The 288,358-nt window shown below is 40.7% G+C and overlaps 1 protein-coding gene, 1 non-coding gene and 2 pseudogenes across 10 annotated transcripts; 2 read left to right on the plus strand and 2 right to left on the minus strand.

Moving 5' to 3' along the window:
- Positions 1 to 7,823: 7,823 nt before the first annotated feature.
- On the minus strand, positions 7,824 to 8,239 carry LOC102922172 (cytochrome c oxidase subunit 6B1 pseudogene; annotated as a pseudogene).
- A 22,472-nt stretch (positions 8,240 to 30,711) lies between these two features.
- On the plus strand, positions 30,712 to 31,442 carry LOC102922479 (RNA transcription, translation and transport factor protein pseudogene; annotated as a pseudogene).
- Positions 31,443 to 40,031: 8,589 nt separating this feature from the next.
- Tp63 (tumor protein p63) lies at positions 40,032 to 239,620 on the plus strand. 9 transcript variants are annotated; one of them, XM_042259117.2, is made up of 14 exons: positions 40,033 to 40,273; positions 112,020 to 112,148; positions 112,895 to 113,027; positions 165,370 to 165,624; positions 209,038 to 209,224; positions 211,032 to 211,147; positions 212,448 to 212,557; positions 213,271 to 213,395; positions 215,209 to 215,291; positions 217,870 to 218,006; positions 230,121 to 230,278; positions 232,308 to 232,452; positions 233,678 to 233,771; positions 236,537 to 239,620. In XM_042259117.2, the coding sequence occupies exons 1-14, from the start codon at positions 40,212 to 40,214 to the stop codon at positions 236,831 to 236,833; spliced, it is 2,031 nt and encodes a 676-aa protein (XP_042115051.1). In that variant the 5' UTR covers positions 40,033 to 40,211; the 3' UTR covers positions 236,834 to 239,620. The 9 variants fall into 9 exon arrangements, with proteins under 9 accessions (XP_006985146.1, XP_006985147.1, XP_042115051.1 ...); XM_006985082.4 differs by having other exon boundaries at positions 40,034 to 40,273; positions 213,271 to 213,407; XM_076548653.1 differs by lacking the exon at positions 233,678 to 233,771 and having other exon boundaries at positions 40,034 to 40,273; positions 213,271 to 213,407; positions 236,537 to 236,696.
- A 40,703-nt stretch (positions 239,621 to 280,323) lies between these two features.
- Positions 280,324 to 280,430, minus strand: LOC121821851 (U6 spliceosomal RNA). The gene has a single exon (XR_006062728.1). It is a non-coding gene; the product is annotated as a U6 spliceosomal RNA (small nuclear RNA).
- Between the last annotated feature and the right edge of the window lie 7,928 nt (positions 280,431 to 288,358).

Genomic DNA, 288,358 nt, shown 5'->3' on the forward strand with positions numbered 1-288,358 from the left:
GTCAGTATGGCTATACTTCTATCAAACATCATTGAGATCAAGCTAAAACTGTCATAAAGAATAAAGGAAGTAATTTATATATAGGCAGCAATTAATCAAATATCTCTTTTTTTCCATCACAGGCAATTTATTTTGTTCTATTCATTCACAGTTAATACAGAAAATACTTGGAAACATTTCCATATAATGTTTGACACAGAAATCATCAAATAGAAGTATACAATGTTGACAGGAGGCAGTACATTTATAATTTATAACCCCAAATGTATTTATAAATTAGAAACGGAAAGATCTACAAATGAAATTATGAAGGTTCACCAAAGTCATTTAATCTGTCAGTTTCTCATTCATTTTTATGTCTTAATAATATTCTATTGTATGAATAAGCCACATTTTATTTCTCTCCAGTATTTGATAGCTATTTGAGTTAACTTTTTTACTATTAGCAACACACTGCTGTAAACCTTCATGTACATGTTTCATGGGTGCACATTTTCAGTAGTTTGAGGATATATTCCTAAGGGTAGAATTGTTGAGTAACAGAGTAACAATGTTTTGCATTTTGACCAACCACCAAACTGTTTTGCCAAAGTGGCACACCATTTTACAATCTCACCAAACTCTTGTTTTTAAGGCTCTGATTTTTGTACAAAAGCATTCAATCATTCTGTCAGACCAAACCAGGAAAAGTAAGCTATAGTTCAGAACTGTTCTATTCCATTTACTATGCAAAGCCATTCTTGGCTTTTGCAACTCTCAGCCCTTTTGAGTATTCTTGCAGTGTTCACCTTTTCCTCCACCACTTTTTTTTCTGGTTTATTTCTATCTATTACAAATGTATAAAGAATCCTCCATCAACGCTGCTGATAGCAGCAGAACCTTGAGAAATATACCTTTGGTTTGCCTCAGAAAAGGAACACATATTGCACTGTAAAGTTTATAAAATTGGTGCAAAACATTGTGATAATGTTACAATACCAGTTTTAAGAGTTCAGTGACTAATGGGGAGCCGATGGGATACATGCAGAACTGTGAAAGCGATCTCACTTAGCCAGCTGTACACGTAGACTGTAAATCTACATTCAGATCATTTCTGAACTAAGACTATCATCTCAGTTTATCTGTTGAGGTCAACCAGGAAACCCTAGAATATACCTTGATTTTTGCAAAAAACAAAATAGGGGAAGGGGTTTCTTCAGCATTTCAGTCCACGAGTAACAGTATCCTAACAGGCAAAGTGTTCTCTCACTGTCAACATAGAATGAACTGCTGCTAGAGGTCAACTTGGGCTTTAATTTGCATTAGCACTTACATGCATAGTAGTCCAAGTTGTTGACCTCATGACTTTAAAAAGTAACTCTAAAAAAGTAAAATGGCCCTTCTTAGAAGACTAAAGAAAGACATCCAGCCACAGTTGTAAAAAGTCTCATCAAAACAATATACCCTTTTATGAATTATGCCTCAATTAATAAAAAAAAAAAGTAGCCCCAAATAAGAAGCAGCTCTGAAAAAGAAAATATAACTTAAGATATTTGAAAAAAACAAGGTGAATACAGGTTCAAAAATAATTAAGATACATTTTCTTAAGACTACCTAGAATTAAGCTTTAAAGAATTCTACTGTTTCAAGTTTACCACTAGTTACTAGATACCTGTTTACAAACAAGATGTTCACCTTTTTTGTTCCTTTATCAAGAGAAAAATCTACCTTCAGACTATGAGGGTGGTGATGGGGAGGGACTAGAAAACAAGATTCAAACAATCCCATGCAAATATCACATTTTTCAAATGGAAGAACTCCAAACTGCACTAGAAGTTCCAATCACTAAGACACTTTCCATTGAAATGATTTAAGTACAACTACATGGCACCAAGGTTTAGGCCTAATATAGGCCTGACAACCAAGTCCTTGTTTTCTGGAAGAAAGGCCTCAAAAGTCCCACTCAATTCCACATAACAATACTTCAAAGATCAATTAGGTTTTCCTTTCCTTAATATTTTTGTTTTTGACTTCTAATCTTAAAGACTAGATTAAAATTTAGCTCATTTCCCAGAAGGCATTGCTTCCCTTTGCTCTATGAAAGAGTCCACCAAGAGCTCTTCCTCAAAACCATCTAGCCCCCAGCCTCCAGCCTGTGCTTGTGATGCATCTTTCTCAACATCCTGAAAAGGTAATGTAGGTAAAATATGCTCATAAACATTAAAACTAGTTGTTAGAAAGACGTAACTAGCTTTATAATTTAAGTTTTAAGACATAAATACTTGAAGCTTAATCTGCACTGACAATGATTGTTGAAGCCTAGAATTCAACATTTACAAATTCTCATTCACACACACAAAACACACTATTATCACACAACTTGTGTCTTGAGAGAATCCTCTGCTTTTTAAATCTTTGGCCTCCCAGTCAATCCCAAGTTCAACCAACTTTTCCGAGTTCTGGTAGTTACCTGGACCACTGAGGCATTGCCACAAGACTTCTCTTTTGAAACATCCTTTTTCTCTATATATTAGGATAGCTACACCAGCTTGTTTCTTCTGTGGTGTATGTTGGTGTGGGATTATCTATTGCTTGATTTTTCATGGATGTGTTTAGCTTCTTTGGGTTGAATTTTCCCTTCTAGTGCTTTCTGTAGGGCTGGGTTTGTAGACAGGTATTGACTAAATCTGGTTTTATCCTGGAATATTTTGTTTACTCCGCCTATGGTGATTAAGAGTTTTGCTGGGTATAATAGTCTGGGTTGGCATCCGTGGTCTCTTAGTGTCTGCACGAGATTTGTCCATGATCTTCTAGCTTTCATAGTCTCTATTGAGTAGTCTGGTGTTATTCTGATGGGTTTACCTTTATATGTTACTTGGTCTTTTTCCTTTGCGGCTCTTAATATTTTTTCTTTGTTCTGTGTGTTTAGTGTTTTGATTATTATGTGGCGAGGGGACTTTTTTTTGGATCCAGCCTATTCGGTGTTCTGTAAGCTTCTTGTATCTTCATAGGTATTTCTTTCTTTAGGTTAGGAAAGTTTTCTTCTATGATTTTGTTGAATATATTTTCTGTGCCTTTGAGTTGGTATTCTTCTCCTTCTATCCCTATTATTCTTAGGTTTGGTCTTTTCATGGTGTCCCAAATTTCCTGGATGTTTTGTGTTACGACTTTTTTGTCTTTAGTGTTTTCTTTGACTGACGAATCTATTTTCTCTATCGTGTCTTCAGTGTCAGAGATTCTCTGTTCCATCTCTTGCAATCGGTTGGTTATGCTTGTTTCTGTAGTTCCTGTTCGTTTTGTCAGGATTTCTATTTCCAGCATTCCCTCAGCATGTGTTTTCTTTATTGTCTCAAATTCATTTTTCAGATCTTGGAATGTTTCTTTCATCTGTTTAATTGCTTTTTCTTGGCTTGATTTGATTTCTTCCCATTTTTTGTTCGTTTTTCTTCCATTTCTTTAAGGAAGTTTTTTTATTTCCTCTTTAATGGAGTTTTTCCATTTCCTCTTTAAGGGAAGTTTTATTTCCTCTTTAAGAGAGTTTTTCATTTCCTCTTTAAGGAAAGTTTTTATTTCCTCTTTAAGGTAGTTTTTCATTTCCTCTTTAAGGAAAGTTTTTATTTCCTCATTGAGGGAATGTTTTATTTCTTCTTTAAGGGCCTCTATCATCTTCTTAAAGTCATTTTTAGGGTTGATTTCTTCTGTTTCTTCTGTCATGGTATGTTTAGGTCTTGCAGGTGTAGAATCACTAGGTTCTGATGTTGCCATATAGGTCTTTATGTTGTTGCCTGTATTTTTGCACTGGCGTCTACTCATCTTTTCCTCTGTGCGGTGCAGGTGGTGTCTGTGTCTGAGAGTGCCTCTCTTGTTCTAATTTTTAGTCTTGGTTTAGTAGGGGTTCTTGGTTAAATTGGTGCTATTGGGCTGTTTCTTCAGGAACAGCTGATTTCAGTCGGTGAATTATATACTTACGATTCTAGTGATCTGGTTTAGTGGCTGGGTAGCGCCTTCTTCTGTGTTCCCAGGTCACATTTTGTCAACTCCTCAGCTGATCTTGTTTCTTCAGACTTCAAACTGTAGGCATCTGAATCCTCTCCCAGATGGGTTTCAGCTGAGCAGGGTAGTCTCACCAACACCTCCAAGTTGTTGGGTTTCACAGGATCAGCAGTTGGGCCCTGGGCTGTCCCCAGACGGAGTGCCCAGACTCGCCCTGGTTCCGACCCACGGAGATAGCCTCTTCCCCAGGTGTTGGGGCTAGGGGCGTCCCGTTCCAAGCTGCATCCGCCCCTCTCCGTCCCCGGGCCTGTCCACCCCTGTGGCCCGCCGCCACAGGCGCACCTGCGTTCACTTGTCTCCGCTGCTGGGCCTGTATGTCCCTGTCAGCTGCCGCTGGGTCTGTCTGCCTCTGCGGGCAGCCAACGGGCCTATATGTCTCTGCCAGTTGCCGCTGGGCCTGTATGTGCCTGTCAGCTGCTGCCACCGGGCCCTTCCCCCTCCGCGAGTCGCTGACCTGCTTCCGCCTGTCGTCGCCACGTGGCCTGTCTACTTCTGTGGACCGCCGCTGGGCCTGAATGTCTCTGTCGGCCACCGCCGCCGGGCCCCTCTACCTCTGTGGACCGCCGCTGGGCCTGAACGTCTCTGCCAGCTGCCGCCGCCGGGTCTAAATGTCCCTGTCGGCCGCTGCCGCCGGACCCATCTACCTCCGCGGGCCGCTGCCACAGGCCTACCTGTGTCTGCTTGTCTCCGCCATCTTGAATGGAATCTCAAATATCTTTTAAAATTAAAAATATGTATGTAACTGACATTATGAAGCCTAAATATATAAAGGAATGTTAATATAAATGCAGATAAGTAAAAATAACAAAAATATAGTCAGTAACAGTAAAGAAATCCAATACCTTTCCTTTTTTGAATTTTTTTTTTTTTAATTTTATATATGTAAGGATTTTGCCTGCACATATGTGGACCATGTGCATGTCTGGTAGTGTGGAGGCCAGAAGAGAGTGTTAGCTCTTCTGTAAGTGGAGTTACTAGAGCTACAGATGATTGTGAGCTACCATGTTAGAGCTGGGAATTGAAACCAGGTCCTCTTCAAAGCAGCAAGTTCTTTTAACCATTGACCCATCTCTACAGGCCTCTATAGCTTACTTTCAGAAATTAATAAGATATTCAGAGGGGAAAATCAATGACAAGAGATTGGAACACTATATACTATATACACATATATATTCATATATGTATGAATTCATACAATACTATGTACGGTATAACAGATATATATATATGTATATGTATATGTATATATATATATATATCTGTATTTTTATCTACACACACACACACACACACACACACACACACACACACACCACATAGTGATAAAAGTAAATGGATGCCCCATTTCATTCTGCTGTGGGATGGTCTGTATGTCAAATTGCTCTGATTGGTCAATAAATAAACACTGATTAGCCAGTGGCCAGGCAGGAAGTAGGTGAGACAAGGAGAGGGGAGAATTCTGGGAAGCGGAAGGCTGAGGCGGAGAGACACTGCCAGCTGCCGCCATGACAAGCAGCATGTGAAGAGTGGTAAGCCACCAGCCACGTGGCAAGGTATAGATGTATGGAAATGGATTAATTTAAGCTATAAGAACAGTTAGCAAGAAGCCTGCCACGGCCATACAGTTTGTAAGCAATATAAGTCTCTGTGTTTACTTGGTTGGGTCTGAGCGGCTGTGGGACTGGCGGGTGACAGAGATTTGTCCTGACTGTGGGCAAGGCAGGAAAACTCTAGCTATATCATTCCTTCTGAACACTAGAGCTACCTACTCTGTCCTGAGAGAGTTTTGGGGGCCTACCTCTCCTCGTCTCCCTATTGTTGGGATTGGGGGACAGTCTTATCTACCTCATCAGATATCATTTTTAGAGACATCTCTCTCACACACACATTCTTAGTGGTGCCAACCTGCCCTGTACCTCTAATCAGAAGGAACCTTCCAAGTCATGGCACCAGATGTTGGTTAAGCAGTGGTGCTCATGACTGGCCACTGCCCAAGGCGGCCATGCTGATGGAAGAGAGCACCGGATGTTGTGGTGGCTGAAGAATCACGAGCCATGGTTGCTTTTTAGAGCTTTATTAGGAGAGAGAGAGAGAGAGAGAGAGAGAGAGAGAGAGAGAGAGAGAGAGAGAACAGAGGACAGAGGGAATATGGGGCGAGAGAGAGTATGGAAAGAGGGGGCAGAGAGAGAGAACTCCCGCTTTTTAGGCTGGGACGCCATTGCAGGCTGGTGACATAATTAAGGACATAATCCTTACATCCATATGTGTGTGTGTGTGTGTGTGTAGCTGGGCATTCCAGCAATACTCTTTTCTACTACATGGTATCTCCTAGAAATGCCATATGTACTCTAGAAAATGAGTTAAGATTGAAATAACATCACTAACTTTTCTACAACACCATTTTGAAACAACAAATAATAATAAGAAAAAAAAGGATATTATAGAGTTCACAAACCAAACAACTTGTTCTTGAACTTTCAGTTGATAAAAGGAGAAGAATAATAAGAAATTAAAATGTCAAAATGAAAAGAAGATACAAACGAAAGATAAAACAAAATATGGGAACGTCTGAGCTCCAACGAAATCTTGTCTAAATAGTGAAAATATCTCCTTGGAGGAAAAATGTTGAAGAATGAACCCAATGTTAAAATCCAAGGAACAAGAAAAGGATAGGCAGGCTAATTCCCCAACTAGCACAAGTTAATCGTTTACCGATTTCAAGTAGACGTTCAAGTCAGCACATCTAATTCATGTGAATACAAAAACATGTGCAGAACCTACTAGTAGATGCGACAACTAACAGCCCATTAAAAGGTTCGTGCAGCACAGAAAAGTAGGATTTATCATGGAGAGGCAAGGATTGTTCAGCACATGAAATTAGTAAGTGTAGCACAGTATTAACATCATAGTGAGTAAGATAATATGTCAAGTTTGGGCTCTGTCTTCTCCATTATCTGGCGATTTAGATTGCCGTTCGATTGCCTTCAGACTTGCATTTATTTTAGGATTAGGTATTATTAGGTTTCCATATGACCCCTTGAATGGCCCTTAGTTTTATCTGCCCCTCCCTGTATTTCCTTCTGTGTCCTCCTCTTCCCTCCCTGTGATCCTCACATTCTAGTTCTCATCCTGTTCATCCATAACTATCTATTTCCCTTTCATAGGGAGCTCTACCTCTCCCCTCTAGTCTCTTACTTTATACCTAACTTCTGTGCTTATACAGATTGTAGCTTGCTTATCAAAGACTTAACAGATACTATCCACATATGAGCAAATACACACTGCAGTTTTCTTTCTGAGTCTGAGTTATATCACTAAGGAAAACTCTTTTCTTTCTAGCTCCATAAATGTACCCCCAACTTTCATGACTTTGCTTTTTATTAATGACTGAGTAATATTCCATTGTATAAAGTGCCACACTTTCATTATCCACCTAGGTTTTTGACGGACATCTAGGTTGCTTCCAATTTCTGGCTATTTTAAATAAAGCAGTGATGAACATGGTTGAGCAAGTCACTCTGTAGTAAAATGAAGCATTCTTTGGGTATATGCCCAGGAGTGGTATAGCTGTATCTTGAGGTACATCTATTATCAACTTCTGAGAAACTGCAACACTGATTTCCATAGTGGCTGTACAAGTTTGCACTCCCACCAGCAATGGAGGAATGTTCTTGCTCCACGTCACCAGCATGAGTTGTCATTTGTGTTATTGATCTTAGCCATTCTGACTGTATAAGGTGAAATATTTTCTTTTTAACTTTTCCAGTCATTTTTTATTAGTAGTTGCATGATTCAGGGTCCCTGGGAAGGGACCATCATATACCCAGGTCCCCTTTACCATCTGGGGAAAGGGACAGAGAACAGAGGTGAGGTGGGCAGAGCCAGGTCAGATCTTCCCAGGAAACGTGCCTTCTGCTCTGTGGTCTTCCCAGGCTGAGACCCACGATTCGGGACAGAGGGACTTGTACACACGCCGGTACCACTCACGCACGGAGACCCCCTTTGCGTTCCTTGCCTTCTCACAGTGGTGGAAGTCCAAGTAGTTCTGCCAGCAGTTCCTGGTCTAGTTCTGGTTTGGGAAGCAGCTGTCAGAGGGGGCAGTTTTGTAGTTCTTGATTTTAGTTTTGATGTCTTCAGCCATGGTGATGATTCCTATAGACTGCCCTGGAGCAGCGGTAGTTCAATGTGACCCTTAGCAAAGACGCCAATGCCAAACTGGAAGAATTCTTAAAATAGCATGCCTTTAATCCCAGAACTCAGGAGGCAGAGCCAGGCGGATCTCTGTGAGTTCGAGGCCAGCCTGGGCTACCAAGTGAGCTCCAGGAAAGGCACAATGCTACACAAAGAAACCCTGTCTCGAAAAACCAAAAAAAAAAAAAAAAAAAAAAAAAAAAAAAAAAAGGTTCTGATTTTCATTTTCCTGATGGCTAAGTAGGTAGAATATTTCTTTAAGTGTTTCTCAGTTTCTCAGCCGTTTGAGTTTCCTCTTTTGACAGTATTCTATTTGGATTTGTACCACATTTTTAATCACATTGTTTCCTTGAAGTCAAATTTTTTGAGTTATTCATATATTTTAGATATTAGCCCTCTTTCCTATGTGTAGTTGATAAAAGTTTTTTTCCCATTTTGTAGGCTGTCACTTTGTCCAATTGATGGTGTCCTTTGCCATACAGAAGATTTTCAGTTTTGTGAGGTCCCATTTATTAATTGTTGTTCTTAGTGAGGTGGATTCTGTTCTACCTGAGTTCTGTTCAGAATGTCTTTTCCTGTGCCAAGGAGTTCAAGACTATTCCCAACTTTCTCCTCTATCAGATTCATTGTTTCTAGCCTTATGTTGGAGTTGATTTGTGTGCAGGGTGATAAGTATGGATCTACTTGTGTTCTTCTACATGCAGCCATCCATTTTGACTAGCACCATTTGTTGAAGATGGTGTCCTTTTTTTCCAGTGCGTAGTTCTGGATTCTTTATTAAATACTAGGTGCCCATACATGTATGGATTTGTGTCTGGGTCTTCAATTTTCTTCCATTGACAGATGTGTCTATTTTGCACCAATACCATTCTGTTTTTATTCCTATAGGTCTGGGGGTAGCGATACCTGCTTCAGTTATTTTATTGTTCAGTACTGGTTTTGCTATTTTGGGTTTGCTGTTTGTTTGTTTCAATATGAATCTGAAAACTGCTCTTTTAAGATCTGTGAAGAACTGCTTGGAATTTTGATGAGGACTGCATTTTGGTAGGATGGCGAATCTTATTATATTATACTGACCCAAGAGCATGAAAGAGCTTTACATTTTCTAATATTTCCTTTGATTTTTTTCTTCAATGACTTTAAATTTTATCATATAAATCTTACACTTGTTTTGTTAGAGTAACTCCCTTGATTTTTTGAAGCTACTGTGAAAGGTATTGCTTCCCTGATTTCTTTCTCAGTTCATTTGTCATTTGTCTATAAAAAAAACTACTAATTTGTGTGTATTAATTTTGTATCCTGCTACTTTGCTTAAAGTGTTTATCAGATGTAGAAGTTTCCTGGTGGAATTTTAAGGGTCACTTAAGTATCTAATAACACCATCTGCAAATAACAATACTTTGACTTCTTCTGTTCCAGTTTTATGGCATTCTTATTGCTCTAGCTAAGACTTCAAATATATAGTGAAGAGGTATGGAGAGAGAGTGGATGGATTTGTCTTGTTTCTGACTTTAGTTAAAAAAAAAAAAGCTTTGAGTTTCTCTCCATTTAGGCTGATGTTGGCTGTCAGTTTGTGTAAATCATCTCTATTATTTTGAGCTATATCCTTTACACCCTTAGTCTTTTAATACTTTAATTATGAAGGAGTGTTAGATTTTGTCAAAGGCCTCTTTTGCATCCAATGAAATGATCATGTGGTTATTTTTTCAGTGTGTTTATATGGTGGATTACATTTATTGATTTTGTATGTTGAACCATCCCTGTATTTCTAGGAGGAAGTTTATCTGATCATGGTGGATGATCTTTTTGATGTGTTTTTTACTTTGGTTTGCAAGTATTACGTTGAATGTTTTTGCATCTATGTTCATAAGGGGAATTGTTCTGTCATTCTCTTTCTTTATTGGGTCTTTATGTGGTTTAGGTATCAGAGTAACTATGGTGTTGTTAAAAATAATTATGCAATGTTCCTTCTATACCGTGGAGTAATTTAAGGGTAATTGGCATTAATTTTTCTTTGAAATTCTGGTAGAATTCTGTATTAAAACCATCTGACCCTACGCTCTTTTTGGTCCTCAACCTTTTAATTACTGCTTCTATTGGGGTTTCAAGTCTTTTTTAAATTGCCTATCTGATTTTGATTTAACTTTGGTAGGTGGTATATATCAGAAAATTACCATTTCTTTTAGATTTTTTTCCAATTTGCTAGAATGCAGGTTTTAGCTACACATACCTTGCCATAGTGCCACTGCCTGGGGACAAAGAAAAAGGGCTGTTTTCTTTGAAAATGCTTGGACCTTTAAGTGATAGTCTAAATCCAAACTATGGCAGAAAGTTAGACTTAAGACCTAAAACTGTAAAACTAAGAGAAGAAAACTTACTAGGTTTTCTTTATGGCTTATGTAATAAGTTTATAGATATGACTTCAAAAACCCATCCAACAAAAGTATAAATAAACATATGGGATAGAAGCTTCTGCACAGTAAAGGAAGCAAAAGAGAGATGATAATTTACATGGCATGAAATTTCAACACATTTCCAAGCCACATATTTACCCACAATGCATAAAGAATACAAACAACTTTATAGCAGGCCAACAAATACCCTGAATACAGTAGAGGCAAAGGCTCTGAACAGGTATTTTTAAGCAGAAGACATACAATCGATTAAATAGTGTAACTACATCTCCAGTCACAAGGGAAATGTAATGTAAAATTGTATTAAGATAGTGCACCATGGCTGGTAGGTAGAATCGTTACCAGCAAAATGCAAATGATAATAAGTGTCAGCTCTACTGTGGAGAAGATGGCAACTTTGCGTACCACAAAGGGAAGTGTAATTGCTACAGTAATTATGGGGTGTCCTAAAAAATTAAAAGCAAAGCTACTATGTGATCCAGAGATTCAACCCAGTAGGGTACACAGCAATAGAAAATAAAATTGGTGATTTGAGGCAATATCTTCACACTCATATTCACTGTGGTATTCACAATAGATACAATATGGACTCAACCTGTGTATTTTGTTGGATAAATATATACAGAAAAGTTGGTATATATAGATAGAATGATATGTTATCCATGCTTAAGGAATATGGAAATCTTGGCATTTGTGATAATGGAGATGAACTTAGAGGAAATTGTGCCAACTGAGATAAGCCAGGCACAGAAAGACAAATAGTGCACAATCTCATGCATATAAGTAGTCTAAATTTTCAGAGATGAATTCTTAGAGGCAGAGAGGATGATGGTTTCCAGGACCTGGGGGTGATGGAAATTGGGAAGCACTGGAGGAAGTATGCAATAGTTTAGTCATGCAAAATGAAGATGCTCTGGAGATCTAGTACACAGCATATGGTGACTGCAGTTCCTAACAACATGTCCTATGCTTAGAGCTTGCTGAATGAGTAGATCTTATGTGTTCTCAACACATAGACTCAGGATAAAAAGGTATTGAGGTAAGTTGATAAACATAATCAATAAGTTGACTATGCTGATCATTTTCATCATATGTGTATACCAAAACATCATGTTATACACTTCAAATGTGTCTACAACTTGTGTTTGCTAGTTATGCCATAAGGAATTGGGTTGGAAGGAAAAGGCAGACACTTAAACTATCCTTAAGCAAATATTTGATCATTGTAATAAGTACCAGTAAAAATAATATATACATATTCTATTGTTCTATAATGATAGCAACTTAGTTTTCAAGGTACAGGAAATTGCTCTAGAAATGTATTTTTAATACTCCACCAAAAGTACCATACACGTGCCTGGTATGATGTACCTCTTTAGAAGTTGTTGGGCAGGAAAACATCTTGAAAACAGTATAGAGTTTTCCCGGTGAGATGAATGGTTGCTTCTAGGAGCTAGAGGATAAGATGCCATTGCTATAGCCTCTACACAATGTGATTGCAAGATATAGAGAAAGCAATCTGAGAATAACTGAAAAAGTCTTCCCTGATGACTGATTTTCAAAGTGCTAGAAGCTGCTATGAAAGCTCCTGGGTGGAGGGGGAGAGAACTGTGAACCTTATGAATCATAACACTAACTTGCCAAGCAAGATATGCCCACTTATGCAATAATGGAAGTGACTATTAGAGGAATAACCAACCACTCTATGATTGGATTTGTGCTCTTATCCACAGGTGGGAGTTTATGCTTAATACTATAAATATGATCAATAACTGACGGTGGCGGCAGGGGACATAGAAGAAAGTTGAGAACTTTATACTGTCAGTTAACTAATTTGACATAATATAAAACTGCCCTCCAAGTACGTATGTTTATACTAATTAACAAATCTATTCTTAGCCTCAATCTTAGGAGCCTCTCCATGCAGTTAAAGGTGGTAAATATGGAGACTCAAATGGTGCTGGTCCTCAGCATGTAGAAGAATACAAACTGATCCATATTTATCACCCTGCACAAAACTCAAGCCCAAGTGGATCAAAGACCTCAACATAAATCTAGATACACTGAACCTGATAGAAGACAATGTGGGAGATAATATTGAACACATTGACACAAGATACAACTTTCTGAACAGAACACCAATAGCACAGGCACTAAGATCAACAATTAATAAATGGGAATTCATGAAATTGAAAAGTTTCTATAAGACAAAGAACACCATTAATAGGACTCCACATCCAACAAAGGGCTGATTTCCAAAACATATAAAGAGCTCAAGACACTAGACATCAACAAACAAAATAATCCAAATAAAAATGGGTTACAGATCTAAACAGAATTCTCAACAGAAGAATCTCAAATGGCCAAGAGACACTTAATGAGATGTTCAATATTCTTAGCCATCAGAGGAATGCATAAAAATGATTATGAGATTCCTTCTTACACCTTGTCAGAATGACTAAGATCAAAAACACAAGTGACAGCTCATGCTGGAGAGGATGTGGAGCAAGTGGAACACTCCTCCGTTAATGCAAACTTGAATAGCCTCTTTGGAAGTCAGTGTGGTGGTTTCTCAGAAAACTGGGAATCAACCTACCAAAAGACCCACCTATGCTACTCTGGGGCTTACACCTGAAGGATGCTCAATCATGCCACAAGGGTACTTCATAACACATATATCAACTATCTTCATGTCAACTTTATTTGTAATAGCCAGAACCTGGAAACAACCTAGATGTCCCTCAACTGAGAAATGGATAAAGAAAATGTGGTACATTTACACAATGAAATATTACTCAGCTGTTAAAAACAAAGACACCAGGAAATTTGAAGGCAAATGAATGGAACTAGAAAAACGTGATCCTGAGTGAGGTAACCCAGACCAAGAAAGACAAACATGGTATGTACTCACTCACAAGTGGTTATTAGCTGTAAAATAAAGGATAACTATGCTATAATCCACAGACCCTGAGAGACTAGGTAACAAGGAGGGTTCATGAGGAGACACCAGATCTTCCTGGGAAGGGGAAATAGAAGAGATTTTGTGAGTAGACTGAAGGTAGGTGGGGATGGGACCATGAGCAATCAATCAGGTTGGGGAGGATACAGAGGGGGAGAGTGCTGAGGGGGACTGCTGGGGGAGCATTTTAGGTCAGGAGGAAGCCTAGTGCAAGGGAATCTCTGAGAAGTCTATGGGGAGGACCCCAGCTTAGACTCCGAGCAATAGCAGATAAGTACTGTGAACTGGTCGCCTCCTGTGACCAGATTGGTGCCTGGATCAGTTGTCATCAGAGAGGCATCATCCAGCAACTGATGGGAGAAGATGCAGAAACCCACAGCCAAATATTAGACAGAGTTTTGCAATCCTTTGGAAGAGGAAGAGGAAGGAGTATAGGAGCCAGAAGGATCAAGGACACCATGGTAAGGTTCACACAATCAACTAACCTGGGCTCATAGGAGCTCACAGAGACTGAATCAACAACCAGGGAGCCTGCATGGGACTGACCTAGGCACTTAGCATATATATTACAGTTGTGTAGCTTGGCCTTCTTGTAGAACTCCTAACAGCAGGAATAGGGGCTAACTCCAACTCTTTTACTGGCTTTTGGGACCCTACTCCTCATACTGAGTCACCTTGCCCAGCATTAATACATGGAGAGGTACTCAGTCTTACTGCAGCTTATATGCCATGTTTTATTGATACTCATGGGAGACAGAAGAGGAGGGGGTTGGGGAGTGTGTGGGGGAGGGAATGGGGGACTGGGACTGGGAAAGGAGGATGGGGTGGAGGCTGCAGCCAGGATGTAAAATAAATAGATGAATAAAAAAATAAAACTATGATGAATAAATAAAAATAAAATCAAAAATATTAACACTGAAGGCAAATGAAATTTTATACAGATTATTACTAAGTCAAATTCCGCAGCAACTGTTGGCTCACATCTGGTTAAATATTTAACCTTGTTTAATTAACTTCAGTTTTCCATGTTAGCCTAATTTGTTTCATGTTCACCTTCTTGCTGAGGACAGTTTTACTATTAAAATTATGTGTTCAAGGCTTAGGTTTGAAGATAGGAAATTGAGGCCAGCCTTGGCTGAATATCAACACTGGGTTTCAGAAATAGAGCAAATATTTGAAGGCATTTAAAATAAAATGATGCAAGCCTGCCAGGAGAGTGCTAAATCTGAAAATAATAAAAGCACAACTATTGAGCTCCAAATTCACTCTGGCATCCCGCCCCCCCACCTCCCGTGGGAGAAAGGTCCAGTTTGCATACTGGAGCCACCAAAGGTCACCAAGCAGGAAGCAGCATTTCACCAAGAGGAGAAGTGAGCAGTGGACTGTTTAACTGCTAAGGACTAAAGGTAGCAGGGAAATGGAGGCCCTACAAACAACTCCAACATCAGTACGAATATTTTATTGGAATTAGAGCAGAAAACCCGGGAGACCCACAGCCAAGCACTTGGCCGAGCTCCGGGAGTTCGGTTGAAAAGCGACAGGAGGGACTAGAGGAGCAAAGGGGGTCAAGGTCATGATGTGGAAAACCACCGAGACAGCTGACCCTGGCTAGCCAGAACTCACAGACTGGGGACTGACAGCTGGGGAACCTGCATGGGACCGAACTAGGTCCTCTGAATGTGGGTGACAGTTGTGTGGCTTTATCCGTTTGTGGGGCCCCTGGCAATGGGAACAGGACTTATCCTGGGTACATGAACTGGCTCTTCAGAGCCCATTCTCTATGGGTGGGATGCCTTACTCAGTCTTGATGCAGGGGGGAGGGGCTTAGTTCTGCCCCAACTTAGTATGACAGTCTGTGTTGGCTGCCCAAGGGCGGACTTACCCCCTGTGAGGAGTGAATGAGGGTGAAATGGGAGGAGGTGGGGGAGAGGGAACAGTGGTTGATATGTAAAATGGAAAAATAAATAAATAAAAGAACATTTAAAAAACCCAAACACTAGGAATGAGTGAGCCACAGTCACAATGATGCTCCAGGAAGGCAGACAGGCAGTTTCTCCCTTAGAAGCTATATTTTTGGGAAAACAGATTAGGAATTTACCAAGAAACAAACCACTACCAGATCCTACAATGCTAACCCAAATTTTAGAGTTACTAGTTTTTTTTTTTTTCAGGAAAGTTTTATAGTCTAGGGACAACGTATTAAATCCAATATCAATGTCTTTGGCAGCTTCCTCTGTCTATGGTTTGAAAGTCTTCTATTTCCCTAACAACTGTTCAGTAACTCTCTCTCTCTCTCTCTCTCTCTCTCTCTCTCTCTCTCTCTCTCTCTCTCTCTCTCTCTCTCTCTCTCTCTCTCTCGTGTGTGTGTGTGTGTGTGTGTGTGTGTGTGTGTGTGTGTGTCTTTATACCTGAGTGCACGTGAAAGAGGACATCTGATATTTTACTCTATCACTCTGCCTTATTCCCTTGAGAAAGTTAGAAAAGTTCTTCTCACTGCACCCAGAACTTGACATTTTCTCAGTCAGGCCAATTGGTCACCCAGTGCCCACTGGCTTCTCACAGATTAGACACACATTGCTTAAGGCTGGGTTTATAAGAGCGCTGCCTGTTCTTTCCTGGCCTTTCGAAAGGGTACTACACGCCCAAACTCAGTTCCTTATGAGTGTATAGCAAGTGCCCTTAGCGACGAAACCGCCTTCACAGCTCCAGTTCAAGGACATTTATACTATGCCCGGGTCTTTTCTGTTGTCATTACACCTTTTTTTTTCCTACTCAAAAATGAATACTCGGCTCTTCAAAAAACCTTACTGAGCAGGTTGGAGAGAGAACTGCAATCTGTTTATGCTGAGTTGGAAGAGCCTATTTGAAAATCAAACCTATCACTTTATGGGGGGGGGGAATTAAAAAGGTCTCCTGGGGTCTGACAGCAAGCACACAGCATGGAGTCATGCAGGCAGTTCACTGTCAAATCCATGTCATTACGGCAATGCATGCCTCTCTATATTGTTTTAGGTGATCTGGCCAATGTTAGATCTAGGACTGTTAAAGCTCCCAAACACATGTTAATGAACTAATGAATAAATTAGGTTTTAGGGTATTTCTAAAGGCAGACTCAATAAGAGGCAACAAGATATCTGTAGAATCTGGTAATTTCATGTTACCACTTATCCACTTTGATACTTCTGAGACCACCACAAATAAAACTTTGAGATCAGCACACATACACACTTGAATGTACGTTAGGAATCAAACATACCATCTGAAGCAGCTGTCTTTGCTGTACAGGGAGTCTAACTGAATCTCCAATCAGTCTAACATGTGGTGGAATTTAGGGGGTCTTGTTCCTCTCACCTTGTGAACTGATACTTTCATTGGATATTTTTAATGACAAGCTTGTCCTTCATTTTCTGCCTAGAAAGTCACTGTTTACTTTTGTTATTACGGTTGATGCCCTATGACTTCCTGTGGTCCAAATTGAGTATCTTATTTTAAAGACTTGGTTGTTGTTCTTGAACAGTAATCTTATGAATAGCTAGATTTTGTATTTAATAGAAAGTTCAAGAATTTGGAGGAAATGAAACTTCAAAGTATATAGTCTTACCCTTTTTAGCCCTATGGGAAAGTCCCCATGTATTTACCTAGTCTTCAGAATGTCCAGATGTATCTTCCAAAAAGGCATTCAATTCACATGCTAGAATTATATGTCCCAAACTGCTTGTCCTCCTCCAGTGTCCTGCTTTGGGACTACAGTAAATGACCCTCAGCTTCCCTAAACACACCTCTGAAATTTAGAGTCCGAATTAGAAACCATGGAAAAATATCCAAGCTAGACGACTCATCAGAAGATGCTGAATTTACCAGTTGGAGAAGGTTAAGGTTTAGGGTTAACACCTGATCTTCAGAATGTTGCTAGAACAACCTATTTTAGTTGACTAATTCTGTTTTTCCTTCTGTGAATTGTATTCATTTTTTTTTTTTTCTGAGACAGGGTTTCTCTTGTGTAGCTTTATGCCTTTCCAGGAACTCACTTGGTAGTCCAGTCTGGCCTCAAACTCACAGAGATCCGCCTGCCTCTGCCTCCCGAGTGCTGGGATTAAAGGTGTGCGCCACCACCGCCCGGCTGTATTCAAAATTCTTGTTGTGCAAGGTCAGAAGTGAAGGATCATCCTGCCCCAAATATTTATTTGATCCCTGCTTCAGTGGCATTGTGTACATGATGAGCAGGTTCACTGCAGGGAAAGAAGGAGAACTTGCAATTGTTCTGTATCTCTCTTTCATAGTCCCATCATGGTCTAATTCCCTCTAACACACATGTCACAGGGCGTGGAGTAGTAGAGAGCTATTCATGCGAAAAGGTGTGAACTGCCCCAGTTATAGCTCTGGCGCCCAAGAGGGGATTTCTGATGAGGGGTGGAAACAGGAACTATGGGGAAGTGAGACTCAGTGCCTGCAGATGTAGCTTTCTGTCCATGCACTCAAGCTGAAGTCCTGAGAGAGGCACATTTGTGCCCCATCTCAGTCATGATTTCACTCATAAAACTAACGTATTTAATGAGCATGTTAGGCATCTGAACTAAAGCTGATTTCCAAAGAAAACTACAATGGGCTTTCCACTCTACACCTGTTAGAGGAATGGCTTTAGAGACAGAGAACTCTGCCAGACCAGGAATAGGTGGGAATCTTACATTTCACAATTTCTTTTCTCTTTCAACAGTGGTGGGGGGTGGTCTTTAACAACTCCATTTTCCTAGTGTGGGACTTGAACAAAAAAACAAATGTCTCTATCAAAAGAGTAGGCCCAGATCCCCTTTGTCCCAGGAAAGGACTGGTCCTATAGCCAAATATTCATGTGCTCCAGCCGTTGTCTCCTTGCTTTCTATAAATTATAAGACAGCCATAAGCAAAGCATGGAAATTAGGCTGTTCCCCTAGTTCGGCCTAACCACAAATAAACACATTTTCCTTTGCCAATTTTTGTTAACCTAATTTCTATTTAGGTGCAGGGCAACTAAGGTGGTGGGATTATGGACCTAAGCCTACAGTGACACCTTCAAGTCTACCAACTGTTTCACCTCAAAGTAAACTAGGAAACTCTCAGACTCTCTTCTCACCACTGACAACACAGGAAACAAAACTCTCGGGAGCTGGAGAGATGCTTAAAGTGATGGTACAGTAAATAGAAGAACTAGCTTTAAAATGGTGGGAACAACGCACGCAGAAAGGTAACTGTGAACAGGATGTTGCCTTTGACCGCTGCACAGGAAAGGCTGTCTGACATGTACACAGTAAAGGAAGAAGAAAATGTCCAATGGATGAAAATAGTTCCGACACCTCAGGTCTTAGGCTGGGATCACTAGATGTACCGTTGAAGGGAATATCCACAGGCCAAAAGAGGCGGGAGGTGCTCAGAGCAAGCCTGCCATGAAATCCCTCAGATCTTTTTTATAGGTGGGAGTTGTGAAATGCTTTTTGCATCTATAATTAGGGAATGGAGTAGAGCAGATGGCTATGGCGCAGTTATAATTAAAGTATAATGCACAGTAAAATCACCTTGTGCAGCCAGTGATGCATACAAGCCAGAAATATTAACTCTCTTTGAAAGTGCTTTTAAGCTGTTTCTTTGGGCTGCAGGAAGAGCTATTGCATCATGACACCGATTTCACACACTCTTTTTTGGTACCAAAAAGTTCGCTCTGCAACATCAGGAATGTCCTCTACTAAATTGCTCACTGAGTCTCCTTAATAAGATACACTGTTGTTAAAATAGAGGCGCATACGTTATTTTAACAGCACAGAGCTGGTGTGCTGCGATAGATACCCACCAGGGCCACCAGTTCATTTACAACTTGTCGGCTGTACTAGCAAACAAACTCAAAGGATAAATGTCACATGCAAAGACTCTAGGGCTTGCTTGTTAGGCTGCAAACCAGTTGTGTCGTTCCATACACGCACATGCTGGCTTCTAAAGTGGCAACAGTCCATTTTTAATTCTTGCTAATTGAGAAATAATAAAGCAATGGGACCAGCATCATGGTCTGAGAGGATGACTGTCTTATGCCAGGCACTGAATGGCCTGTCTTTCTCAATGTTTAAAGGGAGAAAGTGAGACTACATGATAAATCTGGGCCTTTCTATGTCCTGGTCATTCTTGTTCTTGGCCTCTTCCCCTCTTCCTCCTTCTTCTCCTCCTTAATTTCTGCCTCTCCTCTCCCTTCTCCTTTGAGGCTTGTATTCAACTGGTTTCTGTAATTGTGATTATTAAGATGCACACAGGGAGCACAGGGTTTCTTCCTTTGATTATCCAGTCTACTTTGCTTGTCAAGAAGCAGTGAGAACTGAGTGGCTCACATGAGCTTTGACTTCTGCTTTCCTTCTGAAGCAGCCATGGGACTCCACACACATGCAAATTTCTTGGAATTTCATTGTTGCTGATGCTGTCAGGGATACAAAGAATCACAATTCTCCAGTCACAGATCTTATTTTTCTAATTTATCACATTACACATTACCCCCATCTCCACCCCCAACCCATCAGACTCACTTTGTTCCTAAAAGAAAATCATCCACACCAGCATACAAAGTCCCAGTATCCTTCTGGAAAAGAAGTGATTTATTTCACATTGTCTGTCAGGAAAAAAAAAAACCATAACACAAATAGAAGTTCTTCTTGCAAAGATCAGGCCACAACGTTAGCACTTCAGCCTAGCATCCAATGACAACTCATCTTAAGAGGCTGACGGTGGGATAAATAGGATTAATGGAACTCTGGAAAGAAGCCCCTTTTCTTCCGAGGAAGAATTATGAGTGAAGTAAGACAGCTCTACTCTAGTACAGAAGTGTTGGGTCGGATCAGACAGTTCAGGGGCTGAAATGCCTCCCTGGGCTGTCCTTGGATGAGCCAGCTTCCCTCTGCGTTTCTACTTCTTAATCTGTGAAATGATTGAGCCTAGAAGTCAAGGTGGGCAGAATTAGAACTAGTAGGCACAACGTTTAGAATAGAGGCCTTTACTAAGTTCAACCCCCTCTTGAGTGCTAGTGCTCTGACTGTTGTCACTCATTCTAAGATTCCTTCACGTGTCTCCTCTACCATCTCCACATAGATCCCTACGTGTCCAGTACATCTGGAGAGGTGGGTGGTGGGATTAAGTTTGGGAAATAAACCATTAAGCTCAACTTTATGTAATTATGCTACCTAATTAGTGGGAAAAAACATTTACAATGTTTAAAACTGCAAAGTGAGCCGGGCGTGGTGGCGCACGCCTTTAATCCCAGCACTCGGGAGGCAGAGGCAGGCGGATCTTTGTGAGTTCGAGGCCAGCCTGGGCTACCAAGTGAGCTCCAGGAAAGGCGCAAAGCTACACAGAGAAACCCTGTCTCGAAAAAAAAAAAAAAAAAAAAAACTGCAAAGTGTCCAGGTCAAGCTTCTCATGGGATTCTCAACAAATCCTTGGAAATAAGTAAGTCCTACACAGCACAGCTACCTTGGACCCAAAGAGAAGTACACCATGAGCCACTCAAGAAGGAACTGCAAAGTCCATTCTCCACCACACATCTATCTCCTGGATATCTCGGTTCCCTTCTACTCCTTCATGAGATGACCAGACCCTGAGGGGAAGTTCTTTTCCCACACACTCTCCCTAGTGATCTTAAGCTCTCCATTCCCTGTATACTTTGAACTGTGAGCCTAAATCCTGTCTGTTGCTGTTGTCAAGGTAATGCAGAAACAAGAAAAGTAACTCATATCCAATTTAAAAAAAAAATACCATGTTAACATCACTGGTCACGGTGTTCTCATGCACCTTCGATATGTTACAAACAGGTTCCATCAATTTTGGATATTCTTCCTGAATATCTAAATATTTGAGATCTTGAAGTATAATAGAGACACTGATTCAGGTCACAACCAATGAAAGGACTGGGAACTGATATGCAACATCCTGCCTTACCTGAAGCAGGAAGAAATACATTACTGTAAGGTCTGGTGATGTCTGTATAAAGTCTACAACACAGTTCATGTTCACTTAAAAATTTGTGTTAAGCATGCAAGTCTTGTGGTGCAGACTGGTGTTCTCTGCTCTCAGAAGACTGAGGCAGGAGGATTATAAGCTCATGTCCAGTGAGACCCTGGATCACAAATCTGACAGTAAAAGCAAATAAGTCACTGACTAACAAAAATCTAAAACAAATGACAAAAGTCACACAAACATGAAGAAAACAGTTCTTCAAACTTGTTATGTAGGGAGATAGAGTTTCGAGGAATGGTCAGTCTACCTTGGAAACATTTTTGTAAGTCAAAAGGTTTTTGAAAGCTTGTTTTTGAGAGGTTAACTGAATAATATATATATATATATATATATATATATATATATATTTATGAAACAGTATCTATTGTGATCTTATCTGTTACTACAAATAAGAAGTCTTCCAATTTTGAAAATTAAAAGTCTATTTTACTACTGTGAAATGGCTAAGAAGGCCTTTCAAGAAATAGGCATTAAAGTAAATCTGTTGCTAGGATATAGATATTTTCTAACATAAAGTTCAAAAGTAGAGTGACATATTTATGAATATAACACATGCACATATATTCACTTACAATAGTTTATATGCCTTTAGACAAAATTCAGAAGGAAATGCCATTGAATAGCCAACAGCTACTTCAGGAGCTCAATACTTTCCACCTTGCATCATATGGTTCCTAGGATGAGCTTAGAGTATTTTTGATATCACAGATAGTCTCATAAAACTCATGAAATATTTGGTGGTACAAATATTTACCTTAATAGGAGGCTAGCAAATATAACTCAGGACTTCATGTGACTTCAAAGAAAAGGGACAGTTGGTGCTTAGATAAAACAGGATCTCAAGTGGTTCAACAGGTAAAATTCTTCATTTCCATCATATTGACTGCAATCAATCACCTGACTTGTTCACTGAAACCACTCATGGGGGCCATCAAATCTTAGCTACTGATTACAACAGTCTCAAATGTTCTGGTTATGGTGGGGATCCTGTAAGCAAGTGCTTTAGATCTGTGGATCATGTGGGCTCTCTTGAGAGCCCCAAGGAGATCTAGAGGCCCTGGAGCAGTGAACAGAGTTTTCAGCTCACTGCCTTCATCCTCCAAGGCTACCTGCCACTGGAGTTAGGGAAAGAAGTTTTCTATGTGGGGTCCTGGGCACATGACAAACTGGGGTTTCTGAGCCCAGACTATGTTTCAGTCAGAAACAGAGCAGAGCCAGGCCACGGCCAGGTTACAGTATGATAAATCCAAAGTTGACGAAGCAGGCTGACATAAAATTTATATAAACTGATGGCTTGGGCTGTTTGATAAATTTGATTTAGTTTATTTTGTTCCTCATTTCCAAACAAATGTAACACAGCAGTAGCTTAAATACTTTATCAGTTATTGGCATAAATTATTGCCCCTGAAGTTGTTCTGTCCTATTTTTTCAGACTTGAAGTTATGATTACCCAAAATTGTTCTAACTTGTTAACCAAACCCCAAGCCCTCATTAACATTTCTGAATTGTCCCTTAGCATATTAGAATACCTTTACATAGAAACCCAGTTGCAGCAACTCCATAATAAAATCAACAAGGGCAGTTCCCACTGGAGGAGCCCTTATCTCTGACTTTCTTCTGAGCACCTCTTTTCTCCTAACCCTTATGCTTAAGCCTACATTAACATATCTTTTATAAAAACCTCCAACTTGAATCAAAATGTGCACTGTAAAGACATCACAAATTTTCTGCCCCTTTGTCTGTTGACTAGTTTCCCTTCTGAGTCTTGACACATCAGAATAAACCTATTCATGCATTTCTTCTTATTTGCTGGTAGGCAAGCACTCTGTGGCTGAAGTACATACACCCTTAGCCCAGGAAGTGTATATTTGATGCGTATGTATAAGAAACTATAGTTCAGGGAATAAGCAGAGTTGTTTCATATACCTATATCTCTTTCTTTTGCTCTTTTTTATTATCTAGTGGAGACACTACTGGTCAGTTTATATCACTGAGTTATTATATTTTTCTGATTTCATAATTACTGAGAGAAAATCTCTGACAAAAAACTACTGTCTATAATGAGAAATCACATTGTTCTACATTTTCATTATTGCTTTAAAACTCCTTTTAGATGTCTTTCTATATCTAAATGGCAAATAACTTCCATGTAGAGCGTGGAGAAAATTGTGACTCAAGTATACATGATTAAATGGCTTTGCTTTTCTCTTTTGTGAAATAGTAATATTTAATATTCTTGGCAGCTTAATAAAACACAAGAAAAAAATCAAGCTTTTAAGTCACCAATAGGATGAGCGTGCTTTGTGTAGCTATTTCTTCTGAACTGAAAAATCTCTTTCTCCCCACTGCAAGGAGAAAAGAGGGGTTCCAGAAAGTGAGTGAAACTTAGAAGAGTTATAAAGCTCCTGAAACTTAGAAGACTCGGAGGGCCTCATATAAATAGTAACAATTGTTGATGAGAAGAGACTCTGATTGTCCAAGCTGCCTACACACTGTGTAGGGAGCCACCCCCACCCCCCCACCCCCCCACCCCCGCTGCCTCATGCAGCCTCTACAATCTGTCACTCAAGCAGAGTGACTTTTTCTATATCTCAATAGCCATTGAAATGCTCAGACTCCTTGAAGTGACCCTAATAAACTCACTGGTTCATTAAACCAGACTTGGGTGCCATCATTTCTTCGGTCTATCATAGGTGCCCTATCTGGGATGAATAGGTTTGTTCATGTCTTCCCAAGAAAAGTCACTAAATCATGTGTCATTGCTACCCATTGATGGCTTTTAAGGTAGCAATGTGATAGACTGTGGTGGTCATGAGTGTTCTTGAGGACTCTGTGTTCCTTTGTCATATTTTGCCCCGTGCTAATAACACACGGGCAATTCTATCGGTCAAGGTTGAGAACTTACTCCTCCTTTTTCCTTGCTTTCATCCACTGTGAGAAACCCCATGCATAGGTTGCATGCAACTGTACAGATTGAATCTCCATTAGTTGCTTTGCTCTCTCGATTTGCTTCACTGTCATATTAGCAACAAAAGCCAGTAAATAAAACTTGGCATTCCAAAGATGTGATATGGGGGCAGATATTTGAAGAGCCGAGAGATGCATAGTCTAGTAATGTTACCCCAGTACTCCTCTTGCTGAACTGGAAGCATTCTAGGCCACATCTGTTTTGGAGAATGAGAAGGTCACAGAGTGTCAGCCACTGGAATGTCAGCTGTGAGAAAAAGGATGTGTCATCCACCCCCTCAACTACTACCTACACAGGGACAGACAATGTAACCCATTCACAAGGCAGGTGAGGTCCTGTATGATTTGGATTGTTATCTAAATGCTATCAGGGGAGCTTCCTAACTGATCCTCCTACCCCGTTCCTGACTTACAGGTAAGCCAGAATCTTTATTTAAAAAATGCATTAATTGGATCATGTCACATATCTGGTGAGAGCATTTCAAAAATTTTCCATTAATCTTTGATTAAGATCCTGGCGTATCTCATCCCTGAAGAAATATCTCCTCTGACACCATCTCCTTTCAGTCACCTTGGCCCACGTGAACTCTGCTTTCAACCCCCTGACCCAGTCCTGCCCTGCCTGACTCTCTTCTCCGGTCATGCTCTTTCTCCTACTCTCCAGATGAGCTCTTTTTTCTCAGTCTTAAGAGCACCTCTCCAGAAAGGCTCTCCCCCAGGGCCGGAGAAATAGTTTAGTGGTTAAGAGCACTGACTGCTCAACCAGAGGACCTAGGTTCAGTTCCCAGCACCTACATGGCAGCTCCAAATCATCTGTAACTATGGTTCTAGGGAAGCTGATACCCTTTTCTGGGTGCCTCTCTGGGTATCAGGCATGCACAAGGTATGCAGACAAAACACTAATATACATAAAATAAAAGTGAAAAAAATCAAGTTATAAAAAGGCTATTTAATCCTAGCTATTTAATCTGAATTTCTCACACCATTTCCTCCCCTACCTTTAATTTCACATGATTTCTGTTTTTTCCAGGTGCTGAGATGTTATGCTGACATAATTGTGTATATGTACTTTGTCAGTGTTTCTTCCTGGGTTCTGACAAGAATGAGCACATGACACTAGAATCTTCACCTTGGATTTCTGTGTTCGCATATCTAGTTTCTTGACGGCACCGTCTCCAATCCTTCCCTCCCTTTCTGTCTTGGCCACTGACAACGTATCCAGGCCATAGGTCAGTGTCCATACTCTGTTTATTTTGTTACTTCAGGGAACTTTTCTTTCTCACAAAGTGGGTGACTAGGTTCACTGCTTGTAGATTATTTTCTGGCTGTTGTATCTTCCAAATCCATCCAGAAATGTTCTGAAAAGCTGCTGCCATTTACCTGCATGCACATACGAAGGTAGCCCATGCATAGCCAAGGCTGAGCTTCAAAGAGACAATGAACACCTCATGAAAGCCGCAACGTTCTGTGCCTATAGCTGACCCTGGTGTCGTAGAACTGTCCTGGGACTCAGACACAGGCCTTCCTGTCATCCTAGGAAACTTAAACACAATGTGACAATCATCATCAGCCAAGATGCCTGCAGTCCTAAGATGGCACAAGGTGAAATAAGGTCAGTTTATAGCTACTTAGAATAGTCAAGACGCATGCTACTTCAATCCCCCATCTCAGTTAAGGTAATTTCTGATGCTTTTATCCCAGAATAATATAATTTATTTTTGCTTGTTTGCTTTTTGGATCAGAGCCTTGTGTATTGCAGTCTAGTCTCAAATTCACTGTGTAGCTGAGGAGGACTTTGAGCTTCTGGTTCTCCAGCCTTTACCTCCCAGGTCCTGAGATGGTAGACCTGCACCTGCACACCTTGTTTATGGGGTATAGGAGATCAAACCCAGGACTTCATATATGCTAAGTAAGCCCGTTCCAAACTGAGCTTCATCCTCAGCCCATAGTTTGAGTCTTGCATCCTATCCTGTCTTATAGTTTAGATTACAATACCCAGTCACAGAGCAGTCTCGCCTTGTACAGGAAAAAAAGTGCAAAAAACACACAATCCTTTGAACGCTTTCCAAAGCAAGTCAATGCAAACTTAAATATCCAGATAACTTCCTTCTAACAGATTCCTACTAAGCTACTCCATGGATCCCCAAGGTTACATACTTATTCAGTATAATAGATAATCAATCCAAACTCTTAAAGGTTATCAGCCAGTGCTAGTGCACTTGCCTAGCATACATGAGGTCATGAGTTCAATCCCCAGTCTGGATAAATAGATAAATATTCAAAGAGAAAATAAAATCCATGAAGGACCAAACTCTGCTGCATATGTGGTTGGTCATCTTAGGTGGAAGGGTGTAGACAAGTTTCCTCCATCTCTTTTATTTGAACTCAAGTGAATATTAGGAGAGGATCCCTGGTAAACTTGAATGGATAATGGATATGTGGGTGACCACTCATGTAGTTGACCAAGCTCTTGTCCCTCTAGGATCCATCTGGGTGTAATATTTTTGCCTTTTGGTGACTGGCTGCGAGGCATCATATTCCTTGGAAAAATGGAAATAACTGCAGTTCCACACATGACTGCTTCATGTTCCCCTTCCCAATGTTGCCACAGTTTAACCAGTGGACTATTTTTCCCGGTAAATATGGCTTGAGCTTACCCTTGCAAGTCAAAGTTCACATCATGATTATTCCAATGTGTTTTCCTTTAGCTCCAAGCTGCGTCTTTTGCCACAGTGCACTCGAATTCTATTGTCACTCAGCATGTGATCCAGAACTCTATAAATAGCCATGGGAAGTGTTGCCCCCAGAGCTCAGAACTGATACAAAGCTGTTTCCTGAATGGTGATAAGTAATTCAGGATACAATAGTCTTTCTTTTCCTTCTCCTTCAGAAGGCATAATCTGCAAAGTCCTAACTCATGTATTCCTAAAGGTTTCATTCAAGTTCCAGGTTCTAGAATCTTCCTGGAGCTTATCCTCTGTTCCAGTGGTTCTCAACCTGTGGGTTGCAACCCCTTTGAGGATTGAATGACCTTTTTATAGGAATTGCCTATGACCCTGTAAAAACAAAGATATTTACACTACAATTCATAACAAAATTACAGTTATGAAGTAGAAATAAAAACAATTTTATGGTTGGGGGTCACCACACCATGAGGAACTAACTATATTACAGGGTCACAGAACACAGAAGATTGAGAACCACTGATCCATCCTTTGACAAATGTGGACTCATAGCTGTCTTATCAAGAATTCCTGCATAAAAGCCATATATTGTTTGTTCTGCCTGATCAGCATGCTATTGGTGTAAGGGAACATCAGTACATGCAGTGTGATGTGCTATGGGTTGAATGACCAACCCAGATATTTTCAGTGTGCAATATAACAAAGAAGAGTTCATATAACCCTGAGGTAAAACTATAAATACATTTTGTTACACATTCCACACAAATGTGAATTATTTCTGATGCTCCTCTACCATCAGATTAAACAAGAATGTATTCCTCAAGTCAATGGCTGCATGAACCTGAAACCTTGTCTATTTTCTTGGAGAAGGTAAAGCAGACAAACAAACAAAATAAACAAGCAAAGACCTCATAGAAGTTGTACATAGGTTATTATTGAACTATTGAATTGAAATTATAAAATATTTGGTCTCTGAGATCCATCTGAACACTTTGGGGACCACATTGAGACATTAACAGAGACACAGTAAGCATGCTCTCTGTGTACCTAAGCTTTCAGCCATCATATGATGAAACTAATATCTACCATCTTCAGAATATGGTATTTCTTCTCAATTTCAACTCTGGATGAATGAGAATAGAGCAATAAAGAGTTTTTTTGTACTTTTTTTTCTAGTCTGAAAGCTCTTAGTTCACAAGCTAAGATCCTAGCGTAGGTATCACACTGCTGATTTTACTATTCCAATAGAATACTTGGAAACTGGAAAGATGACCACAGGATGGGTCTCCAGATACAGTGAACAAGTTAGACTTTAATCAACATTGTTTGATGTGTATCCACGTGATCTTGAACTCCAACAAAAGTCCATTCTCACCTCAGACCCTCCGTGTTCAATGTCGTCACTCAAGTAATACTATACATCCGTTTAACTACACAGTTGGCATGGCCAGTACAAATGAAAATGTAAAGTGCTTTCTGTAGGAACTCTGTTTTAAATATTTCAAGCCATTGCCTATGGAGCCATACATGTATAAAAAGCCCTGCTAACAGTAGGGCCTAGTGCACTTCTCTGAGCATCCTTGCCCATAGATTTATTTAGAGAAGCCTAGACCAGTCATCATGACATACATTTGCAGAGCATAAAGGCATGCTTAACCAGAGGCCTGCAGTCTTCGAGCTATAAGCTTACTTAAAGCATTGTGAGAGGGTTATGGGCAAATATTTTTGTAACTTAAGTTTACAACTGTTCTCAGGTGTGAACTTTGTGGATGAGAACATTGTATTGCAATGTCAGATTAAATTTCTTTATTTTTTTCTAAAGACTAAGATATCACTTAAACTAATGAATTATGAGTCTAAAAATGGGCTCAGGTCAAGGATTGAATCAATGAAATGCATGTTGATATTTCTACAGCATCTCTCAGCCTCACACAGTCCACTCTCTTTTGTCTGGTTTTACATGTTAAGATGTACTCTTCATTGTTGGCCACTTGTCATATCCTTAAGAATGTAACTTCTTGGCTAGACATTTCTATAGCTCCTTGCAGGCCAAGCCCATTGGCAGCATCTCTAAGCTTTTTTGCTTTTCACTATTACAATTACAGCTTTCTGCTATCTGGCAGGTAATGAGCACCGTTTGATTCTTACTGGTGAGAGTAGAAGGATGCCCTCTCCATGAATAGACAGGAAGAAGCCCAGCTCCGATCTGTCTCCTATCATCAGGCCTGAGCTACAGAGGAGAGGTAACATTGAGAGTCTCACTGATGTTGCAACCCTATCTTCCACATTCCTGATAGCTTTGCTGGCCCACCCATCTGCATCTCCCCTCATTAGATCTCTTGCCCTCATTGATCCAATTTAGTGTGTTCAGTTTCTTTATTCTGTTTTTTCTTTCTTCTAGGAAAATTCACGCAACAATCTTTGTTCAGCATTGGTTATCATCTCCATTAGACTTTCTAGAGCAAGCTACCCTAATAGTGGTAGGCTTACCCTGTCCATGGCAGTCCTTAGCAGGGTGTTGAAGCCCATGAGAAAATGTGTGCAAGTCACCAAACTCTTGTATGCCTTATTTTTCAGCCCCTTCAGTGAAGTACCCTCAATATGCAACCTTGAGGATTCTTTATCCTCAGCTGGTATATGCTACTAAATTCTGGCCACTTCTCTGATTGCTGTGCTTCCTTTTATTATGACTAGAATGTCTCCTTGTCTCCTTCCTTGTTCTGTTGGAATTTTAACCTTAGGTAGGAGGCTGCGGCCCTCACGAGAAAGTCAAGGCACTCATGCTGTGGGTGACTGCTGCAGGGATACTTTCCCAGCATTTCAGCAAGATGAAGTCTTAGCTCGAATGAGGGAAGGGTGGTCCACCCCAAGCAGTCTCTGAGAGCTTAGGAGATTCTGAACGATTGAGTATTGGAGGTTATTCAAGGTCCCGTCCTTTAGTTCAGGGTAACAGGTGTTTGCAGCCATCTACATTGAGCCTGGTGTTTCTTAAGCTCTGTGACTTCAACCACTGGGTTCTCAGGCTGCAGCTTTGCATTGTTTGTTTTTGTGAAGAGGCTCTTGACTCTTCGTAAGTGATGAAGAGACCATTTGTTTCCTATACTCACCCTTTAATTGCGTGTTAGGAATCCTCCTTTCCCAATCTCTTCCTGGGGTGTCACTATAGCTTAGTAACAACCCCACAGCCCTACTGTTTTATCTGCATATAGCAAAAACATGAATTTAGCACTTATGGGAGTCTCTCCAAAGGAGGTCTTCCCAGGTCAATGTCAGTGAAATATACAGCAATTAAGCTCCCCCTCTTCAACTAGAACTGTAAATATTCTACATGCCTCAAGAAATATCCTCTTTTTTTTTTTCTTTTTTGAGACAGGGTCATACTGTGTAACCCGGGGTAGCCTGGAGTTCACTATGTAGAGCCTCAAACAGCTAGAGCAGGGCCATGTTTGGACACAAACTCATGGCCTTCTACAATCCCAGGGGCTTCAACTACAAAGATGAAACAGGATTTAGAAACTTTATTGTTTGGCTTGAAGACCAGAAAATCAGACGCTAGAGGATCGAAGACAGAGGTAACATCCAGAGCAGTGACTGACCCAAGTTCTTCTAAAGGTAACTCAGAGATGTTAATTGTCCTTTCAAGATTCAAGGTCAGCAAGAAGCAACTGACTATCTCCTTGTTTTATCCGTTAGAGTTGAATATGGAGATAGTGCTAAAAAATAAAATAAAAGGAATTAGTACCTGATAACAGGAAAAATACTGAAAATGCAGATAAAAGTGGAGAGCCATTGGTCAACCTGGATGTCAATAATCCAGATTTTAAGGCTCGTGTAATGGCTCTGGCTAACTTCCTTCAGATTCGGTGTCTTGATGATTACTTGGTAATGCTTAAAGAAATTCACATTTTGGTTCTGGAGAGTCTAACACAGGATACGGTTACTAAAGCAAATGGAACAGAAGAGGGCTTGCCTGTTGCTCTTTTAGACAAACATTCTTGCTTTTGACACAGGGAATGTGGTTCTTCATGAAGCTGCTCAGATTCTGCAGTTCCTGCATATAGACGTGCTCAGAGAGCTACCGACAAAAATTAATGACATCGTCGTAGTAGCAGGAGTTGTCGGGCAATTGTTGATCCAAAGACAGACCACAGACTGGGACAAGTTGGAAGATGAGCATCCCAGGATTTCAGCTACTCATCTGTTTAGCATGACGGGAAGAGTGCACCGCATGTGTTTAGGAGTCAATTGTCACATTTGAAAGGGAGAAATCCCAAGAGATTTACCATGTTTTATTTTTTCCTTTAATAAAGTTTCAGAAAGCAGAAAGAAAGAAACTTGGCAGGAAAGCGTTGCTGTAAACAATACTCAATCGGGGTCATTGCATGGGATATCCCTGTAAGGATGCCCTGAGAATTATTTCCAGCCCACAGAAGCAGTTTATCAGTCCGTCCACCTCCACATATTTAAACAGTGCACACAACCCGATTTCAAAACAAGCAGAGCTAACATTCTTGACTCTCAGCCCAAATGTGGGTGCTCACTATGAGCTCATCCCTGCATTTGGAGGATGGTATTTGTGGGGCTTAGGGTATTGTAGACTCCCTGGATCAGAAAAAGAACCCAAGGGACATGTGCTAGCACCATTTTTTAGGCCTCCAAGATGGAAGATGCATGTGGAAGCATTCTGGATCTTGCCAGGATTGTCAAAGTGTGATGCTGATGTTAGGGAAACAGCTGGACCTGAGTTCAGATTCTGGCTCCATTGCTCTCTGGACTGCACACTCCCCAGATTTTGTTCCCCACTTCAAGGGGAGAAAACATGACCGGGGTGTTTGGCATTTACATAAATGGGCAATGAACATAAACTATTTAGTCAAAAGCACTTGTTTTATTGACATTTATTTTGCCAAAGGCCTGTATACTACTGAGAATACTATGGGCATTTAATTAATGTTGTTTTCCTGAGTAGATGGAAGTCTCAAGTCTGGGTCTATTATAGGCCAGGATTACTGCTGATTATTAAAGGATATCATTTTGATATTGATTAATACACCAATTCTTGGTTTTCTCGTGTAAAAGGGAGTTGATGACCCTACTTGTCTCAGCCTCAACTTCACTGAAAAGTTAGAAACTTGAGATGAGGTAATAATTCAAGGATATCCTGTAAAATATAAACTATCATAGAAAGTTTTGTTATTTTTAAATTATCTTGCTTGCTGGAATTATTTTTTTTTATCTTTCACTTAATGAACTCTAAATTCTCTTAAACTTTAAATATAGTTGATTTTCAAAACTGGGAATTCATAAGTGTTTCTTGTTCTTTTCATAGTTGTGATCTATAGGTATTGTTTTTCAGGACCCTACATACCAAAGAGACAAACTGTTGCCACAGGCTTTGGAATATGCAGATCTTGGGTCATACCTACCTTTATTCTGGGCCAAAATAATGGCCTTTGGGGTTTCCCCAGGAACAATACTGAAGCAACAAGGTAGAAGTGGATGTCTATTTAGAGAGAGAAACTGCCACAAGTGGTCTCTTGGTCTCAGAAAGACAATTAAGAATGCTGCATTCTCTTCCTGTTAACACCCGAGCTACATGGACGCTAGCTATAGCAAACATCTTCTTGGCTCATCAGTACCAATCAGGTACCATTTACCCCAGACCAAAATCCAGGCAAGCAAATTGGCCATCAGTAACTCAGGTGTGTGTGTGTGTCTGTGTGTGTGTGTGTGTGTGTGTGTGTGTGTGTGTGTGTGTGTTACCTATTTTTTTATTCACTTATTTTTTAATGATTTATTAATTTTTATTTGATGTCCATTGGTGTTTTGCCTGCATGTATGCCTGTAAGAGGGTGTTGGATCCCCTAGAGGTGGAGTTACAGACAGTTGTGAGCTGCCATATTGGTACTTGGAGCTGAACCCATGTCCTTCGGAAGTGCAGGCAAATGCTCTTAATCGCTGAGCCATTTCCCAGCCATTTTCACTTCATTGTTTTTTTAACTTTCACCAACATTAAATAAGATGAAATTTTGTGAGGAAGATGTAACACAAACACAGCAGCAAGAAAGAGGAACAATACAAAACTTGGATAGTTTACCTGCATTTAAAGGGATCGTGGTGGACACTGAGTTACTATGGTAACACATTGTGTTCTTTGTGTAGAAAACTTAAGATATAAAAAGGGAAAGAAAGTCCTTCTCAAGAGCTCTGGGAGCCACTTAGACCCAGGGATTGGTTCTTATTGATCTGGCTGCTACCAGAAGCTTCCAGCACACTGATACCTACATAAAGGAGAACTTCAGGAAATATTTGTGCTGACCGTATGAATCAGTGGTTACATAAATGAATGCTCTGAGGGAATCACATGAGAACCCTGCTAAAATTCAGATCATATCATGACATCAACCACGGTCACTGACGTACCGTGAGCAAGTGAACAAACAGGCATGTTAGACTCGGGAACTTTAAGCTCCTTACACAGCAGGAATTGTCACTTTACACGTCATCTCAACAGTGTGTGTGTGTGTGTGTGTGTGTGTGTGTGTGTGTGTGTGTGTGTACTTGAGAGTGTGTAAATTTATGTGTGTGCACACATGGGTAGAGACCAGAAGACAGTCTTGGTGTCACTCCTCAGAACCTGTCCACTCCCCTCTTTTTTTAAAAAAAAAAAAATTGGAACTCTGGCCTAAAGCTCACCAAGTAGAGTAGGCTGGCTGAACCTCACAGAGCATCTTGTTGTCTCCTGCTTCCTAGGGTTGGGGTTACAAATGTCCACCTCCATGTTCATCTCTACCTGGCTTCTGAGGGTCAAATTCAGGTCTGCATCATTGTACAGCAAATACTGTACTACCTGACTGAGACACACCCCTAGCTCTCATTCATATTTTATATGCCTAGAATATATGATGCATAACAAAAATCTAATGTATTGCTTCGATAGAAAATTTTGTAAAATCCTCCTTAGAAGATCACAAATTCAAGACCCTTATAGACATTTATGTATATTTCTGAAGAAATGCTCTCTGATTTTCTTTTCTTTGATGTTTATGCTGACTATTGATTTCATCATTTATCTACACATATTTTTAATTTTTAAAATACAGTATGCAAAATTATACATACTATTCACTGCCTTCATCATTTTTACATGTACAGTTGAGTAGAGCTAAATATAGCCACACTGTCATGTAACTGATCTCTAGAAGTTTTTCATCTTGCAAAACTGAAATCCAATGCCTGTTAAACAACTGCCCAACTTACCCCTCCCCCCAAACCCTAATAAAACCACACATGTATTTTCTAATCTATAAGCATTTTATAAGCATGACTTTTAGAAGAAAATGACTTTATATAGTTATATACATAGGTGGATCAAACATTTAAATAGCTTTTAAGAAGTTAATAGCCATAGAGTCTTAGATTCCTGGAGCTGGAAAGAATCTTCCCTAGGCTTTTCTTCTATGGTGCCAACTTGAAACTTGACAGCTAATCCTTACTCTTTGTGGCTTTTCACAGATTTGTGTGTTTATGTTCACCAAAATTAATATAATTTCTATTTCATATATTCTTCTCAACACAACCATATCATGTACAGTATATGTATAATAGTATATCATATAATACATACAAACATATATAATATGTATACTGAAAGTATTCATATATTGGATAGTAGAAAGCAATTTGAGTTTTAAGTAAATACTGAAGTCACTGATTTTCCTGTACCATTTTACATTCCTGATAAAGGAGCCTTACAGACATTTTCCTACCGGTTCCCAAAGTGATCCTGTGGTAACCTCCAGCCTGAGCCTCTAATGACTCCACACACCAGAAACCAACCTATGAGCAGGAGGAACATGCTCAGTGACCATTCACACACCAGGGTGAAAAGCAGCAATTTCTTCACAAGCAAAACTGAAAACGATTTGACTGGGTCTTTTCAAGCCCAGCTGAAAGTTTACCCTCTTCAAACAGCCTTTGGGCGACTCTTAAAAATCCCACCCCTCCTCCTTCCCAAGACCATGTGGGCAGAAGGTGATAACACAGAAATAAAGTAGAGAGAGGCAATGGTGTAAAAAGACCAGGATTCCAATATTTCACAAGTATATGTCTCCTAGTGATATATAATATTGTAAACAAACTATAGAGGAATTTCCGGAGGTCTTGAAGTTACTGTATAAGTTTCAAAATGATCTGCTTCTCAGAGTTTTAAATTGGGGAAAATCCACTGGTGGTGTTTTCAAAGCCACACAATCCCTGAGTCGGTGCATGGAGTGTTGATTTCAAGCCGTTTCGGCCAAAAAGTGAAAAAGTGAGTAACTGAATCTACCCAGGAGAAACTGTCCCCCCAAAACTAAACTAGGCAGCTGGCCTGTCAGCTTTCCAAATAGCCGTGTCGTGAGGCAGCTGAAGGGACTGTTCGCAGTGAGAGAAGACTAAACAGGCCAAGGCGTGAACCAGGGCTTTTCTGTCACTTTTCAGGCATGATTGGCACAACAGGCAACTTTAAATGGATGCAGAGAGTAGAAACGTCCAGGATGTGCATTTCGTGGTGTCTGGGGTTGAACCGTGATTATGTAAAGGATTTCTTCCTTTAGGAAACACACACTGAAACATGTAGCGGAAAGGCACATCTTGTCTTGCATCTAACAGATGCTTCCGGAAAAACAAATCTGGGCAGTACCAAATAAGGACTTCTTCCTGTGTTTCCTTATTTATCTCCCACTCACGTGGACTTTGAGTGAAGGAGGGGTGGGAGTGAGGAGCATCCCCCACACAGCTGTTCGGGTATGTCTGGAGGAGAAGCCCACCCACATTGCTTTTGGACACTGGGTGTGACTTAGAGGGTATCAGGTTTATCTGTTAGGGAACCTGCCAACCTCCTCCCAGCTTAATTGGCGTCTGTGTTTCCTTGGATGCCTTCTGAATCAAAACTTCCCTTTCACTGGGACAACCCCCTGAAGCCTTTTCTTTTTTCTGAATAGACTCTAGTCATGGGTTCAAGTAGAAATATTTCCATTTGGTGGATTGCAGGACCTGCAAGATGTTCAAGGTCAAATCCAAGGACCAGAGCTAGGTCTGCAATGTTGTTTTTTTTCCACTAAATTAATACTTGCCATTATCAGTACACAGTGATTCTGGTTCTAGCTTTACTCTACCTAGACATCAGATTGTAACGATTGTAAGAAATATGGAGCGCAAGGGGGGAGGGTTTGTAAGACCCTCTTCCCAACGCAAGCCTTGCTTTCTCCATCAATAAATATAATCTGTGGTTGAACTGAGGTGACATGCTGAAAAATGTTGAACTCAACTGTCCCTTCATGTAGTGATAGTTGGTAAATTTTCCACCTTGTATTCTAGAAGGTTCCTTCTTGGTTCCCATAGTCTGAAGTGGTATAGGCCATAACGAGCTTGACAGGATGGCTCCTAAGGTCAAGTTGTTCTGAATTCAGCTTTTCTGATTACAGTGGCCACAGTCACAAACTGCCATGACTGGAGGAACACAGAAGGTCATCCGCGCTAAGCTATTCATGGCACCATCTGTTTTCCAGCACCCTGCACTTACTGTTCTCTCCTTGCATGGCAGAACCCTTTCTTTCCCCTGTCTTGATGAGACTCATAATCAAGATGCAAAGGCACAGTAGCAAGAAGAGCGTGAGCTGTGGCGACAGGAGCATGAGGCTGCTTGTTCACATCTAGGTGAATCGAGAGCCAGAGGTGTAACAGGCAATGGAACTAGATTATAAATCCTTAAGCCAATGGCCCAAAGAATCATTTCCTTCTACTAGGCTCCACCTCTCAAAGGTCAAAAAACCTCTCAAAATGAGATTAGATTACATGAGCCTGTAATGGACATTTTATACTCTAACCAGAGCAGTTGAATGTAATAATTTAGGCCATGAGAGATTAAAGTCAGTTCCTCCCATCTGATGAGACAAAGGAGTCATTTGGTTTTTGAAGATTATACAGAGGAGGTTTGAGAACATCTCTGGTGGAAAACAAAAAAATGATCCAAAGCAGGATAATGATAAAAGTTTGCAGCCCAGGCCAGAAAGGCAAGGCACTTGTAAGATAAATGTCACAGACTTAGGAGAGAGATTGTGTGTTGAATATCTGAATCAGGCCAGATACAATCTCGGCTGCTAGAAGCTGAGAAGGAAGGCATTTCTTCCTGTCACGTTACATCCAGAGTGCCACATCCTGAACATTGCTGTTTCCCTGTGTTCTTTATCCCCTCTTCATACAAATCAAGGATGTTCACAAGCATCTCTGAAGCATGTAGGTTGGAAAGGCCATTCATTACCTTCTCCTAGGTGTCCATGTAGGTTAGTCTGTTACACTTTCTGAATAAAAGACTTCAAACTCTCATAAAATTTTCTAACTTGTATCTCAAAGAAATAATTTACACATCTGGGGGAGTAACTTAATCTGGGGGAGTGAGGCAATACAGATGGGAAGCAGGTATATTAATTACTCAATAACTGTCACAGATTTTCTCAGGTCCTCGGTGCTCATATGCTTTAGATGTGTTGCTGAATCCTGCCTGGGGAGTTTGCTTTTCTCTAAATCAGGTCAACTCTGTTTATTTCCATTAATCAGTAGGAGCCAATATCCTTCATAATTATTTCTATAGAATTTGTTGTCCTCTAATAATGTCGTATTTACCCAAACAAATTTAGCAATTTTTTTTGTAACAACTGTTGATGGAATGGCATGTACTTTAAATTATTTTAAACATAAACCTTTCAAATTAAGCCATAAACCTTGTAAACAAAAAATACTCATAAAAGATGTTTGAAAATTGATTATGTGGAAGTCTATGACTTTGGAAGTCATTGTAAAATACTTCAATAAGTTCCTTCTTCTTTTCAGCAAGCATTTAATTATAAATACCTGACCAGCAGTGAGTACAGATCTTACCACTTGAGAATTTAGCCCTCAGGTCAGACAGCCTGGCATAATAACCCCAGGGTTAGAAGTGTAATCTCAAACCCCGCCCTGGAATTAAAGATCCAGATTCTTCATGGACAAGAATTCCAAGTCACTCATAGGCCTATTAACATTTAGGAAATTCTACACTTGAAACTGCAGTCTTACTCTTCCTTACTTTCAAAGTTTGAGGACTGAATCTGAGCCTTTTCACACTAGACACGTGCTTTGCTACTAAACTATATTCCCCCATTCATGTATTTTAAGGACAGTTCAGGCTGTCTTTGAATAGGAGGTCATCCCACCTCTGCCTCCAAAGACTCATCTTACAACTAGGAACAGACAGGCGCTGTGTGATGGAACCTCCCCATGGCCATGGCCACAGGACATTGCTTATTCTCAATTTAAAAACTTTGTGAATTCGGTCATTTGTCTTTGCTGAGAGGAAGAAAGCCAAACACTTCAATTCCAATGAGCAAATCTATAATTAATTAGTGAAATGATCTTTGCTTCAAGTTTCACATTTTGTAGAGCAAGCTGTCTGATTTGGCTGGGGCTCAGGCCAGCATGTGTGCGAGTTTCACAATTCACAGATGTTAGACACTCTCAGTCTGAGTAAAGGAAGAGAATGTCAAGTTTTAAATAGCTTCTCCCTGGCTGGAGCAACAAATAAAACATCTTTATGAACACATTTTAAACCAGAATTTCTTACAGGAAAATGTCAGCTTTCACTTTGGATTGTCTCACAACTTTGACATTTTCTGACGTCACTGGTTTGCAGGTGTCTATGATTGCCACATGAATGGAGGTGTCTTCTTGCCTTGTCAGTGACACTCGGGCACACAGCTTTTATTTCCCTGTTGGACTCTATTCCTATTTAGCTTCTGAATCATATTTCATTCAATTTCTAAATCCACAGGACCAGGATCGGTTTACAGCCTACATTCAGAAAGGAAACAAATTAATCTTCATGGTAACTTTGTCTGATAATATATTAATTCTTGAATGTATGAACAACGCTAGATTTCATAGCAAAGTAGGTCAAAGGAGATTAAAGGCAGCAAATATGAGACACAAGAGACGATAGAGTTTGAAATAAACTTCATTATTTTCCATTGACAGGCAATTTGAAATAATTCTAAATAAATACCTAAATAATAAAATAATTCAAAACCATTGTAAAATAAAGTATCAGTTCCTATTTTAATAGCACATTTAAAATACTATTACTCATGGATGGGTGGATAAAATAAATCTGTACAGATTATTTTATTTGGGGCAGAAAAAAATTCTAGGGACATAGGCATGATAACTCTCTCTCTAGTTGAAATGAAGAGTGAGTTCTAGGTTAAATATAATCAAGGAATTTCCCTGTCTTTGCTATTTGAGATTGTGACCACAACAGGCGGTTGGCTGAAAGGGAGGCTGAAGGGGGGAGGGGAGGGAGAAGACGGAAAAAAAAAAAAGCTCTCTTAAGCGTCTCTGCAAAACATTCTAGCCCCAGTAGCAGTGACAGAAGCTCTCGAATCAAGTCAGGATCCAGATACAAGGTGGTGTTACTCAGCTGGAGCGAGGGGGACATTTATTAGCTCAGTAACACAAGTCCTGGCTCCTGAGATTAACCTCTGATGCCATTCATGCCAACACCCAATCACGAGCAAGATCAAAAGTTCGGAGATGCCTACAAATTGGCAACAAGTGTGGACACTCTACGTCAGGGGCTCTCAGACTGTGGCAGAGAGGAAGAACAGCTTTAGAGAGGATGCCCAGCTGGTAAGAATCGACTGTTTATGATGCTCTAGTCACTTGAGGGCTCTCATTGGCTGAAAGGAAGAAACGCCCCGCCTCTTTGCAAATCTGAGTGAAAGGGGGAAGTGTCTAAACTTCTATGTCTGATGGCATTTGACCCGATTGCTTTCAGCCTCCTGGCTCCATACCTAGATATCCTCAGGTGTATGTGTGTATTTTATAGAATTGCTCCCCATCTGTTGGTACCAAAGAGAGTTGAAGGAAATGAATTTTGAAACTCCACGGTGTGCCACCCTACAGTACTGCCCCGACCCTTACATCCAGCGGTGAGTTTAAATATGACGTGACTTCTGTCAGAACTGAACTGGTGTGAAAACTGAACTGGTGTGCCTGTGTAGTTCGAGTGTTTCAGCTGTGTACAAAAGAACCATTCCTTGTTTAGTGAGCACAATGATACTACTTGGGACTTCGTGTGGACTTAAAGTGGTCTGTAGGCATCTTTTCTAGAAGTTATGTTTTACTTTATTTCTTGAGTTACTAAGTGGCAAAGTTTGAAGACATCCATTTTTTTTAAAAAAAAATTGTCACATCACTGGATTCAATAAGGAGAGAGAGAGAAAGAGAGAGAGAGAGAGAGAGAGAGAGAGAGAGAGAGAGAGAGGGAATGAACGGTGGGTAAAGGATGAGTGAGGAACTGTGAGATACAGGAGGTTGGAGAAGGGGGATGAGTATGATCATTCTCAAATTGATCAAAACATTTAAAATTGCCACATCATTTTAAGATGTTAAATTGTGTTAGTTGGGCATGCTTAGTTCCCACCCACCCAAGAAAAAGAAATTTCATTGGGCAGGGATGTAATAATCTATTGGGCAATCTTCAAGTCAAAACAAACACTGGAAAATTTGATTTCTATCTTAAAAATAGATGGCCATTGTTATACGGAACAGATTGTGGCTTGTCACTTTAGCTCTAAGGAATATTTTCTGTTTGATTTGTTTCAAAACAAACATCATCTTTTGACAAATGTGACTTCTAAAACCTGTGATTAAACTGAATTTTATTTGTGTTTGTAGAAAAATATTTACCTAGCACTGAGCAGGGATATTAGTGAGAGTTCACAATAGTATGCCGGTGTCGGGGGGAAGAGACTGTTTCCAATTAGAGTCTGCTATTTTTAAACGGGTCAATGAAACCTGAAGAGTGTTTCCCGTGTAAAGTTATGGGAGACATTCACACCATACACAGCAGTGTGATGTTGTTAATTTAACGGCATGAGATTTGAGGTTGGAATTTGGTACTTTGTACGGCTAATGAGAGGTCCGGCGTGTTGAAAACGGCGGGGTTAGAAAGGGGTTAAACTGACACTCGCCACCTGTGCTTGCTGGAGGCTTGCACTTGAATCTTAGTCGGGAGCGCTGGGCAGGGCTCGGTTACCATAGCATTGCCTCGGATTGTGAAAGGCTGCTCTGTTTTCATGGATGTGATCCACTCTCATGTAGGGCTGACTCTTTCTCTTCCTGTGAGGTTTCTGGTGGGAAAAGCAGAAGAGGAAAGATAAAGGGAATGGGGAAATCCAGCAAGAAAAGAGACTACAGATTCAGTGGAGGGGGGGAGAAGACAGGCAGAGGCAGAGAGGGATTGTTACTGACCTCTCAAGCTGAAATGGGAAATATGAATGGTCCTTGCTGTCGGTACAAAACAGTATAAGCAAAAAACAAAGGGACCCAGAATCTATCTTCTTGGTTGACCCAAATGTTAAATTTAGCTGGACCTGGGCATAGGAATGATGACAGAGCAGTATATCCATGATTATTGAGTTTTCCAAGACCTTTCTCCAATCTCCAAAACCACATCCTTTCACCAGCTTTAGCCCCACGTTTCTAAGAATGCAGCTGTGACTCAGCAGCAACTTTTATAATGTTCCCTCCTGGGCCTTTCCTGAAGACTACTGGGTTAGATTCTGAGCAGCTTCACAAATCCCCAGCTTGTGGATTAGCTAGCCCTTTCCATCCCATGCACGTTCTTCTGCAGGCATTTCTAGTGGTGGATCAGAGAAATCAAATATATACAAGCAAAGAAGTTGCTTTTCATGTAGCCCTGATGACCTATTAGCTAGCTCATGGAGAGATGGAATCTAAGTTCTCAACATACTGAAAACTCCCAGGCAGTAAATGTCTTCTTAAAGAGTTTCCAGTTTTAAAGCGCCCTGGTTTTCAGTTGCCTTCCCAAACTGGGAGAAGGCATAAGACTCTGTGCAGAGCTGTGAGACTGTGGTTCAATATGGCCTGGGAAGAGTTAGAAAAAAATTGTTTGGGGCTAAAATGTCTATTCATTTATAATGAAACATAACCATTCAAATAACACAGAAAGAAGGAAATGTGGCCACTCAGCCTCCTTTAGTAAGTACATTACTAGGAATGTTCATGAGAATGTGAGTGCGGTGTGCTCATGCTTGTGATCCCAGCACGCAAGAGGCTGAGGCAGGAGGACTGCAAATTCTAAACCAACTAGAGAGAGACTGTATGAAAATAAAAAAAAAAATATGATGTTCATTATTGACATTTGATTAACTCTATAATACTTACCTATTTGATATTCGATGTCTTTTTAAATATTTTAACCTTTTTATATAGATTACTATTATCCCTCCTTAGTGATTAAATGAACAAGTGAAATATTACTGGGGAGAGAAGAATTATGGTAGAGGAAAACATAATTAAAATATATTGTGTGACTTTTTTCAATAAAATAAAGAAAAAATATGGCAGCACAACAATCCAGCACCGTTCTCTTTGCTGTCCAATGGGAGAATAGCATGAGCTGATTTTTCTAAGCAGCAACCCTGAGAGTTCTCAGTTTTCAAAATCTATTTTAAGAAAGACCAAATTTAATCATTCCATAATCATAGTCATCTACATACTTAAACTTGTCTTTCACGACCTTGTCTTTGAGAGAAGCATACAGAAGCATTTCATGATTGTTATTGTATTAAGGGAGGGCAGGACAAGTCAGTATTTTTAACTCCAAGCTACTGTCATTCATGAATTTCTTCTTTTATATAGAATAGAATGAATAACATGCTATTATCACTAGTTGATGAATACTAGTGCCAGTCCAAAGAGGACAGTAGAAGTACACATTTCAAAGTGCTATGATCTATTCGAGATTTCACTCTCTATTTTTTCTTTTTTCTTTCTCCTTTTTACCTGAATGTATTGACATACCATGGATTTGGTTGTGTTCCAAATCAATACTAATTTATTTCAGTCTTTGCAAAAACTTTTCTGAAAACAAGAAAGATGTTTTCATCTATGGAGCTTAGTATATTTGTATTTGGTGATATTGGCAATCACACAGAATCATAAGAAAAGATGGATAAAAATTATAAAGTCTGTCATTTGATATCTGATCCATTTTAACAAAGATATTAAAGTATGAATAAATCGTGCAAAATCAGCAACTAAATCAGCGGGTTAATTTCCTAATAAGCAAAACACATGTACAGTAAGTCAGTTTGTTGTTTTAGCCAGATGAATACTAGAAATGAACGTAAAAGCCAGTATCTTAGAATCAAAGCCGTTTACTGTTTGTGGTATAAATTGTGTCCTTTCAATGACTTTCTTTTTAAAACTACCATCTAGTTTGTTAAATATATTTTGAATATGTTCCGTGAGGCATTCAGTTCTTTCAAATATATCTTTTCAAAATATAAGTCTGTGAAAAAATAAAAATAAATCAAGATTACATTTTGAAAATGATGTGATATTGCAGTTCAAAATAAAATAAAATAAAAGTAAACATCATTATACTATGATCCACTTACAAAATATTTTGTATTCTTTCACAGTGAACTTCTATCAAAGGCAGTTCATGCTGCTAAAATATTGTAGGAGTGTTCCTCATATGAATTAGTACTTTGTGTATGTGTTGTGAATTTCGTTTCATTTGCTTAAAGGTCAACTTTATTAGCTGTGCTTTCTAAATATATCTTAAGTGGAAGGGTGGTGATAGTCACTTACAATGGAAGACCACTTCCTTTGTGTTTGATGGAACTCACATTAAGGCAAAAGCATGTCAAGTGTGGGCGTAGTCATTTGCCCTCTGCCCCCACTGTGACCTTACTCTGTGACCAGGCAAGCTGGCTTCCAAGGATGGCACTGACAGTTCCTCTGCCCTCTCCTCTCTTACTGACATCTAACAGTGGAGACAGCAGGAAGAGAGTCAGCATGGGCAGTGTGACCTGAGGATATACTTTCTCTGGCTGACTTCTTGTTGAGCATCCTACTAAAGCATATAGACCCTGTGAGAATTCTCCCAGGCTCACATTTTGGGACGATTGCTGTCTTCTATTTCTTTAATGTTTAATGTAATAAACACTTCTAGCCACTGCTAATTCCAGGGAGTCTCAATGTAGTCATTACTTCTAATTACAGTTAGAATTTAAAAAACAAAGATTAAAAACTCTTTATGTGTTTTTAGGAGGGCTGCCTAAATAAATAATACATACTTAATGTAATTTCTAGTGTTGGATGAAGAATAGATCTGCATCTTTCAATGAGGAAATGAGAGTGGGTTTCTCTAAAGATTAGGTTTGTCTAGCTGATAGATTGTCAGGAGGACAGCACATTGCATCTTGCTTATGTTGTCTAAATCCAGTTCTTAAGTGACAAGGCTAGGATCAGAACAAATAGATACACTCCACTTAAAGGAATATTGGCTTGTAATTTATGTACAGGGTCTAATATATACTTCAGGTGTAATTGTGAAGAACCACTTCAGGTTCCTATCACGATGCTATTATAATGGTCTATGTTGCTTCTGAGATTCTAGCCCATTTGAATGTTCCAGGGACAGGGACATCTGTCATCAGAGTGTGTATACCATGTGTCAAAGGTCTGGACTGTAGTACCACCTTCAAAATTGTCTGTAGATGTAATGGTCTTATTAAATAAGAAACACAGAGCCAAATGCAGAGTTAAAAACCCAAGAGGTCAGAGCAGTAGCTAAGAGCTGAGACTAAAACCGCCTTCTTATCACCCGTTGCCACTGCCATCCTTCCCTGAGAAAGAGACCTACTTCCTGTGTGTCTGTCTTTTTATTGACTTTCTGTTCTGCCTTCTCATTGGTTGGAAACCCAAACACATAACCTCCTCATCACTGCCTATCTATATAGACCTCCAGGTCTCTATGGTTGGTATTGAGATTAAAGGCGTGTGTATCCAGGCTGGCTCTGTCCTTGAACACACAGACTGCCTGCCATGTGATCAGATTAAAGGTGTGTGCCACCACTGCCTGGCTTCTGCTATGGCTTGCTATTAGCTCTGACCCCCAGACAACTTTATTTATTAACATACAAATAAAATTACATTTCAGCACAAATAAAATATCACCATAATTGTCTCATTATGATTGTCATGAATGCCTTAAATTGTCAGAACTTGGGCTCCTGGGAGTTGAGATTGAGACCGTCGAGATGCAGTTCACAAGGACTTGGAGAAGCAAACACCTGCCAGTTCAACTCTAAAATGTGCCTCCTCCCTGAAGTGCTCACTTCTAGTCTGTGTGTAGTGAGCTGGTACACTAGTGCTTCCTTTCCTTACACACCTATGTCCTCACCAAGGACACAATCAATGTATAATAACAGTCAAGGTCATTATACTTTGAATTTCATTTTCCAGGTTAGCAAGTATAAATTAAGAACAAGAATCATTACAGTTCTTTATTTATTTATTTATTTATTTATTTATTTTTATTTTTATTTTTTTTTTTTTGGTTTTTCGAGACAGGGTTTCTCTGTGTAGCTTTGCGCCTTTCCTGGAACTCACTTGGTAGCCCAGGCTGGCCTCGAACTCACAGAGATCCTCCTGGCTCTGCCTCCCGAGTGCTGGGATTAAAGGCGTGTGCCACCACCGCCCGGCTCATTACAGTTCTTAACATCATCCTGTCTCTGAATTTTTACACTTTAGAATTAAGTAATATGGACCCTAGAGGGGCTGAGTTGCTGGTACACATCAAAATACTAGCAAAAACCGGATGAAAATGTAACTCTTTTGTTCAAATTCCAAACTCTGGTTCAACATCATACATACTAATGACAAGATCATTTTATTATATTCACATATAGAAATTTAGTTTAAGGATCTCTCAATGTATAATGATCCACTTGGAAGGTGGCAGATGAGGTTTGGGCAGAATGATGGCGCCCAGAGGAAACCACATCTTTATCTCTAGAACATATGAGTAGACTACATTATATGGCCAAAGGGAATAAGGTGGCTACTAATTAAGGATTCCAATTAGTCAACTTTGAAACAGATTAATCTGGATTGCCTATGTGCAAAAGACTTTAAAGACAGAAGAATCAAAAATAATATAATATGAAAAAGACAACATAACATAGCTGATTGGTGACTTTGAAGATGGAAGAGAGTCCTGAGGCAAGATAGATGGTCAGCTTCTAAAGGCTGGGAAAACAAGGCAACAAATTCTTCCCCACAGGAAAGAGCCCTGACAACCTCTTGCTTGACTTCAGCCTTTGTGTAAGCCTTCTGACCTGCCAAACTGTAACATAATGAGTTTGTGTTGACTTCCATCACTAAGTGTGTAGTAATAAAAAAATGACTCTACCAACTACAGGATTTTTATCTTCAAACTGTAGAGAAAGAAACTATGATTTGCTGTAGTTTATTTGACTAAAGTAGTTCTCTTTATAAGCAGTGTTTATGGTGCAGAGTCAGGAGGGGAGAAGATGAATGAGATCTGTTCCTAGATTTCAGGGTACCTCAAGTAGAATGACCTGTGTGGAAACAATGTAAGAATAACGTCTGAATCACATGCATTTAAAGGTTCTGGAAAGGCTGTCAAAAGATGGAATTGGAAGCAGCCATTTGAGAGAGGGAGCAAACTGGAGTAGTGATTTTTGTTAACAGTGTTTAGTAAGGTGTTAAATTGTTTTATGTGAAGCTGAACTTGACTTCTTGACAGTATCCCTAATACTCTGAAGCCCAACTGTGGGTTTGGTAAACCCAGGATGTACATGTTTACTTCTGATTTTTCCAGGGTTGGAGAGAAATGTCCCATCCGTGCTTGGAGGCTGTGATCGGCAGGTTTGGCTTGAGTCTTAAAATTGTGAAATTACAAAAAAAATGATTTGATTTGCATGGTTACCAGGTCACACTTGAAGAAGCAGTTCCCTGTGCTCTGAGGTTCCTCAGTCCTTTGAGATTTGAGATAGAGAAATGGATCGTAAATAAAAGGAATGCAAAAATCAGCATTTTTATCAAGTACTTCTGATGCGTCACTTGTTTGTATACCACGACCTAAGTACAAGAAACTTATACCCAATTCCCCCCAAAAGAAGCCAAAAACTAGGTAGCCCGGGATGCGTCTTCCTAGAGAAAGACTTCATGGTATCACTTTACTTAAAAGGCAAATGGATTGTAAGATTAAAGTGACAATTTCAATCTGTGTTTCAGGACAAGAAAGCTAAGTTTCTGATGAGGTGTTTTGAAGCTCAAATTTGTCTTGACGGGGTTCTCCGCTCCTTTAAAGGGCTCACAAGGACTAGTCCTCCAGCAACAAGTGATGGACGGATAAAGCACTGTAATTATGATCAAAGGCCACCAACTTCTGCCTATGTAATTACGCATTTCCCGGCTCCTGAAAGTCACTTTGTTCCATTAAAAAGAAGATGAGAAAGGGACACGAGTGATGTGTACTTATTGGTTAGTCAAGGTTTTGGAGATGACACTTATTAATTTTTTTTGCCTTAAGCCATAAGAATTGGGAGAATAATTTAGATGGCGAAAATTAATTATGACTCCATTCTAATGTTTATTATTGGTGTTATTTACCTTCTCCATTCTCACTCATCTTTCTCTCTAATTATAAATCAGACTTTCTGAAAATTAGATTGAAACCACTAAGGCCGAGAAAAGAATCTGAGCACTCACATTCTCCTGACACTTTCAAATTTCCATTACGTTTTGTCTTTTTTATTTCAAATGAGCAAACTTAATTTTCCAGGTTCAGCAGCAAACGGCCAGTCTCCAATTCCATTAACTGACGCCTTCTCTCATAATTGAAGGCAAAATTAGTGGCATAAAAATAGTAAGTCTGAGAAAGTCTTTTGAGCCAAGAAACACAAAATGGAAACAAGTGTGATAATCAGCCACATACTTACCCAGAGGTTTGTGTGTGTGTTTTTTTTTTTAACGTAAGCTTTTTATTAGATATTTAATAGAATCAGGTGAAATAAAGAAGAGAACACTACAAACGTGTCATGGAAGAAGAGTGTGATAGAGACATTAGCTTTTAATACTGCATAGTATACTACACCTTCAGTTTGTCAATTGCCTTTAATTTGACTATATGTCGTTATCTGGAGCTTCACCAGTGTGGTCATGGTCAAGCTTTAGACTGTGTTTTTGTTGTTGTTCACTTGTTTTTGATTATTTTGTTTATTTTTTTTAGGTGTGGTTTTTGTTTGGTCAGTTGGTTGATTGGTTATTTGAGACAGATTTTCTCTGTGTAACAGCTCTGGCTGTCCTGGAATTCACTTTGTAGAACAGACTAGCCTTGAACTCACAGAGATCTTCCTGCCTCTGCCTCCTGCATGCTTTCTTAAAAATAGTAAATGTAAATATTTCATTTTAAAGTGACTAGAAAATTGGCTTTTCTTTCTTCCCATCTTATCCAAGTTCACAGATACCTCTATTTTCATGACCAAATTTAATTTAATAGTGTCATTTATTTCTTAATTACAAATGAGAGTACAGAAATATGTTTTCAGCGAGAGGCCCTGCTTCCTTTCACTTTGTCTATGACATTGGACCCATCTCTCGATATAAAAAAAAAAGAGGCATGTTTCTCTTTGCTGCTTGTTTTTCTTCAGACAATGAAAGATAGGTTTGTTTGTTTGTTTGTTTGTTTGTTTGTTTGTTTCAAATTAAATGTGTAGCAATCACAAGACTGCTAGTAAAAACAAAGAATTTTCATTCAAGGTCTTGAGTACTGAACCTAATTGGATGAATCTTTGAGACTGAGGCTGCTTTCCTCCAGTGTCCCGCAGAGGCTGTTGGGAGTTCTGTCGTGACTTTTCCAGTACACGGGGTTATGAATAAATGACTTACCTCCAGCTAGTGCTGACATGCTCACAGAGGCACTGTCCCTAGTCTCACAGAGTCAGTGAAAACTTCCCATGCTTCTCTGTCTGTGAGGACACTGCTGGTCCTTCTGTGTGGGTGATGAGGTCTCACTCAGGTCTTAACATGCATTCATATACATTTTACCTTCAATTCCTTAATGGGGTGGAATAAAACCTCTTCTATTAACTTTTCTCATTGCCCTAATTTTCCTTTATGTCTTTCACTAAAGCTAATAATATTTTTTTCAGCATAGTGATATAAAAAATACTTTAAATAGCTTAAAATATCAGAATAATTTTTAATTAGTTCAAGTTCTACTTTACAAAAATAAAACTGTACTCATTTCTTAAAGAGATTTTTAATAACATGCCAAAACTAGAAACATAAGTGAAACTAAGAAAATTATATCCCCTTTGGATTTTATAAAGGTTTTGTTTGTAGTATCTAGGTTGTTGATTGCATTTTAAAGGAGATTTGTAAATGAATTAAATGAAGATTTAAATAAACTGATAAACATTGTGTGATTGGAGGAAAAGGGACAAAATTTAAAGGAAACAAAGATGCCCCAAAACCTCAATTCCATTGCCAAGTACAAAAACAATAATATTTTGTAAGTATTTATTGAGTGCTAGATTCGTGAAATACAATGAAGGCTCTTAGGAGTTCTGAATTTCATTATGTATTGATTAGAAATATTGTGAGTGCTTTCCACTTGTCAGGTAACTCTACATCTCTAATGGAAGCCCCTGCATTGGATCCTTTTAGTCATAACACTATAACTTGTTAAAATCTTATTATGTGTCTAGAGTTTACACAACTATTTCGTCTGTGCAGGGTAGACCAGTTGGACTTTTATATGTAGTCTACTGAATTCTACCACCTTATGTTTTATATGGTCAACACCCCTGGTCACAGTTCTCGGTAGGAATGACTTGTATACATAAATTTGAAATAGATACCTTAAAATATAATATCTGTTGTAACTCTTGAGAGGACATGAACTTTTAAAATTGCTTTGCATGGTGTTAGGAATTGAACCCAGGGCCTTGTGCATGCTAGGTAAGCATTCCAGCACTAAACTGTATCTCCAGCCCTAGAGGATATGAATTTTAAGGGATTGTTTTCACTATTAATATAGCACCACAGAGCCAAAATTGAGGGAAGTCATTTCTGCCTAGAGAATAAAAGTTTTCATCTGAATAACAGAGACCTCCCACACAGGGCTTCAACGTGGAAAGCCAGGAATTACTCAGTTTGGAAACTTGGGGCTGATTATCCCAGAGGACTCCCCTTTTAATAGATTTTTAATGCAATAATTTGGTTCCCTGTCAATTCACAAATCCCATTTGCTAACTTCAGCTTTTGAAATTTGCTGAGTTCTACACCCTGTAAACCCTATCAGATTAATTGCACTTTCCCCTTTTCTCATCATCAACAGGCTGTTTTCTCCCGTGTGATAATTTAACTGCACCTAACCATCTGAACAGAGGAGTCATGTTGGCTTACTGAAGCTCAGGACAAAACAAAGGCCTTTATCAAGCATTGTTCTGTCACAGGGCCCCTTTCCCTTCTCACAGGGACTTCTTCCAACTCATTAGAACTACGTTTTATTGTTGTTGTTTGGTGACCTTCCTGCAATAATTTAAACAGTTCCTACTGCTTCAGCTCCAAGAGATCTCATTCCTATTGCCAACAGGTCCAGCTGTTACCACCAAAATGGAAAAACACCTCCATCTTGAAGTAAACAGACAAGGCTGGGACTCCTCCCAGGGCAATGGATGAGTAGAGTCTAGAGGAAAAGTTTGGCAAGTTTTTAAACAAGCAAAATAATAAGGGAAGTGTGCCTTGCAGGAAAAGAATCCATTGCCCTGATACTTGAGATCCTTATAGCTTTGACTGAAGATTAGCTAGAGCCAGGCTGACATGAGCCCCCAGAGACAAAACTGGATTCCTTTCTAACACTTTTGCACACATCCTACACATGGGTCTTATTACGGAGGGGGAAGTCACACAGCTGAACTGTGTGGCTTGTGAAGATGAAGCCGTATGAGAAGACCGTTTCACCCATATAGGTCTAGCACTACTTGTTGGAGATCATATAATTGTCACTAGACTGATTTTCTGGGTGGTTAGACCAGCTTAAATTCCCAGCAGCAGTGTGGAAGGGTCCCTTTTTGACAGCATCCAAGCTAGCATTTGCTGGTTTCTTGATGATCACTAGTCTAACTGAGGTCACACCGAATCTTGATTTCCTTTTCATTTGCACTTCTTTCATGAATAGTGCGGTTGACCCTTTTGTCATGGAGTTCTCGGCCACTTGTGTTTCATCTTTCACAATGTGTCTATTTTGTCTGTCTGCTTTTGTGTGGGTTGCTTGATTTCTTGTTTTTAGTTATTTCAGTCCTTTGTATATGCTAGAGATTAATCTTCTGGTAGATACATAGAGACTGAAGATTTCCTCATATTATTACAGACTGTTTTCACTAGATTAACTGTTTGCTGTGAAGAAACTTCTCAGTTTCATGAGTTCCACTTGTCAATTCCTGCCATTATTTTCTAGGCAGCTAGAGCTCTATTCAGAAAGTGCTGCTGATGCTTATATAACAAAGCATTTCCCCTTCTTCTTCTTCTTATAACAGTTTTTGAGTTTTAGATTCCATATTGAGGTTTTTGATCCATTTGAGGTTGAGTCTTATACAGGGTGGAAGATGGGAATCTAGTTTTACTCTTATACTTATAGATATCTACTTTTTACATACATGTATTAAAGAGCCTAATTTCTCTCCAACATGTATTTTCAGTAGATTGTCAGCTTGGCAGAATCTAGAGCCACTTAGGAGACAAACTTCCGGGAATGTCTATGAGGGATTTTTCAGAGGGTTCAATGAGGGAGGAAACCCCACTCTAAATGGGGGTGACACAATTCCATGGGTTGGTTTCCTGGACTGGAGAAAAAGGAAAAAGAGAATTGAATATCGGCATTCCTCTCTCCTTTTTCTTTCCTCTCTTCACTTGGACACAGTGTGATGAGCCATGTCACACTTACGTTACTATTCCTTCCTACCACCCTGAACTGTACCTTTGAACTTTGAGTCACTCTAGACCTTTCTTGGTTTCATTTGCTTTGATTGGATATTTTGTCAGAGCCACAAGAAAGGTTATAGTGTTTCTGTCACAATACAGCTGCTGCAGTTGGATGGATCCTTACCTGGATTCTTTGTTCCTTCCCATGACTCCAGTGTCTGTTTTGTGCTGTTTTCCTTATATGGCTTGGTAGTAAGATTTGTTTTTGCTCTGTTTTGCTTTGGGTATTTGGGATCTTCCATGGGAGCTTCCACATGAATTAAGGTGTTTTTTTTTTTTCCATTTAGGTAAAAAATAAAAATTTCCTGGGGAATTTTACAGATTATAAATTTTGCAACATTGCCATTTATACAATATTAATTATTCCAACCAATGAGCTTGAGATATCCTTCTGTCTTCTACAGTTTCATTCAACAGCGTCAGTGTTTTAAAGCGTTCTCATTTTTTTTCCTGAGATTATGGAAACTTTATTTTATTTTTATTTATTTTACATCCTGATCACAGTTTCCCCTCCCTCCTCATCTCCCAGTCCCTCTGCCTGCCTCCTCCCCCAACTCCTCCTCCATTTTGGTTCAGAAAAGGGCAGGCCTTCCACAGACATCAAGAAAATGTGACATATCAATTTGCAGTAAGACTAATCACCTTGCCTTGTATTGAGACTGGGCGAGGTGGTCCAGTATGAGGAGTAGGGTCCCAGAAGCCAGAAAGAGTCAAAGACAGCCTCTGCTCCCACTGTTAGGAGTCCCATAGAATACCAAGCTACACAACTGTCCCATATTATGCAGAAGGCCCCGGTCAGCCCCATGCAGGCTCCCTGGTTGCTGATTCAGTTTCTGTGAGCCCCTGTGAGTCCAGGTTACTTGGTTCTGTGGCTTTTCTTGTGATGTCCTTGGCCCCTCTGGTTCCTACAATTATTCCTCCCCATCTTCAGCAGGATTCCCCAAACCCAGCTTAATGTCTGTCTCAGTTGTTGAATTAAGCCTCCTTGATGACAATTGGGCTAGGTACCAATATATTAATATAGCAAAATATCATTAGGCATCACTACATTGACATTTTTTTTTCTCCAGGCATACTCTCCTAGGTCCCTAGGTCATCCTATCTGTGGGTCCTGGTGCTCCAGGCAACTTCAAGGGTGGGCTCACGCTCATGGCATGGGTCTTAGGCTACACTAGTCATTTGTTGGCTACTCCTTCAATCTCTAAGCCATCCTTACCCCAGCACATCCCTTAGGCAGAACAGACTGTAGGTCAAAGGTTATGTGGCTGGATTGGTGTCCCTATCCCTCCACTGGAAGTCTTGTCTGGTCACAGGAAATGGTCAGTTCAGGCTACATATCCACATATGCTAGGAGTCTTTACTGGGGTCATCCTTGTAGATTCCTGGGAGATTCCATTGTGCCAGGTTTCTACCCGACCCCAAAATGCTTACTATCTTTCCAGTCCTCTCTTTCAGTACCCCCCCAAACCTGATTGATCATATTCCCTACCCGCAGTCCACTCACAAAAATGGATGGGACTAGAAAAAAATCATCCTGAATGAGGTGCCCCAGACCCAGGAAGATAGACATGATATGTACTAATTCATAAGTGGGTCTTAGCTGTAAAACATAGGATAACTATGCTACAATCTACAGACCCAGAGAAACTAGGCAACAAGGAGAGCTCAAGAGGGGGGCACTAGATCTGGGAAGGAGAAATAAGGTGTATATATTAGTTTTGTCAAAAGCCTTCCCTACACCTATTGGGGTGTTACACGATTACTGTCTTTTAGTCCACTTATGTGACAGATTACATTTATTGGTTTGCATGAGTTTACTATTTCACTGGGTGAAACATTTTGATGTGTTCTTGAGTTCAGTTTAAAAGTATTTTATTAAAAATTTTGCATCTATATTCATAAAAGAAATCAATCTATAATTTTCATCTTTTGTGTGACTTTATCTGCCTTTGGCACCAAAGCTTCATAAAAGGGCTCAGTAGAGTTCTGTGGTTTTTTATTTTATGGAACTGTCTGAGAAGAATTGTGTGGGTTCATCTTTACATGTTTGGGAGAATTCAGCAGTAATTGCATCTGGGCCTGGGCATTTTTAGTTGGCAGATTATTTTTATCACTGCTTCAATCATGTTGCTTGTTTTAGATCTGTTTAAGTCGTTTACCTCATATTGGTTTAATTTTAATATGCATTTAGAAACTCGACCATTTCTTTTAGACTTTTCCAGTTTAGTGGAATCAAAGATTTTAAGGTATGTCCTAAAATTTTTCTGAAGCCCACTGGCATGTTTTATAACTCTTCCCTTCCTACCACTAATTTGGTTGAGATGTCTCTTTCTCTTAGTTTGGCTGAGGGTTTGTCAGTCTTATCAAAACCAAATCAAAACAAAACCAGTTCTCTGTTTTGTTGCTTTGTGGGCTTGCTTTTGGTATTTGTTGTTGTTGTTTTCCATTTCGTCCATTTTTGCCCTGGTTTAAATTATTTCTTTCTGTCTATTGATTTGAGATTTGGGTTGTTCTTATTTTCCCAAGACCCTAGGGTATATAGTTATTATTTAAGAACTCTCAGACTTTTTTTTTTAATAAAGGCACTTAAAGCTATAATCACCCCTCTCAGATCTATTGTCATTGTATTGTATACATGCCTTTTCATTTTCATTGAATTCTGGGGATCTGTTTTTCTTTACTTCTTGAATTCTTTGACCTTTCATCATCTAGTAGTGTGCCATTTGGTTCCCATGATGACCTATAGGTTTTATACTTCCTCTTACTGTTGAATTCTACTTTTAGTCCACTGTGATCAGATAGAACACAAGGAAATTATTTCAGTTTTCCTGTATTTGTTAAGATTTATTCTGTGCATGGTTATAGGATTTATTTTACAAAAACTTGCATGAGTTGCAGAGAAGAATGTGTTTCAATGAAATGTCATATAGATGTCTGTTTGTCAAATAGACATATAGATGTCTATTTGATCTACGATATAATTTAGCTCAAATGTGTCCCTATTTTTCTTCTGTGTTTTTAATGTAACTTAATAGTAATGTTATAGTGGATTAATCTGTGCCTTTATATTGAGTAGAGCTTATTTTCCGAAGCTGGTACACCCATGATCAATGGTTATATGTTTAAAATTATAATATCTTCTTGATGTATTGTTCACTTAATTATCATCTCTACTAATTTGAGCATGAAGTGAAGTTTACCAGATGCTAGAAGACATCTCTTTTGTTTCATAGTTCCATGTACTTGGAACACCTTTTGCATCCTTGGCTTCTAAGCTTGTGTCTGTCTTTGATGATGTGGTATGTTTCTTAGAGACAGTGCATGGATGCATTCTGTGTTTTAATCTGATCTACTAGTCTGTGTCTATTGATTGGTATGTTGAGATCATTAATATTCAGTATTACTAAATATATACATTAGTTTCTATTATTAGAGTGTTTGATATTTTCTTATTCTACTTTGCTTAACTGCTCTTCTAAAATTGCCTTCTTTAATGTGTTCTCCTTGGTGTGGTTATCTCAGACTGAAGAGTTCCTTCTTTAAGGACTGTGTTTTGAGCTGTCAGAGTAATCACAAAATTCTTTAACCTGTTTTTGGCAGAGAAATGTTTATTTCTCCTTCAATTATGATAGACAGTTTTTCTGTATAAAGTGGTGTGGGTTGGTAGTTACTAGCTTTCAAGTATAACATCCCAAGGCCTGATGGCTTGTAAAGTTTCTGTTGTGTTCTCAGCTGGTACTCTGTTGGGCTCACCTTTGTGTGTGACTTGATGTTTCTCTCCTGTGGCTCTCAATATACTTTCTTTGTTCTGTAGATTTCATATTTTTAATTATAATATGATATGAGGAAATTATTTTCTGGTCTTACCTATTTTATAGGCTAAATGCCCCCTTTACTTAGATGGGCAGCTCTTTCCAGATTTTGGAAAGTTTCTGCCCTTAGCTTAAAACACCCCTTTTTCTATTTCCATGAATCACAGATTTGGTCTTTTCATAGTATACTATAGATCATATATGTCTAACTGTCTGAACATCTACCTTGTCTCTTTCTTGTCCTTTCTTTGATCCAGTCTGTGTGGAAGGCTTCCCAGGGGCCCATTGTTTGACCTGTTGATTTTCCTCCCCCAGGATTTTTAATATGTCTTTTTTAGTCATTGTTTCTTTCTCTTTGTTGAATTCCACTTTTACATCCTGAACTGAGCTCACTTTTAAAGCTCTCTTTCTGTAGCCAGAGCTGCTACATTGCCTGTTCCTATTTCCTTCCTATGTACTATTCCACTGTCCACTTTTGCTCTATCAACCCTAGACAGGTCGTTAGTAGCACTCTGACTTTTCCCTTGCCGTTCATATAAACATTAACTTACGGCACAGTGCACACAATGCCCTCATTATTCCTTTACCATGTAAAATAATACAACTTGAAGGGGTGATTCTTAAAAATTATTACTATATTTTCATAGTGGGTAAAGATCCTTTGATAACAATTGTTTTGTAGATTGTTTTCTACTCCCAGGGGATTAATGGGGACCAAACTCGGTAGATCTACCTACTGAGATAGACGCTCAGTCTAATAGAAAAAAAAAAACAAAACACCATCTCAGTCCTGTTTGAGCCTGGCCCATCTTAAGCATTGTAAATACTTTCCTGAAATACTGAAATAAATATGATTTAAAAAACTCAACCAATGATAATGTATAAACAAAGATTCATAAATCTTAGAGCAAAAAGTAAGAGACGTGAAAACGAATGCAGCATGATTTCTTCAAAAATGACTACACCTACAGTAATGGCCTTTGAACTATCCAAAGAAATCATGGATGATACAAACACTTGAAAATGCTAAAATGTCAATCAAGAAAATCCAAACAAATGGCTAAACACTATTGAGTTCTAACCTGTGTCTGTCCCAGTCTAGAGGTCTAGAGGTACCTTTTTTTTTTTTTTAACAGTTTTTCTGCTTTTATTTTTTATATATTTTTATTTTATAATTAACTTGATTTCACATATCAGCCACAGATTCCTCCATCCTCCCTCCTCCCACCCCCCCAGACCCTCCCAATCCACCCCCATTCCCACCTTTCTGACTGGGTTTTAGCATAGCATCCTGCCACATTTGCTCTGTGTTTCCCAAGAGTGTGGTCCACAGAGGCTCTGGGACAATAGACCACTACATACACACTCATCAGGGGTCCTTTAACATGCCACCCCTTCATGCCCCTGCTGCAGTCCTGAGAGTCTTTTCTGGCATTCCCCCTCTCTCCCGCTCTTGTTCCCCCACAATGCACAACTTTTCTCTCCCCTCTGTTCCTTTCTTTCTTTCTTTCTTTCTTTCTTTCTTTCTTTCTTTCTTTCTTTCTTTCTTTCTTTCTTTCTTTCTTTCTCTCTCTCTCTCTCTCTCTCTCTCTCTCTCTCTCTCTCTCTCTCTCTCTTTCTTTCTTTCTGCCTTTAAAATGTCTGTTTCAAGGAGTGCACTTGTGATTTTCTGAGGCTCTTTGCGGTGACTCGCATCATCACAGGGAGGAGAAAGCTCCTCCAATTCTGATCATTTCTATAGCACAGACTCTGGACTTTGCCTTGTAATGCATCTCACTTTACTTTGCTATTGAACGGAAGAGATATTGTGCCTGTCACCCACATTTTTTGATGGTGTTGACTAATTTTCCTTGTTGTTTCCTAAGAATTCTAACAGACCATCATGTGCGTTTCAGGCCATCTTCTGTAATCCCCAAGACTTTGGTTTTTAACAAGCGCTGCATGTGATTTGCAAGCAGCTCAACTTGAGAAGCATTGCTCTAACATCCCAGACACTGGTTTTTAGGACCACAGTACTGAAAATGAAACCTAAGTACAACTAAGTAAAAACTCCAGACACTGTGACCCACTCATCAAGATATTCTGATGCACACTGAAGCTTCAGAACTTTCTATGCACTGGTCCAGGCCAGGAATGTTCTTACTTAGTTCAGCATTCCCTATATGCAAAAGAAGACATTTAATGAATGCATAGGAATGGAATGAGTGAAGAGATGAGTAGATAAGGCTTTTGCTCATCTTCCCAAATATTATATCTGTTTCTTATCTTAATAACAACTTAAATTTTACTTTTATGTCTTTACATACTTTTATATACCACGGCCTGGGTGATTGTGTACATGTAGGTGACAAATCAATGATTTTTAATATATACATCTCACATTGAATCTTACATATTCAATGCTAGTAGGTCATCACTAACTGTTTAGGTGAGTTGGAATAGCTTCTTATTTTTCTTCTGTTATTCCCTCAAGCACATCCACTCTTTCTTCCCATGACAGATTGTTTCATGTCAAGTTAAAACAACAAATGTAAAAAATAAGAAATATGGGCCCCTGAACAATTGGAATTTGTTTCTTCATAACAACAGAAATGCATTTTATGAAATGAAGTATAGCATGGAAGTGAAAAAGATGGATTTTTTTTGGGTTTTTGTTGTTGTTGTTGTTGTTATTTGAGATTAGAGAAGGCTTCCAACTATTCCTGGCATTTATTTATTTATTTATTTATTTATTTATTTATTTATTTATTTATTTATCTTCTGTTTATTTATTTATTTATTTATTTATTTATTTATTTATTTATTTATTTATTTATTTGTAGCATGATTTGGTTGCCGTATCAAATAGGTGATGGGAGTGCAGTACAAAGGTTGGAAACTGGGGGGCAGCTTGAGCTTGAAATGGGCTTCTCCAGTCACAAGGGAGTGTGCCATGGTTGCCATTGGTCAAATGACGCCATTCAGTTTCAACCAATGATAACCTGGAAATGAAACTGCCAGGCAATATAATTAACGTAACATTTGGCAACGTCATCTCATAGATCCCATTGTTCAACAGAGACAGCTTGTAAATAATAGCCTTTGTCTAATGCTTTCTCATCTTCAAGAACTCAACTAGCTCTGACAAATAGATTCCAATTTCTTTGCCAGCCTGTAGGTGGGCAGATTCTCGTACACAATGGGGATGACTGTAACCCAGACACTAACACCAATGTTAGAGTCCTTCAGTTTAAGATTTTAGGCTGACAATGGCCATCCTGTCCTTCCGGTCTTTTCCTTGATTAATTAAGGCTTAAAAATGTAGACTTCACTAGAATATTAGAAATTTCTGAAATTATAAAAATATATGTGAAGGCACTATTTTACTTTTCTGATTTTGATGATGAGCAGTTCACCAAAGCTATTAATAAGAGCCATACATTAGTAACTTTTCCTGGAGGTGGCCCAACTCGACAAGCCTTCCTCTGGCGCACACACTGCACACTATGATCCAGAGGCTGGAGAGAAAAAAAACGTTAATTATGTTTTCTTGAAGAAACTTTGAAAACTCTATATGACTTTTTCTTAAGGACATGGGAGATATCTCTCTGGAACTCTAACCTCTTATTTTTCATTTATTTCATCTCTCACAGTGCCTAGTCAGTGTGTATTATGAAGCCTTTCTAGGAAGGTTTCTTGTTGCTAATAGAAACTTGTGGGGGATGAAATTTGATTCCAAATATTGCTGATTGAACATGGCACAGTGGACAGATGGGTGATAGCTGTTTAATTTGATCTTGTGTATTGGTCTCTCTATAGCTGATACTCTGAAGAAGGGCTTCGCCATACATATCTGATATGCCAGGGCTGCAGCAGAGACCCTATGATCCGAATCCACTCCCTTCTCACTGTTGCTCTGCCTTGACTGATTGTCAACACCACTTCCAATAACCCCACTAGCTCTTTCTTCCTTCTGATGGGTTACAATATTTGACAGACTTGCCTCTAGATGTGGGTGGTAGTCATTCTGTCTCTTTCATCACCGAGTCAGATCCCAAGAGCTCCACTCATAATGGACTCTCAGTCTTATTTCTGGTTCTAAGTTACCATGATTATATATCACCATTATAAACTATCGTCTGAAATCCTCATTAAGTTCTAGTCCACAAAACTGCTAAATTTCAACTGATGGAATCAAAACAACAGTTTTTTCTTGACATTTATGTTGCTTTCCTATCATTCTCAGTTTTTCCACCATAGAATGTTAGCTTTTGGAGTGGCTTTGTTTTGACCCTGCTCGCCATTCTACCTTTTAGGATGTAGAGCATCCAAACTTTTGTGAGCTATCATAATGAAACCAACATTCTTTGCATGTGTGATTCTCTTAAAGTTTTTGTCCAGGCATGTTTAGATTCATGTTTGTTGTTCTAAAACTTTTATATTGTCCAAGGACTAAGTAGCAATAGCTTCTTATTCTTTGTCATTTGGGCACCAAAACGATAATGTTAGGGAGAATCACCTCAAGGTTGTTCCAGTGGTTCTTGCTGCTAGGGAGAGAAACTCCTGAATTTCAATGATTCTCCTAGTAGGGTAGAAGCAATTAAAGGATCAAATGAGTAGGTCCTCTCCTGGATGTTTATGCTATCCATTGTCAATGCTATACAGCCTATCTCCTACAGATCTGTGAGACAATTTAGTTCTTATTAGCTGAAAGTGGGAAATGGTTTGCTACTTGCCAGTCACATATTTGAAGTATAAAACCACTTAGCATTATCTCACAAAATACATGAAATTAATACTTGGCTAAGAAAAAATATTAATAACATACTTCTTTAAAGTCATCATTCCAAAGTCTCAAAATTACAGGTGATGTGGAAAAATGAAAAATACAGGGTATTAAACTGAAATGGATACAAAAGAAAATAGCATATGTTCCTTCCTGGGTTACAGTTCAGTAAAACCACTCTAATTGTAGCTTCAATAAATATTTTTGGTCACTGGCTTTGCTATTAGAGTGCTAACAATTTTATCTTAGTGCATCTCAAATTCAGTAGAAGATAAAAGTTATTTTAAAAAGTCTTTTAGTGTATTTTGAATTTATCTGCATGAATTCATTCTAGGAACTGCTTTTCTGTTGAATATTTGTAGGAGAGACATGTCATTGATGACCTTGAGAGTTTTGGGTACTCCAATGTCACAAACGGTATTTTTCAAAAATCCCCAAATATCAGTAAAACAAACCAAAAATATGATCAGTAGTCAAAACTGAAAGATCTGATGTGCTACAGTCTTTCATATATGTATTACTGACGTAGAAATATAGCTATTTCCTGTAAACCAAGATACCCTTCTCTGGGGTTTCAATGTAACATCTCCAGGCTCAATTCCTCCCAAGCCATACCATCCTATTTTTCAGTCTCACATGCTCTTGGTGAATTCCATGTTCATCTTTGAGAGTTGGAAGGGATTTTAATCTAAGAGTTAGTGAGAAGAAGCTAGATCTTAGCTTTTGCCATTTTTTTTGAATACCTGGATGGGAGGGAGGATCACATGCCCACCCTTGCAGTTCTTATGGCTATAGCACAGCAACTGGTTCTGTAGTGATTTTCATCCTTGCCCAGCAGCAGGAAACAATGCCAGACTTAAGATTTTCATGGACCCACAGAATTTGGGAGAGTGAAAGTAATGTTATTGGTTACCTTTTAACTACTTTTAGACTACTGGAACATAGCATAAATGGACATCAAGAGTAAAGATCTTTGAAAATGATTTAGGGAGACCAGCAACTTATCCCCAGAGTGTCCTCTGTTTTATAAAAAGAAACAAATGAAAAAAATCAGCAGCTTTTCTTACACCCATCAACTACTGACTTCTATATTTGAAGTATTCATTCTTTGGAGACAAAGATAGTTCCCCTGACTAATGTTTACAAATATCAGCATCTCTGAGAGCTTCATTTGAGCTCCATTCCTCAGCAGTCTCAGTTAAAAGTGGAGAATACAGCCTGGAAGCTTTGCACAGATGTGTGAACCACAGGATCTATGTCACCTCTATCACGCAGTGATGAAAGACATCCCAAAGGAATAGATTTAGAGAATCTCACTTCTGAAGCATCTTATAGGATAGAGTCAGAGCTTGTAATGTTGACATTATCCCCTGAAGTCCATGGAGTCTGGGTGCTACAGAACCAGCAAACTGTCTGTGCCAGGCCTGGATGCTTTATTTCATTCTTTCATTCACTCATAACTTATCTCAACAATAAGATTCCTGTTTCTATGGATATAGAAGCAAGCATTAGGTATCATCTCTTGAATGTCTGCTTGCTTTGTTTATAGCTCAATTCATCTTCAGAACATTTTAATGACCCTAAAACATAAAGATTAAACTAAATGAGTTGTTAAATTACAAGTTTAATACTCTGTATTGCTTTGAACTTCAAACTTACTTAGACATAACTGATTTCTAAGACCATATTTTTTTTTACCTTCTCTACTCCACTATAACATCGGCCCTTAAAAGACATAGGGGTTGGTGGGAAATGGGAATATGAACAATAACTGCGGCCTAGCACCCAGAAATATTATTCCGCCTGACATCATTCATTGAAGGACAATATCATTACTAATAGTTCTAAAGTTGGATTTATGAAATGCACAACTATGATTATTCATTTTCCTTCCAATCTTCCTCCTTTCCCCTCTCTCTCCCTATCCCTCTCTCCCTTTCTTTCTCTCTCTTTCCTTCTTCGCTCTTTTCCTTCCCCTCTCTAAAACAAGTTTTGAAGCTAAAAATCATTGACTCATAATACAAACTTCTAGTCCTACATCTCACAGAAAATACCACTTTTCAATATATTTTTTCTTCTCTCATGTTCAAGTTTTAATGAAATATGATATTAAGAACATTTATTCTTATTTTTGTATTTGATAAAATACTGTAGTGATTCTAGGTTATTGTTTAGTTTTTTAATTTAGATATTAAATATAATAATGTTTCCTGTCCTTTTATAGTAAATGTAAATAGTCATATTTATATTGAATACTGTCTATAGACTCTTTAACTCTTTACATAGCTAAGGAAATTAATTTTATAAAGCAGACAGACAATAGCTGGTGGAGACAGAGGTGGGACTGGGATGTACCTGCTCTTGGCAGCTTAGCATTAAGGTTTCAGGAATTTGGCAAATCAGTTAGGAAACGTGGTCATTATTTTAAAAACAGATTGTATTTGGCTTAAAATAATAAAACAAAGACATCTATGAGCAAAAACATACCTCTTCTATACTCTACATTCAATGATAACATTTTCATAGTTTAAAATTGGCCATGGTTGAAATATGTATATGCTAGAAGTTTTCAGGTAATGCACCTCAGATATCCCTCCCTCTAGGGATCCAGCTGTTGGATGTGTGTTAACATACCACCAGAAAGGGGGTCCATAACAAGTGCTGATTGGTAAGAGCTACCCACAAAGCCTGCCTTAGTTGGTGTTATCCTATACTTACACTTGGGAGGCTGCTTTTGTACTAATGAGGTACAAGCTTTGTATACCTTGTGTAAACTCCCAGGCGGGCTGAAGTCTCAGTAACTGAAGGCTGAGTTAAATGCCACATTTGTAGCTATTGCCTTTTTTTTTTTTTTTGCAACTGAAGGGCTTTTCTGAGGACCAAAGTCAATATGCTAAGGATGCTGGAGAAGGAAGCTAAGAAGAAACCAGGCTCCTGGTCATGCTTTTGAATTAATTAATTCTAGAATCACACTTCAGGCATTCTGTCATGTGAAACATATATTTTAAAGCCACATTTAATTGGGGTGTATATTCCTTGTAGCTGAAGGTAACCTGACTAATATACCAATTACTCTTTTTATAGATAAAAGTCAGATAATTTCTACAGCCAGGACAGTTACCAAAGTTCACATAAGGTCTTATTAGCACTTCTATTTTCAAAGCCTGTCTTTTTATTTTTAATCTTAAGTACAACTTTGAATTAATTATAGCTTCCAGTATATGAAAGTGTTATTTGAACCTAGGTCCTTTATGTGAAATGCAACCAGAAAGGAACTGTTAAAAGAGTATGAACATTCTGAATGTATATTCATATAATTATGAGCACTGATGACCATGATGAATTCTTAATATAGAACATAAAGTCAATAGAGTTCTCTTCAGCAGAGGAAGTTACATCACAATCCAGCCTTGCAAATGTGTACAGAGTCCATTAATTTTGGAGGCTGTTAATACCATATTTAACAAATATAGCATCAGTAAGCATGTATCCAATTAAAAACAGATGAGTCACATTTAATTAAACATTATCACTATAATTCCTTGGAAATTCTAGAAGTTATAGAAACAACACAAAATACCTTACACATTATTAAACATGTGATCCTTTAACAGAGAAGCACCATGCTGTTGAATAGGAAAGAAGGAGTCATTGACTGCAACTCCATAACCCTGGAGGTTGTTACAGGAAGCTCAGAGCAACTGCTATGAAAACAGTCACTGCTGGTGCTGTTCTCGGGGAACAGAGAACTGTGGGGAAGATTTTCATAGCAAATATGAGGTTGCATATTGTAGGAAAACCCACATTTGAAGTATTCAAAGTCAACCTCTATCCTCAATATATCATATATATCAAATATATCAATATATCAAAATATCAAGTTTATTCTAATGAAAGGAGAAATAAAAATAGTGTGTGTGTGTGTGTGTGTGTGTGTATATATATATATGCTGTTCTATGATTCAGTGAACCTAATACAATAATATAATGAATAACATAAAATTTGACTGATGTATTGGCTCATTTGCCTCATGAGATGCTAACTCACAGGTGAAAACAGCTAAAGAAACCCTTTGAAGCTTCTTGGGAGGACGGAATGATAACTTTTCCTAAATTAATGATACCTAGAAGGCTATCTCTCCAAGGACATGAGCATAATGTCATCTTTGGTTCATTGTCTATGTAAAGTATTTTCATGTATCTTTACAAAGTTATGTACATTTGAGAAAAGGGGAGTTTAATACTTTTAAAGGACAATAGAGGGGATCTATGTTTGTGGCCATACACAAGTCATCTAATATTGGACAAAATTCTTTTAGAAACTGTTTTTACACCTTCAAGGAGCTTCTTATTCTTAAAAAAAAAATAAGGCCCCCAAGAATCTGCCTAAGTTTCTTAAATTGTGGGGAAGGAAACTGGGGACGAAGCAGAGATCAACAGTCCCACTAACGTTACCTCAGAGATGAGAACTCAGTTTCTAAAGGAGTTGAAATGTAGGGAAAAAATCCCTTGAGCTGAGTAAGGTCCCCAGGTTTGTACTCAGTGCTGAACCAATTCAAGTCAAGTGTCTTTGTTTCGAGTCAAGAGTTGGACTTCCTAAACTCATGAAAAAACTATTGGAGGCAAATAGTAAGCATATATTCTAGACTTGAGAAAACAGAGACAAGATTCCACAGTTCTGCATTGGTGCTCCAATGCAGCCAGAGTGGGAAACATTTAATATAGCCAAGCATTCAGCTGAGACCTTAGAAAGACCTGGACCTCATGTTTGAGCAGAGGTCAGCATTTTTTTTTCTCCAAAGGATCAGAAAGTAAATATTTTAGATTCTTCTTTTCATACATCCCTTTTGCATCTTCTTGCTCTGATTCTGTGGTGCCAAATCTTCTGTAGACAATCCACAAATGAATAGGCATGAGTATGCTCCAATAAAGTGTTAATTACCAAATCACCAGCTGTCTGTCTAGCTTTGACCCACAGGCCATAGTTTGCTGACTCTGGTTCTAGAGTGAGGCCCAATGCTACACCTACTCATTACAGCTTAAAGCTCAACTTTGATAATCTCCACAGGAGAAGTTTATGTTCACCAAGACAGATATTCCTGAGAATATTTTATCCCCTGCACTAATGCTAGTGTCCCAATCAAAGAAAAAAAAACTAATAAAAGGCAATTCAGTGGTTGTCTTTGACAAAAATCTACATTTTTTCAAAAACAATATCAAAATCCTGTATATTTAAATCACATCAATAAATATTTTTAAAAATTACTGAACAAGAGAAAAAAATTAGGTTAAGAAAATCAGAGGTTGACAAAAGCCTAGAGCTGTACTTAGAAAATAAAATGTTGGAGAAATTATTTATTAACAATCTCAATGTATAAAAGAACAATGATATTTTATATGATAGATGAGATGTCTAAGAAGATAAATGAAAAGTGCAAAACTACATATGTAACAAAAATTTAATAGCTGAATATTATATTTCAAAGGTTGTTACCAGATATAAAAACCAAGTCAAACAAGATTTAAAAAGAAAAGATTCATCTTGAATATAGAGAAATCTAGTGAGGGATTATGCTGGTTGAGTAAAATCATGGGATTGTACGTTCTCTTCCAAGATTCATGAATTCCCTCTCCCTGGGTAGATGGCTGGTTACTAGTACCAGACATGATTTCCCTTCTGTTGAGTGGGTCTCAAGTTCAATTAGAGAGCTGTTGGTTACTACCAAAGTACGTGTACCAGTACTGCACCCATATGGGTTATTATGTCATACTGATAATTGATATGGTTCATCGCTAACATTGCTTAGTAGGACTGTTGATTGAGTCCCTCCCATAGGAGTTTGCATGCTGCCTTCTGATGCCGTGAAAGCTAGTCCTCAGGGAGTTGGCATTCTTAGACAAGTTTCTTAGACAACCTTGACCAATAACTCAATAGTCAGCCATGAAATTATATATGCAAGCAACATTATACAGAATAAGTTGTATTTGTGAATATATGCATATACATATATATGCATGTAACAACAATTAATGAAAAAAAGATGCCATGAATTTGAAAGGCAACAAGAAGGGATATATGGGAAGGTTTTGAGGGAGGAAAGGGAAGGGAAAAATGATATAATGATATTATAATCTCAAAAAATAAAAGAAATAGTAAAGAGATTTATCTGTTTCTGTTTCTTTATGTGAATGTTTACCTACACATATCTATATAAATCGCATACAGTTATTGTACCCATGGAGGACAGAAGGGATGACTGAATCCCCTAGAACTGGAGTAACAGATGGTTGTAAATTACCGTGTTGGTGCTGGGAACAGAACCCGTGTCCTCTGCTGGATCAGTAAGAGCTCCTGGCTGCTGAGCCTTCAATCCAACTGCTCAATAGGATCTCTTTGTGTTCACTTCGTTTTCTGCTTAAAAGATGTCATACTTTTGTGTCTCCGTTTCCACTTTTTTAATAAGTCATTCATCCATTGTATTCCCTAGATAAAATTTTCACTGTCTTTTGTGGCTTTCACGGTGTGCCCTTATCTCGGGTATTTAGGAATGCATTTGTTCGTTCGGTTTTATGTGATGGCTGTTTTCTGGAGTTACTAGGGACTTATTGGTAATTGTTTTCCATGCCATTGCAGCCACTACTAATGTACTGATTTCCTCTCCCACCCTCCTTTCTTCTCCCTGACTTTCAGTTGGACAGTCCTAAGATCCCTTGGTATTGTTTTAGATATGCTTGAGGTGCTGTTTCTTAAATATTTTTTATTAATAATAAAAAATGTCTATTTATTTGCTTCTCCATCCAATTTTATTTTATATTCAGTTATCAATGAAGCTTATATTATACATTTTTGTAGGTTATTTTTTATAATTGTGTGTGTGTGTGTGTGTGTGTGTGTGTGTGTGTGTGTGTGTAGCATGCTTGCATGTGCTCCACACATGTTCAGGTGCTCACAAGCCAGAAGAGAGTGTAGGATCCCCTAAAGTCAGAGTTACAGACTGTTGTGAGCCACTGTATATGGGTTCTGGGAACCAAATTCTAGTCTTGGAAAAGCAAGCATCAAGTGCTCTTAACCCCGGAGCCATCTCTCCAGCCTTGAATTTTAAAAGCTAGTATAGGCAAAATACATGTTATTATAAAATATTCTTTGAGTGCTCACCACAATTAATTACATTCTGGGCTGTAAGAGCCTCAATACATTTTAAAATATTGAAATCATGAAAATTATGTTCTTTGACAAAATGATATAGATTGTAAAGCAGTAAATGTGATTTTTTAAAGCTTCCTAAATATCTGGAATTTAACAACAATTTCATAAATAAGTCATGGGTAAGGAAAGTAATCATAAGGGAAAATATATTGAACTAAAGATGATGAAAAGGTTGGAAATTTGTAGGATGTAGTCCATGCAGTATTGAGGAGGATGTCATTTTAAATATCTGTATGAGAAAAAAGAGAAATCTTGAAACAAAATACGTAAGTTCTGATATTAAAATACTAGTGAGAGTGAATTAAGGCTTCAGTAAGCAAAGGGAGTCAAATTAAGTTACAAGGAGAAATCAATATTAGAGAAATTAAACAAAAAACACTGAGCTTTTCAATAGAATTGAGAAAATTGGTTAAACCTCTAGCAAGAGTAATTAATGGAGACAAACTACAAAAGTGAATGTCAGAGTATGAGTGATACTAACATGAACTGTAAGTGATATTGACATGAACTTTAAGGACAAAAGGATAATTTTGTGCTGGAATGAAAACCTTTCTGTCAGGAAAGTCAACAATCTACGTGAAATGGACACACTCCTGAAAAATATACCTTACCAAAAGTAACATAGAGAAATGAAAAAAATTGAAAGATCTAATTTTATTAAATACATTGATTTGTTAAAAGACAGAAAAACATCAGGCCCTGAGAGATTAGTACCTCAGTCAAAATGTTAATCAAGAACTTGAATGTCAAGTTGATATGAATTATTTCAAAATATATAAGAAAGGATTCTCGCCAACTCATTTTAATAAACCAGTCAGGCCCTCATTCCAAAAGTGGTGTGCTAGGTCCTTCTGGCTTTCTGCTGCTGTGATAAACACCATCAACAAAAGCAAACTGGAGAGGAAAGGATTTGTTTTAGCTTGCAAGTTACAGTCTGTCACCTAAGGAAGCCAAACAAGGCAGCAAGCTAGGGGCAGAGACCATACAGGAGTGCTACTTGCTGGCTTACTCTTTGTGGCTTGCCCAGATTGCTTTCTAATACCAACAAGGACTACCTGCCCAGGAGCGGTACTGCCCACAGTAGGCTGGACTCTCCCACATCCATTGTTAATCAAGAAGATGCCACAGACATGGCCACAGGCCAGTCTGATGGATGGCAATTCCCTGAGTAAGGCTTCCTCTTCCCGGGTGACTCTGGGTTATGTCAAGTTGATAAAGAACAAACTAGCCCATGTTGTACAGCCATTACAGAAAAACAGAAGAAAGGGAAAAAGAAGTTCAGTCTCCCCCCACCCCCAGCTCTCATGAAGATAGATGCTAACATTTTAACAAAAATAATATGGCAAATCACTTTAATAGCACTTAAGACACTGATATATAATGAACAGAACTTTTACATTCAAAATATATAACTTTGATCAAAATTTGAAAAACTAGTCATTTAAATTTGTTACATCATCACAACAAAAGAGAAAGCCACATAATTGTTGGAATAAAGGGTAAAAAGGTGTTTCACAGGATTGAACATCCTTTTTACTAGAAGGTTCTAAGAGCCAGGAGGGAAGAAAGACTCCTCCTCACCTGTGAAAACCCTCCACTGTACACATTTTATTCCAAATTTGCAAAGAGGTGATAACTCAAAACAATGTATGAAGAAAAGGAAATCAATCCTTTAAAATGAGATATTATTCTAGGATTTCTGATCAGGACCCTGTATCTGAAAAATCCAAAACCAACAGTTATCATTATTGTCTGGAATGGTAACCTCAAGTGGTGGTTTTCCCCACCCTCCCACCCCGGTTTTCTGAAGCAGAGCTTGAGGCAATAAACTTGTCTGCTCACAGTGTATTTGGGTAATGACCCAAAGAAGGAAGAAGGAAGGTGCAGGGAGAACCAGAGGGGAGCTGGGGTCAGTCAATATAAAGTGATTGATTGGGGTGACTGCTGTGGACCACAAGAGCTTGCCTGAAAAGAGTCTCCTGAGAAACATACAGAATCAGTCCCAGAATTGGCCCAGGAGAAGGCCAGAACACTAGTCTGCAGGCTTGTTTACATGGGCATCCCTCAGGGGTCATTAACTGTAACTGATGTTCTTTGGTATGCAGCCCCACATCAAGAGGCTGAGCAGATTTCTGCAGTGTCTGAGAAGGCCAAGATGCAGGATGCAGGTCTGCACATACAATGCATTGGCGATGGGATCCATCCTCTGAATGGACAGAGACCTGCCCTTGCAGAGGAGGCTGAATCTAGCTGAGTGTGGTGGTTCACATCTACAATCTTAGCACATAGGCAGCCGAGGCTGGAGCATTGCCACAAATTCATGGCCAGCTTGGGCTACAGCGTAAGACATTGTCTCAGAAACCAAAACCAAAACCAAAACCAGAAAACCAAACAACCAAACAACAAGAACAAACAGGTAAATGGGGCTGGAGGGATGGCTCATTGGTTGAGAGCACTTGTTGCTCCTTCAGAGGACCCAGGTTCATATTGTCAAATTCGGTCTCTCCTGTTGGTCATGTGGAATATTCTTTTTAATGTGCTCTTATATTTACTCTCTAGAACTTTATTGAGAATTTTGAATTCTTTTTAGGCAGTATATATTTAGATGCCCCCCTTTTCCTTTCATTTCTCTCTCTCTCTCTCTCTCTCTCTCTCTCTCTCTCTCTCTCTCTCTCTCTCTCCTTCCTTCTTTTCTTGATCAGACACTATTTGTACTATTGCTTATGTGGTATCAAGTTTTGTGATTATGATCGTCAGAATCTTTATCGGTGGCTACACTGTTGAGAAGTAAGACACTCTTCCCCACTGTTTGGAATATTTTTCACAAAGAAATCTCAATACCATTCAGTCCAGCCAGAGAGGGTAAGTAGATGAACACAGATCTGGGTTGGGCTTGTTCCTAGAATCTTCGGTAGATGCTCTTGATGGTTACGTGAGGAAATGGCCAGGTGTGTGATTGAGTACACAGGGATTTTCCTGGTGTCTGACTTTTCAATGGCAAATCTAGAGGCTTAGTCCCCAGGGCTAGGTTTCTAGCTTAGTTCTATAATGCCTGGCCTGGAGTTTTGGTCCAGTGGTGTGGACTGGCGATAATGTCTGTGAAGGTGGACCTGGGGCCTCTGTGCTGGGGCTATGGTGAGGCGCAAATCCAGGACATTCAGCCTGTACTTGGCCCTTGAGCATAACTTGTATAGCAACATGGTGCTGCGTCAGTATGGGATCCTGTCTTTCAGGAGCCTGTGTTCTAGAATCTGGGAACTGAGTACTGGTAGGGTGTACTAGGGCAGGCCTGGTACTTGGGTTCACAACAAAGCTGAAGACTTACCTTACTCCCTTTCCCGTAAATGGATGGTGTAACTTCCCACAGTACCCTGCTCTTGCCTGGGGATGGGTGGCACTGGTATTGTGAAACTGCCCTTCGGAACCTCTCAGATGTATTTTTCTAACCTGTGTGCTACACACAGTTGCTGTACTTTCTCACCTGGACTGTTTTAGCTCCCGAGGAGAGCTTCTCTGTGTGAATAGCTGTTCAGATTGTGAGGGAAATGAAACGTGAACCCTCTTGCCTGGCATTTTGCTGGCATTCCACTCATTAACGTGAATTTTAAAGTTTGTAGTTAGGTAGGTAAAAATGATAACTATTTAGACATTAATAGCATTTCCAGACATTAGCAAAATCACATGAAATAATTCTTGGGAGACATGTTATTTACAACAATGACAAGAATATGAATTTGGAACTATTAAAACCATGAGCTATCTATGGATAACCCCAAAAACTTCACACAGAATGGTGTGGGGACTTTAATAAATTCAGGGGGAAATCATTTTCTGATAGATAAAGTTGTTAGTTCTCGACAAGGGTGTTAGTGGCATGGAAGTCAGCCATAGCTCCAGTGAATTTGATTTTGTTTCTAAACTTTGGGGGTTAAAAGAGATCGAGAGAAATAAATGTCTCAGCAAAAAAATGAAAAGCTAACAGATTTTCATTATCAGATACTAAAACATATCATATTTTTATGGTAATACAATTATATAGTAGTATGAGTGCAAGAATAGCTCCCCCAGCACACCCCCCCCAAAAAAAAAATCAGTGAAATATCATAGGAATCCCAGGAATGGATTCTAATGTTTGGTGCTGTGAATCAGAGTGCTAAGGAAAGAAAATTAGTGCTCAGTGCTGGAGAGAAGACCCAAAGGAAGGAAATGGGGCTAGTAGTTACACATGCACATTTATCAAATTTGAACTCTTCACTAAGTATAAAGACAAAAGGGAAAGCCGTAGACACGAGACCAATTGATTTGGTTTGCAAAATTCCATCTGTCTAGAAATGGAAATAATACCATCATATAGAAATTAAGAAGCATGCTGGGAAAATAGTTTGGTCCATGACAGGGGGGTCAATACATGGTACATATATTTGTCCATAGAATGCAAAGCACAAGATCTCAGGTCCCAAGAAAATTCAGAGAGACCATTGATAAATAATTTCCCAAAGGAAGAATGCAGGTGCTAGAAGCATATTCAAAACACTCAATTTTGCCAGCAACTGAAGAGAGCAAAATCAAAGGCAACCTGTCATTTTCTGATAGATAAATTGGTACTTTTATTTTCTTTTTTTTACTGTTAATACCAACTGCTATAGAGAATTATAGAGTTTTAAACTTTTGCATCATCCTAAAGGAACATAGTGTAATGTTTTGCAAAAGGTTAAAAAAAAAATTTCACCCACCAAGAGAGGTAAGCTTTCTTGGCAATACCGTTCAGGCATTGAGTTGCTCCTCCCTCAATAAATTGATTGTTTAGAAGTTTTATTTCCTGGAATCTGCCTTAAAGATGGAAAAGGATATAGACTGTTTACAGTATAGTTCACGGAAGCATTATTTATAATGCCAAAGACGAACCAAGAAAATCAATGATAAACTATCCTCTGTGGCTGTTAGCAAATCTAGTCTCCTTTCTGCTCTTCAATCTCCTATTTAAAGACATATAGACACATCGCTCCCCTTGTGCCCAAGACTCTGAACCTATGTCGTGCCTACCTCTTACTGAAACTCTTTTTTAAGAAATTTTTTATTCACTTTACATACCAACTACAGATCCCCCTCTCACTCCTCCTCCTGCTCCCCCCCGCAAAAGTTCCCTCATCACCCTTTCCCATCCCCTCCTCCAAGGGGATGGCCTCCCATGGGGAGTAAGCAAAGCCTGGTCCATTCAGTTGAGGCAGGACCAAGCCCCTCCCCCTTCATCAAGGCTGAATAAGGTGTCCCACCATAAGTAATGGGCTCCAAAAAGCCAGCTCATGCACCAGGGACAGATCCTGATCCCACTGCCAGAGGACTCTCAAACAGACCAAGCTACACAACTGTCTCCCTTATGCAGAGGGCCTAGTCCAGTCCCATGCAGGCTCCACAGCTGTCAGTCTAAAGTTCGTGAGTTCCCATGAGCTTGGTTCAGTTGTCTCTGTAGATTTCCCCATCATGATCTTGACCCCCCTCTCCTTGCTCATATAAAGGGAGTGAGTGTGAACCCCTGCAAGCCTGGTGACTGGATGACTCCTGGCGGATTGTATGTAAATGGTACTATGGAGCACTTCAATACATCAGGAACCATGTTAGGCCCTTTTCATGAACTATCTTACATTTGATTGCCTCTGTAGTCTCTATTGTCCAGATGAGAAAACACAATCAGCGTTTAAATCACCTATGTAGCTAGTAAATGATAAATGTGAGGTATAAGCCCAGATTTATGTTAGTCCACGACTCTTAATGATCATAAGGATAGTACCTAAAAGACCAAGAGTTCCTAACTTACATTAAATAACTATGTGCTAGACCCTGCAGTAAGGGCTTTCTGTGCATGTCCTCTTTTAAGCTTAGTAACAGCTCCGTGAGAGAAACACTATTACCATCCCCATGCACAGACAAGGAAACCGGTATAGAGCCCCTACATAAACTACCCAGGGCCTAAGTCCTGAAAGTATTGGAGCCCAAATGAAGCCATAGCCAGTGTGGCGCCCCAACTATAGAAGTCATTGTTTCGTAGCATGTTAGAGCACATGCTTCATCTATTCATTCTCTTTTGGAAACAAATATTCGACAACCCACTTATATAAGACACCAGAGTGGCAGACACACAGTAGGCAGCAGGAACAAATGCCACTTCTAAAAAATGAGAGCTGTATTTCTTCCTTAGCTTCCGGTGAGTCAGTTCCAGCCCCTATCATATTCGGCGTATTGAATGTCCCACGATACAGCTGAACAATTCGAGTTTCCAAACAAAGCCAAGACGATGACTTCATCTTCTGTCCCTTTGTTGGGAACTCAGTCTCCTCTTTACACTTGAACATGAAGTCATCGTGGTAGGCTGCCAGTTGTGAGCCCCCGCTCAGGGCTTCTGAATTTTCAGAATCTCTGTCTTGCATGACCGGGAATAAGAACAACTCCGGCACCTGTTCTCAACGTGTTAAAGGGTGAGGTGTTCTCACCAGAAGGCTATCTGCAGAATGTAGACGTGTCACCTTAGGATGAAAAATGGGCTGCATACAGTTTTATATTCAAAGTTTGAAGATGTGATTACATCCCAGCCATTTGCAGCTTCAGCAACCGCATGGAGACAGTTGGGGGAAATATCACTGGGACGGCAATATGGCTGTAACTAGCAAGCAGCACCCACGGCATAATATAGATTCTGTATAAAGTTCATGACACTAGATTTCCCAGAAGAAATTTTCGTTGCATCCTTTAGTCTTTCCTGCAGTGAGTCAATATCCACTTGAGAATTCTGGTAAGCTAGGCACTGTGCTGTGTACAGAAATAGTGAGCTCAGCCAGATACATTCATTGTGTTAACTGACTTACAATCCTATCAGGAGGAGACACGATCGATTCCAATACAGGTTATAAATGTTGTGGTGCCCAGATGAATAGAGCACGCTGAAGGTGGAGCTCAAGGAGTGTTTAAGTCTACATTGCAAAGGCTAAAGAGCTTGAATGGGGATATTAGAAGTGGGGAAATTCATGCAGACATAGTGATATAAATAAAGCAGAATTTTGAGAACCGTGGGCTCATTAATGTTTCTGAAAGTGAGAGCAATAAGTGAGACTAGATGAGGGTAGAGTGACATTATATGGATGACATGAAGAAGCACAGCTATTTAAGGAATGGAAGTATAGAGGTGTATATAAAGAAAAATGATTAATGATGCTAATTCTAAGAAGGATAGAAGTATAGATAAATGGGTAACTCATGTCTCATTCTGTAACTTGTGCCTTTTACATTTTTATAGTGAGAGAATATACATATATACATATATATAGTGTGTGTGTGATAAAAATGAATAAACAACTACATTGTGATAGACTGATATAGGAGACAGTAAAATGACAACAAAATGTGACAGACCCCAGGGAAACTAGAAACAGGAAGAGTCAAATGGGCTCTGGTGAAGAGTCTGACATTTCCCTCCAAACGTATGACATTATTTTTTAAAATGTGGCCAATAAGGAATGATAGAATCAGCAGGTTGATTATCCCCATCCTTAAGGACTTTCTTAAAGAGGAGTAGATTGAAAGGAAATGGATGGAGAGAAAGGTTGATGAGAGCTGTTCTTGTTTAGAAGAGTTAGCGTTATGAAGTCAATGGGCTGGGGATACTGATTTTAGCCTCCTTGAGGGTTTAGCTTCTCTGTGAGTTTAGACTCACTCTCTTCTAAAAAGTTCCAACTTTGTCCTTCTTGGTCATTGTGCCCCTCTCTTCCTGCCCCAGGTTCTGTTCCCTAAGGCCTGGCTTCATGGTTTCTTAGTTCTTCAGCATTCCCAGAGTGCCTCACTTCCTGTGAACTCCACGGAGGCCTGGGTGTCTTATCTACTTCTACAACCATCTCACAGTCTGTCCTCCATAGACATGTGTTCAATGGAAGAAAGGAAGAAGATTAGGAAGGGGAAAAAGGAAAAGAAATGGTGCTCTCAGCTGGCTTTTTGACAGAATGGGAAGTGTGGTGCAATTGTTGAAAACTCAGTCTTCTTATTCATCTCATCTTTAAAGGGCAGAAGGAAGAATCCAACATCAAATATTTCAGAGGTTCTCCACCTTCCTAATGCTACAGCCCCTTAATCCAGTTCCTCGTGTTGTGGTGACCCCTAACCATACAATCATTTTTTGTTGCTACTCCATAACTGCAATTTTGCTACTGTTAAGAGTCCTAATGTATATTGAAAAAAAAATAGCCAAATGAATGGAAACACATGAACTATGAACCAAAGACTGAGGGGCTCCCAGCTGGATCAGGCCCTCTGAATAGGTGAGACAGTTGATTGGCTTGATCAGTTTGGGAGGCATCTAGGCAGTGGGACCAAGTCCTGTGCTCATTCCATGAGTTGGCTGTTTGAAACCAGGAACTTATGCAGGGACACTTGGCTCAGTCTGGGAGGAAGGGACTGGACCTCCCTGGACTGAGTCTACCAAGTCGATCACAGTCCTCGGGGGAGGACTTGTCCTGGAGGAGGTGGGAATGGAGGGTGGGCTGGGGGTAAGGGGAGGGCGTGGGAGGGGGGAGAATAGGGGAACCCATGGCTGATATGTAGAACTGAATGGTATTGTAAAATAAAAAATATATATCAAAAAAAAAAGAGTCCTAATGTAAATATCTGATATGCAGATGGTCTTAGGTGACCCTTGTGAAATGAAACCCTCAAAGGGGTTATGGCCCATGGTTTGAGAATAGCTGAAATACTTGTTCTTCACAAAACAGCAAGCCTGGCAATACATAAACTATCTGGATGACAAATGACACATGAAGAGGACAGAGCAGCATAATCAGTGCCCCGGCACTGTCCTCAGCAACGCTGGCACCGTGACTGTCCATCCCTGACCCTGGGAGAGACAGTTTCCAGTCCTGCAAAACGAAGAGTTAGAAGTTTTCTAAATTGTTTGATTGTTGTGAGGAAGGGACAAGGAAAAAGGATGCATCGCTATGACTCATGATTGTAGGAAAGGAAAGGAAGGCAGGGAGACTGTGCTCTGAGTTCAAGACCAGACTCTCCATCTCTGTGGTCCTTTTATGTGTTTAAAGTATATATATATATGTCTTAGTTAGGGTTTCTATTGCTGTGGAGAGACACCATGACCACGGCAAATGTTATAAGGAAAACATTTCATTGAGGGGCTTGCTTACAGTTTCAGAGGTTCAGTCCATCATCATCATGACAGGACATGGCAGCATGCAGCCTGATGTGGTGCTGGAGTAGCTGAGAGTCCTACATCTTTCAGGCAACAGGAACAGAACTTTCCCAGGTGGCATGGGACATTGCTCCAAGAATTCAGGTGTGACATGGCAAATAATCCTCATTTTAGGCCCAACACCTTAATAGTCTACCCCTAATAGATGGAAGGACATTTACTGTGGCTTCATTTATTCCTAAACTAAGAAAGCTTGCTAAGACTAAATTTAAAAAAAAAAAACCCACCTGTGGTAAATATAATACCAGAGCTTCCCGACTTTCCAGATAAGAGGACAGAACACATGTTGCTGAGGAGGTTACTGAGTGAGAAGATGAGTCAGGGTTTTAAGTGGTAAAAAGAAGACTTTCACAGTCAATGAGCCAATGAAGAATGGCAATTAGTCTGTGGATATGAACACAGTTGAGCTGTGTCTCTTCTTTTTAGTCAGAAAGGAGTTATGATCAGTAAAGTCTGGAGTGTTAGGATCTTGCAAAGAGAGAATACTGGTCCTTTATCAGTGTCACTCACTTTGACTCAGCCATGATGAAAATGGACATAGATTTCATATTTCTAACGCTAATGTCCACACAAAAGCAAAGCTCTTCTTTGGTCTAATCTAACCTTTTTTCTTCCAGGGATGGGAAGCCAAGCAAGAAAGACATAAGCACTTGCCTGGTCTGAACAATCTAATTCCTGTATCATAAATCAACTACTAGTATATTCCCAGTGCCAGCCTGTTGCATGATTCAATGATCCCTTCCCACTGGTCCTCAGGATGAAGCCTTTTCATCCTTTCTACCTGTACTTGTAGGATTTTAAAGAAATGCATATGTAGAAAGCAAGGTTACAAAGACTGTTTTAAGCAATTCTGCCTCACTCTTGTCTTGTGGTGGTGGCGAACACCTTTAATCCCAGCACTCGGGAGGGAGAGACAGGCAGATCTCTGTGAGTTCGAGGCCAGCCTGGTCTACAGAGTGAGTTCCAGAACAGCTAGGGCTATACAGAGCCTTGCCAAGAAAGAAAGAAAGAGAGAGAAGGAAAGAAAGAAAGAGAGAGAAAGAAAGGAAAAGAAATATTGATTCACAGCTATCTCTGCTATCACAGAGTATCAGAGACAATCACTTGGAATCAATTGGTTGGATCACTATTAGGAAACCCTGAGCATCTGATGGGTGCCTGAATGAGATGTCCTTTCAATGCCATCTAATTCTAAACTTTTACTGGAGAAAAACATTGAGCTTTGTGCTATGGCTGTCCCACTACCTTCTCCTCCACCATAAACATCTTTGAGATCAAAACCAAGGTGTGACCCACAATGCTTGGGAATGTAACAGACATTCAATAAACACAAGTTTAAAAACTGGATGAGAATCTGAAAACCATGGCATACACAATTGGATGCCTGCTCTGAAAGGTCACTATCAACACAAGACTGTGTTGTGGTTCTTTATGTCCTGTTCATTTCAAAGAAATCCTTGATGCCATGTTGTCTAGGGAAGAAAAGCACACTGGCAACTTACATCATATACTATAGTTCTGCAACTCCTAGAAAGTTAAGGAAAGGCAGTGCTTGTATCCAAAGCTGTAGCAAGAAAGCTCAATGTCAGCCTCCTTGAATAGGTCAGGAGAGGCTTTCTGCTCCTCCCCATTCCAGAGCCAGCTGTATCTTCTCATGCAGTGGCAGCCTCATCCCCAAGACACAGCAGTGAAGGTTGCAGTGAATGGATTTGACTGCATTGCTTTCTTCATGTATGGCAAAGTGGATATTATTGACATTGGTGAACCCTCATTGATCTCAACTACATGATCTACACGTTTCAGTATGACTCTACCCAAGGCTAGTTCAACAGGACAGTCAAGACTGAAAACATGGAGCTCATCTTCAATGGGAAGGCCATCACCATCTTCCAGGAAGGAGATCCCACCAACATCAAATGAAGTGATGCTAGTACTGAGTATTTTTTGTGCAGTCTACTGGTGTATTCACCACCATGGAGAAGGCCAGGGCACTTAAAAGGTGGGACCAAACGTGTCATCATCTCTGCCCCTTCTGATGATGCCCCCATGTTTGTGATGGGTGTGAACCATGAGAAGTATGACAACTCCCTCAAGATTGTCAGCCATGCTTCCTGCACTACCGACTGCTTAGGCCCCTGGCCAAGATCATCCATGACAACTTTGGTTTTATGGAAGGACTCATGACCACAGTCCATGCCATCACTGCCACTTGGAAGACTGTGGATGGCCCCTCTAGAATGCTGTGGCATGATAGCCATGAGGCTACCCAGAACACCATCCTCACATCCACTGGTGCTGCCAAGGCTGTGATCAAAGTCACCCCAAAACTGAAAGGGAAGCTCACTGGCATGGCCTTCCATGTTCTTACCCCCAATGTGTCCATCATGGATCTGACATGTCACAATGTGGAGAAATCTGCCAAGTATGATGACATCAAGACGGTGGTGAAACAGGCATCTGAAGACCCATTGAAGGGCATCTTGAGTTACACTGAAGACAAGGTTGTCGCCTGTGACTTTTTTTTTTTTTGGTTTTTCGAGCCAGGGTTTCTCTGTGTAGCTTTGCGTCTTTCCTGGAACTCGCTTTGTAGACCAGGCTGGCCTCGAACTCACAGAGATCCGCTTGCCTGCCTCTGCCTCCCAAGTACTGGGATTAAAGGTGTGTGCCGCCGCCGCCGCCGCCGCCGCCGCCGCCGCCGCCACCGCCACCACCACCACCACCACCACCACCACCACCGCCCGGCTCTCCTGTGACTTTAACAGTGAAGCCTACTCTCCCACCTTTGATGTTGGGCCTGGCATTGCTCTCAGTGACAACTTCATAAAGCTCATTTCCTGGTGTGGCAATGAATATGGTTAGAGCAACAGGATGGTGAACCTCATAGCCTCCATGGCCTCCAGGGAGTAAGAAGCCTTGGGCCGCCTACCCTAGCAACAACATAAAAGCAAAAGAGAGGCCCTCCCAGTTTAGCCTCAGACACTGGGCATCTCCCCTCACAGTTTCCATCCTGGACCCCCAGAGAAAGGGGAGGGGCTTAGGGAGCGCTGCTGTCTTGAATACCACTGAACCCCCTAGAAAAGAAAAGAAAAGAAAAGAAAAGAAAAGAAAAGAAAAGAAAAGAAAAGAAAAGAAAAGAAAAGAAAAGAAAAGAAAAGAAAAGAAAAGGAAAGGAAAGGAAAGAAAAAGAAAAGAAAAAGAAAAGAAAAGAAAGGAAAAGAAAAAGAACAGAATGGAAAGGAAAAGAAAAGGAAAGAAAAGAAAAAAAGAAAAGATCAGAAGAATTGTATTTCAAGAGGTACTTTAAATTTAAGAAAGATTCACTAAAAATAAAGCCTTTAAAGTCTAAAACACCTTCCGGCCGAGCCTGTCCAACTCCCCTCTCATAAACACATGCTGATGATGAGTAACTTGAGACCAAGAAGAGGGTATATAATTCAACCTAACCTTCCACTGTCAGGTCACAAACTTCAGGATTGCTGTGGGTGAATGTGAGGAGGGGGTGTGATCTTCCCTAAGATCTGGCAGATTTATTCCAGGGCTTTTGTGCCTGGGGAAGGCTCCTCGGGCACAAACGGATGCTTCTTGCTTAAGAGGAGGCAGTTCACAGGCACTCCTGACCCTGAAAGTATTGGTGGCACCGCCCCTGTGCCTGGAAACAGCTGTTCTGTATCCTCTGGCTCCGAAACTGCTTCCTGCCTCATTCTCTTTCAAAATTTAAGAGACCTTATCACTGTGCTCTACGGCAAGAAGAGATGTGGCTGCTGATAGGGGTCAAGCCTTCAAAAGTTTATGGCCACCGGCCTTGGGAAGGAAGCTGATGGGAAAACATGATATCCAGAGCACTATATCCATCCTCACCTGTCATGCCCTAGGACTTAGCCAGGAGCACTGTGTTCTTCTTTGTAGGTGTGTTGAGAGAGATCCTAGGAGGCTTCCGTTTCAGAAACGGCGAGTCTAGTTCGGACTTCTTAACAGAGAGGAAGCTATTGCCTTATACATCGTACTCTCCTTTGAATTAAGAATCTCAAAACACCAGAGCTAACGGGTGCTCCTTCACTTTAAACTGCAGAAACTAAAGTGTCAACGAGTGGAAATAGACTCTCTCTCTCACAGCAGCAGGCATCTGATTTGATCAAGGCCATGCTCGGAGGTAATGTCAACCTGTTTGGCAACAAAAATCTCTTTATCTGAAGAATTGGTGGTTCTGGCACTAATTCCTACAGTGTTTGTAAAACATATGTATGTGGCAATATCCCCAAAGTGTACGCCAGTGTGTACATCCTAGGACCTGAGTTAAATTATATCCTCGTTCCAGGTCTCAGATTGCTCATTTCTAACACAGGAGAGGGGGCTGTGCAAGACACTTTCATGGTATTCTATAGTTTGAATTTTCTTAAAACAAAATATTCCCCTAATGGAATTTTCATTAGCTGTGTTAAGCAGAAACGCGGCCACACCCCCAAGTGTGCTTTCCTGATGCACACTCCTTGGTCACCATCCATAACAGGAAAGCATGCCTCCCATTGAAGAGGCAGAACATCCGCTGTGCTCCTGGTGTGTAAGAGTGTCGGCCACTTCTGGCCCTGTATTGCTTGCTGTCCTCTGGAATTTCATTGCCATTTGCTGTATAAACAAGCCAACTTCTCAATTAGGTATCAGAACTATGGACCATTGTACTGTTAACTGAACCGTTTGAATAGATCATCAGATCACCTGGCCAGAGATGCTTGTCTTCCAAACGCCTTGAACAGCTCACACTGGTTAATGGCTGCACTAATGCATAGACTCCCCATCTCTTACGTTTCTGCCACAGCTCCCACGCTTTGTGCTGTTTGGATTGGTTTTGAAAGCTGCTGTGGTCTCACCTGGGAAGCACTAATTCTAATGCTCATCATCTCAGGGGCACACAGCTGCCGTGAGCTCCTGTACCACTGTGTCTCCTTGTGTCTCCTTAACAAGCTCCCCTGGGGTCCTTCCTGCAGGAGCACCACCTTGGGAAAGATTTTCCTTAGGGGACTCAACAAATACAAAGTGCTTTTGAAATATGGATTTTGCTTCTAGATTATGCACTCATGTGTTTTCCTTCACATGTGTGCATCCCCTTCTCCTTCTCCTGTTTTCCCCTTGGTCCTTTCTATTCTCTTCCTTGTCCTTTTATTATTTCATCCTTGTCGTCTTTCCTTTCCTTTTCTTCTTCTCCTTCCTTTCATTTTCAATAAATGTTTTGCTTTGAAAAGGAGTGTGATGTGACCCACCCCTCAATAGGCTCTAACTAGGCAGTAAGAACAGAGTCTGGAGATCCAGGCATGGCAGAGCACACCTGGAATCTGAGCTCAGAGGAGACAATAAGACAGTTTGGAGAGTGTGTAAGGAGAGCCCATCTCAGAGGAGAATGAATTTTTAAGAGGGACTAGGTTATGACTTGACTTTGGAGCAACAGCACTTTCATTTTAGCTGGATTTAAATGGAAATACCTCTTAATCTTCAATAACCCATTCCTTCCTCTGTTCATGCCCCTGTTCCCCACACTGTGTTTCATCTTAATCAGAGGAGTCCCTCCTTCCTTTAAGAGAGAGGTTAGAGGTTAATCCTCCAAAGGGATAGAGTAGCTGCTGATGTCTTTTTATTTACTTGTGTGTATGGTGTGTGTGTGTGTGTGTGTGTGTGGTATGCATATGCTTGTTCATATGTGTGCATGTGAACATAGGAATGCCAGCGTACATGTTGGGATGTCAGAGGACAACCTTCAGGGTCTCCTTGCTGCTCTATAACCCAGGCTAGCTGGTCCATGAGCTTCTAGAGATTCTCCAGTCTCCACATCTCTCTTCTCATAGGGATGCGCAGGGACTGGAGACACTCGTGCCACTGTGCCCAGCTTTCATGGGCGTTCTGGCAACCTAAACTTGGGTCATCCAACTTGCCCAGCAAGCACTTTTATACACTGAGCCATCTCCCCAGCTATAATGTGGTCACATTTTTAAAGCTTGATTTGTCTGACTTTCCAAGCCGGCTGTGCTCATTAATGAGCTATGAGACCATGTGCTGATTACTCTTTCATTTCCTGTATCTATAAAGAGGTTAATAATAGATCGGGTTCTTTGAGGACTAAGTATGCTAATGTATGTGATGTTCTTAGAAGAGTATCAGAAATGTCATAATTATATAAATATTATTATTCATAGCTCTAGATTTCTTTGTAATTATTTTCTTGCAGTATGATAAAGGTGTACTTATTTTATTGAAATTATCACTTGAAGTAGATTTTAGAAATATTCAAATAATGGCTATTCCCTTCTTTACTTAGAGGACCATCATACGATGGAATGTGAAGTAGTATCTATTATTATGCATGTCTCACAAAAATTACGTCAGAATAAAAAGGGATGACTGATACACACTGTGATGGATTAATTTTGATTGCCACATTGACTGGAATGAGAAATACCTAGATTTGGAAAGCTCACCTCTGGGTACATCTGTGAGGGCATTTCTAGCAAGGCCTAACTAAGAGACGTCATGTTTGGTGGGCAGCAGCATAGGTGAGGGACCCAGATACAGTAAAGGAAAAAGCTCACCAGCACAGTCATTCTCACTCACTCTGCTTCCTGGACAAAGTGATGTGAGCTTCCCTGTTTCATGATGCCATGTCCACCATCAGGAGCTGGCACCTCTAAAGCTGTGAGCCAAAACCAGTCTTCCCCGCTTCATGATGCCATGTCCACCATCAGGAGCATGATGCCATGTCCACCATCAGGAGCTGACACCTCTAAAGCTGTGAGCCAAAACCAATCTTCCTTCAGTTGGTTCTCTCAGATATGCTTTGGTCATAGCAATGAAAGTCTGGTGAAGACAAACCCAGAATTCTGTCATACTAAGCTTGCCATGTGCTGCGTGGTTGGCTGTAGGCACACAATGATGCAATGGAAAATACAGCCTCTGCTTACATCAGACACACTCTTTTGTGAATGAAAGGCCAGTTTTCCTGTCAACTCTTCATGCAACATAACAAGGATCTCCCCTGGTCAACTATGCACAGATACTTCCTTGTTTTAAGACTATAGCAACCCTGTGAAACTTCTATTAATTTGGGGATTTGCTTCATAACACAAAATCATCCAGTCACCTTCTCCATGTTAGTATGACATCTGGTAAAATATTTTATTAACTTTCTGTATACAATTTGAATTTAAAATCCAATTTAAATGCTCATACGTGGAGCTGGGTACATAGCTGAACGCTAGAGCATGTCCTTGGTGTGTATAACGCTCGGGGTTTGATGACAAGCAGAAAGAAGGTAGAAATATCGTTACTACTTTGTGTTGGACTTGGGGAGGCACCAAGAGACAGGATTCAAATGGATGTAGAGCATTGGTTTTAATACCAGTGATATCAGTCCATTGCCTGTGGTCAATTGTCTCTTAGCAAATATTAGAAAAGTCAGAATTTTCTGTGCTCTGCCAACCCAAGCTTGGTAATGTTGGAGCAAAGGAAGGATGCAGGTATAGATGTAAAACACAAGACCAGCATTTGTGAAACTATAAACGTGGGTCCTCTGACATCGCTGTCCTCATACCAGCTTGGATTTCCAATGAGTCATTTCTGTTTTAGAGAGAATTTGAGCTCTTCCACTGACTTCCAAAAGTATAAAGCAGGCCTCTTATTTAGATGTTAACACAACAAAGCTAGTTAAACATCAGTTGTAATGATTTACACCGATGTTTACCAACTCAGACTTTAGCTAATGAAGTTGAGCTTCGTCAGCTCAGCTTTGCCTCGGTCTTGTTTGAGAACTAAGGGTTGTGTGTGGTGATGGGGAATTGCTTGTCTGATTGCCGGGCTGGATAGACAAATGGTCTTTTTAAGAGGCCTTCACTGTGTAATCTGTGTTGGACATTTGAAGTGTCTGCAGTGAGCCTGATGATTGGTGGATCAACGAGTTGTATAATAACTGGAGCAAAATGTCTTTCCAGAGGCTCCTAAATAAGACTCTTTTGATTTTCCTAATTGAGGTTGTTAAATCATGCCAGGAGGGGAGCCTATGCAAATCAAGAAGGGAAACAGGATGCCTTCTTGACATGGCCCCATGTGAAGTAACTCAACATTGTGAAAACATGGTGCCATTCTTTGGAGATGCAGTTCACCGGGCCTTCATTCAATAACTCTCTCTGAGGCAGGGCAATACACTGCTTCATTGGGTTTTCACATTGGGTTTGATACTGCCTTCCATGTACTTTCTGTTGTCCTAGAATTGCACTTAAGAAATAGAAATGCACTTGTGATAGCCAACAAATCACAGAGCAGATCTCTAACCAAAATGCAGTAACTCCAACATCAGATAGGTGGGTAGATGGATGCTATACAAGAATATGCCACTGACATTTAGACCATAGATTCCTAGGCCTGGCTACCTGGGTGCTGACATGGAGAACCATAAACTCGTGGCCCTGGGAAGCTATGGTACAACAAGATATCAATGTCTGTCTGTGTGTTCAGGTGAAATCTTCCATTTTTATCTTGGTACTGATGTGCTCTATCAGAAAGAGGTGACACACAGAACTAGAAACAAGTAGCTAGATGTACGGGAACTCACATCTTAAAGTTGAGATTGTGAGCTCCTTTACATCCTCTAGATTTTCCCAGGGTAAACTTAGGGATGATTAAGATGAGGGTAAATCACAGTATCCATTGCTGGAAATATAAGAAGCCTTGGGTCATATTAGTACCCGCCAAATCTTGAAAATGAATATATCACAGAAGTGATGTCAGTAAAGAAGATTAGGCAGATTATCAAGAACTGCCCAGCTGGGTGGCAGTGGTGCTTGCCTTTAATCCCAGCACTCGGGGGAGGCAGAGGCAGGCAGATCTCTGTGAGTTCAAGGCCAGACTGGTCTTACAGAGTGAGTTCCAGGCTAGCCAGGGCTACACAGAGAAACCCTGTCTCAAAAAATTTTAAAAAAAAGAAGAAAAGAAGGAAAGAAGGAAGGGAGGGAGGGAGGGAGGGATGAAGGAAGGGAGAAAGGAATTTGGTTGTTTCAGGCTATGTATGGAGATTTCTCTGTCAGGATTCTGAAGGGTCACAATGAATGGGAGGATATTAGCTAGAAATGTAAGTGAGGCATATGCAACAGGCGTATGAGACCAAAGGAAAGCCTAACTGATATTCTAAACCTTCTTCCAAGAGCCTAGAGGTAAGGATGGATGAGCGCAGTTTCAGGAACACGAGGGTTAGCTGTCCTTTTAAAGTTGAGTAGACAATGGAGACGGAGGTAGAACTAATACACAAGGGCAGTGAAGGAGGTCTGGACCTGCAGTTGCCCATGTGGAGCTCAACCCTTCATTTCCAAGCGGAAGTGGCTTTGGGTGGCTGTCTCTTTGGTTTGTGTTCCACTCTATACAAGCAGAGGTGATAACATATGCCACATCTCAGTTCTAGGATGGCTGGTTGAATGTACTCCTGAATCTGAGGTAGCAGGTTTTTTTTTTTTTTTTTTTTTTTTCATATTATACATCTTTTCCCAGGTAGATGAAGAGTCCTACCCATGGCCAGTTTAACCTTAGCAAGTTGAGTTTGTAGCTTTTCCACAATCTGGAATTTCCAAAGGCAAGTGCATTGTCTCCAATGCCTTAAGGTGTCCTGTAGAGTGCTGGATTAGCTCTGGGGACTGTTTTGACTATTGGACCTGTTGAATGAACCTAAGGGTCCTCTGATCAAGAGTGAGCTGCATCAGTAGGTAAGCCACTAAGCTTCTAGGTGTCTTTTTGTTTTGGAAGTTTTGGGGGGTGCAGGCAGGGGTGGATTACAAGATTTAATGGAGTGTGGCACATCAGACACAAACTGCAGGGGATATTTATTGAATGATTCTCAACTTTCCAAAGGTTAATTTGAAGCCACCTTCTTTCTAAGCCCAAATGATTCAGATTTGAAATCCTCGGGACCTCTCTGGAATATCAGGCTTTAAGGGTCTTTTTTTACTTGCTGTCATAGATTATCTCCCTGTTGTTTCTTGACTTGCTGGGGGATGGGGTTGATTGGTAAGACACCTCTTCCCCAAGGCCTGAAATTCTTCTTGTATTCAGAAACTGAGTTGGGATCTCATCGCATTCCACAAAGTGTCTGCCTGGGTCTCAAGGCTACCAGCCAAGGGTGTGATAAGCAGGGCAGGAAGAAGGGTGTGCCACAGGAAAGAAGGGTGAGCCTTTGGGTGGGGTGAGCCGCCATGCAGCTGGTTGCCATGGCTGCTGTATTGTTTTTAACAAGGTAATCAATCAAGATGGAGAAGAGACTTGGACTTGAATCTTATCTCTGTCATTTGAAAGCTAATCTTGGGAAATAATAATGCTTTCCAGTGTTCTGTTCAACAAAGTGACTGAGATAAATTCTACCTCGGAGCATTTTTAGCAGTATTAGAAATGATGCATATTAAAGAAGAGCAGGAAGTTAAAACATCCATCAACAGTGAGTGTGTGCTGGGCACTGGGCTTCATACACAGCCTCACATCCATTCCTTTCTCTCTATCATCATCCCTTCACTCTGTGGAGGGGAACACTTACATCTGGTGAACTTTACGCCAGGTGACTCTAACATCCATACCCTGCATCCAGAAACACCAAAGTCTGACTATTGAAAAAATAAAAGACAATGCAAGTGCCTGCCAGAGAAACTGAGGCATGAACATGACAGGCATGAAAGAAGCCATGGAGGCAGAGATCTTTAGGATTTTCAACAAAAGTAACTCTCAAACTCCAGGTCCTTGATACTAATTCAGGGAATGGCTGAGCAGTTCACCTACTCTCCATATGTGCGTTCATCATCGCCAGGGCTCCATGGAGGAATTTAGAGCATCACCATCATCCCCTTCCTGTAAAGAGAAGGAACCAAAAGCTCAGAAAGTGACCATTACTGACTTATGCAGAGTCATATGACAAGTTCTTAGAAGAGCTGAAGCCAAAACACAAATCCCTTACACGCTGGCCAACTGCTTATGCAACCTCACTTCGGCTTCTGAAGGGGGCTCACTGCGGTTAATTAGAGATCTTCAGATCCCTAATAATCCCTCACTCACTAGACAGTACCCGACAGCAACTTATATATGAATTAAAGAAATTCCCTGCTGCCTGTCCCAGACAACAGTGCATTCCCATACGGACCACCAACCTACAGGAAGCTCATTCCACTCACTAACCAGATTTTACTCACTACGGTCTAGTGCTCTGGGTAGGATAGTGATAAAAACTAAAATGTCAGCAAGCCAGTGTGTATTAGAAACATCTTACATATATGACAAGTACTTGATGGAAGACATTTATCTGGATAAATACGATCTAAGGTGGAAAAGTTTGTGTGTGTATTCGTGTGTGTGCACGTGCACAAGTGTCTGTGTGTGTACATGTGCTTATGAGAGTCTGCATGTGTGTGTTCTGCTCAGGATTAAATTAAGGGCACATTGATTCATGCTATTTTTCATTCCAGAATGTTCTTTTTTTTCTTGCTCCCCACATAATATTGAATTACCTTTTCAACCTCCAATTTCCACTGCGTCCCTTGTGAAGCCACCCATAGCTTACAAAGTGGTTCCCCCAGCTTTCTAGACAGCCTCACACTCAGATAACATCTACTTATTGTTTGGAACTCGGTTTAAATGTCACCATCGCAGGGAAAACCACTTTGATATGAGGTTTAGGCCCCTAATACATGCTGTCATTGTCCCTTCTAGTCTTTTCTTCATGCACTTGTCACAGTTCCGTGAGGGTAATTGTGGGGCTTGACTGAAGTGAAATCCGTCTCCCTCAAGGGGCGGAAAAGACAAGGCTCTTTGTCCAAGCTTTCCTCACTTAGGGCCTAGTGGCGCACTCCACACAAAGCCGACCTCGGGTAGATTCCTGCACTGAGTGATCAGCGGTTACTGTGTGTGCACAACTCTCACGCTGCTGAAATGTCTGCTGAATTTAGTTCCTTTAGAGTTTCACAAACTGTTGGCAACTTGGAAGTACTAAAAGAAATTTCAGATAAGTAAAAAGTGTAAAATCTCTCACCCGTGGAGTTTCCTAAGTTCTAATAAATCCAGTCAGCCAGCTAGAAAGATTCATATTTCCTTATCACTTCTTCCTCCTTGATAGGCAGAATAAAAATTACCAGAAATGTAGTGCTCCATATTTATAAAAGACTATGACTTTAAAATTAGGTCTACTCGGTTGTATGACTTCCCTCAAGTATTGTCCAGATACACATAATATTTCTCTACACACTACCATCATCCATTCAGTGTCTGGTGGCAGATACTCTACTACCCCAGTGAACTGGGAAGCTGTGAGGTGTAGACACAAGAGGTTGGAATTTCATGAGGATGAGTTTCATACTCAGCACCTTTTTCTAGGGGGGTCCTTTGGGACATTTGAGTGTCTGCTTCCCCACGTATAAAATGGGTATAACAGTAAAACCTGCCTCATAGGATTAGTAGAAATGTTAAGTGAAGTAGCACACACAGTATTTAGTTTATAATATGTGTTGAGTTTCAGCAGAAATCAACAACAAGGAGGGTTTTGTTATCTTAATTTCTCAATAAAATCACAGTGTCTCACAATAGCAGAATTCTTACTAATAAAGGGAATTAGAGATGGGGTATTGTTCAGGGAAAAGACCAAATCCACAGAAAATGTAAAGTTCTAGGTTCAATTTCCAATACTCATAAATAGCCAAATAAACAAATAAGATTAAAAAAAAATCTTAAAAGCAGAAACTATGACATCAAACAGACTTGTTAAGCCTCTCCAGATATTCAGGCATTACTTTTTGTGTGCACTAATTAAAACTGTCTAAATACCACATTTCCCATAAATTAATTGCATAGCATGAAATTCTAACTTTTAGCATAGATATGAAGACTGTCGAATCACTTCCAGTTGGGTTCATATATCTGGAAGCAGCCATCCACGCACAGCTAGAGTTGGAAGGGGGATAAGGTAACCAAGGACTTCCTTTTATCACTGACACTAGATCCTTGGACATGGCCGACATCAGTTTTCTTGTGGAGGAATAGAGCTGGTTATCTAGGCTGTAACATCATTCTTCTTCTGCACTTTGCTTCCAATGCACTTTTACTAGGAAGCAGACAACATAAATGAACGAAGCCCAGCTGCTGTTCATGACGGCGTCAGATAAAGAAACAAAGATGAGTTAGACAAGATGCACTCTGAAGCCCCTTTGACCTCTGGTGACCTGAGAACCCAGAGATTTGACTCCTGGCAAAACATTTGAATTGTGTAGCAAAGACTGTAACAAAGACTGTAACAAATACTGCTTTTCCAACCCAAACCCTGATTCAGTGTACCTGGGGTAGTAGAGCCTTTGTACTGGTCATAGTTTTGGATTTCCAGAAGATTCTAATGGAAGGATTGAATAATTATGCCTAAAAGAGTTAAATAATTCTGTCGTTTCTCAAACACATCCCTTGTTCCAGCTGGGCCAGAGACACTTAAAGATTGACCATTTTAAGTGCATACTATCATTGGGAGAAATGATTAGAAATATTTAAACATACAAGTAGATTTAAAAGAAATTCCTATAACATCAATTATTAGATTTCATAGAAATGACTACCTATGTGTTTCTTCTTAAAAAAAATCAGTGTGGATGGTGATACCTAGCACATGTCATTCTGATACATGCAATTGTACCTTAGCTCATAGCTCTCCCTCTCACCAACCATGGGCATGGCTCTCGTTGCCATGTTAAGTTAGAAACTGAAGTAGGTGAGAAAAGATGAGGCAATTTTATGTTTTGAAATTTAAAAGGAAGTATGCTGATCTCACGATGCTCAGGAGAAACATTCTCATGTGGGTATATGCTAGAGATCCAAGGAGTGTAGCCTTTTTACCAAGCGATAGAAGGGATCACTAGTTCAGACCTGAAAGGGGATGGCCTGTCCTCAGAAACTGGTCATGTGAGGAAGAACATACCAGCCCACTGTGGATTGGTGATGTGGTCCTTTAATAGAAGCTGGTACACCTCAGGGTAGTAGAATAGTCCAAATAAAGGCTAATACTGAGCAACATTTGATCCAGACAGTTTCTGTAAAGACACCATCTTCTCCCATCTTCCCCCACTACATGTCTCCATGCCAAATTGGAAGATGCCACACATGCTCTTTCCTCTCCTACACATAATATGCACACAGCAGGACCATAATAAAAAGCATTAATTTTGCAAAACACAGAAGACTTATGAACATTAGGGGACAAAACTCATCATTGTGACCTTAGTCCTTAATTTCATTTTTCTGTTTTGTTTTGTTGGTGTTGTTCTTTGTTTGTTTTGTTCTGAAGATAATTTCTATATTTTGCCTGTGGATTCTTTGTCTCCCCAATTCAGTACCTATAAATCAGCCCCCATATCAGCTGTTATAGATATGATATGATATGATATGATATGATATGATATGATATGATTAATCCTACACAGATAGCAAATGAAAAGCCAAGCTGTAAAGCCAGAGGCCACATGCCATCAGCAGCTTTGCTAGAGAAGGGCCAGACAGATGACTTGGAATATTCTTTAATTCTGGAGTAGTCCTGACTCCAAAGCCCTAATCCACAAATGGAATCCACAAGTTACCCCACATCTAGAAGGAAAGATCTTCATTGAATATAATGAATACATTTCCTGTCCATGCACAAAGCCCTTCACAATGTATAACTCTTGTTTTCTTGTTTTTGTTTTGTTACAGATCTTTGAAATGGCTCTCTTGCTTGCTCGTATATAGGACTTTCACAGTACATATGCAGATCAAACATTTTAGCTTTGCTGATAATTATTATCAACATTGATTGCATTTTAGAATCACATAATCCTATTTAATAGCTATATCACATTAGCTAAAATGATAGCTTTTAAAAATTATTCATTTTATTATTCAGGCATATTAAATATTGCTGTTTTCTTATTCCCTTCCAAAGTCTAGCTAGATGCTGGCATATTTAGGTATCTGGAATGAGAGCACAGATAAAAATATATTACTTCAATGCATCACATAGACATTTTCTGAATTTATCACTGTGATCATTTTAATTCTACATGTAACATTGTGTTGTATAGAATTATCTGAATATATTCAGCCAGTGTTCTAAAATCAATATTTGAAGTATAATCTATTTTATTGTTGTTAATACATCTATAATCATCTAAGTACATATGTTTACTTTGTAGTTTTAAAGATTTACCTTTGTAAGTAAGATAATCCCAGATAGGTTTATGTCAGAGGATAAGAATAGAATATTTGTAGCTACAAAATAATATCATTTTTGCTCTTTTACATGTTTCATTACATTTCATTAAGCAAAAATTAGATCATTATGCTAGAAAATGATTGCCTTTAAAACATATCATAAATATTAATATTAATACCTTAAGTACTAAGATCACTACCATAATAAATTTAAAATCAGGAAGGAAAATTTAGAACCTGTATTTAAAACTTTTTAAATGGACTCATATAAGCTTACATGCAATTCAAAATGAATCTAAACTCTTCTTTAATTCAGGGTTCTGATATTTTTAGCACTAGCTGAAAATAATGAAGACGTTGTCTATTTAACTTAGCGCACTTTCCAGGCACACAGAAACCAAACCCACAAATGGCTGCCTCTATGAATCAATGCCAGAGTTTCGTCAGGTACTCCATACCTCCACTCCACACAGTGGGCTCAGGTTCGTCATCCTGCTGGGTTGGTTGATCCTATGTCAGAGGCACCCATGGCTGTTTTCATTTTTTTTCCCTCTTTATTTTCTGAGCTGCCAAGTTGCTTTCCTGCTCTGGATCAACAGATTGGAAAATCGACTTCAAGCAGCCGGGACAATATCTAGCGCTTGGGAAGTGTTTACCAACACTGACTTCAAATGACTATGCACTATCTTTTAACGTCACATTTGGAGCAAACATTTTTCCTGCCAGTCGTCGTTGTCATGAGGAATATATCCACTTACGGAAAACAACCTGTTGTTTTGAACAAAAATATACGAGAAAAGCATATTCTATCTTTTTAATTCCTCCCTTTGTCAGCTAAAGCTTGATTTGCTGTTGTTGTTGTTGTTGTTGGCATTCTGTCGTCCATATGCTTTATTCCAAAATGTAAACTCTGATGGCACACAATAGCTTTCAGTTTGGTCAGTGAATTTTAGCTTTGGCCCAAACAACTCTAACTTTGGAGGCGAAACCCAAACAGCACGGCATGCCTGCATTTCTAGTAAAGCTTATAAGAAACCCAGTTGGGTCATCACAGTAAACAAGCCATAGACAGAGGTGTGTGTAAGTGCAGGTTTTATAATATTTGATTAGAGAGATTTATTTTATGTGTGTGGCGAGGATGCACACATCCTGGCATATGTGCGGAGGCAGGAGAAGAGCCTGGGGGAGTTGGTTCTCTTCTTCCACCATGTGGGATCTGGGGGTTGAACTCTGGTCAACAGGCTTAGTACTGAGTGCCTTTACCTGCTACACTGTTCATCAGCTCTGTAATGTATATGAATAGAACAAGCACTGTCTTAACTTCCCTAGGAACCTGGTGCTGAGCAAAGCAGGGTCCACTCACTGAATCTTATTTATGTACTGTTTTATTAGGCTTCATCACAAACACTGAATAAGCTTCTTGGGAATAATAGGCAACAGAAGGATGAGTTTCTAGTTCCATAATTCTTAAATATGATTCTACTTTATAGACTTCTTTGTAGTCACAAACAGCTCATGTTGGAGGTTCTAGTATGTAAGCAATTTTAGAGTATCAATGTGTTATTTTATAGTTCCTACAGAAAGCAATCTGCCCACACCCTCAAATAAGTTACTATAATGTATCCATTTAGTTGTGTAGATTTCATTTTTCTACTTAAAATCTATTAGCTTGCTGCATGATATATTTTTATGTATTGTTATATTAGCATTTATATTTATGTCAGCAGAAAACACATTTCTTATATATTTAAGGCAGTAGTTAGTCTTGTCTTCATCAAAAACAAGGGAAACTTACATTTGTTTTTGAGACAGAGTCTTTCTATATAACTCAAGTTGGTCTATTCTTATCATCTTCTTCCTGATCCTCTTGAGAGCAGAAATTACAAGTGTGCAGAGCCATGCTCTTGTTATGTATTCTAGTTTTTACTATTATATGTAGGTATGTATGCCTGAGGAGGCCACACGTGTCAGAGGCCCTAGAGCTGGACTTACAGACAGTTGTGAGCCGCTGGACATACAGACAGTTGTGAGCCACTGGACAAGGATGTGGAAGCAAACGTGGGTTCTCTGCAAGAGCAGCAAGTGCTCTTAAACAGCTGGGTAGTCCCTCCAGCCCCACTGGTTTGGTATTTCGTCTTAGAAAGGGTTCTGAAGAAAACTTTGGGTGTACTTTCTTGGAGAAATACAGACACTTTAAAATTTGTGCTTTGCCTAATGAATGTCTCCATAGGTCACTGCTCTCTCCCCAGAGCTATAGTTCTCAAGAGGACACACTCTAAAGGGGAGGTACATGTGTGAGCCATTTGCCAGAAGGAGTGACAAAATTCAAGAACTGTAGTTCTCTTAAGATGTGGGCCTTGCTTCCCCACTTCCTTTGTTCATAAGACAGAAAGTGGTTGCCCTTTATACTTCATGAAAATATTATATCAATGAAGATATACTTCTATCTATAAATGTGTTGAATCATTTGAAACAAAGGCATGATAATCAGATCATTACTTAGTAATACCCAAAAAACAAGATGCGGTGTTTAACATCCAGCTATTAAATATTTATTTTATTTTTAAAACCAAGGTTTGCTTTCTGTTCTTTCTTTCTTTCTTTCTTTCTTTCCTTCCTTCCTTCCTTCCTTCTTTCTTTCTTTCTTTCTTTCTTTCTTTCTTTCTTTCTTTCTTTCTTTCTTTCTTTCTTTCTTCCTTCCTTCCTTCCTTCCTTCCTTCCTTCCTTCCTTCCTTCCTTCCTTCCTTCCTTCTTTCTTTCTTTCTTTCTTTCTTTCTTTCTTTCTTTCTTTCTTTCTTTCTTTCTCTTTCTCTTTCTTTCACTACTAGATTTAGAATATATACTTGTGTCATGGAGATCTGTGCACATGTTATGGGAAGGGCTGCTGAGAAGAGAAAATAGACCCTGAGTGCCCTTTGTGAATAGAGTTTGTGAGGTAATTCTCCCTCCTTTGGGGTGAGTATTATCTCCATGTTGTGGAAGGAACGAAGTAACTTGTTTGAATCCTGGGATCAGTACAGGACCAACCTAGGATTTGAACTGAGCTACAAACTTCAGCTGTACAGGACCCCAGACAAGTTTCTCAGCTTTAAACTGCTGCTGTGGAAACTTCTGTTTGCTGCTAAAATGGGAAAGGGTGGAGCTAATTTAATTAAAATAAATGATTTATAACATTAACGAAAGAGCTTTCCTTCTAGCTCCTCTCAGTGTTTCCATTTCACTTTTAGCTGCCGGTTTGTATCATTTCTTATTTTACCTTCCCGGTTCATCCAGCTGTAGTTCCCGGACTTACAAAAATATACTTGCTAAAGACAGGTTCAAGGGCAAGATGAACTTCAAACTCTGCACAGTTATTTACGCTATTGAAATGTTCATCTCGGAGAGTGCCGGCTTCTCCTCAGGGTAGAGGAAGGTGGGACTAGGAAGGAGGGTGGCTTGACAGAGCTAGGGAAATTCCAGGGGATGGGGCTTGCCAGATTGCTGGCTGGCTCTCAGTTGCCAAACTCCACCTCCTGCTCTTTTTGCACAGCTGTGTGCCTCATTAAATAGTGATGTCTACAAATCACATCAGCGTTAAAATGCAGAGCAGGGGGAATTCCTGAACACAGGCTGCGGCCAAGTTCCTAGAGTTTTAACAGCACACTCATCAGACTGCCTCTCTCTCCTCTGAAACTATAAATAAGTTCAATATTTGGAGGTTTTTCATCCATTGCAGTGCCTACCCGTTCACTTGGAGTGTTTGAAATATGTATGAACACCAATGATGGCACCCATGTCTACAGAAACATGGTGTGGGACATGTGTTGTCAGATGTTAGACTTGATAGAGCTAATGATCTTTCAGTTGGGTGAAGAACATCACTTCATCCCAGAAGCACAATTTTTTTTTCCTCACCCAAGTTTGATTTTCAAAAACTGTGTTGTGGAATTTAGAACCAAGAATCCAGTTTCCTCTCTGCTCAGGGGAGAGAGCTCAACGTGCACGTGTATTTTATCCATCATATGGAGGGTTTGTATGTGCAAGGTCTAGTGCTGAGTGAATAAGTCAGACAAGGCTCATACGTGTGAACCAAGGCAGGGAGATGTCAGCTAAGAGAAGGATATACTTGAATTGTTGTAAAGACACAGAGAGACTCTCAAAGTCCATCAGGGGTGAGAGGAGAAAGTTCAAGAAAGAAATAATCTTGGGGATAGACTTTGAAAGATGGGTAGTTGAGAAGAAATAGATGGGGGCACTGCAGGAGAAGGGGAAATGAAACAAAGGTACAAAGAATAAAGACGTTCTACAGATTATCAGAAATGTGTGTTCTTTGGGTCAAAATTGTGCTGTGATGATTGGAAATCCACCCCAAAAGTAAGATGGCTTGTTTACCTCTCCATTGGGTACATGTCTTCAATGACAATGGTTAGGTTCTTACACTGATGTTGTGGGCCTTGTCTGATTTGAGTAAATAGTAGAAGGGAGAGCTGGGTGGATGGGCGGAGCATCCCATAATGGAAAGCTGTCCTAATGGTACTTGTGGGTGGACATGGAAAGTGGAAGTGTTGGAAGAACCAAAGGAAAGAGGATTTATAGGTATCTTAGTTAGGGATTCTATTGCTGTGATGAGACACCATGACCACAGCAACTCTTATGAAGGAAAACATTTAATTTGGGGGCTCACTTACAGTTTCTAAGGTTCAGTCCATTACCATCATGACAGGGATCATGGCAGTGTGCAGGCAGATGTGGTGCTGGAGAAGTAGCTGAGAGTCCCTCATCTTGCAGGCAACAGGAAGTGATCTGTGACACTGGGAGTAGCTTGAGCATAGGAGGGAGACCTCAAAGCCCACCCCCACAGTGACACACTTCCTCCCACAAGGCCACACCTCCTAATAGTGCCACTCCCTTTGGGATGACAGGAAACAACTACGTCCAAACTACCACAGTAAGTATTAGAAAAAAAAAAATCAAAGAAGAGAGACTCTGGAGAGTTTTGGTAACCAATCTAGAAAAGGAAAACAGAGTGGTTCAAACTGGCATGTTTTATCAGCATATACACTACATAATCACCATAATAGGCAGTAGCAGTTACTGGGACACAACATGCTTCCTTGGTTCTATAAGGAAGGCAGACCAGCACATAAATACACAATGCCTACACATGATAAAATCCAGTGAGAGCTGGTAATTCATCATGGTAATGTGGAGAAAAACAGATCTATTTTTGACTGAGGAGGAACAAAAAATTATTTTTGGAATATCCACTCTGAAGTTAGATGAGAAATAACCAGGTTATCAATACTTATCTTCAGCCATTCTGGGCACTGTCACAAAATATAATAAACTTGGTTGGTAAAACAAGAAGGTTTAGTTTCTCACAGTTTCAGACCCTGAAGAGACTGAGATCAAAGCCACAGAGCAGTCCGGTTAGGGCTATTCTTGCTCTAGATGGCAGTTTTTGGCTGTGTCCTCACACAGTGGGGGGACAAGGCAGCTCCCTGCGAACTCTTTTTATAAGGGGACATTCCCCACCCTTACGGCTCTGTCCTCGTGATTTCTGCTCCAAAGCCCATCCTCATTGCACCATCAGCTCTGATGTTAGATTTCAAAACATAAGTTTAGAGGGACATAAACATTCAGGCCACACTAATAATTAAGTGTGGAACATTGTGTTTGATTGAAGGGGGAGTAAGCAAACAAAAATATCCTAACAGTCAACGACTCCTTCAGAAATGGAGATGAGGTGAGCAGTTAGGGTCCCTGATGAGCTGAGGCTGGGATCAGATCTTCTAGTGTCTGCAGAGGTGTGTTGAAGGGTTTGGATGAACAACTTGATAAAGAGCCATATCAAATGCAGCATGACTCTGAATGACCTATTTGTAAATGCTGGGGGTGGGGGGCTCGTCCATTGCAGTATCTTTATGTTACAATAAAGAGATAGCTGTGGCTGGGACTTCCTTCAGGCTTCCATGGAATGAAGGTATGTCAGGATCAGGATTGGACATCCTGATCATTGAACTCAAGCATCAGCCATGAACTGAGATGACCAAAGCTAGCCTTATGGATCTCTCTAGCAACCTTATCTCCACTTTGGCAATTAGACGATTCTATTATTCTCTGTATTTCTGAGACAGCACACTATCTGTCAAATAATAGGTACTGGGTTAGTGTTTGGCTGAATGATCAGACAAAAAACTAAGTTTTTTTTTTTTTTTAAAAAAAAAAAAGTTAAGTTGTTTTCTTCAGTAGAGGGAAGAACTTGGTTTAGTGCTTGAGTAAATAATTCACACACTTCCCTCTGGTTTGGAGGAGGAGAGAAAGCCAACCTTTGATGGCTTCCCTTTGATCAGACAATTTTTGATAAATAATGAGTTTCCTTCAAGATCATCTTATCCAATCTTGGGGATCAGTGTTAAATGTTCTTCACCTGCTTGTTCTGATCTGGGTTGCACTTCAGAAACTCAATCTTCACACCTCCCTGATTTATTTGCTCTTTGAGATGCGAGGGGGAAAAAAAATCAGTGAGTGAAGGTTTTGGGATAATAGTTTTTAAACTCTTTTTCCGAAAGAACCATTATCTTATAAAATACCACAACTGAATAATTAAATCACAAATTTACATTTATAATCAGTAGTCTGAACCAATTATTCCTAACAGTTTACTGAGTATTTATTTCCTGGAACTTTTGATACTTCTTTTTATAGTTATAATTGAGATTATGAAATGTATGCAATTGATGGGTGAAATATTAGCATTTATAACTGCATATATTAACAAGCAATCCAATAACATAATTATGAAACACATTATTTTGTTTGTATGAGTGTGTTCATGTGCGCTTAGGCACATGTGTATTTGGGATGCACACCCATGAGCAGTAGAGGGAGTGACCCACCCGCAGAAACCAGAGTTGGGGCTATTTTGGTGGTAGTAAGTGGACTTGTTCTTCCGGAATCCAGGCTGCTTCTGGCCAGCACAGTTTCTTTTCATCCCTAGATGGATACCATCTGTTTAAAGACTGACCTGAAGCCATCTGAGAGATTGAACTCTGTCCTCAGAGACAGGCTTCCAGGTACTACCCTAAAACCCCATGAGGTCATGGACCTGCCCTTCCTAGCTCTCATGGCTGCTTTTACATCCATTTATCAGAGATCTTTTTATACTACAAAGTCACCTTTATAAGCATTATCACACACCAACCAATGCATGTATACAATCTCTCCTGGATACTTTAAACTACTGATTAGGAAATCCAGTTTTTACTTTATTAATTGGGGTTGATAAATTTCTTAAAAGGTTTGACAACAAATATGTTTAATTTTGTAGGCTGGTCGCTGTCACAGCTTCTAACCTCTGGCCATGTAGAGCAAAAGCCCCAGACAGCATAAGCAGTGAGCAGTCAAGACCCATAAACACAATCCTGCTGAGGAGAGGGAGGAAGGATTGTAGGAGCCAGAGAGGTTAAGGACATCACCAGAAAATACACACAATCAACCAATCTGCACAGGGTCTCACAGAGTCTGAACCAACAACCAGGGAGCCTGCATGGGACTGACCTAGGCCCTCTGCATGTATGGGACAGTTGTGTAGCTTGGTCTTCTTAGGAGACTCCTAACAGTGGGAACAGGGGCTGTCTCTGACTCTTTTGCTGGCTTTTGGGACCCTACTCCTCATACTGGGTCGCCTTGCCCAGCCTTAATACAAGGGGAAGTGCTTAGTCTTACTGCAACTTGATATGCCATGTTTTGTTGATATCCATGGGAGGCCTGTCCTTGGCATAGAAACAAAGGAGGAGGGAATGGGGGAGGGGGAGGAGAGGAGGGAGACTGGGAGGACAGGAGGGAGGAGAAACTGTGGTCCGGATGTAAAATAAAAATGAAGAAAAAGAGGTTCAGAAAGTGGAGAGGGAGTGTGTCTGGGAAAAGTTAGGAGTGAATATATCCAAATATGTTGTATTAAGTTCTCAAAGGATTAATAAAAACATTATTTTTTTTTTAAAGAAAAAAACAGACACTCTTGGTTTCAACTTTTTTTTTTTTTTTTTTTTTTAATTTTTTGAGACAGGGTTTCTCCGTGAAACCGTCCTGGTTGTCCTGGAACTCACTCTGTAAGACCAGGCTGGCCTCGAACTCACAGAGATCCGCCTGGCTCTGCCTCCCCAGTGCTGGGATTAACGGCGTGTGCCACCACCGCCCGTCACCTGACTTTAACTTTTTAGACCGTCAAATATTGTCTTCATTATCACTGTTGGCGTTTATTAATTTATTTGCGTGTAGAAAACCATCCATATGAAGTTTACACAGTGGAGAGGTAGCTCTCTTTCCAGCCCCCGTGGTAATGCCTCTTTATGCCTAGGAGCCCTTCAGGGAGGGGAGTCCAGAGTCTCCGCCTTGTAGACCTCCCCTCTTGCCCTTTAGTGAGGCAAGCAAGCTAACGGAAAGGCTCCCTGCAGCTGAGGTGCATAGTAATTACCTACCCAGTGTGCATCGGGTGGGCGGCTGGAAGGAGAGCAGCGTGCAGTCTACAACCTAGGCTCCTTGAGCTGCACTCATAAAGTCATCCGAGGAGGTGAGAAGCCCCTAGCTGCGGTCAGAAGGACTTGCCATCGCTACACCCTGCGAGGTTTTTGTGGAGACTCGGGTTCTGTTCCCCAAACAGCAGCGATAGATAGCTCTGGGTGTAGCCCTGGAAGTGGGCGGTGTGCAGGCCGCTGCGGGGCTGCCTGCCCGGCCTTCTTCAGCAGCAGGTGATAGGAATTGCTTTCCTGGATGAATTGCCTGAGGTCAGCTGAATCAGAAATAACTGGGGCTGCTTTTGTAATGGTGAGGGACCATGGGCTGGAGGCCTTAAAATATCAGAATAATGCAGTGGGGGGAAATAGCCATTATTTAGTAATCCAGTAACCTTCACAGGAAGAAACGGAGCTTACAGAGGGGCAGGGATTCCCGTGCTAACCTTGTCAGCTGGAGCACACAGCAACAGAAAATGTAGTCTTCACTGCCAAGGGGAATGCACTGCTCTCCAGAGTGAGATCTGAACTTGGGGGCAGGACCCAATAAGCCGCCGGAGGTTGGGGGCGGGGAGCCAGATGACAGGACAGTATAGTGCTGCACCTAACTTTAGATATTCGATTAAGACTTTGTTTCTTAAAGCTGCTTCCGAGAAGCCCCTTCTTGTTGCCTTCACATGCCCAGACTCCCCTCCCTGGAGTAAGGTTGGCCCACCTGCCCGGGTGATTGTTCTCTGATCCCCTGTGTATGGAAATCACAAAAGTTGGGCTATGATGTTTCTCAAGCATCCCACACTTTAGCACGTCTTGAGGAACTCCCAAGCTCTAAATAATACCTTTTCCCAGATTGCACTCTTCCAACTGTTGACTTACTGGGATCAGGGTCAGGCTCAGCCGTTTGCATTTTTAAACATCCGAAGTATTCGAAGGTATTGTCAGGTTTGAGAAATCGGGGCTAAGGGAAGCCTGAGAGATTGAGCCTAGAGTAGACAAGGGCAAAAAGCAGTAGGTAAGAAGGGCCGGCAGGAGAGGGTGCTGAGGGTGAGTTAGTGCTTAGTGCTGGGGTTCACTGGTACCTAAGCATGGAAAGGAGCGGCCAGAGGCTGCTGAGCTCCTGGGTCTTCATGGCGTGCATTCTAATGCTTGCGGCTGAATTTAATCCGGCCCTAGGGAGTGCTTTCACCTGAGTCTGTAGGAGCCGCCACTCTCCGAGAGCGCCATGAAAACAAATCAACCCTCTCGGTAGTTTGCCGGTACACGGGACATTTGTTTCTCTCAGCAAGCAGGGAAGACAAGGTGAAATGACTCAGAAAGAAGTAGTTTGAATTGACAGGTAAAAAATAGCAACAATAATAATAGGGCACTGCTGGAGGGTGTGTGTGTGTGTGTATTAGGAACCATTGGGTCTTAGCGATTCAGATCACACAGTAAGATGAAGGCTAGAGTCTTTGGAACAGGGGATCTTAGAATTCATTTTACGTCACCCACCTCCTTTCACTGAGGATGAACTTGAACCCCAGACAACAGAGACTTGCCCACGATCACAGCCACAGAAAGCCTCCATCAGGGCTGTACAGTAGGCACAGCTGTAAACTGTGTCCGAAGCTCTAAGGGGTCCGTGACTGGAAGAGTCAGCATAGTGTGAGAGCTAGGGACACAGGCGATGCAGCCATCTCACTGGGTTTAAATCTCTTCCAATCACAATCCACGTATCCTTCTTTTGTGGAAGATGATTTGCTGTCCATGCCATCCTGTCTTCCCCTTAAGTGAAGACTAGACTAGTAAAATGTTATCATAGGGTGTTGAAAGGATCAAATGAGTTCATAGCCAGGGGTATGTAGAAAATGCCTAGCATGCTGCTTGTATTATGCAACATTGCAATCATTACACTCTATTTTGTTAATACTGAAATGGTATCTGAGTGCTGGCGTGTGGGGCAGTGGTAGAGCATCTACTTAGCATGCTCAAGGCCCAGGGTTCAATCCCTAATGCTTCCAGAAACATTTGGAAATTGCTGTCTGAATGGACATGTCTATGACACATTGCCTACCTGGGGATGATGGATATTTAGAGAAAATTTAATTTTTATAAAAGCATTCTGAGCTCTATACATGCTGAAATTAACTGAATCCCCAAGCTATGAGTTTTTATATACTCTGTCTTTAAAGTACAGATTTCCAAGTCTTATGCCACATATCTATCTATCTATCTATCTATCTATCTATCTAGGACTTTGCAGCATTGAACCCTATTTCTGCTATAGCCCTAGTCCCTTTTCTACTTTGTGTTTTCAGACAAAGTGTTGTTTAATTGCTCTGGATGCCCTTGAACTTGGGATCCTCCTGCCTTCAACCTGCATGGCAGGCCTGTGCACAGGTCAGGCCCTTACCACATCATTGAAATCAAAACACTATAGGGGTAAGATCAAGGTATTGGCATTTCCCACAAAGTACTCCAAGTGATTCTCCTTACCTTGAGAGTGTGACACTTCCTGCCTTTTACTAGAGGAGTATATCACCTCTTAGCTTAGACTTGAGGCCTTCCTTGCTCCTAGAGACCACACTTTTCCTGGTTGGTACAGCTAAAGAAACTGAGTTTTCAATTAGCCTCCAAAACGGCAGTCTGGGGACTCTGGAGCCATGCCCTTATGAACATCACCACATTCTCCAGATCCACACATGACCTTGAGCACGGTCTTATCTGTAAGATTTGAGAATGTTGGTATCTACTTCAAAGGACATTGTGAAATTAAACAAGGCTTGCTGGGTGCATTGCAGGGCACCTCCCTAATGGGAGCATTGAGATGCTGGCTGCTGGTTTGGCTCTAGCTACTGACACCGCTCCTGTGGTCCACTGCTCAAATCTTTCCTCTGACAAGGATTGGCTTTACCCCTATTCTCTGTCAGCTACCATGCTGAAAAGCACAACCAGGAAGAACAGGGGCTAAAAGGTGTTTCTTGTCTCTAGGAGTCAATCTCTAGATACTATTAAAAACTTCTACCATGTGATGAGATATGATTCTAACCATGAAGGGAACAAAAGCTCCACAATGATTTAGTGACAAAGAGATAGAATAGCCCCCCAATGGAATGAGGGAAGGAGGGGACTAAGTTAATGAGCGCAGGTTCTGAGCTGGGGAAGGCTGAGCATCACAGGCCTATAGCTTCAGAAAGAACAGCAACAAGTGAAAGGAAATCAGAAAGAAGCTATAATGGGACAGGGGTGGGAAGCGAAGGGAGCTATAGGCAGAGAAAGAGTCATTATCTTCAAAGCAGAATTGGCTGTGACAGAAAGTGAAGCCAAGATGTGAAAGTTAGAGGTGTGCTCTCATAATTTGCTCTTTCTGCGTTGACCTCTTGGAAGGAATAGACATGGAGTCGTAAGGAAAATTGTGATAGGAAAAGGAGAATCCTCTGAAAAGAAGTTACTAACTCTGATGAATGCCTGGATAGAGAAGAAATGGGCATATAGGAGATTCGTCCTAATATTAATCACTTCAGTGATATATAGGAGGGACCCCTTTGAGCATGATGCTCCATAAATTAGGATAAATGGAAATCAATTGAGGCATAGGATATGCTCCAGATGCAGTTAATTCTAAATTTTGTTTCCTAAGAGTGAAGCTGATGAGTGTAATTGAATTGGGGTAGAAGATGTGTTAAATACTCATCTTGGTGTTATGAACAACACCTGGCATGGACAAGAGCTGAAAGATTTGACTCTGAGGCTCAGAGTATCCATCATTTGAATCAGAATTCTGTGGGATGGGGACATGGAGTTTCCATTTTCTCAACAGCTACATGGTACACTGGTAACAGGAGCATATGGGACGGGCTGTTCTTTACTTCTTGGCAGGCAGGGAATAGAAATAACAAATAGGACTAGGGAAATGGCTCAGGATGTAATATGCTTGCTTGTACAAATAGCAGGCATGAGAACTAATATATCTCCAGAACCCACATGCCAAGTGAAGGTGGAAGCTTATAAATCCAGTGCTTGGATGGCAGGGATAGGGGGATCTGGCTAGGCTAACTATAGCTATGAACTCCAGATTCATAGAGAGAGCCTGCCTTAAAGCATAATGTGAAGAGCTATTGGGGAAGACTGCCTGCCAGTATCAGCCTTGGGCCTCCATTTATATGTGGACACTTGAATGCATCACTTCACAGATACGTACACATACATCTGAACAGGCATACAACATGTATAGCACATGCACACATACACACAGACGCACGCACACATACATCTGAACAGGCATACAACACATATAGCACATACACACACACACACACACACACACACACACACACACACAAACACACACAGCTATGTCCCACCTCATACTTTTCATTGATTCTCAATAAAGCAATTATATTATGAATACACAAGAGATTAACCCACTGAATTGATCAGAGCCCTTTTGAAAATTGTCTTTGGACATGCTATCCCACCCATACTTGGGGATGTCTTTCAGTAATCCCCTAAGTGTTTACTAAGCCAATCAAATGTCAATCAAAAGCAACCATCACAAATGGAGAGACAGGAAACACACTGATTTTTTTTTTTTTCAACACAATGGTAGGGGGAAAAAACTGCTATCTAAGGAAGCAAATATGCTAATGGGCCAGCCAGACTTAGAGCAAGTGAGTGATGGTAAGGAGGTTGGCTTTACCCAATCTAAGAGCAAATCTTTTCATCCGTGGCCTTTAGAGGCTGGTGGGTATGATAAATGGACAATGCACCAAACAGCTTCAAAATGTTCTTTGGCCTCCTTAAAGCTAGATATTAATAATTAATATCAGCAATTTTAATGATGCTAACCATTATGACCATGGTAGTGTAACTCAAGGATTTTAGGGGTTTCTGAACTAAAAATGGGAAAGGAATTATGTGATCTAAAATGCTTCAGAGACCTAGACAGGTTGTTAAGAAACTATCAACCAATAGATAGATGGATATTGGAAGGAGAAGTAAACCTCAGGGGTTTGGTCTACTTTTACCTGAGAGTCGGAGAGACGCCCTGAGTAGTTTAGTGATCAGGGTCTCTTGAGCACCAGGGAAGTTGGATGTATTTTTACACTGTATCTGTAGACTCCCTTTATCCACCATCCTCCTTGAGCACCAGGAAGTTGGCTGTATTTTCACACTACATCTGTAGACTCCCTTTATCCACCATCCTCCTTGAGCACCAGGGAAGTTGACTGGATTTTCACACTACATCTGTAGACTCCCTTTATCCACCATCCTCCTTGAGCACCAGGAAGTTGGCTGTATTTTCACACTACAGTTGTAGACTCCCTTTATCCACCATCCTCCTTGAGCACCAGGGAAGTTGACTGGATTTTCACACTACATCTGTAGACTCCCTTTATCCACCATCCTCCTTGAGCACCAGGGAAGTTGGCTGGATTTTCACACTACATCTGTAGACTCCCTTTATCCACCATCCTCCTTGAGCACCAGGAAGTTGGCTGTATTTTCACACTACAGTTGTAGACTCCCTTTATCCACCATCCTCCTTGAGCACCAGGGAAGTTGGATGTATTTTCACACTACATCTGTAGACTCCCTTTATCCACCATCCTCCTTGAGCACCAGGGAAGTTGGCTGGATTTTCACACTACATCTGTAGACTCCCTTTATCCACCATCCTCCTTGAGCACCAGGAAGTTGGCTGTATTTTCACACTACATCTGTAGACTCCCTTTATCCACCATCCTCTTTGAGCACCAGGAAGTTGGCTGGATTTTCACACTACATCTGTAGACTCCCTTTATCCACCATCCTCCTTGAGCACCAGGGAAGTTGGCTGGATTTTCACACTACATCTGTAGACTCCCTTTATCCACCATCCTCCTTGAGCACCAGGGAAGTTGGCTGGATTTTCACACTACATTTGGTGCTTCCCTTCCCAACCACCCTTCCTCCCACTGAGCTGATGCTGAGAATTGAATGCAAGGTTTTGCGAATGCTCAAAGGCTGAGCTACATCCAGGGCCCCACTCCAGGCTTTTGAAAGTCACCCCTGCTGGTGCTGTTTAGGGCTCCTAACCTTGGCTTCCCTATATTTCAAAGAACTTAAGAACCAAATTGGTAAAGAAATGTGGGCTTATTTACAATTTAGCCAAACTGGGGGAGAGAAAGGCTACAGATTTCTGTTTCCTGATGTTGTATTTCAGTTTTCTGTGGAAGATGAAACAAGGCCAAAAAATACACACCCAGTGAGTTCTGTCCTGGGAAAAGGGGACCTGAGCTCAAGGTTCTTCCTGTCCTCTGTGACAGAGATGGTTGCCTTTGTTTTGCTTAAGGACAGGCTGAGAGAAATGGAATTAAAACCTTTTCCCCAACTGTTTCAACAGAGAAATGATTCTGATTTGGTTGGTGGTGGAATTTCCACCCACTAGAGGTCTGGCAGAGTTCTTTATCTCTAGGTCCATTTCTCTGAAAGGTTTGGACTGTTCTTATCTTTCCTTTGTAGGTCAGCTTCAGCTCAGACTCCTCTGTGCCTATGAAACACACTTATTTTACAAGTAAAAACTGATAGTGGAGTGATAGGTGGGAAAGGTGTATCTGCTTTACCAGAGCTTCTGCCTACGGTCTTAGATGGCAGTCCCAGTGCCATTGGCAAAAGGGTCCCACAACCTAGGACTATTATTTGCTTATCACCACTAGTTTTTAATGCCATTTCTTGCCCATCTTGTTGGCAAGGGATACTTATTGTGACAAAATAGGTTCAGTAGATTTTTAACCTTAAAAAGAAAATCTCCTAAATGTTAAAATTCCATGGCTCCGAAGTTGTATGGGGATTGAGAACTAGACATTATATATGTAATTTAATAAGGCATGACTTTGAAGCCACACAATCTTGTATTTAAGTCCCAGCTTTATCATTTACTGCCTGAGTGGACTTGACTAACCTGCTTCTCTTCTCTGAGGCTGGAGGGCCTCTGTATAACTGGAAAAGCAGGCCCCATTCAAAGATCGCGCCTTAATCCACAGCAATGCTCTATTGCAGATCAATCCTCAGACACCTCAGACAGGCAGAGCACAAACTGGGAGGACTGACCGGGATTGGCTTGTCTACTCCTAAGAAGGTCACCATGCAGTAGGAAATTAGAAATCAGTGTACAAGTTGTTGCGATAAAGAGTAAAAATTAAGAAAAAGTTACAAGCACTGTATTAATAATATCTATGGGGAAAAGAAAACTTTTTGTTTGTTTGTTTTTTGTTTTTCAAGACAGGGTTTCTCTGAGTAGTTTTGGTGCCTCTCCTGGATCTTACTCTGTAGACGAGGGTGACCTCGAAATCACAGAGATCCTCCTGGCTCTGCCTTCCGAGTACTGAGATTAAAGGCATGTGCCACCACCGCCCGGCTTAAAAAAAAAAACAACAAAAAAACAAAAACCCAACTTTCTAAAAAGCAACATGCCCTATTCATTTGCTAACCCCTCTGAATGGCTTTCTGCATACTAGAATCTCTGTAGATGGTTGAGTCGCTTGCACATGAAACATTTCCAAGTGTATTATGTGCATTTATTTCAGAGGGATGACATGGAATCCACAGATAATTTTATTTTTTAAACTAAGCCATCCTACCATATTTGTTTTTAAAATGGCACTCAGGAGTATTGATGTATGCTAGATAGCAAGACGATTAGGAGGAGATGAGTTTTCAGCATTTATCACCTTTGTATTTTAGTGTAACTGCCATTTAAATTTATTTCATAATAATATGTTAGAATAATAGCTGTGATTAACCATTGCTTGGAAAGTCCCAGGGAGTTTAGTTCCTGTTCTCAACAGCCAACATTGCAGCACAGTAATGGATCTTGAGGAAGTTCATGCTGTAGGGACCTCAGCTACGCTGTGATGTTAATGAGACAGGATGAACTTGATATGCTAACCATCCTTCATAGCTGGGACTCATACATGGCATCATCTCCTGAACCTATGAGAGTTCCAATGTGATCCTAGCTGGACAGGATGCTCCTGGAAGAGCTGCTTTCCTCTCCACGGTCACTGAGACCTGGTCAAGGGCTCTCTGAGTCAGGAAATCTAGCAGCAGCCAGGAGCTTCCAGTTGCCTTGCTAACTGTTATCTTTTCTGTTAGGCAGTTTAGGGCATGCTTGTGTAGAATTGAGTGCATTTCTAAATAGATGTGTGTGAGTGTCTTTGTGTGTGTGTGTGTGTGTGTGTGTGTGTGTTTTCTAAAGGGAAATAGGGAGACTTTGTTCTTAAAGTGAATTTCCCGTATTTATGTTACTGGATAAATGGCAAGCATGGGCACTGCTAAAAAGCCATAGGTTAGTCCAGGTATGGAAAGTATTAGCATCTTATGTCCTAGTTTATTTTTAAAGACTGCAGAAAGAGCCACGTTAGAGCATAACACAGCTGGTCTGATTGTTCTTTAGTTTGGTATTTCAGTCTAGCCTTTCCACGTGGTCAATGAACAGAATCAAGGTGGCAGTGATGCTTTCTGGGACCAGGGGCAAAGCAAAAGAAAACGCCAGCTGTTGACTGATGTGTGTTTTCCAGTAACTTCTATGAAGAAAAGTATTCTTTTCTGAATTAGAATACAGAGTGAAGGATAGTTTGTTTAAAGAAAAAAAAAAAAGGCCATAAAGAACTTAAAAAAAAAACAAAAAAAAACCCTTCAGACTTGCAGTGTTTGGGCGTGACTGGTTTGACAGAGACCTTTGAAGGAAGCCATTGTTGCATGAGTAATTGATACTGAGATTCTCCCATAGGCAAAGACTTAAAAGATGGGCAGTGCTTACTTCATCGTTCATGCCCTATGGCCCTAGGTGACCTCTGCACTCCCTCCCCCATAGTGTTTGCATGCTGAACTACTGAACAAGAAATTAACTCTGTTTGCAAAGGAGATGTGTAAGCATGTCCTAATCGACAGCCTTGAACTCTGTTCCCCTCCTCTCTCTTCCTTTCTCCTCCCCTCACCCCATTCATCTGCCTTCCCCTATCATTTCTTCTTCTCTCTTCGAAGGTCAGTATCTCACTAGGTGTACATTTCTAAATTTTTGTACTCTTAGAGAGGAAAGAAAAAAAGCCCACCCAGTTTAAGAGGAAGTTTATTTAGCAAAGTAAAGTAAATGATAGCATACTCTAGAAACAATGACTGTAGCCACTCACCATAAGGAAGGAATGTGTGTCAGAGGACGCGGGTACCAGCCCATTGGCTTCTGAGTTGTATAATTTAAAGGAGTGTTTATGAATATGCATGAGATAGGTGACATACTACTGATGAAAAGTAATGTTTTTTTCCCCCTCTCAAATTATGGAGGACTAAAGGACTAGATGTTCCTTTGAAATTCCTTGCAGAGTTTGGTTCCCAGTAACCATGCCTGGTAGCTCACAATCACCTGTAACTCCTCCTCCAAGAGATCCAATTCCCTTATCTGGGTTCCACCGATACCAGCACTCATGAACATATATACCCACACAGACACAGATTAAAATTAGAAATAAATCTTCAAAGAATAGCTTACGAAAGGACCTTTCAATGTAAGTCCTAGTGCCCACGCTTGTTTTGACACAGCACTTAAGTTCCATATCCTCCCCAATTGCATATCTCCACATTCTGTGTCCAAAATTTTGCACAGCCTTTATGTTTCATATGCACTAAGTTATTGTCCATGTTAGCCCTTCATATTTGACTGTAGACCAAAGTGGATGAGACAGACAACTGGTTGACCTCCTTGCTAGTCTACCTACAGTGCCCATTAGCTCTTACTGCTCAGGCTGATTCTCCCTCAGCCACTTGTCTCTTTCTTTGGGCCTGCCAAAATTATATATCATGATTTAATAGAGATGTTTACACTCACCATGTTTATTATAGATTTGTTTTCCCCTTGTCTCCATCATGACCTCCCAGAGGAATGAGACAGTCATACTCACTTTTTATTTCCAATACTCAGATGCTTCTTGGTGAAGGATGCATATTTTATTCATTATTTTTATATTATTTAAACTGATCAATGAATGTACTGCTGAGGTAGGGTGGTATGGTATGATTTATTAATAAACCCAGTGTTGTAATCTCCTACTAGGTAAATAGAATATAGAGTAAATATTTGAAAGGGGAGTAAGAAGATTAACTGTCCTCTTACACTATTAATTTCATTCATTTTTACATGAACAGCGATGATTTAAGAGCATAACTAATTTCATTCTGAGGTAAAATTAGCCTACTGATCATTATAGCAAATCACTACCCAGATTATCTAGGCAGATAATATTCAGACTTGGAGAATATATCAACTGAAAAAAAAAAAAAGCTGGAGTTTCATTCTAGATAAACAGGGATCAATGTTGAATTTAAAAAAAAAAAAATCATACTTGAGAACCTAGCCACAAAATGAACAAGTTGAAGTGGCATTAATTAGCACAGAATCCTGGTGTTTGTGTATCCCTTAGTTAACTATGAATTCTAATTCCAATTAAGTAACACCTACACACACACACACACACACACACACACACACACACACACACACACACACAACCTGGTAAGCAACTAGTGATTAAAAAATTAAAGCCTTAGGTCCAAGAAGCTTATATTTATTGTCCTACAGTGTGGTACTAAAATTGTAACTACAAGAGAAGTTATTAATCCTAGGGCAAAATTGAAGTTCTCTGAAATGACTTCTGTTTTCCAATTCTACTCCTTACCTGCTGGAGGCAGAATGGGCAGATAATCATTTGAGGCACTTATAAAATAGGTTTAATGATAGGTCAGCCTTGCCGACAGATTTAATGAAGGGCTGTTTATTTTCTTTTTGAAATCTACACTCTGTTGGGAAGTGTAAGTATAGCATGCAGTAACAATGCTATTAATTAAGAGAGATGCATTTGATAAAAATGACTTGATTGTCTAGCATTGGAAGTTCTGTCTTGATTGCCTGCAGAGTGTAGTCTGGGATGCTTTCTAAAGAAACATCATTTGTGCAACTTAGGAACTGTGTTCCGTATGCCTGTATGACTTTATAGACTCATTGGTGTTTTCGTTTAGATTTGATTTAATTAGCCAGTGTCGTGAATACAGAAACTATAATCTTAGTTTCATTTTTTTTTTGTCCTTTTAAGTTTCGTAGAAACCCCAGCTCATTTCTCTTGGAAAGAAAGTTATTACCGATCCGCCATGTCACAGAGCACCCAGACAAGTGAGTTCCTCAGCCCAGAAGTTTTCCAGCATATCTGGGATTTTCTGGAACAGTAAGTATCGAATAATCAAGAAGTGCACCTGAACTCTTTAAAAATAAGTCAACACAAATGGCTGAAACATCATTTACTACAGATCATTTTGAGAGTCAGTTAACCAAAGTTATCCTTTTGTAAATTTAAGGCCGTCGATTATATAACAGCATTGAAAATAAAGTTTTCTTTCTCCAGTTTTCAATACCAAAAGAACGTCATTACTTTGAAGTAGTAGCACTGTACACATTCTAAATGTTTTTCCCAGAACAATCTGAAACACCTTCCCCAGTATCAATGTCTGGCCTTCAAGCCTTCTTCCTTTTTCTTGAAGACGTATCCCCTGAGAAGGCGAAACACTCTATTTCATTAGTCATTTTACATCTCTGTGAAAAATGTTTATTACTGCTTTTCTCAAAACCAGGTTTTAGTTAAGTTGATAGAAAGATGAAAGGGGACACTAGAGTGCTTACTGCCCACCACTGACCTTCCAGGATCTGCACATGGCACTGTCCCTGGCCTATCCACGTTAGCCTTCGTGTCAGCCAGCAGAGGTCATGTCTCCAACTTGCCAAGTAGGATTTAGTTTGACCTTCCTCGGATGATGCGCATGGGAAAGGGTTGAGTCCAGACTCAAACTTGGGGTTTCTGATTCTAAGCAAGGACTGGCTAGCACTGAAGCAGAAAAATCTTCATCATTATTAATTAGTTAAATGCCTTGCAGTTTCTCCCGATTGGTGATGCATACTGTCCTCCTCTTGTGCTAGGCCTATATGTTCGGTACAGCCCATCGACTTGAACTTTGTGGATGAACCGTCAGAAAATGGTGCAACCAACAAGATTGAGATCAGCATGGATTGTATTCGCATGCAGGACTCAGACCTCAGTGACCCCATGTGGGTGAGTACCCTGAGCTTCCTCTTCAAAGTGTGGGCCAGGCTATCAGCAAATCAAAAGGAGACGGCTCTGAACAGAAAGACCATTGGGAAGAGAGCAGATCTAGCCAACTGGGAAATGATTAGCTGCTGCTTTTTCTTTTCATTTGTCTGTCTGTTTTCTTCATTGTTCTTTATGGTAAGCCCAAATTAGAGAGGATGATGGCACCAGGGTGCTCACAGCCCTAGAGAAGCAGAAGCCGGGTCTGATGCTACCCAGATCCATCCGCTGTGGGAAGCACTTTCCTCATTTAGCTTCACAGTAATGCCGAAGGAAGAAGTAACTTCTGTGCACATACTCAGGAAACAAAGTCAAAAGGAACATAGATGAGAAATAAGTGGTATTTCCTGGGCTTTTCCACTGTGTCACTCATAATGTTAGGATGTTAGGTTTATTACCTATTTATTAAGTGGTGAAACCATACTAGTGACTTCTGTCTCTGGCTAGGTCAGTAGTATTACTGTTAATTTTGATACAAATCCTGTACTAAAAAACAAAAACAAAAACAAAAAAACCCCTCAGATGATTCCAAACAAAGGTGCACCTGCCTTAAAGAAATTGTATGTGCTTATACTGAAAAGATTTTCAATTCTAACTCTTGGCTACATAGGAATAGCTTACATTATGAAATTTAAAATCACAAGCTTTTAAATTCCAGTTCCCAACATTGTAATTCATATACCGACATACTTGGTATCCTAATGTTCCAGACTGTTCTGTTGTTTCATTTTGTTGTTGAAAACATTCTCTTCCAAAATATCATTTCCACGTTTTTCTTCCCCCTATCCAGTTCTTATCTGTCCCTCACTGCCCTCTCTGCCCTGCTCTCTCTTGGAATTCTTTCTATGTCACCATTTCCACCCTCTGGAATTAAATACCATCCCTCTGAAGCAACGGTGATGATAACTTTTGGTATGTTCTGTGTTACGCAATGCTACACTTGTTTATTTCTCCGTCTCTTCAGGAATCAGCGGCCACCACATTTTTGTCATTGGCGTGCTCGAGAGCACATAGTTGGGGTTCAGAAAGAAGGCAGTAGGGTTTTACCAGAGAGGAAGAAATAATAATAAAGCACTCCAGGCAGCTGTTTTGACATGTACATAGAAGGAGAGAAAGACTGAATCTCATTAAATAATCAAGCTTACCTTTCTGTAGATACCCCGTTTTTTAACTCAAAAGAACTTACAATTGTCATAAATTCTAATTGCATATGAATTTTCAACTTCTATATTAGCACTATTCTGATGCTGTTTTCTCTTCATCTTTGCACACACATAGTTCTATATGAATGACAGTTACACAGTCCGGGCCAGATCACCACAGGCCTCAGCAGCAGGCATGGCAAAATAGGGAGTGTGCGCAGGACGCTGTGATAGTGCTCTGCTCTGTAAGTTAAAAAGCAGGGAGACTCTCAGATGCCTGGTCCTTCTCAACTGCTATGAGACTGTGTGGGGCTCGTTTCTTCAGTTCCACTATCGGGTAATTGCTAAATACTTTGTAAAGTCTACACATAAATTACTTCCCCCATCAATATAGTATTTTAATAAGCTGGGAACTCGGCCAATTCTTTTCTCACTGTCTGAGAAATGCAACTCCATGATGGACGTGAGGAGACATGTCAGATTACTAAGGACAGAAATTGAGAAATTCATCCTATTTTTTTCCCCCTGATTTTTCATATGGGCAAGAAATGGAATCATGTTTTGGTCTGATTATTAGCAAAGGAAATTAAAGTGTAGATGTTAAATTAGATTGTAGATACTGTGTATTTTTTTTATTAAAATGTGTTTTATGCTGCTGAAAATTAGTTCTATTGGGTTAGTGAATGAGGCTGAGTGAAATATCTCAAAAGAAATTCATATTTTATATGTTTTATCAAGTGCCATAATGATCCTTGATTCTATTGTTTTATATGTTACTATATTTCTCAGATTTGTATTACTTTGGATCTGTGTAAGCATGCCTCTAATACATTCAAAATGTGGATTAAATATTAACAGTTAAACATTTTCCTCAGTGATGGATGCTGGCCAAATAACTATTTTGCATTTATTTACCCTTTATATTTCACGTTAAATCCGATTTTACTTAAAGGAAACTGAGTGGTAATTACCTAAAGTGCTCTGTATTTATAACCTTACTGACTCATCCCAGATATACGTGAGAAACCTTCAATTTTACATCTCAATAGACTGCAATCTTTGTGTGTGTGTGTGTGTGTGTGTGTGTGTGTGTGTGTGTGTGTGTGTATGTATGTATGTATGTATGTATGTATGTATGTATATGTGTTTGGCCATAGTACCTGTTCCAGCACATATCAGCCTACTTCTATGACCCAGATTTATATAAAATTCCCATCATGTATACAAGTCCAAACACACTTATTATTTAGTAACTACCTATGGCATGTTATGCTGTAGATGAGGAAATCATTGTTTCTTCCCTTGAGAAGACCATGAAATAGCATTAAAGGTTATAAAATAGCAAATGGGTATAAAATTATCCATGAAATCTACTCAGAAGTATGGATATTCTTACAGAAACATGACAGTGTTGTGATGTATTAAGACTGAGAAAGACCAGCAATAGGTTACAGAAAGGGTGATTTGTAATTATGCTTTGGAACATGAGCAAAATTGATTATGACGGGGTGGGGTGAGTCCACATTTGCGAAACTGTTACCATCAAAGCATTGGAGGAACTAAGAAATTTGAAGAAGTCAGGCTGAAAAATTCAACTAAAGAATGTCTATATAAGAAAAATTTGAGCATTAAAAATTACAATATTTAGAGCTGCAGAGGTGACTCAGACATTAAAAGCCTGGGGTGCTCTTCTAGAGGACCGGGATTCTATTCCCAGCACAAACGTTGGTTGAAATTGAAAGGTTCTATAGAATGATAATTCTCTTTTGCATACTTGATAGAATTTACCCAGTGAAACCATCAAGGTCTGGTATGTCTTTTCCAGGAGCTAGGAACCGAATTCCTTTATAGGATTGCTGCTATTCTTTTCTCTTGGGCGAGTCTTGACAAGATGTAGTTTTTGAGAAATGATAAATTGAATTATAGTTACTAAGTCCATGCATATAGAATTGTTTGGAATATTTCCTTTATAGTCTGCTAATACTGGAAAGATAGATAATTATATTTTCATGTACTATGCTGGAAACTTTCAGTACCAGAGACTTACCAATATTGATTACCTTTCAACAAAACACCTCAAATTTTACTTTACCTTTTTTTCTAATAGTTTTCTCTATCCAACCTCATTTTTTTCTGGTTTGCTTTCCTGACTTCTGTGTCTTTTGTTTTATTTTGCACCTCTCCCTTATTTTTTTCCTGAAATTTCTTTTCTCCTCCCTACCATTTCCCTTCTTCCTCTTCCTCTTTTTCCTCTTTCTCATCTTCCTCATTTTTCTCATTTCCTCATCATTTCGTTCTCCTGCTTTTTCTCTTCCTCCTCCTCCCCTGCTTCTCCTTTCTTTTCTTACAGCCATCATTTTATCAATGCTCTAATGTCTAAGCCTCCTCATTTATATTGGTGAGTTGATTATTTTCTTTTTCTCCTGCAGATTCTAGCATTGACTATAATAAATTTCCCACTAGACATTGCCATAGCCTCATCCAATAAATACTGATGTGATTAATGTGTTTTTCAGGTTCTGTTTAGTTTTAAATATATTTACACTTTTCTGGAACTTCAACTTTGACTTATTAGTGTTAGAAAGACTACCACTGAAGTACAAGACCACACACTCTGCTTTTGTTGTGTGGGAAGTTCTATAAATAACAACTGGATCCAGTTGGATTTGGAACTGTATACTTCTACATCTTTTCTGTTTTTCTGTCTCCTGGTATATTGACTACTGAGTGTTGAAGTTTCCAAGGAATAATTATGGATCTGTTTGTCTTTTCAAGTGTTTACATTTTTTTTACATGTGTGTTGGGTACGTGATATCTAAGATTATTAACATTCATGGCGAATTGGTCCTTGTGTTCTCCTTCAATTAACCTCTGCCAGTGTGCTTCCATGTTAGTCTATTTTGTCTCGAGTAATACTTGAGAAATCATTGTTTTGAAATGAATTTTTCTTAATAATATGTAATTGGATTACTTCCATGCATTCTGACAACTTGTGTCCTTTGTGCCGTATACACCATTTAGATATAATGGGATTAGTGTGCTTTAGGACTATGATTGTTTTCTGCTTCTTCATTCCATTGTTCATGTTTCCATTTATTCTGTCATTTTGGTTACTTGTTCTCTTTTTCGACTGCATTATTTTAATTTATCTATTTTGTCTTTAGTTTATTTGCATATTTTAGTGGTGACTCCAAGAATCTCGGTGTTTTTCCTCTGTCATCTACCAAGAAATAGCATAGAAGAGAATATATTGAAGTCTCCCACAATATGTTAGTGTGTGAGGGTCAATGTGTGATTTAAACTGGACTAGTGTTTCTTTTATGAACTTGGGTCCCCTTGTGTTTGGTGCGTAGATGTTAAGAATTGATAATCCTCATGGTAGATTTTCCTTTGATTATTTAGTGTTCTTCCCTATCTCTCTGAATTGTTTTGGTTTGAAGTCTGTTTTGCCAGATATTAAAATGGCTACATCAGCTTGCTTCTTAGGTCCATCCACTGGAAGCATCTCTTTCTATCCTTTTATCTAAGGTGATATCTATCCTTGATGCTAAAGTATGTTTCTTGTATGCAGCAGAAGGATGGGCCCTGTTTTCACATCCATTCTGTTAGCCTGTGTCTTTTTATTGGGTAATTAAGACCATTGATGTTGAGAGTTTTCAATGAGCAGGGTTTGTTGATTACTGTTAATTTGTTGTGTGTGTGTGTGTGTGTGTGTGTGTGTGTGTGTGTGTGTGTGTGTTCTCTCTTTTAATTTGCTGGTCTGAGATTATTTATTCCTTGTGTTTTCTTGGGTGTACTTAATCTCCTAATGTTGAACTTTCCTTCTAGTACCTTCTGGAGGGCTGGATTTGTAGATAGATATTGCTTAATTTTGGCTTTATCATGGAATGTCTTATTTTCTCTATCTATTGTGATTGAAAGTGTTGTTGGGTCTAGTTGTCTGGGATGATATCTGAGAGTCTGTAGAACATCTGTCCAGACCCTTCAGGCTTTTAGCACCTCCACTGAGAATTCAGGGGTTATTGTTCCGCCTTTATATGTTATATGTTACTTGATTTTTTTCCTTTTAGGATCTTAAATTTGTTGATTTTTAAATTCTTTCTTTGTTTTGTATTTTAGTGTTTTGAATATTATATGACAAGGGGAATTTATTTTTCGTCCAGTCTATTTGGTGTTCTGTATGCCTCTCATAACTTGATAGACATCTCCTTCTTCAGGTTAGAGAAATATTCTTCTATGATTTTTTTTCAAAAATATTTTTTGTGCCTTTGACCTTTGTTACTTCTTCTTCTATTCCTATTTTTTTTAGATTTTTTTCATAATATTCCAGATTTCCTGGATGTTTAATGCCAGAATTCAGAATTTTTTTTACACTTAACATTTTCTTTGATCAAAGTATCCATCTATTCTATCATGTTTTCAATGCCTAAGATTCCCTCTTCTATCTCTTATATTCTGTTGGTAAGGCTTGCCTCTGAAGTGCCTGTTCATGTTCCTTGAAGTTCATTTCCAGATTTTCCACAGTTTGAGTTTTCCTTATCGATTCTATTTTTCTCTTTCAGGTCTTGATAAGTTTTCCTCAATTCCTTCTACTGTTTGTGTTTTCATTGATTTCTTTAAGGAGTTTATTTAATCTTTAAGACCTTTATCATATTCATAAAGGCTATTTCAAGGTCTTTCTCTTGTGCTTCAGCTATATTGCAATTCTTAGGGCCTACTTTGTTGGTGTTGACCGGCTCTAGTGGAGATGTATTGTCCTGGCTGTTATTGATTGTACGCTGGCAATTTGGCATCTGGGTTTGGGAAGATTGTAATTCTTGGTGATATCTGGTCTTGTCTTTGTTGGGTGGGTGTTTTCTTCCTTGGCTTCTGTTTACTCTGTGGTTCTTAGAGTGTGGTGGCTATGTATTGCCTGGTTGGAAATTCTTCTGGGATTATGATAGGTGTGGTCACTGGGGGTTCCAGACAAAATGTATTCCTGCTTCCCTGGCTGGAATGTCAATAAATCAGTTTTATAATTTTTTTTAAATATTTTTATTATAGAGCTTATTTGCTAATATTCACAAGAAAAACCACCCTTCATTGTTATAATATAGATTGTTCAGATTCACCATATTTTAACTTTTCTACTGATAATAATTTTTAGAAAAATATTTAGATATGGATGTTCTCTTATAGATACATAAACGCATAATTATGGGATAAAATTGTGTTCACAATGGGCTTGTTTCCATGAATTCTTTCTTTTATTATTATTGCTGTGTGTTTACATATCCATTAGTTGTGACGAGGGGTTACAAACTGGAGGTAACTTTGGTGATCCAGTATCTTCTGTGGAAAAAATGCAAACATCTGTAGGAGGCAGACGTGTCCATTGATTGCACACCATGCTGAAATGCCTCCATAAGTGGCACCTTTCATTTTAGTCAAGTTATCCAAAGGATGCATAAGGCTAGGCATTTGGGGTGAAGAGAAGTAAGTCCTCTTGGAGACTGGAGCAGCTAGTTGATGCATGGGCAGGCTGTGATAGGGATGGTGTGGAAAAGACCTGGTGGAAAAACAGTGTGCATAGTGTCTAGAATTTGTCCTGGGCATGGGAATGGCTACATCATTTTCTCCTTTTCCTCCAGCACTTCTTAACCTTTCCTGTAGAAGCCCTGGCAATCTCCTCAGCTGGTGAGCTATGTGTGTTCATTCTCTGAATACAATTAAAACATGGGAGCAAGGAAACATTCCACTAAACACTAAATGTTCTAGTGAGTCCTGTGGAATCCGCGTGTAATCACCTATTCTGCTCACGGGGAAGCTCACTCTACACTTAGTTTAGACTGAGTTTAGATGTCCCCGACAGCAGACTGTTTTTCTATTTTCTTCTTTGTGTGGCCTGGCCAATAGGAAGACATCACTTTGTTCAAGAGTGCCAACTGGGAGACTTTACCTTAAACACACATATGCATTTCAACCTTGAACAAACAGGCTGCTTAATAAAATAAGGGCAAGGGTTTTCTTTTCTTTCTTTCTTCTCTAGAAATTCACAAATATCACTTGACAGCTGACAGCTCTTCCCTTACAAAAGAGGCTGTTTGCTTTTTGCTTTGGTGTTTGGGTAAACTGCAGCCCACACTGGCAGAGAATGGATTGCCTGGGGGAAGGTGTTTGCAGTCCCGGTGTTTAATCTGAAAAGAAACCCTTTCCCTTCTGCCCCTCCCTCCCCTTCTGCAGAGGGAGAGCTAGAAACGATAGCCCCAGGGGAATAGTTTCCTTAACACCTGTCTCTGGTGTAACCTCAGCAAAGTTACTTAAGACACTGTGCTCTGTGTGTGTGCATCCACAATGGAGCAGTTGAAAAGGACAGATAAACAGACAGGGATTTCAGCAGACGCAGGGGAGCTGGGGGTGACCTTGCTTCGTCTCGGAACCTTAGCACATTGACATCCCAGCAAGCTGACTTGAAAGGAAGGACTCCAGCCTTTCCTTCAGCCGGGAGACAGAGTTTCAACCGGAAAAACTTGGAAAACTTTTAGAGAATTATGGGAACTTTGGAAATGCTCTAGTGACTGTCACACCTTTTCTTAATGATGAGATAGCTAAGATTCAAGTGACCCTTGGGACATTTGTGATAAGCATGAGCTGGGGGTAGCCCCGGCTTTCTGAGCCTCTAGATCTGCTCTGCTGGCTGCTGGGAGAAGAGGTCTAAAGGGTTCAGCCTCTGGAGGCAAAGAGCCAGCTGTCTGAAGTCAATCCGGCTCTGTCATTCACTATTTTGGTCCACTTAGAAAAAGTACAGAATGTATCTGAGCCTCTGTTTCCCAGGCTGCAGGAGGAAGCTGCTGGTACTGACTACTTACAGTAGACAAACAATTTTTGAGATGTCAATTTTGTGCATGAAGGGGTTGGAGCTATACTTTTCACGGGCCTGGTTCTCAATGGTAATTTATGTATGGTTAAAATGTGATCTCTTTCAAAACTATAAATTTTTAATTCCAAGTGTGGCAATTACCAATGAAGAAAGAAAAAAATATGAAATTTCTATATACTCATCCTTTTTAAAATCAAGTGTTATTCCATGACATGTTAGCATGCTGTGAAATGGGACTTGGCCATTCCTACTTAAAAGTAGACAGGGTGAGGTTTTTCTTTTTCTTTCTTTTATTTTTCTTTCTTCCTTTTTTTTTTTAACTATTGCTGAAGTTTGAAGACTTCTTTTGAAAACCAATGTAATATTTCTTATGTTCAGGTCTCACAGAACTCATTAGAAAACATACTTATTAGCCAGGCAGTGGTGGTACACGCCTTTAATCCCAGCCCTCGGGAGGCAGAGGCAGGCGGATCTCTGAGAGTTTAAGGCCAGCCTGGTCTCCAAAGCCAGTTCCAGGAAAGGCGCAAGGCTACACAGAGAAACACAGTCTCTAAAAAAACAAAAAAAAGAAAAATAAAAGAAAAGAAAACATACTTATTTTACTTAATAAGTTATATGTTACTCAGCTGTCAATGAGTGGTTTTGCACTATTCTCTTCCAGTGGAGTGATTGGGAACATGAACTTTGGTGTTCAACACACAGATGCACCTGGGTTTAACCCTTAACATAGCAGTGAAGTCAGATCTATATAGACCCAAGTCATGGTTTAATTCTCAAAACGTGGTCTGAGGACCAACAGCGTTAAGAATACTTAGAAATTTGTTAAGGTCTGGGAACTCTTGGGTTCCACTCCAGATCTAGAGTCAGAACCTGATGGGGAAAAGGACAGTGTCTACCCTTCTATACACCTTTTAGGTGTCTCTGATGGGCAGAACTACTGGAGCAAACATTTCATACATTTTTTAATAGGGATAAAACTAATTCAGGGGAACGGCCGGTGACTGGGTAAGGATATAAAACTCTAAAGACAGAGAAGAAACTTCTAAATCAGTGTTTGCTCTAAAATAGGCATTTCTGACTAGGGTTCATACTAAAATATGTGCAAGGATTTACTACATTACAGCTTTTAGAAAATAAGATAAATCTGGGCATGGTGTTTGGGAAGCACATGTGTGGTACTAGCAAGGTGAGAGAAAAAAACAGGAGAATCACTCATAAATTTGAACTCATGAATTTGAGACTAGCTTGAGCACCATAAGAAGATCCTGTATCAAAACAAATCAAATCAAATCAAGCGCTAAGTATAACACTATAGATAAAATACATTCCCTGAATGTTTGACAATGTATGTTTTGTCAGAAAGAAGTAAATATACCCCATTACCTCCCCTTTCATTTTAATTTTTTATTAAATCTTTGAGGATTTCATAAATGTATTTTGATCATATTCTCTCTTCCTTCCCCCAGCCTGTATTTTCTTAATCATAGAGATGGCTCACTCAAATGTCCTCTCTGGAAAAGACTTCATGTTCTTAATTGAACAAGCATGGAGTGATAGTCTCCAAAGTCAGGGGTATTCAAGGAACAATGTTTGCTGATTGAATATTGAAAGATGAATAGAAAAGATGAAAAATATGCACTTATCCTAGACTACTAGCCCAGAGTTCAGTCATGGCCGCTGACTGCTGTGGCTTCAGGGACAATCTTCACATGGTGTACTACAAGTTAACAGTGCCTCCTGGCAGTGAGCATTTGCGTGGCCCTGTATCCAGTTGGCACCCACAGCTTACTACACATGCTTAGTCTGCAAAATAAGGGAATAAATGAAAAAAAGTCTCTCCCAAGGACCTTCTAGGTCCTGACAGACAGGACCTTGTACAAACCAACCTTCTTGAGGGAAAGGGCTCCACGCAGCGGGGGACTGTACACGTGACAGCAGCAGAAATTCTGATGAGCTCATTGCCATTGGAAAGCTGAGGAAATAATAAGGTTGTTTAAAAGAAAAGAGACAAAGCATGTTCTTGGAGACAGGGAGTGACTGAAAGAAAGGATTTAGCTGAAATACATAAAACACTGAATGTTAGCTAATGAATGGTGCTGCTTACAAAGAACGGAAAGACACATGAATCACCTAGTGACTCAGACGACAGTTTGGAACCTTTCCTGGAAGGGCAGGCATGTAGCTCAGTCGGTAGGACCCTTGCAGAGAATGCCCAGTCCCGGGGTCAAGCCCCAGAACTTCATGAGCAGGTATGGCGATGTATCCCTATAATGTCAGGACTCCGGAGGTGGGATCAGAGGCATTGGAACCACCCGCAGCTGCATAGCCGGTTTGAGGCAAATCTAGAATCCTTGAGACCCTGCCTCAAAAACAAGTTTAAAAAACACAACAACAAAAACAAGGTCAAAACGACACTAAAAGCAGTTTCCTGGAAACACAGAACGTGTCTGAGGACCATCAATTTGGAGCTCATCTTAAGTAAATTTGAGAAATGTGATAAATTTTCCTGAAAATCCACAAGCAAGGAAAGGACTTTGAGGATGGCAAATAGTTGAGATGGAATCAGTATAAGAAAAGAGTTTTCTTTTAGGGGGAATGCTGCAGGGGTGAGGGGTAGATATGGAGAGACTGAGAGGTGAGTGGGATTGGGGTACATGATGTGAAATGCCCAAAGAATTACCACACACACACACATATATATGAAAAAAAAAAAAGATGAGTTCTGGCATACCTTTAATCCCAGCACTTAGGAGGCAGAGGCATGTGGCTCTCTGAGTTGGAGCAGCCTGGTCTATAAAGTGAGTTCCAGGAAAGCCAGGGCTATGTAGAGAGACCCTGTCTTGAGAAACCAAGAAAGGGAAGGTAAGCAGGCAGGCAGACAGGCAAGCAAGAGTTGTACCAGTTAGCCATGTCCTTGCTCAGCTGGGCATCAGTAACTAGAAGACTGGGGAAGACTTAAGGAGTCTGTACATGTCTATGGTCTCACATTCTATCCTCTCTGTGGCTCATTGTGGAAAAAAATCAGGTTTGGGGGCCTCATGATCCAGTCTTCCTTTCAAACAGTCCCTGTTCATCTTGCCCATATTTATTGAGACTTGACTGCTAGTTCACAGGTAGCAACAGAGATGAAAATCAGCATTCTCTTAGTTTCGCTATCACAAGAGGAACAATTAGGTGTCCAACCAACTAGAATACAAGAACCACATTGATGGCATGCTGAGGATGGGGCATAAAACAAAGTTAATCAGCACCACCAGCAGCTGTCTGTATTATTACTGGTTGGAAGGGTCACAGGGACCTCTCCAGGGCAAAAGAACAACAGTAGGTGTGCATGACATTCACACCTTCCGTGTGCAGTGGACCTGCCTCCTTGGGAACTAGTCTAGAGCGCTTCTTTTCCTTGACTCTCCCCCTCATTTGAGGGCTCCTGGGGTCCACCGGAAGTGTCCTACCTGCCACTCCAGGAGTTGAACTGTTGCCTCTCTGTCTATTGAACTTACTGTGTTTAGAAGAGATGTGTGGTTCTCTTCTGTATTTCAAAACAAAACGGCAACAATAACAACAAGGAACAGGTCTGGCTCCTTTGCACTTACTTACCATCTTGCCAAGAAGCTGGGGATTCTTAATGGATAGTACTTAAGTCATTTCTTGCCACACCTTCTTAAAGCAGTGAAAAGTGAGCAGGGATTTTCTTTCTTTTTTTTTTTTCATTAAGAAAATTCTTTCATTCATTTTACACACCCCCTCTTCCCTCCTCCCACTCCCCCCAGCCTCCCCCTCCCAACCCACTCCCCACTCTCCCCCCACAAGAAGGCAAGGCCTCCCATGGGGAGGCACATCCAGTAGAGGCAAGTCCAAGCCCCGCCCCCCTCCAGCAGGGATTTTCATGAGGGACTCTTGTACCTCTGTGGCACAGGATAAGGAAACAGAAACCATATCAGAAATCAAATCATGATTTGTCCTCCTGAACCCTGCCACTCGCTACTCTTCCAATTGGCGCTGGACGGTCTTGTAAAGCGTGGCTGTGTAAAGTGGCCTCTCCTTTAGATGTCTGGGTGGGGTATCTGATTATTTGGGGTTAGATGGAGCTTTATTGGGGTGATGCTGGCTGCTCTAGATGAAAGGAACGAGAGCAAAGCCTCCCAGCCGCTGCATTAAAGACAGCTCCTTATTGGACTGTGCGTTTTATTTGCTTCTTCACAATAAAAATAGCCTCTTTAGGAAAAGAGACTATTGGAGTGTGTGAAATCGACCTAATAGAAAAGGCTAAGGAGGGTTTGGAGGAGGACAGCAATCTGTTTGGCGAAAAATTGAGAAAGGAAGCAAGCATCCCAATATGCCATCTCTGTTTCCTCATAATTAAATAAAGGATGCATCATATGCAGGACTGAGTTCTTCTGTGGTTGCTTATCATGAGAAGGGTTTTCAGTTCGAGGCTGTATAAAATACGAAGCATGTTTAAAGGCACACAAACTTCTGGAGTAGTCAAATTCGGGTAAGAAACTCTGGCCTGGGAGTCGAGAGTCTTGGGTACTGGTCTCCACGCACGGGCACTAATGGTGCTATTGACTGACATCCATCTCATCTCCCCCTTGACTTAGCTTCTTTAGGGGATAAGAAAGAACCCTGAGTCCACCTTGCTGGGGCTCCTCTAGTGAGGTGGTGCAGGGGCCACACGTCCTGGATGAACCTTTGTTAAAGCAAAACCTCTTCTAAATAAAACCCACGTGGTCTAAACATCCAGAGTTTTGGGAATAACGTCTCTCTCCTTACTGTTTTTAGAGGTGTGTGTGTGTGTGTGTGTGTGTGTGTGTGTGTGTGTGTGTGTGTGTGTGTGTGTGTGTGTGTGTGGTCGGGGAGGGGTGATAATATTGCAAAACCCTCATGCAAAAGTCGCCCGGTTCCCAGTCTACGGTGCGGTTGGTGGCAACAGATCGCCCTAATGATGATTAGTCATAAGTGCGAGTCCCGTGTGGAGCGGTGAGAGGAGAAGCAGGCCCCTTCTGTGGCTCTCCACTCCCTCCAGTAAAGCTGCCTCTATCTCCCCGGCAAGCCCCAGGCAGTGTTCCTTCCAAACAGGGACCTGCCGAACCAGTTCATCGGAATGTCTTTCCACAGACTATCTCCTCATTCAGATTTCTTCTGAAATTGAAACACTCGAAAAGCATAAATCATGTTGCTGTTTTAAGTAGTAAATGTTGCACAGAAAAAAAAAAAAAAACAAATCTGTCGCTATTGTTTTCCTTTTGAGTGCACAGACCTATCTACCACTTCGAATGAACAAAAGGAAAAGTGATTGAAGCTCTCTACTGCCTTCTTCCTTTTAGAGACAGCTTTTTCCCCCTAGGTTGCACTCATTCTCTGGGTGACAGGGATTAAGCTCTCTTGATGTAATCTTTCCTTCTATTGCACGCCTCTTTCTGTACTTCTCCCTGCAGCCTACGGGTGCCTTTATGAAGATTGTGTGTGTGTGTGTGTGTGTGTGTGTGTGTGTGTGTTCTTTGCTGGTGCATTTGCATCAGCAAATTATACAACGTGAAGCAAAAATATCTAAATTACAACCATCGAGCACCAAGCCATGGAAAAGTATATGAAAACGTTTTATGCTGTTAAGTTTAGTACCCCTGAGCTCCATACTTCTATACTCACCTTCAGGGAGCAATGACGTCTGAAGCCATAGCTGAAGGAATTGGTGTGTTTTTCTCTCCTAAATATATTCTGATCCAGTTCTTTATTTAGTCCTACAAAAGGAGCTTAAAAATAAAGTAAGAAAAGAAAAGAAAAATCTTGAGTAACGCTGGCTCAGATAATTTTCTTGGTCTGATTATATGTGCTTTCTAACTAGAGACAGTTTGTGTTTTGTATTCAATGTAAGGGGGGAAGGACACTGGAGAGAGAGACCATTGCTATCCCTTAATGCTCTTGCAGGGGACCCAGCTTCAGTTCCTAGTACCTATGTGGTGGTTCATCACTATCTGTGACACTAGTTCCAAGGAATCCAGTGTCCCCTCCTAGCCCCACGAGTCCCAACATGCATGGTACCTACGCATACATCTAAGCAAAACACTTCTTTCTACACATAAGATAAAACGAATCTCGCCTCCCAAAGAGGGGAAGGTATGTCCATGTCTTGGTTGGTGCAGTAGAATTGGTAGTTCAGTCTTATATAAGCTGAATTTATTGATTTCTCTTATTAAAATCTGAACATGAAAGAACAAAAGACATTTTCTTTGCCGAATTTTGCTTTTCCACATACCATCTTCAGAGTTGAATTACTTGAGTTGATCTTTTGAAAAAGTTCGGCTTTGGTTCCAGCATCTCTCTTGGCACAGAATCATGATGCCAGTTGTACCCACCAAGAAGTCAGCTGATGGAGTAGCTCATGGCTGGCAAACCATGTTAGTTATGTCGCATTGAAAGTTGCCCCACGGTCCGAGGGCCCATGGAAACAAACTTCCTTCTCTGGGCTGACCTGCAAAGCATGCTTAGATTTAAGCATTCTTGGAAGCAGATTATTGTGCATGGAGCAAGCTCTACAAGCTGCAGAAACTTCGTTCTGATTATCAAATCTCTTCATTATGATTATAAAATCTCTAGTATTTAACTGTGTGAACTGTGAGCCCCATGAACTAACATGTCCCTAAACCCACTCTGACTTTTATCACTTAAGAATCAATATTCAAATCTAGATGAGAGGTTCTCTAAAGAATTGCATGGCAATGTCAGATTAAATATAGTATGTTGATACATTAGGTGAATTACATGACATTTTAATATTAGATATTTATTTTAAAGATTAAGTAGTTTGGGTTTTGTGTTGAAATTAGTATAATAGTTACTAATTTTGAGCCTCAGGATTTTACTTTTCGTCTTAAGATCTTTATAAGTATTTAGTTTGTGTATGTGTGCATGTGTGGGTGTGCACTTGCCAACAGCACATGTGGAAGTCATGTCATGTGACAAATTGCAGAGGTCCTTCCTTTCCTTCCACCATGTGGGATTATGGAATTGGACTCAGAAGTACAGGTATGTTCACAGAGATAGACAGAGGGATTCCATTGTAAGGTCAAGCACAAAAGCTAGTTAATGTGGCTGCAGGAGAGGTGTCTAGTCCTGGTCTTTTGCTTACTAGTCATATGACATCAGACAAATTACATTATTGACCTGCACACCTTTCTCATGTGTAAAGTAAGGATCATAATAGCACTCCTTCTTGGGCTGATACGTTAAATCAGAACATGTATATAAAGGTCCTAGGAATTGTGACTTGAGTGTCCAACAAATGTTCGCTATTTCCATCCTGTGACTGTTGATGCAAATATGTCCTTGTAGGTGTGTATCATATATGTGTTTATATTGTGTGCATATGAGTTTTGTGTGCCTGAAGGCCTGAATGAAGAGTTCAGGGGAAGACACAGAGTATATTTTATCATTATGCGCTTTATTGCTTAGGCAGGCTTACCACTGAGCTATTAGGATCCACCTGTCCCCACTTCTCAATGTTGGGATGGCAGGCATGTGCATCCGTGGATGCTAGGGATTTGAACTCAGGTCCAAGTGCCCTTTCCCACTGAGCTATCTTCCCAGCTTTACAAATAATGCATTTTTAAAAGTATTTGATGTTCATACTTTAGTAAGTTCTATTATCTTCCAAATCCTTGAATCTATGTAATGGTCAAGTTGAATAGCAGTGTAGAAAGTTATTTTTGGCTAAGAAAAGTAAAATGTTTTTCATTCAGCTTATTACTAATTAGTCTGCTTGAGACTATTGGACAATAAAATGACATTAGAGAAGTTGTTTAAACACATCTGTTGTGATTTATTTGTGATAAGACAGAGCCCTGCCATATGTTTTGATGAGAGATCACGGGGCCCTGTGAATATAAGGGCTTCTCTGTTTTTTTTTTTTTTTTGGTTTTTTTGAGACAGGGTTTCTCTGTGTAGCTTTGTGCCTTTCCTGGATCTCTCTCTGTAGACCAGGCTGGCCTCAAACTCACAGAGATCCACCTGGCTCTGCCTCCTGAGTGCTGGGATTCAAGGCGTGTGTGCCACCACCGCCCGGCTCAGCTTTTCTGTTCTTGTTTTTCTTACTTTTGGTTGAAAGTTACTTCAAAAAATTACTCTTTGTTCATAAATAGTCCAATAGATAATACTAATAATGTCTTTGATTAATAACATAGTTGTAATAAATATGCATGTATAGATAGTTTCTATATATTGAAGAAGAATCATTGAAAGACTACAACTCTTAAATGATTGTACACATTTAGAACTTCAGAGGGGTCTCTGATGAGCTAACTTGGGCAATTACATTGCTTCAAAGTCTCTTTGGAACTTGCATTCAGTACGAACCTATTAGAAACATGAACTGTCCTTATTTTAATGTCACTTTTCTTATGATAATCTTACCTAGTTTGATTACTCAGTTTGGTGGAAAGCATTTGTTTAAAGGATGAAAAATTGTCACCATTGATGGTATTCCAGTGATGAATCACAGATTGACTCATGATTTGCAACAGATTGCTCAAAGCTCCAGGAACACAGAAACATTACAAAGCCTGGCACCTAGCAATGTTCAGCAAACGTCTGGTGGATGGTTAGGGTTAGAGGGCTCATTTTTACCAAAGTTGGTTAGCTCTTTCAGTAAAGTGAAACAACTCAAGTCTTCCTGGTGTCTCCCCTGTTTGGGGATTATTCTACTGTTTTGTTTTCTGCTTTTTACTATTGAGGCCTGAACCCTGGGCTCCACACTTCTGACAGCATGTGTCATTCTACTGAACTGTATTGCGACTACCCCAGGTTCTCCCCATGTGAGTTTGAATGAGCAAATGTGATTCCTCTGATGGTTTTGCCCACCTTGGTGGGTGTTGTGCCATTCACATATGCTAGTTACTGTTTTTCTATGCAGTCAGATGTGTAGATACTTGTTTAAAACGCTTCTTGGATAGCTATTAAGCCCTTTGTAATGTAGCTAAGCAGCAGAAGGCTGGACATTTGGGAGCTTATCAAAATGCATTGTGCCTGGAAGGCTGTTCTTTTTTCTTTTTGGAGAACATTTTTTTTCTCTAATTGATGCAAATTTAAAGAGTCCAGTCCAAGTCATCATTGCCACAGATTGTTAGGCAAGATGAAATGTTTAAGGTTGCAAGTTTTTTTTTCTTGAGATTAGTGAGTCATTTCCACTGTACAAATTATGTAAGATATCAGCAGTTATTATTTGAATGAAGCAAAGTTAATTGCAATATGGATTTTTAAATGATATGTATTCATAAAAAAGCAAATACTTTGTATAACTCTATTTTAAAATCTTATATTTGTTGTCGTTGATATAATGTACAGTTTATGTGCATAGTAACTATTTTCCTCTGTCCCCCCCCAACCCTGAGCATCAAATCTGGGGCCTAAAGCACGCTAGATAATTAGTCTACTCCTGAGTCATAGCCACAGCCATTTTTTTATTTTTTTTTTTACATTTTATTTTGAGGTTGAATCTGGATAAATTGCCCAGGCAGCTCTGATTTGGTTCCTGTCTCATCCATTTCTTCCCTTGTAGGTACTGCACTCATGTGCCACCAAGTCAGGACTATCTTAAGGTTTTTGTTTAATTAAAATGTTGCTAAAAGCTGCTGAACTTCATTAAATGTCTATTTTAATACTTATGACTAAACAAAAAGCATCCATAGTATTTCAGACCTGTGCTATTAGAGTAAATATGAGTGTTTTCCTGGATCCCCCAACTTAAAAGATTAAAATTTCAAAAATTCAATGTTTTTATATTATGCCATACTATAATACATACTGATAACAGTAATATTGAAACAGAGAAAGAAAAAAAAAAGGGCTAGAGACTTTGGATATTGATCAGTGGGTTGGTCGTGAAGCGTTCACCTCTGTAATTACTGATCTGGTTGCTATTTCTTTAATAATATTACATATCTATGTGAGATTCCTTGGTGGAAGAACTGGGTATATTTGGTAGTCCTAGAACAATAAAAATGGCATAAGGCTTTGCTTGGCTGACGGCTCACCTCTCTGGAAGATTCAGGTTTTTCCTTGTCCATTTTGGAAAGTAGGTCAGCTCCCATTGACATTCAGGAAGTTGGTGAATTCATTCATTTCTTCCTACGGATAATTCCCTGCTTAATATTTGCATGTCGGCCTAATAGTTTTAATGGGGCTATCATCCTTGGTAGGATTGAGAGCGTATCAGAAACCCCGTTTGTCTGAGTATGGCAGTGATAGATGGTGCTTTTGTTTACATGTCTAATTGTAAGGGTCTGGAAGCATTCCTTTGATGAAGTAAGAGCAGCTAATGAAGACAGTTAAGTAAACAAACTACGGTAATGAGTCTAGGAGTTCATGGGGACGTTCAGCTAATTTGCTTCTTGTCCCTGGCCTGAACTTTTCTCTTCCCAAGCAGGGCACCTATTTTGAATTTACTGGAAAGCCATGTCACATAAGCTAACACTCTCACTCAGGTCATCAGCGCCAGGATGGATGGTAAGGATCACCTGGAAGCCGAAGCCTTTTTACTAAAGAAACAGACGCATAGCAAAAGTAGGGCCCCGCCCAAAGTCACACAGCCTGTTGATGAAAGAGCCAGCCAGAAGCCCAGGTTCCTGACTGTAGGATGTGTCTATCTTTTAACATTATGTGTCTATGTGTTATTTCTTGATGCTCACTCTATCTCAGCAATGATACCAGTGTCACACTACCTATGTTTTGATGATAATACTAGATAGTTGCTCTCATACTGTCCTTTGTAAGACATTTCCTCCCAAGTATTCAGTGCTTACCCAATGCCAAGGGCCTGGACTGTTGTGTTTCATGGAAAAATAGATTGGATTTCTGTTTCCTTTTCAAGAATTGTGCTGTAATAGACTGTTCCTAGACCCAGCCCCCAGACAACCTCATCCCACAGCCTTGGTGGTAAAACGAATTAGTTTTGCAGGAGTCTGCTTCTTCTAGAAGACTAAGCAAGGCATCAAATCCTCCCTTTGTAGTAAGACAAGCTGCCAGAGAAGTGATTGATACTGCAGACAGAAGTGGACTTCAAGGGGAGAATAAGCAGATAAGTGGGTAATAAGTAGATAATACTTCGGTTTGCACTCAGCGTCTTTTATCTGAGCAGCTGAAGGTTGCTGTACCATCAAATACCAATGCCCCTCCTGTAAGGGGTGGGGGGTTCAGTCTGTGTTTATTCTCTGGGGCTGTTTTCCCTGCTTGATAAATGAGTACAAAATGTTCCAAAAACTACCAGTGGTAACCTTTTTTTTCTTTCTCTGGGAAGCTAAGTCATTAGACTATGAAGCAATACCCCTGAAAGTTATCTCGATCTCGATGCAGTGTTTTCTGTGTGCACTTTTCTCCACAATGTTTGACTCTGGAAACAAACAAGCAACACACAAAAACCCAACTCGAAACCAAAACCTCAAAACCCGAGTGCTACGAAGCATCCTGTGTTGTATCCAATCCCTCCTGGTTATGTCAGAATCATTTTTCACTTCTCAAAATTTTCCCTTGTAAACCTTATTTTCGGTCAGCCCAGACAGTAAATCTGCCAGACAGCTTCAAGCTCCTGTGGCTGGCTGCAGGAAGCCACGCTAAGTGAAGCCGTATTAGCAGGCTCGATGGACCCTGTCAAAGATGCAGAGTCTGCCTTCATTAACTTTGTACACATCTTGGAAATTCAGATAATCTGGGGACATTGCCAAACCAACAATTATTTCCTTACAGTAGACCAGGACTCACAAACCAGAAGTCAGCTCCCGGGAGAATTAGAGAACCATGCCAGGCCTGCATGCTGTTAGGGAATTTGGTAAGTTTCCTCCTTATTTAACAGGGAGAATGATTTCCTGGAGGTTAAGACACTGAACATAAACACTAAGTGGTGCTGGTATTAAAAAAAAAATACTGTTTAGTAATTGTGTCCATTTATGACACTTTTCTGCTTCTTTAACTCTGATAAGTGAGTGCCTGAGTGTGTACGTGCGTGAGTGCATGTGTGTCTGTATAATTATAGAAATCTTTGGGTTAGGGAAGATCACAAAGGTCACCAGATTCAACCTCCCCAGCAGTCTGGCCTTTAACTCCATAATTACAATTTGGAAGCTTCTACCTTCTAATTCTCTTAGCGGGAAGTGGGGGAAAAAATGTCATCTGGTTCATCCTCTGATCATAGAAAATATGATGGGCTGGGGAGATGGTTTAGTCAACAGTGTTGGTCCTGCAAGTGTAAAGACCTGAGTTTGAACCCCAGAACCCACCTGAAACACCTAGGATGGTGGTGTGTGCTTGTAATCAGTGCTGGAAAACCGAAGACAGGAGGACCCCTGCCTCTTATCAGACAGCCAGTGTAACCTAACTGGGGAGCCCCAGGGCGGTGACAGACCCTTTCTAAGCAAAAAAGTGTGTGGTGCCTAAGAATGAATGACTGCACAGGCTGTCCTCTAATGCCCTCATGCATGTGCACACACATGTACATGCATTACATTCACCATACATGAACATGCATACACACACACACACACACACACACACAGAGAAAAGAAAATCTATCACTAGGTATAGAGCAATAAACAAATAAATAACACAATTAAAAAAAACCATCTCGTATGTGGATAGGCACTTGAGTTTTATTTTAAGGCAAACTGTTGACTTTTAATAAGTATTTTTCCAAAAGCGTAAACTTCAGAGGCAAAGCTGTGGTTTGGGTGGAGAGTTTCCTTTGCATATATGAACCACTAAGCCCACTCCTACAATTGAAAATTAAAAAAAAAACAGAGCACATGATTTCATGCTTGCCAGAATATTTAATACTTATAGATATTAGATCATAGGTCATACCTCTGCACATCATCGTTCATTATAGCCATATTCTTTCTGTTTTTCCTTTTGAAACAATGTCCCCAGGTTCATCTCAAACAGAGTAGCTAAGGGTGACCTTGAATTTCTGATCCTCCTGCTTTACCTCCCATCTGCTGGGATTCCAGCATGTCCCACCATATCTGGTTTATGCAGTGCTGGGTACCGAACTCAGGATCTCTTGCATACAAGGCAGGCACTCTGCCATTTGAGCTACATCTTCAGCCCCCAGACTCTTTTATGAGGTGATTGTCCACAAGTGAGATCAAAGAAAATTTGGAAGAAATTGTGGCCGGTTCGTATTGAAGACAAGCATGCAATAAGGATGCCATAAAGTTTTTGCATTGCTGTTTAGGAAACTTCAATATACTATTGCTAATTCTACTCTTCTAGATTTTTCTTTCCACTTCAGAAGTGATAAAATAATCTCCATTGCCAACGCTCACATTTATATTTTAAGTGAGGTGATTTAGCTGGTGGTACCCTCTCAGTAGGTAAGAAAAGAGACTTCCTATCGTCACAGACCTAGTCAATTTCAGAACCCAGATTTCAGTAAAACTCTTTCCCATGAGAGATGTGTTTCAAATAGAGTTGGCTACCTTTAGTCCTAATGCGTCACCCCGTTCCTCTGCTTGTTTTCTGTCGTTGAATTCATAGTGCGCTTTGATTCTAGGTTTGGTTTTCTTTCTCCATTTCAATTTTTTGAAAAGAAGGTTACCCTCTGGCACCTTTACGGCTTAATTCAATGTATTTAGATTAGATCCGGACTCAACGTCACTTCCCAAGTCTTCCCCACATTGCTCCCCTGACTTCATGGCTTTTTCTTCTTTCTCCCTCTTTTTTTTTTAATAAATGACTTTCAAAATGCTTGGACACAATTGCACTTCTTTGACACTTTGAAGACTCTTGTCATCATTTTTTACTGCTATCTAATTCTCCATCTCTTAAATACCATATTTTTTCTTATATCTTTTATAAGCTCCATGCTTAGAACATAAAAATGTTTCACCAAAGCCAAACAAAGGTATCATGTACGTTAGTAAATTTAGTAGAATTCTGTCCTGAGCATTAAATCTTAACTAATTTCACAGCATAATCCAAAGCAGTTGAGTTGGATGTATGAGAAGGAACTGTCATAGATAGCGTTGAAAATATATAGACTACCAGTCATGGAGATGCTTATATTTCTTATAGTTAATGTCATGGGTAATGGGATTCTTTGAATATGGGATATGGCACGCAAATACGCCATGTGACATTAACACAGCAGTTGCAAAGCATCAAGACTGTCCTTTTCCACCTTTGGTTGTGGACTGTTCACTTGCAAATGCAGTGGATTGGCCATGATGGCTACAGTCCTCACTACTGTGACATCTTCCGCTGCCTCACCAAAATGTGGGGTCACTGCAATCATCAAATCAGCCGTTTCTTTTCACCCTTCCCCTCAACTTTTGTCTTTGGAATTTCACATTTCTTTGGAGAAACAATGTCACAGTCATTTGTAGGCTTGCCATGCTTCTTGGAGAAAAAAAAAAGAAGAAGAAGATATCATGGGCACTGAGCCATCATTGTGAGTATATCCCCGTAGAGTCCCAGAGAATATTGAAAGACAGCATTGAGGAGTGGACATTTGAGGGACCACTAACTGCACATTGCTCCTGACTTCAGGTGAGTATCGATGAAGAAATGGATCCTTGTTTAGATTTTAAAACTTACCCTGAAAATAAAGTATCCTCGACTCTCTATGGGATTAGACTCTTCCACGGCCACAGATCTGTCAGGGGCTGGTCTAAGTGTATCTATTAGTCCTAGGGGGATGAAGTTGTACTCTGTAATTGGCCACACAGGTCAGTCTTTACAAGGCATAGCATCCAGCAGTGCAGAAAGGCATCCTGCACACTTGTTTGCTGAGGGTCAGAGGGTAAATGCTGTTGTGACAGTCGGGTGGACTTGGCCCACCTCTTTGTGGAGGGTGAGAAGGAGATGAGTTGCTATTGATCTTGGTGATGCAGGAACAGAAGACGAGCTCTCAGATGATGTGGTCTTTTCAGTAGATCTTCAATTCACATGAAGATTTCTGTGTTAAATGAGGACTTAGGAAAGCAGTCATGGGCAGTAAAAGGGGATCTCTAGCCCATGTTTTCTTGCAGGGATTTTAAACCACAGAGTCTCTGTGAGCATAACGTTACCTTGTAATATGCGAAGCATTCAAGCCCACCACAGTCTGACTCTGGTACTGCCTTCTGGATCACCTCTGTCCATGAGCCTGAACAACTCCACCTTCTTGTTTGGATACATTTTATAGTTTTCTTTGATCTGTGCTGATGCTTTGCTTCACAGATGTCGTCTTCCTCTTCTTCCCAAGCTCTTCTCAGTCTTAACTGTCTACCTCTTTATCTCCCTCTCCAGAGAATCAATCACCCCTCCTCAGAGTTTCCTGGTACTATAGCTTATAACTTAGTGCTAACATTTATGTTAGCTATCATTTGGAATGGTTACCATCCTGACCCTCTCTTTATGTGTTTGTGTAGAGATCTCTACCAAATGGGGAAGTTTTAGGACCAACACTGCATCACATTGTTGCTTTGATCTTTTCATATATCATATGCAATAAAATATGCAGGCATCATCTGAAAGGCAATGTGCTTGTGTACAAATGTATGTTTGAGAAGAAATAACACGATCTCTAATTGATACTCTGTAATACTCCTTCGAGACTTAACATCTTCCATGGATGTATGGTTTGATGTAAAGATCTAATTAAATCAACTAACTTTAAACCTTGACTGTCTTTTTTTTTTGTCCATCTTTCCTATTAACAAGGGAAAAGAAGTAAAAGGTTGCAGTTGGCAGTTTTCCACATTAGAAGAACCCATGCATTTTGACTTGTTCCGTTCTGGAGCAAGAGTGGAGATCAGCAGGGGGCGTGGCTTGTGTGGTGGCTGAGGATCATGCTTCAGTGCCAGTTCGCTTACATGAGTGCTAAGCTATTGGCCCTGACTAACGACATACTGTAGTTGCTAAATAAAAAAGTTATAACTAAGGTAGGAGAGAGGAGGCTGAATGTGTCTTCTAAGAATGCTCAGACTCAAGTGTCAGTGACCCGATTTTGTCATAATGCTCGAAGTCCAGGCTGTAGCACCCACACTGTTAAGTCCACCCTGGGACATGATAGCTTAAGCTCTCTGCTCTATGTAGAATCTTTCTGAACAAAAATCATGAGTAAAATGCAGTGATTAAAAACCATAAGCGGTGGATTAGAATGTGGGTAGTGCTGCCGCTGTATCCACTTAGCAACTAAATTACAAGTCATAGCCAATTACAATCTTTATCTCTCCGTCTCTGTCTCTGTGCCTCCTCTCCCTTCTCATACACACATACACATGCACATACACACACACATGCACACATGCACACATGCACACACATGCATGCACATGCATGCCTGCACACACACACACACACACACACACACACACACACACACACACACACACACACACCTGCCCTTCCCTGTCTTGTCCATCACTCTCTATCTCTTTGTGGTGCTAAGAATAACAGGCAGGGTCTTGCACCTCATGTCACAGACCCTAGTGTTGTTTTATTTTTCATTTTGTTAGATCCACTGTTCCACTGTGTGTGTGCATGTGATGTAATTGTGTGTGCATGTACATGCATATATATGTATGTATCTATGTGGACAAACACACATGCAATACCCATATGGGTTTTTATTACACACGTTGAAGCCTGGCTTGCTGCTTCGACCTTCCTTCTGTGATCTGAACAACTTGGACTAGACTCCATTTAAAGAAATTATTTCATCATTCTTATTATTACTCTCTTATCTTAAGTTCATTTATTTATGTTTCAGCTTAGGTGGATTTCTGTTTGGTTGGTTGGTTTGTTGGTTGGATCTGCCATGCTGGGGATCGAACCCGGGACCTCACAGGTGCTAAGCCTGCACTGTACTATCAAACTGCTTTCCTGTTCCTGCCTCATAAGAATCGGTCTGAAAGAAATTTCAGTCTTTGCTCGAAATTGCGTATGCTTCTCAGATGCATCACTCCTCTGGTGACTTTCAAAATTCTTTCTGACAGAATTTCCCAGCTAATGATGGATACAGATAATGTTTTCTTACAAAATCAAGGCAGCGTCCTCCATAGCCTGGAAGATCTGGCTCAGCAACCCCGACTCAGAGGCACACCTACTTGGTTGCACCACTTTTTAATCGAGTTGTGAATCAGGATGGGGAAGCTGGAAATCAGTCAATGTATTGTGTTTGTAACAGTAGAAAGCCCAGAAGAGCAATGGTTAGCAGGGGGCACATTGGTGAAAGGCACCCGCAGTCTACTGAAGTCCATTGTGTCCATAGGACCTCTTGTTTTCTCTTGCGGACCATGCAAAGGAAAAGTCCCTTTTTTCCGAGGCTGCATTCCTGCACATTGTTGGCACATGTGCAAGACACTAATCTCTTCTGTAATGAGTGCTTGGTGCCACACAGAGCGAGTACATGGGGATGGAGCCAGAAAATCTGAGTTCTGAGCTCAGCTATAAGCGTAATTTATGTGTGAACTTCATTATACATTTAATTCCTCTGTAAGCGTATTTCCTTATTTGAGAACCAAAGCTAAGGAGGGCAAGCTTGCTTCCCAGAGCAGACCTATCCTTAGCGGAACTTTTGCTGACTGCACACTCCTCGGGCTGCAGGAGGCATGCATGGCCACTGCTCTCAAGTGCCTCTGCATTCTCGGGTTCGTAAAGACATGTGTATAAGGCTGCAAGATGGGATATGCAATAACAAGAATCTAGTGAGAAATGAGCAATGGGCTCCTCAGAGGGAATAAAGAAACAGGAGTAAATAAGAAAACACACCAGTATGCAGCAGGGAGGAAGTGTGGAGCGCAGTGGAGGCAACATGCTCTGGGAGTGCTGGCTTATTTGAGTTTTCCTTTTGGAGAAAATTGTGGAACTAGCTGAAAGATGCTGGAACATACTATATGTGTGTTTTATATACAAGGCACAATGTAAAATAAAATCTGAAGACAATCATTACATATCTCTAAGCTCTATGTCCCTCTTTGTCAGCTAAAGCAGCCTTCCCATAGGTGCTCAGTTGAGACTATCCTAGAGTAGAATTATTGCAAGCTTATCATCAAAACCTCTTCAAGTGTGAAAATTTGGTCTTCTTTTGTGAAAATGATGCCAGGAGCTGCTTCCAAATCTGATGTTAGGAACCCTGCTGGTCTTTAGTGAATGTAACAAATGCTCCAATGTGTTCCGTATCTGTGAAAGACAACACTATATTATGAAGACGCAGTATTTATTTAATATTAGACCATAGCTTTTCCTCCCATGCTCTGCCATCATAAATGGGAGATGAGGAAGCCTGGTGCCATTTGTATCTGGAAGGGTATCCACCACATGCTGGTCCTCAGTTCTGAAAAGCACCATGGTCTACCTCAGTGCCCTGTTAGAGATGGGAGAGACAACAGTTATTATACATTCAACTAGGCCTTTGGATGACGTTTCTCTGAGTATTTCAACTCTCTACTCTTTACTATGAAGTTGACCTTGATTTTTGTGTGCATTTTTTAGTGAAAGGCTGATTGGTATCGCAACATCCATGACTATACACTTAAATACTAAGGAAATAGTGGCTGGGCGGTGGTGGCGCACGCCTTTAATCACAGCACTTGGGAGGCAGAGGCAGGCAGATCTCTGTGAGTTCGAGGCCAGCTTGGTCTATAGAGCGAGATCCAGGAAAGGCGCAAAGCAACACAGAGAAGCCTGTGTATACTCCTGACGGAGGATACACAGAATTACTGACTGCACAAATGCCTCAGGACTTAGCCATTCACTGACTTTACTTGGAGAGCTTCAGGGAGCAGACAGGCAATACCAAAGTCAGGTGGAAAATCACCGAGAGAGTAGGTTTATCAAGCACATTTATGTGCACCAGTGTTTAAAGCTTAGCATCTTGAGGGGGTGCAGCCCTGGGCAGCCATAGCAGGGCAGAGGTGGAGGCAAGGGGCAGGGAGCTATGAGTCAAAAATGCCCTGCTATTTGCATGCAAAAATCAGGTAGGATTTTTCAAGTTACCTCAAAGGCATAAAGCTGTCACTTCTTCTTCTACCTGAAGCTAAGGAGAGACAATTTGAGGAGATAAAAGTGGAGTGTGAAGTCACCAGACCTGAAGCTGGATAGAAACCCACTGGCCTAGCAGTCCTTCAGAGAGGAATTCCAGAAGGGGCAAGTGTCTCACAGAGAAGTTGTGTGTTTTCATCAATAATAAAGTTTATATTGTTTTCAAATAGACAGATGTAAGTTCCCAAAACCCTGGGATCATAGTCACATCAAGGGCCAAACCATGACAACAGAGTCTAAAGACCAGATTGGAAGACTGAGGTTTAGAAGGGAAGGCTTGTACTTGGTGTAGCCATAAAAGCCAGAACCCTAGCCTGTATTTATGGTTCTGGGGACAGAGCCCTTTTGTGCATAGTCATTACATGCAAGAGAGGTCACCCTTTCTATGGTTTTAGAAAGAGGAGAGTATTAAGATATGGTCTTGCATTGTGATATAATTCAGTAGAGTATAGAAAGCAATATGGTATGTCAAGTAATTGTTTTGCATGAATATTTGTTCATCACCATCATTAAAAGGGACCAACCTAAAGCCATTGTAGGACCCAGACCCATGTTTCTGATTCTCCTACTCGAGAGAGTAGGTTTATCAAGCACATTTATATGCACCAGTGAAAGTAGAGTACTTTCCCTTCCTGCCTGTTGACAACTTTATTGCCTAGGGCATAGTGTGGTAGCAGTCCTATGCACTGTGGCAGCAAATAGGAAGGGCCAAGGAAAGATATCGTTATTAATCAGACTATTGAAGCTTCAGACATTGTAATCTTTGGGAAATAAGAATTTGTGGATGGCATTTCGTAGCCAAGAATGGAACTGTGCACATGAATAAATAAAAATGTTAGTTATTTTTTTTTGTAGAATCTATCATGTAAACTACTGCTGTGGGCTAGTTAGGAAAGTTAAACATAATATAGAATAAAATGTTGAGTTTTAAGATGAAAGTGTTCAAAAATGTTAAGTAAATATAACCAGCATTCAATGGGAACTGGTTTGATTTGAAGACCTGCTGCTTGTAAATCAAACCAATGGGTGTGGAGATGAGCCTTTCTATTTTGATGAGTAATGCCAGGTACCCAAATGAGGAAGTTACTTACTTATATAATGAAGCTGTATACTAAAATATGAAGAAGTCTTTAAAATAATACTAGATACTAGTGCTAATGGTGTAGCTTTTGTATTGTGAGATTGCATTAGATTTCTGCAAAATTCTCAAGATGAACAACTTAAAAAAAAAAAAGCAAAATGTGTACTTGGGATCACAGCATCAGGGGTTTCAGTACATGGTCAGTCAGCCCTATTTCTTTTTGTCCTGTGTTGAGACAAACCATCATAGCTTGAGCAAGTGTCAGAGGAAATGTCTGAGTCTCACTCCACCGTTCAACACTCATTTCTTCCACCCAGAGCTTGCTGCTAAAACTTCAGGCCCCATGAGCTGGAGAATCAACTTCTCACACATGAGCTGTAGGGAATCACGTGAGATCCAATCCACAGGATGGTCTAAATAGAAGCTACAATGTCTAGGGAACAAGGGAATAATGGGTGGCAGCTATCAGCTTTTGGAAGTGTGTGTGTGTGTGTGTGTGTGTGTGTGTGTGTGTGTGTGTGTGTGTGTGTGCAGGTGTGCATATACCACAACAAGTATAGGGAAGTCAGAAGGATAACCTTGGCTCTCAGTCTTCACTTTCCAACATGTTTGAGAAAGGGCCCTTTGCTCTTCACTGCTGTGTGTATCAGGATAGCTGACTCAGAAGAACTTTCGAGAATGCTGGTCTTTGGGTCCCGTGTCACTGTAAGGAAACTGATTACAGACACGTGCTAGTGCACTTGGCCTTCAGGTTCTTCTCCCACACCAAGCAGTTTACCTGCTGAGCTATGCTTCTGCCTATGCAGTATTATCTGTTCATTGAATTATTGAAATTAAGTTGCTGTATTTTACTTAATAGCATATTACCCTGATCCATGGCCATTGCATTAAAATATATCTTTAATATTTAATATTACATGTATACTTCATGAATCATATATACTTATATAGAATGTGTTCCTTTGGCTGAGTTTGTATCAAAATTTTAACAAGAGGTGCCTCTGGGTTACATGATTACGTTTTATTCTGTGAACTCTATTTCATATATTTTAAAACAATAAAATAGACAAACAACACAAGTGTTAAAGCCCAAGGAAGTAATTTTATTTATAAAGCGATCAAAATTCCTGTGCCTATAGCTTATAAAGAGAACTAGCTTAGAAATATTTGATCAAGTTGTTAGTGTTAATATCATTGCAAATAATGAGGACTTACAAATCCGATAGGACAGAAGGTACTGGCAAGTGTAGGATATTCACAGACCATCTGAAGGAGAAATCTTGCTGGGATTGGTGGCTCAGGCCTCTATAATCCCAGCTATTCAGAAGGCAAGGGAAGAACTGTTACAAGTTCAAGGCCGAGTACGCACATAACCCTGACTGACCTCAATCCTCACTCGAAATAGATAAATAAACAATGAGATGCAAAGGACTAGAGAATGTTGAAACACAGTCTCAGCAGCAAGCAAATGATCCATAGTAAAATTAGAGTTTCCCTTTTCATTGCTCAAGTTAGAAGGGGTGTTTCACAGTGCTGTGATCGTTAGAGTCTGAATATGTTTTGGTGCTATGTTCTTGGAAAATAGGGTGGTACCATACCCATCTAGTGACTTAGGCCCTACATTTGGTCCAGTACTTCTAGCCATGTTACTATTTACCAAGAGAGTGGTCATAATACTATGATGATAATTTACAAAAGTAATATTGAGTATTATGTTAATTTTGTCACTATATATAAACATGGAAGAATGTAACTTTTAACAATGAGTGATGAGTTGGCTTTTAGAATTTGGAGTTTTCAGTTTTTCTTTCTAAGATTTATTTATTTTATGTATATAGTTGTTTTCTCGGCATGTATGTCTGCACAGCAGAAGAGGGCATTGTATCCAATGGGGCTAGTTATAGATGGTTGTGAGCCACCATGTAGGGTGAGCTCAGGTTTGAACTCAAGACCTCTAAAAAAGCAGCCAGTGCTCTTAACCACTGAGCCATCTCTCCAGCCATGGAGTGTTCAGTTTTTGCTTCTACTTAGGAGATTACTCTTTAATCTAATTTTCCATCATGATGAAAAATTATATGAAAAATGATTGTATCTCTACATTTCTACATCTGTTGAGGTGAATCGCTTTGAGACCTTCAGAAGCCAAGCATTATCTAAAAGGGATGTGATGCGGCAAAGCTCCTGCTATTATTATAATCACAGAGTGGGCTGTTGGCTGAATGAGCTGCAGGCTGCTGTGTACATGGCATTGGATGTTGGTTAAACAGAGGATGGGGGGAATTATGAGGCTGCAGCCTAATCATACATCAGAGCTTTGCGTAGAACTGGGGTCAAATGTACAGATTCTCCCTTTTATCTTGTCTTGTGCCTCAAAGTCTTCATTTGTGAAATAGCACTAATGTAATTCTAAGTCATATTATGGGAATTAAATGTTTTATGTATGTAAAATTCTTTGAAGAGTACTTGACCCATGAAAGGTTCAAAGACAGATAGACAGTGAGAGAGAAAGATTCAGAAAGAGAGAGAAAGATTCAGGAAGAGAGAGAAAGACAATGTTGTCTAGTATTTTACCTTTCACAATAACATGTATATATAATCTTCTATCTTGAATACAACTATCAGGTTTGGTCAGAATCCCCTTCACCTTCAGTGTTTAGAAGGCACCCCCATCTGTGAGAGCCTAACCGGTAATCCTAAAACAGACAGGACCTTATATCTTGATTTTGAATGCAGCTTTAGACTAAAGAGAACGTTGGTCTGGTGACTTTGGCAGCTTCTACGAATGTTCATTCTTGTCACCTGTGTGGGATACCGGGGAAGGAAATCACTTAGCTGAGAGAAAACCAGAGTTTGAGAAGTTACTCTGTGTGCTCTGCCGGCTACCCTTTAATTTGGATGGTAGCTGACATTTAAAGATGTACCTGATTTTGTTTGCAGCAGCTTGGAAAGTCCCCACAGCTCATAGCTTCCCCCATGCTCTAAAAACCCCAACCTTTTTTGGACTATTACAGGTTTATCAAGCTGGCAAGTTTCCCTTTCCACAAATGATTATTAAGGATTTGAGATGTTAAGCTTAGATTGGAGTCATTATTTTTCCTCTCTATTTTGATGAAGTACTGTGCTTTGATTCTTATGGGGAAGGTATTCCATGAAATAAATGTTTGTTTCATAATAAGCTTTGGGAAAGACTCGCTGTTCACCTCTCTTGTCCTTTCTTATAGAATGAAATTGTTTGCAACACTATTTTTAGACACTAACTGTAATAGGAGTAAAAAAAAAAAACATTCAAAAATGTATTGTCTAATGGAGGAGTATACACTACTTTTATTGAAAGGTAGAATTTCACCTGCTTTAATTGACATCATATAATGTAAGATTCTACTTTGCCAAAGGGTGGTGGCACACGCCTTTAAACCCAGCACTCAGGAGGCAGAGGCAGGAGGATCTTTGTGAGTTCAAGACTAGCCCCGTCTACAAAGTATGTTCCAGGACATCCAGGATTGTTACACAGAGAAACCCTATCTTGAAAAAAAATAAATAAAAGATTCTACTTCAACTAGGAAATTGGAGAAGTCCCCTGGAGCTAGTGGTAAAAGAATATCAAAACAAACATTTGTCTCACGCGAACACAGAACACAGGTTAACGGGGTAAAGAGATGCGGGGTACCAGATGAAGAAGCACATGGAAGAGAACAGTGGTCGGTGGCCACATACATAAGGCCTCATGCAATGGGCACAGTGGAGTGTGGGCAAGATGAAGCTGGGATCCGATTTTGATGGGTTGGAACCTCTTTCTTAATAGTTGTCATTGGGGCACCCTGTGAGTGCCCCAACATCCCCTCTAGGAAAGGCAAAGGAAAAAAATAGTTAATAACTCCAGGAGCCAGAAGAGATAAGACTGCATTCTTCCTTTTGTTGCCTCACCCAGGTAGCTACCTTTTGGTTAAGACACAGAGAGATTACTAAACGTAGAACTAGATCCACATTCTTTCTTAAGAAGAATTTTTTCATTATTGTCATAAAAACAAGTCACCAAGTTTTTGCTTTCCTTTGGTAAATAAATAATCCCAAGCACTCATAATCTTGGCTTCTAACCTCACTTCTCTTTCAAGTCAAGAAAATGAGTTTCCTGATGGGGACCTGCGGTGTGCGCATGACTAAACTCCACAGAGCCTATGCTTTGCCCTTCTGTTGCGTTAACTCCCACCCAAAGGATGGACTTCCCGTTATACACAAAGGACGCTTCTGTGTCTCATTTGCTAGAGGTCTTTATGTGCCATGCTGTTCCCTACTCAAGCCTATGCGGGCTGGGTGGAAGTCTTCCAGAACCACTGAGGTCCCCGGGAAAGCAGAGTGCAAGGAACTGTTACTTCTCCGTAACCTCCAGCCTGATTAAGTGCACGGTTCTTACATGCAGGATGCTAATTCTGAAACCAAACATTATCAGATATACTTTAATTAGCACCCTTATGAATATGTTTGTGTTAACTTCAAATTGATATGGGCAATTAGCTAATTTTTCTTCATGGGAATGTCCTAAAGCAAAATAAATAAATAAATAAACAACATTCATTTGGGTTCCCAGTACATTGCTTCTTTTTCCCCTGTGCCCTTTAAGCATTTAAGAACCTGTGTGGCTTAACTACACTGAGGGACAGCTAGCTATAGCTGTGAAAATAAAACGGGAGAAATCTCTGTAGCACTTCTCTTAATCCTGGACAATGACACAGACTGCCCTCTTTGTAAAGGCCTTGAGGAATCCTGTGCTCCGTCCGGCACTCTGTCATTTCCCAAACCAGGAATCTGAGTCTAGAAGAGTTGAGTAACTTGCCCCCAGGGCATGGAGGTTGCTAAAGCCAGAACTGGGAACACAACTCTCGTCTCCAAATCCCTTGTCCAGGCTCCTTTCCTCAACTTCCCAACGTTCTCAAACAGCCATGCCACAAGGCTCTTCGATTTCTGTCTACAGTCTTGATTCATGTCTGAGTGAGGCCACAGACTGATCTGGTCATGTGTGATTGACATATAGAAAGAATAAGACATTTCCTCCCCAAATCCTTCTGGGAATCTTTAAACTTGGCGAAAGAAGTTTGTTTACCCTTTGATTATATGTAATTAATAGCTCAGTTATGGGATTCAAATGGCTGCCCTATCAAATTAGTATAAAAATTAATATAGTGACAGATGTACTTTAAAACAGTGATTCTCAAGCAAAATTCATTCAGGATTGAATGAGGTTGAATAAAATCCCTTTGTTGGGCTGGCAGTTCTTGGGGGATCCCATTCCGGCTGGGGCTGGGTCTGACACCTGCTTTGAAAAGCATACCTGGGACCCTCCAGGTTTTACAGTGTCTCTTAACTGTTGGGGGAAGTAAAGTGGAAAGATGCAGAGGAGCACAACGAATCTACCCCATTTCCAAGCCCTCCCACCCGCTTTCTGTGACCACCTCATCCTTTCCCTAAATGAAGCCTGGGAATGCAAACTAGAAATAAACAGAAGGAAAATCTAAATTCCTAAGCACATTATAAACTTTAATTCTGATATTTTCATAATAATCTATTATGATTTCTAGATTTTTTTTTGTTCTGATTTTTTTTAAATCCCCCCAAATTTAGGAAGAAATCTAATATTTGCTCTTAGTACTCTTCCCCAGTTTTACATTCAGTAGAGAGAACTGGTTCTGAATCAGGGGAGGTGAGTATTCTGATATAAGGCTAGCTGGAGTGCAAGCCCTGGGTGATAATGACAGAGCATGTTCGCAATCACCTCAGAACTTGGGGGCATTCCATCTTCACTACGTCTGGTAACCAGAGTCAGAGCCTCTAATATTATTCTTATGCATTTATGCCATTCCATTTAATTATGATCAAAGATACACTCTTTTAGTCATTTACATAGAAATAGCACAGAAAATAGTCAATATGAATTCTATTACACACTTAAGGAAATACTATCTCTGAATAATAATAAGCCTTAATAAAAACTGAATATAATAAAGAAATACATAAATAGAGGCAGGTTTTGAGAGCATGGATATACTTGCCAGGGCTTCTACTTACTGTATCTAACATGGATGTTTGTTTTTACAAGTTTAGCGTGACTGGGGGTTTTAATTGCTTACTGAAATACGTTCTGGAAAATCAAGTGGCGTATGCTGGCATTGTTTGATATGAATTCCCTGGGATATGTATGATGAAAATATACTGAACACTTGGGCTAGAAGACAGTACCTTTGAGTTTTATACTAAGAAAATATACACGCAATTTTCCCTACTTTCTCACTTTGTATAGTCTTGGGCTTCTTAAAAATCCCAAATGCAGTTTAGAAGAAAAAAAAAAAAGAAGAACAAGCCTTCCAAAACGTTCCCAAAACTTCTACTTCTCCACTGCAAAGTGTAGTAGCAACTTCGTGCACCGCCTTGCCTTCTGTGTGTCCTGGTGGGGGTGGTGGGGGTGGTAGGCTTGTTTGAGGGAGGGTTTTGTTTTGTTTTTGGGACAGAGTGCACTTTCTTATGAAAGAGACAGGGGAAAGTTTTTACCTGTCTGTCTCCTGCCTCTTTTTTTTTCCCTCCTCTTTTCTTTTAAAGATTGGTGATAAGGAATTCTAACTACTTAATGAGATGGGAGAGGCTTCACTCCATTGGAGTGGAGGAGCCCAGGTGGAAGTTGATGGATTGGACAGGTAAAGTGAAGAGTCCCGCCCCTCATGCCTATAGTTGGGTATATATTAGGGAACCTTAAAGTATGTACAGAGAGAGAGAGAAAGAGAGAGGCACCTGAGTTCTGTTATCTTCCCAGAAGATTCGTAGTGAAAGGCTCTCAGAGGGGGTTGGGGGGGGGCTGGCCAAACCCTGGAAACAGAAGAAAGAAGAGCAGCCTTGACCAGTCTAACTGCTAACATGTTGTACCTGGAAAACAATGCCCAGACTCAATTTAGTGAGGTAAGGCTTTTAGATTTTAGCACTCTGCAGAGAGATGGCTTTCTTCTCTTCTCATTCTTTAGATAAAAAACTTACATAGTTGTGGTTCTAGTGACCCAATGTTATGTGTCTGCAAGTCGTCTGTAGGAATCTTCTTTTCTTTATGAATGTTTTCTGTAGTGGCTGTAAGGTTGTCTTTTATTTTCTTTGAGTATCAGATGAAACAGTAGGAGCAAAAGGGGAAAACCAAAATTCCTGGGTGACATTATGTATCTGAAGAAACACAATATTCAGGATTATCTAAAATCACCTTTTTTATAAGAGTGGACAGGAGAAGTAGAGCACATTCTGCTAGATATATTGATGGGAGCTAATGTACCAGGAGACAAATTAATTGATTGTATATTAACTGTTTAGCTCAGTTCTCCTGGCTTCATATTCAAAGCAAATGAATGTGTTTAAAGTAATGAAGTAGGTTTGTTTAAAGCTATCACTTTTAATTGTATCAATCCGGAAGCTCATTTAAATTTGAGTATCCTTGAGTACTGTCCGAATTGTGTGGTGACTGACTTAGAAGTTTCCTGTGGACGGACAGATAAGTTACTTCAGAACAGTGCGCTGTTAACCATTTGTGCATGTGTGTGTGTGAAAGAGAGCATCCGAACAGTCCAGATTTTAAGGAGTTGGTGATTCTCTGCTCCCGTCTTAGCAAGTCTGACTTAGAGATTTCAATCACTAGGCGCAGAAACGAAGGGGAAGTAAACCTCCGAGGAGACTGGAAGGCTCTGAGGAAGTTTCCTCGGGTCGAGAGGTCTAACAACAATATTAGTTTACATTCCTAGGAAGAGGCAGCTGTGTTGACACTAATCAGATTGGGGATGGGGGTGATGTCCAGGGGCCGGCTGTTGGGAAAGAGAGTTCAGGATTTCCGATGAGAACGCTTGCAGGTGAACCCGTGGAAAAAGGAGACTGGGGTGTGGATGACAAGCTCCATAAGAGTCAAAACAAAACGCATGGCAGTCGGCGCAGACCGCAAGAGGAAGAGAAGCGAAGGGCAGGAAAGCAGGGCCAGCGCGGCTGTTGACCACGCCGTTGTCTAGACACCTGAACTGTGCAAATATAACAGGGGAAATATCAGGTTATCTCAAGGAGGAAAAGGAAGTGCCCGCTTTCCTTTAAAACAGACACGCAGTCTTGCTTGTCCTCGCTAGAGAAACTTGAGTTTCTCGTTTTGCTCTAACATCGAAAGGTAGCTTACAATGTTAGCAAACAGTTTGAAGAAATGCCTGTAACCTACGGGAGTTTCTTGCTGGCTGCCTCCGCTGGTTCTGAAGTTGCTCAGTTCTAATAATTAAGAAATGATCACTCTGTCAATGTAATTTCGTCTGTATTTGTAAGCTATCTTGCTCAGTATTTCTGAAGTGTCTAAGAATGAGCTATCTGTGAATAAATGTAAAGAAAAGAGCCAAGTTAGTTCTGAGATATGGGGTGAGGAAATTAGAAGCCTGGTGTCGAGTTAAAGGAAATGATTGTATTAAAGAAAATATAGTGTCAGGGAAAAAGACAACTTTGTAAATCCCATGATGTCTCTGTGGGAAGACTGCCTTTTGTAGAAATGGCCATTTGTTTTTTAGTGTGAGAATATGGCAGCCTCATTATGAAGGAAATTCCTCTACACAGGCTTGGGGGGTTTGGGAACGCTAGGCAGAGGAATGGTAAGGGTTCCTGAGGTGGCTGTGCCGGCTGCTGGAATGCCACTGAGCTGCAGAGAAAGCAGCTACCAAAGAACATGGCTGAACTTCTCTTTCCTGTCATTTCTCACGCTTCCTTCAGAGCTTCCATATCCTTCCACCAGTGTGTGTATTTTCTGGTAACTTCATGGCTGGGATCTGTTAAGACTGGCTGCCTTGTTTGTGTGGGCTTCTCTTTAACATCCGGCGCTCTCTCTAAGTGCCCTGTTCCACATAAGTATATGCAATATTTGGATCCACATGCTTCTGCGAATATGGAGATTTAATACCAAAGATATGGCACTTTGGTATTCGTGTTTATCAGTACTCCTCAGTGTAGAAATAGCAAGAATTGTTAAAACTGGACAAATTGGAGAAATAAAAGGAATGGAATATCTAGTGAGAATTATTTAATAACTCTAAAATAATGTTTTAGTTTAACTTACTGACAGTTTGAATTGATAACTCAAAAATTAATAAAAGAGCAGTACGTTCCTTCTCTACACTTTTTTTTTTTTAACTTTCCAGTCATTTCCTTCCAATAAAGCTGGATTAGGGGAAGCAACTAATGAACAGGAAAGGGTCCAGAAAGGAGGAGGATATGGGCAAGATGTGACAGGCAGGGCTTAAAGATCTGCCCGTGTGTGACAATGGAGAAGTAACAAGCAAGCGCTGCGATCCAGTGCCAAGCTTGAGGCCATCCCAGACTCAGATACAGACTGTCACAAGAAAGGAATCTCTTCACAGAGTCAGCTCTGCTTTCTAAAACAACAACACAACAAAAACAACAAACAAAAACACCGGGCTGGTACACCACACTCCACTGCACTGCATTGGTGTGGGTATCTGTGCGTGTGTGGGGGGGGGGGGGCGGGGGGCGGGAGGAGAGTATTTGTGTAATATGGGGGGAAGGGAGAGAGAGAAGAGAGAAGCTCCATTTTAGAAAGAGATCTTTGCTAAAACATTCCTTGTGTAGCTTTTGGTGAGGGAGAGGGACGCTTTGGTAACTTGATACTAAACGGAATCCCAGACTCAAAATTTCCGTTTACTACCCAGAGATGATTGTTTTTCCTTTTTATATTTGAGAGTGCCCCGTGTGTCTGATTGTGTGCCATTTTCTAAAATTTTTATCTGGAACTCCACCGGACAGTTGTATGCGCTCTGAAGAGGACGATTGATTGTAACGATTGTAACTCATGGTAGCTTTCCCAAGAGGTTTCCGTGAAACACTGACTCACAGCTTTGGGGAAAGTGCTGCGGCTGGAGTGAGTGAGGGTCCCGGCAGGCCAGGTCACTGCCCACTCAGCTCACCTCAGGGCCTGCAAGGTCTCTGCAAACATTTCCCATCTCTGTCCTGTTTCTACTGGCTGTGTTTTAGATGGGGGAGAATGTCCTTCCTCATTAATCTAATGGTGGTTCTATGGTTCAGCAGCGGATTGAATTCGGGCGTCAGCCACGCTGAACTCACTCTCCACGCCCTCCCGCTGCGTTACCTCGCACTACCTGTTTCCCAATTGGGTGCCCTCAAGCCCAGAAGGGACTGGCTGGGAGAAAGAGATCTTAGATGGCAGACCATAGATCATACCTTCCTCGCTACTATTGGAAAAGAGATCGGCAGATAATGAAACACTTATCCTTTATCTAGATAAGGGGAAGCATGTTTGGTTTGGTTGTTTTTTAGAAGAGCAGTGATCCTCAACGGGGTGTGTGGTGGGGTAGATGTATGAATGGATGTTATCCATAGCCGCCAAACTGTACTGGCTATTCTTTCAGCAGACTACATTCAACTCTTGAACATAAATTTGCTACAAATGTTTTTAGATTTGAACGGAGAGGAGTTAGAATAAATTCTGCACTCAGCCCTGTTAAGGAAGTATGCATCTGTGGCCATAAGACGTTGTTTACAGGGGATTTAAGGGGAAGGGTTAAGAAATACGTTGCCACAAATACACTCTAGCTTTCTTTGATGTGCGTTTGGTGGTTTAGGAAAGAAGGATATAGGTTAAAAACATCTTCTCTTATGACTATCAAATCAAACTTTCCCCTTTGTTTTTGTGCATTTTTCACTTTTTATTTTATATCAATAAGTAAAGAAGAGATAGCACCAATGTCAAAAGAGAACTCAGGGATTTTTTTTAATATTTTCATAATTGCCACGAGAGCTTTACATTTTTGCAGATGACAAGGTTTCCCAAACCTAGTGGACCACTCTTACTCCTTCGATATCTTATGCGAAGAAGGCTGGGTGATGGGTACACTGTTATCTATCACCCTGTGCCAATTTTAATGGTGCTTGTAGAGAGTATCCATGCAATAGGGCAGAGCATTTAGGTTTAAAACACAATGACTTGAAATGTTAAAGAAAGGCAGTTGATCCAAAGTTCATCTTATTTCTATTCCCTTAAGAATATAATTTCAAAAGCACAGTGATAGTGGTGGTAGAGGTCTTGACTGCAGTATGAAAGTGTGAGCAATAGGAAAAGTGTCAGAGGAGAATAAAAGCCCCTGATAAGAGGATCAGGAAAACCCAGATGTATATGTAGCATGCAGCTGAGCTTGAATAGATGCATAAAACTTTCTGAGTCCTAGATTTACAAGGGGGAATGAAGATTTTAGGGAAAGTGATAAAACAGAGAAAGCGTAGGACTTGGGTGCTGGCTGGCATGCTCAGAAATGTCATGTGTGCAGTTCAGTGGAATAGGAGGTATGGCGTCATTAGGGCATAAAGTTAGAAATATTAGATAGAGTGGGTAAGCAAGGACCATGTTACTGAGAGGGGAGTGTGTTGACACAGTGGCCCCGGCAGATCTGGGATGGGCTCTGAGTAGAGGAGTGTGTAATCGGAGCCCTATGTGAGGGCTCTTGGGGAGGATAAAGGGCTTAGCCATGGACTGCAGGGAAGTAGAAAAAGGCATTTCTTGCACTATACATCGGCTGCCAGTTCTGCAAAAATATCCACCCCTTCACTGCAACACTTGGAATGGTAGAAATGAATTGTTTCTCAGGTCTCATTCAACTAATATACTCTCCACCCATAACTCTCTTCAATAGCTGTGGTTTCTGCCAGAGATAAATTGGGACTATTTAGTCTTGTTTTGCCCTGTTTATATCTGCTATTCCAGCAAAATTATTAATAGTACCCCTTTTCATTTGCAAAAATGTTCTAGTAAGTACACAAATTATTCAGTTACTCTAAAAATGGACCCTATTCTTCTTTTCATTCTTTTTCCTAAATAAACTACCCCCAAATGAGAAGTAATATATATTTGCCTGTAAACTAGACAGCAGCCACGAACTATATAGATTATTTTTCCCATTCAAAGGAACATTTCCATTTGACTCAGTATGTCCTAGAAACTAAGTTTAAACACACTGACTGTCCTCGTAAGGAAGGCAGAAATGGATAAGCAGTAGCCACTGACTGCTGAGACTTCGCCAGTCTAAGAAGGACAGAATATGCTTATAAATGACTCCAACACAAAACAAGCTTGTTAGAGACATGATCTGTTCTCAGACAGGGAGAGATGAGACAGACAGACAGACAGACAGAAAAAGAGACAGAGACACAGAGAGAGAATGTAAATTAATTGTGATGAGGGAAACATTTCACGTGATTATAGCACACGTAACTCAGCAAGGAATGGAGGAAAGAATAATGTGCAGACGATATAGATATAAATTAATAAAATGCAGGAGAGAGCAGAAGCAGATGGAGGCATCCTGATTTGAAAAGAGAATGTGTTCATGTGTATACTGCCATGCATTTGAGATGGGGGGCTTTCCCAGAAACACTAAGAGACAATAAGAAGGACTTACCTGCTCTGGAAACGTGAGCAGTGTTGACACATTTGAGATTCAGAGCTTTGACATGCTCTCAGGTGATAAGTGCCACACTCCACTGAGAGAAAAGAATTAGCCCACAAGGTTGCCTCGGTGGGGAGACATTGAGGGCTACCTAGTCAGTTCCATAGATTTTGTTTGTATGGACATCAGAATTGGGGACAAAATTCAGATGATTCTCCTTGTTAGGAATTAATTATATTTACTAGTCATCATTGGTCCAGGATAAGAAAAACTATACTGGTCACAGCTCTCAATGAAAGTTGCAATTCTGGAGCTAAATGTGGAGGACCAGATCCACCTGTTCAACAGAAGAATTCCAGTTGGAAGGTAATAGAACAGAGAGATGTACAAATGGCACATTTAAGATCAACACTGCCTCCTCCACCAAATTAAGAAAAATAAAAGTAATAGATTTAGGCTTTGGTTTCTCACATAAAGTATCTCACCCATGACGTTTTAAAACGTAGGGTAATAGCATCTGAAGAGATCTGGTGGGAAGAGACACATCCTTTCCTTCCACACGCTCCCTTCTCACCTGTTTCTCCAAGGAAGGGATGCCAAAGAGAACAGAACTGGAGAACACTGAGTGTGGTAGGACAGGCCACGGCTGGGCAGATGATGATGGGGGAGTGGGTGGCTTGATTTAAAAACAAAGAAAAGCCTGGTGTGGTAGGACAAACCTGCAGTCACAATGCTCTGGACGCAGAGGCAGGAGGATTGCTGCAAGTTTGAGGCTACCCTGGTCTACATAGCAAGTTCAAGCTAGAGTCTGTCTCAAAAAAATAATAAATAAAAATGAGATAAAAGAGGAAAATAAAGACAAATGGAGTAGGTGGGCAGGAGAGGAGTGAGCTCTGTGATCAGTGGAGGAGCACCCAAGCCTTTCCATTCCATTTTTCTTCCTCCCCAGTTTAATATTCCAGAAAACCAGGCAGATTTGGGAAGTGTCCAGCCTTGTCATACTGTTGCCTCTGTATGCATCACAGCAAATGCCAGCCAGTCTCTTGAAGAAATAACTGAATGAAACACCTATAAAGTTCTCACAAAAATAACACTTTATACTTTACATTTGATTTTCTTACTCTATCTGGTAGTATTCTATTCAAAATTGTGTTCCTCCCCATTTTCTAGTAAAAAAAAAAAAAGACATGGGACTTGTTTGTTTTTCAAGACAGAATTTGTTGTGTAGCACTGGCTGTCCTGGAACTCACTCTGTAGACCAGGCTCGTTTTGGTTCAGAGAGATGCCTGCCTCTGCCTCCCATGTGCAGGGATCCAAGGTGTGTGCCACCATGCCCATCTGACATGGGACTTTTCATTTCTAAACTTCTTTGATGTTTCACTGTGACTGGCTTACATGCCCTAAGTATTAAATGAAGTAGTTCAAGTTTCTTCTTTGAAGACAAAATGAGGCTGGACAACTGTGGGTTTGAGCTGAGCTGGCTTCCCCAGATAATACCCATTTGTCAATTTAAAATCGAGCAACTGGTGTTAAGGTGAATCACACTTTGATTATAGAAACGGGTATAACGCCGGGCGGTGGTGGCGCACGCCTTTAATCCCAGCACTCGGGAGGCAGAGCCAGGCGGATCTCTGTGAGTTCAAGGCCAGCCTGGTCTACAGAGTGAGTTCCAGGAAAGGCGCAAAGCTACACAGAGAAACCCTGTCTCGAAAAACCAAAAAGAAAGAAAGAAAGAAAGAAAGAAAGAAAGAAAGAAAGAAAGAAAGAAAGAAAGAAAGAAGAAATAACTATGAAATACTTTTGAAAGAATTGATATTTCATTTAAAACTTCATTTTTTTCTGTTTCTTAAGAGACAAAAAAAAAAGATAAAAATATTTCTAAAAGCTGTGGTTGTCAGAGGAAGAAACTCATGAACCACTCTGGTCAGCTATTCTGGAAACCCTACAAAGGAAACGGTTGTTCGTTCTTATTGGTGCAGAGGCCACTAATAGGTGCAGTTAGTATAATACCCCTGTGAGAATCACTCCCGCCTCCCCCCCCCCCACACACATACACATCCTCAAGAGGGCTTGCTTTAGACAGGACTCTGCACAGGCCTTTTCTTTCCCCCTTTCAAGCTTGTGCAAAACCCCCAGAGGGGCCATTTCCAATCCAGGCGGTGATCTTTCTCAAGTTGATTCTTTCTCAGATCACAGAGACAATGGGGAATAAACTCTGTTTACTCAAATCAGTCTGGATTAGTGTCACTCTACTGATGGAATCAGAATTAAAAGGAAAACCATTACCCCTCACAGAGGACAACACCAGATGCATGGGGAACGGCTTGACAACTTTTAAGTTGACCATGGGAGGCTCTTAGCAGACTAAGGTAGGGGACCCATCAGACACCTACACACAGACAGACAGCAGTCCAGGGGAGGTAAAGGGAACTCTTCTGAGCCTAGTGCATGGGAAATTCCTTCAGTGAGCAGTGTCCAAGTGCTTAAAGGGCTCAAAATCTGACTGAGGAGATGGAGGAGGAGACCCCTTTGCCAGCTTTCTTTCTGTACTCCAATACCCTTGTGGCCATCTACTTATCTCCAGATGAAGTCCCTTGCAGTCATTAAGACTCTCTGAGGAAGCTAACAGCCCTCCCCTCTGACGTCCCTTAGAGCTGACTTTCAGAACAAGATCTCTGTCCTCTGGACCTGTGGGCACCAGGTGCCTTTGCTCTCCCTCTAGCCTGATGGATCCCAAAGGATAGACAATGGCATATTTACTCAGGAGCCCTCTCCAGAGCTGCTAAGTAGTGTTCTCTGAATGTTTTGGAATACCATCTTTTGCATTGGCATCAAATGGTATCTTCAGATAGAACTGTGGTTCCAGGTACCTACTTATTTTTTTTTTAAAGGCTATTTTTAAACAATATGCAGAATAAGAAAAGTATGCAAGCCTTGTCCTCAGTATGTTCAGTAGGTAACAGAAACACATGGTTTTCCTTGATGTCTGGCAAGTTATTTGTTTGGTTGGCTTTGGATTTCTTGTAGTAGGATGAGTTGTATTCACTTGTATTAAGTTTCAAGTAACAAGAAAGATTTTTGAAGAAGTAGAGCAGTTTCCTAAGGTAAAACTGGCTTGTACGCCATCTAACAGGTAACTGGGGCAGGGTGAATGCTACTTTCATTTAATTGATTACCCAGGAGAGGGCAGGGAATGTGTGAGATAAAAACAAAACAAAGAGATTAGATCTTTATCTCGTATTGTAGCCGAAGTGTTTGCCTGTTTCCTTGATTCAGTCTGTCCCTTATGTGTCCATGGGTCATCACCAGAGAGGTGGGTCGTTTAATCTGGGTGAATGGACCCGATGAGCAGCAAGCACGCTCCTCTGATTATTTTCCATTCTCTGAGAAATCAGAAGTCGCTTCGCTTAAACACTACATCTAAGTCTCTTCCCTCGAAGACACCGTTGAGCTGGCTGATGGAGGGCCGCTTCCTGACTAAAGTAACTGGAGCGAGATGAGGTAAAACATGCCTGTCAGAGTAAGGTAGACCTTCGCCATAGCTGCTAACCTCAGTTTTGTTTTGCAGTTAGAAGGGCTGGCTTAGAGACTATCCCAGCCGTGGGTACGTCACAACGTCTCATTACCAAGCGTAGTAAAGCGTCGAAAGCTTTACCTCAGATGAAATGGAGGATGTAGCAATCAGCCAGGCAGCTGACAAGCAAAAGTAAATTAGAGGGCTAGGGCAGAGCACAGCAGCAGAACGTTTGCCTAGTGTGTGAGAGACCCCAAATCTCTCCCTGGAACTGCAAAGACAAGGAAACAAAATAAAATGAGGACACTTTTGAAAGTGGTAAGACTCCAGGAGCATGCACATTCCCGTCTTCCTGCTTCAGGGCACACCTTTCAAAGATGGAGGCCTCTGAGTGTAGGTTACAAAGTCTGGAGTAAGGTCGTGAATTTAGACCATTCCCAAGAAACAGTTTATAATTCTGGCTTCCACAAAACGTACATTTGTAAGTCATCAATCCCGTCATTGTTCTAAACAGATTTCTGACTAACCGGGCAGAAAATTGTGGAAGTCAGACAGGGGCAAGGCCAAGTCAGAGGCCTATCTATTAGAAACTCAAGCTTGTTTCGAAGTGATTTCTTTCCAAAGGAACCTATGTTTGCCCATAGTTGTCTGTAATAGGAGTAAATAATAAATGGGACTATCAAGATGGGGACTCCTATTGCTGACCTAAATGCATTGAAAAGGAAGTCTAGATCATCAGGTGAGACATCTCTGCCTTGGCACAAAAGTGAGCGTGTGCTCATTTTAAGGAAGTAGAGGCTCCTTACTAAGCTCCCCAGCTAGGTGTGAGCCACCAGCGATTACTCATTGCATTGTGAGTGACAAATCTGGCTATTCTGCTACAGGTTCCCACCAATGCTGAAGCTCAGAGCACAATTCCCACCTACTAGGAGCATGAAAAACACAAAGCAAAGGTCATAGAGATTAGGGGAGATGGCCTCTGTGGCTCAGCTGACAGATGAGTGCTGAGATGAATGCAGTTTGCATGCAGAGCTAGCTGCTTCAGGATAAAGCCCCTTGGCTTTGTTGTGTTAGAATAAAGGAAAGCCGTTCTCAATGTGATTGCAGTGGAAGGATTTTATGCTTATTTCTGAAAGAACAGATTCCTGACATCTACTGTACCGCAGACCCATCTCCAAGTAGTAGGGATTTGTCACTGACTACAACACATATGATCTCACATAAGTGTGTTGTCTGGCAGAAGAGACTAATGTTTACAATATCTACTGACTACAGTTGCAGTGGTAATTATGCACCACCAAGGGGAAAGGTTATAGAAATGGAAAGCATTGGGAGAATCCTGTGACTGGACAGTGACAGGAGGAGAGAGTAGAGGACATGGAAACTGAAAGTTGAATCAGGAAACAGGAGTTCACTTTTGAAAGGTTGAAGGAAGGGCTATTTGCCAAAGGGAAGTTTCAGTGACATTACCTCCAAGGTCAATTTCAAGGTGAGGCCATTTTGTTTCTAAGACAACATGGGTCTTCTCAAGGGGCTCATCATTTTTTGGAACTCTAGATTAAATAGAGGAATCCTGAGGACAGGTAGTGGTTTATTGGGCAGGGGAAGCCTTTAGTGATAGGAAAAAAGGACTTTTCCTTCAAAGCAACTTTCAGATGAACATTCCAGGCAGACAGTTCGGTCCTCACCACAGGTGCTCAGAATGAAGGGTTGAGATGATTCGCTTCACTCGAATCACTTTATGGCTCATGGTTCTACTTTGGGCAAATTATCTAATGAGCTTAAGTTCCCTCATCTATAAAAAAATAATATATAGAATGTAGTATCTGTGAGGACGTGTGGGGCAAAAAGTACAAAGCAGTTGAATACTGTAAAGGCCAAGCTAAAGACTCAGTGGGAGTATTAACATCAATAATAGCTAACAACTGTCCACAGAGAGCCTTGCATATGAATACTAAACAGATATCACATTTTCAGGGTTTACTTTGGACATTCGTCATTATCATATTGAAATATGTGTCTTCTGCATCATGTTGTCATGGCTGCTGATAAGCAAGTGACCTGAGAATTATTGATGAGCTTCTGTAGACACCAGATCACATTTTCTATGTAGATGGCTTAACTCTCCCCAAAGATCTCCATTAGTGTAGATCGCCTTTCCCATGTAGATGGCCTAACTCTCACCAAAGATCTTCATTAGTGTGTGCTGTCTCTTCCCAATGTTGCCACATGAGTAAATAGAGCTAGCGAAATATTTGATTGCTCTAGGCTGATGATGCCCGTAGAGAGTAAAATAGGAGAGAATGGCCACAAACATACTTTGGCCTTTATTTTAATGAGAAGCTGCCAGGTTGAACAAACTGAAACTCTGAATGTCTTTTTCTAACGTGTCAAGAATTATAACATTAATTAAAAGTATATATTTCTACTTTCCATCACGCCTACATTTTCTTGGTGTATAATGTTTGAATTGAGATTCCTCATGGTTTGTACCTCTCTGTCCCAATTACCAGGGTGGGTGCTTACTAAAGTCCTTGAGTTAAATTTTCACTCTTCCTTAACTGAACTTTATACACTTCTCTTTAGCGATGTTTAGGTCAGGGTTTGTCTTCAATGTGGTCCCCATTTTCTGCCTTTTAAAACTCTGTGTACTGTTTGTTGATGCCTCTGTTTCCTTGATCAACAAACTTTAATCTGTTTGTCTCAACTGTTCATGGAGTTTTTAAAGACATCTCTCATAAGTGATAGACTCCTCCAAGACTCTCAAGACTTTATGATAAAATATTTTCGTTAAGTATTCTGCCTTTACTCTAGATTTGGTTTTGCTTAAACACTTTATTTTGTTTATTATATGAATGAGCACATTTTATTTCCAGGCATTTGCTTTTTTATGATTATGTAGCAAACAAAAGAAGTAAAATACCTTATGTTTAATAAAATACAATTTTCAGAAGAGATGATAGTACCTACACATTTAAGGTAAAAAGATGTTGATCTAATTCAACATTCTTCTATAAATATTTTCCTGACCTCAAACAGAATGCTTTAAGTTAATTATGTTCAATTCTAGCATAAAGCAAACCATCATTTTCTGAACTGGGACAGGTGGTGGAAGACTTAAAAATGGCAAGCATTTCTCCCTTAGGCAGTGTTTGTTGAAAAGCACTGTCCTGCTAATATTACTGGATGAAAATGCTGTGTGCTAACGTGTAAGGGAATGCATGCTTTCTAAAGCCAAGGTCATGAAGAAACTGTTTTCTTTTCCCAGAGGAGCTGCAGAAGGCTAACAAAGACCCCTCCATTAAGCCTGAGGCAGAAGATTATACCCACTGAGGAAACTAGCTATGCCACTGAGACAGTTCATTTTTTTTTAGGTTTGACCAGGCAAATCTCAACAAAAACAAAATGGTGATTTCATTATGAACCTGTTGTGAGAGAAGGATCATGGCATTATTTTAATATGGCTTCCCCGAAGGGTTGATAGAATGTGCGAACTGCTGCCCTTCCGCTGTCTTCCTGGTTTTGTGCAGATTCTTAGCCCATAGGAAGCTGGGGTCAAATTTACTCACCTTCATCACCCTGGGGGGAAGAGCACATTGCTGGTAGTGTCAAGACTTAATCCCATGCCACCAGTCTGAGAGTTCTGTTACACTTCTAAAATCCAAATAGAAATATGAGAAGTGCTAAGGATGTCTAATCCCCTAGCCTTACCTAACAACCACTCGAGAGCCAAAAACATTTTTCCAGATGAAATGTTAGTTATTTTTCCACATGACCTCAACATACCTAGCGTAGACAGCAATATCTTAAGAAGGAGAGATTGGGATCTTTGCCTTATACAGGTGAATTCGTGGGGAGAGATTTTTCTTTTTACACACATGGTTTACTTGGGGCTCATTTGCAAGGCTGTGTTCAAATAACTTGATTTGGTACTTTATTGGTATTAATTTTGTACGGGAGGGTGATAAATTTTGGGCTTCAAATGACTGTAACCTCAAGGGTTTAAGAAGGACTTTATTTACAGCAACATATCAAAATATTATTCAGCTCCTATGAAGAAAATTCAGGTCCATGACGTGTTCACAATCTAAAGTGGTCACAAGACCATAACTGAGGAAAGAAAAAATAAAATGAAGCTCCGAGGGTGGTATTCTTAAGACATTTTGAAAGATCATACAGATCTGATGCTGTCTTAATCCTGAAGTTTAGGAGGCCATGGCTCAGAGTCCGCAGTCAGCTGTAGAAGGCAGGACTTACATGGAAGGAGAAGACAGAGGAAATGCTCGTCCTCTGCTTTGGGAACCGACAGCTGTATGTGTTCTTTGCTCCTGATGAATGCACACAGATTTTTGGCCATGGGGATCCCTATTTTTGTCACAACCATATCTGTGTTCCTAACATTCCGTGATCCAAGAGTGTAGTATATCCTCACGAGCACCATGTGCCTCATCCTTTCAATGTGAAGATGCTCCAGGGATAAGCATGGTTGATACTTCGGGCCCAGTCAGGGAGTCTTATCCAGAAGATTAACTAGCTGGCTCAAGTCAGGGGAAATCCATTGTCTTATTTTATAAGGAGCATCGCAGGTAATAGACAAATTGTACCCATTTTTGTGTTCATATTTTCTGAAAAGTAAGCTGCCTTTTCTCTCTGATATGACAGGACAGGCACATAACATGGGCATCCATTCTTCCTGTGTATGTGTGCACCTGCAGGTCACCTTATTGATATTCTGAGATGAAGACACTTTGTCATTAGAAAGATACACTCCGCTATATTTCATTTCAAATACCCTGACACTCTTTGTTACATAAGAAGCACCAATGGCCATGGAATTCTTCCCAGGGTGGTGTTTGTGTGTGATGCACAGATGTCACATTTTAGTGTCTGACACTCTTCCTTGTTATCATCAATAATCGATCAGCATTCCGGCGTAACTCATTTTCCCTCTGTGTTCACGTGGTATTGCTGAGTGGAAAGAAGGGGAGAGTACTGTTTCCTCCTGCCCACCAGCTTTGCTTCACTGGGAAATGAGTCTTCTCCCACCTGCCCAGCTTCAAAGGATGATGGTTTATATTAGGATTAAACACAGTTACCTTACAACATTCCATTTGAGACCCACAGCGAGCATCTTTAGAATGCCATCGGGCGTTACTTAACTTTCTGATATTGGACTTTTAAAATTCTTAACAATGTAAGAAGAGGCCCTGAGTTCTCATCTTGCATTAAGTACTAGAATTTATTTTCCTGTCCTGTCTGGGGAACTCATAATTCTGAGCAATGTTGGTTTGCCCTTCTTAAGTCAATGTATGCAGTTATTCCTCCAATAAAAGAAGTAAGCAAGTGAGAACTCTTTCAAATGCTGGGTAGTTCCAATGCTCAGTTAGCTTCTACTGATCTAGTTCCTGTGGCTTGTGACTTACTGATTCCCAACAAACTAAGAAATGTGTCCAAGGATGACTTCCACATGTGCGTTTTTTACTATAGTCCTTGTTTACTCATTTCTCTTTACAGACATTAGAAAAAAGTCAAAGACGTGTTGCTTTGTTCTCATCTAAGCCCACAATTAGTAGTGCTGGATTTATAATTTAAAAAAAAATGAGACAATTGAATACACTTGTTGGACTGATTTCTTTTTAAAGCATAATTTGGGAAGAATTTAAATTGAAATGATTTCTGCTTTTTATTGCTGGATAACAAATTGAGTTTGCACAATACTGAGAACTCTAGGGTTAATACACACACACACACACACACACACACACACACACACACACACACACACACACACACACGGATTCATAAGAACAAACCATGCTGTTCCTACTCATTTCTAGTCCTAGTCTAGGATTTTACTCAACTGCATAGAACTTAACATGGCATTAGGGGCAGATCTGTTAGCAGCCACCGGGTTCCGGTGAGTTTGAGAAGACTCTTCTTTGGAAGTTTCTTCTTTGGTGTTCAGCCCTGCAGTCAGGGCGGGGCTTGCTTTGGAGCTGCCTCTGTAAATGGAATTTTACTTTTTCTTAAGTCCTTGGAGAATTGATGTGTTTGCTTACTGGCTTTTAAAACTGGGCCCCCAACTTCTTTCTTTATATGTATTTGGGGGGTAGGGGGTGGGGAATTCAAAGGGCCGGTGTTTCTTTGTTCTCGTCCAAGCCCACAATTAGTTGATGTTACTGCTGTGTAGCCGGAGGGGGAGGGAGGGGTGGGCCGGCAGTCATTTTACTGCCTTCGAGAAAGTGTTCAGCTGGCTGCTTTTTCCTCTTTGTCAGGGACCACTACCTCCCTAATTGTCCTGCTGTAGGGAAGCACGTGCCCCTGCTGGCATTATCTGATTCCTTTCAAGAGTGCTTTGTATACCGACCCTTAACTAAACACAAATATGGTTTCTTCAATCCCCTTCCCGAACTGTGGCCCCGGCTTGGTACCGAAAAGCTTTAGTTCAGCAAGATGTAGCCATATCTGTACCTCCTTGGGTTTTATTATTTTTTTTTCTTCCCTCGGTGTCTACCTGTAGGTTAGCCACACCTGTCTGGAAGGGAGGTCGAGGATCATCGAGGGTAGGAGAGGGGTAGGAGCTGTCAAAGTCAGAAGGGAGAGAAGACGAGACAAACAGCTGCTCTTGTCAGCATGGGGATAAGTGTAAATAGATTAATAGTTATTTACAGAGCAAATGGGAGGTGGCATTCGGCAGTGGAATGTGGATGCATGAATGTAATGGAATGGGTGTGCGGCTGGGGGCATTTCAGCAGATGCTTTCTGGACTGAATGGAATGACCGAGTCCATTTATTTCCTCCTATGACAGATTGAAGTTGGATTAAATCATGTTATTATGTTATGAACATTTGAAACGGAAAGCTAACTTCAAGCCCTCGTTCCTTTTTTTTTCTTCCTTCCTTTTTTTTTTTTTTTATTTTTTTTAAAAAAATCTTTTAAAACATTCTTTTGGTTCTTCCTGATTTTCCACAGCCTGGGTCTCTTGGGGTTATATTTCTATCGAGAAACTAACCTCCTTACTTCCTTTTAAAAATATGTACCAGTGGGGGACTCTCCTCCCCTTCATTAGCTGGAAGAGAAACCAAGACTTGCAGGGGTCAAAAAGTCCCCCCTCCCCAGAAAAACTGTTCTACAAGCCCCACAAGACAGTAGCCCCCCTGGAAACAGGCTCATTGGAATTTTGGTTAAGGGAAGGCTGTCACTGCCAGCTGGCTTAAGGCTCTTTCAGAATTTCTACTCTGGCTGGTGGGCAGTGCTTGGGTAAATCACTTCCCCTCTCTGGTCATGAGAAAGTTGTTTTGCAGGTAAATGGGAAGATCTGGATTCCTTCCATAAACATCTCACTGAAAACTAACTCTGCCCTTGGTCTTTTCATACAGAAGACAACAGCGTCTGTCGGTTAAAGCTGCATGAGCCCAAGTAATTTTGAATTATGTCCACCACAGAATTCTATCCCTAACTAGGTGGTGTCTTTTCACTACATATGCTCTACTGTAGAGAAGACAGAATTGCTACAAAAGGATGAATGTACACATTCTTAAAAATTAGACCAGAATACCACACGCGAGCGGGCTACTTTTCAATTCATGTGGTAAAGCTGATCATGGTGGCTCAGGCCCGGGAGTCCCAGCTACTCAGGAGGATGAGGCAGGAGGGTGGCTTAAGTGGAGAGTTTGAATCTAATCTGAGAAACACAACAAAATTCCATCTCAAACACTAAAATGTGTGGTGGGGTCTCTGTGACCATGCTGCCCAGTCTGCCCCACCAATCATTTCAAACTGCTCACCAGAGTGCTGGACTGTCAAATAATTTAGATTTAATGCTGAAAAGAAATTTTGCCCTATATGTACAACAATTTGATGCTAAACTTCGACAAATCTATCAGTTGGTCTCTTTCCTTGTGAATATTGTGTGAGGCTTATTTTTTTTTTTTTTTAAGAAAGCAATAATACAGACAGCATTTATTTAAAATAATTTCTAAGCAGTACTGTGCTCTGGGCACTCTGTGCCTGTTTTGAGTAAGCATATATTCTATTTTCCAACACTCTCCCAGCTGTACTGGGTGTTTTCTTGTACCACAGATGGCTGGCTTTACTTGTTACATGAAGTGTTTTGGAACCTCATGTCCAGGTTTTCACAAAGCACACCAAATGATGCCTGTGATTGATTGATTTAATTATTTTATTGAGCAATGAGCCGTGACTTCCACGACTAATGTCGAGGTGTGTGGGTATCCTTGCAGCCACAGTACACGAACCTGGGGCTCCTGAACAGCATGGACCAGCAGATTCAGAACGGCTCCTCGTCCACCAGCCCCTACAACACAGACCATGCGCAGAACAGCGTGACGGCGCCCTCGCCCTATGCACAGCCCAGCTCTACCTTTGATGCCCTCTCTCCGTCCCCTGCCATCCCTTCCAACACAGACTACCCAGGCCCACACAGCTTCGATGTGTCCTTCCAGCAATCAAGCACGGCCAAGTCTGCCACCTGGACGGTAAGAGCACCTCACCTCCACAGGATTTTTCCCTCTCCCAAGTTCATGTATTACTTAATCCAATGAAGAAAAAAAAATCATCTTTGAATATTTAACACTTATCCAGAGTGTAGATGATATCCAATGCAAAAGCCTGGCCTAGTCTGGCAACCAAAAAGTGCCTGTTTTGGCCAGTGCCTAGTGGTTTCAGCCTGTGTGTTCTTGACTGCTACCCACTCCCGGGAGGCACTTTGTATGCAGTTTCAGGAAAATAGAAAGGGTTGTGACAACCAGAAATATTACAGTCCTAGAATATGGACAGTTTCCAGGGTGTTCTGTGCTTTCACCAACCTTCTCACTGCAAAAGATGGAAATGTGTTAATAAGTGATTAACAAAAATACAGTGCAACCATTTAAGACAATGAACATCATTTCCTAAGACCAATATGTTTGTTCATGTAGACATGTAGACTCATAGTGAGGGTCATCATTTGTCAGTATGTGTATATTTTCTTAGTTTGCAAAGCTTTTCCCCCCACCCAAAAGCCCCTACAACTACTCAGGGCCCTAAGTTAGTGCAAAAGGATCCTGATTTCAAAAGTTGAAGAAACCAACTCTCCATATGTGCTGGTTACAACTTTTCTAATACTTGTACATCCATCTGTGTCTCCAAATTAAAAAATAAAAAGACCCAGGAATGGTGGGGCAGGCCTGTAATCCCAGCTGCTCATGAAGTTCAGGCAGGAGAGTTACAGATCAACTCTTCTCTTGGGCTACAGAGAGTATACGAGGCCTGTCTGAGCAACCAAATGAGACTCGGTCTCAAAGAAAATGGATAGCAGAAGGTATAGCCCACTGCTAAAAAACTGGTCATGTATGTGAGGCCCTGGGGGGTAAATAGAAGATCGTTTATCTCACTTCTCAGTTTATATTATACTACAGAAAAAAACATGAATAATGGTCATATAAAAGGAAGAATCCTACAGAACTGATTTTAACTGGTTTAACCAAAGGATGACAACCACCAGAGCTGTGTGCATATTTATCAAGCAACTCACTGTCTGTGGAAATCCTTCTAAATGTCATTATTTTACTGAAAAGTAGTTTTAGAGCTTGGTCGGTTCTTGGCCACTTTAGCGAGCCCGATTCTCTAGAAAGTACCTCCACTCTTCTCCAATAGGTGGTACCCAGTGACGTCTGCTTTCACCCAGGCGAATGGAGTATGTAAGGAGACTCTACATTTATCCCACTCACTACAGTCTGGCATCATCTTGCATCTGGTCCTTGTCTTTCTCCCTCTTACACGTACATGGTTTTGTAACCTCTCCTGCTATGAAGAGAGCGGGAGAACATGCAGATTAAGCCAAGCAAAGTTCTTTAAATTCGTGGGGCTTGGGTGGTTTCTAAATTCTGCCTCCCTCCATGGAGTAGGTCTTGGCTTTTTCTGGCTTTCCAAGCAGGAAGTCCCTAAATTGTCAAAAAGATCTATCTTACTTCAGTGTTCCTCTTTCATGGTCTGAGAAGGTACTCTGTGATGGCTCATATTTCACCCAGGAATGCCAGGACCAGCTTAACACTTGATTCCCCCCGCCCCAATATCCTGCTTGTCAATCTTGTCATAATCCTTCATCTCATTTGGACTTAACAATCCTGGAGTGAGGGCTGCCGGTGAGTAAGCTTCCCAGTGCACTGGAGTTTCTCAGTGATGTTCTGCCATCCACCAGGACAGCAACCCTTTTACAAAGACCTGTGGGTCTAGAGTGGGATGAGCATGGTATTCATGAGTCTCAGGACCAACTGTTGCCTGATTGGTTACTAAGTCCTGGGTCCACTTGTCTGAGGGGATAAAGGGCATGCTGAGACCACCAAATGAATATCACTCCCCTTCTAAAGTCATGGAAGTGAAGCTTGGGGCAGGTGCATTAAATCAGCTTGCCCTCCCCCCACCCCTTACCACTCCTTTCCCCCAAAGCTCAAGACCCACTAGTTCATTCAGCACAAACCCAAACCACCCACCTTCAAGGACCTTCTCTCAAAGAAACAAATCGTCTGACAAAAAGCATTGGCAATCAGTGCTTAAAGCAGAGATGAGGGAGGAAGGAGATGATTTGAATATATGCGGATAAAATATCCTTGATATAATAGCAATATCCGAAGCCTGAGGGGGAAAAACAGGCACTTAGGTTTCTGAGATCTGGGTGAGATCCAGAAAGCTTGGATGGCAGTATGATTATCAGTGTGGCCTTAGCCAAGTCACTTCAGCTGTCTGGAGTTTCCTCGGTGCCTTGATGAGGACAAAGATGGTGACAGGTAGTGTTATCAGAGGTGAGGTGACAGTACTAATAACGAGGATGGAGAACTTTAGCACTGACTAGGTTCTCATCATGCACACTGCCTGCCATACAGAAGTAGAGCCTGCCAGACAGTTTGACCTCCCTTGGCTGCCTCTGCAGTTGTCTGCAATCTTATAGAATAAAGGTTCCACTAGCATATTGCACACTAGCTGGAGTTCTATTATATTTATAATTTTTGCTCTCAAGCAGCCTTATGTCAAGGTTACTGACATCTCTTCAATACTCGAGGTCACTGGGGTCCTTATCCAGGTACCTATGGTGACCACCACTGAAGGCCATGTCTCTTAGTTAGGGATACCTATGCTTTATACATAGCAGCATCTAATTATTGGGTCAAGTTGCATAGTCTTGCATCATATACAGGCTTTGCATTTTCCAGAAGAGTCACTTATTTTTATTTTATGTTCATTGTTTGTTCTGCCAGCATGCATGTCCATATGAGGGTGTTGGAATCCCCCAGCACTTAAATTACAGTTGTGAGCTGCCATGTGGGGTGCTGGGAATTGAACCCAGGTCCTCTGGATGAGCAGCCAGTGCTCTTAACTGCTGAGCCATCTCTCCAGCACCCAAGAAGAATTATTTAAGTATTTGTCTTATTTGTGCCTCATGACTAAGTCTTTTACCCCCAGTTTTAAAATAGGAAGCCTCAATAAGCAAGTCACAAGATGAATCATGCCCCAAGGCCCTCACTCCAGATAGTATCCTTCCTATGCTGTCTACATTATCACTCTTTCTAACTGGCAAAAGCTAGAGGAATACAGGAGTAGGCCTGTGTCCTGTAGAGCTGGCCTCTAATACCCTGATGTCCAACTGACAGAGGGTATTTTGGGCTGTATTACACACCACTTACTCCCTAGGAATCTATGCATTTAAAGCAATTTATTCTAAATAAGATGCTGGGATTGCCCACAAACCCGAAGTAGCAGAAGCAGGTGTCATTAGGGGAGGCCACACTTGCAGCCTCGTCCTTCCAGTGACTCTTTAATAAGAAGGTGTTTGAGCCTCTGCATTGTGTCATCTCTTCATGATCTTCCTCCAGAGTCTCCTGGGTTTTCTTTCAGAAATACTCGCAGCCTCTAACTAAGATGCTCGGAGCATGGGGACATGCACCTTCAGCACCTCTGCTTTAAATAGCTGGAGGAACGATGGGTCTAGTTCTGGAAAGGTATAATATATATATATATATATATATATAATACTTATATATATACTTATATATATAAGAATATATATTATACTTATATACATATACTTATATATAAGAATATATATATTATACTTATATATATACTTATATATATAAGAATAATATATATATATATATATATATATATTTCCAACGAAAGAAAGCAGAATGTGATAACAAGTTCCTCTATTCTATTTTACACACACACCTCTCAACTATAAGGTTAAGATTTTGTTTCACACTTTCTTCTTTCTGCAATTAAATTGACACTAGCTAGAGAGAGGTCTGTTATTTTATAATGCATGAATGGTCCAGTGTTTTACCTGAGTCTCATCAGCCACAGGGCATGAGAAACAGCGGTACTTGGAAGACACCAAGAAATGTAAGCGCAGATTTCATCTCGGCACCGCACTGCTATCGTGTGGATTAGCCCACAGACTCACCCTCTCAGAGCCTCACTTTCTTTGCTTACACACATGGATGTTAATACTTTGTTGTAAAGAGTACATGAAGAGTATATGGACCTATTCATGCTCAGCTAGTCATAGACATACATGTGTTCATCAAGTCTAATTTGGCTGAGTTTGAATCTGTAAGTTGAATTTGAGTCTTTTTTGTGTGGCAAGCTTATTGCAGTTTTGCTGAGGATGCAGTTACATAACAGGCAATAATTTTTTAAAAAAGAAGAAGAAGGTCTCCATTAATTTTTTTAATGATTTGTAGATATTCATATGCATAGATCAGATCCCAAGGACAATAGTATTGTCCCCTATCCAAATACACAGGAGTTGACAAAGCATGGAATCGGCCTTTCCTGAAGGCCTGCCCAAGCTGATGCAGGGTCGCCTTGCCAGCATGAGCATGGGCCCTTTCCACTAAGTGATTTAACATACTTACTTATTACCTTTAATTCTGCTTTATATATTATAATGTTTTTCTTCCCTGTATGGTCACAGAAACAATGCAGGTTACTTATTGGAGACTTTGCTATTGACTTGCGGTCAAACATGAGTGGCGATCTCTGAAACACGCCATAGCAGGGCACTAGTTCAGTAGCGAGGCACATGTACAGATAAGAATGCTAGGTGGCTGTTAAACACTGGTGGTACTGAGAAGAAAGCTTCTCATGAGCGCTGACAATAAGGGGAAGGAAGCCTGCATCCGAAGGCAGAGAGTTTTCTTTCCACCCATCTGCAGCAATGAGGTTGCCAACCGCAGACCCAGGCTGGCTCTGAATATTGACCTCTGTCACACACCTTTTAAGCTGTGACATTGTTTATTTATTTAGCAGCCCATGACATAGCAGATCGAGTTCTCTGTGAGTACCCTCAGGTTAGGTTCTCTCGATTTTTTGCTTTTCTTAACTGTGTTCAGACTGAGATGATGATACTGCTCTTGGGATGAAGAATCATTTGCGTTCTTGTGTCTTTCTCTCCTTATAGATTTCCAAGACTTATTAGGTAGAAACCCTAACCCAGATGCAGAACAATGTGGGATGTGTGGTAGGTCCTTCATAAACAAAAGGAAACCTTGTTGGTAGTTAATTTTGAACCATCTCCTCCAGTCTCAAACCTTACCATGGATGTGGACCTTCTGCCTTGGCCTGTGGCTTGTGGACGGCCTTCTTCCTTTGCTTTTCCTAACCATACCAGGTTCCGGTTATGTTCTGAGCTTTGAAGAATCTGCCTGGAGCCAGGGGGGAGATTAGGGGGGTGGAGTTTGAAAAAGGGAACAGCTAGTTCCCGGGAGAGTTCCATTGATCCTAGCAATTGAGTCTCAGTCTCAGAGGGAGCCAGGCAGGCTGTGGTGCATGCCTGTGGCCCACTCCCTGTCATCAGGTTACCTGTAATGTAAGACTTTCAGAAAAAGGCTGCCAGCTCTGTAGAAATCGAATGCAAGCCAGCCTGTTGCATGGCCCTCTGGAATGCAGACTATGGCTAGCTCATCAAAGCAGGTGATAAACTTCTCCATGTTGCCTGTGATTTGCAGATTCTTCTGGGTTGGAGCCTTGGCTCAGGGATGGAATATAAGACTAGCATGCATAAGATTCTGGGTTCAATGCCTAGCATGCTCTTTCCTTGTCTCTGTCTCTGTTTCTGTCTGTCTCTTTAACTCTCTGTGTCTGTCAGTCTCTGTCGTCTCTCTCTCTCTTTTGCCCACCCCCACCACTCCCACCTTCAAAGTTTAAGCCTTAATTTTGCCTTAGCATAGTCTCACAGTTAAGTGACAGTTATATTTTATTGCTGAAGCACAAGAAAGAAATTGGTAGCCCATAACAAGGTTATTTTTATTCTTGGCATAGCCGTTCAATAAATTATCCAAAATACATGTAAGTGCGTCTTTCTGTATATCAAACACACTAACGAGTGACCCAAGCTATTTCTTAGAACACAGAGTACTAAGAATGTCTCAAATAACATGCTCTCAGTGACTCTCAGTGATGGTTAATGTGACTGCCTTTGGGGTTTGGGTTTACACACATCCCTGGTCAAGCATGCTACGGAAGAGATGTTCTTCAGTCCAGGGCATAATTACTTAGCCAGCCAGCCAAGTCCAAGTTCACCTAATCCGATGTTTATCACTCCCCCACTGTCTTCTGAGTGATTTGTGGGCTGAAGCATGGAGTTTCTTTTAAAACAATTAATATTGATTTACTGCATATGAGTATAATAAGGACCGTTGACCCAACAGAAATAATTTTTTAAATTATTGTTTTTACTACTACAAAAAGAATAACCATCATTTCCCTTGTTTTTCTCTTTCCCTCTTATTCATTCTTTTCCTCCTGTTCCTAGATCTTCATCCCTTCTTCCCCACCTTCTCTCTGCCTCCTCTTCCTGTCTCTCTCCTCCTTCCCCAGTTATCACGGGTAGTAGCCAACAGAGTTCTAGAGGGATCCCCAGCCTCTGTGTGTTGTTTCTCTGCTTTCCTGGAATGCTGGGCCAATGTGGAAAAAATCTTGAGGATGCCATCACTAAGGGCGTTTTCATGATCAGGAGTCAGACCCCTGAACGTTGACCTTCAGCCGAGTTCATGACTAACGATGATGGGCTCCTCCAGAGTAGAGAGCTTAGAGACATTGGTACCAGGAAGGCTAGTGCAAAGCCTGCATGGAAATGGCTTGGCACATGATGTCTGCAAGGTCCCCTACCTTACAGTCCCAGCCTCCTGTCTTAGGAGAAGTGAGGCCTGTCATTAAACAATTAAAGAGAAACTAGCGACTCTGATTTGCATGGAACACCTCCAGACCTTTAACTGACAGTAATGTCATCTTATAAAACACTATTAGCCAAACATAACAGTAGACAGGCTACATTTCCATCCTGTGCAATGTGTTCACAGAGACAAGGGAAGGTCATCTGAAGTTTGCATAAAATAACCACAAGCCTCTAAGGTAGGAACCACCAGTTACTATCAGCTGTATTTCATTAAGTAATAATTCACTGTCCCTTTCAAAGGAAATAGAGATTGAAATCTTTTTACATGTAACTAAACAATACATTGGCAGTGTATATTTTATTATTTTTTTCTTATAGAATCTATGCTTCCTACCTTCTCATGTCTATAAAATTATTTCTTATAAAACCCTGGTGGTATGCAGTGCTCTGAACTTACATAAAGTGTTTTATTTGTTTCTGCTCTTATCATTAGAGAATTTATGGAATTCTGTACCTTAATGGTAAAAGTAGCCAAAGCTATAATCAAAAGAGGGCAGTGAGGTTTAACGGGCTTCAAATCAATTTTCTCAGCTTACTAACTGATAGTTTATTTTTAATTGGCACATACAGCATGTTCTGGAATAAAGATCACCTGAAAATTGATGCATAAACAGAGAATAATACCAGAAGAATTTTTTAATGACTCAAGAAAAACATAATATATCATTAAGGTCACTAGAAATCCCTGAAAATGAATGTGTATTCAAAATCAACCCTGAAGGATGTGCCTTCTACTGTGGGATATTTGCTGTTGGTACTTTCCCATATATGAGTGTTGCACACTCCTGTCCCTGTCACCTCTTGGTGAACCATTTCCACTGAATACACAGTCTGTCCCCTCTCCATCTCATGAAGGGCATGCGCACATTTCTCCTGAAAGATATTCATTGACCATCTGTCACTGGGTGAATTAAAGCAACTGTACTTGAATAAAGCCTCATGAATGTATGTCAAGAACAATCAATCACTTTACTTAGATTGCTTCCAAGTTTTTCATCCTTCCTTTGTTCTTTGCCTTTTTCTTTCATTTAATGATGTCATTGGAGGTGGCCAACTGAGTTTTGTAAATGTTACCAGCCCCTGGGTGTCCTGCTTTTCTGCTTTTCTGGAGTGGTAGATACATGGAGACTTGAAATAACATAAGCTTTCTATCCAGCACCTTCCATTCTTTCTACATTACAGGAGAAATTTTTGTAAAAAGGGATGGTAACTCTCAGATTCTTCCAGCCTTGTGATGTGTCCTAGACATGGAGTGGTTTTTATACTATGGGGTCCTAATTAGGCTCACCCAAAGAGAATAATTTTTGTTGATATCCTTCTTATGTTTTTTTGTTTGTTTGTTTGTTTTTGGTTTTTTGAGACAGGGTTTCTCTGTGTAGCTTTGTGCCTTTCCTGAAACTTACTTGGTAGCCCAGGCTGGCCTCAAACTCACAGAGATCTGCCTGGCTCTGCCTCCCGAGTGCTGGGATTAAAGGCGTGCGCCGCCGCCGCCGCCGCCGCCGCCGCCGCCGCCGCCGCCGCCGCCGCCGCCGCCGCCGCCACCACCACCTGGCTTCCTATGGTTTTTAATAATATTCTTAACCCTATCAACAAACTGAAACTCAAAATAAAATCTAAAGTAGTCAGAGAACCTATACTTAATTTTGTTTGAAAGATTAAGCTGCAACATTTATTTATTTTTACATGTTTTGTGTGTGTGCCTGTCAAGGTCAGGAGACAACTTGTGAGTATTGGTTCTCTCCTTTTACCATGAGGCACTTGGGGATTGAACTCAGGTCTTCAGGGTCGGTGGCAAGTACCTTTACCTGCTGGGCCATCTTGCAGGTCTACCTACATTTAGTTCATTGTGTGATAAACTAAGAAGGGATTCTTCCTTTACAAGCAGAGTGAATCGTCTCATTCAGTTTGAGTGTATATTGAAGGTTCATGTGAACAATCCCGTCATTTGCCGTTCCGTTGTGTCGGAAGGAGCTGAGTTTCCCTCTGTTGTCTGTAGACTTAATCCTGAAATTTCAAGACCCCTCGTCAGACAGGATCTTCTTCCTTTGGTACCTTCTAAAGTTTAGGGGTTTTGTTTGTTGTTGTTGTTATTGGGCCTTTTTATGCTCTTAGGAAAAATTTTAATGAATACATTGAGGAGACTATTTGAGAAGACTCTTGGCATTTTTCTTTGAATAGCTTCCAAGTTGTAGCAAATAAGAACAAGGATTACTTGAAAACTCTCATTTGATTGGTGACATCATCTGCTAGGTTCCCAAAGAACATGGCTCATTAAAGAGAGCATGGCACTCAGAAGGCCACTGTGGGGTACTAATAAGCAAGAGGAACTGGGGCAGGTGGTTTTGTCCCTGCCCATCTGTTAAATGGGTATTATAATATTTCCTTGGCAAGGTGGCTTTGAGGTATAATTAAGGTTTATGAAGTGCTTTGGGAGCCTGGGAGATTCTGTTCTCAAAACACAGCATGTTATTACCTCATCCTTGATTTTTGTTGCTCAGATTCCCCTTCTTGGGCTACATCATTCCCATGTTTACGATTCAGGTACTTTTCCAACTTAATTACAAAGACATGACATGACACACTCTATATGTTTAAGTCCTTGGGTATAAATATTAGATGAAAAATATCTACTTTTAAGAGGGGGCGTGTTTTTATGTGTTTTTCCTACATGATGTCTGTGTGTCATACATATGCCTGGTTCCTGTGGAGGTGGGAAGAGAGTACTGGTTCCTCTGGAATGGGAAATATTAAAGGTTGTGAGCTGTCATGAGGGTGCTGGGAACTGAACCTAGATCCTGTGGAAGAGCAGCCAGTGCCCTTAGTCACTGAGCCATCCCTCCAGCCCTGTATATACTAGTTTATGATTTCAAAGAGTTTCTCCTTAGAACATATTTAACTGAATCCAAACCTGAGTAACAGCAGGAGGAATTTATGTTGTAATCAATTTGATAACTTGAGATACAAATTTATCTTGTCCTTTGATTCCCCTTCTAGTACTTTCCTTTATATCTTGTGTATTAATTTGGGACTTTTATATTTGTGAATATAAAGCCCTAAATTATGTAAATTGCCTCTACTCCATTTTCATACTTTGTATTCTTGAGGAAAAAAAATCACATTTTCTCACTTAAACAGTGTCATAATTATGGATTACATCTCTGACCAAGTAATCACCATCAAATAAATCATACATGTGATTAACCATATATCATAAAACCAAAGTAATTACTGCTATAAACATCTATATTTGTACAAAATAGCGAAATGATTCTCACAGTCCTATAGTTTGCTTAACTGTCTTGTATGCTTTGACAGATGTGTTAAATTTACTTGTAAAATATTATGTTATTTTTATGAATTTGACTTCCCTAAAGCTAGTTTTTTTCATAACAAATATTTTAATCAATATCTTGATGTCCTGGAATTTTAATACACTCAATTACAGTCATTTAAAACACTGATTTTCTCAAAGTTGTCTTCAGCAAATTTAGATTTTTGCATCATATATGGAGTGAATTTGTTTCTGATCATATTACTATGGGTTTACATATTAGGAAGCCCTTGTTTCTTATTGAATTTGAAAATATGTTAGTATGCACTGTTACTACCCTGCTTGATGCCCTACACCAAAGTAGAGTGGTCTACGAAGATACCTGCCAACGTTAGTAGATATGAGAAAGGCTTGGAATACCTAACAGGGAGACTTCTAGTCCTTTGCCTTGGTGACAGGGGATGAAGTTACAGACAAGGGGAATGTATTAGATTCAAGACTTAACTTTACACACTGTTTGTAGCCTATATTTACACTTTCTGCCTTCCTGTACAAAACTGAGGGACTAGCAGATGGTGCCTTTGAGAAATGCTGGAACAGTTTACAACTAGATAACACAGATTAACCAACAGAATATAAGGTATTTTCAATAACAGGAACAGTTCTGAACTTTCACAGTTGAAAGGAGTGCTTAGAAAAGTTATTCATGTTGTGCTGATTAATGATCTCTTTCAAGACAGTCCACATCAAAAAGGAGTCTCTTCCTCTATTGCCTAGTCTCATACCTCTACAGGGTAGACGTTATACAAGTATAAATAAATATGGGCTGTTTTGAAGTGCTTTAGTATAACTGTATTCCCTCTGAATGTAGGAAGATACTTGATAAATAACTGTTTTTAATATTGTCCAAGCCAATCTTTTCAAAATAGGATCACCAGCTTCTAACAGTTATCACAAGATAACGTTGGCCGTCCTTAATCTCCTCTTTCATAGTAACAGATTACACCTAACTTTCACCAATCTTCAAAGCCTAAAGTCTACACATCATATGTAGATTCAATAAAAAGATACTTCATAATGTTTATAGTCTGTCTGGGAATCATCACATAACTTTAAAAACATGCACCCATTACTATTTTGTTAAAGCTCTAGAGGCAATGTTATAGATGGGTAGCTCAAGGTATGGATACAGGGAATCAACTCACTCAGCACCACATCCAGAAGGAATTGGAGGTTTCTCATGTAATTTCTACTCAAGAAGCAAATGGGTAGCCATTAGTGTACACATCTAAAATGTACCAATAATCCAGGATGAGTATCTTATCTAACAACCATCGTTTTAAGCTATAATGCTTTTCTTTCTACAAAAGTATGGGAGACATAGATGTTCATCTTTAGCAATTAGAATAGAAGAACCTCTTCTTACTTACTGAGCTCCTTTGACACAACTCATTATAACTATCACTTGACAGTTGGCAGGAAGATGGTACCTGCTGGACACTACAGGCTGTAGTTAATCATAAATAAGTACAAGTAGAACTGGATTTGAGAAGAATGGTGTAGTAGCTAAATCACAGTGTCATTGCTTGTCATGGCAAATATCACACACACACACAACCTGATAATACTCTGAAGGCCCCATGACCTAGAAGAAGCAACTATAGGTGGCAGCATAAAAAAAAATTAAAAAAAAAAAGACTGTCTGAAAAATTGCAGAATTTGCAGTGTTCAACAGTGAGAATGGGAGAGACCAGAAAGCACAAAAATATGGGAAAGGTGGAATAAATTTCTATCATCCACTTTGGACAGAAAAGTAGCTGTGAGAACCAACACACCTAGTTCATTGAACAGATCTTTCTTATGTCTTGATTTCGTTCCTGTGTTCAATGATCTGTGTCAAAAACATTTTACACTCAACTGTGTGAAAGCATTGGTTTAACTGGTATCATCCCTTTGGGTAGTAAATATGTGGCTTTGCTAACACAAACAAGTTTTACTAGCAGCAGTCTTCCAGGTTTTAATATTCCTCTCCTCCCCCAACGCCCACCCAAGAGTAGCTATTATCTCAGGCACCCTGGGATTAGCAGTATGGCTGCCACAGGCGAAGTGGGACGGCTCCCTAGAGACTTCGGAGCAGAGCCACTTACAGAAGTCTGAACACCCCGCATTGTGTTTGTTAGCCGGAGTAGAGCCACTTACAGAAGTCTGAACACCCCGCACTGTGTTTGTTAGCCGATGTTTTCTAAGACCCAGTACTAGCGCTAATGGAGTATGTTTATGACATGCACTTCTAATTTAGGGAAGAGACCCAAACGAATTCAAACGGAATGTGCAAAATCAACCTAATTGCTTTCCATCTTTAATTACTGCATTTGATAGTCTATTATGTGTTTTTGCATTTAGATACGAGGACATGCTTCTTATTTCTTTCACTTTTCTTCCTGGGAGAGTTGATTGAGCTATTTTGGGAAAGAAAAAGACAGGGAATAGAGAAGGATACCTCCTACTCCCCCCCCCCCCCCCGCCCCCAGCAAGTCTGTTTCCTTTTGAGAACTAAATTTCTTTTAAAATATGTTTCAGGTATTAATGAAGAAATACGTAATACTACATACTTTGCTAATTTGCCTTTAAATTTCCAAGAAGGTCTCAGTCAACATCTGCTTGAGTTTAGTGGAAATAGACAAGCAATCCAACTTTTAATACTCTTTGTTCATGAGAAATCTCAGGGTTCAGTTTTGGTCATTAGTTCAATGTTACCATTCATTGGGATGAATTGTGATAGGACAGTGTTTCGATGTGCTATGGCGGCTGGCCACAGGCTCCTCTGCTCAAGTACGCCCCCTGCATCAGCCTCCTGCTTGTGTGAGTTTATAGGTGGTTGGCACCTCACGCAGAAATTCTCTGACTCTGACATCAGGATATTTCCCCACTAATTGTGAACAGAGCCTGATTCGATGGGATTTTGATGTGATGGTGGCATTTCTAGTCCTGGCCTGAGAGAGTCCAGTGACTATAGGTGTCTTTCTTCGAGAGTCAATGAGCATACACCCAAGGAAGAGATGGCCGGGGCTATATTGTTATCTGTTTGTCACTGGTATTGGATGGACTAGGGACACTCTCACACAAAAGAAGCTTGGGAACAAAGTCAACTAGGAAAGGGGGATTAGAATGAGTACATTTTCCCTGGGTGCTACCCACACTGTAATATGAGCAGACAGAGGGTGTATATCCTGCTAAAGCTTGCTTAGAAGCATTCCCAAGCTAACAGATTTTCTTTTAAAAAAATGGCTTAAGAATTTGTTTTGAAGTTGTCAGTTGAGCATATGGCTGGAGGGCATGGACTCAGTCCTAATTTGTTGCTTTCATAATGTGTTTGACATTGGAATTTAGACTTCAGAAACAGAAAACGGAATGCTTTGAGTGAAGTACATTTCATAAACTCTCGATTTAAAATAAAAACGCTCCCTGGTAAATTAAAGTGAGACAACATAAAGCAAACAACACACTGCTTAAAGCTATGAGAGGTTCTTACAGTGTATCTGCGTCTTCCAGACTACAAACTTAGGAAAATGCCAAAGTCCTGGCTTTCAAAAAGAGGAAGAAGTGTACCAGATACAGTATTTAAAATTTGCAGTCTTGCAAAACACAGATAGGCCAAATGGGCAAAGGTGGAATTCGAGCCTGACTTTGCCTAACCAACAAACTGAATTCTGTTCCTAAGAGGACAAAGAAGTCAAGGGGCAGAATTCAGTTTGTTGGTTAGGCAAAGCCAGGGTTGCATTCCACCTTTGTCTACTTGGCCTATGCAGAACCCTGTCTCTCTGCTTGCTGTGTCTTCCCCAGTGTGAAGATGATATTATTAGTAAACTTTAATAGAGTGAATATACAGTGCATGCTGCACCTTCTGGGGAGTGCTTGGTTTTATTGGAAAGGATTACAGGTAAAGGGTTAGAATTTAGGTTAAACTTGCCCACCTGTAGCCATTGTTGGGCTCTGTATTAAGGTGTGAACTCCATGGAATAGTTCTTGCTTCTGTCCTAAAGCCTTCCACTAGGCAGTGGTGGAAGGGCTGAATAAGCAAGCCATTGGTTATTCTATAAACAGAGTGTTGACCTTCCAGTAGCCTAAGTAAAACCACATGTAAGCCTCTGTGCTTCCCCCCAGACATTGCTATTCCGCCCCATGCTCAAGTACAGAAAACTGAAAAAATAAAAATAAGATGCTGCCAACCTATGTAGGTCAAAGCCCCTGAAATACATCTATAGGCAATGTGCTGAATATCACAGGTGGCATATTCCTTTGAAGCACAGGCATAATTATGCTCAGATCATATGTACGGCAGATTAATTCAGTCCTGTGTGGCTGTTGTTGAATGGGACAGATGATGAAGGGTGACAGTTGTGCAAACACATAGTGGTGAGGCAGAAATCTCACTTGTGACATAGCTCACTCTGTAAAGTGGGGAGAGGCGAGAGAAGGCAGGAGCAAGCTGACCAAGTCACTGTTTCTAGGGCTAGGCAGAAAGCGAGGGAAGAACAGTGGAGAAGCAGAGAAGGTACCAGTGTGATCGCTAACCCCCGTGGAATAGCTGTTAGCAATGGTGGGCTGCGCTGCTCCAGCTGGGACCTAGGCAAATTGCTTTGCCCTACTGGTGCCTCGGTTTCCTCATCTTTAAAATGGGGATAATGATAATTACCCCCGGTTTTCACGAGGATCACATGAGATAATGAGGTATAAGTGGTTTCTAAAGCAGGAAGTTGCTGCCCTGTGAACTGTTGCCTCTGCCTTGAGAGAGAGGCTGCCAGTTAACCTTGTCGTTTCCTACCTTGTGAGCTGAACCTCTCATGCTTCCTCCTCGGGCATAGGCTTGAGGCTCTGGTTGAGTGAGGTGATTCTTATCCCGCTTATTTTAAATCCTACTAAAAGAATCCCGTTCGCTCCTGCTTTTAGGAAAAAGAGAATCCATCTGGGTACCCCAAAGTTGACCCCCTCTGCCTTTTCTTTCTTCCTAAGGGAAGACTCAAGTAGTCTAGAGGGTAGAGTTCTTTCTTCTCTCCTGGAATCATTGGAATGGCTGATTGTGGGAGATAAGAGCCTTCCGGTAGGACTCGTCTAGCTGGGATGTCCTGTGGATATCCTCAGTCTGTAGGATTCTCCACGTAGACAGCTTTTCTCCTTGCCAATTTGTTCATAGCATTTGATCACAGACAAATTAACAACCGTTCCTAGGTCACACGCCATATCTGCTAGGGACTAACTCCCCTCTAGAAGAGCAGAGAGAGGAGAGGCTCAGCAGAATTCTCACGACTGATTCATGGCCATGAGCTAATGTCTCTGGTTTTGTGAGTCAGTGCTGGTCCAGGTATTGGTTTTGTAGATTTAAAAAAAAAAAAGAAAAAAGAAAAGAAAAGCACAAAGGACATTGACTAGACTCCTCTATTGCCATTTGCTTGAGAAGGGCTAAAGAAAACCTCCCTGTCACTAGAGAGTGACATTCTAAAGACTGGATGTTCATTTCCTGGTCTCTGTTTACATATATATATATATATATGTGTGTGTGTGTGTGTGTGTGTGTGTGTGTGTGTGTATAAAGTAGAGTTTCTTCAGGAGCTGATAATAATAGTAATAATAAACCCGGCGATTTGGTGTGTGTGTGTGTGTGTGTGTGTGTGTGTGTGTGTGTGTGTCTGTCTGTCTGTCTGTCTGTCTGTCTGTCTGTCTGTCTGTCTGTCTCCAGGCAAAGGAGTTGAAATGATGTGTTTGGGAGATGAATGTTCTTGTACCAGGCAAGACATAGCTTGCAGGAGAACATCTGGAGCCGACCCATTCTGCATGGGATGGGGCCAAGACGTGTTTATGCCTTCGCGCCTGTTGGAACAGGTCTAATCTTAAAATGATTTATAAGGTTTTAGGAGATTCCCCTTCACATACTATTTCCTTATGTAACTGGCATCTGTACTGGAAGCTTCATGTAAAAAATGGCAACAGCGGTTATCCACATGAAATAGAATTAAAGTGTTTAGAACCAGACTGACTATTAAATATTAGGGAGGCATTCCACCGAACTGATAGTATCAATATGAAATTATGAATTATCAATATGAAATGGATGCCTAGTTCATAACTGTATTAGTCACCAGGATACAAAGTTGTGTCACATATATATTTTAAGTCAGCATTTCCTAGTTTTAAAATATTCAGGAGAGAGGTTTTGTAGAAAGAAAAAAAAAATACCTGGACCTTTGCTCTCAAATACACCGAAGTATTGCGAAAAGCTTGATTTAAAAATTATATATCAGGGTGGAAGACAGAAAACACTGAGAGAGAGTATGCTTAAGTCATAGACAAATCAATCAAGCAGAGGGAATTTTAATTGTTTCAACCATCAGTGTCTTTCTTGGTTTCCTCCAGGACAGGAAATATCTTATGGGAATGTCACGGGGAGTCTTCTTAGCTTGTTAAATGGACATGTCATGTATCTTTTTAGGGGTATGAGAATGCTGCATTTCTCAACATACAACCTAGGCGGGAGGTTGTCGGCAGGCCTTAAAGTAGATGCCCGAAGTCCCTGAGAAAGGAAAGCATGCCTTTCTCCATTGCTTCTGCCGCCCCTTTGCTCTGCCCTCCTCCCTCAGCTCTAGACTGCTTCTCACTCCTTCCTGTCAAAATGGAATAAGTTGACAAGAAGAGAGAGGGAAGGAAGAAAGGAAGGAAAAAAAGGAAGTGGGAAAGAAAATACTAAGGAAGCTTAAACTTCAGTAGTCCCGAAACAACTCATTCAAACTTCTTCGTGACAAGTTGGCATATTTAATACTTTCCCAGCTGGTAAACCCCAATCTTTCAGTACTGTCTGAGTCAACTGCAGATGTTAAAAACACCAACGGCCAATTTTGTTCTCTGACTTGGAGACCATTGGAAGTATTGCATCACTTAAATGAATCTAAGCTTATTATATTTGCTTGCACCTTAGCAAAGAGTGTACCCAGAAATTGAATTTATCTTTTTCTCAGATCCACTTTAAAGATGATTCTATGAATACCAAAATGTTAACAAAGGGTCACTCTAGGAAGGAACCCTGTGCATATTTTTCATTTCCTGCTTTTCTTGGCATTACAAAATATATGCAGTTTTTATTGAAGTAAATGAATAAAATGCGGTATGGACAGAACTCTAGTGAAGTCCAGATAAAAGGAAAGTCTCCTAATAGAAAGACAAAAAAAAAAAGCATTATTTTTCAGCAATTTCAAAAAAATAGTATTATATACAAAACGCTATAATGATATGGAAAGACCTTTAAAAGTTTTGGTGTATTTTCTTAGAAACTTCAAAATTGCTAGCCCCCCAGACTGGTATGCCCAAGATGACACCTGAGTGGTCCTCCCAAGATTCATCAAGTTATACTCTGTGACATGAGCATATGAGTGAAGTTGGCTATCCCATATTTCCAGTTCCTAGTTGACATTACTCATGGAATAGCACGCTTAGTTTTCAAGAACATTTCTTAAGAGCCAGAAGGTATACCTGAAAAAGAAAAATCACACAGATAGAATGCCACGTAAGTGACCAGACCATTCTACAATTCAGTTTCCGTTTCTGTCAGGCAGAAGTGATCTCTCATGAAGGCTGTTGGGAGTTCACTGTATGAAGCCCATAATGCAGAGCCTGCCCACTGAGCATGTCCCTGACAAATCAGTTAGTTAATATGAGGGCCAGATGCTGTAGGGTAATCATATTAATAGATGAGTTAGCCCTTCCATCTTCAAAGGGCTCAAAGTCAACCTTTGCAAACTGATAAAGCTGGCTATAATTCAGTGTGACAGGGGCTCTAATCTCTCTGGAATGTCCTTCTCTCTACTACCACCTTTGTCTCCCAGGCAGACTCCTGCTTATCCATTTAAACTCACTAGAAGTATTCACTATAGACGAAGGCTTCCCATTCCATCCCCAACATGCATACTCAGAATGTCTGAAGGAGTAGCTCTGTCTGGTCATCGTATCTTGATGCTGATGCACTCAACAAGTCTCAATATATCTTTGTTTTCTCTTTCTTGTATGAACAAACTACAATGCAGTACAGAAAATACTAATTTATCGAGATTCTCAGAGAATCCGATATTTAGTATTGGATTTCGAAGTGATAAGCAGGACATTATAGTAAGTAAAAAGAGAAAAGGCATTCCATTTAGAGGTGACTAAAGCCATGGAGACATGGATGCATCCTGTATACCCAAGAACAGGGACTCCAAACAAGTTGTTTGGAGAGCAAATGTAAATCTGGAGAGAAATCCTCAGAGCTAGAATGAGAAGGGATTGCAATCTTGAAATACCATCCCAAAGAACTAAGTTCCATCTTAACAAGCCCAGGGAAAACACTAATTGGTGAAGACATCATATCCTGGTGGAAGGAAATGACTAAGGGTAACTGCTGTGAGGTTGGAAGGCTGAGGACAAGGAGACGAACTGGGGAGGTGTTCCAAGAACTCAGACCATGACAAGAGAAAGAAGTGCTGAGTGTAGGTGAGGAGAGAGCTGCAATTTATATTTCAGAGACAGAGACACACTTTCACTATGGTGTTGTTTTGACTTTTTTCAGTGTAGTGTTTCTTTGACATAATTTAGGATTATTTCTTGCCACACTCATATTAGCAAACAAGCAAAAAATGATTCTTCAAATGTTTGATATTTCTTCAGTTAGGATTAGCATGGCTATTTATGCTATTGGTTCGTGTGTAGAGGGCCCGCAAGTCTATGTGGTTGACCGAATAAAGGCACACTGTGTATGTGCGGCCGGACTGCAGCCACTGGAATCGTTTGCCAGGAAGTAGTGTTGAAAGGAGGAAGAAGTTTGTGAAGAGAGCCAGGCCCATTGTGCCGGCCAGATCTTCAGTTTTATGAGCTCTGAAAGGAATCCACTGGATTCCTAAATCTTTCATCATTCTTTCTGGTTTTCACTCTAGTAGGAATGAACACTTTTCATGAAACGATTGTCTTTAACTCCATTTTTAAAAAAGATGGGAGCAACTTTTTCTGAGTTTAAGGCATCATGAAAACAAAGCACATGCTATCACATATCCATGCCATTTTCAAAGTCAGCAACAGGAAATGCATTTCCTCTCTGGTCCACCGTCCTCTATAGCAGTTCAGTTAACTGAATTATAAACGCTCCTTTCCTTTGTGATGGAAAATGGAAACCACGCCTATCTTACAAAGAGCATTTATTACTTTGGTTGTTACTTCTACTCCAAGAAGGATTCAGAATTCTTGTCAGGTACAGTGTTACTGAGCTGTGTTATGGAGCTGGACCCAGAGAGCCTTTGAAGATAGGGAACCAAGAACCAGAAAAGAAGATTTAGGAAATCAAGCAAAGGTTTCATCCTGCTTTAGAGCCCAGAACATGCTGTTTTGGAATGTTTGTGGCAGAGACCACCGCAGGAGACCATTGCAATTAATAGAACTACAATGTCGTCAGAATTGTGAGTGCGCACTCAGTATTCCAGACTATAGAAACAATCTAGACTCTACCTGTCGGTTCCCCTGTTAGGGGTTAGGAGAGACAATATGAGAGATCTAGAAGACACTTTAAAGTTAAACCTAAACAATTTGGGAAAAATTCTTTGAAAATTGCTTCCTTTCACTTCTAACTAAATTCAATGACAAAGACCCTACATTGTTCTTAGTTTTCTTGAAATATTTGCATCTTTATTTCTTAAATTTTCAATTCAAATTATAACCTTAGTTTCTGGCATATTGAAACCTCTAGTTTCTAGGACATATTATTTTCTGGAGTATGAGTGACCTGAACTCACAGAGATCACCCATCTACCACGTGATAACATGTGCTTTGCATTTAAGGAGTTGTGAAAGGTTAGCCCCACTGTCCACTTTGTTTAGGCTCTGGGAGAGGTCAGTGGCCTTTTCCCAGGGTGACAGTTGCAAGTGGGAATGTCATCGCAGAAGAAGAAGGGTTATTAGGCATTTTTACACTACTGTTACAGAAGGACAGTGGAGGCAGAGCTAGAGTTTGGCTTTTAGAGTGACTAGAAGGACCTGGCTTTGAATAATGCTAGGCCTTTCAAAATTGTAGTCAAGAGCTAGCTTTGTGATAGTCTCTTACAGTTTGTGATATACAGCATTGGTAACAAATGGATTTGGAACGCAACACAATTTGATGTATCCTTCAACTTGATTTTTCATGCCAAAGGTTAGGAGCAGGCATTGCTGTGCAAAATTACACATTGGAAGTCGGTTATCAGTATGTGAATTATTAGTGTGAAAAACTTTCAGTTTAGTAAAGTGTGTAAAAGACCCATCCACAGAGAGAGGGAGAGAGAATAACATACATGGGTTTTTGTTGTTTCTGCTTTTGCTTTCTGAGATAAGATCTTAGCATGGAACTGAGTCTTGTCTCGAAGTTAGCTCCTCTTGCCTGGGTCTCCATAGAAGTGGTAAGTGTGTTCCACCATGTGTCCAGGCACATGCGTGGAGTCTGGCTGCTGCTATTGTTTAATTATTCCCATCACATGAGTAAAAGGTGAATGAAGTAAGACATCTATGTAGGAATTCAGTGTTTTGTCACAGAAAACCAATGAAAGCATAGAGGTGTAATAGAAGAAAACAGTAACTTCTTTTAGGGCTTTAAAGGTGAGAGGGGGGATAATAGATGTTCCACAAATAATCTTTGGGAAAAAGAATGGATGGGGAAAAGTGAAAAAGACATAAAGTTGAGAGTAACTAAAATATAAAATAACCATGTAGAATTCTGCAAGGTTTAAAAAAAATGTGTAATATAGCAGAAATAAAAAAACAAAACAAAAAACTACAAGCTCTGTTCCTGGTCTTTTCTTAAGTAATGGACCAGCAGCTCTTAGGTAGCTCATGCTTCTGGTGTTCTGAGGTTCCCAGATGCCAGTTCCCCTGCCATGGAGCACCGCTGGAGCACCACTGGAACATCACTGCAGCAACGCAAACCCTTGTGATGTAGATGTGGAAGACAGTTGTTTAGATCTGCTGCTCAAGACTTCTTCGGTCCTGGGAGCTTTCTGCTTCTCTTAAATATTTCCAATTGAGTTGATCATTTTCGCTGCAACCGATTGGTGCAAATATAGGTACAGATATTAAATAAGCAGAAAGCTCCACAGATTCTCCACAGATCACATTGCTTTTAAGTAATGGTTTTATTTGTATTTTTATAATGGTGTTTTTTGTTAATTATTTGAGAGTTTTGTATAATTATTTCAATCATCTGCAATGCCCCCAACTCCTTGCTGATGCACCCCTACTTCCCTACCCATTCAACTTCTAGTTTAAAATATATGTATACATATATAAATATGTATGTATGTATGTCCTAACTACAGTTGGATGCCAGGCCTGCCCTGGAGAATAGTTAATCTATCAGAAGTCTAACTTGCCTTTTCTAAGCATCTCCCAGAGGCCAATAGTTCCTCAGTTAGTGGTGCAACTTTGGGTCCACTCTTCCCTCCTCCATGCAGGGTTTTGTCTAACTTGAGCTTGCTCAGATCCATGTCATGCAGGCTGTAACTCTCACTGTTAGTTCATTTTCAATTCCACACTATCACCTGAACTTCAAACACTCTGGTGTTGTTATTGTTACTGTCGTGTTGAGAATATGGAGTGTCAACCTCATTCTGTAGGCTACAGGATCATCCTTTGCTTGCCAGGATCATCCTTTGCTTGCCAGGCATGTACCTTGCAGTGAGGAGGGATTCTCTTTCCAGCCAGTACTGTTTGAGCCCCACACCCCACACTGCCAATCTTATTTCTCTAAAGGTAGGAGGAGTGCTGTAATAAAAGAAACAACATTTGACTGATAAGAGATGTGCTTCCATTTGCAAAATATTGGGTTGGCATTATAACTTTTTGGCCTGGAACTTGATGTGTTGTGAGAGCTATCATGATGGGAATATTCTAATTCCTTTTGCCCCATTGGATTTTCATGGTGCCTAGCTAACAGATATATGAAGGTTATCTGAGACCTTTCTGCTTAAAGCTCAGCTGTAGTCAGCCCACCCCAGGCACTGGAAGATGGGTAGTCCTTGGAGTCAAAATCCTAAGTCCAAGACAGTAGCTCAGGACCAGCTCAGTGTGCAGTGACACCCAAGTTCAGGGCAAGCTTGGGTGCAACAGCTGCAGCTGGACATAACTCATCGGCTCCCCCCAATATTTCAGTAGCAACATAGCAAGAAAAGCTAAACAAGTAAGACTCTTCCCTACTCCTCTTTCTGATAAGACACATATGGCATACTTTTTTTTTTTTTGGTTTTTCGAGACAGGGTTTCTCTGTGTAGCTTTGCGCCTTTCCTGGGACTCACTTGGTAGCCCAGGCTGGCCTCGAACTCACAGAGATCCACCTGACTCTGCCTCCCGAGTGCTGGGATTAAAGGCGTGCGCCACCACCGCCCGGCCATATGGCATACTTTTGATCTCTAGCAGACAACTGTGGTTACTCCGCTGTGTATGTTCATATAGTCAGGGGTATGCAGCTTATGGGTGACTTCAAAACTTGGGTGAGACAGACACAATTGTAATCAGTGCTTGCAATCATTGAGCCAAGGAGTCCATAATGTACTTCACATTGCTGTGACTGACCCATGCCCAAATTCTCTAGGACCAGGAAGCACTGTCTCCAGTAAGCAGGAGCACTTACCTCCTTTGACATAAAGTCACTGACTAAATGCAGAGCTATGCTGAAGTCCAAGGGTGAATGGGCCTTGAAAGCTCCACCCTTCTGCTAGCATTCTGCCTCCCACTATTGGACCTCTGTCAGCCACTGTGGAGTTCCCATTTGTGCCTCTGCAATGTAAGTGCTTATCATGAGAGGTCAAGAGTGGAGTATATCCTAGATCTTCTCAGGGTGCACCTCTTACCTGGTCCCTTCACTTTGCCTCACAATCCTGGAGTTAGGAAATGACGCGAGCATCCATATCGTCGAAGCCTGCACCACGACTGACTTAGTTTCTCTTCGGTTTAAATGTTCCACCTAAAGGTATGTATGGTAGAGGAGAATAGGACAGTGATCATATCAGGAAGAAAAAGCAGTGACAGGGTAGCAGCAAATCCATGTCCCAGATCTGTACCAGCTCGTCTCTGGTGTGAAAATAAAAACACTGTTTCCTTGACTTGAAAAGTGCCTTCCAAATTTGTGAGTGTTGTGTAAGAAAGCACCCTAATAGCTGGTTGACACCTCCTACCTGAGAGGCACAAAGCAGTGTGGACAGCAGAACTCATAGCTGCTAACAGAGACGTGTTCCATAATGCCCTGCTTAGGAATTGAGAAATAAACTCCAGAAGACCCAGCAATCTGCCCATGTTGTCAAAATAGATCCGAGACTAAACTCTAACTCCTATTTCCTCCCTCCTTAGAGGTGGACGACATGGGTAGCAATTCTCCTCCCCTCCAACTCTCTCTCTGACTTAGAAGGAAAACACATATTATGTAGAAGATGTGTTTGCATAAAGGTAGATCTTAAAATGTGTTGCTGTTGTCGCTAATCATTATTTCTGTAAAAACACAAAGTCAGACCTCTCCACCACTGAATTTGAAAGTAGAAGCATTTACCGGCAAGGAACAGCCATGCTTTTTCATCCAGCCATGGCTTCACATGAAGAATGAGGTCAGAGGAGAAATTTTTGTTTTGAAAGAAACTCCAGAAATACAATGGTTATAAGGCAGGGTTGTTACAATGTACCTAGCTATTCATACACAAATACAACCAAGAAGATTTTGTGTGTGCATGTGTGCGTGTGTGTGTGTTGCAGATAAAGCCGAGTCTGAAGGCAGGGAGACATGACGCTACTTGTCAGGTATGAGCGAGACAAGACCAGAGGCGCCGGGAAGCTTGACTACCGTGGAGTGCTCAGTTGAGACTTGTCTCTGCCCCATGGCCTGCAGCGTTTATGTAGAAATTGGGGATGCTTTTACCTGTTCCAAAGCCTCACCTGATCAGACTTGCCCAGGTTGGAGTTTGGGAAAAAAAGTGTTTGAAGTAAACAGGAAAATTACTCACTGCCGTGATGTGCTTTACTGGCTCTGGCAGAGCTTCGACGGTCTTGCGGATTTTTTTTTCTTTTTCTTGTTTCTTTTTAGTTTTGAGATGAGAGACTTGGAGGGCAACCATTAAGGCACTGCTTAGAAAATAGAGTTTTATGCCTTCCCTCTGCTTGTCCTTTATAACATTTACACTTATGAGTTTATCTCTTGCTCTAATGAAGAATAACTCTGGAATTTCCCATGAGGAATTTTGATGAAAACAAATGAACACTTCTACTGTGTGTGTGCTTATGCACATGCCATTTGTGTCTCCACAGTGCTGTTTCTCCAGAACAGACCCTTCATAGCCAGTGGGCAGCGGGTTCCTTGGCTTGTGGGTCACGTTTTTTCCAGGTGCTCACTAAGACCATCAACTTGTACGTTGCACATTTGAAGGAAGACGGACTGCTCATTAGATTTGTTAAAACAAAACAAAACAAAAACAAAAACCCACAAATGCTAAAATAACGAAATGAGAAGAGAGTAAATGATCCGTTTTGAAGGTATTTGAAACAGGTAGCCACAGCTAGCGCCCTCCCCCAGTCCCCTGTTTAAGGAATACCTTAGGAGACCTTTTTTTTTTTTTTTTTTTTTTTTTTTTTTTTTTTTTTTTTCTGGCATCCTTATTGGAAAGGAATCTGATGGCCAGTAAGATAACTTGAGTGGAAGAAATGCTTGTGGTATGTGTATTCCCAGCTCTGGTGCCCTGGACATCATTAGTGTAACAATAGCATGCCAGTCTGTCTTCCTGTGTGCCCAGTCGCTGACTTACCAGGGTTTCTTGCCCACATGAGCACAAAACTGGATTCAGACCCTGATGAGATGTTCTGTACTTGTGGGTTAAGAAAGATTGAGATCCCTGGTCCTGTCACTGGGTCTGTATTTGAAGCCACTCATAATGTCTGTCCTTTTGATTGAATAGAGAGTTGTCTATTCCCACAGCTCTTTGCAACTCTCAGGAAATTCCGATCTTGGTCTGCCCATTTTCCACATTCAGTAAATGTCAATTTTGAGAGAAGATATTATTTTTACTTAAGACTTAAGGCAATGGATCAACTATATATGTATAACCCAGAAAGTCACAGAACACCAGTTTTCAGAGTAAAAGTTTTTTTTTTCTATCCTTTGGTGAATACCCACAATGTTGGAGGAATGTGAGAATCAACAACATTACTTACTGGCAATGTTTATGGAAGAGAAGTGAGGTTGGTTGGTGGGCACCTGAGAGTGCTACACAAAATTCCTGTTTAAAAGGTAGAACCCTTCCAGCAGTGGGAAAGTTTATTTTCCTTGTAGTGCTTGGAAATTTTGACACTGTTAGCCCTGGGCTCCAGCTTTCGTCCCAGGTTCTAGACACTTAGTCTTCAGGCTCTTTCTCCTGCCATTTTGTCACCTGTTCTCAGGGTACCTGTTTCCCAGCAAGCCCTCCATGGGGCTGCCACTTGTCCAGCGGTTGAAAATAGTCCCCAGTGCTCCTAGACGTTTCCTCCTAACTGTCCCTCTTCTTGTCAGGCAGAAAGACCTAACTTACCCCTGATCCCAGATGGTGGGTGGCCCATTGCTGGTGACTACACACTGACCCCTAAACTTGTCACCCTCTGGCCGGTGTTCCTTTCTGGCTCAATCCTAGGTTACTGATGACAGTCCCATTCTGTTTATAAAATGCCTTAGAGTTTTCAAAACACACCTGAAGATGGCCACGTTGAATCCTTATAACACTCCTGCTGCGCTGGCCGCCATTTCCCTCATTTCTTAAATGAAGAGTTATGTAACCTGGGCATCGGAGCAGGGCCAGGAGCCCCGCCCACGTGAGCACTGGGTCCTTCACTGTGCACTGGGCTTCTGCTTGAACACTGTGCCCTGTAGCCAGAGGAAGCATTTCACTGCGGTCACAGGATGAGCTGGGTTTGCTCTCTCGCCTTACACTGGAGTCTTTTGATCCCTTGATGGCCCCTCTGCCCTACACATCTCCCCTCCTCTCCCCTTTCTAAGGTAATAATATTGGTAAGGTATTATTAAGTGTTGAACACAAATGATGGGTTTATGGAGTTCCATACATTTCAATTTTCAGTACAGGTAATAAGAATATAAGATAATTTCTCTCTGTACAAGCTAGTGTTTGCTAGACGAGACAAATAAAATTTCAAAAGTCAAGCCAACTACAGATTGCATATAAATAACATTCGTATAAGGCATGCAGTGTATACTCCCATCTCAGTTAACAACTCTAAGTAGAAGGCCATTTGTCCTCTCTCTTCCCATCTTCAGATCAACACGAGTGAGCATGGGACTTGAACTCAAGCTGAGTGATGCGCTCCTTCCTCACAGCCTCCTAGGCCTCCATGGCTCCTTCCTTCCTCTTCCTCTTCTTGGTTATCTACAAGCTTCTTATGTTTCCTTCTTCTTCCCTTTCTTTCCTCCTCTCCTTTATATCTTTTCCCTTTTCTCCTTTCTTTCCATATTCCCTTCCAAATTAGGGCCCTGCTATGTTCCCCAAGCGGATCATAAGCAATCCTCCAGCCGTAGACTCTCAGAGAGCTAGGATGACAGCCACATATGATCATGGCCCACTTGATGTCCCTGAGTTTCTCGGCATGGGGTAGCTGCTGTTTCCCGGCTTACTTTATTGCTTTTCTTAGTCTTTCTGTAGTATTTCAGTAAGTAGACTTTAACTCCATGGTACAGTCGAGACAGCGGCGCTGGGCTTTTCCCTGCTGGAGCTAACTGGAATAGGCTGTTTATAAAGAATGCAGGCAAAGTGGGCAAGATGAAGCTTGTCTCCATCTTAGGTGAACTGGAAAGGAATAGGAAGTAATGTTATGATAAGCTGGTAAGAGGTGTTGCAGGCAAAGGCCGGTGTTTGTGAAAGTCTTCCCCTGCTCCCCCCCAACCCCCACCCCTCAGATGCTTACATAATACAGGTTCACATAGTGCTAATTAGCAGCCATGGAAGTAGATGCCTCAACATCGTCTTAGTTCCTGGGACTTTGTTTAAAAAGAGTGAAAGCTCTAGAGCTGGCTTCAAGCAATTGGCCAGCCAACCTGATCTAATTTAGTAGGTTACACCTTCTCTCTTTGGCGGCAGTAACCATAGGGTCTTGGTAGTTGAGCATGCTAGCTTCCTGTCCTTATGGAAATAAAGGAACTCAGCGTTTTTGCCTGTTTGATAGTATAATGTCCACAGAAGTGTCTATTTCCACTGCTCAGTCAGAAACCTGGGGACAGCCGTAGTCAAAGGGACTTTATGGTTTGTTTCCTACACTCAGCACTTGAAGGCAAATTGAAGATCAACAGGCCTGGTCTCTGTTTACGTCTTGTAATCCAATTGCGGCTCTCACCCGCCTCTTTAAACCCTGGTTATTTACACCTTGGTGTCTGTTTCTTTGAGGGAAAGAATGAAGGACAAAAATCTCCGATTAATGGTAATTCTCCACAACTACTGCTGGGATGCTTTCATGGGGGTATTTAAAACTCTTTGGTAGTCTGGCTTTCTGAAGGACAGTGTGGGAGGATTCACTGCAAGTATCCACACAGAAGCATTAAGTCGAGGATCTTCTTCGCTCAGCCTTAAAAAAAAAAAAAGAAAAAGACAAACACAGTGCCTTGTACATGACGTGAGATTGAGCTAGGCTCTTTACACCCGTGGTGCTTTGCCTGGACTACTGTTTTTTCCTTTCTTTCTCTACGTTTTTTATGTTCTGACTCACCCCATGAACTTATCACCCTAATCAGGATACTGAGTAGACCTAAGTCAAAATGAATCTCTAGGAATTGGGTTTCAAAATGTTTAGTGTCACATAATTGTGCTGTTTTCTGAGGTGGCAGAAACGATGTCAGGGGACTGCCTGGCATTAACAGTGCTTCCTCTTAGGGCTTATCCTAAGCCAAGCACTGTGTGGTCAGGATGGCAAGGATCATTCTCCTGTCACACTCACAGGTGACTGTAAGTGACAGTGTTATCTCTATCTGAGAGAAGACTCACATTCCGCTCTGCATTATATCACCTGGCTGAAGTTACACAGGGTGACATCCTATACTGTGTCTTGGGTGGCCCAGCATCAGGTCCTTGCAGCTGGAACTTAGTTTTTGAAAGTCTGGACAATTTCTTTGAAGTTCAGAGTCGTTCACCTCATGGGCAAATGAGAGGAAGCCCACGTATGTCAGAGGCAGCTGGAGCCTCTTAAACTATGAATGCTTCTCAAAACTGCACCATCGGTCAGTAAGTGTTAGCTGTGGGTTTTCTGCACACCAAACGTGTCTCCAGTTGTCCAGTCTGTCTTGTGACCCTAGGTGAGAGAGATAACTGTTGCCGTTCATTGAAAGGTATGGATCTTAATTTTTTTAACGTTCATGAAGCAATCCTCAAATATACATGTCTATTCCAAAATCAGTATATGAATGAAAACCTGAAATTAGCAACAACTAAACACTTGTAGGAGTTAATCCAATTTTCACCTGAATAGGCAAAGAATATTATGGATTTACTAAAAACAGCTGAGGGCTAGGAAGAGACAATGAGGGTGAGGGTGGAAGGATGAGCTCACACACTTGGGGTTCAGAGGTATTTGTTGCAGTTTCACAGAGCTACATCCACGAGGAATGTTAACAGCTTCTCACATTTTCTCAATAGCCTTCTTGGATTGTGAATCATGACACCACTGTGGGATTAGAATTCTACTGTATTGTGTCTAATCCTAAATTATGTTTATGTTTTATTTCTGCTGTATGTCAGAAATAAGCAAAAACATGTTGATTTTTTTTCCCAAATGGAGGGGAGAGAATTGATCTCCATGTATTCTCACAATAGCTGGGGGTACAGTAACTTGAACACAGCGAGGTCTCTATAAATGAACATGGAGGCATTGTGTAATGTGCTTATGCAGTATACAATCTGGATTCAAATCTGGATTTCTACCTTTATGTTACTGTAAGCAAAGTATCTATTTAAACCTCTACTGCAGAGAGAAAAATAAACAAGATGTTGAAATGATCTATAAACTGTTAACATACCGTGATGAGTGATGGCACCTTCTGTGGACATCAGTTACATGCCATTAACTTCCAGATTCCTGGTAATAATCTATTGAATCTTACCTAACAGATTTATTTAGCTTTCTAATAAAAAAGACCACCCCACAGACACCGGCAAATGGCCGCTACCGGGTTCTTTTTAGAGTAGGTTTATGGATGGGATGCCAAAAAAGCGTCATTTTTGCAAGGAAAAAAAAAAGGTGCTGTTGAGTGTGGTGGCGTTTTGTCAGAAGTGCCTGGGCCGTTCCACAGGAAGACAGCTATAGATCCTCCAACACCAGATGGCTTTTAACATGTTCTCATTCAGAAGGAGATTGCTCTCATTAGGAACTGGAGATTGAGGAACAGTTTACCATGAGGCACTTTTAGAAAAGAGTGAGTATGCCTGTATAAGCATGGGCAGTGAGTTCCACTATAGCATCATAGGGGGACAGGGAAGGACGGCCCCAGCTTCAAACGTGAGGCTTTGTCATGGAGTAGGGAAAAGACAGAGCCCTGTGGCAGTGAATGCCCTGAGTCCCAGGAAGAACTTAATGAGGAAAGGTGGCTTCCCTGATAAACGAAGGTCAGGCTGAGGCAAGAGAAGGGGCAAAAGGTTTGGGTGTTATTGGAGGTAGCTCGGGGCATTAGACACTACTGGGAACCTTGAGTCACTCTGAGGGAGAGGAAGGACTTTCTCCACCTAAGGGCAAATAATGGCTAAGGACAAAGCAATCCCCTAGAATAGTGGTTCTCAACCTTCCTAATGCTGGGACCCTTTAATACAGTGCCTCATGTTATGGTGACCCCAACCATAAGATTATTTCATTGCTACTTCATAACTGTAATTTTGCTATGTTATAAGTTGTAGTATCTGATATGCAGTCTCTCTGATAATGTGCTCCTCAAAGGTGTTGTGACCTATAGGTTCAGAACTGTTATCCTGGGTGGATGGCTGTTTATGTGTGGAAGAGAAATAGTGTAATTGAGAGAGATGGGGGGATAGAAGGAGAGGTTGGGAGATGGAGAGAGAGAGGGGGGGGCCTATATGTTTTTATTTCCATAAAGCTTTCTTATCTGCCCCTCAACCCTGGAGGGCCAGGTAACGTCTCTGGGAGAGTTACAGGTGTGTTTCGCTTGAAATGATTATAGGGTTGCAAATGAGAAGTCATGGGTTCTAAATTCTAACTTATTCCTTGTGTGGGGTTTTCTCTGGGCCTCTCAGTCTTCAGGGAATTAAGCTGAATGTGCCCAGTGGAGGTGAGGAGTGCTGTCTCTACTCCTCCCTACCCCAGAGGGGAAGAACCTGACTTTGTAGATGATACCCGTGTCTCCTCTCATTCTGGGGAATGTTTTCCTGAGGGAAGCCGTTCGCAAATGTTTGACCAGAACTGAGGAGACAGTCTACCTGAGGTTTCCTCTCAGCTCCACAAGTTACTAAGTGTGTAAAAACCTTTAACTCCCATCACACTGAGCACACACAGCGTTCACTTCTCTCTAGCCTTCCACCCCCGGTGAGTGTGGCTTTGGGGAAAGATGTGGAAACAAACTACTCTGTGTTGAGCACCTGAAGGCGAAGGCCTCTCAGGGTCAGCTTTGAGGAGGTGCCTGTATTCTTGGCTAGGTTCTGTTAACGTGGGTGACTTTGACAGTTGAGACTGAATGGAGGCCCTTTCAATCTGCCCAGGGGACAGGGTTGCAAAATTACCAATCTAGTGTGTCAAATCTTCCTTAACTGGCTTTCCAAACTCATATCCTGAGGCAAGTAGGAGGCTGGCAAGCTTCACCCCAGCCCCTGCCCGAGGATGGTGCCAATATGCTTCTCTCTAGTCAGGAAGGCAGAGCTGTCTCCCCATTGGTAGGTGACCCAGGCTGCCACAGATTTGGCTTTGACCTCCTGGCAAGTCCCAGGGCATGCTCCTCTCTCCGGGAACTGCTACTGCAGGATGAGTATCCAGTATCCCCTGTCCCCCCCACCTGCCAGGCCGGGTGGACCCACTGGCTGGTCTTCACAGTAGGTAGTGAGTAGACAGCCCACCTGCTGGATGTCAGCATCTGCGGGTGAGGCCCCAGGAAGAATGTGCCGCTCCCAGCCTCAGCTCAGGTAATTAATCCTCACGACTGACAGGTGGCAACAGGCGGCCCTTTGGCTGGGGCCGTCAGGAAAAGCGCTGGGAGGAAGGATTTTTTTTCCCCCCTTTAACTCTCAAGAGCACAATTCGTACATGTCTGGCAGCTAGACGGCTGTGGCAGGAAGAGGGGTGGGGAGAAGTGAATACCTGCCAGGTGGCTGTGGGGCCAAGGTGGGGATCTGCTCCCGTAGACTATGGTGGCCTGAGGTCTGCCCCGGAGCTCACCCACAAAGCCCTTCTTCGCTCTAGGTGGAGTGTTAAGGTAAAACAACCCTATATTAACCAAGAAGTTGGGGTCCAAAGTGATCTTGCCCACAAGGTTAGGGAAGTCGTTAGGAAGACAGGGAACTCTGCTCTCGACTTCTTGTACCTAATTCCAGAAAGGGAGAGAGAAAAGTATGGCTCAGATCACCACAGAGGATGAGTAGTGGCTTCTTCATTTATATTTTGGCTTTTAACCAAACTTCTGAATATTCCCTCTGCCACACTCCCCAAATCCCATACTCACTGCCCCCTTTTCTTTTGGGGGTGCTTTGATAAACTGCCCACCATAGAACACTCAGTGCCTGGACTTTTGTTTGAATAGGCAAAATTAGCTTTGAAATTAGTTTTTTAAAAATTAAAAACACTGTTTTTGGATGTGAATGTTTTAGTGTTTCTCCACTGAGTTTTTAGAGAGCACAATTCATACTTGAATTTGGGTCGGCTCCTAAAACTCTGTGACTGTTATTCAGTATATTTTTTCTCAGATCAAGTCTGTTTGGCTCTCTGAGTACAGCTCAGATGTTAGTATGAGTATGTCAGTAAACTGATGTTGGGATTAATTTTCCCAAAGCCCTGAGGAAAACTGAGAGCTGGCCATGGATGTCTGCCTTCCCTGTATCTGATTCTGCTGCAGATTAATCTCTACTTTACACACCACGTGCCAGCACCTCTTTGTGTCCTGTCTCAACACTGCATGGGCTGTGTGACTTCCTCTTCTGTCAGCTCCAACTGTGACTTCATCACACACATCCTTACCTTTGTGAAGGTCGGATAAATGTGGCCATTTTCAAGAATACAGTTTAGAAAGGAAAAAAATGGTCACTGGATGCCTTAAGATGGCACTAAAACACCCAAAGACTGACTTTGAACTTGTTGTAATATTAATGGCTCATTTGGGGTGCATGGATGTGGCTGCTTTTGACACTGACTATTTTTTGTCAGGTTCTTGGTGTTATCCAGGCACTACAGGACACATCCGACCTCTTGCATTCTTTTGAGCTCTCTTTAAAGGGGAATCATAAATCAGAAGTCCATCTTACATTTTCTCTTAGTGAAGGGGAGTTATCTTTTTGACTATTTGTAAATTCTGACAATTTTCTTTCCTAATTTTAAATAAACCTGAATCTATTAATAATACATGGAATAAAATAAGACTAATATATTTGTGGGTGTATTTAAGTATGTGGTAGATTTCTGCTCCTCTTCAGACCCAGCTTTGTTCTCTGGGTAGGTGATTTGCTCCAAATGTTAATAAAGGAAGAATTCACTGGTCGTGCCATAGATTGCCCCTCTATGGGTGATGGTGTGCGTGGTACTACATTCAAAGAGAATGTAGACTATGTCCTTGTCGTAAATAGCATGGCAGATGTAGGTTGACCTTGGCATTAAGGCATCAGGATGGCTTTGACATTGCCTGGGTAGCTGCTGCCCTTAAGAAGGCTTACATACGTGCTGATTAATCCTTGCACGGAAGTTCATTCCACCCATATTGAATTTAACACACTGTATATTTTTTTCCTGGAAAAGAATGAAGGAGTTAACTTAGGTTTGCTCTGTGTTGTTTTGATACAGTGGGGGGAAGGTCTTAGCTGTTCCTTCAGGAAAGGGAGCTGCTGCAAACATAGGCAGGTGTGTCCTGATATTAGCTGGCATTTCTATGCACGGTGATACCAAATTACCAGTCTAGCAGCCAAGAGTGTGTAATATAGTATGTCACTGAGGCAGGTGGTGGCAGTGGGGTCCTCACCACTGGAATGCTTTCCTGGCCCTCCTTTCTATTTGCAACATATTATTAGCCAAGGAGCCGAATCTGCCCTTGTTTCACCAAATCCCTTGGAATAATTTTATTTGAACATACGATATTTGGCTTCAAGCAGCTCTCCTCTCAATATGCCAAAGCTGCCCCCTCATTCCCAAAACAAAACAAAACTTCAGTAAAGCTTCCTTTCCCCTTTGGTCAGGGATGTTGTGTAGCAAGGGAGAGCTGAGCTCAGTCACCGCTATCCAGCACTGCCCTTCCAGGCCACTGAAGAAAGGATTTGTTCATGTTGATGTTTAAACTCTAATGATTGTCTATGGGGAACTTGGCTGAGGCCTTACATGAAATTAGGCTCCCCATTCTTGACCAAGAGCTGGTGCTTCCTTAGCATGGACAGGAATTAGAATTAAATATGCCTACATGTGTATCCAGATGCATGCTGGTTTCTACTCTTTTATATGTTTCCAAAGAAAGACTGTGCCAACAGTTTATCTCATTTTTAAAAAGTCACTTGAGCAGTGAGAACCTGAGAACAGTGTTTGTAGGAGATTTATCACCTATTATAACATATTCAAAGTAGAACAGCCCCTGGCAGGCCTGTCCAAACCACAGCCTACATGCGGGCTAACAAAAATCATACACAACCTTAAAATGCTATGTTGTTATTATAAGAAACTTTTGTAATCACTTGCACAGGTCTCAAGCATGGGCTTTGTACATGAGAATCTATTGTCCCAATGTCAAAAAGTTGTTGTGTAGGATAGCTCAGTGGATAAAGACACCACCATCTCAAACTTGGTGACCTAAGTTCAATCCCTTAAATCCATGCCAAGGAGTAAGGAGAAACTGATCCCCTAAGGTTGTCTGTCCTCTGACTTGTGTATGCATACTGTCGCACATCTGAGTCAAGTCCATATATATATGTGTGTACATATACACACATATATATATATAATATCACACAATAATGATGATGATTATGATGATGATGATGAAAAAGAAGAAAAGAAGGAAAGGAAGAGGAAGAAGAAGATGGACATGCCTGCAAGATCATCTCAATGAGTACCCTCATTTTTCCATCTGGATGATTAACTCAAGGACTCAGGGCATCATGTGAGTTGTCTGCAGCTACTCAGGATATCATATGTTTGTGATTTCTTTGGAGGAGTCAATTACTTTTATCTTTGGAACCAAATGATTTCAAATGTGCTTCCTTTATCCCCGTTCCCCCCTCCCCCATTTCCTCTATCACAGCACTTGGTTGTATAATTTCACATTAAGACTCTTGCTGGGTGTTGGTGGTACACACCTTTGATCTCAGCACTAAGGAGGCAGAAACAGATGGATCTCTGAGTTTGAGGCCAGCCTGGTCTACAAAGTGAGTTCTGGGACAGCTAAAGCTGTTACGGAGAAACCCTGTCTCAAAAAACAAAAAAACAAAACAACAACAGAACTCTCCTAGAGTGCCACACCTGCACTCTCCACCTTACCTAAGATGCAGCAAGATCAGTAGACGGTGACTGAGTCTTCCCAAGACCTCGGGAAGTAGGTTATTCGGCAAACAGTAGACATTTTATATTACAGTTACTTCTGACTCCAGTCTGAAAATAGGCTTACATTTAAGGAATAAAAGTGCAGAATGAAAAATGGATATCTGACAACCAAAGCCAATGACAGTGTCCTTGCAGCCCTGCTGAAAGTTGATGATGTTTTAGAAAAATGGCCTCTGCGCAGACTACTAGTTTCTGTAGTCTTGTGCTTTTGTAACTGAGTGTTTATTCAAACTCACAGTTATCAAACAGAGCAGTTCGACCCTGGGCCTCTTCTCTAAAGCTGGTCGTGCTCAAGGTCTCATTGGTCTTCATGCCAAAGTCTGCCTGCCAATCTCCTCTCTGGAGCTTCGGATTCTTATCTGGAAAGTTAGTATAGCTCAAAACTCCTTGAGTTGACTTTCTAAGAACACCTTAGCAAAGTGATCTGAAGCTCCAAACGCCTTGAGGTAGGGTGGCTGAAGGATGGGAAGGGAATCAAGGGCTGCCCTTGAAGATACCAGACTGGTTTTTCCATGGAAACTGTAACTAGACTATGCTATGTTATGAAAGTTGTCCCTTACAAAAGTGGGGACGTCTGAGTCTGCTTCCTGGCTGCCCAGATCAGCTTCAGAATGCCTTCATGTCCTCCATGTTGAATGGCCCTTCATTCCCCTTGGTCCCTCTGCTCTCTCTTCAGACCTTATATTCGAGTTGTAGAACTAATTTAATACGCATGTTTCCTTTACGTCGACACATTGATGGAAAAGAGTATTGCTGCAAGACAGCCCAGTGCAAAGAACGTGCTTAATACGTGTTTGCTGACTTCACGAGTACGCTTTATCCCTTTATGGCTATTTTACATGCGAAAATTAAAGGGAAATGGAGGTTTGGATAATATTTCCTCTGGGTCCTGGCATATTCTGTGGCTTCTGAAATCACAGATGTTACAGTTTTACAGGTTACTGATGCTCATCCTACCTTTACAGAAGGAAAACATAAATCAGGGGGCTAGAGACTTAGCTCAGTGAAAAGCACAAGAGAGTTTTATCCTCAGCACAAAAAAAAACTTAGAGTACGTTAGTCATTCTAATTGTTACTGTGACCAAATATCTGACGGAAACAGTTTAAAGAAGGGAAGATTAGTTCATGGTTTCAGAGGTGGAAGGTAGAACAGAGTGGAACCTCTCTCTCTATGGGGGGCAGGAAATAGCAGATCAATAACAGGAAATGGCCAGGGTAAGATACAGCCCCCAAGGTTACTTCCCCAGTGACCTAGTTCTTCCAACACATCCTACCTTCCACAGTGGCCCATGTCCCAATGGTCTACTCAGATTTCAAATTCATCAGCGCATTAAGCCTTCTTTAGGCCAGAGCCTCTTTGTTCTAAGGATGCTTAGCAATGTCCTTATGAGCAGCTGAGGTGTGCTTTACTAATTGAAGTTATTTCTATTTCTCTATCTATCTATCTATCTATCTATCTATCTATCTATCTATCTATCTATCTATCTATCTATCTTTGGTTTTTCAAGACAGGATTTCTCTGTGTAGCCCTGGCTATCCTGGAACTAGCTCTATAGACCAGGCTAGCCTCAAACTCACAAGAGATCCACATTCCTCTGCCTCCTGAGTGTTGGGATTAAAGGTGTGTGCCACCACCACCCAGCTCTAGGTATTTCTTAATCTAATTAACAAGTTAAATTAAGCATCATAATTCAGAAGTATTCTTGTTTCCTTGTTTTTGGACAGAGTCCTTGCGTGTCCCCGTCTGGCTTAGCCTTGCTGTCCACCTGTTTCTCCCTGCTAAGAGTCAGGGATATAGTTGTGTATTACTTAGCTAGGCAGGAATTACTCAGAAGTAAAAAACAGAAAAAGCAAGTGAGTTAGGATGCCCAAGCAGTTACCATCATTTTAGTATTTTATGTTGCTTCACAATTTTCCTTACATAAAATATCACAGATAAGTGAAAATGTCCCCCTCTTTCATATCATCTCATCCTCCTCCCTCCTTTTGACTGTGAACTGAATGAACTAGGTTTTTAGGTAGGACCATAGATGGAGTTGCTTGAATAAGTGGTGGATGGGGGGGATAGGATTGGGTTTCCAGGTGTATTTTAACCAGCTTTGCTGATGTGCTTGCTGATGGGTTAGCTGTGTGTGTGTGTGTGTGTGTGTGTGTGTGTGTGTGAGAGAGAGAGAGAGAGAGAGAGAGAGACAGAGACAGAGACAGAGACAGAGACAGAGACACAGAGAAAAATCAGTGAGAGTAGAAAAGCTTCCCAGCGGGAGTAATCTTAAAAAATAATTAAAAGTTGGCTCCCAACTTAAGCTATTCGGGGAGGAAGTATCAAGAACCAAAATTAGGGCAGGGAAAGGACTGAAAAGGTGGACAGGTAGGAGAAAATGTTTGGACTTGACAAAGTCTAGTCTTCTTGTTGTCATCAGAAAAGATACGCATTGATCATCAGGAAATGTTATTACTTAGAACAAAAGATGCTTACAAAAACAATGCCAGTTACTTATTTCTCCCTTTTCTAAAATCAAGCTGAATGCATGAGCCGCCTTTAACACAGGGTCCCAGATGTTCAGTAGTCCATGGAGACCTTGCTCAGTTAGTGGGGTCAGCAACACATAGGGGAAAAAAAGGGGTGTGTGTGGAAATCTTTTTTAAAAAACGAATTCTAGTTGAAGAAAATAAAATAACATAAGGTAACAGTGGAGTTAACAAAGCCGTTTTGTTGTGAAGGAGAAAAGGATCCAGTTCCAAAGCCAGGAAACAGACTCTTGTCTGACAAACAATTATGGGCAACAATTACTGGATTAGAAGTCAAAAGACCAGAGTTAAGTCTGGCCTCTTGAGTTTATCCCCCGCGTCTCTGTGCAGTCGCGCGGTGTTTCACAAACAGAAAAACAAAAGTGGCAGACACTGGCTCTGACTGGATCCTGGTATAGTGTTGGATAACAGTCAAAGCAGATTCTGGGGCCCTAGAGTAAAATGAAAGCTAACCAGAGAGAACCAATTTAAAGAGTTGAAGAAAATACCTTAGGAACAAACTCTAAGCAAGTCTTTAGAAGGTGGCTTCACTACAAATCAGTAAAATGTAGGCACCATAAAGTTGGAGAAAAAAAAAATAATAAAGCGAGACCAACAGGGTAAGATGAGAGGTGGCTGCAAAAAATGGAGATAAAGAGCATAAGGAATGACATTTGAAATGCAGAAATCATGTCAATATCTGAAATATAATCCGACAGAACTTACTGTGGGAAACCTTACACACAGTAGAGAACACAGTAGAGAGGCTCTCTCAAAATACAAACCAAAGGAAAAGATGCCCTCATATCTTGAGGTAGAAAGTGAGGTTCAGATAAAAAAAATGGAACAGTAGATGTTAATAAGATGTGGTGAATAAAAACAAAACTCATCTTCATTTTTTTTTAGTTAAAACATGCATGATATATTAAATCAATTTTATGGTTCCAGTTTATTTGAATGTACGTGTACAGGAAAAAAAAACATCCCAAAGGTTAATGGCAGTTCTCTCTAAACTAGAGAACTATGCTTCAGTAGAAGTAAGACTATACTTGCAGTTGAGGTGCTTGTCTGTGTGGAAAATTCTCAGCTAGTAGAACTAGTAAGTAAAGTTAGTCAGGTCCCACAGTACGTGGTCAACATAGAAAAATCAGTTAAGAAAAGCATCCATTTCATGTATTCACAGTAAGTTCTGTACATAGTCCTTTATCCACAGTAGAGAAGACTGGCAATAGTGAAGTGGTCAGTGGCAGAACCCTACTCCTAGATAAAACAGGATGCTGACATCCGTGACGCCATGCACTTTTCCCAAGTCCCGTCCCAGGACATCATGTAGTGTATCAGCCCATTTACAGGAAGTTCCACAAAGGTGAAACTGAAGTGAGCACAAAGCAAGCAGGTGATTGCTTGGGGCCAGGAGTTGGAGAGGAGTTAATAACAGAGGCAGAGACTCCTCAGGAAGAGATTGAAACCATTCTCTATCTGGAATGTGCCTGTGATTACACAACTCTACCTTTTTCCAAAGTCACCAACTTAAAACACTTCAAAACTGCTGTAGTTTACAGAAAATCAGACAACATTGATTGAAACAAAAGAGACCCACATGCAAAAAAATTTTAAAGCATAATCTAGGCTCTAGAGTTCCAAAACCTCAAGCCAGAGTTGAGGAACACATTAGAGATGAATTTTGAAGGTCTCAGAAACAAAGAATCACATTGAAATCACTGTAGGTATTCAAACTGCAGTCTCGGCTGGTGTGGATCACCAGGGATTATAAAAATATTGACGTAAATCCACTTCCCATTTTTTGCTATCTTGTATAAACCCGGGTAGCTAGAAAAGCTGACAAGGCTACTTGGTAAGGGGTAAAAGATGTGGCCAAGTCTGAGAAGTTATTAACAGGTGATAGGCCAGAGAGACTGCAGTGAAAAGCGGAAAGCCGTGTGAAAATCATAGTGTCATCATCGAACTGATCTGTCTACAGTGAAGGAAGCCGAGCGATGGAAACTTGACTTGGCAAAGGAGGATCCTCCCAGCCTCTTCCTTCCTCTAGTCTCTGTGTTGCAGACCTGGCTGTTAACCCAGAAGCAACAACAGAACGCAGCGTGGCCCTGGTCAGATATTTTGATTTAGTCAAGTAGGAAACATCGCCAGCACTGGAGAATAGGGAAAGGTACCATCCCGGATGGAGAACTCTCTGGGAATCTCAAAGTGCCCTGACATGATGTAGAGAATTAAGGAAAACCCAGAGTGTACAAGATGGGGGACAACATGCTTGAATTGTGGGGATAGATGGATGATGTCTTCAAAGAGATTGCATTGAAAAGTTCGTATCAGAGGCTGGACAGCTGGCTTGGTGGAATGGTGGTTAAGGGGACATGTTGCTCTTGCAGAAGACCTGGATTTTGGTTCCCAGAACCGGCATGGCAGCTCACAACCACCTGTAACTCATTTCAGGGGACTCCAACCAAGGGCCCCTCTGATTTCTTCAGGCACAAGGCGGGAATATGGTACAGGCAAAACACACTCATACCCATGGAAATAAATAAATAAATGAGGAGACAAATTCGTATTGGTAGAACACAGGCTGAGAAAAGTGCAGTGGAGAAGAGGTAGGCTTTGGAAGGGTGAGAGGTAGGTAAGCCAGAGCTCAAAGATCCATATAGAGTCTTTCAAGCTGTGGTAGAAAGCAGCTACATTCCACAGACCCATACTGGCCAACAGTGCTGACAGAAAGCCAAGGGAGCCCCTTTCTCCTAGGCCCGGGTTTCTTCAAAAGTGGAACTTGCTGTCTTTGTATAAGTTAAACAATCAGTGAAAACTAAAGACTGATTCTGCATGTTTAACAGGGCCCTTTGGAGCTTTATGTTAATGCCACTGAAGATTGTATACACTTGAAGTTCATTCAGAAAAGCCCTGGTGCTAGAAATTAGGGACATGTAAAAGTACAAATTTTTCCCTTCACCAGAGAGTAGAAGGACAGGGATCTGTTAAAAGCGAGGACGTGGAGCTATGCAAGGCTGTGTGTCCTCAGGCAAGGCCTCACTGAGCCTTCATTTTCTTATCTCTAAAATAGATGATGATGATGATGATGATGATGATGATGATGATGATGATGATAACAGAGGTCCATTATCTGTTATCTGCAATTCTGAATTCAAAGAGCTCTAAAAACCAAGCTTTGTTCTCTTTCCTTTTGATTTTCTAAGTCCGGGGCACAGTCATCTGTTGGTTAAATCCAACCCAAACTAGGAGCTTGGGAAGCCGTTCCCTGGGCAGCGTGAACATTGATGGGTTCTGCAGAAAGTGTTGACACTGGTCAGAGTGTGCAGGCCTCATTCCTTGTGGCCGGTGTTCAGGATAAACACTTCGTGAACTTTCTTCCCTCTGTAGTTCCTAAACAATTCCGGATACTGAATCCTCTGGCCCCAGGGGTTCCGATAAGGGACAGGGCACCTGTAATCCCTTCCTCATAGTTGTGAGAGAAGGTTCACTTTCTAATGACAGCGCTCATTATTTAAAGTCAGAGGCTGGATTGCCCACCCACCTCCCTGAGGATGAATACGCATCTGTGCTGGATGAAGTCTCCACTTCTTCCTTTCATTTTGGGAAACAATTGTTTCCTACATCCCAGGTGGCCCTCCAACTCACTGTGTCGTCAAGGATGACATCCAGTTTCTGTGGTGCTAGGGTATTAAACCAGGCAAACACTGTGTCAGCTGGCGTGTCTCCCACCCCCTAAACTTTTTCTTAGTACCTTTTTTGGTCATTTTAGTCTTTGCAGCTCTGTTTCTAATATATTAATTACTAGAGTGGATTGTCACCCTTAGGGACCTGTCCTGTTCTGAACATTTCTTCTTCTTTTTTCTTACAATCCTTCCCTTCTTGGTTACCTTCAGCTGTTAGCCGACAGACCAATCTTTTAGTCATGTGTCCTAAGGCTCCGTTTGTTTTCTGAATTTCGTAGAAGGATTATGTAAAATATTTTTTGCAACTAAAACACAAATAGGTATGCTGATTCCTTTGGAGTTTTCCATGGAAGTGAGTTCTTAATATGCCCTAAAATGATGTTTCTCTAAAGTCATCATTTAAGACCACAAAAGCAGGAGCTGGAGAGAGAGCTCAATGGTTAAGATTTCTTCCAGAGAACCCAGGTTCAATTCCCAGCTCACAATTGTCTGTAACTTGAGTTTCCAGGGACTTCAACACCCTTACACAGACATACATAGGTAAACACCAATGCACATGAAATAACAGTAAATACGATTAAGAACACAAGGTCAAAAACTATTCATCTACATTTCATTCAGTATTTTCTAAAAAGAAACTTATTTCTGCGCTTGATTTTGGGCCTGCTTCCCTTTCTTCAGGCTATAGAAAACCTTTTGACTGTGTTTAATCCTTGGCCTCTGGACTCGGAGGGCTGATTTTGCAATGCCCTGCTAACACTAGGAAACTTTAACTGAAGGTTTCATACCCTGAACTACTTGGAAGAAAATGAAGTATTACTTAAATAAATATCCTATTTCAAAAGGCAGTGATAAAGCCAGTTTAAATGTGATTTTTTTTCCCCCTGTTTTTGGTATGTGTTATCCTTTAGTCATATTTGTGGTGGGTCATATCAAAAAATGGGTGTCTTTGCCATCCTGGCTCCTGTTCTGTCCTTTCTCCCAGGGAGGAGGATGCTGCCAGCACAGGCCTGCCACCTTGGGTGTTTACCCTCTGTTTGGATCTGGGTTACTAGGTGCCCACTCTTGGCTGGGAATTCTAGTGCTTGGGTGGTTTTACCTCAGCATCGGAGTGAGTAGGCATGCCACGATGAGGCACTGACCCCGGGAGCTGGGGTGACAAGGTTTAACGTTAACCCTGATTCAGAGGTAGCAAGAGGAGGCGATGCAGGATGGGACTTTGTCCCCTGACGTCTTCGGCATTTTTAACCACATTTTCCAGTTCTGAGCCAGCTCAGCACCAGGAAATGTACTGAAGGAAACTGAGCAGGAAGGAAACATTGACGCACTCGTCACTGGATCAATCTGCATGGCTGCCATCAGCTCCCTCCGGAGCCGTGACTTAGCTGCTTCCTATTAGGGTGGCCATTGGGTGAGAGGACCAAATGCTGGTTTCTCTGTGTGGTCTCCCTCACTGTGGACTCAGGGGGAGCTCTTGTATAGCAGTGCTTTCGCTATGGATCTCAGACCAAATCTCTTTCAATATTGCCAGACACCCCATCTTAAAAACAAACTCCGTAAACTATTTCCTGTGAATCTCTTATAAGGACAAATTATAGTCTGCCAACCATAAAGCTTGAAACATTCTTTCCTGTTTATTTCAGGTAACCTATGAATTTGGTTCATGGTGTTATTGTGTTTAATATTATTTTTATCTTAGATTTCATTACAATGTTTTAACCATAGTCTCCCATCCCCAATTCCAGATCTACCCTTTCCTCCCTACCTACCCAAATTCCTAATGTCCTTCTCCCTCCATTTCTAACGCATGGAGTCCAGTGTGAACAGCCCAAATACTATGAAGGGCAGAGCCTACTCTGGAGTTTGGCCCACCTACCAGAGGCCACACCCTTAAAGAAAGCTGACTCTCCCCCTCCCAGAAGCTATCAGTTGCCAATACCTCGGGCCTTTTGAAAAAGTCATATTTATAAACCCCTGTGAACTTCAATTTCCTCAACCCAAAGATGGGGCGGGGGAGGTCACGCTTGTGGTACAAGCGTTTATTGCCAGCCCTTTGGAGGCAGAGACAGGAAGATCTCTGTGAGTTCCAAGATAACCAGCCAGTGCTATATAATGAAACCTTGTTTAAAGAAAGGGAGAAAAAAATACCCGGAGTCGGGGAGACACAGAGAGAGAGAGACCTAGCTAAGGAAATAATAGTATAAATACATGGAAACAAAATTTTATTTACAGTAGCAAAAATGATCAGTTTAATTATTGATATTGATCAAATATAGCTTCCTGTTACAGCGTTGCCACATGCCACACTTGCAGTAGGCAGAGCTTAGCACACGCCTGGAAAGGCTTTCATGCGTGGCCGTGGTTTGCATGTTCTGATCTGGAGTAACATCTCACACTGGTTCTCTCTGCCTCCTGCCTGTGGGCCCCTCTTCTCTCTAAGCAGTATTCCACGGAACTGAAGAAGCTGTACTGCCAAATCGCAAAGACGTGCCCCATCCAGATCAAGGTGATGACCCCGCCCCCACAGGGTGCTGTCATTCGCGCCATGCCTGTCTACAAGAAAGCCGAGCATGTCACTGAGGTCGTGAAGCGGTGCCCGAACCATGAGCTGAGCCGCGAGTTCAATGAGGGTAAGAACAGTGGGGTTCTGGGCTTCTGGGGTCCTGCTGCTGTCCAACCCAGCTCCTTGATGCTAAAGATGCTGGTTCCGATTCCAGACTCAGAATACTGATACATACATTTGTGACTTTCCCAGTAACTGAACTACTTATTAATTTATTTTTTTCCAAATGAGAACACGTGGACAGAATAGCATGATGGTAGTTGTGGCTCTGGTGTCCTTTGACTTGGGTGCCTTTCCCAGAGTGATATTCAAGTTTAGAGAAGTCGAAGGCAGGGGAAACTAGAAGAAGGAGCATAAAAGAACTGATCTAATGAGCAAATGAAAAAGCAGAGGAAGAGAGAAGAATAAAAACTGAGAAGGAGAACAATGGGTAAGAGGAATAAATAAAAGATACAGAGCAAATGGATAGTGGGAAGAAAGACAGGTATTCAGGAAGGATCTTAGGGACCCCCTTTAAGTTCTGTGCCCATGTGTAATCTATACCCATCTTCTGAGCCCGAAATCCAACAGCAGTGTTATAGGAGAGGTGAGTGCTCCCAAGGGGTCACACAGCTCTGACATTGTAGTTCTGTGGAGGGGAAGGAAAGCAAAGACTACCAGAACCAGAAAGGAACCCTCAGGAGGTGCAGGAAGGGTTTCACAGAAAACACTGCGAGTGTAAATGTGAGGAGGTAGTTGGCATGAATAAATATAGGGCACAGAAGAGATTGTGTTTATGGAAGAAGAAAGAGGTCGGGTAAAGATTTAGAAGGAGAAAATACAGCCAAATATCCCTGACTGATTTTTATACAATAATTTCTAGTTTTGTCTACGTGGCTGCATTATCCATCTCTTTGTGTCTTGCTTTATGCTTAACAATATGCTATAAAAGATATCCTGCACATGCAGGTTTCATCCTCAGTTTGCCCAAATGTCTGTGTTCCATCAAAATGACACTATTTTAGAGCTCTCCATCATTTTAACATAATTTTGTTTTAATGAAAATAACCAGTGCTGCAGAGAATATGTTGATATTCTTAGCTTTTTTCTTTTATTGAATAGTTTTCACAGACTGGAACTTCATACCCCAAGGGTAAAGATGGTTTTATGGTCCCTAAGTCTCAGAACACTGTCTTTTGAAACGTTGCCAAACATCACAGTTTTATAACGTTAGTTGGGCTCTTTGTAAAACCTGCTCCCTTGTCTCCAACCTGGGCCTCTTTCAACACAGTAGAGCCAGAAAGTTTCTTATCTTTATAAGTAAAGCCAGGTCTAAAGATGGTTAGGAGAAAAAAAAATAAAGATCGACAGTGCTCACCACCTTCCAGTGTTCTTGTTTCCAGCAGTGGGGCTTGAACCCAGGGCCTTGCATATGGTAGGCATGTGTTCCTTCACTGAGTTATATCCTCAGCTCATTTCTTCTACTTCTCATTTAGTATTTTTTGCCTGTCAAAGTCTTAGGCTGTACTTTCTCGTTTGTTTTGTTTGTTTTCCATTTCCCAAGGAAACTAGGAACATTCTACGCGATTGGAGGAAGTCAGAGATGTGGCAGAGAGTCCTAGGAAAGCTCAGACAGTTAACCTTAAGTTGTGGAACATGGAACCATCCCCTAGACATCGATCATCATAAAGTTCATTGTGTTGGTGTGAAGTGCTAGGTGTCATCCATGTTAGACAGCTGGCCACAGGTCTGCCCCTTTCCTGAGTTTCCTTTATGTGTGTTTTGACACAGAGGTGTCCTTGGCCACCACCATCTTACTTTCCATGCTGCTCCATTTCATCGTCTTTATTATCAGGGTATGTAAACTAACTGTTTCGTCTTTTTCTGACTTACAGGACAGATTGCCCCTCCTAGTCATTTGATTCGAGTAGAAGGGAACAGCCACGCCCAGTACGTAGAAGATCCTATCACAGGAAGGCAGAGTGTGCTGGTCCCTTACGAGCCACCCCAGGTAAACAAGCAAACGAGGCGGGCAGACCTGCAGCTGGGCCAGCAGGCCAGAAGGAATCATACACATTTGGCAACATGCGGCATCTAATGTTTATCACTGTGTTCACCTTTGCTACCAAATACTTCCAGAACGTTCTTTTGATGTCTCTTGTTCCCATGTCACCCCTTTAAAAATCCTAAACATGTGGCTGGAGAGATGGCTCAGCCGTTAAGAGGACTTGCCGCTTTTCCAAAGGACCCTGGCTGGTTCCGTTTCTATCCCCTTCCCCATCAAACACATAGTTCCTCACATCTGCCTGCAACTCTGGTTCCAGAGGATCGAATGTCTTCTCTGGCTGGTGGGGGCACCAGACACACACGGTGCACATACATCATGCAGACAACATGCATAAAATAAAAAAATGAATCAATCTCTTTAAAATTGTGAGTGTGCACTGAATTTCCTCAGTAATGGGGCTCTGCCCATGCTGCTCACCTCACAGCTTGGAGGTTAGTTAGTTTTATCCGAAGCCCACTCTTAACTAGATGACAGGGAATTGATAGTGGGTGTAAACAAATGCTAGATGTATTTTATTTTATAGTAGATTGTAAATGGGTGAAGCTACAACACATGGTTTAGCTGAAGTTTCCCTGAACAGATGGTACATTTGCAAATGTGTTCTATGAAGCAGAATTGAGTGGTGGGAAGTACACAGTAGTCAGAAGACCACAGGACTAACAAAGCCAGTCTGCTGAGGTTGACTAGCAAGTTCTGAGCTCTTGGGCATGTAACGCCCATGCTACGTGACTCTGTGGGCTTGCCTTGCCTTATGCATAGTTGAACGATTTAGATGACTTAATTCTGAGGGTGTTTTAGCTCTAGGATATTCTTCATGAAGATGTACATTCAAACCTATGTAATATTGAGTTGACTTCGAAAGGAAAATACCCTTTGGAGCATTGCTGCTATTTTGGAGCATTTTTTAAAAAAAAAAAAAAAAAAAAAAAGCTCTCCTTTCCCAGAGATATCTGTGTAGTACAGACTGAAGTGAGTGATTTGAATCAGCTTGCAAAAGAGCAAGGTCCGTCTTGGCCATGTTGTTCCAATGTTGGGCACATGAGTGTGAAGGTCTCTTGGAAGCAAGACAAAGTGGGGCTCTCCAGTGGGTGGTACGATGCCCTTGCCTAGAAGGAAAGATGCCACGAGAAGCAGAGTTCTTTCCCAAGAGGGCCGAGCCCAGAGGCAAAAGCGTCAGCTCACACCCTCCTCGGCCCAGGCTGCATCACATGTGGACACCTATGTCTCTTTTTCTCCTGCTCAGGTTGGCACTGAATTCACAACAGTCCTGTACAATTTCATGTGCAACAGCAGCTGTGTCGGAGGAATGAACCGCCGTCCGATTTTAATCATTGTTACTTTGGAAACCAGAGAGTGAGTGGCATGTGCGGAGCGGCAGGCTCCTAAGCAGGCATAGGCGGACGATGAAGCAGAATCCTGTGTTCTTCCACACTCCTTTTGCGTGCACAGTGGAGAAGAACCCCAGATCTGGCACTTTGTGCTATAAACCCACTGTGAACCCCCAAAAGATCTGAGAAAGTGGAGGCAGAGGAGGGTGGGTCAGGAAGGGAGGAAAGGAGCCAAGGGGGGCATGCAAGTCGCTTCAGACCTGAATTCTTGACATTTGACCGGAATGGTTTCTGATAGACAGTATTTGTTTTCCTGTGACCCCCCAAGGCATTTACCAGTTTCCTTGAGAAGTCTGAGCTGCCTCAGGGGATTTTATCCAGGGACATCCCCAGGCTTAACTCAAGTTTCCTTCAAAATATGAAGCTAAATGCAGCTGTTCAGCTAATGGCTCCTCGAGCCATTCTTTGTGGAACAAATGGAATGTTCTTCATTCACGTGGCTTGTGGCGCGCACGCAGCTCTGTGTTCTGCCAGGTGTTTCTGGGGGCTTGCTTTGAGCAGGCATGCTGAAGGGTGGCGAGGGGACCAGCTGAAGCAGGCATGCTGAAGGGTGGCGAGGGGACCCGTATGACGGCCAGCATCAGGAGAAAGATAGTGGGAGAACTCCAGGGGGCTTGGTCACCTGCCACTTTAACCTGGTTTTTTTTTTTTTTTTTTTTTTTCTTCTCTGATTTCTAGTGGGCAAGTCCTGGGCCGACGGTGCTTTGAGGCCCGGATCTGTGCTTGCCCTGGAAGAGACAGGAAGGCCGACGAAGACAGCATCCGAAAGCAGCAGGTGTCGGACAGCGCAAAGAACGGTGATGGTACGAAGCGCCGTAAGTAGATGTAGTGGCCAGATGGGGCGGGGCCCAGGCTTCTCCAGATGTAGGGCTCTGCAGATAATGTTGGGAAGGCTGTGGGAGGAAAACGGTTGAGGTTTAGCGATGAGTGTGAGCTGAGGACTCAGAGAACGTAGCAGTGTGGCTAGTACAATTGGAGGACGTGTGCTGGACCCCAGGGCACACTGCTGCTTGCTTAAGCTACAGTCATTGGTAGGAGATCTTAGTATGGGATTACTCAGAATCTGATTTCCACGCCCATAGCATCAACGACACCTGGAAACTGGGCATATTCTCAGGCTCTGCACTTGCTGTTCCTGATGTCCCAGCAATCTGTGTTGTTGTTTTTTTTTATAAGCCCTCCACCTGGATCGAATGTGACCTAAAGCTGCAGGTGTCTATTTATCTCTCAGCTCTTAAGCATGGGGCTAAAGTGGTACCTGTTCCCCTCAGGGCTCTAAGGAACAGTGCCATTTGAGAATATATTTTCTTAGGGATGTGCAGATGAGGTCGCACCGAGCCTAGACTTCATGTGTTGACCAGAATGAGGCCTCAGCTACCTTATCATTTGTTATTAAACTTTAATTAATTCTATCTTTAAAAAAAAAGCTGGGATATGTAAGAAACCTGTAGAACAAATTTTTGAAAGCATAAATGCTCCCATTGGAAGGGGTTCATGTGACCTGTGGTGTACGCCTCCACTTCAGTCACCACCACAGAGTCCTGAAGGCCAGCCGACGTCTGCAAACTTGTTCTCCATGTGCTGCTGACTTAGAGAGAAATATTCTTCTAGAAAGCATGTGGCATAAACACAAGCCCAATGGCAGCTCAACAAGTTATTTGGGGTTTTTTTGAAGAAAAGATTCTACTCTGTGCCCCACCTACACCTGGAAATCTCAATGTATACCAGGCTGGCTCACATCAACTATCCCTCTTCAGTAGTCTGTGTTCTGGAATTCCAGGCATAAACGGCCATGCCTACTCTTCAACAGGTATTTTGAAGTATATCACAGTACCTTCTTTTATGAGAAGGGTTTACTCTTACTATCTATTAATATTCAGATGAATTAAAAGTTGAATTATTCCTTATAGGAGAATCTATCACCACTGACTTCCAAGTGTTGGATGTGATGTCTTTTCCTGCTAGATTCTGTCTCCCTGATAATTCCTCAAATAACTCAAATGTAATATATATAAATATATATCCCTATTCTAACTTCACTCTTGTGCCTGCAGCAAGCATAGAGCAGTAGTCCAGCCTATCTCAGGTGCTCTAATTACCAACAATTTGGTGGCTTCTAGGAAGAACAAAATATCTGAATTTTGGCGGAAAGATCATTTTCACACCCTGGATCCTAATTGATTAGAGATTCTAATTTTAAAACCTTAGTGATTTATCACTTGCTAATTCCCCCTGTTTTACTATGACCAACACAGTTCCTGTACCATGTACTTAACTCTTTAGGAGATAAATGATCTGAAACATAAAAATTTTAAAAAGCAAAAAAAAAATGAAACCCACTTTTCCTTTTTCTTAACAGCCTTTCAGAGACACATGTAGGCAGCACATATTCTGAATGCCCCCCAGTGTCCTGGGTTTGCCTTTTCTGTCTTTTATCCACCTTCTTACTTGATGTAAAAGCAACTAGCATCAACTAGATGGGTACTTCGGACAAACGTCCCTCATCTTCCAGGTTGCTAGGTGGTTTCTACTTTGTATGTATTCTTAAATATCATATTCAGTGCATCACCACTTCAGTAACTTCTCTGGATGAAACTTGTATATTTCTTCCTCCAGCTTTTCGTCAGAATACGCATGGCATCCAGATGACTTCCATCAAGAAACGAAGATCCCCAGATGATGAACTGCTATACTTACCAGTGAGTCACCCTTGACTTTTCATGGTTGCTTCATCTAAGCTTCCTTGAATGTGCATTTATTAGATGGTACTTACCCAGTTACTCCGGGCAATGGGAAAGAACTCTCACTCAGCTGGAGCTAGAACAGTGAAGTGACTTAGATGATGTAGCTTGTGAACAACAGCCACGGATTTCTCCTAGTGCTGGTTGGATGTCTGAGATCAACTTGCCCTTGGTCAGGTTCTGGGGAGCAAGGGCCCTCTTCTGAGATGCCTCCATCTTCTACATATTCTCTTTCACAGGACAGAAAGCTAGATAGCTCTCAGAGCAATCATTTACAGGGACACTAATCACATCTACCAAGTCTCTACCTTCGCAACCTAGATAGCGTGCCAAGGGCCCCCTCTCCTGATAGCAGCACTTTGGAATTTAGGAGTTAAACATAGGCAATGTAGAGAAGGAAAACACATTCAATCACAGTGGCAGAAGGAGGTATAAAATAAAGCAAAAGTATTTTTTCTTTATAAACTATGAAGCCATCCTTTCCCTTAGAATATATTCATTTTCTGAGCTCCTCTACTCACTCTCCCATTCTATCAAAGCTAATAATAGGACATTGTCAATCAAATAATTAAAGTTAATTCACATGTCATTATTTGTGAGTGATAAAGTTTTTTAACATAGCATTGCCATTCCTGAATTTTTGTCATGAATAGTTCACAAAGTTGCTAATGCAGCCATTAGCTGTTCATCTTTCGGGGTGCACTAGGGTCATTTGATACATGTCTATCATATGGAACCATCAGCTCACAACAATCAGCATATCCGTGTCTCTAAACATTTATCATTTCTATGTGCAGGGAACATTTGTATTCTATTAGGGGGTATTATAAACAAAGCCAAACAAGGCAGAAGCCATAGTTACATATGAAGAGCCAGAAGGCTTGACCCAATTCTTAAGTAAGACTCTCCATCACTTCTACAGGGTCACTAATGAGGTCACTTAGTTAGGTTGTGGTTAGCATTCATTGAGTCCTTACTACCTTACGTCTTTGCCATCAACAGTGGCTATTGCTGTTCTTCTTAAACTTTGTAAAATCCTGGTGACCAGTTCAACCCTGATGCCATCCAAGCTGACACAGGGGTCAGTGCCAGGAGCAACGACTGATCTTCTGCCCTGGGATGGGAGCTTAAGTCGCTCAACAGGTTCGGGTGTGCATGCCTCCTTCTGAGCCTTCCCAGCACTGGCTCTCGGGGAAATCTGACAGGCAGTCAGCTGAGGTTCCCAGTCTTGCTTCTAAAGCTACAGACAGAAAGTGAATGCTTTAACTCTAGGTAAAACATAACACCTGCTATATACTATACTAATTGTCCATGGAAATCCCGGTGTGTACTCACGAAGGAGCTACTGTGATGAATTGTATCTAAAAGCAATGAAAAGTTAAACAAAATCAAGTTTATGGGATGAAAAAAGCAAACAAACAATGGGATTAATTCATGTTAAGTGACCAATAGGCTGGATCCCAAGCAATTGGAAGGAAGTATGAATTTTTATCTTCAGAACATTTACCTTGCCCTGGGCCCATAGCACTGACAAGGTAATGGAGTACTTAGTAGAGCAAGGCTGGGGAGACACAAGTGAAGGAGCAAACATGGAGAAGAAGGGTCCTAAAGTCAGGGTGGGCTTCTTGGAGAAGAGAGATGAGAGCAGGCTAATAACACCGATGAGAAACTGGGCGCATCTGTCGCTTGTGCTCAGGCCATTGACTGGATGAGGCAGATAAGCGCCTGAGGTCCAGAATGCCTTGGACACTCACTCCCAGCACACCACACACCAGGTAGGCTGCTGGCTTTATTTTAGCCCATCCTTCTCTTTATTTTAAAGCCTTGAGGAAGCATGCTTTATTCCTCCTGAAAAATGTTGTCACTCCAAAGACGGCTTATTTTTCATGGTCATCATGTTTCATAAAATTGTAGCTGAAACTGGATCATTGGTCTTTGGGGAAATGGCTGGTAGTACTGGCTTCCTATGCATCTCTGGCTCCAGCATTTCAATAGATCAGTTGATAGCCTTCTTTTATACATGTTCCTGTTTAAAGGTGTCTCATTTAATATATGTTGTTGGCTCATCCACACTGAACTCACAGTCAACAGCATGGTAACTCGCACCTGGACAAGGTTTTTCAAACATAAGCATATTCTCCATATGGCCTCTTTGCAATTAAGAATAGTGAGCAGCATTTTGGTTTGGAGCCCATTTTAAATAACCAAGTTATCAACAGAAAACATAAAACTGCGAACTGTATGGCCATAAGTAGACTGGGAAAAGAATGCTAGCTCACAGCACAGAAGCTGATACAGAAGTGTAGCCACTCCTTGTTCACCTTCAGCTGTGAACACACACAGATGACTCAACTCTTCTGTCCCAGTGTGTGCCTCGAACTGCCTGAAAAGGGCCAGCTCTATTGATATTCATGTCACAAACACGTATCAGGGAGTAGGTGCATTTACCAATACATCATCTACAAATAATGAGAACTGGCTGACTTTTGCCTGCTCTGCGGCTCTTCATCTTCCCCATGTTCTGGTTTTTACATAGGTGAGAGGTCGTGAGACTTATGAAATGTTGCTGAAGATCAAGGAGTCCCTGGAGCTCATGCAGTACCTTCCTCAGCACACGATCGAAACTTACAGGCAGCAGCAGCAGCAGCAGCACCAGCACTTACTTCAGAAACAGTGAGTGTGTCGCTGTCCTTTCAGAAGGCATGAGCAAGTGTGACTGTTGGCTGTTTTCATGAGCAGTAGGCTAATGGCAGAAGCTGAGATCTGAGATTGTAATCCATAAGAGTTTAGATGAGCTGGTTTGGCCTACTTTTTCAGTTTTCACCTTCTATGTGTCTTGTAACCTTTCTTCTGGCCGGAGTTTCGCTTGTGTTCTATTATGAGCCCCAAACTCATACTAACACTTACTAATGCTCTATTCTAACCACGAAGTCCATGTCAAAATCCTTCACTTGTCACAGAGGATTGGCTTGTGGATCGCCTAGAATATGTACAATCCCTTTTGGGGGACTGCTGTAGATCAAGAATACCAAGGAGGTTTTCCTACAAGGAGATGGCTTGTTTGCCTGCTGGGTTAACAAGGATTCTGAGACCTAGCCCTGTTCCTTGAAGGATGTCCCAATGCACGACAGAGTCATAGAAAGTTTCTATGTTTTAGTATCTTAGCTCTAGACTGTCTTCCAGCAATACATTTTCAAATAAATGGGAAAGATTTTGCAACCTTATTAGCATATGCATACAATCTATTCATATGTTAAGTTTTTACTTTTCCACTTAGAGCTTTGATGGTGTTAATTGTTTTATGACTAACAAGAGAATAGCTCTTCTGAAAGGATGGTAGATTGGCCAATCAGAGCTCTGTTTATACTTACTTTTGGGTACTCAAGTACAATCACTTGTGAGTTTAATACACTGTGTATTAGTACAGGTGTTGCCAGAGAGTCTCAGTAGGTAAATGTCTATACTACATTTTCAATCTACGTGAGAATTTTCAAGCACTCATCCTTTTAGGACAAAAAGAAATGGTATCAAAAACTACCTTGACTGAGAAAAGAGTTTTGTTTTGTTTTTAGTTACAGTGGTAATTTACTCTATTTATATTATTAGAATAAATTACAATAGTCATAAGGCTTGACCAAAGATGATCTTTAAATTAGAAATGCAAGTGATTGCTAAGGAGCATAGACTACGTCTCTAATAATCATAGGCAACTTCTGAGTGGTGAGCAATAGAAGATTCAGAAAAGTGCATGCCCCCTTTTCAACTGAAGCTGTTGAGCATTTAAGACCCTTTTTGACTAGAAAAAAAACCTATCACATCTCACATCAAAGTTGTACAATTTGTAACTATCATTTGTTCTGAAGGCCAACCATAAAATTCAATCAAGTGATTTCTTAGAGATACAGAGCCCTATAAAGGAAAATCAGAACACACAGAATTATCACTGGCAACCATATGGATTCTTTTGTATATCTGACATCAATGTATGTCAAGATATTCAAGAATGGTACCAATTTAGTTTGTTTCAAAACATAAAAAAAAAGGGATCAAAGGAATACACAGCTGAAACATAGTAGACTGCAAAGGGATTAGGAAGAGTTTCTTCCTCAGAGAAGTTGGTAATAATTACTTCCAGTTCATTCTTAAAACTTTACCTCAGCCAACACAACACCAGTAGGTTTAGGATTCCACTACATATTAATATGTTGTGTTGAAGTAGTTCTAAGACATCAGTTCTGGACACTGACTTTCTAGTTAATGGAAAAAGAACTGTCTAGCACAGGGACTGGTGAGCATTTTCATTTTCTTCTAAAGCATGAGAGTTAGGTATCTTGGTGCAGATGCTGTCTTGTAACTGATCATGTCTATGTGATATGTGAAGAACAGCAATAGATACTGTAAATGAATGAAGGTGGCTGTCACATGGTATCTTATAACGGAGTCTGAAACTTGTGTTTCATACCATTTTCTCACGTCATGATTGCTACCTCCTCCATGTCTAACAGTGTAAAGACCATTGGAAGCTCATGAGCCACACTCTAGAGCTTTCCAACCACTCTTGATAAATAGGTTGCTCATCGTCTTGTGTTCATTGAAGTGGAATTTCTGTTTGATGTCAGAAGGCTAATGTGTGTATTCTAGAGAGTTAAAACAAGGGTATAAAGCATGCCGGGCGTTGGTGGCATACACCTTTAATCCCAGCACTTGGGAGGCAGAGCCAGGCAGATCTCTGTGAGTTTGAGGCCAGCCTGGTCTACAGAGCGAGATCTAGGACAGGCACCAAAACTACACAGAGAAACCCTGTCTTGGAAAAAAAAAGAGAGAGAATAAAACATCCTAAAGTTGGCATCAGACAGCAGCCTTCAAACATAGATCCCTTTTGTCCTGTGACAAATGAAGCATTTCCCCTTAGATATCAAATGCTCATATTGATATAATCCCTTTATTAAAGCACACTATAATATGTGACTTCAAAATAGAGTTGAGAAAGATAGGGCTTCTGCCTTCCTGTAGTTTGCACCAAGTGGTGAATTCCTAACCAAAATACCTTTGTAATATTGAGAAAGCTTTGCAGTTATCAGGGTTGTATAAATTAATGGGATAAGTTAAGGAAGGTTCCATAGATTAGATGAGAAAGAAAAGAACCTACTCTCTTTGTTTTCTAGGCTTTATGAATGAAGTGGTTTGATTCTGGTCAGGGGCTCATGCTATCTATGTTTGCCTTGTGTAGATGAAAATACCGACCTTGTATCTCTGTGTGAGGATTTTTCCAAGGTAGCTGATGGATTGACTTGCATTGCTCCCAAGGGAATTTTTATTATCTATTTTTGATAGAGCAATCTATTTCATCTGAGAAGAAAATGCATGCTAAAGCTGTGCTGGCAAAAAATGGTCTAAAAGGTTTTCAGGACTTATTTTCCACTCTCTTCCAGGAGTAGCTAAAGATGAATAGTAAGGAATTAGGTGGATAGATCCCAGGGTGTTCATTTGAAACAGTCATGTGCATGGTTTGGAGTTGGTGTCTCACAGCTGTGATAGCTTGTGCATGAAGAGCTAACAGACTGCAAAATGAGATCTTTGCAAAATACAGAAGTTTGGTCCAATTACATGTTTATACCATTACATATCCATGTCTCCCTGATGATTGACACAAATCCATGTAAGTTCTCTGGTTGCCACAGTCTTCAGCTGAGATTGTTTTTCTCAGCTCTTTTATTTTCATGCAAATCTCCAAGAACAGAAGACAGGAATAAGTAGACAAAGAAAAACTGGAAATCTAATTTCCTGACAATCATTTGAAAAGAATAAATCAACTTAGAAAGTGCCTATAATAGCCTGTGATTTCCTTTCTAAATCATAGTAGCAATTTTATGTTGGTAAGGAATCAATTTTTGGGGGGAGAGGAGAATAGAACAAAAATCGGTGGGAATGTGATATACTTCCTACAAGGTGGCAGTAAAATATTTTCAATATAATTGCTTCCTTAGTCTCCCATTCTGTGTTCTCTCTCTGCTTGCTTTTCACTTGTGCATGGGTTTATTATGTATTTCTTTTTTAACCCTTCATCATTACCTTCATGATCATAGGCTCTATGGAAGATAGATTTTGAACCAAGTTGCTATGATTCAAGTTGTTACAGACATATGTGGACTTTTCACTGTTTAAGAAGAAATTCTATTTCCATTAGCATGCCCACAGTGGTGCAAATATAGACAGTTATGTTTACTAAAGCTCAAATCTAATGGGAGGACAGATTGGACCCAATATTTTTGCTGAATTTCACTCCCTTGCTAGTCCATGGGCACTGATTCTTAATGCTAGGCTCAAGTTATTTGACGTCTGTGTGAGCAAGCCTTAACTTTTAGAATAAAGGCCCATGTGATTTGTTTTCTTTTTGTTCGTTTGTTTGTTTGTTTTTCCCTGTGATTCAACCTCCTTGCCTCTGCTGTTCTCAGGCCAGTAAGACTTCTTACACCTTTGCCTACCTGTCGGTTCCCTCTGGAAAACTGCATTTTGTTTTCCATGTAGTAGAGTCCATTAATTTATAATACACCCTGTACCACTCTAAGATGCTTTTTTATAATATCTTAATCATGGCTCCATAGTAAACAGAAGCCAGAGGATGCTGCTTCTGAGCAAGATCTTCAAGACTGGGTCCAGTCCTTCCTACCAAGGCCAGGAAGACCAAGCAAGCCCACAAAACAGCTTAGGCTAGAACCCCTTTAGAATCACAGCCAGTCTCAGTCAATTCCATCATTAAGGAGGCAGCAGCAAGAATATTGTAGCATCCAGAGCACTGTATGCCCATGATGCCGTGGTTACTAGCCTCTTGGTCTTTAGTCTTGTTCTTTTAGTTTAAAGCTATCTTTTTTTTTTTTAAAAAATCAAGAATGCCCCTCTCCCAGCTTCATGCATGTAAGAAGCAGACAGTGTCTTCAAGATTACTAATGAATTTAGGAGAGAGTAAAGGACACAGGTATCCAAACTGTTACCAATCATTAAAACCACACTTTGAAGTTAGGTTATAAGGCCTAATATTTTCAGAATATTTACTGGAAATTGCTAGCTCTATAGACTTGAAAATAACAGCAACAATAGTAATTTCATGTTGTTCAACCTGACAACCATAATAAAAATCTGAATTTTTATAGTTGATGCAGGGCTGCTTTTGAACTTCGTGGCTAAATGATGACATTTTTTCAAGACAGGTTTATTAGCTCTAAATTACTAATGGAGAAAAATCTCAAAGGTTGATTAAATTCAGTGAAATCCCTTCTCCAAATGTGTGTATTTCCATGTAGAACTGGCCATGCTTCTAGGTCTGGAAGTTTGAACCCATGGGGTGTATATAATCTTGCCTTCTCTGGAATAAGATCAGTACATGCTGACTGTACTAGGCTTTTCTACCAGAGACTCCAGACTTCAGCTTCCAAACACAGAAGACTCAACGCTGAAGCTCTTAGTAATGAGTTGCTTTCCCCATGATGTGTGTTCTGGAATATTTTGTCATGAAGATACCAAATCTCACTGGTATACTACATTGTGAATTGAGGTGGGGGGGGCGATCGCTTTGTTCCTTTGAAAGCACTGAACAAATAGGATTCGAAAACCCAGTCTGGGAAACAGTTCCCAACAGTTCACCAGGTTGCACAACCTTTAACCAAATAAAAGGGCTTATTCTTGGCATCCTATGGCATAATTGATTTCTTAATTATGCAAAAGTTGCTTTCATGAGTTTGATATATGCATTTATAGGCCAAGTTTGTGACTGAGAGGATTAAGGTATTTACCCACCTCAATCTGAGCACATACAAAATGCTCATTAATAGTTCTTTCCAGATGCACAATGACGCAGCCCCCACACTGATAAGATCATGTTTCTTCAGACTTCAGAGTTTGGCTAGACAGAACAGTAATGAGGTATAATAATTGGGTATGTGACATTTTTACAGAGGATCAAAGTTTATTCTTGTTTCTGTATTCTCTTTGTCAATTAATTGAGTCCAGTAGACCCATGCCAAGCAGTATACTAAACACTGGACTTGCCTGTCACCATAATCCTCAAATGAGTCACTTATGTTAAGAAACGGGCATGACTGGGCCCCAACTAGGTCTTAGAGAGGACCTGGGAAAATGTATTTTAAAAAAGAAGATTCTGATGTATACTGCTGATTAGCTGCCCCTGCCTTGCCTTGTTTTTTCCTTTGCATAACTCTTGAGAGGTAGAATGTTCTGGATGGCTTTCAAGGAAGTGAGAGAAATGGCTTTTGACATGGTCTGTTTCACCTGCTATGATCATGAAGGTAGAAGGGTGTATCTCTGTGCTCATTTGATGTGGATCCATGAGTCCTAAGCCTTCCTTCTCTTTCTCTGGTTCCTCTCTGCAGTCTCCTTTCAGCCTGCTTCAGGAATGAGCTTGTGGAGCCCCGGAGAGACGCTCCGACACAGTCTGACGTCTTCTTTAGACATTCCAACCCCCCACACCGCTCAGTGTACCCGTAGATCCCAGTCTGTGTTGGAGCATGTGTGTTTGTTTCTGTGTGCGCGTGTGTACATGTATCCAGCCCTCCCAAAAAGGACTTGAAGACACTTTGACTCAGAGACCCAGCTGCTCAAAGGCACACAGCCACTAGTGAGAGAATGTTTGAAGGGACTCAAAATTTTACAAAAGGAAAGATGCTTACTGCAGATTTTCTATCTTTAGATCCTGCCTGGGTTGGGCAGCAACTCCAAATGTGCTTGTCTGTGAGCTTTCTATTGTTTTCCCAGGAGGGAGGGGATCAGTTGGGTAGAGGCATTACAATGTTTATTGAAATCCTTTTCTGTTACCTTCTGTTGTGTTTCTAAAACTCATAATAAAGCTTTTGAGCAGGTCTCAAACTTAAGATGTATTTTTAAGAAAACCAGAAAAGAAATCTGTTATTGTTTGCGCCTAAGGAAATTGTGTCGATTGAGAGTCTCGGGCCCTTTGAATGCTGGACATGGAGTAATACTGCAAATAGTAACAGACTAAGGTGTTAAGTGTACCGGGGTTGGGATTCTTGTTGAGAGGTTGCATTCTTTGTGTATTCTCTTTCTATGTAAGGAGAAAGTTCGCTAAGGCTTTGCCATGTCTGATCTCTGCCATCATATATTAGCATCTGCTAGGATAGTCTTCTGTACACAGAGACACACTCCTCAAAACGGTTGTTTAGATGCCATGGCAGGTAAGCTACTTTTATGGTGTTAATAGATGAAACTGTCCCCAGAATATTGCCCAGGTACTTGCTTACCGTTGTTCAATGCCCATAGAGTTCAAAGTCTTCTCACCAAATCTACAATAATTTGTTTAATTAGACCTGCTAGCCCTCAGCTCTATCATAGAACCAGCCAGCTTTCACACTTCTGTTCGTGTGCATTTATCTGGGAAACTTACCCTCTCTGACTGAATGATATCTAAACATACAGATATTAAAATCAGTAGCTCTAGCCTAGATATTTCAGGGAGCTAATGAAGTTCTCTTTCCTTTTAAAGTATTTTCCCAACTCCAAAGGACTGGCAGAATCCCTGTTTCTTTCCTCAATATCCCTGCCCCCCCCTCCCACCCTGACCAGGTCACCAGCGCTTTATTCTATGTCACCATGACAACAATTTCTTGTGATAGAGGCTGTTGCTTTGTGGATGTGTGGTTTTAATTTTCAATAAACTTTTGCACCTTGGTTTATCTTGTAGTTATTGTTTCTGTCTCTCTCACTCCCCCCAGTACAGTATATTCTCCTATTTTTTTTTTTTTTTTTTGGTTTTTTCGAGACAGGGTTTCTCTGTGTAGCTTTGCACCTTTCCTGGAGCTCACTTGGTAGCCCAGGCTGGCCTCGAACTCACAGAGATCCGCCTGCCTCTGCCTCCCGAGTGCTGGGATTAAAGGTGTGCGCCACCAACGCCCGGCATATTCTCCTATCTTAAGTGCTGTAAATGCTATATGTGGATCTAAGTAGTTAGAGTGACAGGACGGTGGTCCTGTCTCTATTTTTTTTGTGTGTTATTTTATTTAAGATCTATCCAAGCATCATTCTGAGAAATTAGTTACAATACCTAATGTCAGTGGTTCTCAACTTTCCTAAAACTACAGCCCCCTCATACAAATTTCTCACGTTGTGGTGACCCCCAACCATAAAATTTTTCTTTGCTACATCATAACTATAATTTTGCTACTGTTGTGAATTATAATGTAAATAGCTGATATTTAGGATATCTGATACGTCACCCCCAAAAGTGTCACAACCCACAGGTGAAGAAACACTGGCCTAAATGAGCATATTTTAGCCCTGTGAGTACTTACATCCTAGAGTGCCAGAAGACATCTGAGCAAGTTTTGAGCTTTATTTAAAATCACCAAATTCACTAATTAAATTTAAACTATGTCCAAACGTATTAGATAATTAAGTTTAGATGCCATAGGCTTTATCAAATATTTGGCCAGGAATCTAGAGTGGTGCCAACATCCTAAATTTGGGGGGTTAAATTTCTGTGTATTTGGGGCTTCATGTTATTGTAGTTACTATTTCAAAGGAAGTTTTTATAAATGTACCAAAGCAAGTGGCAGAAAAAAACATAAGACAAAAACATCTTAACAAGAGATTAAAGCATATTAGTAAGTTCTGATGTCCTTGTCATATTTCAGTTCCTAACTTTGAATCATGAAAACTTAAAGAATTGGAGAATGTGCTTAGATTTTGGGCATTTCTTTCAGCAATATTTTTCTCTTTTAGCCTATTTTTATGTACATTTTGATGTATTTTCAGTAACATTTATACTCATGTGTATTTTGAAAATGATGGAATATATTTCTGTATTATCATTGGCCTTCTAAAGAACTCTTGCTGCCCTTGGTCTTTGGAGGTGAGACCAAAGATTACCCAGAGTGCGGGCCCCAGAGAGAGGCGCTCTTGGGAAATACTTAGGACAGCTATAATCATCTTTCTACTTCTTCCTGTTTTCCAACCTTCCTCATCTTCAGAGTACCTTCCCCTGCACTATTCTTCTCCCCTTTCTATAATCAGCATTCTAGAAATGGCTTGGCCAAGTACATTTTGTTGATGTGTCTCCACATTTGCGTTGAAAGGTTTAGTTGTATAATAAAGGAATTTAAATCAAGAGAAAGGAGCAAGGGAGGGTTCAGAAGGCCGTGGATATAGCTTGGAACTTATCATGAAGTTTGTCTTTCACACATAGTCATGAGAGGCAGAAACGGAACATCTGGTTTTTAATCCCAGATCATTTAAAACAGTGTTTCTCAACCTTCCCAATGCTGTGACCTTTTAACACAGTTCCTCATGTTGTGGTGGCCTCCCAGCCATAAAATTATTTTCATTGCTACTTCATAACTGTCATTTTGCTACTGCTATGAACTGTAATGTAGAAATATGATATGCAGGATATCTGATGAGAAATGTGTCTCTCAAGGGAGTTGTGACCCACACATTGAGAACCACTGACTTAAAGGCACATCTAGCCCTGGAATTCTAAATTTTATTCTTAGCAAGGCACATGGAAGTTTATAGTTTTAGAGTTAAAGACAAAGAACTGGGATCTGTGGACGAAGGAGCTCCGTGGTAGAGAATTTGATAACATGTTTAAGGACCTAGGTTCAGTTGTCACCACTGAAAAGAAATGAAAGAAAAAACAAAAAAACTGTGACTTGGATTTAGACTACAGCTACAGGAGATTTAGCTGTCTGTATCTCTATAAATACTCAGTTCCCAGAAAACTCTTAAATCTCCATAGAAATGGCCTCAGAGAAACCACACTATGTTTTCCTGCCAAGAGCTATCGTCAGCACATTTGGGTTGCTTGACCTTTGGTCAAGGTAGATGACAAGGACAGGGACAAGTAAGAAAAGTCCATCAATGCAGCATAGCTTCTGTTTTCTTTTCAATTGTCCCCCAATGTATGGGGGATTGTTTACTGAAGGACCATGGTATTGCACTTGTAATGGCCAAGCAGTTGGCTGTTTTTTAGGACCTTTGTATTGGCTCTGACTTAATCCAGGATCACACTTTTTCCAAGTGTGTGATGGCTGTTGATTTCGGACATTGTGGAGTGAGTATTGATCACTGTGGTGTGACCTTCGTCTGTGTGTCTATAAAACTCACTTTCATGTTCTAGTGGATACATTCAAGATTTATGATCTATTTGAGGTTATCCAAAATCATTTTCCAAATTTACTCAATTAAGAATCTTATGTCAGTTCTGGCCACTTCTTCCTATAAATTCATAAGTTGGTACCTTACAACCCCTTGACAAAATACAAGGATATAAACTGACCATTTTGGGCTATAAGAAAGAAGAAAGGATGAAGATCTTGGGTATCTGTAAGACACTGGACAATGTCCAGAACTCTCACATTAACTCATTCAGATGTCATAGGCACTCACTTTTACTTTCAGAGAAAGCCTAAGGATTGCCCTAGGAAAATGAGGCTCAGGAGAGACTCAGATCAAATCTAGTCACTTCATATATCCATCTCATATCTAGAAGGAAACAAACATTTTGGTTGGCTCCAAAATTCAGATTCCTTCTCTGTTCATCTGCTGTTTTCAGTGTATCTTCCTAAAATTAAGTTGATTATAGTGAAATATAATCAATTAGCTAATAAGGTAGTAAAAAAGTAATGACCATACATTTTAACAGGATATAGAAAATAGCAATAAATTGTTACTGAATATCCAGGGACAAATGTAAAGTTTGTCAATGTACTTTTATCTTCCTGTTTGTGGTTATTAATGGTTAAAACTATTTTTATTGTTAGTTTTGGCTATGTATTCGCCTACTTGGGGAGATGGAGAAGAATATAGAGTCTTTTCAAGTTAACTGTCCCATCTGTATCTGGAACCTGGGTGACTAACTCTTAGCTACATTATGGCTGCCCAAAACCAGTGGAGACTTTCTGAATATGCCGACTACCCATCAGGTTCCTGGAACACAGCGGCTGTGTGGACTCAGAATTGCTTGGTAGCTGGTAGATTCCCTTTACGCACTCATTGCTCCTTGCCTACTTGGGCCTTTTACATTTATCTTAGTATTTCAACAATTTCTTGATCCTGCAAACTTGTTACCCACCATCATTTTATTTCTGGGGGCATGTTCCCAGAAAAGAAAAAGTATTCAAGGGCTAAGTACCAGGAGACTCATTTCTATCCTCAACCCATTCATCTAGCAGTGGGAACTGGGCATTTGGACATTTTGTTTTCTTAGAGTTTCATATTCACTCATTCTCCAAACATTAATAATAATTATCTGTTCACCATGTGCTTCCATACTATGGCATGACATGCTCCATAGATGTGGCAATCATTCAAACATGGGTGGAAGTCAACCAGGTAACCTGAGGTATTTCATAACTGGGGGAGGAGGAGAAATTTATTACATGATGCCTGTTCATGCCACTTGAAAATGGCTAAAGAAAACAAAAATTAAAGTAACGGTCCAATCTTCATAGTTTACATAAATAACTGTAGAGTATATTGTTTGCTTTACCCTGGCTGGTGCTCTGCACTAATATAGAAAACAGGCTTCCTGCTTCTAGTAACTATGAGGAATTCAGTACATCTTCAAAAATTGCCTAAAGTACAAATATTTAAGGCCATTGTTTAATTTTTTTTAATTTTACAAAGTATTCAATATTGATACCCCTCACAAACACATATGAAAATAAAACACACATAAAAAATTTAAATTTGTCTTTTAATATATCTATGAGAATATGGGTATGGTAGAAAGGAGGCAAATCAGAACAATGCAAAATTGATTGTTTGAAGAATTGTAAAGGAGAACTTTTCCCACCGTAGGTCAGAAACGCACTCAAGGCAAAATCCTCACTCTACAGCCATAGCAATTCCTCACTGTACAGTCTCTACAGTTGGTCGTTATTACCTCCTCTCCAGTTTTTATCTCAGCCCTACAATGAGTGAGGGATTGTTATCCCTGTTAGAGCCACTGCTCCGTGAGCCTCTAAAAGAGGAAAAACATGACGGTTTAGATTTCTTCCTACTAACAGTGTAGCTCAGACAGCAAGGGTACATGGCTGTATCCATTGATTACATGGCTAGAGCTTTTATATAACTACTAGATTTGTACGAACACACACACACACACACACACACACACACACACACACACACAAGGCTTGTAGAAAGTCAACACCACAGTGGCTTGGATTCTGCGGTTCTCCCACATAGAACCGCTCTTGGCATGCACTGGGTGTTCTCACAGCTCATCTCATCTGAGGAAGTGTATTTATATCTTGGGGGTATCTGTGGGACATTAGGGTGTGCTGTCAAATGCCTCCAATGATTGACTCTTTCTGGTATTTTCTGTGCATCCCAAATGGCTTGGAATGCTGTAAATGGAAGGCTTCATTTGCAAATTGAGTTTAGTGTCTTTCTGGTCTTCATCAGCCTGTGTGCCTCACTCAGTTCTTTCCTCTTTTTCCTGGTTATTAAGACTTATTTAAGTTGAAAAACGAGAGAGAAAGAAGATGGAGGAAACAATAGAAGAAAAGAAGTGTGTATATATTCCCTCTCACAAATGAGATGGTAAACACTCTACTGTGTATCGTCCAGAAAACAATGATTTTTGTGATGGCTTTGCAGTCCCTCCTTGGTTAGGACTCTAGGTCATTAACCATGAGGAGTATCTGGTACATACATAGTTCTAGGCCAGGTTTTCATCCCAGACCTGTTGGAAATGACTGGTCCTGCTTTCTCGGTGTCCCGCGTTGACCATCATTCCCATGTTTGTGTTCCTAGGACCTCGATGCAGTCTCAGTCTTCATATGGTAACAGCTCCCCACCTCTGAACAAAATGAACAGCATGAACAAGCTGCCTTCCGTGAGCCAGCTTATCAACCCACAGCAGCGCAACGCCCTCACCCCTACCACCATGCCGGAGGGCATGGGAGCCAACAGTAAGCATCTCTCTCTTGAGCTGCCAGAGGATGAACAGGGCTAGTACAGGAGAAGATGCTTTAGGGTGGCCAAAAATGTTCTTCCCTAAGCTAAGTGCCATAGAGCCAGAGGGGAACCACAGTTGGCTGACTCGGCTTTCACAGTTAACTTCTCATTCTTGAGGGTTGAGTATGGGTTTCATCACCAAACACCCTAGTAGAGATAGACGTGGGGTGAGGATCTTCCCTCAGGAGGGATAAGGATCTCTGAGACGAGAACAGTTCACTTCCTGCCAGCCTGGAGGGAGGCTCGCCACCGAGCACCTCTAACACAGTCTAAAAGAAGTGCAGCTGAGGTGACCGGAGGAGGGTGCTGGGCTAGACGGAAAGCAGGGTAATAAAACTGATCCTCCTCTGGACTCGTGCAGAATTAGCTGTGCAACTGCAAACAAGTTAGTTCTTTGCTCTGCTGCTCTCTGCCTCTAAAATGATCACCCCACACATTTAGCATTTTACTTCACTCCATATGATGTAAGCAGGGAATCAATCCATAACGGTTTCCCCTTTACTTCTGTATACAAATTCCATATAGTAACTAGGCATAGATATAAAAGGCAGTGCAAAATAGATGATAATTGGCACATAGCTTTGCTATAACCAGATTTACTTTGTTATAAGTAAGTCTAGCAAACAGGACGCAGACACTTGAATGAAATAAAGAATAGTAAAAAAAAAATGTAGAAGGATAAATAATATCATCAGGAACAGAGAGAACGCATAGTTGCTAAAATTCCCACTCAGTGAAAAAACAAGGACCTACCATCTAGTCCTTCCAAATCCCGAATGATTGGGACCAAACCTTTCGGCTTCTTTTTCTTTGGAAAGCCCAGCCTATCTGAAGGAAGCTGAGGGAGCCTGTTGATTTTTCAGCATGAGATAGCGCTGCAAGAGGGACTTGACAACAGACTGCCCTCTCACGATAATCCACCCTGAGGTCCCAAACCTGACAGCGCAAAGAGAAGCCATCCCATGTGGTTTTCTTTCTGGTAACACAATTAAAATGTCCCTGTTTGTTCAAGGGACAAGATAGTGGTAGCAACAACAGCCTTTTACATTTACACAACTTTCAATCACTTACATTTTATTTCTCTGAGGCACTCAGAGAAGTCTGAGGGGAAGCAGGTGAAGAAGCTCAGGACAGTGCTTTGCAGCTGACTGCATCACAGCAGGGGTCTTTCCCTGAACCCCTCTTCTGGTTACTAAAGCAGACGCAAATTATATCCTTATGTTCTAGATAAATTGTTGCCCTAGTTTTTGACCACAAAGCAAAATTTGTTTCCTAAATTTTGTTAGTACTAAGCTTTTTTTTTTTTTTTGGGGGGGGGGGTGTCAGTGAATGCTTGAAGCTCATGGTTTTGAAAAATGCCCAAAGTGTTGGTGAATTCAGTGGATTATGTAGCAGAGGCAGAATCTAGAATTGTGTTTTTTTTCACTAGGCATAAAGTTCCCAAACGAATACCATAGTAAGTCCTCCTGTTTCCAAACACACCTTATGGACACGCATTGGTAACATTTCTCTCAGTGTAAGCTTTTGGGCATCTCACTGTGCCAGGAAGTGTGCTGTGTCTGCGGGGTCAGAAACAGTGATAACAGCCAATCTGTGAGCTACAGGAGATGAGTGCTGTAAGAGAAAGTGAAATACAGCCATGCTGGCCAGTAGAAGGAGAAAAGCATCAACTTAGGAGAAAAAAACAATTAGAAGAAGAAAAAAAAAAAAGGTGAGAAGAGAGTCCGAAGAGAACAAAAGTCCAGAAAGCTGTAATTAGTTTGGAATTCCAATTCTATTTTGCTGGACTAGGCATAGAGTGTGTGACGGGATAGAGAGAAATTAGGCCACCCCTCCCCACAAAAACAAACAAACAAAAATAAGACAAAAGAAAAAAAAAAAACCCCACAGCTTTCTGGTAATACTCAACAAGGCAAGCTAGACCCCTGGATGCTGGGAAATGATAACCTAGTAACCCTTTCTATTCCTCCCGCTTCTGTTCAGTTCCTATGATGGGCACTCACATGCCAATGGCTGGAGACATGAATGGACTCAGCCCCACCCAAACCCTCCCTCCCCCACTCTCCATGCCATCCACCTCCCACTGCACCCCCCCACCTCCGTACCCCACAGATTGCAGCATTGTCAGGTGAGTGCACAGCCTGGGCTCCGGGGGTCAGTCCTGGGCATCTGTGGGTGGCGGGGAGACACTGGCGAAGCTGGTGAAACGGTTGAGAAGAAAGGATGCTGCTGTCTTGTGACTTCAGGACGTGGAGTTTGATCCACAGGGTGCCGAGCATAGCTCTGTCGAGAATGCCTACAACCGGTGTGGGGAAAGTGAAAACGTGTGTATGTGCACACAGGTTTCAGACCCGTTTCACGGTCTTTGTTTATTCCCTTCTCCTGCCTCCTGTTTTTATAGGTCAGTTGTGGCCCATAAATTGGTGCTCAGGGCTGGGTTTCCCCAGAGGGACATAAACGGGCTGTCCTGCTCCCTTTCCTGCTCTCTAGGCCTTGTAGCTCTCATGCACCATGGGACCATAATTTTGGAGTTGGATGTCTATAAAAAAAGGTTTAACATTAGCAAAAATCTGTAATTTGAAGAACCTCTGCCACTCTGCTGGGAAATGGGGACACTATAGGTTTCCTGTGGACAGACGCTAACAAAACGTAAATGGTGTTTCTCACAGAGGCACATGCTTAGGGCATGTCCTCTGCTTCCAGGGACGCATGCGTTGATCCTTTGGCTGCTGGTAGAGTAGTAGGTTTTGTCCATGTGCAATTTTAGCCACAGAGATGGTGTGCTACATGGCTTAGCTCAGCAGACGTTGACCCTGGGACGATAGTGACATCTCCAGTCTCAGGCTAGCACCACAAAGAGGAATATCTATGTTTCCAGGACATACATCAAGAAGTATTGATATTCTAGAGTACTAGCCTGCGATGTTTTAACTGCCTAAAGCATTCTAAGAAGCCCCCAAACACCAAGTAGTCAATGTAGAGATTCCCAATTTGATGCGATGATCCAGGAGGCAAGGGGTCTGGGGACCTGACCACTGGACCCTGCACCTGTACCCTCTGTGATGGCTCCTGCTGCATTTGTACAAAACCTTGGGCCACCTCAGATCACCAACTGAAAAATGACCGCCTTCTAGAATGCTGACACTTGATTTTTGTTGTCAGTTTACCTAAATTTCGAGTTTCCAACAGTCCTCAAACCTTAAATCCAAGGCCCCCACATACTTCCTTGGCCCCCAGTCTCTTATGCAGGGCATCCAAGGGCAAAATGTTGGGTTTTCCTTTACCTCGCCAATGCAGTTGGGGTGAACTCTCTTTTTCTGTTTCCTCCTTCCTCTTCCCTCCTCCCTCTGCAGTTTCTTAGCAAGGTTGGGCTGTTCATCATGTCTGGACTATTTCACGACCCAGGGGCTGACCACCATCTATCAGATTGAGCATTACTCCATGGATGTAAGTAACTGTTAGACTTTTCTCTACAGTAAAATTTCTTCATTTTTTCTGCCTCCGGGACATATGCCTCGTAGTTCCATCCACGCTCGTTTTAAACTTTGTTTTGGTCATGCTTCTAATCCTCAATTCTGATGAAATTATAACCCTGTTAGAAAGATTCTCTAGGTTAGAAGCTCAGCAATCACTAAGCTTGATTGTTAAGCTGTGGCTTATTGCACCCAAGAGTATACAAATGGTAAAGAAAATATTGAATTTATGTAATCAAGACATTTTAGTCTTAAGACAGGTGGCTGAAACCAAGTAACTGGGAGGCTGAAGCAGGAGGATTACCTCACCTCAGAAGTTTGCAACCTGCTTGGGCAACATAGTGAGGCTTGATCAGAGACTGGTTAAAATGTTCTCATTAGTTAATTTCAATCACCAAGGAGGAGAGCAAGGAGATTGTGTAATTCTCATTTACAAATGACAAAATTGTCATTGGCCATGGTGAGTTGATGGTAGAATCATAAAGATAAGCCTGGCTATAAATCTCCAGCCTGTCACCCTCTTCACTGGCCTTTCCCACCTCTCCTTAAAGTAGGGCTTTAAGGATGAGTCAACTGTGCCTTTCAGTACTGTATGATCCTGCATTCGTTTGTAAATCTGTCAGCCCAACTCCTTGCCCCTATCATCAGGAATGATTACTGGCCATAAGTTTGAGTCCTGGGCATGGATTTTAGTAGTAATGACATTCAAGGCTGTCACTTTGCCTCTCTGGGCCTCAGTTAACCCAGCTGAGTTAGAAGTCGCTCCCCTCCGGTTTGGATAGTCTTTAAAACAAGCTGTATGTGATGGAACTTTCTCATGCTTTCCACCCCATTTCCTGGGCTTCTGTGACGTGGGAGCTACTTTGTTTGCATTTTCAGCAACCTGATCTTCCTCCTCCCTCCTTGGCTGGCTGCCTTCTGCTGCTCTCTTTGGCATTTGCTATCCTCTGTTCTAGCTTCCAGATGGCACTTTGGACTGATGGGAAGAGATAGTCTCTGCCTCTGCTGCTGCTTCTGTGGTAGGGACGCCTTCCCTCCTTGAGCACCGATGCTAGAGATGCCCCTGTGGCATGAGAATGCCCCAGCCCTATAGAGCAGTGTGTACCATGCTGCCTTATGCCCATCCCTCCCGACTCCAAAAGTCACCCCCAGTAAAAACTTATAGAGAACACTTTGAGTATGGACTTGGATTGCCTTAAAACCACATTTCTCCATGGATGAAAACAGAGCAGGCCTGTATTTGAGAAACACCTGTAGTGGAGTCCTATGTGGTGAGACAGGGAGTCTGATGCTTCCCTGGGTCTTTACATAATATTTAGTTGTAGACTTGGCCCCTGAGGGGAGTTCCAGGATTCTCCTGAAGCCATTAATGTTCACAGGTACTTCCCACAAATCTCTCTGTGTTGGTGTCGCCTTGTAGTGGTGCTGAGATTACAAAGGATCTTGGGCTCATTCAGAGTTTCAGAGGTATAAAGAATGCAAGAAGTAATAGAGCATGCTAACTTAATCTATTTGTGGATTGTCTTCTTTACAATGTTTTCTTCTACTACAGAAGAAGTTAGAGTAGCTGTGATGGTCTGAAACCCATATAATGAGGCAAGTTTCTGAGTTGGAAAATTTTGTAAAGCTATTCAGTTTTCTCATCTTCCCCTCAGCATCTCTGTGCTCATTTCTGGAAACAGACACCTCTTGTGTCTTTGAAGTAGTCTGTTATTTTAGTGTCCCTTTGTGGTAGAGAATTTGAATACAGTGAGATCTTCAGAGGCAAAGCTGAGTTCATAGTATAAATGATAAACATTATAGTGCGTGTTTTAGAATTTATATAACCTCATACCCACACTTGCCTATGAGCCCATAGTATCTAAAATGCAAAGAAGCAATTGTACCCAATGCATCCAAGTAGGACAACTAAGATCAGGGTCCATCTGCCAAGCTGCTTCCTGACCACCTTGCTGCTTCGTTGAACTGAAACATATTAAACAAACTAGGGCCAATAAATGCAAGACATGGACCACACCTACTTAAGATTAACTCTATTGGAAAGACCTCTGGTCCCTCCCATAGTGCATGGATACAACCACTGTGCATTTTGATGTATTTTATCTACACACCATAAGACTTTTCGGTCCATAGGATAATTTGAGGCTCAAAAAGTCTTCCTAATTTCACAATTTATTTACCTTGTTATATAACTTCAAGGCTTGTTAACCTAATCTTCCATTTTTTTCTATCCATAAAATAGCTAAAATAATAGACAACAATAATTGCGGGATTCAATAGGATTATGAATATAAACTAAACACTTTGGTGCTTGGCACATAGGAAACTCTCAGTCCCTATTAGAAATCTTTCCCTTCTTCCCCCACTGTTAGTGACACTCCATTAATACCTTTCTTCTGGTGGCTAAAGCCCTGTAGATTGGAATCATGGAGAATCTTACATTTCTTCTTGAGATTTTTGCTCTCTTATTTAACTACTGTCCACACTATTTTACACATGGAGAAGTTGAGGTCAATGAAGAACAAGTGAATTGTCCACACCACATGTAACACAGCAGGGTCCTACCTGTGTTCTCAGTAACATAATATATGGAAGACTGTCAGAAAGCTAATTTTATTTGCCAAATTAGTGATAATAAATTCAGATCATTTAAGCCAAAATACCAAGGAATGGAAAACAGCACGTGGTAAAAGTCTAGGTGTCTGCCTTCTAACGCCTGGCCTCCTTCCTGTTGCACAGGATTTGGCAAGTCTGAAGATCCCTGAGCAGTTCCGACACGCCATCTGGAAGGGCATCCTGGACCACAGGCAGCTGCACGACTTCTCCTCACCCCCGCATCTCCTGAGGACCCCAAGCGGTGCCTCTACAGTCAGCGTGGGATCCAGTGAGACCCGTGGTGAACGCGTGATTGATGCCGTGCGCTTTACCCTCCGCCAGACCATCTCTTTCCCACCCCGCGACGAGTGGAATGACTTCAACTTTGACATGGATTCCCGTCGCAACAAACAGCAGCGCATCAAAGAGGAAGGGGAATGAGCGGCCATTGCTGGGCTCTTCGTGTCTTCTTCCACCTCCCAGCCCCAACAGGGCACATCTGCTTGATCTTCAAAGCATTCTTGCTAGCTCTTTTGATTTTCCTTCTCAGTCTGGTTTCTAAAGGGACGGAGAAGTAAGAGGCAGCCTGTTGCCTAAAGTCTGACCTGTTACTTGATTCTGATTCTGGCTTTAAGCCTTCCAAACTCTTGCTTGTAGGATGCGTTGTCATTGCTAGATAGAAGTTAGCAAAGAAGCAGCGGGTCTCTTTAAGCAGTGGAGAACTCTCATTGACTTTTATAAAGCATTTTCAGCCTTATAGTCTAAGACTATATATATATAAATATAAATATATAAATATACAATATATATTTTGGGTGGGGGCATTGAGTATTGTTTAAATGTAATTTAATGGAAATTGAGTTGCACTTATCAACTTCTTGGAAATTTGTTTGTTTTGGATGACTGGTCTGTACCCCCTTTCTCAGGGGTATCATGTATGGTGACAAATATCTAGAGTTGAGTGGTCTATGTGAGTAACAGTGATGTACAGGTCCTCTTGGTTCTTTGGATGTTTAGTGTTTAGCATTTAGCACATCAAACCTATGGATGCATCCAGCATGTTTACCATTGCTCACTATGAGGTAAAGCTGTATATATGTACACAGTTTGCTCTGTCAGTATATTTTATGTTACTGGTGTCCATCCCAGTTAGGCTGATTCACTCTGTGGCTATTACAAGCAAAATTTCATGTTCACTTTGTCACATGTTATAGGAAAGGACAACCTCTCCTGCTTTTGTTTGAGAAGGAGGAATGCAGTTTATTCTGGAAATTCTTAAATGGTCCAAGTCAGCCATTCCAAATATCAGATGGGATATAGCCAAATATAGCAATGGCCCCTTGAAATTTAAGGCCCAACACTCTAGTATTTATTAGGAAAATATTTGCTGCCATTAGAGGAGCCTTAAAACTAAATTTCCCTACTAGGCTGATCAAGTAAAATACACATTCCCTGATTTTGTAAGAATTTAGGCCAATTAGTCAGAATGAGTGGAAATTAAGTACTTTTTATGGGAAGTTGTAGTATCTATTAGGAATATTCAAGCTAAACAAGCATGACTCAAAAATACTGACTCTCCACTAAAAAAGAAAGCTGTCCCATCAAACTATGAATTTAAATTCCTTTTGAAGCATGGAGTGATGCTTAGGAAATACACCTTTTAAAGACTTTCCTATCCATAAGACACTGCATGCAGAGACTAGTTTACCTCTCTTCAAAGCCTAAAATAAGAGTAGTGGGTTGGAAAATCCAAACTTAGGCATGCAGTTTTCATGTGCCTTGAGCTGCACTACTATCCTTTTCTTCTAGACTATCAAAGCTCCATTGCTTTGGAAAGCAGGTTTGAAGATCCAGTTTTCCACCCAGCTCCTTCCAGGTTATGTGTAGACATAGAAATGTCCACAAATCAAGGAAAATGCTTTTCACTAAAACTGTTTAAGGCACATCAACAAAGACTTGTTTTCCACTTTGTGAAAGTATGCAACAGTCAGTCTTCCTCCTGGATGCTTTGGAAACATTTTGAGACAAATCTGTTTCTTCCTGATCTAAAACTTGTGCTATGTATATGATAATGAGCTCTACAATCCTCCCATCTATTTTGGTAAAGGGCTGCCACTCATTGCGCATGAGAACTCATTTTTATTTTAAAGTGCAAATGGGCAATTATGCCTCTGAAATGTAATGTATGGATTTCACGAGAAAATCTTATATTGTATATGTGCGTGTGTGAAATTGCGTACTGTGCTGTTTTTGCTTGTTTTGGTTTTCTCTTTGGGATAGTTGGGTTTTCCAGAACCACAGCTGAAACTTTTTTGTTGTTACTGTTTTTCTTTTTTTTTTTGCAAAAGAATACCATTTAGTGAGAATACAGTGTCAAATAAGACATGATACCTTAATTGTAAGATGGGGGGAAGGGGAAAGTTGTTTTTTAATTTTTTTTTAAATTTTTGTATGCTAAAGAGAATGAGTCCTTAATTTCAACCTTTTGTTGTGTTTAAATAATGATAAACATTATTAATTTCTGTAACAAGCTCACGGCTTTGCAAATTCAATAGGTGGAGAATGAAGTTATGTCTTGGCCAGGTCAGGAAGACAAATGGCTTCCTGGGTATTGTGAGCATTTGGGCTGTTTTAGCACTGTTAGGGTGGCACTGGGGACTCTGAGGCATTTCAGCACTATTTAGGTGGCACTAGGAACTCTAAAATTTCTGTACTGTATCCGATGATTTTGGCATTAGCCATTAGCCATAGGTAGGCACAGTTCCTCTCCTCACACCAGTGTTAAGGTGTGTGAGCACCCAAGGCTACGGTCAAAGGCATGGGGAACAGATGTCTGCTCAATGACTCACTGGAGAATGGGATTCCTTTGCTTGGGGATGAAGGGAAGAGGAGAGAAAGTGGGGTGCTCTTTCTTCATCCATTTAGCTTTTGTTTGCTTGATTTCCCCCAAATATATGTGTGGGATGTTGAATATGAAAAATATGTGGGTTTTTTATTTTTATAATTGTACAAAAGTAAGCAAATGTCAAATGTTTTATATACTTTATTAATGTTTTTTTCAAAATGTACTTTCTTATAGACGTGATACTTTTTTTTACACCTTCAGTTGCTTGTCTGTTGGTATTTTGTGTTCCGGGCTATGGTGAGCCTGAGGCAAATCTATAAGCCACTTTTGTTTGCCAGGACATGCAATAAAATCTAAAAATAAATGAAAATACATTAAGAAAATGTTGGGGTTTTTTGTGTGTGTGTGTATGTGTGTGTCCATCCTTTCAACCTCTGACCTTATTTCTCTTACTGTAGAAGAGGAAGAAATACTTCACTTGAGGTCAACAAGAGTTTGCTATCCAAGAAAGGATGAGACTGTAGCATGTCCTAATTTTATTTTACTTTTTGACTTTTTTAAAATTGAAAATAGATTTTATCGTTCATACAATATATTCTGATCATTATTTCCCTTCTTTAATCTTGTTCCAGATCCTCCCCACCTACCCAACTCTACATCTTCTTTCCTCTCTCACTCTCTTTAGACAACAGGCAGGAAAAATGCACATAACTCACACACAGAAAACCCCTAAAAACACAACATTTGAAACTATAACATATAAGCAAAAGACTTATAAGGTTAAAAAGAAAAAAGCCCAGACAAAACATTAATGAAACAAACAAACAAAATCTCCCAAACTACCATACTATTGAGTATGTATGGCGTTGGCAGTCTACCGATAGCTAGGCATGAGGTCTGTCATTGAGTGGGGTTTGTATACCGAGTGAGACTCCATTAAAGAAACATAATTTTTCCTTGGAAAGTGGTTGTCAATTGGAGACAGCATCTTGATTAGGGATGGGAGATCATGCCCACCGACAACCCTCAGAGCTGGGGCTCCATCTGGCTTGGACCTTGTGCAATCGCTGCACCTGCTTCCACAGTCTCTGCAAGTTCCTATGTGCATCAGTCCTGATGTCTGGAAGGCCTTGTGTCTTTGGTGTCTTCCATCCCACTGGCTCTTCCAATTTTTCCACCTTCTCTTCCCTGAGCTCTAAGGGAAGAAGCTTGATGGAGCATCCCATTTAGGACTCGGTGTTCCAAGGTCTCTCACTCTCTGCACATTGTCCAATTGTCTCTGGTTTTCCCCATCTACTGTAGGAAACTTCTCTGATGATAGCTTAGTAAGAGTTATGTCCTAATTTTAGCAAAATGGCTGTCCCATGATGCTTAAATAGCCTCCTCAACACTGAAGGAATGCTGGGTAGGTCACCCTGGTAGTGTGAGGAGACACAGTGAAGACGGTGGCCTCGGAGGAGGACAGACCAGACAATACCTTTCCATCAGGTACATAGATTATCCATTAAAATAACCGCTCTCCAACAAAACGGTCTAATGAACTTTATTAAATCGAAAACTTTATCCTCTTGTAGACTGAACTAGAATGCCATGAGAATAATACCCCAAATATTTCAAGAACTGTGCAGACTATTCAGTGTATATGTGAAGAACAACATCTGTCATGTGGATGAATGTAATTTCGAAAACATAGTCAAGGAAGATGAATCTTACATTATTTACTGAAAACTGGTGATAGTTGCTCTAAAACAAATTGGTTTGGTAGCCCGCATATGAGAAAGAGAGAACGCAACTGTGCAAATGATTTGTGCTTGATGTACACCACAGAATATTGGACGCCTTTCTTTGTTGAAAAGTTACAAGTATGTACAAGAGAACCAAATTTATTTTCTTCCAGTTGTCAGAGGATCTCTTAAACGCTTTACAAATCTAAAGTAGATTCTGGAACTTTAATGATCTCTCTTCATATCTTGAGAAATTTTCTATGATTTGGCATTCTAGAAACTGTCTTATCCTTATCAATAAATTCAATACCTCCCCCTCCAAAAGCTAATAATGTTTTCCTTTCTTTTATTTTGAGACTATAATATAATCACATCATTTCTCCCTTCCTTTTTCTTCCTTCAAACCCTCCCATCTACCCCCCTCCTTGCTTTCTTCTAAACTCATGGCCTCCATTTTCAGTAAGTCTCACCAACATGTCTTTTAAAATAAAATAATGAAACCATTCTAGAGTGCGCCTTCCATTTAATGTGGTATCCGCTAGCTATGTGTGACTACTGAGCCTTTAAATGGAGCTCATCAAAACTGAGATCATAAGTGCAAAATACACATGCACTTCCAGCAATTTAGAATGAAAATAATTTTCCATCATTTTGTGTTGATTACATGTTGAGACGACAGTATCTTAGAATTACATGTTGAAAAGATAATCTTGAGTTAGATTTCTTTAATTTTAAAAGTTTCCTTTTTAGATGCCTTCACACATTTAAAATAATATGACACTTATTGTAGCACTATTGTATTAACTAGCATACCAAATGGCACAGTAAGAACACAGAAGGAAGATGACATAAATATACTATTACATACTTGCATAGTTTTGTACAGTGGTACCCATAAATATTATATCACCTTTAAAGAAGGCTTAGAGTAATACAAGTATAATATCTCTGCAGTCAGAATTTTATGTTCTAAATGATACAAAGATTAAAATAGTCAAAAGGTAGTTCAAGCTTGTCAAACTAGAAGAAAAATGTAGCATGATGGTGAAATTGTTCACATAAGTTAGTCTACAGACTGAGTCTTCACCCCTGATATCCTAAATAGAACATGATGGTGAAATTGCTCACATAAGTTAGTCTACAGACTGAGTCTTCACCCCTGATGTCCTAAATAGAACATGATAGTGAAATTGTTCACATAAGTTAGTCTACAGACTTGAGTCTTCACCCCTGATGTCCTCAATTTAGTTTCTCAAGCACAAAGTTCAGTGGATAAGCAGTTTATATATCTGGATAAAAATGACAACTTCAATGAGTACTGGCAGCACACACCTTTAATCTCAGCACTCAGGAGGCAAAGGCAGGCAGATTCTGAGTTCAAGGCCAGCCTGGTCTACAGAGTGAGTTTCAGGACAGCCAGGGCTACACCGTGAAACCCTGTCTCGAAAAACAAAATGACAACTTCATTCAGAGGGTCATTTGAGAGGAAGAATTTTACCATGTAATATCTTTACAACAAAAGCCTGGTCATCCCACTTTTGTAGCACATGTGGTAATATTTTCTCGCCTCGAATGATTCCTGGAGACCAAATATTATGACATACTTCACAAGTACACAAATGCTAACAAAAGAATCTGCCAAAAGTCATTGGAAATAAGCAAATGATATGAAATTTAACTCAAACGAAAAGTCTAATTAGTGTTTGTAAATCCAAAATTTAAAATATTTTGAAAGCAAAGGACATGAACACCCCCTCTTCCAAACAATTAGGATCTATAAATTGTTCCCAAAATGTCTTTGGTATTTTGGATTTCCATGATACAAATATAAGAGATACAGTCAAAAGCGACAAAACCCAAGAATACCCACAAAATTATATGTAATTCCTATTTATAAGGCAAATACGTTCCACATTGCATGCCAGCTCACAAGCAATTTATTTCATTAAGATTGAGAAAATAGAAAAACAAATGACCAAATCTCTTTTGAGTTTGTTTTCTACTATTTCTTTGGTCTTCCTATTTCATTCATAAGATTACTAAAATGTGTGAGAGCCAGCGGACGCAGGAAATCTGCCGAGAGACCGTTTCCCCTAGAAATGATGGAGAAAAACCCCTGGGATACCTCAGCAAGCGTGGCTGTGCAACAAAGCCCTCAACACAGACGGGGCCTCAACAGCAGACAGGCTAACGGGAAGGGGGAGAACGTGGTGGGATGTGTAGATTGCATTCTGACAATAAAGTGTGCTTTGAATCAGAGGGCAGAGCTAACTACTAGCTGACCAAAATTAACCATAGAGGTTTTGGAGAACTGAGGACCAATAGACAGACAGGATGCGGTAAAGCAAGGCTGAGAGAGGATCTCAGCTTTCTGGATGGAAGATAGGAGGTCACTGGTGGCTCCTCTGCCTCCTCTCTCTGGTCATTCAGGTTCTTACCTTGATATTTGACTCTCGATTTTTTGTTGATAAAGAATAGTTAGAAGCACATCAGGAAAATCTCACAAGACAAAGAACTATAGCCAACTAAGGAATGCTGAGAGCAAGAAAATCAGTTTTCTTTAGAAGTGAGTCCCTTAATTGGTTATCCACTACCAAGTGGTCAGCCCTGGAATCATATAGTTTCAAGTAACTCTAAATGGACTCAGCTGGTTGTATGTATGCTCTTGTGTGTGTGTGTGTGTGTGTGTGTGTGTGTGTGTGTGTGTGTGTGTGTAGATATATATAATACATGATATATGTAACAATAGCACAAAAAGAGGCTATGAATTTGAAAAGGAGCAAGGAGAAATGGGAGGGGATGGAGGAGGGAAAGAGAAGGAAGGAAATGATATAATTATATTTTAACTTTTTAAAAAAAGTACTAAAATGTGAAAACTAGAAATAGTTAAGGCCACAAAATAACGAATGATGATAGCTCTTGTTATGACTTAATTAACATTAATAGTTACGAGCACCAAAAGCCTAATTTTGACAAAATCTGCTTGAGCTATCTAAATTTTTCATAGTATTTTTGAGATGCAAGGCTATGTTTTAGCTTTTAGGTGCTGTGGTTGATTTAGCTAGTATGATAATACAGCGATCCTAGTTGGTAAGTAATTCTTGATAGTAAGGTAAGGTTATGTGAGAAAGGACGGCACTAGAATAGTGGTACACACCAGACCTGGAGAATATAGCCAGACTCTCGAGCTGAACAGCCACAGCCCAACACACATAGTGCTCAGTCTCCTTTTAAATGCTTTTTCTCATTCATGTCTGCAGTTCTCTGAGTAGGTGTTCTAAGACACAGGACATGTGCTTCCTAAGTACAGTGCTCCCAACACTTGCTCTCTACCTGAAGAAGATGTAGCACCAACTATCATTTTTCTGAACTGGATTGACAGTATTCAATTTTTAAGAGTTATTAAGTTATGCTTATTAGTGGATTTGCATAGATAAATGCGGTGGCAGTGTGGCAGGAATATAGGCCTAAAGAAGACTGGTGACTCAGATGAGATGCTTAAAATCTGTAAGATGTGAAGAACCTTGAACCCATAACTTGTCATTATTTCAGTAATATCTTTTTGGAAGTAAACTAAAGGATGACAGAAAAAAAATCAGCAAAAACAAAGTCATACTATTGTGACCAATCAGAGTTGCACAATGTAATCTGAATTCAGTACAGATTTTTAAGCATCTGGAAAACTCATTCTTTCTCCAGAGAAAGTAGATGTTAAATTGGTATAGTTCAGATGTGCGGAGTTCATCAGTTTAGAGCAGTGTTTTCAGAGTCCTGTTGGGTGTGTCTTTGAAATTTATGAGATTTGTAACTCCCCACACTAAGTCCAAACCTGTGTTTGTGCCAAGTGGGTGGCAAGTACTGGCAGGAGAACTTCCCTTTCATGGTTTTTATCAGAATTCTCAACCTAGGACCTCAGAGGACCAACATTTTGTAATTCAAATAAAGGTTAGATATAGAGAGACAAGGAACAGGGAAATGCTTTCAAGTCGAGAGTGGAAATCAGAATAACAGGAAATAAAGAACACAGTAAGCACATAACTCACCTGAGATTTGCTCTCTGGCTTGGGAATGGCACCACTTTTTCTTTCAGATAAATTGGGATGGATTTACGTCAATATTTCTAAACATGTGATGCTACCTTCTATTAGTTGATTAATGTGCACTTCCGTTTTTTAACCAAGTTCCCGCCAACTGATCTAAAGGTCCCTCAAACTTGTCATTGCCTTCCTAATATTACAGTATTAATTAAACCTAAAGAAAGCACTGGAGAGCACTGTTGATGCTTAGAATGCTGGATGCGGGAATTTTAAAAGAATGGAAGAAAAAGAACACCAAGGACCAACCTATTGCCAGATTCTGTACAGTGAAATGAATAGAAAATTCTGCTGTTTTACTTTGTGCAGCTTCCGGCCAAAAACATTTTGGAAATAATCAGAAAGTTTGTGTTCATAATCGTGGAATCCGGTGGCATCTGGCACCAATACATTTGGTAGATGAGAGAGAGTAAAGGCTGGTGTTTTATAAATATCTATGAGAGAAATTAGAAAAGATTGAGTGTGTACAATTTACTCTTCACCACCTTTGGGATAAGGACATCTCTATGTTTCTCTCTCTCTCTCTCTCTCTCTCTCTCTCTCTCTCTCTCTCTCTCTCTCTCTCTCTCTCTCTCTCCTTCCTCAAACCCCTAAAAGTATTGTCACCCCAACTAATTTACTTCTAAACAGCACAGAGTCTGTAAAAGTTTAGAGAAATGTGCTTTGCACCACTCCATTTTCCTGTTGCCCATCTCTGTCTCTGCAGAAGACATCCATGTTATATTCCATTCTCCCTCAAACCTGGTGTTCCTAGATTAGTGGTGTTGCCCTTCGGTGGATTTGGTGGCTTGAGCAAAAGCATATTTGCATGTTACCGTGGCTCAAAGCTGATCTTGAAGATAGCTGCATGCCACGTCATCTTTACAAACACCCACCTTCAGGTCCATGACACCTTCAAGAGTCACATGGAAGGCAAGGAGCTGTTTCTAAGCCGGGTCTTGCCCAAGGCTCACCAGAAGGTACCATGCTGTCCGAAGGCTGTCTAGTGTTCAGACAGCATTGAGCAATCAGTGGAAGTTCTGTCTCCTCAGGGAGTGCCAGCTTCTTCCCTAGTATAATATCCTATTCATCAGAGAGCAGCTTGGCTGGCTGGCTTCTCTGTCTTTCATCTCCTTCGCCTCATTACTTCTTGTCCTGCAGTACAATACCACACTCTTTGCTCATCATCACAGCCTCGATAACACTTTGACCTCCCTTGGTGAGGGTGGCAGGAGAGTGAAGGCCTGGTCTCTCCCATGGTTGTAATGCATTCTTTCCCTCCCTGAGGAAAAGAGCTCTGGTGTCTCTTGACTGAAAGATGGTTTTCTTCCAGACTGCCCTCCAATTAGCTCCAGTGTGCTTGTGTAATAGTCGCTCTCCTCACGTTGAATGGAATGGGTGTATTCATGGTGAGGAAATCGGGGATGATGCATGTCGGTAAGTGTGAGAAAATGATGCATAGATGGAGCTAAGCAAAGGCTTGTGCATTCGTGGTGTCACGTGGTCTTGGTGCTCTTTGCATTTCCTGTCAAAGACATGACTCAGCTTCTCACACTGCGCAAAGCATTTCGGGAATTCGGCGTGGAGAAAAACACAGCTCTATGATTATAGAAAGCCAGATCCAGGGAGAACTTAGGAATCAGGCTCATTGCATCGAGTAGGAAATTGTGCCCTGGGAAGGAATGAGAATGCACAGAGTTTCACAGGGAGGGAATTTGCCAACAGTTCCTAGTAAACCAGCTGACCTGTATCTTCCAATTCCATTTCAGTGTAACCCCTCCTCCACCTCTCCTTGCCAGAAGCCTCTCTTCCAGGCCACAGCACTTCTGCTGCTCCCTTCTCTTAGTGGAATGTGTCAAGGAAGACTTCACAGTACTGCTGGCAAGTGGTTGCTCACGGCTCGCTGATTTCCATCCTCATGCCCATTTTAGCTACAGACACTTGTGGCCTGAAGAGCTCTAGAACTCACAGTAGGAGCTCTTGGAACTACGTGTGGATTCTAGGCTCTTACTTATATGCATTGCCTCCTGTTGCCTCTGCCAGTCGATTTTTTTTTTCATTTTTTGCTTCTGAATGTAAAACAGAATGCAGAATGTTCATTCTTTGTGCCAGGATAAATAATGAGCAACATTCTAGACTGCACTTGGAGAAAACATGCTCTACTCCCTGACTCCCATGTGAGTTAGCCAATGCCTTTGCCTGTCTGTCAGTGAATTCCTTTTGGAAAACTTTACTACCCCTGGGCTGAAGTAGCAACACTCCTGATTGAAGCCTGGGAGCGCATAGGGCAGTTGTTCTCAACCTGTGGGTCGAGACCCCTTAACCAACCATCTATCTCAGAAAAAAACATGGACATTATGACTCGTAATAGTAGCAAAGCTACAGTCCCGAGACATCAACAAAAATAATCATATGGTTGGTAGGGGGTGTGTGTGTCACCACAACATGAGAACTGTGTTAAAGGGTCCCAGCATTAAGAAGGTTGAGAACCACTGCATAGTGAGATTAGGAGAAGGGTCTTTCCCAGGAGACATGCTGCTGGAGCCTGGGGGAACCTGAACTCAATGCTTGTGTTGCACACTGATCGAGCGGTCAGTATCAAAGGGAACAGAAAGGATATTTGTGCTGAATTGCAGGATGGTGAGCACTTGTGTTTTGCAGTCTGACCCCCTAATCCCACTCCAGTTTCAGGAAGCTGATAGCCTAGAAGAGGTTATTGAAATTCCCTTTGGCCAGCTTGTTTCTTGGGTAAATGGAGAACGTTGTGGTATTATGAAACGTTATCCTGAGATCTACATAAAAATACCTATAAAACATTGAAAATATATCTAAAATATGCTCAGCACTTTTATATTATTGTTATGATTATTATTATTATAGTGTGTGTGTGAGAGATATGTGAGTGGGGATGTGTGCATGCTTTGGCGTGTGTATAGAAGTCAGAGGAAAACTTGGTGGAGTAAGTTCTCTCCTTCTACCTTACAGACGTTCCATGGACTGGACTGAAGTCATCAAGCAGGCACAACAAGCTGTCCATCTGCGAAGCATCTCACTGACCTTTGTTTTCAGTTTTAGTGAGGAGACTTCAGTATTCCTACCACAGGTAACACCTGGCAGCCTACCAGGTTAAAGCTCATCTCTGCTTCAAGGTCTAGAGAACAGGTTTCTCCAAGAAACAGCCCTTGGTGCACCCTGGTGCTGAAATCAGCCTTGCTCAGGGTTTTGTTTTTTGTTTGTTTGTTTGTTTGTTTGTTTGTTTGTTTGTTTGTTTTTCCATTAATGTGATTCCATACTTTGGAAGAAAGACATCACACTAGTGATCTCTTTCTCCCTCCTTCCTTTTCTCCTCTTCACCCATCCTTTCTCTTTTTCCTTTTTTCCCCCTCATTTTAAAAAACAACACAGAGTCCTCCCCTGGGATAAGCGGGGACTCATGGGAAGAGAAATTGCCGGAGCTGTGTGTGAGGGGCTGACAGCCTGAATTCTCCTCCCCCCTCCTCCCTCCTCCCTCCTCCACTTCCTCCTCCCTCCTCCATGAGCTCATATACATCCTTAGAGTGAACAGGTAGAGACTAGTCTCCCCACCTCTAAGAGGAAGCAGGGCTGAGTGGAAGAGCTGTGCCTTCTCTTCTTTCATTTTTTCTAGAGAGTTATGATAACACATGGGATGGCCCACCCTTTGGAGAAGTTGGTTGGCACTTGGCTGTGGTCTGATACTTATAGCTAAAGGTAAGAGGCCCAAAGAATGAAGAATATTTAAAGAAGCATATATAATATATCAACAGGAATTCCTTGGATACAGACAAAGGCATTTTCCATGGCAACATTCATGTCAGGAACCAGAAGAGGAAACTTCAACAAAGGGGAAAATAAATGAAAATTCATTTCTATATCATTTTTAATAGAAATGTCTATGTATATCACCAGGGGAAACAGCTAACATAATAAAAATCTGGGTCTTGTGCTCACTAGTTTGATGGCAACTTGACACAAGCTAAAGTCATCTAAGAGAAAGAACCTCAACTGAGAAAATGTCTCCATAAAATCAGGCTGTAGGCAAACCTGTAGGGCAGTTTCTTAATTAGTGATTGATGGGGGAGGACCCAGCCCATTGTGGGTCGTGCCATCTCTGGGCTGGTGGCCCTGATTTCTTTAAGAACCAAGGCTGAGTAAGCTTTGAGGAGCAAGCTAATAAGCAGCACCCCTCCATGGCCTCTGCATCAGCTCCTGCCTCCAACTTCCTCCCTGCTTGAGTTTCTGTCCTGACTTCTTTCAGTGATGAACTGTGATGTGGAAGCATAAGCCAAATAAGCCCTTTCCTCCTCAAGTTACTTTTGGTAAAGGTGTTTCATCCTAACAGTAACCCTAACAAAGACAAGGCTTGAGGATATAGATAGAGTGTAAACAATTGTCTCATTTATGTACAATTTATATATTCTGACTTACTGTATTTACATGAAATTCCATAGAAGTCATCTCACTTACTTCCATAATGCCATGAGACAGAAAGAGCGGATATAAAGTACAAAGGGATGAAGCAAGAGAGCCTTTGAGGAAATAGCTCAAATGAATGTCCAAGTCACAACACTGGTGAATCAGGGGCACACCAAACCTTTCTGATTGAGTTCAGAGCTCCTATTCATGGTACAAGTATTCCCCACTCATCATTGGATGATTTTCCAGTAGGTCATACCTTTGGGCTAAACACACATACCTTCTAAAAATCTTATCATTTTTAGATTACATCCAATAATCCCAACCCTGCCCCCAGACTCTATGCAAACACAACCATCCCCCCCAGGAGCTTCCACTGCCAGCCAAATGAAACTTATTCCTAATTGGAGTCTACCAAATTTCCTTCTCAACATCCCCTGCTGCAAAGTGCTCTTCTCAGAGAATTACTTCTGTGTTATTCTCTGATGAATGTCAATGTAACACTCATTCAACCATCATTTGTAGAACGAACAAAAAGTCCTTGACTTTTCAGGGTTGGTTTTTTTGTTTGTTTGTTTTTGTTTTTTGTTTGTTTGTTTGTTTGCATTTGTTACACCAGTTACTTCATCAGAATGCCTGGATCCTGTGTCACTCATCTCAGTCAACTTTTTCTACCTCATCTTTTAAAAGTTCAAACATTTTCTCCATGCTGAAGCTCCTTGATCCACCATAGAAGACTCTACATCATTTAGTTGGAGACTGTTTCAAAAATAGATGGGATGTATGTGATTTCTGCCCATCAATCTGCCGATCTGTTTTTGAATGGTAAGATGCATTTTTATTGTCTTGAACATAAACAGATAAACACAGAGGACAGACACACACACTCCCATCTGACAGTGAAGAAGAAATGGGAAAAAATTACAACCGTCAGCTACTTCCAACTATCTCAAATGCCTATCAAAAATGTCTTTTGAAAAGCCCTGATCTCCTTGACACAGAATGAGACCCACTGGTCAGTGTACGTATTCTAGGTGCTCTGCACCATTTCGTGTGTGTTGTTGAGTAGTTTGGATGAACTTTTACCTTTACAGGCATCACTAGAGCCTGCTTTCTGTGTTTGTTTTGTGGCTGCTAATTTCCAAGCTACTCCTTAACTGTAGGCATTAATATATACTTTTCTCTCCTAATTTCTAAGATGCTGAAAATACACTAAGCGTTTAGTGAAAGCTCCGCAATTGTTTTGTAACTTATAATAAATGCTATACAAACAGGCAAAATAGATTATATATTTTTCTTGATCTGATCGCCTGAAGTAGAAGGAAGGGATCAAGAGAAGAGGTACAGGTAAAGTTGTTAGGATCCTGCCCTCACTCCTGCACATGCGCAACTGGGGGTCTTGCATCTTACCTCATCAGGGGTCACTGGCGACTATGCATGCGTGGTGTGGTCAAACAATCTGTGCCTTAAAAAATGCCAGATGCAGACCCCACCCTCTCTCTCTGTTCCCTGCTCTGCTCTGCTCCCACCATTTTTCTCTTTCTCCAGGCCTGGCTCTCCTCCCTCCTCTCCCCTCCTTCTTTCCAATAAAGCTCTCTGTAACCCTGGTAGTCTTGGCTGTGCCTCGTGACTTTCCCACCAGTAATCAGCGCTGCCACAAGCGCCAAATATCATCCTTTCAAAAGTAAATTCAGCACTGATTTTTTTTGTACACATGTCTGTAGTGTGTAAGACAAATTGCTAGATGGTCTTATTAGGATAAAAAAAAAACAGAGCCAGATATTGGGGTGAAAACTGAGAGAGCAGAGAAGCAGAACGAGTCCAGCCACGTTCTTATCACTAGGAAATCCTCAGCCAAATAGAGAATACTTCCTGTATACTCATGCCTATATACCTTCCTGTGTCCTGCCATCTTACTTCCTCTCTCCACCCAGCTACATAACTTTCCTCTTTCTGCCCAGCTCTATGATTTCCTGTCTGTTTGTACAGACCTCCAGACCTCTATGGTTAACAGTGCCACCTCACCTGGCTCTGTCCCCAGGGTGGCCTTAAACTCACAGAGATCCAGATGAATCTCTGCCTCCCAAATGTTAGGATTAAAAGTGTGTGCTACTAATGCCTGACCTCTATGTTTAATATAGTGGCTGGCTCATTCCTCTGATCTCCATGCAAGCTTTATTTATTACAGCACAAATAAAATACCACCACAATAGTGTTTTCCTCAATGCTGTCCTTGTCAGCCACACTACATGTAGCTTCAGCTGTGATCTGTCTCCCGTCCTTAAAGAGATAGTGCTGTATTTTTTTTGAGAGTTACGACCAGAGATTTCACCTGCTGTTTCCTCTCGGTTTCTTCCTGGATCCTTGCTCATCAATAAGGTGCACCATTACTCTACACATGTTTCATAGAGATAAAAAAAAAAGATTCACTGCCTATAAGCATAACTGAGGTGTTGTGGAGGCCCTTCTCAAGTATACATGCATTTTACACTTTTAAAGATGTAGAAAAGTATGCTGGAGAGATGGCTTAGTGATTAAGAGCATTTGTTGCTCTTGTAGAGGAGCCAGGTTCAACTTCCAGTATCCATATAGTGGTTCACAGTCATCTACAACTCCAGTTCCAAGAGATCCAATGACCTCTTCTGACCTCTGTAGGCACCTGGCACACAGATGATGCACAGACATATATGCAGGCAAAACATATATACACATAAAGCAAAGTAAGTAAATCCAAAAAAGAAAAAAATGTGTGGAGAGTTGAAATATAATGTTACTTGTTCACATACATACTCTACAGAAAATATGACTGTTAGTATTTAGTAGTGTTTATTGCAAGTCTGTATGTGTTTGTTTCATATACATCAAAAAAAATAAAGCTTTCTTCATGCCAGAACCACAGACCTATACGTCTTTGTTTATTAGCCTCTATTATATGGGACAAGAAACAATATGCCTCATAAGTGTAACACCTCCAATCTACTTTTGAGTTGATCTCTGTCCGGTATACAGAGAGAAAATATATGGAGATAGAAGAGTAACCATAAGTGAGTTCATGAGTGGCTGCTCTGGGATGGCTTTCATTCAGATTCTGTCACTATATCAGCCTGTAAACCAAGTGACTCGATTGCTGTCTCACACATGATATCAGCCGGAGTTCAATAGAGAAACAGAACCAATGGGTTATATGTAATGGGACTTGGATCATGGGATGCTAGAGAGTAAGAAATCCCGACAGCTACTGTTTGCAAACTGGACCACCATGGAAGCTCTGATATGAGTCAGTGTGAGTCTAAATACTGAGGGTAGATGGTATGTGGGTGTGGAATTAGGAACACTGGTGTTGGAAGACAGAGGAATATCCTCCCTCTTGCAGAAGACAGATCCGCCTCTGCAAACTTGTGTTCTATTCTCGGTTCCAGTGGATGATGCTTGCACTTTGCACAGCCCACTGATTCAAATGCCAATCTCTTCTAGAACCAACCTCACAGGTACACCATGAAGAATGTCTTACCAGCTATTAGGGGTTCTCTTGGCCCAATGAAGTTAGCACACTGAGACAGCGATAGTACACACAAAACAGCAAAAATTCAAATATCTGGAATAACTTAGGCTACTCAGAGATAAAGTAGAAAAATAAGAACTGACACTTTGTGTTGTTGTTGGGTTTTTTTTTTCATTTTTTTCCCAGAGTCTTTTTTGCTATTTGTATCTCTTTGAAAATAGTTGAATAACAAACACTCACATAAATATAGTTATAAGTTGTAGGCCAGTCTTCATGCATTATCTTTATGGAAAAATATATGTAAGAGCTGCCGGTTAGGTTCACATTGTCTAGAGTCTGGGAAGAAGGCACTGGAAGATATAGTTCTTGCCAGTATTAATGAGACCTTACAATTAATACTGTTCTATGAATGACTTGGGAGAAACACGCTTTAGGAAGGAGATCCCTAGAATACCAGAGGAGATCAGCATGTGGACTCCTTTATGTAGAGACCACAGAGCAAAAACCTAATGGTATGCCAATGCAGGTGGGCTTACACTAGAGAGTAAACAAGAGCTTCATAGATGAGCACAGCCTGCTGGAAGCCACTGTATCTACTTGGGTGACTTGTTACTCTAGAATGACTATATACTTTTCTATGAGGGTTGGAGGTGGCTGTATTTCTAGTGTTCTACAAATAAACTTAGCATCTACAAATTGCTAGTGTGCTTAGCCACCCTTCAGAATACTAAGTTTTTTTTTTTTTTTTTTTTTTTGCTGAGTTACCTCTGTAGTAGTAACTTGTTCTTTTTACACCCAAACATGGGAGTTACAAGGGGGCTACGGAGCCTCCATGAGACTGTCACAAGAATAGTTTTCCAACATTTGTGCTGAGGACTCTGATGCCAACCAGAGTTCATTGATACTGTGAGAGGGTGATGGCATTGCTGAATATGGACAATAGTGAATTCAAATGGACCCTGTCACTCTGCAGTTAACAATGCTGCTCCACAGACCATCTGAGCTGATCTCCTAAGATCATGAAGCCAGTCAGCAATTGATCTAAGTGAGGATTTCAGGCTTCTTTATCATACTCCTCTCAATATTCTACCACACCATGCTAGCTTAACGTTCTTAAGCTTTTCCCTGACTTTCTTGGATATGGCATGTTCTAGCTCAGCTTGAACCAATAGTGTATTAGCAAGATTCTACAGATGCATTACTCTTTAGGTTATTAAGTGAGCCTGAATCTGGGTTCACTGTTCATATTCTTCATGGTATAAGGGCAAGTCTGTTCATCCAACATCTTCTTAGTGGGCTGTCTAGATGAATCAAAAGGAATAAGATCCACCATGGTTACATCACATGCTTATTATATACCACTTTATCCATATATTCCTGTTTCTAAGATACTTTAGAGATGGAGATAGCAAAGGGGAAGTTGATGTTTGTAGGCCTACATAGAGAACCAGTCTCATCAAAGCCCGGGAATGCTTTATTCTTCAAAGACTTAAGTATTCATGCTGTTCCAGCTTAGCTAAAGCCTGCCTTGAGAAGAGACCCAGAATGCCTTTTACCACCAAGTTAATCCCCCCAAAAGCTTCTTCAATTAAATCAAGCTTTAGGGTCCAAGAAATAGACAAGTGAATTAAGCCTCTGTGACTCAACTCCTCCTTCCTCCTTGCCCTTGTCTACCAGCCAGGAATATGAGAAGGAAATGAGTTGGATCAAATCTATGCTCCAGATCCAAGGAGTGAGGAACCTGGCTCTGAACACACCCAAGATGGGTTTCCAACATAATACCTGTGCTTTACAGTAAGTCTACTCTATTGCTTTGTCTGAGTGAGTAAGAACCTCACATTTATGAGTCTGGAAAGAACATGAATAAGAGGAAGGCATGTATGCCCAGAAGAAGGGGGTTTGGGTGTAGCCAGCACATTGGCAGTAGCAGGAATTGTCTGATTCATTATCACAGGCTAAAGCCCCTGCCATCATTTAGGAAGTATAAAATTGTAATATGCTAGTGATTTATTTACACTATTCCAATGGAAGGCAGTCTGAGAGTACAATAAAAAGACAAGAGGGGGAGAGGAAGCCACCCAAGCAAGGGGCACAGTGTCAGGTGAAGTCCTGAGACAGTACCTTCAGCCTGAACTTGAAACTGAACTCTACCGTGTCAAGTTACAGTAAAGGGATTCAACTTGCAGCTGGAGATCTTGGAATTTCCCTTGTCAATCATTGATGAAAGCCTCTTTCTGGGGTAAGCTTCCAGGCCCTTCCAAATATTGTATTCCAAAAGACAGCCACATTTGCTGGCTATGGAGAATGAAACATGACAAAGTGAAGATACATATTCAAGAACAAGGTCTCTGAAAAGCTTACATACACTAATCCAACAGTATCAGATTGGTTATATTGTACAATATTTTTTAACTTGCAGGTGTTTGCTAATTTACTGACACTGCATCAAGGTCTTTTTATTTGTTTTTCTTTTCTTTTTTTTTACAGTCCTAGAGATTGAAACAGGGTTTGAATATGGTCCACAACTACTCTACACAGAACTCCAGGCCCAGCCATTTTTAATTTCTATTTTGATACTTTACAGAATCCAACTAGTTGCCCTAGCTGTTCTTGAGCTCAGTATGTCGTAGCCTCAACAGACTTAAAGTAATACTTTCATATGCATGTCAAGATAGGACAGGTAGGTAGGCCGGTACTAACACTGTATGGCAGGTCATGGAGCTCAGCATTTCCAGATTAAACCTTGGCTCATACATTTACTAGTTGAATGATTTTACTTGTTATTGCACCTGTCTGCAACTCAGAAAGTGGGGAAGTTACTACAATAAATATATGAAAGAGATGAGTCCAACTTTTAATAATCCAGTAGTAAAGTAATAAAATATCAATAAATATTGATGATTCTTAACAACAGTAATAAATAATATTCCTGTTAATTTATGCAATACACACACACACACACATACACACACACCTACAAATGCTGTAGCTTCCTCTAGATCTGGGCTTGCAGATATATTTAGACATAGCCCTCACAGAATTTACATTTTATCAAGCAAGAGAAATAATCAACTCCACAAATAAATAGTATATCCATTACTGACATGAGTAATAAAGAACACTAAAACTGGCAAAAAAAAAAAAAACAGTGGCTGTGGGAGATGGAGGTTATTATCAGATATGATGGTTAAAAATGGTTGCCCTAGCTGTTCTTGATCTAAGATGGTCTCATCCTCTATGAGAAAAACAATTGAGGAGAGACCTGCGCAAGTTGAAAGGTCTCATATAAATATCTATGGAGTACAGTTATAAGATGAGGTAACAGTGAAGTCAATATACCCATGCACAAGCAGACTGGCAGCATTATAGAAACAGGAAGAATAAGAGCTACAGTCTGTAATGTTTGGGAGTCTATAGGGCCCATTTACCAACAACTTGGACAAAGCTAACAACTATACCTGGCTTTGTGCTTTTTTACTTGTCAGCCTGTGGTGCTAGGAGAGGCATTTTGCCCCCATTACAGAGTAAACTGCATTTAAACTCTTTATATATATGCAAATATGCATGCATATCTTTCAGAAAGCTTCTGCAGTACTGGGTTTCCATGAGACATTTTCAAGTGTCATTAGTGATCCCTCCCCATGCTCCCTCCTCTACCATGACACATTTAACACTTCTTGTTCCATTGTTCTCTTTTCTCTTTACACACCATCTGTGTTCAACCCTTTTCCCTTGAAATCCCCACCCCCACAGGGCCTTTATTAATTTCCTGACTTCTATGGGTACTCTGATTTTTTTACTCTGATTTTTAAACACACATGTCTAAAGATCCAAAACTAACACCCACTTATGAAAGAGAATATCTTGTCTTTTGTCTTTCTGAGCCTGGGTTACCTCACTCAGAATAATTATTTCCAGCCCCATAAGTTACTTGTAAATTTCAGAACTTTATTTATCTTTACAGGTTAATAATATGCCATTGTATAAATGTTTTCATTTTCATTGTCCATTCATCAATTGATGGACATTTAGCCTACTTCCATTTACTGGTATTGTGAACAGAGAAACAATGAGCATGAATGAATTAAATATCTTTGTAGTCTAATATAGAGAGAGTCCTTTGTATATGCCTGGGTGCTTTATATGGGAGATCTGTTTCTGAATGCTTTAGGTGTTGGCACGCTGATTTCAACAATGGTACCCCCAATGAGTAAGTATTCCTCTTTCTCTATATCCATGTCTGCATTTGTTGTCATTCTTTTTAAAAAAAATCTTAGCCATTCTGACTGAGGTGAAATGAAAACCCAAGTAGATTTAATGTGAATTTCCCGCTGCTGAATATACCACATAGAGTTTGGGGACATGAGAAATCAGGCTGGTACCCTGGTAACAGACTGCAAGTTTCATTAATGTTGGATACTTTCATAGTCCTTCAAGGTTATATGTAGGTTCCCTGGGAAGGCAGAAGTAATCAACAGTCTTACACAGCTGAAATCCTGTGTGGTATAATAATGACTGACCTGACAAGACATACTCACTTGCGCAATAGTGGCATATTATGTTATGGAAGTAACCAACTACTTCTGATTGGATTTAAAGCCCTCTCTAAAAGATGGAACTTATATCTAATACAACTAACTAGACTCAAAACTCATGGGTGGCTATGTCTTAGGCCCTAAGGGAGACCATACTACTATTGTTCAGATAAGTGGACAAATGTTAAACCATGTCCTAGTGACTTATCTCTATATCTATATATTAGTGTTGGTTTCAACCATCATAAAAGAAGATTTTTTTTTTTTTGCAATATATGGCAACTAATTCAGAGACCCACAGCTGGTCAACATGCACTTGCTCAGCCCTATGTGATATAAATATAAGAGCCAGACATAGTGGATGACTGCAATAACACCGTGTTTTATGCACATGAAGGGATTTCACACATGTGAACTTACAGTGGCTGTATGTATGTGTACAATTCCCACACACAATCAAGCCAGACTAAAAGAATCTCAGCATGGACTGAGAAGTGGCTCATGAGGTCTCACTCCCATCTATGGAGCTATTGACTTTGATGGCTGCTGGGGTCAGGAGAGTAAGTTTTCTTCAGTGATGCAGCCCCTGAGGGCCTATCCTTTCTCCAGTAGATGGTCTTACACCCATGTGCTATCAGTACTATGCGGAATCTGTGGTTTAAAACAAAGCACATGAATTTGGATGGGAAAAGTGGTTAGGGAGGGACATGGGAGGGACTAGATGAAAGGTAATAGGGGTTAGATTTGATCAAAACATATTATATGCTTTTGTGAAGTTTCACCCAAGTAAAGGTAAAAATATAAAGAAATCAAACAGCATTCAGAGTGGTAACTTAGTAGAGAGAGACCAAGCATACCAGGAAACAAGATCAGAGTCAGGGGATGATTCCTTATCAGAGAATGTAAAGGCAAAACAACCCATATTATGGAATGTGAATTTTGCTTAATTTGTCTGAAAGAAAATCATTGGAGAGTTTTGAGTAGACAAAGACAATTCTGAGTCTTGTTTGTTAGAGACTACTCTCTTTTCCATATGGCCCCTGGGAACATGGGAACATAAGCCAATCACTTTCTGAAAGCATATCCAGATCTCACACAGTCTTCTAGTTCAGTATGTAAACTACACAGCAATAGTAAGCCTCATTTACCTTTTCGTTTGTTTTATAAAATTCTGTTTCAGATAACAGCAGCAGACTAACATTTGTAAAGTAACCAATATAAATAATCCCTAATATAAAATGATGTCTTACCTTCTGATTTTTATGCTGGTCTCCAGTTTTTATCCAAGGGATTTCTGTTTTATTTTGTTTTTGAGTATAGTATCTCTCCTTAAAATGACTGCCTTGAAACAACCTCTTGTGGCAACGTGCCTGGTTTGCTCAAGGTAAAGACAACCATTGGGAATAGTTCATATATCCCATTTCAAAGAAATGGCCTCCATATACATCTGTATTTGTTCACCACTGACTCCAAGTCTTACCCTATGTCATGGGTCTGCACTTCTCTCCTAGTCTAGCTGACTACTTTGCACCTTTGCTAGCCAGGTTCTAACACAATGGAGTTATGTGCCTGTATAACAAGTACTCATTGCCCCTCAAACATGCAAATTTTCTGTAGCATTGTTTATTTCTGTTACTAGTCTACATATGATTGTTCTTTCTCAGCCAATTTCAAGTCTCATTAGTGTTATATTCAGGACCACTCAAGGCTCATTGGCGATTGCTCTGAATTATTTCTCCCATTGTCACACTTAACATACCATCCCTATGATTATTACTGGTCTTCTAGAGATGATGTCTTCATGAGAATCTTCAGAGTCTTCAGTTAGTGATCATGTTTTTGTGGTCTAGAAACTTGGCATGCAGCACTTGACTTTACAATGGATAATTTAGACTCATCATTGTTCAATCATGATGTATTCACAACTCCTCCCACTCCTGGTAAGCCTTCTTATTGTAGCATATATGAGCATCAATCCACACATTTGAATATAAAAGAAATTGAACTTTATTCTTGTTGAATATTGTATTCATTTTAATCTTACAGTCTACCTGGGCTTTCTGTTTCCTTTATGTGGTGGTGCAAGTTCTGGTTGGCTACCAGTCCATTCATTCTATGCATTCAGGTACACACTGATGATGCTACAGTCTTATCTGGTTCTCAGTCATCAGTCTATGGTCCTTGTTTTTTCAGAAGTTTCTTTTTTCCCATGTTTATGAATAATACCAGGTCTGGAGCATTCTCCACATGGGCTTAGATGCATAATCATCTCTCTGATGCTGACTGGGTTCTGTCTGCCCGCACTCATGATTAGTATGTCCATATAAGGTCTTAGTGTGTTCTTGGGTCATAGGCTCTTCTCTCCAGTGCCCATATATGCATATCCTCATCTCTGTTTTAATTATGGTTCCTTCTCTATGTGTGTATGTGCTGGTTAGTTTCTTGGTTTTGTCTTTTGTTTTTGTCAACTTGACATAAGCTAGAGTCATTTGGAAAAAGAGAACCTCAAATAAGAAAATGCTTCCATCAGATTTGCCTAAGGCAAGTCTGTCTGAAATTTTCTTGATGAATGATTGATGTGAGAAGACCCAGATTTCCATGGACAGTGTCCCCTCTGGGCAGATGGTCCTGAGTTATATAAGAAAACAGGCTGAGCCAGCCATGGGGAGCAATTAAATTGTGCCTTAGGTTCCTCCATTGAGTTCCTTACTTGGCTTCCCTCAATGGACTATGACCCAGCATAAGACAAATAAACCCCTTTCCTCCTCCTCCTCCTCCTCCTCCTCCTCCTCCTCCTCCTCCTCCTCCTCCTCTCCCTCTCTCTAGAGAAAGTCACCTATCACCATCACCATCTTTCAATTCTTTTCCTTTATGCCAATTCTATAAGTTAGAGAGTAATATTCAAGTTTACAGAAAGCGTTAGCAAAACGTTTTCCAATTCTACCTTGAAACTTCTCTTTATAAGCCAAAAGCACCTGAATAACCATTACCTAGATAAAGGAGATGTATTTTCCCAGGGAAAAATAGTGAACCTAATGTGCTTCTCTACCATACATGTTTTAATCAGCATAATAAATGTATTCTCCTGTACATAATCCATAAACTTATGATTTATCTTATTGCACTGAAATAATACATGCTAGAAGTTCAGATGAAAAAGAAAACAGATTCTTTTTCTCATCTTTCCTAAGACACAATTGCTCTAGACTTTCAGTGGACAATATTTTTGTTAAGAATGATAATGTTAACAGTGCTCATTTATGAACCAATTATATATTTCTTTTTCTTCTCAAGGGAAGAATCTTGCATTCTTCAGAATGGAAAGCATAATATTTTTCCAAAGACTACACAGTGTCTGCTCCATCACGGAGGAAAGTCAAGGCAGGAATTGAAGCAGAGACCATGGAGGGATGCCTCTTTACTGGCTTGCTCCCCATCACTTGTACAGCCTGCTTTCCTGTACAATTCAGTACCACCTGCCCAAGAATGGCACTGCCCACAATGGGCTGTGCCCTTCCACATCAATCATTAATCTCAAAAATGCCTGACAGACTTGCCTGTAGTGTAGTCTTATGGAAGCATTTTCTCAGTTGAGAATTCCTCTTCACAAATGACTTCAGCTTGTTCCAGGTTGACAAAGATCCAACCAGGACAGTTGAGAATTAAAAAGAGGCAATTTTGAGGACCCATTGGTCTTGTCTTTGCTCCACAATCACACATTAATTTATGAAAAAATCATTTTAGGTTCCTTCCTGGGAGAAGCAAAAATAAAATTATAGGAATACACAATACTAGTCTTCACTCTCAGAAATTTTACAAACTGATTTTGTAAATAAAAAAATGATAGAAATATAAATATGGGAGCTAAAACTGTTGAAGATCTAAGACATTAAGAAAACACCAAGAAAGGACTGACGGACTCTAGCTAATGAGATAGAAAAGAGCTTCAGTGAGGGGGTTATATTTGACCTGGAGATTTTTTATTTTCCAGGCAAAAGAGGCCACAAATGCCTCCCAGAAAATAAATAAATAAGTTTAATTAAATATGCATACCTGTTTCGGGGAAGTGAATCATTTTACCACAAAATCTTAACTGAGGTTCTCAATTCGGGTGCACAGGGTGTGGATAAGAGTGATGAAAGATGAATCTGGTAAGGCTGGTTGCAATCTGGCAAGGTCATGGTGTGCCTGGCTTGCCAGAACTTTGAACTTGTTTTACATAAATATGGAGTACAGCAATAGAACCACGTGCAAGAGAAACTTGGGGAGGCATTGAACGGGGATGAGGCATTCTAGAAATGTCACTCTGGAAACTTCGTGGCGATAGGTTGGGGGGAACTGAAGGTCTGGTGAAAGTGCTGGGTCAGGTGCTGTGAAGTAACTCCAGGTGGCACTCGAGAAAGCAGCCCTGTAGACTATTATGGGCTAGCTCAAACTGTCCAGAGGACACTAATCTAAATCAATGGCTCCTCCGCCCTCTAGCCAGAGCACCCGGAGCTCACAGTCTGGACTCCTTTTGTGCTGCTCATTTCTAAGATCCAAAGACAAATCGATGTGTTTCTCTTCACTGTCCCTTCCTCGGGAGGTCTCGGAGAGCCGTGCTTCTTTTCTAGGGCATTGCCTTCAGTTTGGCAACACTCAGGCAGAGGTGAATGGCTGCCAAACATCTGAGGCTCTTGACCAATCGGATCGGAACCTCTGCGAGTCGGGTCTGCGTTTGACCCTTGCAGTCGCTAACACTTAACAAAGAACATGCCACAGAATGTGAAATCAGTAGCTGTTGACGATGGAAGGCAAAGTGAAATCAGGAGAAAGCTGAAATGAGGCACGGTACTTGCAAATAATTCTTACTCATTTTATAAAATCATAAATAAAAAAAATCAATGGACGATTTAATTGATGCTTCAAGTGTTATTTTGCTTGCCCTTTACATTCACATTCTCTCTCCAACATTGCAATTTATTAAAATATACTTCAAATCTATTTTCTTCTCTGGATGAGAAATCCCCAAATAAAACGCCATTAGCAGCAAAGCTTTGACTTTCTGATTAGCAAGTTCATCTCTCTCTCTCTCTCTCTCTCTCTCTCTCTCTCTCTCTCTCTCTCTCTCTCTCTCTGTCTGTGTGTGTGTGTGTGTGTGTGTGTGTGTGTGTGTGTGTGTGTGTGTGTGTAGCTAAACAGGACTTTTTTAACCTAGGGCAAACAATTTTTCAATCATGACTTTAAATTTGATGAGGTTCCATTAAGAACCCCCAATGCATGCCCTACTTCTAACAGGCAAACACATAAAGAGACCGTCAAAGCGCTTCATTAAAGGCAAGAAGATTAAGGCAGCCGATTGCACAAGCTGCCACCCACACTGGTGTTGCAAGGCCAACAGTCAGCCTGAATCACCACCCTAAAGCAGCCTGTATTCCTTCCAACTCCTGGCTTCAGCTTACCGATTCAAGATGCAAGAAAGTAAAATGTCAGTATTGGTGACCAAGAAAGCAGGTGTGTTTCTTTTTCCTTAGTTACTCTGAGCCCTCGGGCAACAATTGTTTCTTGTTTTTTACTTAGTAAACAAATCTCCTGGGTGGTAATTAGAGAACTTATACAAGTCTTGAGATCACAAAGAATAATATTTGGTCTTGTTTCTAGCAGAAGAGACACTGGTTTATTATCTTAGAAACTAGCTTTTAAATAAGCTTTCTCCACCCATTGCTCCTTCGGCAACAGCGGCCCCCGTCATTCACTCCTTCCTTCCTCAGACTCATCTCTGGCCTCTTATTTTTTTCTCTTCTTTTATCTCTCTTTATGCTGTCCCAACCTGCAGTAATAGCTCTGTCCTGCAATGCCAATGATTCTTTGAATATTCAATCAATTGCTCTTTCTATGTTCTGTCTCATCATTCTTAGCTAGCTGAAAATTGTCTCCCTTCTTCTAATACAGAATTTGTGCACCTTTCACATCATTTTTCTCTTTTTAAATTTAATTGAGATATCATTAGATTTATTTGTTTCTTTGTTACTTTGCTTTTGGATTGCTAATCTCTGTTAAATCAAGAAATAAAGAAAACATCCACATAGGTCTACTTGGAACCCAATTCGATGTGCCAGATAATTTAAGCATGTGATAACAAGTGTTGAGCAAATTATCATTGAAAACTAATTTAAGAATCCTAACAATAATAAATATAAATACAACACAGCAATGAAATTACAAGTAGAATAAATAATTGCTCGGTGGACAAAGCAAGATCAATGTGATTGTTGTACTTGAATACTGAATTTCACATCAAACTCCCAAGCAGCCAATGAGAGAAAGGAAGGAAGAAAACCAGTGGATTGACTAACTCTCATAATTTAGTTAGAAGTAAGAGAAACTGGAAATTTGTTCTACTGAAGTTCAAAAATTGACTTAAAATTTCCATAGCATATTATAGAACTGAATTGATTTACCAGTAATACGTGCACTTCAGGAAATTAAAATGATTTCCAAAAGGATCAAGATGGGGGGGATGTTGCAATTTTTATATACCAGTTCAAGTCCTCCATTCAGAATCACTTGCTTTTCAAGGGCACCATAAGATGATCTGGAAATGAGAAACTCTCACTAGAAACAGCCTAGTGTGGGAAAATACATACAGAACAAATCAAAACAACATAATAACTCAAGTCAAGAAAGCCCCTGCTCCTTAGTAAAGATGCGTACAAAACACACACACCCTTGGGAAATTATTTACTCAACTAAACTAGGGGCTGGGAGAATGGCTTTGTTGGTAAAGGGCTTGCTTTGTAGGCATGAAGATGAGTTTGATTCCCTGAGTCTGTACTAAACAACAACAACAACAACAAACACCCCAAAACCTGAATGTAGTGGTAGGTACCCAACACTGGGAGACTGACACAGGGAGACCTCTGAGGCTTGTTGGTCAGCCAATGTAGCCTTCTTGATTATCTCCATGTCATTAAGAGATCCTGTCTCAAAAAAGAGGGAATAGGAAGTATCTAAAGAAGGCTAGCTGAGGTGGTACACACACACACACACACACACACACACACACACACACACACACAGTTATTCCTGTAACCACATATGCACACACATAAACACAAATACACATGTACACACACATACACATGCATATATCAAAAAGAGGCCAAATGAATATTTGCCAGGCACAAATAAACATTGAGAGGAAGCAGTGGACACAGGTTCCCAACCCTAACCAATAAGGCATCTGCACTTGACACTCACTTGCAAATGAAAAATTAGTTTTCTCCAGTGGAGTCTCATTGGCATATTTTCCATACTTAAGGGTAGGCCCCGTGCCCAGCAGTGGGTGCCCAACCAAAATCTAACTCAATGGCATTTTTGTGGACATCTTCTAAGAGTCTTCTAAGAGTATTTCATTCAATGAAGCAACAAAAGTTTGTCAAGATAGACTCAACACATGATGCCGATGGGAGGAAAAGGGGTCATCTTGAGGTACTGAAAAGAAAATCCACACTCTACACCTTTGCAGCAATGAAAAATATCTTACAAAACAAAGCAGTGGTCAGAAAAACGGACGGAAAATGCGGTGCTAACAGAAATTCACTGAGAGCTCTACCAAAGAGTCCCAGTTGGTAGCAGGAAGTTAGCCCTAAACAGTGATAGTCCAAAGAGAAGGAGGAGAGGAAAGTCACCAGTCAGAATAACTAAGTAGACAAATGGAAATGCCTTCAGAGAGTCCAGGAGAGCAAAAGTGATGTGGGGTGCTGTTCTGTGTGTGCATCTGTGTGTGTGTGTCTATGTGTGTGTGCCTGTGTGTGTCTGTGTGTGTCTATGTGTGTGTGCCTGTGTGTGTCTGTGTGTTTGCCTGTGTGTGTCTCTGTGTGTGAGTGTGTGTGTGTCTGTGTGTGTGCCTGTGTGTGTCTGTGTGTTTGCCTGTGTGTGTCTCTGTGTGTGAGTGTGTCTGTGTGTGTGTGTGCCTGTGTGTGTCTGTGTGTGTGATTGTGTGTCTGTGTGTGTGATTGTGTGTGTGTGTGTGTGTGTGTGTGTGTGTGTGTGTGTGTTGGAATACCTGACAACAACATGCACAAGGTCCTGAAAGTGAAAAATGGAATTTTCCAGAGCAATGAACAAGAGAGTGATTTAAAATAAATACACCAAACTGTGGCTTACCATCATGGTAAGCACTGAAAAGGAGAAAACAACTTGGATTTAATAAACCAAATGGTGAGTTAGTGGGGTGGAGATTAATGGAAAAGCAGGCAAACAAAAGAAATGGAGCAGATGGATCAGACACAGGAAACACCAGCAACTGACGATCACTGATGACCTGAGAGACTGTCTACTTCAGACTGGTAAAAAATCAAATGCACATTCAATTTATGAGCCATCCCTCAGACATGAAGATGCGTGGAGGTTAAAATAAAGGTGGACAAAAAGTGAGCAGAAGACATGAGAAACAGAATGGCTATAACTATAAACATCTTCATCGGATACCAACTTCAAGGCAGGAAGAAAACATAACTGACACAAATACGTAGTCAGACACTTAATACTTTCAGTTGCTGACAGAGCACATAGTTCAGTTCAGCAGAAACACACAATGTTTGAATGTGCAATGAACTAATTTGCTCTTAACAGTTAAAAGTATAAAATGACAGACCATGGTCCCCAGAAAAAAGAATACTGTGCAGTGTTTTTTACAAAAGCATTGCAAAATCCTTAAATATTTGCTTGTTAACCAATATTTTTCTAAAGTAACCCCTGAGTAATTGAATAAATGATAATATAAATTTTAAAATAGTTCAGAGGACATACAAGTAAAAATGTGAGAGAGTAAACTTTAGCATTAAGCTAAAACTGATAAAACAGTAGCTTTTGCTTTATAGCTATGTACTAGTAAAGGAAAAAAGCTATGTTTCATAGATGGCATTTTCATTTTCATGTTCAAACATTAGCAATATTATATCTACTCAAACACGCAGAAAACTAAAATACAACAGAGAATGTTTAAAAAGAATTGGTTTCTTCTGTAATTAAATAAATGGGTTAGTCATTTTATCAAGAATGACCAAGAAAATAAAAAGAGTAAGTTACTGATGTTAGGAAGCAAGACAAATGTATTAACGCAGACACTAGAAAAGATAAGTGAATATGATAAAAAACACTTTTATCAATAAATTTGTAAGGAAAGTGAAATGAACAAACTGATTGTGAAACATATTTTACCTAAACAGACACAAGGAAAATGAGTAAGCATGAATATAGATATTCCTATATGTGGTCTTTAAAATGAAGTTTTCATTTGGAAATATCTCACAAATAAGTTTCCAGGCACAGATGGCTTTGAAAGTAAGTTTCCCCAAAATTCATAAAAGGAAGGGAAGGGACAAATAATCCTAGATCTGAGTACTTATGTTTCTATTGTTGATTCAGAAGATAACTTTCAATTGATAATCATAGTAATTTTCAGTAAATTGTGACCTATGGCAAGGTGGTGCCAACAGCTATAGCAAAGGCTGGGGAAGGAGTTGACCTTCTGTCGTAACACGTCTGTACCACGTGTGCAGCACTACCACTCCAGGTAATGGCAGAGTTGATCATTTGGAAGGAATGTTGCAAACACTATAGAAAATGATAATTTTAATCGGTGTGCTAGGATAAATCTAATGATATAATTAATTAGTCAAGACATTTTAAAAAAATATGTGGAAAGACATTTTTGAAGACCTTAGGGGCTAGAAAGATGGTTTAGCAGTTAAAAGTACAAACTGTTCTTGTGAAGAAGCCAAGTCCATTCCTAGCACCCACATCAGATGGTTCACACCCTCCTGTAACTTCAACCCCAGAAAATCCTCCTCTGGCTTTCACTGGTACCAGTGTGCTTGCACATGGACACACACACACACACACACACACACACACACACACACACACACACACACACACATATTCACACTGGGACATATACATGGACACACAGACAGACAGACAAACACATGGACACATGCACACGGAATGGGCAAGGACATGTAAAACACATACTTTAAAACAATAAACTTGAAATAATAAAAATAAACCTGTAAATACGAAAACTTTGGTGGAGGTAAAGATAGACCATGTTAACCCTAATAAAGTGGAAACTAGCATAGATATTTCAATCTCCTTCTGGACAGACTTGAGGATGAAGTCCATTGATGGGGCTAACGAAGAATAGCAGCACTTGATGAAATGGTCAACTCCTAGAAGAAGTAATGATGTTAGTATACGGGCACCTCACAATACAGCATCCAGACATGTAAGCTGACACTGGTAACACTGAAACAAACAGCCAACAACAAGAACTAGATGAACCCACTAGTACATCTGGCAAGATTTCAACATCACTGTCTTGGCGACTGATGAAGCCACAAGGCTAATATTCCATGAAGGGTAGAAAACTCCTAAAAAGCACTGTCAATCAATGGAATCTAGGTGACTTTTAAAGACAGAGCTCTCTAACAGGGGCCCAATGCACATACTTGGCAGTATTTATGGAATACTCATCAGGAAATACTAATTCTGAGCCTAATATGAATTTCTACAAATCTAAAGGGGAAAATTTATTTAAAGTATGCTTTTAAAACCACAACAAAATTAAATTAAGAAAAAAAAATTTTTTTTAAATTAGATGACATTTGACATGGTGGCTCAGGCCTGTAATCAGCACTTGGGATGCTGACATAAGAGGATCATGACTTGAAGGTCGCAGGACTACATATAAGTTCCAGGCCAATCTGCTTTACAAAACAGTGAGAGCCTGTTTCAGAAAACAATGAAAGAAAGAAAGAAAGAAAGAAAGAAAGAAAGAAAGAAAGAAAGAAAGAAAGAAAGAAAGAAAGAAAGAAAGAAAGATAGATCTCCAAGCACTTGGAGATGAAACAGCACACTTCTAAGACAGAACCATTGCTGGAGAAACTTTAAAATACTTGAAGTAAAAATAAAATTAGAGCTAGGCAGGAGGGAGCTGGGTGTGACGCATGCTTGTGACACCAGCATTTGGACAGATGAGGAATGAATTTGAAGCTAGCCTCAGCTATAGGAAGAGTTCAAGGCCAGCTCAAGCTACATATCAAACACACCAAAGTTATCAAGATTAGTCGATTCCAGCAAAAGAAGTGTTTAAAAGAAAATTCATAAAACCACACTCACATTTTCTCAAACAGGTAAGATCCTCAGACCAATAACTTAATCATCTAGAGAAAAGGCCAACAAATGAAAGAAAACGAGAAAGTGTAAGAATAAAGCAAGAAAAAGCAAAAATAAAAATATGAAGGGAGGTTTATGAGATTTAAAATAAGAATACGATAGAAAAATATGACTAAATACCATTTTCACTAGAAAAAGCAACTAAATGGATAAACTTGTAGATGAGGAAAATAAAATGAGACAGAGGGAACACGTGAACCATCAGAATGAGAAATGAAAGAGGTCGCCATGTTGGACCTCAGGGCTTCAGCAGGATCATCATGAGAAGCTATGACAACTCTTTGTTTTGATTAAACTGACAGATTTTATGAAGTCATCCCATAAGAACTCATATGAAGGGAAGTAAATTCTTTGAATGTGCCTGCCTAGTAAAGAAATGGAATAAATAAATAACCTTCAATAAAGTGAAAATATGCCACCATGGGTTCAAATATTGCAGACTAAATTATGGCAATTCCCAATTATCCCCCACCCCCAAATAGAAGCAAAAGGAACACCCGATAATTCATTCTATAAGGCAAATGTCATTCTAATAGAGCACACAGAAAGCAAAACAGCAAGCCAAAACCTCATATGCACTTGGCACAAAATCTCAGAAAATTATGAGCAAATTAAGTACAAGTATGTATAAAAAGTAGTGTATATGCCATTAACCAAGTGAAATTTAGTCCAGGCATGCAATTGATTAGACAGTTGAAAATCATTGTAATTTACACATCAAAAGACTCAAGAAAAAATTACATTGTATAAGAAAGTTATTTGATAAAAGCTAACACGCATTTATGAATTAAAAACAAAACAAGCTGGGCGGTGGTGGCGCATGCCTTTAATCCCAGCACTCGGGACGCAGAGGCAGGCGGATCTCTGTGAGTTTGAGGCCAGCCTGGTCTACCAAGTGAGTTCCAGGAAAGGCGCAAAGCTATACAAAGAAACCCTGTCTCGAAAAAAAAACCAAAACAAACAAACAAACAAAAAAAAAACCCAAAAAAACAAAAATCCAGCTGTAATAAACTTTCTATATATGAAGAACCTGCTCGACTTATAAAGAAGGCCTATGATCATACTGATGCTTGGAAGCTGGAGGCTTCCCTGAAGATCAAGACAAGGCACAGCTATGCTCTGCTACCACTGGTATTCAAGGCTATGCTGGGAGTTCTGTCCAGTCTGGGAAGACAAAAAAGAAAACTAGTGTGCACATGGATGAGAGAGAATTAGACAGCCTTGTTTTTGTTTCCAAAGAGCTCATTTGGGTAGAAGTTTCCATGTTCAGCTGATGAATAATACAGCAGGGGACAGGCTATCAGGGTTACTAAACCAAAACTTGTTGTTTTTATATGCATGAGCATTAAAAATTGAAATCCCAAAATAATATTATTTTATTAACCAATAATAGAAAACCAAAATACTTAATTTTTATAAATATAAAAATGCTAATTTAGTGGAATTGTGGTAAACTCAGACTGTAATGAAACAAATCAAATACATAAACAGAGACATTTCCTGTTTATATTCTAGAAACATCATTGTTGTTGTTACTTCTCAATGTGATTTATAGATTCAATTCAAATCCAATGATGCTCAGCAAACTATTTTGTAGGTAACAGAAGCTCAAAGCCCTCGAGTGAATAACATCACACAGAGACACATGGAGACACCCAGATACACACACACACACACACACACACACACACACACACACAGCACACAGACACACACACACACACAGAGAGAGAGAGAGAGAGAGACAGACAGACAGACAGAGAGAGACAGAGAGAGAGACAGAGAGAGAGACAGAGAGAGAGACAGAGTCAGTCAATGGAATGAAAAAGAAAGGTCAAAAATACTCATGCAAATACATTCAACTAAAAATGTCACAAAGCAAAGTTCAATGGTAAAGTCTAGCTTTCCAAAAGACTGTTACAGGTAGCTATGCATTACCCCAAGTAACCTAAACAAACCTCATACCTTTCACAAAACATCACTCAAAATGAACGTAAATCACTAAAGTAGAGTACCAAACACCTGAAGATAATGCAGAAGGTGGTGAGGGCTTAGAGTGCATCATCTGTGAAATAAAGACCTGAACAACTGGACTTGGCAAACATTACAACTTCCTCTCTGATGAAGACAGTGATGAGGGCAATAGTACAAACTGCTGATTCAGAAAACATGCGTAGGAACTGCTTGTCTAATAAGGGCCTTATATTCCAAATGTAGGTAACCTCGTTAAAAGTTAAGCATAAGAAAATAAGGGGCAGTGGCTCTCAGCAGGTGAAGTATATGCTTCACAAGCATGAGAACTTGAGTTCAAAACACCCACGACAAGCCGGGCAGTGGTGGCGCATGCCTTTAATCCGAGCACTTGGGAGGCAGAGGCAGGTGGATCTCTGTGAGTTCAAGGCCAGCCTGGTTTACAGAACTAGTTCCAGGACAGCTAGGGCTGTTACATAGAGAAATCTTGTCTCAAAAATAAAACCAACCAAACCAAAAAAAAACAAAACAAAACAAAAACAAAAACCATGTCAAAGCCTGGCATACCCTCACATCGGTAACCCCAGCATTGGAAGGCAAAGGCAGACTGATTCCAGGGGCTTCCTGGATAGCCAATGTAGGTGATACAGTGGTCTCCAGGTTCCATGGGAGACCTGTCTCTAAAAATAAGATGGAGAACAATTGAGGAACACAGCAAACATCAACCCCAGATTCCACATGTATATCCACAGGCAAGCAAGCATATTTGCACATATGCACACACTCACACACACACTCACATACACAGACACACACACATGTCCCCACACCCAACACACGTGCACATATACACACACAACTCATTAAAAATGGGTAAAGAGTCTGAACATACACGTTATCAAAGAAGATGTACAGATTCTAAGGAAACACATGAAAAGATATTGCATAGCATTGTTTATTGGATAGCATTGTTTGGTAGAAATTTAAAAATGAATGGGTCACTACTCCACTAATTTGGCAAAATTTAGACAAATGTTGTGATAAGTTCCAATTGTTAGAACAAATGCACAATAATAGGGATTCTATTCATTGCTAGTGATAGCACCAAGGTGCATACTCACTCTGGGAGATGGTATTCTAGAGTCTTACCATTCTAAACTTACCTCTAAAACAGAGCAATCACACCTAGATTCATACCTAATTGACCTACGAGTCAGATATCCAATTTCATCTGCACACAAATGTTCATAGCAGCTTTAACATTATATTCCCCAACACTGGAAACAAATACTATAAAGGGAGGTTTGGGTTATGATGTGGGGTTGTCGCCAGGCCAAGATAGAGATAAAATGTCTCACATTGATTTAATTTCCTATTATCCAATGATAAAAGTAAGCAAATGACAAAATTTGTAAAAATACAAAGAAGAGCCTTCAAAGGTGGGATTGCAGAAATAATAAAAACCCGGTGTTGTTTATTCAGTACCAAGGCAGCCCTAGAAAGATATTCAAGCAGTTAACCCTGGACAGACTCAGTGCAGGCTATGTTTATATGTTATTTGATTTTTATTCATATTTAACAATGCCTGAAGAAGTGGAGGGTGACAAATTTTGGAGGAAGCAAGAAGGAGGCAGATGTAGAAAGGATAAGAGGAAGAAGAAGAGGGGAAATGATGTAATTTTAATTCAATGTCTTAAGAAGATTCTTTTAAAAAAGAAACAAAACAAATCCAGGGTTGCTCAGAACCCAAGGAAAGTGGAAGATGAAGGAAGAGTTGAAGAGCTGGTGATCTTTAGAGCCTGGAAGCTATTTTGCATTGTCCATATGATGGACACACCACACTCTGCATCAATCAAACCCACAGAACCTTACAATCAATAGCATGAACCATAATGTATGCTCACTTAAACTTCACATGTGTAGCTAAAGAATTCCAGAGAAGAGTGCAGACTGTGAAGATAGTCTAACTTTGTCACAAATGCATCAGACAATCTTACTGAAAAGGGATAGACTAAATGATCTTTGGAAAATAGCTGAGTGCATAAAAATAAAAGCAAGAGAAACCCTGCGCACTACAACCTAATGTATGGCGTTTCCAGTGAGAGCAGGGCCACATTGTGGTAGTTCTATGTGTGTGCACTCGAATTGAACAATTAAATAAGTAGGCTGTGGGCGTGGAAGCCAGTGTTTTTACTGAAGGAGTGGGAGTTCATGAGCAAGCAATGGAAGGAGGCTGCAATTATCCACTGGCTAATTGAGTGTATTTGGAGACACCGGTTTGAAATGTCTAGCTTAAGTTATGGCTATGGAAATGTTTGTGGACATAGGTAGATGTATCAGTGTATTTCTTTGCTCTGTGAGCTGACAGCATTGGACAATGCTCTTATACAATTTATCAAAACAAAAGAAACAGAAAACCCAAACAGGCATATATCTACTAGAGAACGTGAATTTGGAATTAAAAACCTTCACCTGCATAAAGATTCAGGCTCATGGTCTGGGATTCATTAGTGAATTCCTCTTAACCTACATCTAAAAAGTAAATAAACGCTATACAAAAATCTTGGATAAAATGCCAATGAAGATGTCTCAAGTCATTATGAAATTCTGGGATTTTCTTTATATGAAATTTAATGTGAATATAAGAAAAGACTTGGAAAGACCAACACTTTGGAGAAAAATTATGCAAAAATTCTATCAAATGTGTGCAACTATATTGAATCCAGCACTATATAAAAACCACATGACCCAGTACCAGGTGCAGTTAATTCTAGGACTGTAAGAACTCTTGGTAATTAGATATTTAATAAATGAAAATTGTGACAAAAGAATAAACAAGGGAATATTATAAGTTTTTTATGTATAGGGGACTGGAAAGATGCCTCAGCAATAAAGAGTGTCCACTGCTCCTGCAGAGGACCCAAGGAAGGTTCTCACCACCATTTAGGTGGCTCACCACAGACTTTCATTCTAGCTACAGAAGAATCTGACATCTCTGGCTTCTATGGACACCTGCTCTCATATGCTCATACCCACACAGAGACATGCACACAGATAATTTTTAATACAGAAATAATATTTGGCAAAACTAGTCCCCACTAATATCAGGATAATTCTGAACTCATCAAATTAGGAATATAAAGCATTTTAATTTGATGAAAAGCATTCAATAGAAGCAAAAGATCTTTATACCTAACAGTGAAAAAAATCTGACAAAATTATAGACTTAAAGCAGAGATTTGAAAAAATTAAGGCCAATTCTTTGATTAGGGCTTTATTAACTGATGATAATTATACTCTATTAAATACCAGATCAATTAAAGACTAATAGTTTTCATGGGAATATAAATATGTATAATGGTTTAGAAATTGGGCAGAAAACAGATTCAAAGATCTTTAAAATGGTCATATCCTTTGACCTAGAGTTTTTACATGCTAAATCTGCTGGAGAATCTTATCAAAGATATAGGCAAATATTTATCTATAAGAAAGTTCACTGAACATTTTGTTTTTATTTGTTGAGCTATGAATCGGGCTTGAACTTTACCATAGTGATAACAAAGACTCCTCAACTTTCCTTCTAGAGCACACAATTTGTTTCCAAACTATTTAGGAGCTAAACATTGTTCTCTATATTTCTCAGAAAGAGAAAGGAAATGCATACAACTATCGTGTTACTTGTCTTTAAAATAACGAGGAAAACTGTCCACACCACACGTGACATACATATATACATTCATATAGCGATGTGTAATGTGTACATTGTTTTTCCTCACAAACATAAATACATATAAAAGTTTTACAGAACTGTGAGTTGTACTTACAAAGAACTCGTGAAGGATCCTGTCATTAAGGGGGATTTTGCTGAAATAACAGCAACAATAATAACGAAAATGGCCTCGAATGAGAGGTAGGGCTAACAAATTTTGGTATAGGTGTATAGTAGTATTTTTATCTAACAGGTTTATGAGCAAAAACAATAAGAGTATTTCACTAGTGTGACAAGTAGGTGCTACATTTTACAGTTTAATTCATATTTCATATGTTGTTTAATATTAACATAATATCCTATGTGTGCAGAAACTATCATGAAAATATCTGTTTGCCTTTGAAAATACACTCAAATGGCCTCATAATATTTTATTATAGGTAAGTAACAGTAAGAGTTAACTATAAGAAAATATCCCAAATTCATCTCATGTTATTGATAAATATTATCCTAGGCTGGGCTGGAGAGATGGCTCAGTGATTATGAGCACTTATTGCTCTTGCAGAGGACCCTGCTTTAGGTCCCAGCATCCACACAGTGGCTCACATCCATCCATAACTCCAGTTACAAGAGACGCAAAGCTTTCTTCTGATCTCCATAGACACCAAACATGTATGCCGTGCCTAGACATACAAGCAATCAAAACATTCACACTCATAAAGCAAAAATAATCTAAAAAATATTATCAGATAAATAATTTCTTTAAGATTCACACATTGATATCTACCAGAAAAAATGACTAACTGCGAACAAGCCTTAGTTCTGAGTACTGCAAACAAGAACTCATTGGATCAACCATAATATCATTGCTGCACCAAATAAAGTAATTGGTAATGTCATTTAATCTTGAGCTCACCAAATAAAACTTAAAATAATCTATTATATTTGCATAGTAGGCACCCATCATATTTACCCTGTAACAGAAATGATAGGGATTTATGGATCATTAGATATGACTTTTGAATTCTGTGTACCCTCAAGGCCCATCTCAGACTGGCCACATCAAATTCTCTTCAATTTTCATTTAGATTTTACATTTTGTCAAAAACTCTGGAAAGCTTCAGTGTGGGCACTAATTAAAAATAATCATTTTCTGAAGTTCGGTGAATGTTTTTAAAGTGTAAGAACCTTGGAAAACAGTGAAAATGATTGTTTCCGGGCATGCCTGGGAATATTATCTTTTGTATAATCTTGTGCTTGAACACTTTTTATAACCATTTTCCTTTATCGTTTTCCCAAAGACAACACAGACTGTGAACCAGAAGAAGCTGCTGAAGTTGAAATCAGAGTACTGACTGATGACACGATATAGTCAATAAATAGGTAGAATAATACCTGCTTGCACCAATGTATGCAGTGTTTATAGATATTCAAATTGATAATAAATGTGAAAAGGCTTTGGAAGCAGATTGTTTCTTTGCCTTTTGGCCAAGATCAGGTGGTGAATGCTTTGGAAAACATCACAAAATAAAGGGGCACTTAAAAGATTAATGGACCTTAAACTGGTTTTCCAATTATAATAGAACCTGGGGATCTTTTGAAAACATCTGATACCTACATACTAATATTTTCTACTACTCCCACTCCCCAATAATTCAAACGTGCAGCCAAGGTCAGGAGCCAGGAGATTAGGCAAATCCCTGTATTTCCACCTTGGTAAAGATTCGGATTCAGTAGAAATGACGAAGCCCTGATAAATCCCTGCTGTAAAGCCAATTCATAAGTTTCTCTGTGATCCACTCCACTCTCAGTATAAATCAGTCATGGTTTATGATAGGCTAAGCAAAGCTGCCAGGCAGACCATTTTCTTATTATCCTCCGACATGATTTCTTCTGTGTAGCAACTGGCCTTCACTTAAGGAAGTTGGCATCCAAATTAGGGGAGTCTCAGGAAAACAGCTGCCATACTGTACCTTGCCTTGGGGAAAGATCAACCCTTCATTTCTGGGAATAGTTAGTCATCAGACATGTCATCAGCCTTACCAAGCACTTAGTTCCTTTTCCCTTGAGGTAAAACTGACTCACTTTTCCAGAGTGACAGCCATAGATGGTAGAGAGACTAGATAGATACATTACCAATGCAAGGATAGCTTATCTCACTGAATTTCTTCAGCATACATGCCTCTGGGTACCATTAGACTAGAAAACCATTAAACCATTCCTGTACAAGTGTAGATAGTGTCTTTTGCCTCATAAAAGATTCATTTTTTGCTGTAAATGTAATCCCTTATTTCTCATAGCAAGCAGGACTAGCCAATAAATGCCATGTGGAGCTGGGGGACTGACTCAGGAGGTAAAGTTCGAGCTGCCCAAGCATAGGACCTGTGTTCCGATCTCCAGCATCCACAAAAAAAAAAAAATCTAGGAGATGGCAGTGTGTTCCTGGAACTCCAGGACTGAGGGTTAGACACAGGAAGATGAGACATTTGGTGAGCTCTAGGGTCAGTAAGAGACCTCGTCTCAAATGCTAGGGTGAGAAGGTAAGGAATGAGAGAGGAATATGCCTCGGTCAGACTTGGACCTCTGTAGGCAGCATGCTCCTGTACACATGCATACACATACACATACAGGGTACACCCACACACAGAGGAAGAAAGAATGACAGAGAAAAGAGGGAGGATTGTGTGGCTGAAGAAGCGTTTGAACCAAAACGACTCTCTAGGACTCCTCATTCCTATCAGCCTTCTGACATCTTCAATTGTTCCCAAGCCCTTCCTCATCTTCCTCATGAATGACCTGCACCGGAAAGTTAATCCTGTTGACTTTGTCCGCTCATTATTCTGGTGTAATGTGACTCTTTGGAATTGTCTCTAGCACACCACTGCAACTCCCAGCCCCATCATTAATTCTCACTGGAACTTCCTATCATGGATGCATTCTTCATTCTCTGCCTCGTGTTCTTCAAATTTAATCCAGTACCACAAATGCAAAAAGGTATACTTGCATGTCACCTGTGTCCAGCAATATGACTGACTGTTAGTTATTGGTGTGCTGACTTCTCTTTACTTAATCTGTAAAAGTACACTAATAATTTGACTCAATAAATGACTGGAATATATTAAAGTGGAGAAACAGCTTCTAAACCAGTGGTTCTCAACCTGTGGGTCACAACTACCAAACGACCCCTTCACAAGGGTCGCACATCAGATATCCTGCATCTCAGATATTTACACTATGATTCATAAACAGTAGCAAAATTACAGTTATGAAGTAGAGATGAAAATAACTTTGTTTGGGGGTGGTCACCACGACACGAGGAACTGTACAAAAGGATTGCAGCATTAGGAAGGTTGAGGACCACCGTTCTAAACTGTATAACTGTTACAAGGAGCTCACATTGCTGGAAGTGCTTCTCCATTGAGCTAGTATGCTAATATCCAGTCATCCTGTCTTTTCTTGAGGTCTCAGTATTACAGGATTTAAAAAAGAATGTCTTCCAGGTTGTGTATGTGTGTATACACACATATCAGACTATGAGGCTGGACAATGTAGGATTCATAAACCCTATGCCTCTGCTTAAAGATCCTCTTTTTACTGAACCATGAGTCTGGCTTTCCTCCTTGGTTTTCAAGACAGAGTCCACATTCTCTATCTTCCCCACGAATCCCTTTTTTTCTCATGATAGTCCTATTCCCAGAAGTAATCTGTAGTACAAGGTTCCCTACAACTTGCTCTTCTTCTACCCATCCGATTTTAAAGTTTTGGCTAACGTGAATTTATTAATATAAAATAACACAAGCCTGGGTTCTATATGTAACTTCAATATTAATATCCTTACTATTTTATTTATTTGCATTTCCAGTTCTATGATAATTAAATCCTTGCTAGACATCTCCTGTAATTCACAATGTTGCCAAAAGGATAATAACAACAAAATAGTTATGTTCATGGTGCCTGACGTCAACTCCTCTGCCTAACTTTCCCCTCCTGTTCTTCCTTATTCTCACACAGGTCTCCTGGTTCCAAACACATCATCAGTAACTGCCTGGTCCCAACCACACTTCATTCAGGATATTTCTCAAATGTACCATTTTCTTTTGTATGTGCCCTGAAAGAAGCTTCAAAGGTTCCTCATCACCTCTCACCCAGATGGCTGCATGAGTATGCTCACCCCTCTGCTTCCAGAAAGGTTCATTCATATTATCCAACACAGAATTGTTCTAGATTGCTCCAGAAACTCATCTCTGATGGGTTGGCTTTCTCTGGTTCCATGAGGTGCCCCCTCTCTCATCTCTACATTCCTACTCACTGCCCCTCCTTACCTAGAACTCTTCTCCCTCTCTGCCCCTGATTTACAAATCGTCCTCCTTTGTCTTCAGAGAGGCTCGCTTTAATCATTGACTTCTCCAGGATCCCTTCCAGATCCCTCTTACCTGGAAATAATCCTAGTATCATTAAGCTGTCAAGGGTTAACCGATTTTATAATACCTAATACCTTCCAGCCTGCAGGCTTTTATGACTGTATTTTGAGCTCTCAAGAAAGCAGATCATGCCCGATGCTTCTCTGATTCCCTTAGACATTTCAGTTGTCAGCAAAATGCTCAGTGAATGACATTTAATTAAATGGAAACCACGGTATTAGATTATCTCATCTGTAGAGTTAAGACCCCCTCTTTGTCTGAGCGATTTTACATGCTACAGGATTTTTCACCATACTTGCTGTCTCTGTCCTCTCATTCCTGCTTCTACTGTCTGCCCCCAAACCATACTGTTTTGTCAGTTATTGTTTCATGATGTCTGTGATATGACACAACGATAAAGATCATTTACTCTAAGATCTGCATAAGAAAATCATCCAAGCACAAAATTATACTTATCTGACAAAAGCGATATACACAGTTTTTTTTTGGGGGGGGGGGGATTTAATTTTGTGTGAAAAATTCCAATAAAAACATTATTATTTATGGTCTAGAACTTCTATAAATTGTTCTGTTTCTTTGCCAGCTGCTTATTTTTATTTATATTTTATTTATTTTTTGTTTTTTTTTTCAAGACAGGGTTTCTCTGTGTAGTTTTGGTGCCTGTCCTGGATCTTGCTCTGTAGACCAAGCTGGCCTCAAACTCACAGAGATCCACCTGGCTCTGCCTCCCGAGTGCTGGGATAAAAGGCATGCACCACCGCTGCCCAGTTGTCAGCTGCTTATTAAAGATATTGATGAACTATTTTTGGTAGGTTCTGCCTGTCTCTCTTCACGGTCACATCCTCTAATTTTCTTTATTAGTAGTATGTTGTATTAGCATTACATCTGTTACAGCTGACCAGCTGAAATTCCATCGTTGATCAGAGTCTATAATTTACATCAGGGTTCATTTCTTGTGCTATAGATTGCATATGCTTTCATGGCACATAATGATGTGTAGCCACAATTTTCATCATCCTGAGCAGCCTGTGGTCTTATTTGCCATTTCCTCTCACCAATCCCTGACAGCCACAGATCTTTCCACTCTCTCCATAGACTACCTTTTAAACTGAACCATCTTTTCTTGAATGCCATACAACTAGGATAATGCAGGGTGTAGGGCTTTCATTTCAAAATGTATTTAACATTTGTCAATTCTCCTCATAGCCTGATACCTTTTTTTAATTGCCTTATTTAGTTATTTATTTAAATTTTTAAATTTTACATACCAACCCCTGTTCTTCCTCCCTTCCCTTCTCTGGCTTCCCTCCACCTCCTCCAATCCCACCCTCATCCACTCCTCATAGGGAGTAAGGCCTCCCTTCAGTATTCAACACAGGCTGGCATATCAGGTTGGGGCAGGTCCAAGCCCCTCTCCACTGTGTCAAGGCTGAGTAAGTCATAGCTCCATAGGGAATGGGCTCTGAAAAGCCAGTTCATATAGCAGGGATAAGTAAAAATATGGAACGCCTCATGAATTTGCATGTCATCCTTGCACAGGCACCATGCCAAGCTTATCTATATTGTTCCAATTTTAGAATGTGTACTGCTAAAGCAAATACTTGATACCTGATTTTTTATTATTTATTTATTTATTTATTTATTTATTTATTTATTTATTTATTGTTTTTTGAAAGAGGGTTTCTCTGTGTAGTTTTGGTGCCTGTCCTGGATCTCGCTCTGTAGACCAGGCTGGCCTCGGACTCATAGAGATCTGCCTGGCTCTGCCTTCTGAGTGCTGAGATTAAAGGTGTGGGCCACCACTGCCCAGCAGTACATTATTTTTAACAGTGAGTAATATTCTGATACCTTATTTTTAACAGTGAATAATATTCCATTATATAGACATTGCATGGTTTGTTTATCTTTCTGTTGAAGGATATCTATTAAATGTAGGAAATTATAAATTAAACAGTTATAAGTATTTATGTGTAGGTATTTGTGTGGATATTGGTTTCCAACTTATTTAATAAATCCTATGTCACATTTATTTTTCAGAGCCTGATAAGAGTGTAATCATTTCTATAAGACACTGCCCAACTAGTACCATGGCATTTCCAGAAATGATGAATGAGATTTTCTCTTGTCCTACCTAGTCACCGGCAAAGTGCAGTGTTTAAGTTTTGATTTTTATGTAGTCTATCAGAGAGGTGGTGGTTGCTCCTTTGTTACTTGAAGTTTTGATCTCCTTGTATAAGTGATACTTACCACCTTCCAGTATGATTGTATACTGTCTCAGCTCCTTCATTGACTGGGTATCTAATCATAAATGCTTTCTATATTTTCTTAAGGCTGTTTTTCCCTGCCATGGCTGAACTTTATGAGTTCTATCTACGGTTTAAGATACTAATCTATCATCTATTTTATATAGATATTTTCTTCAAGTCTGTGGCTTATTTCATTCTGTGGCCATGACTTCCACAGAGAAATTTTAGTTAAAATGAAGAGCAACTTGCCATTTTATTCTTGCATGGAGTGTACTTCTGATGCTGTGCTTTAAAAGACACAATCAAACTCAAGGTAAAGTAGATTTTTTCTTACATTATTTTCCACGGATATTTTACTTTTCATTTTACATTTGGCATATGCCTCATTCTAAATTAATCTTAGTAAAGGGCAAAAGACCTGTGTGTAGAAATTTGGGAGGATGTATATGAGTGTTTAGTGTTTTCAGAGACAGTTATTGAAAAGAACATTCATTCTTATCATGCTGCATCTGCTCCACAGTTGATGATGTATTGACTGTGTGTGTGAATTGACTTCTTGGTCCTTTTACCTGTCTCCTTGGTGAATTTCTTATTGGCCCACACTACACTGTCTTAAAGACTAACTTTACAATAAATGGGTAGTGGCAAAGTTTCAACTTTGTTATTACCTTCCAATGTTGTGTTGCTTTTCTAGAACACAATGCTTATGGAATCAGAACTGCAAAAGAAACTACATGATAGAATTATTCCAAGTAATCTATAGTGCACTTATTTACCCAATAGACTGTGAGAAACTCAGCAATAACTGATATATTTGTTTTGTTCCAGAATGAGACAGATTGTCTACTGTGTGAAAAAGGAAAAAGGAAAAGGAAAGCATTAATAAATATCCACTTGTTTAATTGATCAACTGAATTACCAACCATGCAATAATTAAGTACATACATAAGCTCCATTCTGTGTTTGAATTAGGCTCATTATCAGCAGCACAAAAGTTAATAAAGTTGGACTAAGACCTTATTAATATATCCAGATATTACTTGAGACACAGAAACTCGGCATCATTTTATATAGAGAGAAACTACTGTAAAGGTTTAATTCCTTTCTCCCTGCCTCCACTTCCCCCCATGTGCTCATCTCAACTCCACAGTAGGCACAGAAATAGATACTTAAAAGTGTAAATGAGCTGGGCGGTGGTGGTACACACCTTTAATCCCAGCACTCGGGAGGCAGAGGCAGCTTCCTATGAGTTCAAGGCCAGCCTGGTCTACAGAGTGAGTTCCAGGACAGCCAGAACTGTTTCACAGAGAAACCCTGTCTTGAAAGACCAAAAAAAAAAAAAAAAAAAGTGTGTGACTGTGGCCGGGCGGTGGTGGTGCACGCCTTTAATCCCAGCACTTGGGAGGCAGAGGCAGGCGGATCTCTGTGAGTTCGAGGCCAGCCTGGGCTACCAAGTGAGTTCCAGGAAAGGCGCAAAGCTACATAGAGAAACCCTGTCTCGAAAAACCAAAAAAAACAAACAAACAAAAAAAAAAAAGTGTGTGACTGATGCAGTGGCAGCAGTATGCTTGCATTCACAGCGTTAGGCGGGTGTGTGTTTATCCACCCAAGTACAACACAGAACCTTATGCAGGGATCAGAAGAATAGTGATAGAAAGAAGGCAGGGTTTTTTGTTTTTTATGTATATGAATGTTTACCTACATGTATTTATGGACAAGATGTGCACGCGGTACCTGCAGAGGGCAGAAGGAGGCATTGGATCCCCTGGAAATAGGGTTAATATTGTAGGTGCTGAGAACTAAAGACTCTTAACTGTAGTGAGAAAGTTTCTCTGGTCCCACTAGGCCCCACACGGTCCAGACAAATCTCTGTCACCAGCAATCCCACTTGGACCCAAGTAAACACACAGAGGCTTATATTATTTACAATTGTATGGCCTAATGGCTCAGGCTTCTCACTAGCTAGCTCTTACAACTTAACCCATTTCTATTATCTGTAAGTTGCCACATGGCCGTGGCTTGCTGGTATTTTTACATCTTGCTTCTTTAGATCTGCCTTTCTCTTTCCTGTCTCTCTCCTTGGATTTCTCGCCTGCCTCTAAGCTGCCTTGCCATAGGCCAAAGCAGCTTATTTATTAACCAATGGGAACAACATATATTCACAGTATACAGAAAGACATCCTCCAGCACTTAACTGCTGTGCTACATCTCCAGACCCAGATGACAGTTATTTAGAGGTTAAGAGGATATTAGGAAGAATTAGTCATTTATGAAGTTATTCCTGTACACATGATGTCCTTTGGTTATCATGTGTTTACAAAGTTCTTAGTACATCTGAGTACCATGCTGAGCACATCAGAGACCTCAACTCCTTCAAGGCATATACAGTCTATGCAGAAAGAAAATTCTGCTATAACCTCCAGCCAAGTGCAAAGTTATTCCTCTAACAAAGTTGTTTAAGGAAATTTCCTAAAATACAATCAAGTAATTGATTCCATAAGTATTTATGAAATTGTCAAACACTGTTCTAGGTGATCACCATATTTAACTAAGCCAAACACACAATGCTAGGACTCTTCTTTCAAGTTGTTTCTATCCTAGAAAGAGAAAAAATTTGAGTTTTTTTTTTGAAAGAGAGAAGTTCCAAATAGCTTAGTGAGTAAGAGGCAAAGTGTTAATGCCTCCTGCTAGAGGACAGAGCAGTTAGGTTGGATTATGAGGCATCAAAGAAGGAAGAATATATTATATACTTTTTCATATTAAATACAACTCAGGAAAAAAAGACAGATGACTCATTTTCTCCAGAGATGAAGGGATGAGTGTGTAATGATGCATCCTGAAGCACTTTGTTGTGTTTGGGTATGTTGATGTATAGCTGGGGTTTCTAAGGTATGACACTGATAGTTAGACTAGAGTCTATGAGCTCTTAATGCAGAACTGGAGAACTGCCACTGTGTTTGGAAAATAGAGAGGAATCAGAGAATTAAAACAAGAATGATAGCATCATGATGGATGTTGTTTCCAGAAGAATGAGTCTGGTAGCGTCATGGATGCAACAGAAAGGAATCAGAAGCAAAGACCTCTTTCACCAGTCTAAGACAAAATGTGCCAGTGAGTCTGCTGGAGCCTGCAGAGATGAAGCTGATCCTCATAAACTACCCCTCATAGCTTGTGACCTTGTCCTTTGTAGGGCACCAAAGTATGGATGATGCATATTCTGTGCAGCGAGGTTTTGTCCCTCCACACCTATCCCCTGAGGATGCTCTTAGTCTAGGAGGTGCAGTAGCAGAATACTTTGGGACTTACACTTCATGGTCCCCACCCATCCGTCTGTGCAGTCCTGAGCCACAAAGGACTCAGCTCAGAACAATGTGCTATCATGGCGTCTCTGCCTCTCTGTTCACATTTGACCTCCAGGAAAATGAGGGGGAGGTTGACTCCCTGCAACTTACTCCCTGTTATCTCCACGGTTGTTCCTGCACAGCTGTCCAGTCACTGTCTGCTGGAGAAATGAGAGTGGCAGGGGACAATGAGGGGACACTGCAGCTTTGCCAGAGCTGGTGATGCTCTTGGGAGGGAAGGGAAATCATCGACTCTGGTAGAGCGAAGGCAGCCATGACCGGGTAGCCCAGGCAGGGAACCATCTCCCAGCAATGCCAAGTGGTAAAGCGCGGGCAAATTTGCATACCCAAGCCCCGGGGGCCATTGGGAAGCAGGAAAAGGAGAAGCAGAGGAAGAGTAAGGCACTCACACAGACAGCTGTAGGTGGGTCCCAGACCTCCAGAAAAGGGACTGTCAGGTAATGACTGAAGAATGGAATGGAAGACTCATCTGGAGCTGGCACCGAACTCCCTCCTCTGTCTTTTTTTTAGGCCTTCATTTGTTCTAAGTCTGTTTTCCCTTTGCTGGGTTGTTGTAGAGCTCTGTTCAGGCCAGCTGCACTCATTTCCAACGCATCAGTAAGATTTGTACTGAAATTTCACAGTGACGCGGTCAAGGGCTGTCAGGATAACTAGAAACGGTATGAACTGTGAGAGCTGTGTGGCTTCCTCTGACTTCCTTCCTCCAGTGTACTTACTTATGGATATTTGTCCTTCTCACTGGCCCTGCTTTACACTGTGTAGCAGGCTCCTATTTGTCCACTGAACCTCAAAATAGAAGCCTTTGGCTTCCTTCTCCGATGGAGTATGCTTTGTCTTTTATTTACAGCAATTACAAAGCATTTTGAACCTTTGGGTCTATGTTGTCTACAATTAGGCCTGAACATCAGGGATGCCTGATTCTTCCTTGTTTTCCCCATAGCAAGTAGTATAGCCCTTGGTGCATTCAAAACATACAATATATGAAGGGGCAGCCAACACATACAATGCCCCTCGTCTCTGCTCTCCCTTGCTCCATGGATAACTAGTGTTTTCGAAAACACTATGAGGCCTGCCGCTGACTTGTCCTACCCTTCTGATGGCCCTGTGTGAATCTGCCTTTGCCATGTAGGTCAGCCCCTGGTTGCGTTGGAGAGGGATGCAGCCTGGGTGTTGGGAGAGAGCTCCACCCCTGAGTCACAGTGCCTCTGGGTTCTGTGGTTCCACTCCGTGTGAAAGGTCCTTCTGTGGCATACTTGCAAGGTGAGTTTTCTAATTAGCTTTCCCTTATAAGGTGCCAGAGGGGACGATTGGTCAGAATTAAAGTCCATAGATGGGGTAACGGTGGCCAAGAGAGTTTGCCTCCGGCTGCTGGGTGGGAGGAAGCCTGCTAGTTGACATCTGGTGGGAATTGAATGAGTCAGAACTCTATTCTCCACCCCTGGTCTCTCACCCACTCTTCACTCAGCCAGGCCTGGACTTCGAGAGCACGAAATAATTTACATCATGATTAGAACTGCATTGTTGCTATACTGGTGTGAGACTACACACTCTTCATGTGGCCCAAAGAGGACGAGACAGCACTTCCATACCCGTTAACCCTCCCATCTGTGAGGCAGAGCTGCCTTCCAGTAAAAGGGCTGAAGCAAAACCAAAGAATTTATGGAGTGGGCAAGAGGTTGAACAGTAATCTAACAACGACAGGCAGACATGGTGGGCTTCAGCTATCTAAGGTTTCATATGCTGCTGTGTACAGAACGATGTATTTTTAATGCATATATCTTTAGTGTGAAGCCAATAAATATTTCAGTATTAAAACATAAAATCGGGAGGGAAAAATAATGAATATTAAGTTCATTCATAATTCTAACATGTAGGAAAAAATACCTTGTTTATTACTGGGAAATTTTTTTTAACGTATCGCTCGGATCCTTAAAGGGGGCCATGCTTTTCATTTTTTACAGGAAAAGTGGATATGCTGGAGTTGTCATTCAAGGAAGGAGGGATTCAATCATTCTTATTCTGCAATCTTCACAGACTGAGATTGCAGAATGAGTGTCTAGTCATTCATTTCCAGTTTCCTGGTTCCTCAAGTTTCTCCCAGGCCTTAATTTCTGCCTTTAAAGAAAGCAATAGGATTTGGGTCCAATGTTAATATAAGCTCAATGTCTTTAGATGAAAGTTGATGTTTATATTCTAAGTGTTGCTGTAAAGAAAAGTTTGTATTTAGTCAGTGGTCAGAGACACCGTATTAACTCAATTCCAAGTATGTGGCCAGGATTCCTGTAAATGAAGAACTCCTTCTGAAGTCAGATTTTCACCTGGTCATGGTCAAACCCAATATTGCCGTGCTCTTAGACTGTTGAGGTCTATGAAAGGAAGAAGACAAGATGCTCTAAGAGGGGGGAGGGCAGGTCTTGAGGGGTCTGCATCACTCCAGTCCAGGAACACACAAGAGTCATTTGCAGCGTCCACCATACCTATGCTAGTAGTCAGCTGTGGTGGAAAGGGAATTTCAACATTGGAATTATGTCACAGCTTATGAGTAAACACACATTACCTGTCGGCCAAATCTTTTCCTATGATGCCCAGACATCAGGACAGGAAAATCTTCCTAGAGTAGAAAAAAAAATGGAGATAAAAAATACCCTGACTCCCAGGAACAGACCTGATCTTCAATACCTACATATATCTTTAGACTGGAGAAGCTAGTGTGTGGGGAAGGCAAAGGATTTCTAGGCTTTATATTTGTATTGCTGTCCTTAATTTTCATACTGTAGGCTGTCTTCATTCAGTCTAGGAGAGAATATTGCTTCAATTGGAACAGAGGAATCATTATATGGAAAACAACAACAAAAAAAAAAAAAAAAAAAAAAACACCACTTGTGCTGCGCTCTGCTCTGTGGACACAGAACCCGTGAAGAGATGGGTGGCTTCTGCCTTCTATTGGCATGCAACTCTGCTCAGGAAGCAAAAAAAGTTTTGGAACCCATGTACCATCCAGAAACAAGGACTTGGCACGGGTGGGAAAATTGCCTGTATTGAATTAAATTGTGTTGTACTGTGGATTGGCAGGGGGAAAAGAGGTGTGGAGTGGCCCATGCATGTAACTGGCAAAAACACCCATACCAGAGTATTCATTAAAGCCTGCTGAGTAACGATGACCGTGGAGATGGAAGGGATCACAGTGCCTGCTCTTGGTGTAGTCTCTGTGCCACTTGATCTCCATTATTTTCTCTATAACCCTGTAAAAGAGGTTTCATTTCTTCCGTTCTATACAAGTAAAATGGTGTTCACACAGAAGGTAAACACTCCTCCAAAATCACTCAACTAGACATTAACCCTGCTAGACTACAGCCTCTGAACTGTCTTTCTCTGCTCACTCTTTTGGTTTTGCGTTGGGGTCTTGGGTCAGGTGTCTTACAGACTGCAGGATGTGAAGACTGCATCCTGGTTTCTAGGCCACTGAGCTGAGAAGCCAACACAAAGAGACCCACCATTTGGCTGGCATGAGTGGATGGCCTTTTGCAGCAAAGGCTGGTGGCTGAAACACAAGGTCTGCCCCCAAGAATTATTCTTTCCTAATGTATCGTCTAAGAGATGATGGGAGAAGAGGCTGTCACGAGGCCTATGGTAGAAGCAGGAGGCCTATACCTGTTTTCTGAATCTTTTGGGGCAGATCACAACTCACTTATCTTTCCCCCAGCCTCTAACATGTCTTTTTGAGAAAAAGATTATCATGAGACCGAAATGGCACCAATATCCTGACACCTGATTAAAAACAGAATGAAGATAAAATGATTTCACTCTCCTTCCTGGCCTGGGAAGCCAACACTCCCCATCCCCCTAGGGAAATGGCCCTCTCCCAGCGGCAGCCTGCTCTTCACTTTGAAGTTGCTTCTAAACCTGTTTGCTTTTGGAGCT

This window comes from Peromyscus maniculatus, chromosome 12, assembly GCF_049852395.1.
Source record: "Peromyscus maniculatus bairdii isolate BWxNUB_F1_BW_parent chromosome 12, HU_Pman_BW_mat_3.1, whole genome shotgun sequence".
Lineage (NCBI taxonomy): Eukaryota > Metazoa > Chordata > Mammalia > Rodentia > Cricetidae > Peromyscus > Peromyscus maniculatus.

Coding starts and splice junctions, on each gene's coding strand:
- Tp63 (XM_006985082.4), top strand. CDS start 40,212: ATGAATTTTGAAACTCCACGGTGTGCCACCCTACAGTACTGCCCCGAC. Junction 211,148..212,447: donor TCCCTTACGAGCCACCCCAG/GTAAACAAGCAA, acceptor TCTCCTGCTCAG/GTTGGCACTGAATTCACAAC. Junction 218,007..230,120: donor CAGCACTTACTTCAGAAACA/GTGAGTGTGTCG, acceptor TTGTGTTCCTAG/GACCTCGATGCAGTCTCAGT.